We start from the raw sequence: 288358 nt of genomic DNA on the forward strand, positions 1-288358 counted from the left end.
TTCTTGATACGTCATTTGTATTCAAGTTTCTTATAATATGTCCATTAGAAATTGACAAATAATTGTTGTATTGAAGACAAATACAAAACGTCTGTAGAAATGTATTAAAACATTGTATATATGGATATTAAAGCGTGAACTATAATTTGCCTAAAAACTAAGAAAATACCAATTAAATATCATTTTTTGTTTGATTTCAATTTGACGAATGAATTCACTTTTCGACACACTTACACGGTTATAAAGATTAACCTTTTCTTTCTTTACTTCTTACTTGATATGGAATAAAAAGGAAAATTGTTACATCATAACTTCAATTCCCATGTATCTATATAGAGCAACTTACATGTTCAACTCAATCAAAATTCTATACTTGAAGCCAGAATTAAATGTTTTTCATTTAACTATAAATTTGCACTCATAATTTTTGAAAAAAAATATCTAAGATTACAATGCCATGAATATTTGTTGTAATATTGTCATCAAAATTTGAAGCACTTTTTGCGGTTCCATATCTGTTTAAACAATATCGGTAAATATGTTTTACTATTTGCAGACATTGATAAAGCGTATCGCAATGCTGTTTTACGGGGACAGTCCGCTGCTTAGGAATTTGTTTGATAACCAAATTGATGGAAATTAGTTCCAACAGTGTGACATTATTCACGATATATGGCGACAAGAAATTTTGTATTGACTGCTATTATTGTAACGGTTTATATGTTTTCTTTTGGATATGTTGCAGATATTTTTTAACATGAAATATCAAATTTCTGTGATAACCTTAATTGGGCGAATTGAAAGTTAACATGGAAAACGAAAAGGATTTACACGTCATGGAAAATAACATTTTTAAAATTCATTAATTTAGTTATGCTTTATAGTCGATCTCCATTGCCATGAGGAAGTTAACTAGATTTTGGAAACGTAATAAACTTCCAGTTTTAGTGTGTTTATTTGGATTATTTTGGTGTTCAGTGACTACAGTGGTATTTTTATTATATGCAGCAGAAGTCAATGTATACGGTAGTATTTTTATTTATACTTTTCAATTTAAAAAATGCATAAAAATGCAATAGCAGTTACACGTCCCAATTTAGTTGGCACTAAGATTTCCATGTAACCGTTTCATTATTTTCTGAAAGCATGATACTTGAATATGTAAACTAAAAGTTGTTAGAACTATAAATTATTAATGTAAGCATAGTTTTTAAATGAGAGTTTGAAAATTTATTTTTGCTTTAATTTTTTCTTTAATCATATCAAGGCCAATGAAAAATTAACATGAATTCTATCGAAAGGTTTTCATTCTGCCCAAAAAACCGTAACAACTGTCTTTATGTTAGCAAGGGAATTGTTTGTTTGAGAAAATTTTATTCAAATAGATTACAGTGCCTTTTAAATAATTCAAAGAATGCTTTGTAGTATTTTTTTGGGTTACCAGAATAAATTTGTGAAAACAAGGTGATAGTTGTTGAAATTTATAATATATTTGTAAAATATGATCTTAAACTAAGATATAAAATTAAATTTGATTTCAAAAGGCTTATTCTACAATTTTATATAGTCATATTTGCAAGTTGCTTGCCTTGATTTTGAATTGTCTGTCCCTAAAAATTGCTACATTTTTTAAATCAAAAGTAACCGACAAAAACGAGCTCGGTGACCAACAGTAGTTTTCCGCTTATGAATAAATTGTTTTTGTTGTCATATTATATTATCATGCAAAGTATTAATAAATTTTATTACACTGATTTTACTCAGTCTTCATATAAATTGTAGAATACGCTTTTGATATCTGGAAAAAGTGATCAATCGGAAGCATCAAAATCAGCAAAATTACTAAATGAAAAGTGCAGACTCGATCGATTTGATTGAGTCTGTACATGAGGGATAATGAAAAAGTGCAACATCCCTAACGCCCCTTAGCACCGGCTTGCGCAGTACTTAATTTTCAAAACATAAGAAGGCTGGAATCAATGAGCCCGAAGGACCAGAAAAATATAACAACAAGCAACCGCTTGAATATGTACATGCACCCTACAACATTTCATTATTTATCTACGCAGACACAAAGTCAAAGTAGCATAGCTCATAGAGGCAATCAACTTCCACAAAAAAGCATTATGCAAAACATACAATTTACCGAATCCCTTATTTGCAATTTTCCTTTTCCTCGAGACAAATTGTGCTTGTAAAAATCATTATCGTTTATCCAATGGTATTTAGATAAACCGTTGAAATACAAATCAATGCAACTCAGAGCTAGCAGATATCTTCTCGTTTTGATTACTTATTCATGTTATTCCAAAATGAATTTAAAGAAGCTTTTAGGATATTGGGCATGTAATGTTTGGTAATTTTTCTTATCAAAGTTTAAAAACAAACACTGCATATATCAGATGCTTATAAGCCATTTCCATTAGATATTCATATTATTCCAAAATGAATTTATACAAGCTTTAAGCATTATTTGGTAAAACTTCTTATTATAGTTTAAAAACAAAAACTACACAAAAAACGTTGGATAGAAAAAAACCCATCTAATTCATTCTAGATTCTAGCACGGTCTTCATTGTAACAATTTTAAAAGTGGTTTTAATTGCCTTTTATTAAATATTTTGACAAACAGAAGCTTTTAGCTACTTTGACATGTACTGAATAACCAAATGAGCAAGATGATGCAATAAGTTACAGGCACCTGTTAAAAATGTTAGCGGCCTTAGAGTAAAAGTCAATTATATTTCGATATAGTGAACATGACTTGCAAGATTGAGCTTATTCGAGTATTTCATTCCTTTTCGTTTTTAATATATATAGTTTGAAAACAATTACAACATGTGATCAAAGTCAGTGTCAATACAACTAGCGATAAAAGCAGAGAAGGAAAATATATAACCAGCTTGCATGAAATATATTTCTCCCTTGAAACTACACTTAATCTAAGAATGCCACCAGTGCGGACCAATACAAATTGGCACTTCATTGCAATTGCCTTCTTATCACACTCTGCACATCTTTTCTTTTCAGTTTGTTGATATTTTGATATTTACCACATTAATGAAAGGTGGACACTTTCATTTAAGATTTTTAACGTGGTAAGGGATAAATGTCAATATTTTTTTTGAATCTGATAAGTATATTAGGAATATAAATTATTTTATAAAAGTAGCGAAATTATTCCAATGTTAAACATAAATGTTCGTCTCCAAAATGTTGTTAGTCATTTCCCACTACACTGTCGTCATTTGATAAAGAGAAATGATGGAATTAGTTGTGTATTGATGTGGGGAGATAAAAAAAAGATGTGCATTGCAAATTCATGACAGGGATTGTTCATTTTACTGTAAATGTTTGATGCAGGGATGATGGATGCTATTTATGTATTACAAATTCACGGCTAATGAATTTGAAAAGTATGGTTCCGAACGTGTTTTTGTTATTTCGAAAGAATTGAAGTCATACAATTTCAGCAAATATCCTTTGGTACAAATCGACTACTGGTCATAGAAAATATGGAAGTGTCTTTGTTTTTAATCTCCTTCTTGTAAATATATTATCTATCTTTAAGACTTGGGAGTGTTTCTAAATTCCACCAGTTTTGTGTTTTAATCTTGAAATAGAGAAAAACAGAATCCCCAAAGAAAGCCCAACACGGCAAAATTGTTAAATGTTGCAGGCTCGGTTTGATTGAGCCTGTTCACGGACGGTAGTGGAAAGTGCAAGTTACCGTCCACGGCCCCTAGTACTGGCTTAAGCAGAATTCAACATTTAAGCATAAACATTGTAGATTTTAGAAACATCCGCAATGTGTCCATATAGTGGTTATCAAGTCTGCTTAGGCTGGTGATAGAGGCATGGACGAAAGTTTGCAAATACCATTACCGTCCATGAACAAACTCATTCAAACCGAGCCTGCAACATTTTCAATATTGCCGTTTGTCTGTTCTTTAGTGATTATGCTTTTCTCTTTATTTATTTATTTTTCAATTTTAGACAGGCCCGCTATGGTCTGTCAACTAAATATGTAACACATAAATTGACAACTGAATTCGAGCACAGGTTACAGTTGCTTGCAAACTTACATATACTTAAGAACACCAAAAACGACCAAAAGAATAGTAAATAAAGTATTAACACGCACTTGATACTTATAATTGTGAAAAACGGAATCCCGAAAGAACGCCAAAAACAACAAAATTTGGTTTGAATAAGCCTGTTCATGGACGGTACTTGAAAATGCAAGTAACGGTCAACGTCCCATAGCACCGGGTTAAGCAAAATTCAACAATTAGTCATGGTAATGGTGAAATTTTTAATTTAGAAATATCCGCAGATGTGTTCATACGTCGGTTATTGTGGAACCTTTAATATATGTAACACGCTAGTGCCATTCTATTTAAAGCGGCGTATGATCCCCAAATATAAAATGCGTCTGTCCTTAACGAGAAAACAATGGACAGAACTAAATAAAATGAATTGTTGAAAGGGGATCTGAGGTCAAATTTATCCTATTGAAGATTTTTTTCTAAAATGTTTAAAATCATGTTCATTTCCATATTATGTGCTTAAAGCAAAAGTTTTCACTTTGATGAGAAAAATATGAGTGACTTTCATCCTTTTAGTATTTTTATCAAAACAGATACTTTGATTTTATTTTGTTCATTTTTAAAATAGAGAATAGCAGATGAGATGAAAATTTAAATGGATATAAATGAGTCCTGTTATTTCTTAAGACAAGACGTATGGGAATGTCTCATCCAATTGTTGAATATTGAAATATAAAAAGGAAGAAAAGATACAAATTGCATCAAATTCAACTGTCACATGCTATTATGTAGGATATTTTTCTCACCAAAGTAAAAACTGCCGTCATTTTGAGCACCCAATTTTGAAATGAAGATGATTTTACAGATTTCAAAAAATCTTAAATAGGAAAAAATTGTAATGTTATAGTAGTTACCACACCAAGATTGCAATAAGAGCTACACTGGAAATACAGCAAAGACGTAACTTATGGGGACAGTTATTCCAAAACACATTCCACTGTACTCATACGATATTCATAAGTGAATACAAAAAACAAAAACACAAAAACACACAGGAAAGACAACAACAACAAAAACAATAAGCAAAACAACAATAAACAAACAAAAAAACACAAAAGAAACAAAAGAATTAAAAATATTGTCTTTGTTAACACATTGAGAATTATTTATAAGGGTAAAATTAAAATACCATATTAATGCTACTGAAACATTTAACTTTTCTAGTTTTTAGCAGAAAGACGATCGCAAATAAAAAATGATAACGTAGGCTAATTCAGAAATTATTGACATGGTCAAAGCTACGACAATGTATGAGTGTCATTTGAGGTTACTAAAAATGTTATGTTTTCTATGACAAAACTAACCTGTTCTATAAAGATAAAGTTGCATGAATAATCGTGTAGATGTCTTACAATTGGATGATTTGACTGTAGCAAGGACCAAAACATGAACATGATGATGAGGGTATGAATGTCTTCCATATGTGAATATTCCTGTACCTTTAAAACAGTTGATGGTTTTCAATCATTCATTGTGAACAGATGATGTTCTGTGAAAACATTCAATGCGCTTATTGTACGATCCTTTTTATTCCAAATTTAGAATCTGTGCCATGTGAAAAGAGTATCAAACTTTCCAATACTTTTCGCGATGAGCGGTGTAGTGTGATAAAATGTTTCTACGATAATCAAATGAATAAATGATATTAAAAACTATAAAAGATATTGCTTTGCAAATCATATCCAATACTGACGTAATAAGTTCCAATATTTAATGAATCGAGTCATACGTAGACAAAATCAAATTCCAGGAGAAATTGATATTCTGAATGACAGTAATGTCTAAAGACAAAATAAATTGGATTGTTTGTATGGTAAATGAAAAAGGTCTTAATTGATAGCATAAAATGAAAATCTAATTTTTGTCACGGCAATATACCTTTAATAAAATAAAACCTGCAACATTTTCAATTTTACCGTTTTGGACATTCCTTAGAGATGTCTTTTTCTATTCTACATGTATTGAATTCAGGCAGAATGTTACAATTTAAAATATAAGAAATACGCTTTTAAAATGTTGATTTTTGTAGAAATGAAAGATTTATTTTTTAAAAATTCTATAACAATGTTTTGACAATTGACTGGTTTTAATCAATTTATTATGGCAAAGAAAACAATAATAAGCTGAAATTTGAATTGAATAGATATTGATTTTTATATCTATGAATTTCATATAGCTTATCTTAGCCAAGGTATTTCTTTTGTTTTACTATTTAAGCAAATTTCAGCTAAAACGTTTTCATGGGTTAGTCTTTGAATCCGTTATCTATGGATATGCATTTTGGCTAATTTCAGCCAAATCTTTTCCCTGGATTAGAAATATAAGATAATTTAAGCTAAAACGTTTCTATGAATTCGCCATTTAAGCCTATTTCAGCTATCAAATTGTTTATTGGTGAATTGTGTTGATGGTATTCAGTATCAAACATAACAAACCACGAAAGAATTACATCTGGTTGGAGAGATACATAATCCTATATAACATATGAGCCGCGTCACGACAAAACCAACATAGTGCGTTTGCAACCAGCATGTATCCAGACCAGCCTGCGCATCCGCGCAGTCTGATCAGGATCCATGCTGTTCGCTTACCAACTTTATTACAAGTAGAGAAACTGATAGCGAACAGCATGGATCTTGATCAGACTGCGCGGACGCGCAGGCTGGTTTGGATCCATGCTGGTCGCAAACGCACTATGTTGGTTTTGTCGTGACCCGCCTCATATCTATATATAGCAGATAATAAATTGTCCTAGAACAAAATACTATTTTTCATCATAGAAATATTCATACTGCTATGCGTTCTAAGCGGTCAATAGCAAATGCGACATTACAGGCAAGAAAATTAGTGCATGAAATGCTTAAGCAAAAAGCAAAAATTAAACCGCTTACAGTTTCATTATGTGCTTTTAATGGATTTTTGTTTCTTACAGAACACCAAAGAATATTTGGTTCCATCAAGAAAACCTTCATTAACATATACAGTAACATTTTTATCTCAAACTCATACACTTAACAGCTTAATATAACATCCATCAATCGATGACGTCCGTTTTGGCAAACAAACAACACGAAATAACCAATATATTACTGATACAGAAATATGTTTAATCAAGGATAAAATAGCAGAGACTAATTGGATTTTCATAGCCTCAGCATGACAGGAACGCTGATAAATGTTACGAAGTTGTTGATGTATGAAGACATGTCCCGATAAAAAATGTAAATGTTTACTGTTTACGAATTTTGTTGGATATTCCAGATTCATATGACACTTCAAGAAACGGATGGGAGTACTTTTTGTTAAATTGTTTGCACACTGAACAACTTAGTAGCGTTAACGTTTGGTAATAAATTTACCAATTTTGTAAATATGTGTAAAATATTTAAAGTACCATGTTGCAAACACGTCTTTGCACTTAGATTTCTACACAAACATTTTTTTTTCAAATTTGTAAAATTAACAATCTTAAAGAAATCATATTCTTACATTGAATCCTCTGAAGTATTCCGATAACATAATATTTGTCTACTTTATTTGAACGATATCTTTTATAAATATAAAATGTATATGAAGCATCATGAATACAGACTGAGATGATCTTCTTGCTAATGAAAGTTTATTGCACTTAACGATCATTGTTACTTCTTTTCTTTGAAAACCTTTGACTATATATAGTTTACAATGTACTGTTTAACTTTCACGCTTTCTTGTTTAAATTTAACTTAAGATTTTTCTTTGCTGTTCCTGAAGACAATTTCCTACGCTTGTGCAGCTCTTTATCCGTGTCATAAAAGACAGTTTACGCCATTGTTTTTATTTCTCTCTTGGAGTATTTATTGTCACCTATCATCACCCACATCAACAAAATTACAGTCTATGGTAATTATGCACATCCGTAACACAATAAAAAATGGACTGTAAAGACAATTGCCTTCTACGACAAAGGACGGTGGTTTTAATCCAGAGACATTTTGTCTAATTTACGAAGCATTTCACAACATTGTTTCCAGGGTACAGACATGATTATTGCTTATAGATAAAATGGTATTATTAATGTGACAATAGGTTAATGTAGTTCTTTGGTATATAAGTTTTCGTTGCTTCGTTTTGAATTTGTTTTGCTCGTTTTGGGCGCTCATTTTCATCTTTGATTTATTATAGCTTATTACGTTTCTTCCATTAAAATTGTTTTTGTCATGAATGTTTTTGAATATTTCTAATATGCAATATTTACACTACTACGAGTAAAAAAATGAAATCGTGAACAGCAAAAGAGACCAAACTGTCTCTCAGCATTGTCTTACAATTATATAAGTGAAGAAAAGAAATGACATAAAAATAAATGTTTTATATAAGGTTTATACTCATTATTGAAAAAATGTCAGCACACAATTTTCCGCAAAATGTTAAAATCGTACTCGACCGAATTCAGTCTTAAAATAAATACATTATGTACTAGACAACTTAGCAGCATAATCGATTCCCTGACAATGTCGCCGGCTTTAACAGATATGCACTTACACAACAGATATTATCCTAAATAGTCAACTTTTAGTATTCAGAATAAGACATATAAATTTAAATAACAAAGACAATGTTTTATAATTATTTAGGTTACAGTATTTTTTCACAAATTTGAATAATAAAGACCTTTGAAACAGTGACCCAATGAAGTATTTGTTCTTGGTTACACTAACGCCTCGGGTAACAGTTGTTTTTTCGGGATAATATTTTTAACTCTATTTTTATCCTCTATTTATATTATGAAACGAATGTAAAAAAAATTAATATACAATACCCGATCATGATGCTAATGCTAAGTTAATCTAACATACTTTTAATCTTTTTAAATTCATTGATTACCAATCATTGATTCATTGATACACATTAAATAAGCCATTTTATTTTTTAGTTTAAAATATTTACTATAAATGTTAAAACTTAACTTTTTTTTAGCTCAAATGTCTTCAAAATTACATTTTGAAATTGAAGACAATACAAATGATTGAAGTAATGCATTTAGACAAGACATATGGAATTGTCTCATTCAATTGTGAAATATTTATACATATAAAGAACACAAATTGCAAGAAATTTAGCTGTCACATTTAGTTTTGCAGAATATTCCTCTTATTAAATGTAAAAAGATTTCCGATATTTAAACCATATATTTTAACGATCATAAATTTCACAAAGTATTGGTGGCAGCAAATTTTCATTTTACATTCGTCTAAGAAAACTAAATTGTCTGTTTTTCTCTATTTTTTTATCTTAAAAAAAACACAACATATTCTTGTAAAAATGCAATGCAGCATGTATAATTGATTGATACTAGAGGGGTTGCTAGGGTTATTTTCTCACAGACTTGAATATGTCCACAAAGAATTGAAAAACTCGTTTAAACTCGATTTTTCGTAGAATAAGAAGGGCTATTGTACTCACCCGGGCTTCACACTTAAGTTTAAGTTTTTTCGCGCAAGTTAATACTTCCAATACTACTGACTGGATTGGGTTCAAATCATAAACATTTATTTATAACTCTAACATGTATATTGAGAGAATAATACGACACGTATACATTATTAAGGCCTATCGACTGCTCTTGTTGAAAAAAATGTTCATACAACCACCGCGTCACTCAAATCCTCACTTAACAAAATAAATTGAGAAAGCAATCCAATATTGTCATGTTCCATTTGAAATTGAAACAGTTACAGTATATACACTGTCATTTAAGTTTGATGTCCGTATTGTGACGTGTCGTGTTAAGCTCAAAATGACGTTTATGTATATATAATTTTACTTGCATATAAAAGATTGTAATATAATTTTATGCATGTATATCACTTAATATACAAATCTGCACATATTTGAAAAATGTAAATACTATTTGTGTAAATTTAAATAAGTACAAATCTAGTTTTTGCTTAATAAAGCCGTCATATAGCTCCTAGTTATTTGGAATATAATCTGTTTTGATTCTACCCTGGGGAGTACTACAATGTAATAGTAAATGTTTAGCTATAAAGACGTTTTTCTCTCAGTCCTTCCTTTACGATGATTTTTGTTATTCATTTGTAATTGTTAGGAAAACAGATAATCGTAATATTAACAGACAGCTCAGCTTCAGACATGAATAATTGCTTGATGGATTGTAAAATAAAATATCTGAAGAAACATTTTCCCTAGATAGAAGTATTTTTATTTTTTAGTAATCCGATTGCATCAAATTATCAAATGATGATGTTCTGTAATAGTACAGTCCCTGGGGACCTTTTGTGTGCAAAAAAGGTCCATGGATAAATGATATACCAATGTAAAGCTAAATGTTTGAAGTTTACAAAAAAATTGGGTAGACATGTCAAATCATGGTACGTTTTGAGAAATCCAAGATGGCCGCCAAGATGGCCGCCAAATTATTGAAAAATGGCTAATACGCAATTTATATGATAAAATTAGTTCTTTTTTGTATTTATTTTGGTACAGGTGATGTTAAAACTTCACATCCTATTTGAACAATATGAAAATGGAGGCATTTCCATTATTTTTTCATATTCTCTGAATTTCATAGATAAATTTGCTGAAAAATGCATGAAAAAATTATCAAAAATTGATATGGGGCTGACATTTTTTCCTACCAGCTAAGGCATAGCGGTGTTAATGAATATTTTTACCATATACTACAAAGACTTGAACAAGATCATACTAATATCACCCTTATTTTCTATCTTTATTGTAAAAGAATGTAGATTCCGATATTCTTAAAGTGGGTAACTACATAATCAACAATGGTTTAGTTATACAATATTCTGGAAGAAAACATCTTGCCTATTCTAATTTAAAAAAAAATTGTTTTGTTTTGTGTGTTATAGTTTTTTTGAAATATGAGAAGACAGAACAATATTTTTACACTATTGCAGAATGTTCATCAACATCCAACATAATTTTAATTGATTTTGCAATTAGAAGTAACGAACCAAATTCTTCTGATAAGTAACAAATTTCTTTAACATAAAATAACATTTTTTCATTAATTTCGTATCTGGTGAAATTTGTGACGCTTTCTGTCTGAAAAACAACAAATCAAAACGATAAGCATGCAAGTCAACAGGGAAATAGCTTGAAGAATGAAACTCAACAGATACCTAAATACAACGTATAATTAAGACACTTTTTCATATTAAATGGTTGTCAAACCATTTTAAACGTATAAACAATATTTAACATCCGAGAATGAATCAATGATACTTTATAAATAATGATTGTAATTCAGATATGTTTTCTTTAAAACTTAAGTTTATGGATTATAAATTTTGTCTTTTCAAAATAGGCTCCAGCGATCATATAACTATTTGTATTTGTTAAAGACATCGATCATTCTATTACGACCATCTGATAAACTAATAATATGAGGTTAGCTATATATCACTAATAGATATTAAATTATGGAAACAATTCCTGCAAATTATTGAAGTAAATCGTCTTGATCAGATAATAAATTGATTTATCAAGCATGGTTGGTATAAAAAAATCATAAAAGTAATAGAGATATCAATCCTTTACCTCATCAATTACTTCTACTCCTACAGAAACGGTTTAAATGAATATAAAAGATAAACATAAAACAGTTTATGTGAAAATTTTGTTGATCTAAAGATGATGTAATTATATTTCTTTCTATTTTTGTTCAAATATTACAAACTTCAAACATAGTATTAAACATATAGCGACTTTTGTGTTTTTGAAATTGAAAAAAATTCAAAATGATGCCACAAGGTGCTTCATTAAAATGCACATACATTTGTTTAAATAAAAGCACAGCATAGACAAGCTGTTAGTTCACCACCCTGTGATATACCTAGTTTATTTCTTTATAAACGCTAGGATAAAATTTATACGGCACTCTTTTATCATTAACAATTTTTAATTATCTTTTTTAACATTTTCTCTGTGTTATATACATTATTCATTAAACATGGTTTTTGATTTAAAAACAAATCCACATTGCAACATATATGTTAACCTTTGAAACAATCATGGTATATATTTCGCTAGTTATAAAATGTTACAAATAAAAACATTCGTTCGGATGATAAGTAGAATATATATCTTAATTCTAACATTTAACACGCTTAAATGTAAATTTCATAATTTTAGATTTCTAGAGCTTTTTTGTGACACTTTGGAATCTAGAAATATACTACTATTTACTAACTTTACGCAATTAACACACGCAATGCTTAATCTTAGTGAATACATTTTGTTAATTTCTTTTTAATTACAGAAATTTCCATTTTGACAAATATTTTTTTCGTCCTTTGTGACTTTAGGATAATATAAACGATTTAAGTTATATGTTACGACAAGACGTATGTGAATGTCTACTTTAATTGTGAAATATACACATTGCAGATAATGGGTACAAATAGCTCTAAATTAAGTTGTCACAATTCATTTTCGAGAATACTTCTTTTAAATGCTGCAAAAATGCTCTTATTTCAACTACATTTTCCAAAACAAGAGTCCATACAAGGAATTATTTTGATATTCATCATGGTGTTTTTATGTTGCTTTTTCTTTCAAATGCAGCGTGAAATGTATTTTTTCTTTATTCTGTTAACATTTGTTTATAAAAAGCGACTTGTTTGTACAAATACAATAGAACTTGGAATAATTGATGCATGCGGAAATGCCAGAATGATTTTCTCACTGACTAGTATGTCAGTGATGACGTGAGCACGCTAGATTTTTTTATTTAATCACAACATCAATAATGACGATTAAATACAAGAAATTCGAGAAAGCAAAATAGATGAAAAAATTAATTTATTTTAACATTCTTTATTTAAGTTAATGGTAATCACTCACATATCAGCATCTAATTAATTTTTATAATTTACATATACGAAACTAATGTATAACTTTTCCCTCCAATTTTGTCATCTTCAGCAAAAGTCAATAAATCTATATCGACTGATGTCCATTTTATATAAAAATATACAAAAATTGAAAATATCTAATCAAGGAAAAAAGATCAGAAATTAATTTAATTGTTATAGCATGGAATAGACGGAAGTAAATACTTTAATACAAAATGTCCAGATATGAACCTCAAGACCACGCTTACCAAACAGTTCGTGAAAATGTTCTTCGTGATAATGACCAACAATTACTTACAGTACATTTATAATTTTGCTTGCTTTATAGATGACGATTTTATTTTTTAGATGTTTTTAACATTGTCCTATCGCATAGATTATTTTTTCGAAATTAACATAACTTTAATGCTCTTTGTTTTGTGTTAATTTTACAGTTTCAACACTTTTCAAATTGACTGCATGACTACAAACAATGACGGGCATTGAAAAAAGAAACAACTGTTCAGACCGTGAACTTAATTCTTTTATACTATATAAATAGGACGTAAGCGCTACAAAAGTAATGAACAAAACTTCTTTGATTATCATGTAGCTGTTTAAAAGATACATTTTCGTGTGAAAGTGATTACATAAGACTGCGCATTGGGATGTTTCATTTAAATTCAAGACATTCCACCGAAATGTCAATTGCTTGATGGCTCTTAAACGTCTTTTGTGGCTTTAGTTTGAAAACAAATTGAAATAAATGTTTGATACGATTTAATCAGCTCTTTCTGTAATAGGCTTTTTTTGTAAAATGTGATATTTTTTATCTTACTTTAGTCTCCGCACTCAATACATATTTTCGAGAGCTTGTATTTTTTTACTTTACTTAAACTATAGAAAATATACACACATAAGTATCGTTATTTTTTTATTGGACACAGAATGTTTGATTACATATTATTTTACCAGTATACAGTTATAGCATCAATTTATTTTTCGTAAACGTCAAATTATGTTTCGTTTATTTCTTTTCTACTGGTTTAGTAAGATTACTTTGATGTATGATATTTAAATGATGTTGTTTTAATGATGTTTGAATTTTAAAAAATGACATCGGGTACACCCGTCAACGATAAGTGGGAAATCATGCCAGCAGCTTGCATTTTATTTCATAGTTCATTGAAAACAAGAACACATTTTGTCAACAAAAATCTTTACAATTTTGACGTGCACAAGTCGGTGAAATTTCGACATTTATATCCAAATTAGGAAAAAAGTTCACCCCTAGTTTTTATTTCTTTTATTAACCGCCCCTCCCCTCTTTTCCCGGTCTCCTGTCCCCTTCCCTGTGCACTTTGACTTTATGGGCCTGTTGTTCAATCATTTATTTGTTTTCTTTTAATTCCTAATCAGTTACAATGATTTTATCATTTAGTGATTAAACTGTCCGTGCTGACTTGTGCCGTGTCCTGTTTTGTTTGGGGTCCGCTTGAGCTCATTGCCACTAGTTCTTGTTGCTGGGTCATATGGGGGTTGCGTTCATTGAACGCCGCCTTTCCTTGTTGATCTTGTTTATCATATTTTATCTATCACCAGATATATCAATTGAAAATATAGAAATATGTTGTCAGAAAAATGCAAATAGTGCGCAGTCCCTTTTCACAATGCGAATTTTTGGGACAATCCTTGTCTGAACACATGTATACAGACATCAAATTTACTGCTTGGTGTGATATAATGATTTATTCAACACTTCACGGGGAAGGTATTTGATGCCAAATTTTTACCAGGGGACCAGAATTACCATATGACAATGATGATAAAAGGTACGATCCTATTATCTAAATAAAAATAAACATCTAAACATTGTTAACTATAGTTATTTGGCCGACACATCGGTGATATTTGTGAACAGCACAGGCGAGTGATATTTGTCAAGAATGTATGGAGCTGCTTTTCAGCCTTTATCAGTTGATAGATAACTGTCTCAAAAGGAACAAGCCGCTAAGGTTGCATCAGGGACATATTTGAAATTATCAAAATGCAATAAGTTTTTAGTATTTATGTTGCAAGCAGAGTCACATAAAAATAGGAAATTTTATGAAAATAGAAACCACTTCTACATTACACGATTTATCAAACATTTTCTCGTTTGTACTCAAATAATTTCAATTTTATTGTAAGCAGTTTCAGTTATATGGTATCTGTTTAATTTTTACCCAAATGTCTTCCTTATTTTATACATGTACTTAAATACAATTATGACATGTTTAGAACATCTATACCCAATCATTTTTAAATGACATTAATTTAGAGGATATATTTATCACATAAACATACCAAAACATTAGGCACTTTACCTCTTGATATAAATTCTTAACAAATCTTCATTTGAGACATTAAACGCTTTTAAAATATGAGCTCCCTGGCACAAGCTTTACTTATTGTCATAAGATATGAGATATTAAACCTTACATTTCCTCAGTTCTTAGGATTTTTATTCTTATTTTATTTCACAAGCAGATGTTATTCATGATTTAATCTCTTGTAATGTATAGTAAATAATACGTTTATGTCACCAACAATAATAAATTTGTACTTTGCTCTTTTCGAAGGCAAGACAAGAACCATTGAAACAACCTTATTGCAAAATCTGTAAAAAAAAATTATATATAGATATAAATAACCAAAGCATTTAAATTGTTTAATCAAAATGTTTTAAAGAAATTCAGTAAAATATATTTCTGCTTTTAATATAATTTCAAGATATCATCCACGTTCATTTTGTAAAACTATTTTGGAAACAGATATAACTTAAGTAAGAAAGGTTTTTTTCGATGGGTCACCTGCGATCACAGATTTTGTCTGTTGAAAATCAGAAGGGAGCTAACATTTGGTATGGTGTTCTTGTGTTTAATTTACATTCCTGGAACACATTTGTCACACACACTTTTACAGTATTACGTTGAACACATCGATTACTCTTTCACATTCATCTGATAAAAACACACACGGTTAGCTATATATCATTGAACGATATTTAATTATGGATAAATGTCAGCAAATAATTAGATTTGAATCATCCTGGTCTGACAGTTATATCAAATACAGTGGGAATAATGTTAAGATAAAAGAGATGGCAATCTTTCATCTGTACAAATGTGTTCATAATAACTATTTCTGATAGATTTCTTGCTCATTTGACATTAATAAAAACGCAAATACTTAGAATAATAGGTGTGGATTTGTTGACATTTTAATAATAGGAATACTTTTTTTTTTACTCTAGATATTTAGAAAGAGACGCAGTGCCACCAGCCAAGCTTTTAAATTAAGCACAGCACACCCAGACCATTTGTAAACCAAATTCATAATTATCAAGTGACATGCCCAGTATGATTCTCTATGATTGTCAATGATTGTCAATAAACAATTTAGTCTGGTGCTCTTGATATCATAAAGTCATTAATTATTTTATGTGTGTGAATTTCTATATTGTAACTTACATGAACATTATTCGATTCTAAAGATAGGTCATTGCAATAGTTTCAAATATCAGAGCTAGTTCTAAACCGAATAAGTCAAAAAATATATGCTATAAGCAAGTACGCGGATTTAGATGAACTCAAATTATGCTCTTTGAAATTATTCCCACACAGAGATCACAGTGATAACATAACCAAAAATTTAGAAAATTAAACCTGATACTGTTTCCGGAAATGAAATATACATAGACTGTTGAATCTGATTAAGTACGGGTGTTTGCTTGAGCTTAAACATGTTATTATAGATCAGATCAGATGATCCTTATTTTAGTTTTTATACATGTTTTGTCTATCTATCCCGTCTAAGGAAAATAATGAGCTATTGAGTTAATGTATTATTTCTATTTTAGTATATTTGTCCCAACCAAGTTAACGAATAAGTTCTTGAGTGTTTTTCCCTTTTCTGTATATCTGTTCATTATGATAATTTTTACATCAAATGTGTTACTTGCATATTGATAAATACTGACAATGCCATCAGTTAAGTAGAACACTTTATTATCTGCTATATATTGATATAACATATGCATTCATGTATCTTACACTTACCAACAACATCCTTATATAATTCTTTTGTAATTTGTTGTCATGACTAAATACTATTAACATAAGTATTTATAGTATAAAAGATTTTCATTGATAGACTTTAAATCACATTCATTGAAAGTAAAAATAAAAAAAATAAAAACTATGAAAACAACAACAACAACACCCCCACCAAAAATTAACCAAGTCGCTGTGGAGTCGCAATGAATTTAAAAGAAGATATTTTACTTAAATGTTTATTATAGTATTTATTTACCAGTATATGAATTGAGACATGTTCATAGTATATTCTATTTATAGTTAACGTTTTCTGATTGCTAAAAATACTGTGTAACATAATGACATATGTTTTATAAAGTTGTGACATTGACCATTTGATTGTATTGTATGCTTTGTTATATGTATTGTGTATGCATGGGCATATTGCCCGAATGTACTTTGAAATAAACCCTATAAAAACTCTTTATTGGTACTTAATATCTGTGACTTGACGTCAAGGAATTCATCAAACAACAAGGAGTCAAGGAACATAATTATGTGTTTGCCAAATTAACAAATATATCAATATCGATAAAGCCGCCTCCGATTCTCCAACCGTTACGAAACAAACATGAACCTGCATTAATAATGAAAAGAAGTACAATATGTTTAAGTCAGATCAACAGGACGTACAACAGAAATGCTAACGTTAGTGTCATTGTAATTAGAGGGGATGATAGTAAATATATGCAAATATGTATTGAATAATCATTGTTTTAACATCTTTGTACTAGAAGAGAGTTTCAGGCAGCGTATAAACAGAATGAATTTGCATAATTATATGATTGTCAGGCTGATGCAAGCTAGTAAAATTGACTCGTGCTTATTACCAAGTTTCAGGAAAGTTTTTACTAACATCATCACGTGTCACGTATTATACAGCTCCTGTAGAATGTTATGTACACCATACTTAACCACAGTTGTATTTATTCCAATCCAAACCTGTAATAGTGACTTTCTTTGTATTTTTCCATCACTCTCATTAATTTTTCCTTTACTTGAGTTTTTATGTTGTAATTATATCGTGCCTTTGCGACGATTGTTAATAAATAAGTTTGAATGCTTTCTAAAATATGAACAGTATACCAAGTTGGCCGTCATTCTTTAAATAATAGCATACTAATCTATTGCAGTATAAAGTATAAAAATACATTTTAGAGAAAATTGTAACTGAATTGAATAAATTCAATAAGAATACAAATATTCATTACACATTGTTTAAATATATCCCTATCAAAGAAAGCATGAAATGCGTCTTCTTGAGTATTTTAAAGAATTGTGAAAACAATCATCATACTGTTCACTTTGTACAAGACTATGTTTTGTACATTTGTAATAAATATTAGTGTTTTATAATATTTATAGTGGATATATTTGTTGAATTGATCGATTGCATTATGATTAATAAGTATATGTTTTTTCATTGTTATAACTTTACATGCAATAGAAAATTAGAAGAAAACTCATTAAATATTCAAGAATAAGTAGTAAATAGTTTCAAAGGACATGATTATTAATTCTTATTGTTTTTATTACATTATGGTACAGCACATTTGTACCCATTTGTACCCATTCAACGTTGTTATGCACTTATTCCAGACAAAGAGTTTCTTTAGCACTTCAATATTAATAAGATTTTTCACGTCTGTGAAAACAATGAGTTCTGAATTACAGGAAAATATGCCCAGGAATAGAACTGTATGGTCAAATTCACAGATGCCATACAAAAGTACAAAGGTTTATATCGGTATGAGGTCAATATGTATACAAAGTATGTATGTTCCGTCCATGATACATTGTTGAATTTCTTACATGTTTTGATATTTTACCCATGCCACGGACAATTAACGGAGTTTCATTTTCGGGCGTAAGAAAAATGTATGTAAATGGCGATATTGTGAATATACATGTCATTGAAGTATCATTTAACTATTTCAATAAAGCTATGAATATTAAGTCAAATATCTATATTTATTTTTCACGTTCATTTAAACGTGGCCGGTCTTTCAATCTGACTTCTCCTTCCACAATTATATATTTTTTCTCATTTTAATGCAAATAAAGTGAAATAAAATTTATCTGCTTAAAATATTCATAATGATTTTTAATCTTTATCTTGAAAATTCCTGCAATAAACTAGCTCTTATCTTTATAGCATGATTGATATTTAAAAAAAAGTTGCAATTTTTAATTTAAACTGATAAAATGAGCTAGGAACGTGATCTTTTCACTAACCTTTTTGATTTTAATTTAAGGAGTACAAAAATAATAGGTGAACAAATCATTACAAGTTATCAAAATAAACCTATATAATCTTTTACAGGATTACAACAGTTTTTTAAGCATATTATTTGCTCTTACATCAGTTAATAGTTAAACAAGGAATTGTTCATTATGAAGACAGTGTTTCTTCTCTTACTTTTAATCAAAATGTTTGTTCTTCTTGAAAAATGAAAAACATAATATTTTATAATGCTATTGAAATGCCCGATGCTTATAGCCTAAACATGTAGAGGTGAGTGTAAGGTAGATACATGTTCTTTGCAAAGTGGTACTTATGATTCTAACTAATGGTAAAAAAGACAATATTGATATTCATCCAGTAGTATCAAATAATCATATCATATTGTTTACATAATATGATTTTTAACATAAAGATCAAATTAATTTTATAACACTAAGATAGTGGGGAGATAACTATGAATCGTATAACTGTTTTTAATATCCACTTATCAGTTGTAGTAGTGCGGAATGGTAAAAACTTTCTTGTATATATTATTTTTATTTTGAAATTTTAAATACACATTGCATATAGTAATAAAATCTTTAAAATTCAAAACGTAAATTAAATCGATGCCAACAGTTAAGAGGGCTTTTTAAATACACACACACACACAACCTGTAAAGGAAATTTATTAACAATAACTTATTGTAGACATAATAACTAATTTTTTTCGCTAAGAATTGTAATCACTCTAACAGAAATCTAACCTCTTTGTCATAGTATAAAGGATATTGAACCTTATATCTTCTAAGGTACTTTATCTTTATATCATCTCCTTATTTATTTTATTTCACAGACGTTTCTTTGGCCAAAAAAAACGCTATTTAAAAGTTCTGTTATATATTTCTATTCCAAGAAAGATATCAATGACGTTCATTTAATTGAACCTATTGCGAAAATAGATATAACGTACTGAATAAAATAATGTTGTTTTCTTCTTTGAGTATGGGCTTTGATTTTGTCCGTTGAAAATCAGAATAAAACGATCTCCTGTTCCCGTGTTTCATTTACATTTTAAATAATTTGAACACATTAATCACGAAATTACGTGAAACACATCAATAACTCTATTACATTCATCTGATAAACAAATAACACATGATTAGCTATACATCATTGAAAGATATTTGATTATGGATAAATATCAGCAAAGAATTAGATTTGAATCGTCCAGGTCTGACAGTAAATTGATTTATCACATAAATCGCGGCGCAGGAGTGTAATAAAGCCATTTAATAAAAACGATATTACACTAGTGTAATAACACTTTGACGTGACGTCATTTGCGCTATAAAAAGAAACATAGCCTTAAAGTGTCATTGAAATATTACTCATTTTAACAGTTAACTGTTCTTATTTTATATATATGTGATAAATAGAATATTACATTCGTGTAGTTTCAATACTAAATTTATTGAACTCGTTGAATAAAACAATATTATACTCGCCAGAGGCTCGCATAATATGTTTTTATTCAACTCGTTCAATAAATTTAGTATTAAACTACACTCATTCAATATCCTCTATATATCAAATACAGTTGAAATAATATTAAGATATAAGAGACAGCAATCTTTCATCTGCTAAAGTGTGTTCATAATAACTTTTTCTGATAGATTTCATGCTCAATTGAAATAGATGTAAATAAAAACACTTAAAATAATATGTGTGGATTTGTGTTGACATTGATATACTAACAACTTTCATATTTTGTGATCCGTTTTAAGTATCAACACACGCATAGGGTAATTATATGATTTTTTGCATTCCTCTGGATATCTTTAAAGACACACAGTGCCACCAGGCAAGCCTTTAAATTAAGCACTGCACCCAAGACAATTTGTAAATCAAATTAAAAGTTATCACGTGATATGGCTAGTTTGATTCCCTATAATTGTTAATGATTCTCGAAAAGAAATGTAAGTCATTTGTGAATTTGTATATGTTGTTATTGTCAAGAACTTAGTTAGCTTCCAAAGACAGCCGACATAGCAACATATACGTGATTTATTCGTGAAATTTATATAGATGATTATCAATTCTCATGGCTTAACAATTAGATTAATGAATAATGAATTTGTATTTGTGATAAGCACTTGATGTCATTATTATAATTGAATGAATGCTTTTGAGAATTCACTTCCAAAAAAAGGATTTGTAAAGAGATACAAGAAAATGTATGTGGAATTGAAATTTTTCTATTACCCTTAGGAGTAAAATGTTTTAAAACTGATTTTGCCTTACTCGTTTAAAAGGGTCCCTGCAACAGCTTCTATCTATCAGAGATAGTACCAGTCCGAACCAGTCTAAGATATATGCTACATACGCGAAATTATATGAACGCACATTATGCTGTTTGAGATTATACCCACACAGAGATCGCAGTGATTACCTCGCAAATAGGCTAGAAAATGAAACCTGATACTGTTTCCGAAAATGGAATTTACATTGACTGTTGAATCTGATAATGTACATGTGTCTGCTTGAGCTAATATGTATGCTTTAATACAACAGATCAGATAGCTTTTATTTGGGTCTGTTATTTTGTTTTTTGTATATATGTCCTAGGTGAAGAATGAATTCTGGGGTTAAATTATGTTTTAATTTAACAGGTTAGCGGTAAGTGGGTCATTTGTTTGGTTTGTTTTTCTATTGTCGTCATGTTAGTCGGGTAATAAGTAGTTACTTCTTTTGTGACAAAAGAAAATTAGGAAAATATGTAACATTTCATGATTGTAATTTTTAAGGTCTTAATTACAAATAAATATCCACAAATGTGTTTATTCGTTTGACAAGTTGTCACATTTGCCAAACCTCTGAAGTTCAAAACTCACTTTCCTTTGCTAATTATGTACATGAATTAACTGGTTTACAAAGATTTAACATGTAACGTTAAGGAATGTACACTGCTAAGTCATGCAAGGTGCTTATTTACAGGTTTATTTTTATTTTCAACTTTTCATTTTTTTTTCTAGTTTGCTATATCTATTAAAGTCACATTATCGTTTCCCTCTTATCAATATCTGAATGGTTGTCAAGTTTCCTCTGTTGACTAAATTTGTATCAGGCATGCAATTTTCAAGGGAGATCAAAATTAGCATAAAATAACAATAATAAGTGATGCTTATTCTCGACGTGTGATATCATGCATCAAACGCTGAGTCAGCAATATTCATAATGTGCCAGAAAACGAAATATATCGTTAAGGTCATAATAACAAATAAACTAAAATATGTTTTATTTAAATATACGGATTGGTTGAACATAAAAACATTCTGCAAAGTTACTACAGAAATGCGGACGTAAGCGTCATTGAATTTAGATGGGTTAAGATGATAGTTTATATATGTAAATAAGTATTGAACAACCATTGTTTTAACATCGGTGTACTAAAAAGAGTTACTGGCAGCGTATAAACAGAATGAATTTGCATAATTAACACGTGATATAAATGTGACAGTCTTGCACGATTGCCGAGCTAATATAAGTTAGGCTTAGTATAATGTCTCGAGCTGTCACTCCTTTTCCAGAAAATAAATATATCTCTTTTTGTTTGGTCTATGTCGCACGTACACAGTATAGGCCATATGGCGACTTTCAAACTTTACTGGTGGAGGAAGACCTCAGTTGCCCTTCGTGCACTGTTTCAGGCACATATCTAGTATGAACGATTAGAAACTTCGAAGTTCAGTTAGCTAGCTGAATAGCTTACTCACGTGTAAGTATCTTAGGTGTCGTAACGGGGATTAACCATTAGGGTGAGGGGCAAATGGATTGAGGTAAATGACATTAATCACTAGGCCACTGACAACACCATGTGTAACTGTATGTCACCTGTACAAAGCTACATCGTGTTACTTTTTCCGATCAATGACGATCATTATTTTAAAGTAAGCAATTGTGACCTTATGTTTGTGTTTCGTTGTTGTCAATTATTCTCCCTTTACCAGAATTTTCTGATCATTGTTACATTATCATCTCTTTATGACAGATATTAATAAAAAAGTTGGCATGTGCGCTAAACTATAAACAATATTTCAAAATTTCTGTCTACAAGATAAGTCTCTCTTCTCGTTTATTGCATACTGATTAATTGCATTGTAGAAAAGTATAAAGAAATATTATAATTAAAATCGTATTTATCTTGAATTAATTCATTATCAATACAAATATTCATTACACATTCTCTGTTTAATTTTATTCCTATTCGAAAGCAGTGAATTTCTTTTTCGAGTCAATTTTGATGAATTGTAACAAATATTATCATAATGCTCTCGCTGTACAAGATTATGCTTAGTAATATATAGATACATATTCAAGAATATTTTATATCTATTATAACAGGATATGTTTGTTATAATAATTGAGTACAGTATGCATTTTTATTGTTATAACTTAAAGTGCAATAGGAAATGTAAAGAAAAACGTTTGAAGTGGCAAAACCTTCCAAGGAACATATTAATTAATTCTTATATTTTTTATTACATTATGGTGCATCAAATTTGTACCCATTCAACGTTGTTATGCCCTTAATCATGACAATGAACTAATTTATTCCCATAATGCATAGCGTAGTGATACTTTTGTCATACACAATACTTCAATATTGATAAGCTATGTCACGACGGAGAATACAATGGGTTCTTAATTCCCGGAATGGTGTCTCTGAAATAGAATTTCATGAATAACCTTTTGTGTTATCAACACATATATTGTTTCATAAAAACATTTTTGATTTGTGAAGACCAAACTGAACAAACAAGCAATGATAATTGACTTATCAACAGTTTGTTTTTCCTGTTGTCAATCACACTCTTATTTGTTTAAATCCGATCTTTGATTTGCACATTCCAACGAGAATTTGAGACTTTTTAGCATGATTTAAAAGTTCACTTAATTTTTAAATGATAAATGTGAGTGGACATTTTTTGCATTTACCTTTATACTTTCCTTTATCTAAAGAGTACAAAACAACAAATCCAATAATATATGAACCAATTATTACTTTTTTACTGTTGATATCAAAACTCTAAACAGGATAACTACGGCTTTATATGAAACTTTCTCAGGCAAATAAAAAGAAACAAAACATTATGTGCAATTATCATCGTAAATGACCTCTTTCTGTTTGTGAACGACAAATTTTAGGCTTTTAGGCGTCATTATTGCTTCTCGGATAAGACTGGTAATTACTTATTCATGAATTGCGTTCTACATGTCAAAATATCAATAAATAAAAAGCTCCTTATGTCCATCATATCCATACAGAATGAGGTCAATATCGAGGGTTCAAAGGTAAAAGGTTATAACTGCCACTTTTGCCGAAATTGACTTTTTATGTTTTTTATAATGTACTTATTGTCCTTTATGTCTGACGAAAATATTATATAAATATTCAATCCTTATAAGGGCAAAAAATTAAAAGGTATTTTGTAATAACTTCTTTTCTACAAATTATTTAGGGGTAAAAGGTTCTAAGTGTACTTATTACCTGTTGTTTACTTGTTGTTCCACATGTTGTGAAGAATCTGTAGTGGAAAAAGGTTATAACTGATTTTATCACCTTTTTCCCCTGACAGAATGCTGCATTCATACAGTTCACAGGCACTATCTGTTATCTCTTTTCCCACGAAATTTATCTTTTAGAATTAAATGCAGCGAGAATATAACCGAATATGAAAGACAGAAAATATTCAGTACATACTGGTCAATGGGTGATTACATAAGTCAGAGGCAATTCATTTGTTTCCATGTTGCCAATAAAGAACCAGATAATGTATCTAAACAGAGAACAAAACAAAGACCTATTTCGAATTCGTTTTTCACACAGGTAGAAAAGAGGGCGTGAGGGATGTTGCACTTATTCATTATCTCTCATGTACAGACTCAATCAAACCGAGTCTGCAATTTTTATGTAATTTTGTGTGATTAATGCTTCCGAGGGATCACTTTGTTTCCAGAATATTTTACTAAAAACTATCGATGTCGGTTCCAAAACAGTTGCAAACGCAGTTAAGCACAAAGTGGCAGGGTTATATGTTGGAAATGACAAGAGAGGGAAAGCTGTGCCTGGAAATAAAACCACGGAATATCACAGATCATTTGTAAAGAAACATAACGAAAGCTTTCCGACTGTTGAATCACACTACACACGAAGACCCCAACAGGAAGTATCTAACGCAAGATTTAAATATAAAACAAATATACTCACTGTATGTAGGACAAAATAGAAAGTGTGTTTCAGAGGCTGTGTACAGAAACATTTTAGTACAGAATATAATTTTTTTCTTCCGTCCTAAGAAAGATCAATGTCCACTCTGCAATCTGTATGACACTTTGAGAATAGAAGATAGACTAGATGAGGCAACAAAAGCAAAATATCAAGTACACCAAGTGACCAAAAAGAAAAACAAACAGTGCAAGAATGCAAAAATCAGCCGATAAAAAACGCACAAAGAAAGATCCAAAGTTTTCTGTGTCGGCATTTGATATCTATCCAGGCTATTTTGAAAACACCACTCAGTTTATTTGGTGATCTTCGTTACAAAAGAAAACTGTGTTGTTGCAATTTGTCATTCTATGAACTGGGAAATGGTAACGGGACTTGTTATCTGTTGGATGAGACACATGGGGAAACCAGGCTCGTGCAAAGTAGGAACTTTTGTGTACTTGTATGTAACCTCTGTTGCAAGTAAGACATCTGGTATTGAAGAAGTGACATTATATAGTAAAGCATGTGGAGGACAGAATTGCAATCAGTTTGTTGCAAGTTTCTAATAGTTCAATGTGTCCAAGATATACCTCACATCAATGGTAAAACCACACATTTCTTGAAATTGGCCATTCATTAATGGAATGCAAATTCCATACATGCATCTATATATATCAAGCATGCAAAAAGCCTTACAATAGTTCATGTTCCATCGCAGTGGGAAACAGTTATATCATAAGCACGCCGGAGGCAACCATATATTGTTGTTCTAATAAAATACAATGACATACTAGATTACAAGTTGTACAAAGAACAAAACTTTGGCTCAATGAAAATCGATATTGATGGTGAACGTGTTAATTGGCTGAATATATATAAAATACATGGTTGATTTAGGGATGGATAAGGCTTATCCGGTGAGCTAGAAAGTGTATCTTGGCGAGCTTTAGCAAGCCAAGATTCACTTTCGCAGTGAACCGGATAAACCTTCTCCAGCCCGACATCAACCATGTATTTGTTTTATCCTGCTTTTAATAATGTTTTTAGAATAATTAAATGGTTTCATTCTTCTTTTTCCCCAATAAAATAACATCTATATGTAGTTTTGTTTTGCTGCTAAACATGTGACGCTATCAAATGACGTAATGACTGGAGATAGATAAAGACAAAAATACAGTATTGTTGTGAGCTATGGTTTTGTGGTTAGTGAGTTCAAGGCAGTTAGGTTAATGCAGAAGAAGAACAGAAGCAAAGAAAACTTTCTTAAGGCTCCACGAAAGGCTTATACAGAGAAGCTTCCAATATCTGCTGCAAAAGCTGATTTGATGTCACTTGTTGCCTCTGGAACAATTCCGAAGGAGTGCGAATCATACTACGAGTCATTGCCATGCAGCAAATCTATAAAAGACAAACTTTCAGTGCCTTCTGTTAGTGAGAGTGAAGAAGATGAGTGGAGGTCATAGAATAATTAATGACAAACATTCACATTTTGTGACATGAAACAGTAGTCTTTATTTACTTAACTATGATATGGGTCACTAATATCCTTAATTGCTGATGTCTGTGGTTTGTTTGACTTCAGTTCGATTATATACCAGAGAAAATTCAAAATAAATGAAATTTGTAAACTTAGATTTTAGTGCGTATTTTCGTAAACTTTTTAGTTATTAATTTATTTCTGTATAATCTAAATATTGAGCAGGTACATATTTCATATTTCTATGAATGAAAAGTGTTAATTTTGTGTACGAGTATTAATGTACATTGTGTTAATTACATTACGTAAGGTTCTTCAAAGTAAGGACATAATTGATAAATTTGCAACAGTAACAATTACTGCAACATCTAAATTTTTCAGAGGAACAAGGCTATAACTGCACTTATAACCTTTTACCACAGTTTATCTCTAACTTTTATTGCTAAACCTTCAGAAGTAAAAGGTCGTAAGTGCATTTATTACCTTTTACCGCTCAAACTTGTAGTCTTGACAGGATCTAAGTACATTTATTACCTTTTACTTCTGTAAAATGATATTATTTTGATCTTAGAACTTTAAAACAAACTATAATTACAGTGTTTTATCAGCACCAAGCAATGTAAACTAAACAAAATATGATCTAATGTAGTCAACAAATATGGGAGAATCAAAATTGTTATAACAATATTACGGAAAATAAAGTTGTATTAAAAAAATATATTTTTTGCGTTTTTCTCGAAATCTTGAAAATGGCAGTTATTACCTTTTACCTTTGAACCCTCGATATGTTTAAAAGTGCTTGTATATGTTTTATCGTTTAAAACAAGTATCTATTTCGGAAAAAAAACAAAACAAGACAGAAATAATATTCTTGCTTATCAGACTGGCGTTTCCGTTAGTTTTACACATGCCGGAAATAGGGAATGCAAGATGAGTCGCGTGCTGTATAATGGCACGTCTATAATGACGTTATTTTACCGTTATGAATTAAATTGTAATTTCATACGCTGTTGTAAGAAAATAGTTACGGGTGTAATGACCAACATTTCCATGGAAAATATAATGGAATATGGTAGAAGAATGGTATACAAGTCAATATATCTGATATATATTTGCGGCAAAACGTCATTTTGATAATATGTAAATAATAGATGTTTAAATTAAACCGATGACTAAACGCTATCAAAACTATACAGTTTATGATAACCATAATAGTTAAGTTAAGAAAAAGGCTCATTAATAACTTTGCCAATAGTGGTAACCTTCCTTCCGCCTTTGTAACTAGCATAGTCAGGAACACTCGGTTCTGATTCTCTTGTAATACTTCCACGAAAATCAAATCATGAACTCACGCACTATTCAAACATAGCGAAGATGCGCAATGTCTGAATTCCATCTTCATGACGAAATGAATTGACACACTTTACGTTCTCTTGTAATGCACTAATACTCTTATTTATCGGATGTCTATGGTGTTTGCTGGTGTTTATTCACAGCATCTTGCATTACTTAATCTAACAAACGTTGTGATTTCTATGTTGTTAAGGTTGTGGTGTGAAAAATAACCTTATAATAATTCTGAAACAGGAAAACGTAATATTTTGAGTATATTGATAGATTGATTATCATAAAATAATTGTTATTTCAATTTTCCAGTTGTAAGTTACGGAAGGTATTAGATGGCTATTTCATAGATTGTTAGAAAAATTGAGTTTTATTTAAAGTGTGAAAAATGTAAGCAAATAATTGACATAAAAGTTATGAGGAAATTAATTAGGTTTTGGAGGAACAATAAGCTTGCTGTATTGGTCAGTGTTTTTGGATTATTTTGGTGTATAGTAACTGCTGTAGTCATTTTTACATATACGGCATTAATACAAAATAATGGTAAGATTTTTTTTATTTTCAATTCCTGTTGCTTTTGTTTGTAATTTTTTCTTTCAATTGTTCGATTACGTTTTTATTATTGAATTATACCCAAACTTATAATTTCAACTATTTATACAAGTACATGTATCTGGAATGCATTCCCCATTTAGAATATATGGCTAGTTACAACACATTAACTGTCAAAATGAGATCCATGTTATTTACCCCTGATACAAAATTGTACTTCTACCATTTTACAATATATTTTGGAAATTTCAATTGACAAAATGATATATACAAATTTGATGTACAATGTACAATCAACAGTGATGATTATCAACAATAAATAAGCACAAGCGTTCCCTTTAAATTCACAAAATTTTACAATTTGTATACGTTTATGTAACACCTCACCTAACCTTGCAGACACGATATATTTATTTTGTAATTTCCCAGATGAGATCGAATCAGACTGACATGCGATACCTTGTTACTCCATCATTGTATCTCCATTGCATCTCTGGTAACTCTGATTTGATAAATTTATCGTTTAACAATTGATTTGTAATTCTTTCTTTATCATGGGAGTCTCGTCGTGATGTACTTAATTATTCAAAGATGTACTTCTAAGAAAATAAATACAATAAAAGCTTACTGAAGGTTTTCTGTTTACATTTCATATGAATGGGATGACATAAATAAAAACAAAACAGTCTGTTTTGAAATTATGTCAATAAAAATAATTTGCACTAAAACATAGTTAAGGGCAGGCACTCTAAATTAAGTAAAATTATCATTTTAAGTGTGATCATAATAGTTTTATTGATTTATAAAATTGTGAGCCTTAGTAAAATCATTCGGTCAAATTTTTCTTTTTTATCTTTGAACTACAATTTTTTTTAATTATGCAAACATATCTATAAAATATCATAGCATTGTTTGCGCATATTTAGTAAATGATAAATAGTGACTATAAATATAGTTTAATTTAGTTAGTATGATATTGCACTTCGATAGAAAATATATTGCATCAAAAATTCTTTGTGATCTAATTAAGAAAAGATTGTGGCCTTCTTTGGTTCATCTGAATTTTATTTAAGTTATTTAAGTCATGATAATATCTTATTTTGAATTTAAAATATAAGAATTAATTCATATTTTACGCAAAACAGGTCATTTTAAGCAATGTATGCAAAAAAGTGTTTTTTACATTGTAATATATATGTGCAGACTAACATAAAACTTCCAAGGAAAATAAAATGAATCATACTTACAAAATCTTTGAATCAATTTTGCGTTCAATTAATTTTATTTTGTTTCAAATACTGGAGTAAAAAGCAAAACTTATATACATTCAAAATATCAAACTGCAGGCGTAAGTTTATAATTAAATATAACCATGATTCATATTTGTACATGCAAATGCATTATATCTCAATATGGCATTATCAAAAATAGGATCACACTTTATCACAGACATAGCTAGATATATAGGGACAGATAAGGTGACACGCATGCAATAAAATGATAACAATTATTGTCCTATAATTGCATCATTGTCTGCACGTGATGTCATGCAAAAACTACTGATGTTATTTAAAGAATTTTAAAAGATTTTATGACGCATTCATTAGACGATATTGCATTGATGCTTCACTGAATATACGTTTTTTATAGTTTATATTCTCGTTAAAAATATTTATATAAATGTTTAATTCATGTATACAAACTTTATGCTGTATACATTACGCGACATTACATTGCAAAATTGAATCTTCATGACCATACATGTTGATCAGAAAAAATCTGAAGTACAAAGTATGAAAAGAGCTATCATACGAGTATAAAAGACTCTGAGCTATGACTTTCAAATCATAGCTTAGTTTTGTTGCAGTCACATTTAATTCAAATTTTTAAAAAAAGAGAAAAAAGAAGAAGAAAAAACAACGATAATGCAATTTTGTACATAATAATAAGATTATAAGAACCTTTTTTTTTATTGAAATACACATTTGATCTTATACTATCAACGCATAAATATAAACAGCACAAATGATAGACCTTAAAATATATTCTATAGCATCAAGTTTGGTATTGTAAATTTGTTTTTCGAAATGATAGGTAGAGCAAATACATGTAAAGTTCACTTTATACGAAATTCTATGTATAAATTGATTATTCATATATAATTAAACACATGTGATTGCACAATATTTCAATACTTTTAAATGCAAAAAAGATCTTATAACGAATATCTTCATATTATTAACTTTGAATACCATTATTTTCATTCAAATTTACAAAATTATTTAACTTAGAATATACAAATTTGCTTTTAAATTTAGTAGAAAATTAGAACATAATTGCTGATATATTTTGCAATTAAATATTAAATGTATAATAATGGTGAAGCATGTGCAATTTTTTCAATTAAAGATAAATATTCGTGTATTTAAACAATAACATTTGTATATCGATCTTTGTCAATTTCGAAAAAAACTCACCGAGAAAATAAAATTATTGTTACAAATCGAGTTGTCATACATCTTTCCTGATCATCAGACCAGTGCCGAGTTCTTTCACTTCAAAGAATACAATGAAATCTTCACTGATTCTTTGATGTACTTCAGGTTCCGGAAATATAATATTTGCGCTCTGTCTACAATATTTGAGCAAAGAAATACTTGAGTTCAGTAATTTCTCGATGCTTGATTCTTTTTTTTAAAGTCATAATTGAAAAAAAGCTGCGAACGAAGTGATCCCTCGGAAGCATTAATCACAACAAAATTACATGAAAATTGCAGATTCGGTCTGATTGAGTCTGTAACATTTCAATTCATGTAAAAACACATCAAAATCATACTCAATTTTTCAGGTGCTTCTATTAATAAACTTGATATTTGCGCTATGTCGACATCATTGCACACTTGATGTGGACCAAACATAATTTAATTGAAACACTCATCGAGATTTCTTTTTATCACGATCATTGTAAAATATTTTTCAATTCTGAGAACATAATTAAATTATAATTGATCCTTGTAGACTTTTCTATTAAAAACAAACATATTTGCACTTGATCTACATTTAGGTCTGCTTTAATTCAATTTCCGTTTAAATGTGATACATGTGCTCTGCATATAATCAGGTAAACATTTCAGTTCAGATTTGTCGGTTTTAAAATGCAGAAATTATAATAATCGATGAAATGTAAACATTTCAGTTCTAAGATTTGTCGGTTTTAAAATGCAGAAATTATAATAATCGATGAAATGTTTTTTTTTTAAACTTTTTTTTCAGAATAATAATACGTGTCCACCAAAGAAAACACAGATGCATGTCTCAATTTTAATACAGGGTCTTTTGAATATATATTGTTTGAGTAAAAAATGTTTAAAATTTGTTAGAAACTGAAATAACTATGCATACATAATATAATTTACAAGACGAATCTTGAAGTTTTTTCCCCCCTAAATTCCCTATTCTTACAGCCGAATTCAAGCTGTATCCGGCTATATATTTGATTTAAAAGTATCATTAACATATATTTATTCATGAATTAAGTTCTTAATATCAACATATCGCAAAAAAAACAACAAATCTTTGTATTTTCTAGAAATAGTCTATTTAGTAACAGTTCTGAGAAATTTCGGGTACACATTAAAATATTTATAATATGTAACCCAATTTACGTTTACCATCATTACAAACACATCCAAATCTTTTATAGGATTACTTCGGCATCATAAAGTAATTGCTCTGTTAGACATATAGGAGAAAGTATAAAACGTTATGAGCAATAATCGTCGTCGATTCCCATTTTCTGTAAGTGTTTGGCCAATATGTGGCGGTTTAAGGCGATATCTGTTCGGTAATGATAAGGTCAGTAGTTATTTATTCATGAACAACATAGTAAATATCGTAATATCGTAAAAGAACACAAGCTTCTTTTACCTTATTGTCAATTTCTTATTCTTGCAATAGGGTCAGAACGCAAATGAAAGTACATCGTTATTTTGGGATAAATTGTTTTAAAGTTCATGTCAAGGCGTTGTTTTTCGTTAAAATTCTTTTTATTCGAAATATTTTATTAATTTTTATTAATTCAATAAATTAACCTTTCGAGAACACGTATTTGAATGTGATTGTATTGTACCATTTAAAATTCAGTTTCAATCTATTTGTCTTTTACCGATTATTTAATTAAATATTTAAAGTTCAGTTAACTGTTTCTATTTCGTGAAAGATATGCATGACATTCATTCTATCAAACCTACTGCGAAAATAGATATAACGTACTAAGTAAAAGAAAATGTTGTTTTCTTCTTTGAGTATTGGCATTTAAGTTAATAGATTTTGTCCGTTAAAAATCAGAATAAAGCGATCTTCTGTCCCCGTGTTCCATTTACATTTTGAATCATTTGAACACATTAATCACGCTGTTACGTTGAACACATCAATAACTCTATTACATTAATCTGATAAACAAATAACACAATATTAGCTATATATCATTGAAAGATATTTAATTATGGATAAATGTCAACAAAGAATTAGATTTGAATCGTCCTGGTTTGACAGTAAATTGATATATCAAATACAGTGGGAATATTAATAAGATAAAAGAGAAAGCATTCTTTCATCTGTTAAATTGTGTTCATAATAACTATTTCTGATAGATTTCTTGCTCCATTGAAAAAGTTATAAACAAGAATACTTAAAATAATATGTGTGGATTTTTTGACATTGATATACTAACAGCTTCAATATTGTGTTATCCGTTTTAAGTATCAACACAGGCATAGTATTATTATAGATTTTTTTGCTTTGCTCTGGATATCTAAAAAGACACGCGGTGCCACCAGGCAAGCCTTTAAATTAAGCACAGCACCCCAGACAATTTGTAAATCAAATTAAAAGTTACCAAGTGACATGCCTAGTATGATTTTCTATAATTGTTAATAATTGCCCATTAGCAATTTAGTTTAGTGCTCCTGATAATAGTCATTAATTATTTTATGTGTGTGAAATTCTGTATGTTGTAATTGTCAAGAATTTAGTTAGCTTCCAAAGATAGCCGTCATAGCAACATATTCGTGATTTGTTGGTGAAATTTATATAGATGATTATCAATCCTAATGGCTAAACAGTTTTTATGGATAATTAGATTAAAAACATATTTGAATTTATATTTGTGATAAGCACTCGGTATCATTTTTAAAATGGAATGAATTCTTTTGAGAATTCACTACCAATAAAGTGTTTATATAGAGATACGTGGAATTGAAAAAATTCTTTTAACATTAGGCGTATTTTTTAAAACTGATTTTGTCTTACTGATTTAATGGGTTCACAACTTCTATTTATCAGCGACAGTACCAGACGGAGCCATTCTAACATATATATGCTATAGACATGTACGCTGAATAAGATAAATGCATATTATGCTCTTTGAAATTAATCCCACACAAAGATCGCAGTGATTGCCTAGAAAATGAAACCTGATACTGTTTCCGAAAAAGGAATATACATTGTCTGAATCTGATAAAGTACGGGTGTCTGCTTGATCATATATATGTATCTTTCAAAAGAACAGATTAGACAATTGTTGTTTGGGTCTGCTATTACTTTGTTTTATATCTATCCCGTCCTGGGTGAAGAATGAATTCTGGGCTTAAATTATGTTTTAATCGAAAAGGTAAGCGGTTAGCGAGTTATTTGTTGTTGTTGTTTTTCTTCATGTTAGTCGGATCATAGATAAATAGTTAGTTCTTATATGACAAAAAGAAAATTAGGAAAATATGTAACTTTTCATTGTTTTCATTTTTCAAGGTCTCAAATACAAATAAATATCCACAAATGTATTTATTCGTTTGACAAGTTGTCACATTTGCCAAACCTCTGAAGTTCAAAACTCACTTTTCTTTGCTAATAAGAATTGTGTTTGTATGTACATGAATTGACTGTTTTGCAAAGATTTTAAACGTTAAGGAATGTACACTGCTAAGTCATGCAAGGTTCTTATTTACAGGTTTATTTTTATTTTCAACTAGTTTGCTATATCTATTAAAGTCACATTATCGTTTCCCTCTTATCAATATCTGAATGGTTGTCAAGTTTCTTCTGTTGACTAAATTTGTATCAGGCATGCAATTTTCAAGGGAGATCAAAATTAGCATAAAATAACAATAATAATTGATGCTTATTCTCGACGTGTGATATCATGCATCAAACGCTGAGTCAGCAATATTCATAATGTGCCAGAAAACGAAATATACCGTTAAGGTCATAGTATCAAATAAACTAAAATATGTTTTATTTAAATATACGGAATAGTTGAACATAAAAACATTCTGCAAAGTTACAACAGAAATGCGGACGTAAGCGTCATTGAATTTAGATGGGTTTAGATGATAGTTAATATATGTAAATAAGTATTGAACAACAATTGTTTTAACATCGGTGTACTAAAAGAGAGTTACTGGCAGCGTATAAACAGAATGAATTTGCATAATTAACACGTGATATAAATGTCACAGGCTAACACGATTGCCGAGCTAATATAAGTTAGACTTAGTATAATGTCTCGAGCTGTCACTCCTTTTCCAGAAAATAAATATATCTTTTTTGGTTGGGTTTTATGCCGCACGTACACAGTATAGGTCATGTGGCGACTTTTCAACTTTACTGGCGGAGGAAGAAGACCTCATTTGCCCTTCCGTGCACTATTTCAAGCACATGTCTAGAATAAACGATTAGAAGCATCGAAGTTCAGTATGCTAGCTGAATAGTTTACTCTCGTGAAAGTATCCAAGGTGTCGTCACGGGATTCGAACCGTAAGGGTGAGGGGCAAATGGATAGAAGTAAATGATATTAATCACTCGGCCACGGACGCCCAAAAATATTTATACTCACAACACCACGTGTTAAGTGCTGTGTGTCACCTGTACAAAGCTACACCGTGTTACTTTTCCGATCAATAACAATCATTATTTTAATATAAAGTTAGCTATTGTGACCTTATGTTTGTGTTTCTTTGATGACATTTTCCCCAAGAATTTTCTTATCGTTGTAATCACCTCTTTGTGGCAAATATAAATGTTATCTAAACAATAAACAATAAACAATATTTAAAGTTTTCTGTCTACAAGATAAGTCTTTCTTCTCGTTTATTGCACACTGATCAATTGCAATGTAGAAAAGTATAGAGAAACATTATAGTTAAAGTCGTAACTATCAATACAAATACATGTATTCATTACACATTCTCTGTTTAATTTTATTCCTATTCGAGATAGCATTAAAATTTCTTTTTCGAGTCAATTTCGACGAGTTGTAACAAAATATCATCATTATGCTGTACAATATTATGCTTAGTAACAGATATATATTCAAGAATATTTTATAATATTTATAAAAGGATATGTTCGTTATATTAATTGAGTACCTTATGGTTAATAAGTATGACTTTTCATTGTTATAACTTTAAGTGCAATAGGAAATACAAAGAAAATGTATTAAATATTCAAGAAAAAGTGGCAAAACCTTTCAAGGAACAGATTAATTAATTCTTATAATTTTTATTACATTATGGTGCATCAAATGTGTACCCATTCAACATTGTTATGCACTTAATCCGGACAATGAACTAATTTATTCCCATAATGCATAGCGTAGTGATACTTTTGTCATACACAACACTTCAATATTGATAAGCTATGTCACGACGGAGAATACAATGGGTTCTTAATTCCAGGAATGGTGGCTCTGAAATAGAATTTTATGGTCAAATTCACAGATGCTATACAAAAGTACAAAGGTTTATATCGTAATGAGGACAATATATATAATATTATACAACATACTGTATGTATGTTAATTGTAATAATTTTTCTTTATTAAAATATGTAAGGTAAAATAGTGGATGGATCCATGGCTATACATGTTTGTATTTTACCTAAAACTGATAAAATAAACTGATATGAATTTTGGCAATCGAAAACAATTATATTTGAATGATGTTATGAGAAAATTCATGATATTGCAGTTATAACAAATCAATAATGTTAAGATATATATTTGCTTGCCAGATATATTTAAGGAATACCAATCCCCATTCCTCAATGAAATTACCTCCACTTTGAAGAGTATTCAAATAGGCTAGAAGTTCTGTCAACTTCATTGAAACTGAGGGTCGTTGGTTTAAACCCCAGAAGGGTGATTTTTTTTCTTTTTGTAACATTTGTGTATCTCTCAGATCCCTTGTGGAAAGAAAAAACGTTTAATTTTAAGTACTTATTTTATAGAGAATTTATATGTATTTCTTGGGCTAAATAATGTTATATAATTCTAAGTTGTTTTTTTTTAAAACAAAAATGCACAGGAAAACACTTTTCATAAGGATGTTATTAAAAATTAATTTTGAAAAAGAGTCCTAAGCTAATATCCAAGTTTTATTACAGATGTTAACCCATATAGTAAATCTTGTTTAATATTTTTATACAGGAATATAACTGACCTACTATATAAGTGGATGTTAAAGCGTTACAAATATTTTGCTCATGTCAAAAAAGACACTTTTTGCGTGCGGAAATATTTGCGAAAATGTGCTTTCTTGAATTTAATTGGAATTTTGTGAAATCATTGGTTAAGCAGCTACATGTTAGTAACATGCCGTTATTGTAATCGCTTTATTCAGTTGTTTAATACCTTTATAATATATATATATCATTTATACTATCGATATACCAATATTACTTGAAATCCTACAGAAAGACTTTGCCATACAGGGTATTCCATTAAAGTGGATCGAATCTTATTTAACCAACAGAGATATGAAAGTTGTCATTGAACAGTCCTTATCGGATACTGAACCACTGAGGTTCGGGGTTCCCCAGGGTTCTTGTGCTGGACCGGTGATATTTACTCTCTATATAGCTGCCCTTAACAAAATAGTCCAGAAATATCCGGCGGAATTGTATGGATATGCAGACGATCATAAAGTGGCATTTAAAATTAGAGCTGGTGACCATCACAGCGAAGAAATCGTTCGCCAAAAACTCACTGACTGTCTTAATGATATTGTGTCATGGATGACTAGATTTAAGTTAAAAATGGACAATAGCAAAACAGATATCATCATTTATGGTACAAGACATCAGCTGAAGAAATTGAACATTTCCAGTGTCAATGGTGGTGGGGTCGAAGTCAACTGTGTTGACAATGTGAGAGACCTTGGAGTACAGATGACCAGCACCTTAAGTTTTGACATCCATATTCAAAAGAAGTGTCAGATTGCACACATGCAGTTAAGAAATTTGAAAGCAATCAGAAAACATCTCACTCAGAAATCTGCAGAAATCCTTGTTCACGGTTTGATTCATTCACATTTAGACTTTTGCAATGGATTATTCGCTGATATTCCAGCCTATCAACTTGATAAATGACAACGTGTGCAGAATTATGCTGCTAGAATTGTCACTGGAGCTGCTTACTATCAATCCAGTGCTGAAATTCTAAAATCACTCCACTGGCTTCCAATTCGAGCAAGAATCATGTACAAAGTCATTGTGACTGTGTTTCGTGTTGCAAATGGCACCGCTCCATTGTATCTTCGTAAATTGTTCACTAAATGCCAGAGTCAGTACAGGAAAAGACTGAGATCCTCATCATCTAGCCACATTCGGTTTGATATACCATCAACAAATTCAAAACTTGCTGATAGATCCTTGGCTATTGTGGGACCTAAATGGTGGAATTCATTGCCAGACTATCTGAAGGACATTACCAATGAAAATCAGTTTAAGGCCAAACTTAAAACATACTTGTTTGGACTGTTTTTCAACTAGAGTTGTAGATTGGCTGTGCCCTCGAGACTGGGTTTGGGAGTGTCTTGATCAAGCATATGTGTATAGAGTCTTAATAATGTACAGCGCAATCGAATATTTAATACATTTTTGCGCTATATAAATGTCTTGTATTTGTATTTGTATTTATGAAATTGTTTGAAATATACATTGCTAGTTTGATAAAGGACCTGGTCACATATTTCTTTGTCATATTTTGAAACATGCGTTTATTATATGAATAAGCTTTTGAGTTATTAACATATATATTGATTCATTAAAACATTTTTGATTTGTGAATTTCACACTGAAACAAAGCAATGAGAATTGATTTAGCAACAGTTTGTTTATCCTGTTGTCAATCACACTCTTATTTGTTTTAATTGATCTTTGTTTTGCACATTCCAACGAGAATATGACACTTTTTTAGCATGGTTTAAAAGCTCAATTAATTTTTTTTAATGACATTGAGTATGTAAGTTGACATTTTTTGCATTTACCTTTAATTTCCTTTATCAAAAGAGTACAATACATCAGACCTAATAATATATGAACCAATTATTGCGTTTGTATTGTTGATATCTAAACAAACACATCTAATTCTTAACAGCATAACTCCGGCTTTATATGATACTTTCTCAGGCAAATACAAAGAAACAAAACATTATGTGTAATTATCATTGTAAATTACCTCTCTCAGTTAGTGAATGACAAATTTTAGGCTTTTAGGCGTCATCTTTGCTTCTCGGATAAGACCAGTAATTATTTATTCATGAATTGCGTTCTAAATGTCGAAATATCAATAAATTAAAAGCTCTTTATGTCCATCATACCCATACAAAATGAGGTCAAACACATATTACGAGCTATACTAAAGCTTAAAAGTGCTTGTACATGTTTTAGCGTGTAAAAACTGAATTTAATTCGAAGAAAACAGACTCAATATACAAAATAATTGACCAAACCTCTTCAGGGACAAATCTGTTAATTCTCATAGGTTTTTGAACACAATGATAAACTTTATTGGAGTGGTTGAGGATGGTCATTACTTTAAAAATGCAAATCTTTGAAGAAATTCGAAGAAATATCGTCATAGTTACAACAATAAACAATATAAACATGTTCGGTACAATTGCAATTTTCAATTTTTTGCTGTTGTTAACTTATATAAAAAGAGAATTTTTAAAATTGAGTAAATTACAGACTCAAGTGTTTTTGCGTGTTTCAATTGCAACGAACTTTGATTTTTCATAATCGAAATAATTGAATATATTTGGTTTGGATGGTAACATTAGACAGACTTTAGATATACAGCGTATTGAAATTCATGTTTTAAAATTAGGTAATTTATTTGTGTTGATAAAAATGTCTTAATTAATCGTTTATCTTATTTTGAAAAACAAATTTTGATTATTAATTTGTAAAATTATAGATTTATAAATTATATCGATGATTTTACGCTATCGAAAACTATACAGTTTATGATAACTACTATAGATAATAGTTAAGTCAAGGATGGCATCATTAATTAATTGCCAAGTAGTGTAAGCCCATTCCCTTTGTAGCTAAATAAATACTATGTAGGGAACTGGTTGATATTTGATGATATTCCACCGAAAATGAATCAATGAACTATTACTATCAACATAGGAAGAGTGCAATGTTGAAAATTATATTCATGACGAAATGAATTGGCATACTTTATGTTCTTTTGTATTGCACTAATACTCTTATTTATCGGATGTCTTTGGTGTTTGCTGGTGTTATTCACAGCATCTTGCTTTACTTAAAATTGCAAACGTTGTGATTTCTATGCTGTGGACGTTGTGATGTTAAGAATAACCTTATAAGTAATTTTAAAACAGGAAAACGTAATATTTTGAGTATATTGATAGATTGATATGTTAGAAAATAATTGTGATTTCAATTTTCCAGTTGTAAGTTACGGAAGGTGTTAGATTTAATAAATTGTTGAAAATTGAGTTTTATTTGAAGTGTGAAAAATGTAAGTAAATAATTGACATAAAAGTTATGAGGAAATTGATTAGGTTTTGGAGGAACAATAAGCTTGCTGTATTGGTCAGTGTTTTTGGATTATTTTGGTGTATAGTAACTGCAGTAGTCATTCTTACATATACGGCATTAATTCAAAATAATGGTAAGATTTTTTTTGATTTTTCAATTCCTGTTGCAATTGATTGTAATTTATTATTTCAATTGTTCGATTACGTTTCTTTATTTTTGAAATATACCCAAACTTATGATTTCAACTATTTATACAAGTACATGTATCTGGAATACATTCGCCGTGTATATCCAGTAACGCAGGAATGTGCAAATAACGTAAAAGAAACGCCGAATCTGTGCAACGCCAGTGCCAAATCGAATAACACAGTAAGTAAACGAACCAAAATATTTTATTCTAAATGAAAGTTTAAGAAATGAATTAGCGCATACGTCTGCTACGACATTATTCTTTGACCAGCATTACAATTTTTTTCAGGAATATGTTTACTTCTTTAGATCATATGTGAGAAAGACAACCGTTCTGAAGGTGACTTGTGTTTCGTCAAATAAATATGTTTATTTAACACATTTAAAACATTATTATTTCATATTCTGTATACCTTAGACATTTGTCAAACTACATGTCTTATAACAATAGAAGGAAGCTGGTAAAATAAGAGTTAGCTACTTTTTATGAGATAACCGCCGTTGCTTCAGTGCCTTATTCACAAACTCAGCGTTACGTTTTATCTGCTAAATTGAGTGTTATATGACACGAGTAGATTGGAAAATGTCTCAGGTACACCGAAAATAAAAAATCATAAACTAATATGTATGTTAATGTATTAAAGATATCAACGAAACTAAAAATCGCAATCAATACGCTAGTCAGGTCGTCATTTTCACGAATGATATTGAAAAATAAACATTTTCATGGAAATATTTTTGATGAGGTTTAAAGTATAATGAATCAGCAACCGTATGCGCTAATTCATTTCTTTCCATATCTTTCAATTTGGTGTACAATGAAAAATATTGGTTATACTTATCGCGATGCTCGTCTTAGCCACTAAATTGCACAATTCTGCGTTACTTTTGCACGATTCCTGCGTTGTTTGCACATTCCTGCGTTACTGGATATACACGATGACATTCCTCATTTAGAATATATGGCTAGTTAAATATTACCCTGTCAATATGAGCCCCTGACACAAATCTTTACATCTACCATTTAACAATATATTTTGGAAATGTCAATTGGCAAAATGAAATACAAATTTGATGTACAATGTACAATCAGTAGTGATGATTATCAACAATAAATAAGCACAAACGTTCCTTTTAAATTCACAAAATTTTACAACTTGTATACGTTTATGTAACATTTCACTTAAACTTGCAGACAAGATGTAAATATTTTGTAATTTCCCAGATGAGATCGAATCAGACTGACATGCGATACCTTGTAACTCCATCATTGTATCTCCATTGCATCTCTAGAAACCCTGATTTGAAAAATTTATCGTTTAACAATTGATTTGTATTTTTTTCTTTATCATGGGAGTCTCGTCGTGATGTACTTAATTATTCAAAGATGTACTTCTAAGAAAGTAAATACAATAAAAGCTTACTTAAGGTTTCCTGTTAACATTTCATATGAATGTGATGACATAAATAAAAACAAAACAGTCTTTTTTGAAATTATGTCAATAAAAATAATTTACACTACACATAGCTAAAGGCAGGAACTTTAAATAAATGGAAATAATCATTTTAAGTGCCATCATAATAGTTTAATTGATATATAGATTTTGGTAAAATATTTCTTTTTTTATCTTTGAACTTTTATTCTATTTTTCAATTATGCAAACATATCTATAAAGATTCATAACATTTTGTGCGCGCATATTAATAAAATGACTTATATTGACCATAAATACGTACTTTAATATAGTAGTTAATTTGCACCTTAATAGAAAATATATTGCATCAAATGCTCTTTTTGGTCTTTTTGCGGCCTCATTTTAATGTATTTCCTTTGTTCATCTGAATTTTATTTAAGTTATTTAAGTTATATTGATATCTTATTTTGAATTTTAAATATAAGAACTAATCTAATATTTACGCAAAATGACCATATTAAGCAGTATAGGCAAATATTGTTTGATATACATAGTAATATCAAGTGCAAGCAAACATATAAGCTCTATTTAGAGAATCATACTTTTTCAAGCTTTTTAAATCAGTTTTGCGTTCAATTAATTACATTTTGTTTCAAATACCGGCGTAAAAAGCAAAAATAAATTGTAATGAAATACCAAACTGCAGGAATAAGCTTTTAATTAAGTATAACCATGATTCATATTTGTATATGCAAAGGCATTATATTTCAATATGGCATTATCAAAAATAGGATCACACTTTATCGCAAACATAGCTAGATATATATGGACAGATAAGCTGACACGCATGCACTAAAATGATAACAATTATTGTCCTATAATTTCGTCATCGTCTGCACGTGATTTCATGCAAAGCTACTGATGTTATTCAAAGAATTTTAAGAGATTTTATGACGCATTCATTGGACGATATTGCAATGATACTTCACTGAGTGTACGTTTTTATAGTTTCTTTTCTTGTTAAAAATATTTATATAAATGTTAAATTCATGTATACATTACGCGAAACATGATACATCGCATTGTAAAAGGCAAGTAACAATTATACGAAGGCCTCGTATGTTCTAATCAAACTGAAATATTTTATAAATACTTCATAAATTTCAGTCGATAGCGCAATGAAGTTCTATATAATTCACTGTACAAAACATTCAAAGACCTGCATACTAGGGGTTCATAGACTTACACACATTTCTAATGGCAAAATGTTCTGTGCTGTTGTTTTTCCCCACAACTATTTGTTACCTTTAGAACTGAACTAAGTGTAGCAATGTCGTCTGCTTCAATTGACCAGACAAATGTGGCTTGTTTGCTTATTTTACAAAAAATTGGAAGAAGTTTTTTATTTAAATTAATTATCTTCTAATAAAGAACGATGCTCTATCTTCCCTTTTTATTGCAAAATTGAATCTTCATGACGATATATATTTTGATTCGAAAAAAATCTGAAGTGAACTAAAATGATGTTTTTTTTACGTACAAAGAGCTATCATTTAACTACAAACACGACATTACTCCTTTCAAAGCTGAGTGTAGTTGCAGTCACATTTAATACGTTTTAGGTAAACATTTTTGTACATAATTATATGAATCTATCATTAATTGAATTACACTTTTTATCTAGTACTATCAACGCATACATATATTGCACAAATGGTGAACTTTAAAATATTTTCTATGGCATGAAGTTTGTTTTTTAAAGTGATTATGGTAAATGCGTGTTGAATTCAATATCAACAATTTAGAGCACATATAGTTGAACTTGTATGTATGAATCAATTATGCATGTAATATTATACACAAGTGATGGCATAACATGTTAATCCTTATTATCACATAAACGGCGGCACAGGAGTGTAATAAAGCCATTTAATAAAAACAATATATAATAACACTTTGACGTGACGTCATTTGCGCTAAATAGAAACATAGCGTTAAAGCGCGCTAATGTTAGCGTTACACTATGAGCACGTCATATAAAACAATTATAAAACAATATTGAAGTATGTATATGTGAAATTAGTTTTTTCTAGAAATAGTCTATTTATTGACATTTCTGAGAAATGTCGGTTACACATTAAATTATTTATAATCTGTAACCCAATTTATGTTTACCATCATTACAAACACATCTAAATCTTTTACAGGATTACTTCGGCTTCATAAAGTAATTGCCCTGTTAGAGATATAAGAGAAAGTATAAAACTTTATAAGCAATAATCGTTCTCGAGACCCATTTCATGTAAGTGTATGGCCAATATGTGGCGGTTAAAGGCGATATATGTTCGGTAATGATAAGATCTGTAGTTATTTATTCATGAATAACATAGTAAATGTCGTAATATCGTAAAAGAACACAAGCTTCATGTGCCTGATTGTCAATTTCTTATTCTTGCAATAGGGCCAGAACGCAAATGAAAGAACCTCATTACTTTGGTATAAATGGTTTAAGAGTTCTTGACGATGCCTTGTTTTTCATTGACAATCTGTTCTTTCGAAAACTTTAATAAATCTTTATTTAGTTCAATATCTTTTGAAAACTCATATTAAAATGTGGTTGTATTGTACCATTTAAAATACAGTTAAAATTTAGTTGTCTTTTACCGATGATTTAATGCAGTCTATAAACATTCCGTTTAGGGAAATCATATAAATGAGGGTGTTAAAAAGAAGAAGAAAAATACCACAAAATACCCAAACAAACAAAAAAATCACAAGCCAACAAACAAGCAGAAAAGTAACAACAACAAAAAAGCATTAAATAGTAAATGCTGACGATAAATTATTTCGTAATTCAATGATAGTAAAGTTATTTCTTAGTTGTATTTATGTTCTAAAAATAATAAAATATATTATTACCACTCACTTTTTTCGTAATGTTAATTTCCCATTGGCTTCGGGGAGTTACTCTTACTGTTAATGCAAGTGTACCACGTGACTAACAATTTTGTCCTGTTACATAGGTAAAAACACTTTTTAACAGTATTAAATCTGGTCACGTGGTCTATTTTCGATATAAAATGAAATAAAATGGCCACCATTTTTATCGATTCATTTTTATTTTTGAAGTTCACTACGATAGGGCATCACCAGAGTAACTATACACCCATACAATTTAGTTCTTTGCGACCCAGAGGGCTTTTCGCGTAAAAAAATCTTTTGTTGAATAGTCAAAAAGTAAACATCCTTTTTCAACGGAAATATTTCCAATGTGAATAATTATGTGTTAAACAAAATAAAAGGATAAACCTTCTCAAGTTGACCTACAGTACACTTAAAACTTAAAAGGTAACGACAGTTTAGTTATTGTTATTTTTGGTATATTTTGGTTAAGTTAGATTTTGTTGACAATTTCAGATCATCACAGTATTTGTTCGGGTAATAAGATAAATAACACAAGGGTTTGTGAGTAACAGTAAAAATATCATCCCTCGTAAAAAAACTGTTACACTGGGCTACACCTCGGGTAACAGTATTTTTCTCGGGATGATATTTTTACTGTTACCCACAAACCTATGAGTTATTTATATATTATTTTAAGACGTTTTAGAACATTTAAAAAATGCAGTGAAGGAAATAGATCTTTGCTTACGTCGCTTTTTTTGCACGACACTTATATTTCTTAGATTGATTGTTTTTAAGTTACTAACTCCTTACAGTAAATGTTATCAAAGTAACAAAAGCAGGAATCTCTGATTAAAATAGAAGAGACGAATGATAAAGTTATTGCCAATACATATTGTCCTATTCCGTTACTGCTAGTAGTATGTTGAAATATTGGTTAATGCCTGATGGTATTTTACAAACAATGAAGCATGTCTATTCACTAGTGGAGTACGATTTTTTGAAACAATCGTTCATGATCGAGAGTGTTGACACATATATGAGTTCTCTAGTGATGTGCTTAACTAAATGATGTCGATGCAGATTTGTGATACTTATCTTCAAAACGTATTTTTTCGCAATAACTCTTATTTGCACTAAATCAGATTTTAAAGGAATTAAAAGCACTCCGGGAGTTAAAATTTGAATACTTGTATAAGTAACACAGCTTTGTGATTTGTTTTTTTTATTTGCCATCAGTGGAATGTTGAATGATAACAAAATGGAGTTAAATCAAATCAAATGTGCAAATGACAATCGTGTATTTTGAAAAGTAAAATAAAAATTTGTGTTGATTGAAAGTGTAATATAATTCAGTTAAAATAGTTGTGTGTTCCTTCATTCACAATGAGGAAATTAATCAGGTTTTGGAGAAATAATAAACTTGCTGTGTTCGTGTGTTTGTTTGGATTATTTTGGTGTATTGTGACTGCTGTAGTTATTCTAACATATACGGCTTTTGTTCAAAATAAAAGTAAGTGGTCTTGTTTATTTTATTATGATTAAAGAAAATTCGCATGTGTTCCTTTCTTTGTAAATTTTTTTGCTGTTTGATATCTCTTTTTGTATAAAAGCAGCCTGTTCAGGTATTTAAAAGATCAATTTGTGAACAATATAATATTAAAGTAACTTTTATTACAAGAGAGTTAAATTTGCAAAGATTTGGTATACAAGTACATAACCCAAATTGATCCTTTTCGTCAAATTTGGAAATCTTTTAGCAAATTTATAAACAGACTGTATAAATTCCAAATAATGGATACTTTCTACACGGAATATTACACCTCACAAAAGCTTTTAGACAAGATGTTAATATTTTATAATGTCTTAGAGAAGATTAAACCGTGCATGCATGCGATAACTTGTCCTGTAATCAATGCAAGCTCAATTCCTCCGACTTGTTTTAACTCTTTTGCTTAAAACGTCGGACTTGTTTTAACTTTAAAACATATCATTTTTGAAAATAACTTTTTTTCCAATATACAGGTATATCGTTTTATTCGAATGAGATGTTGTATAATTTCCAAAATAAAATATATATGGTTAATTTATGCAGTGAAATATGTTATTAAATAATCTTGTGAAATACATATACTATTGCTTTGGATGTATGAATGGATAAATAGATAAATGATTTTGGCAACAATTAATTTAACTTAAAAAGGTATCTGATAATTATTTGACTACTTGCTTTTTTATAAAATGACTAACTTAAATTTGTTTGGCAAAATATAGTTTTATTAGTTTTATAAAAATAGACAGTCAAACTGTGGTTCAAAAGCTTATAAAATAAAATTTAGAAATTTTACTTAGTTCAACTGTGGCACTAAAAGTATGCAAAAGTTGAAAAAAAACTATTCTCAGACTTAAATTAAACTGGTATAATTGTACGATGTTAAACTTGATTTGAGTCACAAATAAAATAATCGTGATTGTTTATATATTTATTTCTTTGTTACTATGAAGAGATTTAAACTCTTGAAACAAAAAACAACAATTTTTAGATCATGTTTAGTGGAACATGTATGAAAGGTAAATTACAAAATCTCAGTTATAATGAATATATATATAACTTAACAACACATGTAATTATCGTGTTTTTTATTAATTTTATTTATATTTTTGCTTTATAAATCATGTTTGCTATAGGTGATTTTAAACACATCCATTTTCAGACCATGTTAGTGCAAAATGTTTGAAATGCGAATTTCAAAATTGGAATTCTGAAAAATTTCGTATACAAAATAACGTGTACGAAAAATTAGAAGGTAACTGTTAGTTAAAAGGAAAGATTAATAAAGAAATATGCATGTACTTATGATTTGATTTTCTCCGACAACTATCTTACATATTTTATAACAAATCTACATGATTACGTTTTGACATGCTCAATATTTCATTTCTAGACTGAAATAGAAAGAAAAACACTTTAATGCTGTCATTTGTCAGCCTAAAGACGTAAACCTAAAAAGACCATCCGCATAGTAATTGAATGTATGCGTTTGCACGCATACTTTATCACTCTGTATCATAAAAAAAGATTTAGATATGAATGGGTGCACATGCGATAAAAAGGAACATATAATTGCAATACTGTCTGCACGTTATGATGTAAGTAAAATAATGACGGTTTTAACGCCATGTCTGTATGTCTGTATACGTGTCCTGGTTAGCACTTAATCATAAACCCTTTCAAATGTTATATAATACACATACACATATATCGGTTACCTAAGATATTTACCAGAATAAACAATTTTCATGATACAAGAATGAAAATTTAACAGTTCAAAAATAGGATTTTAAAATATCTCTTTGAATGTATGCGAAATAACATTAAATGTATCTATTCAATACATTTGACAATTCAACTTATTCTACGAGCCAATCATGTAATGTATCTTAAAGTACACGTATACAAGTATTTTGATTGTTTAAAAATTTTCAAGCATGATTTTACTACAACATAATTATTTAGTTAAAAAGTCCAAATATCAAAATAATATTTAGTTTAAATATGACAAAAGGCCACATTTTATAAGAATATGCATAATGATTTTGCGTATTTTGATTGTGACGTAAAACTTTTATCCATTCATTTCACTTTAATTCTTAAAATATTTCTAGGTAAACGACTGAAGAATTGACAATAATGTAGATCTCTTTTACTTAAAGACAGTGTGTATTGCATGTATTAATGAATTATTCTGTAAGAAATATCCTCAGTCAAAGGAAATGTATTGGGCTAATATGACATCAGAATCAATCATCATTTGGTTATTGCATGTTTGTTTAGAATTAACTTTGATGCTACTTCTATATAAATCGTTATCAAAACTTTAAAACAAATCGTTATTGCCTGTAAATATGATAACTTAGGCAATGTGTAATTAAGTTTAGACAACACACAATAACAAATCAAAACTGTAAGATTAAAACAATCATATTCGCTGAGTATAGTGTTTTTAGTAAAACTAGTGAATAATTTTAATTAAAAAATAAGGTATATATTCTAAATATATTTATTTGATCAAATGATAACCGTCAACAAAATACAATATCGGATCTCTTTCTACAGCTAAGACCCTTACGTCAAAGCATAACCAGTCAATAATAAAATTTGCTTAACTATTTAAAAACCTCCATTATGCATATAAATATGTGAAGATATTTTAACTGCCGTTGATCTCTAACTTAATTCGCCCAGTTGTGATCGTATTTTCTCGAACACCATAATATTTAGAATAAATGTTAAATGAGGATTATTTGTAAGACAAATGCTTGCTTTCCTGAAAGGAACTCATCTGTCTTCTTGTTGGTGACAATAATGAATAGCTCCAACCGTCTCACAACCTACCATTTCCTGTAGTGTAAAAGATAATGTAGTTCATCTCAACATAGTATTCAATACATCAGAAAGCAGACATAGCTACATCTAAAATCAAAATTTTACCATATCATGTTAAAATGTTGAGTTCTGCTTAAGCCGGTGCTAGAGGTCGTGGACGGCAGTTTTCACATTCCAGCAGCGTCTTTAAATAGGCTCAATCAGACCGTGCCCGCAACGCTTTCAATTTGCCGTTTTGGGACTTCTTTAGGGATTCCGTTTTTCACAAATAGATACCTTTGCCATTGTATTGAAAATGATTCAAAATTATTTTTATGACTCCACAGAGTATCATTCAACTTTTTTCTAGAAGATGGCATAAAGAGAAACTAACATTAACATTTTTTTTCCAAATGCAAAATATAAAAATAACGGATTTTCAATTGATAATGAATTACATTAAAATGAAGACATTTAACAATTATAAAATTATGATTTGTCCTAACGTGATATAAATATTTGTATTTGAAAGCAATCCAATCTTCAAACAACGACGTGAATGGCATTCATTTTTATGTCATATTGCTGGTTCTGTTTTGTTTAATTTTTAAGTTTCAAGTACATAGTTCTTTTGAATTTTCAAATAAATATTTCATACTATTATGTCATTTAAATGAGGACGAAGATTTTGTGCATAAAACATAAGAAACATTGCTCAGATGTGATGTTGGGTGAGGTGATGTTGGTTCCTAAGAACGTTCATGTATTGCTATATTCAGCTCAAGTATTTATGTTCACAAATATTTACGAATAAAGAAATACAATGCACCAAAATCTTCAAATATAAATCAAAAACATGTAAATTTCCCAACAGTGTAACACAAAATGTGGACATTGTCTACACGGAACATAACACTTACATAAGTGTACACACATGTTGTAAATATTTCATAATGTCCCAAAGGACTTTAAGTCAGACAGGAGATCAGTGCTAAAGATATTACTTGTGATAATTATTCTGATACAAACAATTTGTTAAATCATCCATATATATATTGATCCTACATACATTTATTTCTTAAGTGTTAACGTCGTCACTATTGACGTCATGTGACGCTACATAATTTCCTTTTAATTGTTTATTACTTATTTATTTACCATGAAGAAGGCTGTTCAGCCAAAACCTTAATTTTAAGAAATTGCAGCTGACTTCTTATTATTGACTATTTATTTTGAGCATATTTTGAGAAATATTCACTACATATGCATGTATAAAGATTTCTATACTATTTTGTTTACCATTCATAAAATGCCTAATATTGAAGGCTAATAAAAACCTATATAACCTCGTATCTACGAAATTGAACCCACGTAAGCTGTTAGTATAGATAATCGAAATAATGTGGTAACGTTGGTTAATAGATACAAGACGTATAAATAAGTGTGTATCATCAAAAATATAGACTTATCAATAATTTCGCAGGGAAAATAAGGAAAACCATTTCTTAAATTCTTGCAAATGTAGCTGTTCTTATAGCCTTTGCTTTCCGCCTCTGATTATTCACTATAAATTTGTTTAGCTTTACATTACTACAAATATTATATCCCTCCTTTTTCATGTTCATTATCACTCAGTTCCTCGAGGTAATGTGAAAATGATAATAACATTTTCTTTGCATCATCACTTCTATTTTTTAAAATGAATGTACAAAATGCATCTTGATTTTTTAACACAAATATCTAATCATCTCATTTTCGTACTCTTCGAGCATTTGTTCTCATAAAACACTAAAGCAAATAATGGTACGAGTTTGTCAATCCATCCTCTTTCATAAAACTTTCTTTATTGTGTATTTACCTGTACAGCAAGCTTTGATCCGGACACTGTATCAAAGCATCTAAATTCTTCTGTGAAGACATTTTATTTTCAAAAATGGTTATACGTTTTAATGAGGCAATTACCTTTAGATAAACTTTCAGTGGATAGAAAAAATGCTCAGTGTCATGTGCCTAATTGGGAAAACCGAACATGAACGGTATAGAGTTATATAATGGACATATCAAATGTTGTTTAATCTCAGGCAAAGATCTTTATTAATTTTCCACTGTGTTTAGTATCACAATGTTCTAATTTGAATTTGCTTTTATTTAAAAAAGCATCTGAGTACTATCATTTCTTACATATTTTGATGAGGCCCATTCATTATCGTTTCTTAGTTAATGTGACGTTAATCTCATTTTTTTGCTGTCAAATTGAGTTCAATTAGTAAAATAATTGCTGAAGATGGGCTATTATAATGGTGATTTGTCAATAATTGGAAAAGAAAAATGTGTATACTACCTAAATTTAAAAGGACTGTCCAACTCTGTTTAAAAATTGATCGTTACTGTTATAATCTGATCGGCATTTATAGAAATAATTGGTAACGTTGATGATTGATTATATTTTTCAATTGAACACATTATTGGCAAAATTTTCAATTTTTAGCTGTTTACTGACCTTTACACTTGGATGGGCATAATGTCACTTTCGGTACCTGTGTGTAGAAATACAGATGCAAGCATTCTTTATTGTCAGACAAAACCTTAATCAATATCCCTGTATTCCAATCACTCTTTTAATCATTGAATGAATATCAAAATGATTGTGATTGCCAGAAACATATGGCAAGCTGTCGTGTAACATTTATCGTTGGGAAGCTTTAAACCATCAGGCTTAGATATTCAATAACTTACTATCCATGGGTAAATATTTTAAAAAGACCTCTGGATTATATTATTTGTTTTATTAATCAAGCAAATATATAAATATTTTGACAATGCTATCACATTTGTTTTGGTTTGTTTTGGATTCATTCATTCATTCATTTGACTTTCACAGTTGTAATGATATCATTACTATTACAAGTTTTAAAGAAAAGAATTAGTTTTTCTTAGAATGTTAATTGGACAATCCTTGAAAATTGCGAACTAGATGCAAAACAAATTTATGTTATGATAATTCAAATAATTCTAATATTGCATTTGTGAAAAATGATAAACTGCTTTTATTTTTCTGGACTTTTTCTCCTATTATACCCATCATTAATTGGGTCAGATGCCGATGTTTCGACGGCGTTATGGGCTGACGTTAGTCTTACGTCGCGGAATATGCTACCTGCTTATGTTTTCTTGTGTTCTAACGAGTTTTAAGTTTTTTTCAAAGTATATGTCACTTTTTTTCTATGCAATTTTGATATTTACTTATCCATTTTTTCTATATGGGAATCTTTGTCCTAATTTTTTAAATGATGATTTGATTTGCTTTACGTCGCGGTAGTAAAGATTGCTTAAAATATAACATGTGCACTTACAAAGAGACGTAAAAATCTAAATGATTGGCCTGTCAGTTCTTTCTTTTGTTATACTGTATATAATTCTATATATTTATGTATTTTTTATATTGCACAAAAACCATTGACAACTACAATTTTTGCGATTTGTTATTTCATTTGCTCCATCTTAACCATTCAATTTAGTGTATCCGTAAACATATAAATATTCCATGTGTAGGCGCTTATTAGCGGGATCATATGTGTCAATTGTGAGGGTTGTTTTGTATAACCTAGTACGGTATCTTCACTAAAAGAACGCAATTATTTCAGTAATGATGCCATTAATAAGCGGTTTGGCCAAGATCGGTTGTTATTAAGTGGTTGTGGAAGAAGACATTTTCATTTTGAAGATATTATGTGACCGCTAAAATTATTATTGCAAAAGATGTATAAGGTTTGATTTGATAAAAAAATCGAATTTTTGGAAAATTGTTTATCCTGACGAAGGTTCGATAAAACCAAAACCAGTAGAAAATGAATAAATGATAAAAATAATGATATTATTTTGAATGATTGTTTACACTATTATGTAGCTGAAATGTGTCTCAGTCAATCGTTGTTTCGATTTCACTTTATTTAAGTATATTCCAATGGTTGAAAGTATCATCGGGTAAATTCAATCTATTTTGTTCTGAACATGACAATGAATTATGTTTCGACTTTAATACAAGCCAGATAAGAAAAATAAGATGGAATATAATTGAAGTTGGGTTTATGTTTGAATAGCACAGCTTTTTATACTTTGTGACTTCAGTTATATAGCATATTGGTTTTGTTTAAAATAATATGGCATTTGTCAGTTATTTTGACAGCACAAACATTTTTTAAATTTTCTGTATATGAATATTACAAAGATAAAAATGACTTCACTAGTGTTTATCCTTTGAATTTAGATATTATTACCCTTTGACCTTTTTCATGGACTGTTTTCTTCTTATTTAATCAGTTCTTTCATAATATTCATTTTATTTGGAAAATTCATCTTTAAAATATCTGGTGAAAGTACTGTAAAATAAGAAATTTTCGCGAGGGATACACTTTCTCTTGTTTGGCCAAATTAAGGTTTTCGCAAAATTAAACTTGAATATTTTAATGCTCATTCAGTCACAATGAAGAAATCAATCAGGTTTTTAAAGAATCAATAAACTTGTTGTGTTCGTCTGTTTGAATGGATTATTTTGGTGTTTTATGACTGCTTTAGTTATTGTTTTATAATATTGCACGTTTGTAACTTTGTCATTTTCATTTGATAATAGTGACGTTTATATAGTTTTATATACACGGCGGCTGCTGTCGATTCGTGAAGAAATCTTACTATTTTCTATAAAATTGGTGCTTGCTGTATTATAAATTCGTTATATTGACAGGTAATATGGCTATATATAAACGGCTGTTTGCAATTTAACCCTCGCCTAACGGCTCGGGTTATATTTACAAATAGCCGTTTATATCATGTATATAGGGCCATATAACCTGTCTAGATCTTTATAACTAATAATATATACGGCTTTTGTTCACAATAAGTGGTCTTGTTTTATTTAAGTACTATTGGATGATTGTAGAACCATTCAGATGAGTTTCAAATGAAGTCATATGCAACAACCTTTGCGGAAAAAGTTGCCGTTTGCCATTTTTAGCCATCATACCATATTCAATAATTCAAAGGATCTTTTTGTCAAGTACATAATTTAGCAAAACAGTTTACAAATATTATCTGAGAATTAGTTTAAGTGCAAGAGATGAACATTTACAAATATATACAGCTCAAAATATATACAGCACAAAATTCATCGTCCGTTTTCATCAAAAGTAGAGAAGTTTCGATCAGTTACTACAAATGTGCAAATATTCTGTATAAATTTCAATTACAGATACTTTCTACACGTAATGTTACACCTCTTAAAAGAAAGCTTTTAGACATGTGTTAATATTTTATAATGACTTTGAGAAGATTAAACAGTGCAAGCAAGCAATAATTTACTTCTTCATTATAAAATATCCAATACCGCAAATCTAGTAATTCCTTTGTCATTTAATTTGTTTTTAGTACAAGATGCTTTAAAAACCATTTCTGCTAGGAGTAGATTTAAAAGCAGGTAACAAAAATAAAGTCAAGATTTAAGATAATTATCAGTGCAAAGTTTGAAATGTGAATTTATACAAAATCTTTATTCTTATGAATTTTGTATATAATTAATGAGAAAATGGCCACTATTTACAATGATATAGTTCAAAAACATTTATTGCAATGCCTGCATATTGTTTCAAACGTAAGTTGCTCTTAAAATTATCTAATAGATTTTATATTTAAGTAAAATCAACTTGAATTCAATCTTCGACTTGTCAATTTTTTAGACTAAGACAGGGAAATAAGTCACCTTTGGTGCTGTCAAATTAAAGCGTTTTGACGTTTACAATTTTGAAAAAAAAACAAAAAACAAAGCATGTGAATGTACAAATTTACACACTTGCGTTTTTATCATATATCATTAAAAACAGATATCAATTGGTACATATGCGATACAAAGGAACATATAATTGTATTACTGTCTACACGTTATGTTTTGAGTAAAAATTCTAACTTATACCAGTCTGTTTGTCTCTATAGCTGTCACGGTTATGCATTGATGCCATGCATTTGGTTTTGAGCTTTTTTAAGTGTTATAGATCGCAAGCAAACGTACAAAATTTGTCTGAAAAGATCGCATAAAACATCTATAAAATAAGAACAAAACGTCATAGCATGTTTAAATCTGTGAATATTTGTCAATATATTTCCACTTTATTAGGCATGAAAACTTTCATATAATTTACTCCGTTGATTTATTAATGTATTCAGAATGATGCCAGTTTCATATGTTCCTTTTCAAATAGGTATAATGCATGTTATTCTAATTTAAAATAATTATATGAAGTTGAAACAATATATGATATGTCAAAAAATTATCGAATTTTCGAGAACAATAACGTTAGTTTAATTTGTTAAAAAAATTCTAAAAAAGGTTCAAGGTTAAAATAAAAGTTATGTCTATGAAATTCACTGCTTCTATATTGTGTTTTTGTACCTTATTTAAACCTTTCTGTAAAAATGTGACAATAAAATTTTCAGACGGTATAAATGTTGTAATGAACATTATCTCAATTATTTAACTAGACTATTTAGATCAAAATGTCCTTCTCAGGAAATCTAACGACATGTTTAAAAAAATTATAATATTGCTTTTCAAACACACATACATAATATTAAATATGAATCAATGGGTAATGTTTGATTATTTCATTGTAGGTATTTTTTTACTAAAGGACAAAGTGTATCGCCTGTATTAACTAATCAAATGAATAGATAATCTTCAATTGAAAGAAAAGGATAGGGGTTTTTGATTGCATCAGTATCCATCATTATTTGGTTATTGCATGTTTGTTTAGAATTAACTTTGATGCTAGTTCTATATAAATCGTTATCAAAACTTGAAAGCAAATCGTTATTGCCTGTAAATATGATACGGTGCACAATACATAATTAAATCTAGACGTCACTCTATAAAAATCCAAACCAGCCAACTGTACTGTAAGATTGAAAATTATTCAAATTCTATGAATTAAGTGCCTTTAATAAACGGAATAAAAGGTAGAAATCAAGAAAAATAGTATGTTTCAAAAACAGGTTTTATGGAAATACCAGAAATTAGTTATTGCCATTATCGTCCTTGTTGTTGATAGCATAAAATAACGAATCAAAATTAATAAAAATGTTTACAGATAAATAATTAACTTACAGTATCTGTATACACAATTTAAGAGCTTTTAACTGGCGTTGATAACCACAAAATAATATTGATTTACCCGTATATTGCTTTCTTTGAGTTGAATTAGTAATATTTTTCAGGAGATTGGCTATAATTATATGTTACCAGCAAAGTTAATAAAAACATCTCAATCTTTTTCTAAAAATAGTCAAAAACGTGGAAACTTCCTTGCAGTGTTAACACAAAATGTAGATATTGTCTACATTGAGAATAACACCTAACATAAGTGAATAGACATGTAAATATTTCATAATATTCAAGTCCGACATACGTTTAGTGAAAGAGATCTTTAATGTGATATAATGATACGAATAATCGGTTAAATCACTCATAAAGATTGATTCAGCCTAATCTCTATCTTACAAGAGCAATAAAATTTGTATTCTTAGTTGGTTTTCATAAACACTTTCCCGTATATCATTAAGTTGTAAACATACAAATTCGTACAAACAAATACAGGATAGAAGCATGAGGACTTTGGTTGAAAATATCATATTACGAACTCAGTTTTGAAAAATATTCACTGCATAGGTTACTGTTTCTATATAAATGTTAATGTTACTTACCATTAATGACATGCCTAAAATATTATCAGAAGTCTATACTTATTTACATAAATTGTATTTTGATATTAAAGGAAAAAATTAATTCTTATTTATAATTCATGAAATATGTCGTATGTAAGGTGTATTTATATCCAAAGCATTGTAGATGGCACGTTTACATTATTGAGTGTAATTTTAAAGTCAGTTTAACAGAGAAAACAACTCTTTAACTTGTCGTAAATTTACTTGTCTCTTTAGACATTAACCATTGAAATTTATAAGATAAAATGTGCGTTTTGCCCACACTTTGACTTATTGAAACCTTTTTGTATTGTTTATTGAAATGTCTTGATCAAATCATCTTAATTCTATGGAGACATGGTTTAAATAGACAATTAACCTTAGATAAACAAAATTGCTTTGTGGCATGTGTCTACGTATAAAACCAACATGGACAATTAAACAAGAAAATAGCTTTTGTGTTTTATTTTTCTCTCCATATATCTTATTTGGACAATCTATTAAACAAAATATATCAAAATTAACAAAAATAAATTTAAAAAAAAACGTGTAGTGTTACCGTTCACAAAAATGTAGAAGATTTTGCTTGGTAAGTAACACCTGACATAAGTGTGTAGACATGTTGTAAATATTCCATAATGTCCCAGAGGAGATAAGGTCAGACAGAGGGTCAATATTAGAAGTCCATTTTGTGATATTTGATTATTCTGATATGGAAGACTGACTTAGATTGATTTTTACTAACTTATATTGTATAATTGCCATAATAATGTTGTCTTAGTTGTTTTTCACAGGCAATATACTTTCATGTTGACATCTTGCTTGTGCACATACACTTTAGATTTTATTATGGGTTATAATCATGTTGAAAAAAAAACAACAACAAAAAAACGCCATTTCGTGAACCAGCGTTGTTTTACAATGTTATGTACAAACCCCTTTTGTATGATGTTTATTTACATTATTTACATTACCTTAATATTAGTTTATTATCTTTGAACCTTAACTATACATGTATTGGTTTATACAGAATTTATATTAGTTTGATTGTGTATGAAGCTATAAGCTTATAAACACAATTTCGAATCCGTCTCTGGAATTAACCAGTATTGAGCAATGAGTGTAACGTTTCTTGCTCAAGGAAACAACGACTTGCCCCTGTTTGGGACTGAAGCCATGCGCCTAGCGATCATAGCTTTACTTTTTATCAATTTAAGGTCAAATATTACGATTTTGTCATTCTCATTCCCTTGTCTTATATAAACCTCTTTTTATTTAGCGTTTAACGAAGTGATCGGCCTTAATCAAGGCACAATATCAAAGCACTGTCATTCTATATAGACATTTTATTTTACATAATGGTGCTCTGTTATAATGAGGCAATTAAGGTAAGATAAACTTTCAATGCGAAGAAAAAATGCTCAGTGTCATGTGTCTAATTAGGAAAACGGAACATGAACGGTATAGAGTTATATAATGAACATATCAAATGTTGTTTAATCTCAGACAAAGATCTTTTGTTAATTTCCCACTGGGTTAACATATGGTTTTCAGTATCACCACGTGCTTAGAAAAAAATATGCTTATTGGTTTTTTACTTCCAATTAGTTACTAAGCCGCAAATTTGTGATTAAGACTCAAAAAAAGATTTTCAAAAATAATTCAAAATATTTGTATATTTATGACTCACATACGTCATGGTCCATAAAAAAGAGGTGCACATCAAAAACGTTATATATAGAACATAAAAAAATAAAAGATATTTTGCATAACGCTTTATTGATAATTTTATTTTTATGCATCGCATTTCATCTTGGGTTTTCATAAACTACATAAAAGGCATATAAAGCCTAAATTGGTAACATTTTTACAAATTTTAACGCTTTTATCGTTCGATCACCGGTTAGAATTTTCAAAAAGTTACTTATAGGTCATAAACCTGAGTTATCTGTTGCATATTTTGCTTTTTGACAATTACAGTTATAGTGATTTTGGTATTTTATATAGAAGTCAAATACCACTTTGTTAACATTTACGCATTTATTAGAATCAATGTTAATTATAGGCAATATTCTTTAGGCGGTAAGAAATTAACATTTTCTAAATCCATTATTACGATATTGTAAACCACACGCTTGCCCTTTCTGGAGTAGGAATTTTTATATATATTTATAAGGCTTGAAGTACCTTAAAAATTAAAACCCCTTTTTATATCAAATTGTACTGTTGTCACTCAATTAAAACAAACAAAAAAACATGAAAATGATTTTTACACAGGTATAAATATATAATATAACAAAATAAAATTGTAACATGGAAAAAAATTCTCTAAATAATAACACTAAAAGAAAGAGGTTGAACAACATGTGAAAGGGGCAATAAATTTTCCAAATTGGGACAAATTATCATAAACATATTGATGATAACAATTTGAGATTTTGACTGAGTGATTGTCATAACATAGCAGGTAATGTCGTAGAGGCCTGCTATTCAAAGAATTTTATTCTTTTTAAAATTCTCAGTTAGTAATATTACAGACAAAATATGGTATTGTAATAGTAATGAAATTTAGATTATTGCAATTACCACATACAAACACTTCTGAATATGTTCTTAGTATTACGTCTATTTGTAAATGCCTGGCAACATGTGTCCAATTCTCATGGAGCAATCAGCGCCGAAAACTTGCATAATTATTAACATTAAGAATTCAAAACCTTGTCGTATTTCTATGAATTGGTTTAGGCTAAAGTTTAATCACATCGACGATATAAATTTCTTGTCAATTTAAACACATGGGTTTTACTAGAGCCATTTGTTTGACAAAAATATTTGATAAGCTGTAACAGTGGTTGTGAAAAATAAATTAATGTACATAATGTAAATTGTTTGTAGATTTCTAAATTAAGTCTCATTTATAAAACGTCTCTTTATTCAATTTCAGAATATTAAACGATATGTCATTAACCGTGTTGCGTTTTGCCAACATTTTAAGTATTGCATAACTGTTAAATCAACTGATGGATTGCCTTATAAATAATAATGCAGTTATGACAGTTGTGCATATACATACATGAATTATACAAAGCATTTTAAGTGCCTAAACACGTTAACAGTGTTATGACAAGAATCAATTAATGCTATATATATAATATATCGAATAGATAAGGTACAAACTTCCGATGTTTTTATGTCTCAGTTAGAAGGTTGAAGGTAAGAAGTAAAATATTCCATTTTTGTATGAATTATACGTTTAGATACACAGAAAAATACAGGCTACATTGTTTATAAAGAAGAGTTCTGTATATTAACTAATTCTTTTACGGGACAAGATACGTACTTTGTTATTTTTCTTCTGCACTTAATTCAACTTTGATTGTCTCTTGGTATAATCCAAATACACATAAATACGTGTGGGTGCTTATTAATGGGATCATTTGTGTCATTTGTAAAGGTTGTTGGTATAACAAAGTGACGGAGTCACTGCAATTATTGTGCCACTAATAACAACTTTGGTCATTGTTATCAATTGTTGCTGACAGGATCTTCCAGTTGATATGCATATTTATCCATTTTCTTTTTTCGTGATTGGATTTTAAGTTGCACTCACACTATCAAGTGTATCTGGCGGATTTTCTAGCAGAAGTGATTAAGAAAAACTTCAGATGCCTTTGAATGCACAAACGTTCACATGAGTATAATTACCGACCTTCCATAAGCTTGTCGGACAGCCTTCTATCACGGCAGAAATCAAAGTCCAACAGAAGCGAGGGGCAGGTTCTTCAAAATCTAATACATTAATCATTCTGCCAAAAAATATTTCATCAAAATGCTATGTACATGTATCTTATCACTTAAAATTATAACGAAATTGAATATCACACTATTGAAACTAGCATATTTATAGTAAAGAACAAGGAAATTAAATCATTCTCCAATATAGAACGTAATAGAATAGCATATTAATAAGAATATTATATCTTTTTCTTTTCGCGAGTATCTTATTAATGCTGTATTTGTGTGAAATAAAAGTCGACACATAAACAAGGTACAATTAATTATTAAACTAGATAATCTAAAATTATACTTTATCAAAATCAAGAAATTTTCCGTGCACCAAAATCACAAAGATAACTGAATATTTGGTATATTCAGAGATAAGGATACAATTTCATGTATCAAGATAATTTGAATTATTATACTCTAAAGATTAACATTAGTTCCAGCAGTTTTACTGATCTTCCAAAAATATTGTGTCTGTCAATTTGCTTAATGTTTGATTTAGATAATGTTACATAAAAGACAAAATAAAGAAAGGATGTCGTTAAATATGAAGGATATTCACTCAAAACAATCACATATCCTCTATATACTCATACATGTATATCCATATCGTATTTTTATGGGATACTGTAATATTTTGTTTTCTTAATACATCTTGACGTTATTGAACTCTCAATTTCTGTTATCCTTTAAGCATCAGTAATTGCGATTAAATTGTGCAATAAATTACTCCCTGTTGCTTAACAAAATTAATTGTCTTTGACGACACATATTTGATTGAAATGTGAATCACATTAAAGTAAAACGCCCGCATATAAGAAACAAATATGTTTAAAAGGTTAGAAATTCAAATATTAAGAAAAGGTAAAGAAATGTTAGTATTCAAAATCTGTGTAACATTTTATGTAAATAATACTGAATTTAACGTTTCGTTTGCTTTGTTTATAGTTTTTTTTTGTCTTAACAAAATATTTCAAGTTGTATTTTATGACATCGTGGTCAATTCCTATGCATCAAAAGTACAAACCGATGTTAAATAGCCGATAAACACAACTGGGACCAATTTTATTTCTTGAATAAAGATTTTTATAATCAACGTTTTTATCACTTATCTGATTTTTAAGACATTGTATATTTATTGTTTATTTAATATTTGTAGTTATCTGGAAATGTGAAACGTAAGCAAATGCTATTCCTATTTAGATAATTCGATCACTTTAATAATTTGAAAAGTCATGAGTCGTGTAAAGACGACATATGTACATCTAATTGAAATAAACGTTTCGTTTACTTTATCTATATTTTGTATCATTTAAGGTGTTTACGTCACTTATAATTTTTTAAATTACATTTCATATTATGATATTTTCATAATTTACGTTTTTATCAATTTGAACTTATCGTAATAATCATGATTTTTACGTCATTTGTACATTTATTAAATACTTCTATTTTAACTGGAAACGAAAACCTTAAGCAAATATCATTCTTACTTAAATGTTTCGATCAACGTTATATAATGATAATTATATAATCAAAAGCCTTAAAGCGCATTTGATATTTTAAAGAAATAAAATACTCTTTCGTGCAAGAAAGACATTATACTTTTTCAAACAGAAAAAGCTGTACTTTCCCATTCATTCTTTCTTCTGTCAACAATTAGAGAAATGTAATCCATCATGTAAAAAGGCAGTTTCAAACTATATTGTGTAATTCATCAGCTCTTTTCTGCTCAAAACGAAATAGCTGAACGTCGTCGATTACGGCAAGATGAGGACTGATTAGATGAAGCCCGTCGTTGACGTCAGTGGTTGATGAAATTGTATCAGGCTCGGTTAGATTAAATCTTGTTTATTACATCAGTGGTTGATATAATTATAGCAGGTTTGGTTGAACTAAACTTGTTCATTGACGACAGTGTTTGATGCAATCGTAGCAGGCTCGATTAGATTGATTCTGCTAATTGACGTCAATGGTTGATGCAATTGTAGCAGACCCGATTAGATTGAATCTGTTAATTGACGTCAGTGGTTGATGAAATTGTAGCAGGCTAGGTAAAACTAAACCTATTCATTGTCGACAGTGGTTGATGCAATCGTAGTTGGCTTGGTTGGATTAAACATGTTCATTGACATCAGTGGTTGACGTATTGTATCAGGCTCGGTTAATTTGAGACCGTTGATTGATGGTCGTTGTTGATGCAAATAAAGCAAGTTCTGTTACTTCATGTAATTTGAGTCTATTCATTGATGCCATTGGGAAGAGCAATTAAAGCAAGCTCGGGTAATTTGAATTTATTATTTTGCGCCATTGGTAGAAGCAATAAAAGCAAGCTCGGTTAATTTGAATTTATTAATTGGCGCTATTGGTAGAAGCAATAAAGCAAGCTCGGTTAATTTGAATATGTTCATAGACACCAGCGATAGATGCAATTAAAGAAAGCTCGTTTAATTTAAGTCCGTTCATTGACGTTAATAGTTGATGTTATTGTAGCAAGCTCAGTTAGTTGGTTAATGGTTGGTGCAATTTTATCAGGCTCGGTAGCATTTAGCCTATTTATTGGCCCCAGTTATATACTCAACTCAAATAATTTTATAGCGTTAAACATACAATATATGTTTATAGCACATACAACGTAACATAACTATAGGCAGAAGACATGGATTTTTCAAGGAGCAAAAATATACAAACATATGAATTCATAATTATGACGTGTTTGAGGTTCTGTAAAACTATTTTCTAATCAAATTTGCTTAATATAAATATTTAGAAAGATCTCTTACAATTATTTTCCATTCAGACAATAATAAATTAGTAAATTTCTGCAATGTAGGCCATGTATAATAGTAGCGTCTAAGATATTTTTTGCGAAGGTCAGCATATTGGGAGCATGTAAACAAAAAGTGAATATACATTTCCGGACGCCAAAGGAATATTTGATTTTCTTAAGAAATATTTATGGTTTAAATTCAAATGTTAAAATACAGGTGCTTTTGGTTGAACACAAATTATATTGTATGAAATATTTCTATCTTATTTTTTAATGTTAATACACGATACAATTACAGAGGTAGATAACTAAGACTGATACAAAATTTCAATTATTTAAGAAAAAAATCTTTAGTGGCTGATAAATTGATATACAAAAAATTTCATATTATAGATGTCTGTTATGAACAAGAATATCCTTGATTTATCATCCATATTCTAAATTAAGAAGAGGAAACCAAAATGGAATAATATCTGACATAGAAAAAGGAGATATTACAAATCACATCTTTTAAATGATATTTATTCAGAAAGGACAACATGATGAAGCAAAACTTTAAACTCTCATTTCTTGCATATGAGTTTGTGTACAATATAATAATCTAAATCCTCTTAAAGTGCGGTTTAAGGCATCATTTAATGAATAAGCTGTAATGAAAGGCTTAAAACGTTAATAATTGGTGTGTTTATCTTCAAATCTGGTAAAATATTCATTAGAATCTACGAGAATTATCGGCTTTTCCCGCCGAATCATCTACCCACGTTTGATGCAATTTCGAAGACAAATCATTAATCCATGACGTTAGCGGTGCTTTTAGATTGATTAAGGATAGTATCTCCATAATTTACCTATTATTCCATTGACAATTATATCTTATTAGTTCCCCTATTCTCTTTTTCATACTTCCTTGTTCGATTAATTCAATATCAAGTTTAAAGCTCGTGACATCTGCTGAATTAAGTGCAAATTGCCATTGATCTTACGTCACTAAGCTGACAGCTAAATTACAGTATTGCAATTTAATTGTACTCTTAGATAATCGCATACCGAATAACTGATATTGCTTTGCTTAATGGCCCAGGACAAAGATCTTAAACAACACAATCTGAAGGCAGAACTGGTATTCTAAGAAATTTTACTCATTTTGTTACAACTCGATAATTTTTTGTTTGTTTTGGGTTTTACGTCACATCGACACGGTATAGGTCATATCGCGACGTTCCAGTTTTACTGGTGGAGGAAGACCTCAGGTGCCCTTCCATGCATTATTTCAGGCACGAACGGGCACCTGAGTAGAACCACCGACGTTTCGTAAGCTAGCTTGATAGCTTCCTCACATGAAAGAATCTAAAGTCCCTGTCGGGATTCAAACCCACAGCGGTGAGGGGCAAGTGGTTTGAAGTCAACGACCTTAACCACTCGGCCACGGACGCCCCACTACAACTCGATAAGGTCCGTGCAATGTTAAAATATTATTAATTGCTTTTAATATTCAAAAGTCATACAGTAATGGATTTGGGTAGTACTAATTTATAAAGACCTTCTATTTGGACGCAAAAGTAGGGCGAAATCTTACATTTGATCAGACACCAACCAAAGCATAATTGGAATTTTATTGGCTCAGTTACAGTCTAATTGCGAAACAACGCACCATGTGACAGGCCAGACTATTTTATACTTGCTTGTAAGAACATTACGTCTATCATTGAGACACACTTTGTAAGAGAACAAGAACAAAATGTTTGATGTATCGACAGAAGTGTCACGGAACAGATTTATAAACACAACGACCCAATTTTCGCTTTTCTGATGGATGCTGTCTAATTGCTTAGTAGAAATAAAATGCTTCCAACAATTTTGTGATTAATTTGACTTCGGAATATAACGGATTACTCTGTATATGACGGACAAATTAGAAAGATAAACAAAGAATTTGAAAGCAATAGGAAAATGTATACCAAATACTCATATAATAATTGTCTAAACATGAATGCATAAATATTCTTTTTACATATCTTTATATATCTTTTAGTGAAATATTCTTGGTTGGAACACTTTAAACAACAAATAAATTAAGACAGATATGAGTGAGCAGCAAAGTTGTTACCTTAGAGGTTTATCATACAGATGACAAAATAATAATGAAAAAAAAACATAAAAAATAACTTTATTCAAAACATGTACCTTTTTAAGGATAATGAAAAAAATAAGTATGAAATGAGCAAACATTAAAATCGTAAAAGCATACAAATACGAAACGACATAGCTTTGTCAGTTTTTTAAATAATAACATCCAATTTTGAAACAACCTTTTACTGTGAATATGTCCAACTCTTAATGAAAGGGCATTTTGTATGTACTTATGAATCTGTCAACTGTCCTTAAAGGAGTGACGTAAAGGAGTGGGGTTTACCGTTTATTTGATACAGCTAAAATATTCGGTTACATCAAAAATAAAACGCATGTATAGAAAAAAAATATTTCAACAAGATAAAGTATCAGGTAACTTTTAATTTATAAAAGAAGCTATAAATTATTTTTGCAACAATAGGTGCGGGTGATAAAGATTCTAGCAAAAAATAAAATGAGTAATTATGTTGCAAATTTCAAATTGTCAGCTCAAGTATATTCAATGTAACAAATATAGCATTTTTGATCATTTCTATCAATATAATTACGTGCGTAAGATAAACTATTAGAGAGAAAACAAAATAGACATTAACAAGAATTGGAGGCGTGATGAAACTATTTAGCAAACTTGAGATCTATAATTAACAAATCAACAAGTTTAATATTCTTTTGACAAACCAAACTGTGAGTGTCACTTAAATCATTATATAAGATATTTTACAATGTCAAAACATCAATACGAAATCCGTGTAACAATGCAAAATTGTCAGTGTTATAACTCTCAGAAGGCTTTGTGCGTGATTGCATCGTAGTTTTATTCTTTATAATGTTTGTCTAATATTTACAGTGTTTGAAAGTCAACGGATTATTGCCACATTATCACTTTTACTGTTAGAAAATTAGCAAAATGTTAACCAATATTTGATGTTAGATTGTTTTGTATTGCACATTTATTTGTCAAGGGCCAGTGACCTATATAACGAAATAAATGTGTTTTTGCGGAGTCGACAACATCTGTTTAAAAATATGTTAATTTCTGATTAAAACCCATTTTAGTAGAGAACATGCATTATTTTTGAAACATTACTATCAAGATGTTTAAACTTATTTTGAGTTTTTCCTATGATACCATTTTCATTGAAAGGTGAACTTAGATTTATATTTTGGTAAATAATGTGATTAATTCAGTTTTTATAAACATAAAGCTAGATAATACATTCTTTGTTAAAATGATGTGGATATCGAAATTTGAAATCAAATATAAATGAAGTATGTGAAAATTACATAAGACAGATCAAATTTTATATTTTCTTTAATTTCTCTTAAATTGCTCTCAATTCAATAATTATTTTCAAGTGCACAAATGAAATGACTTGGTCAATACTTGGTTATTTTCTGTATACAGACACTACGAAATTACAAATAACATGCCATAATAATCAGAAAATGTGATTAAATAGGAAACTCATACTTTGCATAAACACAGGATGTTTTATTTAGATATTACAATCTAAGATAAAAAAACAACATTTATTAGTAGTATTAATTTATTTAATAAACATAATTATTGAATCGGTACGAAGTAAATTAGAGCGACGTTTTTTTTTTTACTTCTTTACAATTAAGTGGTCCTTGCAGTGGTTGATAACTGACTTAGAGAAAATGACTTTATTTGCAAAGTGTACAACAATAGTCTAATTGTAAAACGAGTGTTTCTTAAGATAAACCATACTCAAATTTGATATTAATTTTGAAAATATTGAAAAGTGCTGCGAAGTTTATTTGTTTATATAACACTAACATTTTTTTTACATCACACAAAGTAGGTTTGTTATGTTTTAAACTCCTATACACGCTATAAGTGGACACCATACACATAAATAGTTTCATATAAAAACCTGGAAGTTTATGTGAAGAAAGGATCAACTTCACTTGACCCGTAATTGCGAATGCAACTTCCAATACATAGTTTGCACATTTTTTTAGTCAAATTTGACAGATTCAGAAAAAAAATCATTGATTTCTGTGATAAAAACATTTAACTAAAAATGGGCATAATAATTATATCATTAAAACAATCTTAAAAAATAACAACAATCTGGACGCATGTTGCTTAAATTTACGCACAGCGTCATATGATTACAATGTTGTATTTGCTTGTCACCGACTTGCGTGATAGGAAACTCTTTTTTCTGTCATTTAAAGCATCGTTAAGTGAACGGTAATTAAGATTAAATTGTCTCTTAAATTATCGTATCCTGCTTTACGAAAAAAAAAATAACGTTATTGATTTAGTACATTCACTGAAAAAAAACGTATAAAACAAAGAGCTGAAATGACACACTCTCGTGACATTATTTGCTTACTCATGATTTTATAAAATGTATATACATGTATGTTTTTATTATATAATAGTTTGTGTTTCATTGATAAAACCATATTTATGTTACAAAAATTACAATTTCTATCGATTTTTTTATCAATGGTGCAATCAATAAAAGTTCAAATCTCAAACTGAAGAAGCTAAAGTACATTAAAGAATATTGCCTCGTTCTTGATTATTACTTTGCCTATTTCATTCACAACCATGCCAATGTTTAAAGGAATCTAATCAATCAGGTTGAATTGTTTAGTTTCATTGCTTACTTGGCAAAATTCCTTACTTGGTAAGAAAATGTGTCATACTTATACTTGAGTAATGCATTGTGCTTTCAATTACCATTGTTTAAGTAAATAAATATTAGTCTTGTAATATATCTTTAATTTATCTAAATATTTAGCTAAATGCAGTTTTTGCCCTAAATTGGTTTTTTATATCAGCAAATACATTAAGTATAGCCTCAAATCTATGACATTTTTTTCATTATCCTTTTTCTTTAGTTTAACTTTTTCAAAAATCATTTCAAGAAAATTAATTCCAAACTGCTTAATTTTGAATGAAAATAGCATTCGGTACATGATATAAATTTAAGGACATATCATTACATATACATACAATAGTAGAAGAGGTAATTCAAGAAGAATAAGAAGTAGCTTCATAATGCAATAAATCACACTAGATCAACAAACATTACATCAATTATACACGTGACCAATTTAATCGTACACACGATGGTAAATATTGATTTTGTACAAATTTCTTTCAGTGAATTGTCATTATTTAAAATATACATCTTTAAATAGAAACTTTCGAAAACTTGGCTCATTTCTAATAATATTAAAGGTTTTGAGGGCGATATGAGATTATTTTTATTTAACATTAATTGTTCAAAAAATGTTCATTAAAGTGAATATTTGATGAATGATAATATCTTAAATATGCATTAATATACTTAAAAAAGAAGCCTTCCGGTGTCATAGGGTCATATTACAATAATAATCAAACCAGTTTGAGCTTCATGATGTAATTTTTTGTAATCTTTTTACTCTATCTTTATGTTGTGAAAACCACCATACATCAGTTTTGCGACAATCTTTTTTTTATGCTTTTGCCAGTAAAATGGGACAAAACACACTTCTTGTTTCATATGTTTCCCATTTACATTCAGCAAATGTATTGGTGTAAATAATCTAGTTCTCTAGCATATTCAGAAGTACCATCATTTATATCATATGATTGCGTTTGTTAATACCTTGTATCGACGAAGTCTATCTTAAGCTTTTTCTTAAATGTCATTATATTCGTAAAAACGTATATTTATGTAACAACATTCGATCTTTTATAAACTAATTTAACATTGCCGCTCTTAATATCTTTAATAGACTTGTCCATCTTTTAATATAGACTAAATGATTCAAGACTTTTGGGACAATTTTTAAAAAATATGTATTGACTAAATAAAGAACAGCGCAGACACTGGTTAGACGGCACAAATGTACCTGTTTAAACATCGTCTGCATTGGAGATGAGATATTCCCCGGTAACATGGTTTATAATTTTGTTAAAGATATACTATGCTCACCATTAAGTCAACACCCTTGTTTTAAAAATATTTTAATCACAGAAATTCCTTGAAATCTATGAAAATTCGTACTGAATATGTCGAATTTGAATAAAAAAATAAATAAACTGTGTATGTGAAGCTGTATTCCCTATAAGTGGTCAAGTTAAGTTGGACTTTTCTTAAAAAAACTGCCGGTATTTTTAATGAAACTATGTATTCATATTGTGACCACCAATAGTGTGTAGAATTTAAACATAACATATTTACTATGTGTGAAAACAAAGCATGTTTATTTTATATTAGCAAAGAGAGTGTGTAGCAAATATCAATATTTTCTAATATCAAATTTGAGCATAGTATATTTTCAAAGAATCTAATCTTAATGAAACCTTAAATAAATTGAATCATAGAGAATATAATGATGTATGGATCATATAATATTGAAACAACAAATTTACATATCATGTCCATCTTTAATTAAATTTATTCTTCCAATATATGGAATTTATTGCCAAGTAAAGGGAACCAGAAAAGTTTTGCTTATTGAAAGGCAATTTTATGATCGATCACTTATCGTGTGAATAAACGGTTAAATAGTTTCGATATTGAGCTAACGTATTGCCACTTTGCTTGATTAGATATTCTGTTTGTCTGACCTCCCCTAAGCACCGCCAATTAAAAGTTGATTGTGATTCATGGTCTCTTAATTTGCGGCGTTAAATAATTGATTATCGTTTACAGTTCATAGCCATCGTTTGAGGAATAAAATGGCACTTAGCCGTTTTAAACGATTTGAATTAATTTTGTTATCTTATCAAAGTAATTTATGGAAAACCATTTGTTGTCTCTGACACGTTTTGTTATTTAACAGCTCGAATACGAAATGTGGTAAATAATTCAGTTGTTTTATTCATAGCTATTATGCTAAATAATATCTTTACATTTAATAGACATGATAGCTCTCTTATGAAAATGCATTTTATTGTTTTAACAGTTTCTCCTCAAATAGATAAAAATAATTTTCATAGCATTTTGAGGGTTGCTACAATAATGCGACTCTTTTTTGTGAGGGTAGTGGGAGGGAACGGATCTATGCCTTAAAATTCTAATGAAGATATTATTAGAAATTAAAATTTAGTATCATTTAGAAAACTCATAAATCACAAGCATATATTGACTGCATTACAAGGAAGTTATTGTCCTAACGGTAGGATATTTAATTATTTATTTTTTTTGGAATTTGTTTTTAAAGTTATACACATGTTCTATCTGTTTTTTAATTAAATTTGACAAGAAAATTATACAATGACATCTGTCAGAGAATCAAAAATGAACATCCTTAAGAAGATTCTAAAACATTATAAAAATATTATAACTTTTTAACGCTTTAGCCAAATTTTCAAAAAAAAAATGTTAACTGTACTGTACTTATGCAATGCAGCGTTTTTAAACAATTTATCCTAAACAATACGATTTATCAATCAATTTTGTCATTGACCTTAATAATGAAGATTGATTAAACTCAGAAACACTTTTTCATTCTAACTGTACACAACATTGACTTTTAGTTGTCAACTTTTATTACTTTATTACGCAACGTCCAATTTAAAGATTTGATTTTTTTCTCATTCATTTAGGGTTTCCTTAAAAACAGCTGATTATTCTAAAGCTTATTGCTAAAACATCAACGATATGTCGAGATCTTGTGACAAGTTTGTAATTTAGGCATTAACACAATTGGTTATTTATCCTTTTTCTGACAATTTGATTAACACTTTGAACTTTAAGCATGTCATTATTGAGTAATCGAATGAGTGCTCGATCAATTTTAAAGAATTAAATTTAAAACATTGTCAAGTATTCTTTAATAGCGTTGCTATTTTATTTCTCTTAATACATAGTTAAAGCCATTTGTCCTTGACTTTTTGGCTTAAATAAATAAATATACACACTAATGTTGTTAATCTTTTTTATTATTTTGATGGTTAAAATGATTGAAAAATAATTTGTTTCCGACATTTTGTGGTCATTTATTATAGAATGCTACAGTTACTCTGGGACTGAACAAAAACAACAACAACAAAAAACATTGAAAAACATCCGGAAGAAAACTTTATGCTGCTATTTTAAATATAAGTAGGGTTTAACTGCTTTGCATGATTTCATGCGCCGTTCACTTCTAAGAATATATTTCAACAAATTTCTCTCTACATGTTTATTTTTCCATTAATTTTTTATTCAAACAAAAAGGCATACAAGATATAGCTTAATACTATGAAGAACATGCTCTATACATTTGAGTTAACATTGTATCTGATCCAATGTGCTAAATATCTCTTTTTTAAAAGCAGAAATTAACTGCAAAATTGCATAACTAACATTAACTTCCGTAATTGCAGTATGTAACGTAAAAACCACGAAGCACATATTTACCTAACAAACAGTTTAAATGCATAATAGAATCGGCAAATTCAGACTACTTAGGAAACTTTAGCAGAAGTTACTGGAACTGATGTTATAGATTTTTCAATAGAATAATTGAGTAATTACGTTGCAACATTCCATTTGACTGCACCAGAATGTTTAATGTTCACTTATAGGACCATTAATTCGAGTGCCGAGACGGAAAAAGAGGGATATATTATCGAGAACTAACAACTTATTGACAGATCTGTCACCGAAAATATTTATCACTTACGACTGTGACATACCAGCTAGGAAAATGTTAAAAGTAAACCAATAATATTGTTCAAAATAATCTTGTTAGCAGATGCCAGATATCTTATTGTTAAATTATTAACTCTTAAATTTGTTTACATTGAAATAGATTTTCTTTTTTATGTCTCAAAAATATTTTTCTTCTTTATAAAGGGTCAGCTTGGGTATTATAACGTTTAAATAATGTTTTTTTGTGCATGCCAGGTGCTAATTTCCAGAAGATTGTTAGACTAAATGTAATTTTTTTTCAAAAATTTGTTGAAAGTCACAGGCAATATTCAAAAGAGAGATGCAAAACAATTCTCGAAGTACACTAAATATAAAGTGAATATAACATAAATGTAGTTATCAAACATCTAATTCATAACGTACAGACAACGTTTGATTTTCACAATTGTCAGCTATAAAGTATCCTACTAATATGCCTATAAAACTACATTTCAGCTCTACCTCAAGGCAAAAAATATTCTTGGAAACAATTTAAAAACTTAATATTGTTTCTTTACATCTTTACGTATACATACTTTTCTTTTCTGTTTTACTGAAAAAAAAAGACTATTCTTAAATTGTTAATACAATATTATTCTATGAACTTTTATGTAAATTTAAAATAAAAGCAGTTTAGAATGTCACCACGGCCTATCGTATCATTATAGTTTTATTTTAGTTACATTCTTGACATGACATTTTCGTGATGTAAATAATTTCCTTTTTACATAATACTAGTCTTATCTCGGAAACCAAAATGTTAAGACAACACACGTAGCAATTGCGTCATATAATGGAAGGTGACACGGAATCGGACCTGTGATATTAGAATCTTCAAAATATATCTCTGATTATGTCATTACTTCCAATTCTGTTGACATTAAAGGACATGTTTGATTGAGCCTGTTCATGGACGGTATTGGACTGTGCAAACTACCATCCGCGAACAGGCTCAATCAAACATGTCCTTTAATGTCAACAGAATTGGAAGTAATGACATAATCAGAGATATATTTTGAAGATTAAAATAACACAGGACCGATTCCGTGTCACCTTCCATTATATGACGCAATTGTTCCCTTGGCATCAACCTAATTAGAATTTTGAATTTAGAAACATCCGCAGATTTCTTCATATGGCGTTTTTATTTTTCTCAATTTAATGGGTCTTTTTGATATAAGTTATACGTTTTTTTATTATTAATATAGTTTATATTCCTAGTAACGTTTATTTTCTAAGACGTGAGTAACAGAAAACTGACATATTTTTAAACCAGATCTATCATGATAAACATTTAAACTAAATTCAATAAAATTCTTAGTTCATTTAGTTATTTAGAACAAGCAGTACTTATTTTGATCTGTCATTAAAGTGACACTTTCGAAACATTTTAGTTCCAATCTACAAGCAGTTTATATGATAAGTTCTTAAAAAAGAAACAAGAATAATATATATCAGTACTAAATTTATTAGTAATTAGAAGAGAAAGATTGTAAACTTTGAATCACCTAAATATTAATTAACAAATTTAAAAATGTAAATTTTATTTAAAAGTTAAAGAAAGCATCAAATCTGTCTTTAAATGTGGTTTGTTAATAGAACATTCAAGGTCAATGTAGTGTTTAATAATTAATTTGTTATATATTTTAAAAATGCAGTATATCTGACTTGATGATGCGTTGATATAAAAACGTTCGTTATTATTTTATAACATTTGTTTTATTGCTACCTGTCTTGTTTTCAAGTCATATTTCGGTTAAGAACACATTAAACTATTTTAAATCCTTTCTGACTTTGTTTCCTTAAATAATTGAGATACATACATTTGAAATCATATGTGTTCTTTATATTTCCATGGAATGTATCTGAATTAAAAATCTAAGAAGGGTGTAAGTGTATGTCTATTTCCTGTGTTTCACTTTACTTTGTAGTTAGCAGTTAAATTGTCACACATTAAATTACGGAAGGTGTTTATGACTGTGAATGTTTGTTTAAATTAGATTTTTATTTTCATATAAAAGAATACTTTTGCTTCTGAAAATACTGTAATTGAGTATATTCAGAAACCATGTAAGAATTAATATTTAAGTTGAAACGTCCTCTTCATTTTTAAAAATCAGTGAGGCCTTTTATAAGAAAAAAAAAGTAACACCATGAATTGGTTATCATTTAAAAAAAATGCTTCAACTTTGACTTGATCTAATTGTTTTAAAGAGAATACAATTTTTGTTATTTCTCCCTCATCTTTTAATATAATCAGCCATGAATTGAACTAAATATTTGTTTTCGCGTTAAGCTTCCTGAGTTTTCATCTGTAATTACAATAATTGCGTGTAATTATACGCTATCATCTACAGTCCGACATTCTGTCTCGAACAAGTTTTCTAAAAATAATATTAAATAGATTACATTTTATCTTTAAATCAACTCGGAAATAATTTTTACTGAAAGCTCAACAACGGTTTATTAAAAATATTGTCCTGTTGCAATGTAATTTTAAAATATTTCTTTTGATGTGAGTCTTCAGTCAGGCTTACAGTTGTTGGAATTTTGCAACAGTAATCATTTAAAATTGTTAAATTGTAAAATTGTTTACCTTTTCCTGTTAAATGTTATGTCGTTGATTTTAAACTTTATGGAAAACTTACCTCGTGTAGAAAATTGTCATTATCATTTTTACTATTCAAGTGACCAACTGATCTGAGATCAAAGCTGAAAAAATTAAGCCATGATTGAGATTGCCTTTATTTAATTCAGTGCTAAACTCATTCAAATCGTCTCTCGTTTTCCTTCATTACAGGCCACGTCTTTCCTGCTCATTCTAAGTTGCTCAAAAATAAGCTTTTGATGAATGTTGTTTTTTTTGCTTTAATTCTAGAAAGAGGTACATTATAGTAATTATCATCATGTACCATCATGTTCCTATATTTCAAATCATATAAGGCAACTACACGATTCTGTAACTATATTGTCATTTCATTCCATTTTCCAATTTTCAGTTTTTATCATGACACATGATCTCCTGTAGCTGTTTGATTTTGCCTTTGTAGAAACTAAAGAAAATATTGCAATTAGTAATCTTCGTCTAAACTATTCTTCGTTATGGCTTCAAGACTAGGAGATATCCTTTTACATAATTATACAATGTCATGGTATGGCTCAATCCGAACAAAAATAAGTCCTATAAGCATAAAACAATTTATAAAATTGAAGAGTCACAAATATTTAAAAGCAAATTAATAAAATTACCTTTAGTTAGCTTGTCTTCAAGATATTTTACTGGTACCTGCTATTTTGATTTGATTTAAAGAAAGTTGAAAACATTACAACAATAAAAAATGCATCACAAGTTACATAAATTAAAAGACTTGAAATGTGTTATTTGACCCAGTTAACTTACGTTTATCTTTTTGAATTTATATACGTTTAATAAAATGACAACTTCCATATGTAGACAATTTGCTCTGAGTAAAATTTCTGTTGCAAGGGCGGCGTTTGTCTCAACGTTGATGTTCATTTGACGTGTTTTTGTAATATCCCCTGTTATTGATTAGTCATCTGAAAAATATCAATAAAAAATAAACATGTTTAAAATTGTTCATTTTCAACCTATTGAAAATTGTTTTAAAATATCTGCGGGGAATAGCTTATCCTTAATTATTAAGAACGAAAAATTATACTGACATTTCAGAAAGATAAACCAATGATTCCGTTAAATGTGTATTTGATATAAAAGTGTCCCATTTCTGGAGAACATGTTTTGATTATAACCAGTAATTGAAGATAATTGAACAAAATGACAAAATTATCTAGAAAGCTTTGTCATCTTGTCTCATATCCTCAATTATGTAGGAGTAAATGTAAATACATTGTTTTATCAAATGTTGAAGGAAAAAAAACTTGACGTCTAATTGACATGCTCATTGACGTCAATGACCAAATTCCAAGAGACATGAACATTTTTCTTCTATTATCGTGTTTTTATTGTCAAAAAATTGTTTGAACTCTGTTCAAAATTAGAGATACTTTTAAATATATTCATGTAACATCATAAACATGTCAAAGTTGTCCTTTCTTTTACTATAAAGTATTGACTATGATTTTTTATTACTCTTATATTTTGAAATAATTATAAGTATAGCGAGAGCATCTTTGACATTCTTTGAAATCAAATGTAGCTGAAATGAATACACGGTCAAGAATAAAATGCCCTCAAATTTCACCATACATGGTGTTTACATAAATACTTCAGGACGTATGATGCATTTTATACACTCATTTTTGCGTAACATTTATCTTTTAAAGGTTTTATTCACTCTCAAATACCAGTTAAGTAAATGTAAAAGCATGCGTCTTTGCATGATATTAAAGCTGGTAGCTGATAAAATGAGCATTAACTTAGTTCTATTTGATTTTTACAACAGGGAAATAAAATACAACGTCAGATTATAAATATTTCTCAAAGGCAATAATCAACCGCTATATAATATTATAAGTTGTTTTACGATTCTATTATGAATGAAATACCAGTGACATTTGTTACATGAGCATTAGATTACGTTATTTTACTGTGTTATGTATGTGTATTTATCTTTAAAATGATGTTTCATAATATTTTGTATTTTATTAATGGCAGGGAAACTAATTTATAAATGATTAACGTGTGCGAGTTGGCTGTTGTCTGTATGATTGTGTTAAGAACTGCAACATTATCTGGTGGTGCTTCTCCGGATCAGACCAATCACTTAATCTTCCTCAATTTGTTTTATCAGTGCCTTTGTTTAAAATATATCTTTTATAAAAAGAAAATGTAAAAAAATGACATAACAAACATAATTGCAATATTATGCATGAAAAACCTAAAACAAAAACCACGATTCCAATATTTACAGAACACACAGTTTAAAATGCTCAACAGAATCAGAAACAAAGTGTAGGGCAAATTCACACCATCAAGGATATTTATGCAGACGTGACTAAAACTAATGTTATAGATTTCTGAATAGAATAATTGAGTAATTACGTTGCAACATTCCATTTGACAGCACCAGAATGTTTAATGTTCACTTATAGGACCATTAATTCGAGTGCTGAGACGGAAAAAGAAGGATATATTACCGAGAACTAACAAGGTATTGACAGATTTGTCAACGAAAATATTTACCACTTACGACTGTAACAACCTAGCTAGCAAACTGTTAAATGAGTATTTCGTCTGTTTAAAGTAATACTAAGTATACTACTGAACTATCCATAGTTTTAATTTTATGAAGTTTGTTAAGAATATGAGAATGCATTTATGTTTCATAGTAAGAAAAAGTATCAAATTTGTATTATTTATTGTTAAAATTTTCTCAAAGTGAGTGTGACGTATCCAAATCGAAGTGTTGTATATCTTTAATAGTTAGTTTTAATTCATTACAAAATGTCTAGTCTAATTTTTAAACTTTGGCTGCCATAAACATTTGTTTTGTTGAAATATTGTATATTCAGAGATAATGTTGGTATGAAGATTTTTGGTCAAAACGGCCTATTCATTCGGAGAAGATATTGTGAAATTTGTATTATTAACTGATTTGGGGATGAAGCTGGGCGGAAATAAAATTAATTGTGTTTTTATATGACCGACATAGAGAAAAAACCTTTCATGAAACATTGAAATGTTATTATATCTAAAACAAACGTTTTAATACAATTTCAATATGCTTAATATGCTTTAAACTTATTAGTCGATATTCATCAGACGTCATTCTGTGAAATCATTCTTATACTATGCTTCTGAGATGAAAGCGATTTCAGTTTTTTATTCTTATTTGAAATCTTCAAAAACAAATAAAAAGCTTATTCTTATCACTTGATCTTATTATGGTTAAGAGAATATTATTTTTTTTATATTTCTCTCTCTCTCTTATTCAAGAAAATAATATGCCGTAATTTGAATAAAACAATCACATTCTGTTGAAAGCTTCCTGAATTTCCATGTGTAATTACAAATAATTGATTGTAATTATATATTATCAGTACAGTCCGGCAGTCTGTCTCGAAAATATTTTCTGAAAATGACATAGCAGAAGTAAATTGAACTTTATAATTTTATCAGTTACTAAAAGCACAAAGACAGTAAATGAAAGCTTTATCCTATTGCCAAAAATAGAAAAAGAAAAAGAAACAGAATCGCTAAAGATCGCCCAAAAAGGCAAAATTAAAAATATTTCAGGCCCAGTTTGATTGACTAAATTCATTTTAGCATACAAAGCTCATGCTATTGATAATATAAGCCTCTTTTGTAGACACTATTCGTTTTGTTGACTAAATTTTGTTTTTGCAGAAAACAAATACCTAAACCTTATTTATATAAATATGGAAAAAAACTTTTATAACAGAATCAAAAATTAAATGCGGTCGTGTGTTACTTTGTCCGAATTCTTCAATTTCTAATGTTATTAAATTATGCCTCAGAAACAAATAATTTTTTTACTTCTTTAGAAAGGGCTAAGATGAATTTTATAATGTTTAAATTATGGTTTTAGAGAATGCTAGATGCCATTTACCTTAAAAAAAGTAGCAATAAATGTGTTATATTTTGTCATGAAAGTAGGATAATGTAAACAAAGTAGAATTTTGACTTCAATACAAAATACACATTCACAAAAACTGTACACTGTGCAGATGAAAAAGATAGTTGAGGTTATTGGCCAATGAGTACTTTTTGGATACCAAAAAAAGAACACAAAATATTATAACGCTTTGAAAAAAAACTGAAAGTATTTCTGAGGCATAGTGAACTTAATGTTATTTATTTAAAATTTCTTGCAATGTTGCGACGTTAACATATTGACTTGTCATTCCTGTTTCCAGAACTATGTTGGTTTAAAGTGTTACTGTCATTATCAGTAAACAATATAAGCCGATTCATTGAAGTCATCAATGGATCTTTATAACTGAGATTATATCGGACATTTTCTAGACTGCCTTTATTTGTTTAAGTGCTTAACAAATTCATATTTCTTTTCAATTTCCTCTCTACAGAAATGGTCTTTCCTGCTTGTTGTAAGTGGCTCATATGCTTAGTTGTTTTTATTTTATTGGTGTTCTTCTCGTTACAGTTATTTAAGTTTGACAGAGTTTTGTCAACGTTTTGCATCAGATAATGTGATTATTAATACAGCAGTTATACTGTTGTTTTGTTTGTCTATCAAAAATATGTTGCTCAACAAATGAAAAAAACAACAACAACAACAAAAGGCGTGACGAATCTTAAGCTTTTGTTCGTCTTTAAAATGCTTTAAAATGCATTTTGCATTTACTTTAAATCTATTTTTTAATTCCAATACATAAAACAACATTTTCCCTATAATGGCCTTAATTTCAATTCTGTCTAAATTATAAAATAACAAAAGAATTGCAAATTAATGTAATATTATAACTGACATTTCATAAAAATAAACAAATGATCCCTTTAAATGTGTTACTTCTGTAAAAGTGTCTTATTTCAAAATATATGTTAAGATTATGATCAGCATTTGACAATAAAAGAACAAAATAGCATGATTATCCTGGAAAGATTCCTGTCCCATGTTCTCAATTATGCCGTAGTCTGGAACAAACAACGTTCTGTTAAATATAGAAACCAAACAGCTAAAGTAATTGAAAAGTTTCATGACGCCAATGTTCAAAGACCTATTTATCCATTATTGCCGAAGAAATATGTGACATCTTTTCAAAATAAGAACTAATCATTGAAAAGAATACGTATGATATCAGCATACTTCATGATCATTCCATAGTTTTCATCTCTTGGGACATTAAAATGCCGACTTTCACTTTGAAAGACAAATATTGCGAAGCAAAATGTTTGTTTATCTAGAGCACGTATGACATTCTTTTAAAATGTTCGTTGATCTTAAAATCTATAACGGTGTTGCGGATTTTGGTTTTATCATATTTAATATTATTAAACTCGACTGCAAAACAAGACAGGTTCTTGCAACTTATATTTATCTCGTTCGAGTTAGCTTCCTGGAACTAACCACCATAGATTCATATGGCGAAACATAGTCGTGACCGGAGTAGGGCTGGAACCAATGATTCCTGAGTTGAGAGGCATACACCTTTACCACTAGGCCACTGCTTCCCCTCCCCGACTTTTAAAATACTTTATTGTATATAAACCATAAATGTTATGGCATGCGTCTTTTCATGATATTTAGAGCTCATAAAGAAGTCATTGACAATATTTCATACTTAAGTCGAGTGTTTATAACATCTTGTTGAAGTCAATAGAGTCAGTCATCTTTACCAAGGAGGGAAATTTGATACAATGTCGTATTGATATATATGCCTCAAAGGAAATCATCAACCGCTATAATGTTATACATTGTTTACGACTGTAATACGGATAAAATGCAAGTTCCCTGTGCTTCTATGAAGATCAATGAAGATCACTCGACCACTAGACGACGCTATTCTATGATTTAATGCGTGTATTTATATTTAAGTGATGTTTAATGATCAAATGATGTTTAATTTTTCTATGGGCATTTAAAAAGGTTTGATTAATGGCAGACAAACGAATTCATAAGCGATTACCGCGGGAGATGTGTCGGTTTGATTGTGTCAAAAATTGTAATAGTATCTGATAATGCTTCTGCAGAATAGGCCAGTCACTTTTTGTACTTTAAACAGACTGCTTTACAAGTATCCTTTAGACTGCTTTGCACACATATTTTAAAGGAGAAATAAATGTCTGCAACTGAAAGGTTATTTTCATGATTGCTCTTTATCAAAAAATTTACTCCATTCATATTTATTACATATAAATTTATATGAACTATATTGGCCCTTGATGTACTAACATATGCACGTTATATGCATACATTATTTCAATTCAATAGGTAAAGTCTTTATGTAAAATATTTGTTTTTAGCCAGATTTACGCAAAGTATATTTCAATGCCATTGTAAAATGCATAATGTTTCAATTGCAAAACAGAAATGTATATGGACAATAATGGTCAAATATTGATAAAACCCAAATTTATTTGAATCATTATACAGTCGTAGTACTGTAATGTTTATTACAATCTTCATGAAAATGTTGTCATATTAAACGATTAAACGAACAGAAAAGAAACCTTAATCACTGTTTGTCCATAAGTCATTACAATTGACAAATATTGCAGAATGATCGAGTGGCAAATAATTTTAGAGTAGCTATATTTTTAGCTCACCTGAGCATGCTCAGGGTGAGCTTTTAAGATCGATGATTGTCCGTCGTCCGTCCATTCACATTTTGTTGTTAACACTCTAGCGGTCGCATTTTTGCCTCAATCATCAAACTTGGTCAGGATGCTTACCTAGTTAATAGCTCGGATGAGTTCGAACATGGGTCATCTCGGATGAAAAACTAGGTCACAAGAGCTAAAAATAGAAAAACCTTGTTAACACTCTAGAGGTCACATTTTTGCCTCAATCATCATCAAACTTGGTCAGGATGTTTGTCTAGGTGATAGCTCGGATGAGTTCGAACATGGGTCATCTCGGATGAAAAAGTAGGTCACCGGAGCTAAAAATAGAAAAACCTTGTTAACACTCTAGCGGTCACATTTTTGCATCAATCATCATCAAACTTGGTCAGGATGCTTGTCTAGGTGATAGCTCGGATGAGTTCGAACATGGGTCATCTCGGATGAAAAACTAGGTCACTGGAGCTAAAAATAGAAAAACCTTGTTAACACTCCAGCGGTCACATTTTTGCCTCAATCATCATCAAACTTGGTCAGGATGCTTATCTAGTTGATAGCTAGGATGAGTTTGAACATGGGTCATCTCGGACAAAAAACTAGGTCACAAGAGCTAAAAATAGAAAAACCTTGTTAACACTCTAGAGGTCACAATTTTTCCCCAATCATCATCAAACTTGGTCAGGATGTTTGTCTAGGTGATAGCTCGGATGAGTTCGAACATGGGTCATCTCGGATGAAAAAGTAGGTCACCGGAGCTAAAAATAGAAAAACCTTGTTAACACTCTAGCGGTCACATTTTGGCATCAATCATCATCAAACTTTGTCAGGAAGCTTGTCTAGGTGATAGCTCGGATGAGTTCGAACATGGGCCATCTCGGATGAAAAAGTAGGTCACTGGAGCTAAAAATAGAAAAACCTTGTTAACACTCTAGCGGTCACATTTTTGCATCAATCATCATCAAACTTGGTCAAGATGCTTGTCTAGGTGATAGCTTGCATGAGTTCGAACATGGGTTATCCTGGATGAAAAACTAGGTCACCTGAGCTAAAAATAGAAAAACCTTGTTAACACTCTAGAGGTCACATTTTTGCCTCAATCATCATCAAACTTGGTCAGCATGCTTGTCTAGGTGATAGCTCGGATGAGTTCGAACATGGTCATCTCAGATGAAAAACTAGGTCACAAGAGCTAAAAATAGAAAAACCTTGTTAACACTCCAGCGGTCACATTTTTGCCTCAATTATCATCAAAACTTGGTCAGGATGCTTATCTAGTTGATAGCTAGGATGAGTTCGAAAATGGGTCATCTCGGATGAAAAACTAGGTCACAAGAGCTAAAAATAGAAAAACCTTGTTAACACTGTAGCGGTCACAATTTTGCCTCAATCATCATCAAACTTGGTCAGGATGTTTGTCTAGTTGATAGCTTGGATGAGTTCGAAGATTGGTCATCTCGGATGAAAAACTAGGTCACAGGAGCTAAAAATAGAAAAATCTTGTTAACACTCTAGTGGCTACTGTTTTGATCCAAATATCCTGTAAATTGGTCTGAAAGTTTGTTTTGATGATTGCTAAGTCAAGTTCGAACATGGGTCATCTTGGATGAAAACTAAGTCACACCGCCCAAATATGGAAAAACCTTGTTAACATTCTAGTGGTCACATTTTCGACTCAATAAACATCAAACTTGGTCAGGATGCTTGTCTAGGTAATTGCTCGGATGAGTTCGAAATCGCATGTGAAACTAGGTCACCGGAGCTAAAAATAGAAAAATCTTGTTAACACTCTAGTTGCTACTGTTTTGATCCAAGTATCCTGGAAATTGGTCTGAAAGTTTGTTTTGATGATTTCTAGGTCAAGTTTGAATCTGGGTCACCTGGGTAAAAAACTAGGTCACACTGCTCAAATATGGATAATCCTTGTTAACACTGTAGTGGTCACATTTTTGACTCACCTGTCATGAGACTTGGTCAGAATGCTTGTCTAGGTAATTGTTTGGATGAGTTTGATGGGTCAGGTGAGCGATCTAGGGCCACCATGGCCCTCTTGTTATTATTGATATATTACAATTCATGAATATTTCTCGTGTAAATCTTGAATATTTGATTCTAAAGAAAAACAAAGCAGGTAAGATAATCCTTTAGCGTAAAATCTTTCGTAAAATCTTGGAATTTCAGGATTATCATAAGACAATGAACAAATATGATGATGAAAATCAGGATTGTATTTTATCGTAATCGATCTTTGTCAACCATACCAATGTTGGCAAACATTGTCATGTTAATAAAACTTATTTCGACGCAGCGCAATTAAAGGCGTTCGTAATTAAAAGTCAATATTGTATTTAGAAGTAAAGCGATCAAATGCTAATTTCCTGGAAATTTGCATTTTACGGAAACCTTATTTCCTGAAGAGTAGGATCATGTATACGCATTTAAATGTATCTAGAACCGTATGTGAATATTTCTGTATATGATGTTGCTCTGAAATAAAAATTTTATTTTCAAATATAAATTTGTCTGCACCTGTAATGATTGTTTTTTTCTGCGTGCTACAGTCGACGTGGTAACAGGTCCGAACAAATTTCTCTTTTGTTTAAAATTGCCTAAATCAGATTTACTTACAGCTTGAAATGGATCTTTTGAAGTGTCAGACACTTGATAATTTGCTGTTATTTTTATTATCAAACTAAAATGGACATTCTTTTGTTTATAATTGGTATAATATATTTTGATCGCTCATTCACAATTGTTCTTATTTTTTACTTGAATTTGTTTCACTTAAATATTCTGAAAAATGAAAGATCGATCTAAAGCACTGCTAACAAAAGCAAAAAAAGATTGCACTTGTAGACTCGGATTGATTAAGTCTGCTCACGAGAAATATTGAAATGTGACATATCTTTGACACCCGTAGCTATAGCTTAGTGGTACTCAGTTCTTAAAGGCGCATTATGCCTCAGGAATCAATACATTTGAATTCTTTAGAAATACCAAACATATATTGATTAACGTTTTGATAATGGATTAAGAGATTGTAAGATATTCAACAACTGAAAAAGGGTAGGGCTGAACTTACAGTGATGTGTGGTAAAGGTAGTAAAATATAAAAAAAGTAGTATTTTGACTTCCATACAAAATACTAATTTACTTAATATACCATTGGCCAACAAAGCAAAATAAACAAAAGATATTTTATGTAAATGGCAAATGAGTAATTATTTGAAAACTGTAACAAGATACCAAATATAAAACCCTTTTGAGGAAAGAAAATTAAAGCATTTCTAAGGGATAATGGGTCTTTAACACTGAATGTATTGAAATCGATGGCACTGAAAGGCAGCGAAAATGTTGTGTACATTAAGGGTTTTAATAGCAACATTCTAGATTTATGAACTTTGTCTAATTGACAAAATATGTCAGTTAATTCTCCTCAAAATCTAGATAATGACTATTATCCTAACAATATGAATGTGTTTAACAATTTTGATAATCTAATGATGATTGATAAGATGTGAACATATAATTACACTTACGTGATAGCATAACGAAGTTGATAACGCACTTTGCACAAAAATGAACGAGATATAATGTCAATTTTGCTGAAGGAAACAAGGTATGCATTACGATGATAATAACATCCATTGATTAAATTTAACTGGAAGGTAATATTATAGTTTTTATGTCGCGAATATTAATTTGATTTCAGATTGATATGTGTACGTACTAACGACAAGGCATGAAGCGTGCTACTCCTTTTTTAAAAAATTTGGTTCAGCCATTTTATGCTTATTTTTAGAAGGAGTATTGACAGCCTTTGATATAAACTTTACAGCTATTTATAATTTATAAACATGCAGAATGCCTTCTAATGCGACAAGTTTGATTTCTTGCCCATCATGCCTCAGTAGTGTTATCAATTTTATTTCTAAAAACCTTTTTATTTTGGTATTTTGTTACAATTTCCGGAAATATCAAGCTTCTTATTTATAATGATTTTTTTTTGCTACTTTTGTCCTCTTTGCAACTGGTATAATTCTAGTAACTAGTTATGTAGGGAATTTGAAATACTGCTTTGTTTACATTCGTTACCTTTGCCACACATAACTGCACGTTCAGCCCTACTTTCTTCAGTTGTTTAACATCTTAAATGCTCTAAATCCACGATGAAAGCATTATTGAACAAATGTTTGACAAAATTATTCTAAAAAAAGTCAAAAAATGTGAATTTCGGGGGCATAATGTGCCTTTAAATAGGTTCATATCGGAAAGTATGTTATGCTAAGGAAAATAATGTACAACACGTTGTGTCTGGTTTATACGTGTTATCAAAACAACTGACGTTTCATGATACAAAACAAAGGAAGTGACGTACTCTAAGGTCACGCATACGTTGGCTTCATGTAAAGGCATATGCGATATGAGCGCAATTACCGGCAGTACAATTGACATGCTAAGAATATTTGCGGAGAGTATTTCTGTTAGTTTAGTTAGTTTAAACATATTTTATTTCTCAAAATATATATACATGTTATAATTCACAATATACAGAGAGCAATTCAATATTCTTAAAAAAACAGGATTAGAATGAAAGACAACATGTCTTATGAAATTCTTCTCCTATTTCTTCTCAGTATTTCTGTTAAGATTAAAATCAATCATCTGGTAATAAAATATATAATTTTCCGAACAGAATTTAAAATATCTATGAATCCTCGTTTATCATTGTTAGTCTGCCATTTGAAAATATAATATATACTTTTCTGAACAAAATAAAAATTATGTATCACGCCTGTTGTTCTCTTAGAATGTTTATTATGTTACTTTAATGGATACTTTTCGACAAAAAGCAAATGGGCAAAAATTGACAAAACTTAAAAATTCATTTAGATTTTGGATAAGAAACTTGGTTTTCGCATGGGCGTTTATTGCATTTGGAAATTTTACAACATTAATTTGACTTTAGCAATAACAAAGGTGCATGTCAAGCTGAAAATGTATTTGGGTTTTAATAGAGTAAGCATTTTAAATATTCAAATCTTGTAATTATTTGTAACGCTTTATCCTCTTGAAGAAAGTATTACAATCCATCAAAAACCTATTTAATGACAAAGCTCTTTAATATTTTCAGCAACAGGTCTTTATGAATGCTTTAATAGCCAGAATGTTGTGTGAATTGATCATAACTCAAAAAACTGTCAGCAGTTTTCTTCTGTTAATACATCAAAGACAACTCAGTTGACGTAAAATGTTATTACAGATTTAATTTGAACTACGGGTTCAGGTTGTTCATTTTGGGAATCAGGGTTGTTAATCCAGAAGTTAGTTTAGTAAGGAAGATATAAATTGCTATAAAATTTGTAATAGATTATCTTATTTATATCTTATATCTTATTTCGACTACGCACACATGCATGTGTATTGCTTATCAATTAGATTGTGCGATTACTTCGTTAAACATCTTAAGGGGTGTTGTTAGCTTTGTCAAATACCTCAATTTCCTTGACATGAATGCTTTTTATAAACTTTAGGGGATTTTACTCATCAAAATACTTAAGAATTAAAACATAAAATCATATTGTTCTGACAGAGTGAAACGTATTGATTTTCTTTTTCAAGCCAACATTTTGTATATAAACGTGGCCTTTTATTTGAATATAACATGATTCACAAAAAGTATAGTAAGATAATTTTATGGATCTGATTATGTTTTGTTATTGAATATCTATTACTATATCCAGTCCGACTGACATGATATAATCATTGACATCTACCGAAAATGCTTCAGTTAAAAGATGGCTTTTTCTGACATGATACGGGGATAATATTAAACATCAGTTACTGTAGTGTTTTAAAAATTGTCTATTTATATTTGAAATCGTCATTTTAATAGTAACATTATGATACTATTTCCTTTTACGTGGACTCCTTCCCTGTTCGCATTTGAAGATTTTATGCACGTATTTTAATATGAGTATCTTTTTTTATATTTTCAGATGTTGTTTTTAATGAGCCGCCACCTATCAAATGTAAGTACAAATATTTTGCAATGATCTTTTGCTGTTGCAAGTGTTATTTTCATCCACGTGTAAATCCTTCTTGTATGTATCGATCATGATTGAATGATAATGATATCAGAATAATACTTCCTTGAATCTAAGAATTTTTCTGAAATGTTAATGTCACTGCTCCGCTCTTTGCTCTCCCGTTTTGTTTTATGCCGTGTGGTTGCCTTAAAGGTAGTCCTGTTTCGGGGGATTTGTTCAGTAAATATCACTTCCCCTCTTTGATCTTTGTACAAAATGTCTTTTTATGAAAATGACTTGCTGTATCGTAATCATTTTCTTTATACGAGTAGTTTTGTTATTCATAAAGAACTTGTTCATTATTCTCTTAAGACGCAAGGCGGACAAGTTGATAAGATTATTCAACTTCACGATTGACATTATTCCTTATTACCTACTTTAAATTTTCAATAAAACGAATAAAGAGTGAATTTATGCTTGCGCTAAAGAACTAAAAACATTCAATTTTACAGACTATTGCATGCTATATCAAAAAGATTCCAGTTGACTTGCGTGCCTGAAAATAAATCTTGTTTTGAAGTGATTCTAACCTAATGAAGTATGATAAGGCTTTGAGTAAATTTAGAACAATAATTAAGTAATATAAGGTTTGTTAAACACTTTAACTTTGCTTGATGGTTGCTTTGTTCGCTGATTAGGGAAAGACATTATGTAATGTAACTTGAACTTTGTAAAGTTAGGACTGACAGTTCTACAATTTTGTCATTTGATACACAGTTTAAATGTTCATTGCAAAATTTTTTATGTTTTAACTGGTATTTGCAAATTTTTTATCAAAAAAAAAGGGTTATAAAACTTTCCTTAATGTAACGTAAAAAAAAACAAATCGGACAAAATAAGTTTTAAAAAAAGGGAAAAATTAAACAATGGATTTTAAAAAAAATTATTTTTTTTAAAATTAACATTTTAAAGCAAATACTGTATGTTTATAAAACAATCTTATTTTAAAACGCGGTTAAATTTAAATTTGATGTTATGAAAATGATGACTTATTAAACATCTGTATTTATTGAATTTTTAAAAATAAATAATTTTATATTTTAGTATTTCCTTTGCGATTAGTTTTAATTTCCCTTATCAATTATAAAAAAACATGACAAAAAAGTCTTCCAAAACAAAAATTCTTGTCTTCAACAATCATCAAACCCTTTTTTGACCAAAATGACTTCAATTATTTTGAAAAGTACTCCTTATGAACAACAAAATGATCATTTAGAAAATGTGTATTCAATATATTGTTAATGAAATGAAATCATTTTGCGTAATTACACAATAAATTAAAAGTCATCACATACAATTAAATGCGGCCTTAAACGCTTGAAACCATCTTCATCCTCTGAGAATATATTTAATAAAAAAACTTAGTAGTTGGAGTATCATAAACACAGTATTCTTTAAAAAAATGTAAATGTGACATTGACAATGTGTTTGAATCATGAAAACAAGCTATAAGATTTCCTTATATATAGGAGTCTTAATAATGTCTTTTGACACAAGCACCCTTGAGAGAATTTCAGATCCTTTAAATTCTTTAACCCACTAGACCAAAAAATATGATAAACAAGATCAACAAGGAAAGGCGGCGTTCAATGAACGCAACCCCCATATGACCCAGCAACAAGAACCAATGGCAAGGAGCCCAGGCGGACCCCAAACAAAAAAAGGACAGGGCAAAGACAGAGCACAAGTTTGTAAATTGTAATCATAAACACAGATCAAGGCAATGTCCCAGCATCTTCGGTACAATAAATCATGATAGGGAACGATTATTTTACTGCTTCCCTGCGTGCATCGGATCAATTATATGAGTTACTGATTCAATAAAGAGAAGAAAGGACATTTTCAATACCGACAACTTTAGCACTCTTTACAGGCAGGATTAGAGTTAATTTGCATGTTTCAAAAATATTGTTTTGCACACAAATTTGACAAAGGAAAATTTGTAAATTGAAGGCACTGAGTTAGATTTTGCTAAATAAACATACTGAATAATGAATCCTTACTGTTTTACCAGACATTTTATAATGTCAATATAGTTTAATAATTCTCATAAATTATTGACTTGATAAAGAAATTTGTTAGAAGAACATATCTTTTATGTTTCACTGACATTTATGTTTTGTTAAAAATTCATGTTTTTCGCAAAATTCAAAGATATCCCTCTTCTTCAGTGTAATACGATATAATGCCACAGTCAAACTTGTTAAACAATTGCAATCCAAAGCAGCCACATTTAAAAGAAGAGACCGATATAGTGACCTTATAGACAAAAGGTCTTTATTTTCAGGTAACTCTTGTTATATCCATGAAGGGATGGCATAGAGTTATTTTATTTACAGGGTGATCTGCATACTCAAGATGACATTTTCAGGTTGGTTAGCAAACAATTTAGGCATAGATGCATAGCAATACAAACTTGCATGGAACTGGGCTAGTAATTATAATGGTTCAATATTGCACACTCTGTGCGTTATTTCCATTCATCCAATCGTTTTGCTATTAGCATTATAAATGCATTATACAGTCAATATATATTGTTTGATATATCATTTAACATGCACGCAATGATAGCAGATAACAAAGGGCATAAATTAACATCAATGAACAGTTTTGCATTAATTGGCAAATAGCGATTTATTTTTCTTTACTGATTTTTACTATAAAGCGAGAATGTCCCAGAGCTCTGAAAGGAAGTGCTTTGAATTAAGAGTATTTTGCCATAATAGTCTCAGATAAAATGTGGCATATGCATTTGAGTATCAATTATTCATAACATACTATTTGATATAAAAACATTTAAAACTCGCTATTGCATTGTGTCTAATTAACATTCAAGTATATTATCAAGTGCAGAGAGCTTTAGTTATCATAGATTTTAAAATGCAAACGCAAATATACATTGAAGAAGGTTTCGAATTTTATACCATGTTTGGAACCATTATGATGAATTATACCCTTGATTATCTTTCTTCAATGCGTAAATGAAATGCTGCAAATTATTGCATGATCAATATAAAGAGCACATGTTTGTTTGTCTCATTGGAATGACTGATTATCACATACATAGATTGGTCCGGACCAGTAGGGGATATTGGAATGTACAAATCAATAAATTGTAATATGCCGATTAACAAATATCGAAAATGTTTGTCCAATTCAAATGTCTGAGTTTTTTGTTTTGAAATTTACCCTTACTTTCAATTTGTCCTAAACATGAAATACTGCATATATTACACTCCGAAACTATAAAACTGATCATAAGTAAATGATAACTTAATGACAATGAATCTAATAGCACAACAATGATAACATTTTTAACGAGCCATTTTGTCGTTAAATTTTACATTTAAATTGTTTTAGCCTATGCGAGATTGTAAAAAAAAACGCAGAAATATCTAACATATTGAATGTTTGTTTTTAAAATGAAAGAATATCTCAAATCTGTGGAAGCTTTCGGACGAAATAAAATAACTTGACCATAAACCTGCCGCTGGTTCCGAAAATGATAGGCCTTTGTCATCAGTACAGAGCCAAGCCAGGATACATATCAATGCAATCTGCCCTGGCTTTATACTGATTGTATCTCAATCAATATTTCTATTTTGATATTGAAATCCCTTAGATTCGAAATAAACTGTTCGAATGCAAAGCAAAGCATACCTGTTATACAAATTCGGCAAGTTAAGGTAAAAGACTTTGGCACTTTGAACTATAAGCATGATAGCTCAAAAGATGTAAGATATATATCAATCGCAGGCTTTATGAGGTAAGTAGAATATATACACATCTTGATCCAGATTTTGTTTCCTTTGGCCTAATCACCCCCAGTCCCTCAAACAAAGTTCAATTCTAAACAAAATATATTAATACCAAATATTAGAAATATCGGTCAATAAAAGGAAATGCTTAGATAACGATAAACATCACGGAAGAACGAATGCACAATCCAGACACTTTATGCTGTCTCCTAGTATACTTTTCGGTCATTACTGACATAATCAAAACATCGTTTCGTGATTTAAACTATCGATTTTGTTGTGACATTTATTGTCTGAATTCCTATCTTAAATCACTGTCTCCAAAAGGTACGATCTTTATTGAAATGTTCTACTCTTTCATATAGAAACAAGTTAAACATAAATACGTAATTGTATGCTAGATTATGATTGGCATGTTGTCTCATTGCGTGCTTCCATATTCAATGATGTGATTGAGTAGTTAACAAATGTCACTATCTAAATTACGTGATTTATCTTAAAGACGATAATTTGACACACATATCGAACGCCTTTCAATTTCCCTACATTTGTGAACAATTTAAGAATATAACTGATTCTAGAACATTAAAGGAACATTTTCGAGCATAATCTTAATAGAAATATGTTCCAATACGACAATGATATATCAATGTGTCAACATCGTTTAGATTTTTCGACAAGTCAGAATTCAGAAACTTATTGGATATTTATTGATGTTTGTTTCAACTGAAATTGTGAGTATCACAATAATTTATTCAGGATCTCTCTGTTTTTGTCACACAGTATCACTATTTAGGCCTACAAATTGCAATAATTTAAAAAAGGTATAAATCGATATATGGATTACTTCAATATATCGAACTGATTTTGACTTAATTGAAATATACGTATACGTTCCAGAACAGCACTGAAAGTTTTAGGTTTAAGCATTGCAGGGTAATGGTAGACTAGTTTCTAACATTAAAAAGGTTGATCATCAATATGGCATAAGAAATTAATTACGTAAGTGAGCTTTGACTAATTATAAGTTACTTCTGTGTTTTCTTATATTAACTTTTAATAATGAAACAAGCCAGGCCAACAAGTTAATATAAGAAAACACAGTTCATTGCTCCCCTTATACACATGTAGTGCACTTTCAGTCCATTTCATTCTTTTTGAGTGTTACAATGAAGGCAACTCTTCAATAAAATGTGCATATGCCAAGTAATATGAGTGACCCAATTAAGGGAGGACGCATGACATTTTTACTGTTAAAATAATTTCCTTGATTGTTAAGGAAAGTTCGATTTGGCATTTTCTTTAAACTATAAACATAAAATATAAATAGTTCAAGAAATGTATGAACAATCACAATCATAAAAGCAGTTTACATATACGTTACATAAATAACTTGAGGTTTGCTTTTTAATCATCGTAATTTCAAGCCCGTTGTTAGGGATATTTCTGTATATTTTAAGTTGTAATAGCTAATAAATACATACTACGTAAGGTTAGATATTTTCATTTGATCCTTAAACAATATGAGAACAGTAAACATAATTATAAACTTTAGCTTTTATAGTGATCATTGAAATTTTAACCAAATTGTCATTCTTTTAAAAGCAAGATCATGTTGAAGCACTTGAAATATCATTCTAAAATGACAGACGGTTTAAGTGACTTAAGATAAAAAGAAACCATTGAAATACTCGTATATATAAACAACAAATGAAACATAGTATTATTCTGTGTTAGGGGCTGACGCACAGCTTCTTTCGGGCATCTATTCCTTGTAATTTTCAAACTTTGATGGAATCTTTATGTTACTTACTACGAAAATTTTGAAAGAGATATAAAAATTAAAAACGTTTAAATCATTAAATTATGGTATTTCATTTAGTTACTGGTGCTTTTGAATAATAGAACTCTATTCATATTTAAGAGTCATTTATAATTAAGGTTGCAAATTTCAAGGAATAGAAGAACTCTGTTTTCGTGTAGTCTGACTTTATGTCTTTATGATCATTACATTAAGTGCGTAAGTGCGTTGAAATAATTTCTGGAAATAAGACCACAACCAACATACAATCAGGACACAAGGTCAGTTTAGATATGGTTGAGGCGTTTAACTTAAGAATTTTATTTCTTCTTTACAATTTCTTTATCTTTACGAATATGTAAGTATATCAATAATATTTTCAGTTTTGATTACACTTGAGCGTTGTTAAAATGTCTGAAAAAAATTAAGGGTCGCCATTTGTTCAATAACAAATTAATGTTTCAGATTGATTTTACATAATGATACAAACAGTCATTTCCAAATACCAAATAATGAAGTTGACCTTTCGAAATGCAGTAAACCGTGACTTTGAATGGCAGGATGATAATTTGCCGGTAAAATCTACGTTTAGACCCTGCTGTGTGCACCTTTAAAATGCAAGTCCATCAAGCTTAACGATGCAAAAAAAGTTTTGTAGATCACAAAGTTGACAAATTTCGCAAGAAATGATTAATTACACATTAATTCTTGACGAGATGTAGGCAAGTAAATCGAATTATTTGTCTCATTCAAAATTTATGCATTTGCTTATAGAAACGAACTTTTTAAAGCGCCATCTAAATCACGGAAACGCCGCGAAGCGTTGACAAGGAGGTGTTTTGGGATGAAATATTGCCTGTGACAATTTGCCTGGCGCACTGTTTTTGGATACATTATGTGCAAAACATGTTATACACCATGAATAATGGATAAATGTGACTGTGATACATGCAAGAAAGGATGGGTGACTCTAGTATATAATTAAGATTAATTTATCTATAAAGATACTTATTGTTTCGCAGACTAATGACGTCATAAACGAACAGTATATATTTAAAATAGCTAAAGAAAATTATCAATTCAAGCATTTTATTTCATACAATATGAAATTTACCAATATCATTTTCATCTTTTGATTTTGACAGCCTATATTATACAAATTTGTCAATTCGATACTCAAATGTGTTTCTTACTATTTTAGTACAATAATAATTTAAAAGTTTAAAATGGTTAAAGTATAAGTTTACTATCAAACTAATTCTTTCATTACAGTCTATCAATTAATGTTATACTAAAAGTATCACCTGATAGATGCATTGTTCATGCTGTCGCCATCAGATAGCTAAAAATGTATTTAAAAAATGCAAAATTGATTGTTTATTTATCACGTAATTGACTATATCTATATGTATTTGACACACACAAATGTTTATTGCTCAGAAATTATTTCAAACGTATATATCATAAATCATTATCATAAATGACGAAAGAATATCAAATTGTTATAGGTATTGTTTAACATTTTAACATATAAAAGTACAAAAGAACTATTAAAATCGTTATAGGTATTGTAAAAAAAAATTTCAAACATTTTCTAACATTAAAAACAACACATTCGTCCATTAACTAAATAAACGTTAATTGAGTTAACAAGTACATTATGTTGTAATATCATTGCCTTGAGCGAAATTGAAAGCACAAGCTGACATGGTATGAAACAAATCACAACGGCATTTAAAAAGGACTGAAACAAAGCTAAACAAATAGACCTTTAAAATAGAAAAAAACGAACTTGATATTAAGTCAGAAAAAATCAGCCTAATCTGGAGAGCAAGCAAAATAATCAGATAATAAAATGTCTTTGGGTTTACTTTTTGATTTAATATAGGCAACAAAAATAAGAATAGAACGATTATCAAACCAATGATTTCTGAGGTTTCAGTAACGTAAAAATGGGCGACAGGAGATATACTTTAAGTTTGGTTACGAAGCAGCTTTTACATATCGTCCCGTCTTTATATCAATGTTTTTAATATGTATCTACTTCAATGATACCAATTTGATAAGTGGTAATGATTGCATACCATATTAAAACCAGTGCTATTGACCGTGAGAGATGTTGCGCGTTCCGTAACCTTTTATAAACAGACTCAATAACACTATGTGTGTCAATTATCTTTGTCTTTAATTACCTCAATTGATCTTCTTTTCCAAAATTTTGTCAATACACATTATGCAAGGGTCATTTGATGTTACAAGAAGAATATAGTCTACTCTTCTAATAACTTTCTTGTCCTATACCTCCTAAATTTAAAGTTATATATTCAACTATAATCTAATATAGTCTGCAACGTGATAACGGATCACACTTGCAAATGTCTTTCGGATAATACAGATACATGTGTTAAATATATATAAAAAAATGATAATTTGATTTAACAGTGATTTCCATGGTGTCAAAATGCAAAGCAAAATACTGCAGATTCACAATTTAATTAAAGTACTTGTAAAACATTTAATTTTTATTTTAAAGCTACATGCATCCAGATGAGTCAAAATATTTCAATAAAATCAAACTTGGGAAATGTACTAAGATGAAAGGAAAAGTAAAAAGTTTCAAGATTTAAGTACTATTTTACATATTATGTGCGATTACTGACTGATCATTCAGTATTTACAACTTTATTTCTACTACGCAGTAAAAGCTATTAATGCATATTTTGACCATTTTTTTTTTGGTAATTTACGTGGCTGTTAGTGCCATTGATAATGTGTAAATTGCTTTCTTTTGGTTACTTCACAAATGTTACACATTCAAATACATTTTCAAAATGTTCATGAAAATATGCATGAATCTGGAGGCGTGCTGCTTAAAAAAATTGTTTTTGTTTGGGTGCAATGTTTCAGTTAAGTTAAAGCCAAAGCAAAGAGCTTTTTTAATACTGAATATTTATTAATGCATGTAATTGATATTGCCGTTTAGGAAACATTTGGGAGATGTAAGCTTACAGGTTACTATTAGTTATGTATAACCAGACAATTCACTTTACATGTTTCTGTTTTCTAAATCATTTAGGAAATATCAGTTTACATTTTTATATATAATCATTTAACATGTTCTAAAATCATAACTTTAACTTTATACAATTCATGCTACCCGTTTCTAAAGAAGGTAACTTAATTAGGTAAGAAACTACCCGGCACCATATACAATAAAATGGAAACAGCTTGATCCTCTGAGTAAATATTAAACACAAAACAGCACTAGTTGGAGTACCATAAGCACAATATTATTTTTAAAAGTCACGTAAGTGTGACATTGACAATGTTTGAATCATGAAAACAAGTTATAAGATTTCCTGATCTAGGAGTCTTAATAATGTCTTTTAACACGAGCCCCCTGGAGAGATATTCAGATCTATTAAATTCTTTAACCCACTAGACCAAGTTTGTAAATTGTAATCATAAACACAGATCAAGGCAATGTCCCAGCATCTTCGGCACAATAAATCACGATAGAGAACGATTGTTTAACTGCTTCACTGCATGCATCAGATCAATTATATGAGTTACTGATTCAATAAAGAGAGAAAAGACATTTTCAATACCGACAACTTTACCACTCTTTACATGCAGGATTAGAGTTAATTTGCATGTTTCAAAGACATAATTGTTTTGTTCATAAATTAGACAAAGGACAAATTTAAGGCACTGAGTTAGCTAGATAAACATAATGAAAAAGGAATCGTAACTCTTTTACCATGTCAATATAGTTTAATCATTCTTACAAATTATTTACTCGATAAAGAAATACCATTATGATAAATAAACAAATTTGTTAGGAAAACAAAACTTTATATTTCACTGAAATTTTGTGTAAAAAAATCATGCTTTTCGCATAATGCAAAGATAGGTAAAACATATGGCAGGATTACTTTATCACTTTTATTCAGTGTAGTAGATATTTAAATATCACAGTCAAACCTGTCATCCAAAGCAGCGACAGTCAAAAGGAGAGACCGATACATTTCCCTTATAGACAAATGTTTTGATGTAACTTTAGTTATATCCATGAAGGTATATCGAAAAGTGACTTTGTTTACAGTGTGGTCTGTATTCGGAGTTCTGATCGTCATACAAACAGTTTTGACTGTATATCAAACTCTTTATTAAGACACTCATCATTTTTATCGTCATTTATATCTTATTTAAACAAACAAATTTTTACAAAGAGATGTGAAATATTTGCCCTCAAATTAAAGTATTCTAAGCGTGTGTCTGGTAACCTTCTATGTTTCATGATGAGAATAATGCGTCCTAAAATATTTTAACACTTTTCTTCCTTCAATGGACATACCTTTTTCAATGGACATACCCATATATCATTATGGAAACTCAATTTTCTTCAATCATCTCAAGATGACATTTTCAGGTTGGTTAGCAAACATATAGGCATGATGCATAGAAATACAAACTTGCATGGAACTATCCTGTGTGACAAAAGCGGGGCTAGTAATTATAAAGGTTTAATATTGCACGCTCTGTGCGTTATTTTCATTCATCCTTTAAGTTAAGGCAAATCTTTTTGCTATTGACATTATAAATGAATTATACAGTCTATATATATTGTTTGATATATCATTTAACATGCACGCAATAATAGCAGATAACAAAGGGCATAAATTAACATCAATGTACAGTTCTGCATTAATTGGCAAATAGCGATTTATTTTTCTTTCCTGATTTTAACTATAAAGCGAGAATGTCCCAGAGCTCTGAAGAGATGCGCTTTGAATTAAGAGTATTTTGCGATAATAGTCTCAGATTAAATGTGGGATATGCATTCGAGTATCAATTATTCATAACATATTATTTGATATTAAAACATTTAAAACACGCTTATGCATTGTATCTAATTAACATTCAAGTATATGAGCCAGTTTATGCTTAGAGCATTAGTTGTTATAGATTTAAAATAATCGCATAGATTTTACTCCTAAACCATAAAAATGACCCTAAATAACGAAAATAAACCTAATATTACACCAACGTTAACACTATTCACGATTAACATCAGTGCAGTCTGGTCAGGCTTTATACTGATGATATCTCAATCAATATTTCTATTTTGATGTTGAAATCATTTACTGTTTTTCAAATAATCTGTTTCATTCAAAGTATGGCTTATACAGTACACACATTTAGCATTTAGACAAGAAGTGTAAATAAAATTTAACCTTTAGACATAATGACCTAGCAACCACAAACTGTGTTTCTAAAAATTATCGGAAGCTTTATGCGTTTAGTAAAATATATACATGTTTCGATCCAGACTTTATTTCCTTTCACCTAATCATCCAAATCCACAAAACAAATTTCAATTTTATACAAGATTTATTAATACCAAAAATATAAAGTCGGTCAATTGCATATAAACAATAAACGTTAAGGAAGTCAGAATGCACAAATCAAACACTTTATGTTGTCTCCTAGTTTAGTTTTTGGTCATACCAGCCACCAGATTTATGCAATAGCTCAATTGTTTGATACAAACATAGTTACAGACATAATCAAGACTTCGTTTCGTGAATTCAAGTATCGATTTTGATGTGAAATATATTGTCTGAATTCCTATCTTAAATCACTGTCTCTAAAAGGTATGATCTTTATTGAAATGTTCTACTCTTTCATATAAAAACAAGTTTGACATAACTTCGTAATTGTATGCTAGATTATGATAGGCATGTTGTCTCATTGCGTGCTCCCATGCTAAATGATATGATTGAGTAGTTAACAAATGTCACTTTATAAAACACGTGATTTATCTAAGAGACGATAATTTGAAACACATATCGAACGTCTTTCATTTACCTTACATTTGTGACACAAGATAAATAATATAACTTATTCTAGCACTTAAAGGCACATATTCGCGCATGATCGTAATATGTTCCATTATGACAATAATATATAACTGTGTCAGCATCGTTTAGATTTTTCGATAAGTAAGATATCAGATATTTCTTGATTTTTGTATCTGAAATTGTAAGTATCGCATTGGTGAATTAAGAATCTGTCTGCTTTTTGTCAAACAAAATAAAAATATACGCCTACAAATTTCAATAATTTTAAAACGTTATAAATCGATCTATGGATAACATCAATATATTCGAACTGATTCATGAATAAATTGAATTATACGTAAACGTTCATGAACAGCAATGAAAGTTTAAGGTTTAAGCATTGCAGCGTAAAAGGTTATAATAATACAAACTTTTTTTCAAATTGTAATATTTTACTATCAAAATAGCCAAAATGAATAAATTAATATGGGTTGAAAAATAATTTGATGACGTTTGTAAAGCGATTTGAATAAATTCAGATATCAAAATGCATGTCATTGGTAAGATTGGTATCAATACAGTGGTTATTAAATTTACATATTATATAACATGTCTTTTACCAGGCTAATAATGCAGTATACCTTCATAAAATTGTATATGAAATGAATTGGAGATCGTCTTTGTAACGTGCAATTTTACTTTTTGCTGGAAATATAGCCTTTTAACAGAACACGTATTTTGTGAATTATTTCCAGTCATTTCCAAATACCAAATAATGAAGTTGATCTTTCGAAATGCAGTAAACCGTGACTTTTAATGAAATGAGCTAATTTGCCGGTAACATTTATAAGACACTACTGTATGTACCATGCGATAACGTGATTTCTTATGTGAAGCCATCAAGCTAAACGATGCAAAAATGTTTTTTAGATCGCAAAGTTGACACATTTCGCAAGAAATGATTAATTACACATTAATTCTTGACGAGATATAGGCAAGTAAATCGAATTATTTGTCTCATCCAAAATGTATACATTTGCTTATAGAAACGAACTTTTATTGCGACATCTAAATCACGGAACAGCCGCAAACCGTTTGACACGGAGGTGTTTCGGGATGAAATATTGTCTGTGACAATTTGTCTGCCGCACTGTTTTTGGATACATAATGTGTAGAACATGTTATACACCATGAATAATGGATAAATGTTACTGTGATAGAAGCAAGAAAGGATGGGTGACTCTAGTGTTTAATTAAGATTAATTTGTCTTTAAAGATACTTAGTGTTTCGCAGACTAATGACGTCGTAAACAAATACTACATCAAACAAAATAATAATATAATTATGCATTTTCTGAAGAAAATTATGAATTCCATCATTCTATCTCATACAATATAATATTTACCATTATCAGCTTCATCTTTTGTTTTAAACAGCCAAAGTTTTCACAAATTGGTCAATTCGATACTAAATGTTTCTTATGTATAATATAAATAATTAATGTAAAAGTTTGAAATTGTTAATTATAAGTCTACCACCAAACTAAAAGAATAATTACAGCTGCCTATCAATTAATCTTGTACTTAAAATTATCATCTGATAGATGCATTAATTTTGCTGTCTTCATCAGGTAATTAAAAATGTGATAAAGAATGCAAAAACTGATTGGTCATTTATCACTTAATTGATTATACCTAAATGTTTTTAACAGACGCAACTGTTTATAGCTCGCAAATTATTAAATATTGAACATTTATTAATGCATGTAATTGATATTGCCGTTTTGGAAACATTTGGGAAATTAAAGCTTAGAGGTTACTCCTAGTTATGTATAACCAGACATTTCACTTAACATATTTCTGTTTTCTAGATCATTTAGGGAATATCAGTTTGCATTTTTACATATCAAAGTAAGAACGATATTGCCGTTGTTGCAGCACGGACATATCACTTAACACAAATTGATCACTGAAGAGTTGTTGAATTACTCGCTTGGGTTATTCATGACACGATTAGTGAAGAGCATTAGCAGTATTATAATGCTCACTAATCGCTTTTATATTTGCTGATTGCATATTTTTAGTATTGATAACTTTATGTTAATATAACATATACGTTTATTATAGCGTTAGTTAAATGCACAAGTAACATAACATTGTAAAGCTGTTTAGAAATATTATCTATTTAAGCCATCAGCTTCCTATAACTTTGATACACATGATAAAAACTGAAAGAGCTTCAAAGATTACATATACAAAACAACCAGTAGACATAAGTCATGTTATAAACCACCTCCAATTATATAGTCGAAATAAAAAATAAAGTAGAAAAATCCATTAGATTGAAAACAACGACAAGTGGTATATATTCAAATAATTTTGTGTACAGATGTTCAAAAGAAGTTCCTCAACGTTCCTTTCGTATCTACACATGGGTTTGTCAGCTAAAAACCTTATTGTCTATGAGAAAATACTTTGTGACAGAATAAATCATATTTCTATAACATAAAAAAAACTCGTAATGCAATTAGTATTTAAGATTTAAGAGCGAATAAGGATGTTTTTGTCTCTTAGTACAGACAAATTTCTTAATTGACTTAATCTTCTTTCCCATATTCTACTTTAGGAAAGAAGTAAGTGAAGCATTGCTATGAAACATTGTTTTCAATACAAAGTAATGATGTGTATGAGTGTACTGGAAAATCCCATTCCTTTTTAAATCTTAAACTTAAAACATTTCATATATTAGAAATCTTACTTTAATGTTTATTTTTCTATCGGGTCTTATCCGTTTCTCAGTGAAATTTTGGTGCACCAGAATGTTGGATATTTGAATGCTTATTAACGCTCACATTCAGATAACGCTATAGAATTTAATGTGACAAGCAAGTGAATTAAAAGCATGTTTTGTTCTACTAATTGAAACAAAATCAAACCATTATTACCAGTTTATTATGATTTATGCAATTTCTCAATCACTAGATTGTACGCTAGAGTACTGTTGTCTGACTGGCACAATGCTTCAGTGCAGAGACCGATTTTTGTCCAATACATTGTATTACTATGTAATGACATCGTAGAAACATGCGATTGAACTGGGTTATTTAGAAAATGGTTTATCTGTCTTGATGATATTATCTGCACTTTGCTCCTCAATATTTCAATCAATTTTAAACTATTTAATTTGTAGACTTTTCAACGAAATGGATAAATGCAACATAAGTAGTTAGAGAAGGTTTATACTGTATATTCATAAAAACTTCACCTTACTTTGTAATTTACTTGCATTTTTAGACGATAGTCTGGTGCTTTTATCAACACATTTATTTCTATAAGGCACGTTATAGAGGATGACATCGCGGCTGAAATAAAATATTGATATATCGACTTAAATTGTAAACTTTAATTATAAAATGTTATATTATTATATTTCAAAACATTGAAATCCCTGATGAGCTCTGAAAATAAACCTGCTGGTGGAGGTTGTGTAAGGGTGTCTCTGAGATTTTCAGTGAAGTATATTATATTTAATATATTTCACGGTTTTGCCCTTCATTTCAGAAAGAAATATGACCCAAATAACCATACATTTTTAAGATGTCAACAAAGCTCTTACATTACGCACACTAGTTTGTCTACAAAATCTAACATTTGCTATCGCTTACTTCATCTGACAATTAGCTAATGCTCTTAGAATTCAATTAGGCCAAACCAAAGTTTTTCTTAAGTGTTTTATATTTAATTATACGAGGAAATTGGGTTATAAAGCAATTTATGAGTGCAACAAGAACTGGTTGTCTGATAAATGGTACGGAGGTACGGTAATGTGACTTGATGGATAGCACTAAAACTTTCGATATGTCATCATTTGCTGTTTCACTTTCAATATGTTGCATAGTTTTTAAGTTTATTATACTAAAAAAGTTGCATGTGAGAACAATTCAGCGTACGTAACTTTTTTGTCAAAAGAAATGAAAGTACTAAAGAAAAAAAACAATGTTTGTCTTCCTTTCAACTTAAAAACGATGATTAACGATATATTTTAAGTATCGTGCTCCATATTAGCCAAATGCAACTGCTAGATTTGACAGATAGTAAATTCTAAAACCTGTATGCATTTAGAAATATTACTCCACAAACAAAGACTTAACAACTAAAGCAAACATGTATATTAAGTGGTTGAAATAGTGATTTCAGTAGTTTCTATTGGTTTGATTCCGTTCCCTTTATTTTTTTTAACAGAAAACATGATAAATTAACCGCGAGTCTAATACCCAGATAAGAAAAAAGTTACAGTTGATAATTGCGCAATTTTACTAAATGACTGTTATCCAACAATTACATATAAACTTATAATATAAGTACATATGTGCACCAGGGACAATATAGTAAATAAGAAAAGTCGTTCGAGTTTAAAGCAATTAAAAGGTAAAAAGGGAGGACATGATTATTAATTCATGTTCTACGTATATACGCATTCTAAATAAATGAAATATTTGCAGAATTTAATGCAGGTAATGGATGTTAACTTTTAGTGTGATACCCTGGGAGTTATAAAAATAGAACACTTAGCAACAGAAGCAAAATATGTCTGTTTGGCAGTAAATCAGTAAATTATGATTGACATATCGCCTCATTGCGTGATTCGATGTTCAATTACGTGATTGAGTGGTTTGTAAATGTCGCTATATAAATCGTTTGAATCACTTTAATGAAAAGCGTTTGCTGTAGCTATAACTTTTCATGCATGTCTCGAATGTTTTCTAAGAATGACCTTATTTCGGCTTGTTTTTTTATTTCAGTTATCAAATTAATTTAGAATGACATGATTCAATACACATGTGCTCTCTTTTATTTGCCTTTTAATAGCGACCTTTGTTATTAATTATAGTGTCCCTAATACACATATTTATTTATAAATATGTATGTAATTGCACAATTATAGTCAAATAGTAAAATTGACAGGTAACTTTTTGTCATATGTGGTTATAGACTCTCTGCTAATTCAGCTTAGCAAATTTCTTTGTTTTCGTCAAATACTTAAATCACAACAAACATTTTTTGCTTTAATTGCTTGGTATTTTATTTCATTCCTCCAAGGGATTACACTGAAAGCAAACATCCGCTGCCTGCATTATTTTTCTGCAAGCATTTAATTAATTTACAATTTCTTTATAACATGAATTAATTAACAATGACTCCATTTTCTGCTTGATGTAGATAAAGTTTTTTTCTATTTCTAAATGAGACGTATAATTATGGTGTACAATTTTATACAAACAAATCAACAAAAATGGTTACCTATTATTGAGGTGTTATGTCACTCTTGCGTTCCATGTGATTTTATTTAAGACCAATATTTATATTTATTTTCAATGTTTACCATTCAGTCTATTATTTTTAAGGGTGGGGTTGGTTGGCGCTTGTTATGTCGCTCAAACATTGCAACACTGCAGTTGAAGTCAACGACATCCTATACCATTAATTAAGTCAGCAGTTATTTTTATTCCTATCTTATTTGAAAACCTATTTAAATCTAATTTTCGAAATAATTAGATAAGCAATTCAAGTTTAGTTTTTACAAAATTATTTTAGACCGATTAGCTAATTGTTGATTTATGATTCAGTGATAAATGGAATAATCGGAAGTATCTATTTGTTTATTTAGATTTATTCTGAACAATTGTTTTAAACGTACATATTCAAGCTGATACCAGTGGAAAAACACAGGTATACTGAACTTAATGTTAAAAATATTTCAATTGACTCACATGTTTGTTTGTTTATTTGTTTTGAGTAATGAGATTAAAATTGTAAATTTAACAAGAAAAGTTTTTAATTGGGGATTTAAATGAATAATGCGCGTTTCTTTCAAATTATCGGTCATTTAAAAAAGACACAAATCCGTTCTGATATTCAATATTATAATTGGCACACTGGTTCAATGCGTTCTCCAATGTTAAATTACATTATTGGATAGCTTGAAAATGTCATGAGATTGTTCATTTAGTTGGCATTTGTAACAGATATTGCTTTCCTTTAAAGGAACATGAATGTCACACAGAAATGCTCTATAAATTGATTGACATTTGCTTAACCTATCAAAATTGAAGAAAATATTCCTTTTCAGTCACGAATCTCCTGGAATTTGTGCAATAGTTTGCCCGGTCTTTAATTTGGAACTATCCATTATCTATTTAGGGGATATCAAGAAGAGTATTTCATGTTGGTCAAGCCCCCTTGTGGCTGAGGGGTTCCTTTAAGTGATGAGGCATCATAATTGCACCTAACGTTTCTCCCTGCGAGATTGTAAGAGGCGACTTTTTCGGAATGAATTACCCGAGACTATGCGTCTCTTAGCTTCATCAGGTGAGGTGGTTTTGATCCCTTGTGTTGCTTCCGTTTGTAAAATCCGAGGTTAGCCAAAATCATATTTCCTGTTTCGGCGCCATATGAACTTAATTGCGTTAGTGCACCATGAAACCAACAAAACCAACAAAATTATATTGGTCAACGAACAGTATAAAGCCTGACCAGATATAGCTCTATATTTTGTGACAAAAGATAATCTCTTTTAGTTCCAGCTGGATAATTATATAGCAATACATTTTTTTTTCATAAAGCTGAACAATGATTGTTAGGTTTGTATTTGTTTATCGAGTCTGAATGCTTCAGCAAATTACATATTTGAAACAAAAATACCAAAAGCTATCGATACTATATAGCCCGATATCATATAGGAATGATTTTTAAAGAATAACAGTAGTTTTTAATGGAAATATTCTCAATTTCTCTTAAATCAGCAACAATATTTGCATTAAACGTTTTAATGAACAACATATCATTTTTGTATATAGTTTATTCTGCCGCATTTTATATTATTTTAGACAATGTGGCTTTTTGCTGACAAAACATATGGCAGATTGCTTCACGAAAACTAACAGTTATGTGAAACATGATTTCTATTACGAAGAATTTATTTCAACCGGCTACACATTGCTTGTAAAATTTATATGACATTTAATGTGAAATATCATTTTTTCCATTAATCAAATTTCTCAGAAATATACTTTAAAACTTACCAAAACAAATAATGTTCAGAAATAATGTAGTATGCGTCTTATCGGTAGTAAGTTTACAGCAGCTTATTCTTATTGAACTTTTGCCATATATGTTAAAGGAGCAACTATTTCTAATTTAACTATTGCCATATATCTTATTACAACAAATAGTCCTTATTCAATTTCTGATTGAACCATTGTCATACATGAAATTATATTATCACAAATATAAAAGATTGCAATTGATAAAGCATTCTTAACAATGTACTTAATTGCAATGTTGACCATCATAAAATCAACTAAACATTTCTTTTGTTAATAACCGAATTAAGATAAAATCGACAAGCTCCAAAGCTAAGGAAAACGTCTACATTATGAAAAAAGCTCAGTGGGCGGTTCAACAATAGATGTGTTAACTAATATGTCTGTGTTGCAAGAATAGCAATATACTTATCATTATTTGATATATGTTAAGCTGTAAGAAAAAATTCCCTAAATGGCTTCGGAAACTGGCAGAATGTAAAAGATATGTAATATCGAAAATGAAATTGGAACTTTATTTAAGTCAATTAAAGATATACTATGCTCAATTTTTTCTGACAAATATATATCTATTTATTCTTAACTAGAACATTTCATATGAAATGCATAGGATTAAATTGAAACATTTCTGAAAAAGTGCTTTTAAAACCCGTTTTCAATCTAAATGTGTTGTTGTTGTAGTTCAAAAAATTCAGTTAAACAGTCATAACTTTCTTATTCTTTAATAAAACATACGCTCGTACAAGTGTCAATACTCATTTTCTTAGTTCTAATGGAAGTAATTATAATTAAAAATTTTAAAAAAAGTTGTTTTTGATTTTTTTTCTTATCTAAGTCTAAGGGGAAAAGAGATCTATCGATACTTTAACGCCTTTGATATTCTTTTTGTTAAATTCCAAAAAACGTGAAAGCACAAAACATGTAAGATTAATTCTATGGGAGCTTCCTGATTCTTGTAAATTTATTATTCGTTAATAAATCGGTCATTTTGTTTTCTAGAATCAATAACCGGCCCTGTTGCATTGTGGTACTTATCCAGTGGATAAATGCGCAATCCAATGGTTATGTAGCCAGGGTACTATCCACTGGATAGCTGGGCGCTGGTTAAGGATTTAACAGTGGATAATCTATCCATTGGTTAATTTTAAACAATGTTTTGAACAATCCGGTCCAGAAGCACATAACACAAAATCGACAGACTGGAACCCAGGCAAAGCAAGGTGGTACCAATATACCTTACATTTACCACTGTATCATTTAATGTTTTGTCGCTTTAGATTACCTTTAAGGATTCCTGTTTGGTTATACATATTTTTGTTAGAAAGGTTATATTTTATGATTTTAGTGACATTAAGCCCGGAAACCTGTCTCTTTCGATTTGACCTCTTCGAATGATTTCTAATGGGGAACTGCCACCTCATTGTTTTTTGTTAATTGCGTATATGTTCTCTTATATATTTTAATATGTATATGCCATGTCTGTTCAACTTCCACACGAAAACACATACATTTAGAACAAATAAATAAATTCAAATGCAGCCGCGAGTCGGGTAATATTTAGAAATGATAACTTAAGAGTAAAGAACAAAATCGTATGAAAAATACTCACTTATCACTTTACTTTGTATCAGATTTATTAGAAACTAACTTAATCATCAAAGATCGCGGTTTTTATTAAAAAAATAAATGAGCCTTTTGTATTTTTAAGTATAGGTTTCAAATTATTCCTTAATTGGCCATTTAAAGTCTGCCTGATGAACTGCTCTTGAACAAAGTGGATGTGAGAATGTAATATTAATTTCTTTGAACTGCAAACAATAAAAGTTATGTCATTTTCAATGCATATGGTTCTTTGATTAGGTATGGATCATCTGCTAAGAAAGTTATAACCTTTCTACGAATAAATCAGAATAAAATATTGGCATAACAATTAAAGTAAGAGAAGATTGTTCAAACAAGAAAAGAGTCACTCTTACAGTCATGGTCATGCAAATATATATTACCTAGCAAATTGACGTATGTCACACGGGCAAGATAATGCCTCAATCATAATTATGTTATGTCTTTCTTTATTTTATATACGCAAGATGTATAAATGTATTATCATTGCCAGACACTTTTCTTTTTCGTTACAGAAACATCCGAGATAGATTGTTGATTAGATAAACGGTCTAATTTAATACCTCCTACAGTTGTCTATACATAATCAAATGTTATGTCCATGGGCACCTTTTGATTTAATTTTCCATGCTGTCCTCAGTCCAAAATGTCTGCCGGTCTGGAGAATTATCAAATTATTTCCCCCAAGCGTTATCACGAGGTAGGCGAAAGTACGTAATTTTCATTTGATCCTTAAACAATATGAGAACAGTAAACATAATTATAAACTTTAGCTTTTATACTTATCATTGAACTTTTAACCAAATTGTCATTCTTTTAAAAGCAAGATTATGTTGAAGCACTGGAAATATCATTCTAAAATGACAGACGGTTTAAGTGACTTAAGATAAAAAGAAACCATTGAAATATATATAAACAACAAATGAAACATATTATTATTCTGTGTTAGGGGCTGACGCAGAGCTTCTTTCGGGCATTTATTACTTGTAATTTTCAAACTTTGATGGAATCTTTATGTTACTTACTACGAAAATTTCGAAAGAAATATAAAAAATAAAAACGTTTAAATCATTAAATTATGGTATTTCATTTAGTTACTGGTGCTTTTTAATAATAATAGAACTGTATTCATTTTTAAGACTCATTTATAATTAAGGTTGCAAATTTCAAGGAATAGAAGAACTCTGCTTTCGTGTAGTCTGACCTTATGTTTTTATGATTATTACATTAAGTGCGTAACTGCGTTGAAATAATTTCTGGAAATAAGACCACAACCAACATACAATCAGGACACAATGTCAGTTTAGATATGACTGAGGCGTATAGCCTAAGCAGCAAACTATTTCTTCTTAACATTTTTTTTATTTTTACAAATAAGTATTTCAATAATATTTTCAGTTTTGAACAGACTTAAACGTAAATCGATTTTTTAAGGATGATTACACTTGAGCGTTGTTAAAAGTCTGAAAAATATTTAGGGTCGCCATTTGTTCAATAACAGCAACATTTTGTGATTAACGTTTCAGATTAATTTAACATAATGATACAAACAGTCATTTCCAAATACCAAATAATGAAGTTGACCTTTCGAAATGCAGTAAACCGTGACTTTGAATGGCAGGATGATAATTTGCCGGTAAAATCTACGATTAGACCCTGCTGTATGCACCTTTAAAATGCAAGTCCATCAAGCTTAACGATGCAAAAAAAGTTTTGTAGATCACAAAGTTGACAAATTTCGCAAGAAATGATTAATTACACATTAATTTTTGACGATATGTGGGCAAGGAAATCAAATTATTTGTCTCATCCAAAATTTATGCATTTGCTTATAGAAATAAACTATTTTGTGCGACATTTAAATCACAGAAAATCCTCGAAGTGTTGACAAGGTGGTGTTTCGGGATGAAATATTGCCTGTGACAATTTGTCTGCCGCACTGTTTTTGGATACATTATGTGTAATACATGTAATTCCCCATGAATAATGGATAAATGTGACTGTGATACAAGCAAGAAAGGATGGGTGACTCTAGTATTTAATTAAGATTAATTGGTCTATAAAGATACTTAGTGTTTCGCAGACTAACAAGAAGAATAAAGTCTATTATTCGAATAACCATTTTGTCATATACCTCCTAAATTTAAAGTTATATATTGAACTATAACCTAATAGTCTGCGACATGATTCCGGACCACACTTGCAAGTGTCTTTCGGATCGTACAGATACATGTGTAAAATATAAAAAAAGAAAATGATAATTTGGTTTAACAATGATTTCCATGGTATCAAAATGCAAAGCGAAATACTGCAGATTCACAATTTAATTCAAACATTTTATTTCTATTTCAAAAAATGTTTGGGTGCTATGTTTCAGTTAAGTTAAAGCCAAAGCAAAGAGTTTTTTTAATATTGAATATTTATTAATGCATGTAATTGATATTGACATTTGGGAAATATTTGGGAGATGTAAGCTTAGAGGTTAATCCTAGTTATGTAAAACCAGACATTTCCCTTTACATATTTCTGTTTTCTAGACCGTTTAGGGAATATCAGTTAATATTTTTATATATCAAAATAAGAACGATATTGCCGTTGTTGCAACACGGACATATCAGTTAGCACAAATTGATCACTGAAGAATTGTTGAATTACTCGCTTGGGTTATTCATGACACGATTAGTGAAGAGCATTGGCAGTGTTGAAATGTACACTAATCGCTTTTATATTTGCCGATTGCATATTTTTAGTATTGATAACATTGTGTTAATATAACACATGCGTTTATTATAAGCGTTACTTTATCGCTTTAATTGAACAATTAACATAACATTCTCAAATTGTTTAGAAATACAAAATGTAGTATCTATTTAATGGAAAAAAATCTGCAAAACAACAATTTTTCTTCAAAATTATATATTAGGCCATGTTTTAACATGCAAAAACGCGATTTTGGGTAATTTCAGGTATTTTCATCATTATCTGTGAACCCTTAACCAAATATAAACGCCATTTAACGCCTTTTCACCTCCTCCTTTTGTTGCCTAAAATGATGTAAAAATGCCTTATTTAGGCCCCCAACACTTGTTTTTGTTTGAGAAATTTTGTTTTAAAAAAAGTGATCACTTTTTCGGCGCGGCCCCCTATCCAAAAGATACATCAGGGGGTTGCAAGAAGGGGCGACATCCCCCCCCCATCGCCATGAAAATTTGGACTTGTGAGGGGCTAAAAATGACCCCAGGTCGATCATAAAGTAACGTGTAACCAACGCTGAAAAGCCTTGACTATATCTCAATCCATTGAGAAGTTGCAGCACTTTGTAATCAATTATGATCAACGCAAAATAGTGATTTTTTGGCAATTTTGAGATGTCCCCTCGTTGCCATGGTAAAAGGAAATTTAAGATTAAGCATGTTGTTACAAAGGCAATGGATGGCCCAGTCAAAATTAGTGCCAAGTTTGATTAGTATTTAAGCAGTTTTTATAGGTTTAATAGCAATTTGAACTTGTAACGGGAGATTTTGCAATGAAAAAAGCCATTTTTCACAAAATGCTTATGCATTAATGGGTTAAGCAATCAGCTTTCTATCAATTTGATACACATGATCAAGAATTTCAAGCGGATACAGTAACATGACAACAAATTAACATAAGTCATGTTATGAACCACCTCCACTGATATAGTCGAAATCAGTAAAGAAATCCATGACTTTGAAAACAAAGACAAGTGGTATATATTAAAACTATTTTTTGTAAGAAGTTCCTCGACGTGAAATTATGTAATTCTTATAAACTTTAACATTCTTTCGTATCTACACATTTGTTTTGACAGCCAAAACCTTATTGTCTATGAGAAAGTACTTTCTGGCAGAATAAATCATAATTCTTTAATATACAAAAACTCGTAATGCAATTATTATTCGGAATTTAAGAACGAATATGGATGATTTTGTCTCTTAGTGCAGACAAATTTCTTAATTGACATAATCTTCTCTTTAGAAAAGAAGTAAGTGAAGCATTGCCATGAAGAATTGTTTCAATACGAAATAATTGTACTGATGTGTTGGTGAGTGTACTGGAAAATCCCATTCCTTTTTATATCTTAAACTTAAACAGTTTAAGCGATTTCCAATTTATAAATATTTGGAAATAAAACATTACAAATATTACTTTAATGTTTTTCTTCTATCGGGTCTTAATATTCGTTTCTCAGTGAATTTATGGTACACCAAACTGTTGGAAATTTAGAATGCTTAGTAACGCTCAGATTCATTGTTTTTGCTAATTGAAACAAAATCAAACTATTCTCACCAGTTTTATCATGATATTTGCAATTTCTCAATCAGATTATTGTTCACTAGATTAATGTTGTCTCACTGACTTAAAGTTTCAGCTTTATCTTGGTTACAGACACCGGTTTTTATCAAATGATTTATTAGCAAAGTAGAAACATGAAACAGAAATGGGGTATTTCGAAAATGATCGATTTGAAGGTTATATCTTTTGCGCTTCGCTTAATTTTTTTCAGACTTTTCATCGAAATGGATAATTGCGTCTTTATAAGTGCAATATATCTTTATTGCCCGCATCTGTTTACCTTAAAAATATTGTCTGCGGTCAATATGTCTATATGTTTGTTTTATGTCTGCAGTTGATCATTGTGCATCATCTATAAAACAAGAGTCTTCTTACTTGGATTCAACATTCCCCTCAACCACTGTTTTGCTTTTTATTATGTACCGTAAATAATATTGTAATTCAAAGAAGGTTTGTATTGTGCATTCTGAAAAACATGACCATTACTTTGACGTTAGGCTGGTGCTTTTATCAACATGTTTAGTTCTGTCAATTAGGCATGTTAATGAGGATGGCATCATGTCTGAAATTAAATATTAATATTGCAATTAAAATTCTTAATTATAAAATGTTATATTATTTCTTCCAACATATTTAAATCCCTAATGAGTTCTGAAAATAAACCTGCTGGTGGAGGTTGTGAAAGTGTGCCTCTGAGATTTTCAGTTAAGAGTTATATATCTTACGGGCTTACTCTTCATTTTAGAAAGTAAGTTGGCCCAAATAACCATACATTTTTAAGATGTCACCAAGCTCTTACATTACGCACACTATCTTGTCTACAAAATCTAAATTTGCTATCGCTTACTTCATCTGACAATTGGCTAATGCTCTTGGAATTCAATTAGGCCAGCCAAACCAAAGCACTTCTAAAGTGTTTTATATTTAATTAAACGAGGAAATTGGGTTATAAAGCAATTTATAAGTGCAACTTGAACTGGTTGTTGTTGTTTTGTTGCCTGATATATGGTACAGAGGTACAGTAATGTGACTTGATGGATAGCACTAACATTTTCGATATGTCATCATTAGTTTGTTTATACACTTTAAACGTCTAGATAGTTTTGAAGTTTGTTACACTGAAATAGTTGCATGTAAGAACAATGCAACATAAATAACTGTTTTTGTTAAAAGAATCAAAAGAACTAAAAAAGAAGAGACAATGTTTGCATTCTTCCTTTAAACTAAAATACGATAAATAACTGTTATTGAACAAATTCATACGTATATACTTATAATATAAGTAAATATGTGTATTAGGACCAAAATGGTAAATAAGGAAAGTCGTTCGAGTTTAAAGCAATTAAAAGGCATAAAATAGAGCACATGTTTATTAATTCATGTTTTACGTATATACGCATACTAAATTAATGAATTATTTGCAGAATTTAATACAGGTAATGGATGTTAACTTTTTGTGTGATACCCCGGGAGTTATAAAAATAGAACACTTAGCAACAGACGTAAAATATGTTTGTTTGGCAGTATTTCAGCAAATTATGATTGACATATCGCCTCATTGCGTGTTTCGATGTTCAATTACGTGATTGAGTGGTTTGCAAATGCCGCTTTATAAATTGTTTGAATCACTTTAATGACAAGCGTTTGCCGTAGATACACAAGCCTTTCATTTAACATGCATGTCTCAATTTTTTCTACGAATGACCTAATTTTTGCTTGTTTTGGATTTCAATTATAAATTTAATTAAGAAATTGTATAAACGTATGACATGAATTAATACATGAGTGCTCTTTCTTATTTGCCTTAAAGAAATATTATGGTCATCCTTGAGTAAAATATTCTAATCACAGAAATTTATTGAAATCCACGAAAGTCTAACTGAATATGTCTAACTTGAATAAAAGAATGAATAAACTATGTACGGGAAGTTGCTTTACAGGTCAAGTAAAAATGAGCTTTTCTTTAAAAACTGCCAGTTTTTAAAACGACACATTATATTAATATCATGACCACCTATTGTGTGTAGAATTTTAAACATAACCTATCTACTTTGTGTAAGTCAAACATGTTTATTTTTCATTTACAAAGAGATTGTGTTGCAATTATCATTTTTTCTATTATCACATTTGAGGATAGTATATCTTTAAACTCTAGCGACTTTTCTTATTAATTATATTGTCAATGATGCGCATATTTATTTATAAGATTAAGTATATATGTGATTGCACTATAACAGTCATCTAGTAAAATTGTGTAAATTATAAGCTGTAACATTTTTGTTATCTGTTGTTTTTTTACTCACTGGTAATTCAGCTTAGCATTTGTTTTGGTTTCGTCGAGCATAATAGAAAATAATTAAGTCACTCCATACATATTTTTTATTTCATTACTCGAAGGGTTTACACTGAAAGCAAACATATCCGTTGCCTGCATAATTTTTCTACAAGCACTTTATTAATCTATAATTTCTTTATAACAGGAATTAGTTAACAATGGCTCAATATTCTGCTTGATGTAGATACATTTCTTTTCTATTTCTAAATGAGACGTATATGGTGCACACTATTATGCAAACAAATTAACAAAAATAGTTACCTATTATGGAAGTGTTATGTCACTCTTGCGTTCCTTGTGATTTTATTTAAGACTAATATTTATGTTTATTTTTAATGTTTACCATTTAGTCTATTATTTTAAAAGGGGGGGGGGGTAGGTGGCGCTGAGTACGTCACTTAAACACTGCAGTTGAAGTCAACGACGCCCTTTACCATTAATTTATTCAGCAGTAATATTTATTCGTATTTTATTTGGAAACCTATTTAAATCTTATTCTCGAAATAATAAGATATGCAATTCAGATTCAGGTTTTACAAAGTCATTTTAGACCCATTAGCTAAATGTTGTTATGTGATTCCGTAATTAATAAAAAAAGGAAATATCTGTTTGTTTATTGAGATATGTTCGGAACAATTGTTTTAAACGTACATATTCAAGCTGATACCAGTTGAAAAACACAAGTATACTGAACTTACTGTTAAAAATATTTCAATTGACACACATGTTTGTTAGTTTGTTTGTTTTGAGTACTGAGATTAAAATTGTAAATTGAACAAGAAAAGTTTTTAATGACTAATAATGCGGGTTTCTTTCAAATTATCGGTCATTTAAGAAAACAAAAGTATTTCATGACACAAATCCGTTCTGATATTCTATATTATGATTGACACATTGGTTCAATGCGTTCTCCAATATTAAATTACATTATTGGATAGCTTGAAAATGTCATGAGATTGTTCATTTAACTGGCATTTGTAATAGATATTGCTTCCCTTTAAATGAACATGAATGTCTTACAGGAATGCTTTATAAATTGATTGACATTTGCTTAACCTATCAAAATTAAAGAAAGAATTCCTTTTCAGTCACGAATCTGTATACAATTTACATGCTGGAATTTGTACAATAGCTTGCCCATCTTTAATTTGGAACTATCCATTATCTATTTAGGGGATATCAAGAAGAGTATTTCATGTTGGTAAAGCCCTTTTGTGGCTGAGGGGTTGCCTTTAAGTGTTGAGGCATCATAATTGCACCTACCGTCTCTCCCTGCGAGATCGTAAGAGGCGAGTTTTTGGGAATGTATTACCGGAGACTATGCGTCCCTTAGCTTCAACAGGGGAGGTGGTTTTGATCCCTGGTGTTGCTTCAAGTTTGTAACACCCGGGGTTAGCTAAAATCATCTTTCCTGTTTCGGCGCCATATGAACTTAATTGCGTAAGTGCACCATGAAACCAACAAAACCAACAAAATTATATTGGTCAACGAACAGTATAAAGCCTGACCAGATCTAGCTCTATATTGATGACAAAAGCTAATCACTTTCAGTTCCAGCAGGATAATCATAAAGCAATACATTTTTTTTATAAAGCTTGACAATGATCGTTAGGATTGTAATTGTTTTTTGGAGTCTGAATGCTTCAGCAAATGACATATTTGAAACAAAAATGTCAATACTATCGATACTAAATAACCCAATATCATATAGGAAATAATTTTAAAGAATAACAGTAGTTTTTAATGGAAATTTCTATTCATTTAAAGACATAAATATATTCTCAGTTCCTCTAAAATCAGCAACAATATTTACATTAAACGTTTTTATAATCAACATATCATTTTTGTATATAGTTTATTCTGTCGTATTATATATTATTTTAGACAATGTGGCTTTTTGCTGACAAAACATATGGCTGATTACTTCAAAAAAACTAACAATTACGAGAAACATGATTTTTATAACAAAGAATTTATTTCAACCGGCTACACATTGCTTGTATAATTTACATAATATTAAATTTGAAATATCACTTTTTCCATTTATCAAATTTCTCGTATACTTTTAAACTTACCGAACAAAAATAACGCTCCGAAAAAATGTAGTGTGCGTCTTATCGGCAGTATTTTTTCATATTTACTGCAGCTTATTCTTATTGAACTTTTGCCATATATGTTAAATATAACAGCATCTGTTTCTAATTTAACTATTGTCATATACTGGCACCGTTGGCCTAGTGGTTAAGGCGTCCGCCTTCGGATCGGGAGGTCGATGGTTCGAACCCCACGGGGGGCATTAATTGAAGGATGGATTTATCTCATGGGACTCGTTCCGAAATGGCCGCATCGTGAGCCGCGAGGTAGTTAAAATTACTGGTTACCAATTTCTATCCGCCTGGCGCCTGGCATAGTGGTAGGAGTTGGGAGGTACAAAGTATGCATAAGTCAGAAATGGCTGCCCTTTCAGTAGGGGTGACACTTTGATAAACAAGACCTTTTTATATATTATTACGGCACTATTATGTTACTTTATCACAAATAAAAACAATTGCAATTGATAGGACATTCTTAACAATGCACTTAATTGCAATATTGATAATGATAAAAACAACAATACATCTATTTTGTTAGTAACCGAAATAAGATAAAATCGAGAAGTTCCAAAGCAAAAGAAAACGTTTACATTAAAATCTCCAGTTCAGTGGGTAGTTCAACAATTTATTTCTGATAACTAATATGTCTGTGTTGCAAGAATAGCAATTTACTTATCATAATTTGAAATATGTTAAGCTGTAAGATAAAATTCCCAAAATGGCTTTGAAACTGGTAGTATGAAAATGGATTCATATGCTTAAGATAACTAAAAATAGCTTTCTCACTTAAATTTCCCAAAAGTGCAACAAAAGATATGTCATATCAAAAATGAAAATGGAACCTTATTTCACAAAGTCAATTTAAGATATACTATGCTCAAATTTGATATTACAAAATACTACTAATAAAAACATTTTGCATGACAAATAAAATAGGAAAATATTGTTCAAACAAGAACAAAGTCACCATTACTGTCATGGTCATGCAAATATATATAACGAGGCAAATTGACGAATATCACAAGAGCAAGATATAATGCCTCAATCATAATTATTTTATGTCTTTCTTTATTTTATATAAACAATATGTATAAATGTATTACCGTTGCCAGACACTTTTCCTTTTCGTTACAGAAACATCCGAGATAGATTGTTGATTCGATAAACGGTCTAATTTGATACCTCCTACAGTTGTCTATACATAATCAAATATTATGTCCATAGGCACCTTTTGATTTAATTTTCTATGCTGTCCTCATTCCAAAATGTCTCCCGGTCTGGAGAATAATCAAATTATTTTCCCAACCATTAGCACGAGGTCGACGAATGTATAAGTTAATGGCAAATCCCAACTCCTTTTTGTATTTTGTTACGTTGATTGTGATATATTGTTCCATTAAGTCGTCAAATCAAGAATGTCTTGTTAGGTGAAGGAGAAATGTAGTCACTTTTTGTTATGATTAAATATGTAACTTTTAGTGTATAGATTAGGGATATTTAGTTTCTGATAGCTTTTCATTATTATTTCAAATTATTTACATCTAGTCAGAGTACAAGAATCTGCTAAAGAAAACGTGTATTTCAAGTGATATTTGATGTCATTATTTGTTGACAGTGTTCGTTTGTCTTCGTATACAAATGTAAGATATTATCAGAGCGTTGATAGATGACCAGTCAATTATTCGTGGTTTATACATTGTATCGGTACGTTAGTTACCGACTATGTAATTGTCTCATCTTGTAGATTCACAATGGAATGATACTTCATCCGGGAGGAAATTAATTTGTTTATCTGATGGTATACTTTTATACCGTTTCTTGCGCTCATTCACTTAAACAAAGGAAAATTATGTATCAGTTCAAAGACCAGTATTTAAAGATTCGTGAACATATTCGTATTTTACAGATCTTTTGAATAGGTGTTTTGCCAATATGTTTTAAAAGGGTTCGAAATATCATGAAAGCGTGTTATCGTACAAACAAGAAAAGCCAAATATTATAATGTTATTCTTGTTCCACGGAGGATCACAATTATATCAGCGTTGCTATAACAAATTCTATACGAACTAGTATGAATTCTTGAATCACCACAAGTAATGTATCTATAACAGTGCAGTTAAAAAGAAATACAATTTCCCGTATCAATAAACCATTTACATCATTGCTGTAAAAAGAGTGTGTTTCGTTTTTCATTCAAAGTTATTGTTACTTTATAAGTATAGTAACTTGTTGTGTGTCCAAATGCGGTAAAGCAGGCAAATTGTCACAAGTAGTATTTTACAGTTAGACGGCTATATGCAGCGTGTTTTCCGAGATAAGGTTTGTCTAAAGATATTTGTTGTTATTGATACGTTGATTAAGACTTTCTTCGTAACATTATATCGATTATATATTATTATTTTTGAACTGCAAACGATAAAAGTTATGTCATTTTCAATGTATATGGTTCTTTGATTAGGTATGGATCATCTTCTAAGAAAGTATAATCTCTCTACGAATAAGTCAGAATAAAATATTAGCATAACAAATGAAGTAAGAGAAGATTGTTCAAACAAGAACAAAGTCACCATTACAGCCATGGTCATGCAAATGTATAACGTTGCAAATTGACGAACGTCAAAAGGGCAAGGTAATGCCCCAATCTTAATTATGTTATGCTTTTCTTTATTTCATATATACGCAAGATGCAAAATTGTACTATCATTGCCAGACACTTTTCATTTTCGTTACAGAAGCATCCAAGATTGTTGATTTGATAAAAGGTCTAATTTAATACCTCCTACAGTTGTCTATACATAATCAAATATTATGCCCATGGGCACCTTTTGATTGAATTCTCTATGCTGTCCTCAGTCCAAAATGTCTGTCGGTCTGGAGAATTATCAAATTATTTCCCCAAGCATTATCACGAGATAGAAGAAAGTATAAGTAGATTGCAACCTTCCCAACTCCTTTCTGTATTTTGTTACGTTGATTGTGATATATTGTTCCATTAAGTCGCCAAATCAAGAATGTCGTAAGAGAAATTTAGTCACTTTCGTTATGATCAAAGATGTCACTTTGGTATGTATAGATAAGGGATATTTACTTTTGAAAGCTTTTATTATTATTTCAAATTATTTACCTCTAGTCAAAGTACAGCAATCCCTTTAAAGAAAGGTGTATTTCAAGTAATATTTGATGTAATTATTTGTTGACAGTGTTCATTTGTCTTCGTATACAAATGTAAGATATTATCAGAGCGTTGATAGATGACCAGTCAATTATGCGTGGTTTATACATTGTGGATCGGTACGTTAGTTACAGCCTATGTAATTGTCTCATCTGGTAGATTCACAATGGAATGATTTTTCTTCCGAGAGGAAATTAATTTGTTTATCTGATGGTATTCTTTTATACCATTTCTTGCGCTCATTCACTTAAAATAAAGGACAATTATATACAAGTTCAAAGACCAGTATTTAAGGATTCGAGAACATACTCTTTATTTTTCAAATTTTTGGCTAGTTTTTTTGAAAATATTTTTAAAAATTTTTTTCGAAATATCATAAAAGCTTTGCAAATTGCACAAATAAGAAAAAGCCCCATAGAAAAAATTTTGTAATTCAAAATTCCCACAAAAGGAACCCTAATTATATAAAGCTTTGCTATAATAAACTAAAAAACGAAGAAAGAATGATTTCTTAATCCCCAATAAAATTGCTTTTTAAATAAAACTTTTTTTTAAAAAAAAACCCTTTTTACAACATTCTAGTTTAAGATTTTTCTTTTTTAATTCAAGGTTTTTTGTAAGTATAATCTTTTTAGTTTTTTTAAGGGGAAAAGGGAAAAACCTTTCATTCTTTTATTCGCATCTTTTTGGGGTTTTCCCGGTTTATCCCGGTAAAATTTTTCTAAGGTGCCCCAAATGTGGCAAACATTCTTTTTTGTCACAAGTGTTTTTTCACAAAAGACGGCTATATACAGCATGTTTTCCAAGATTAGGTTTGTCCAAATATATTGGTTGTTAATGATACAATTACTTTAAACTTCGTAACATTGTATCCGATGCCATTTATGTTTACAATATCCGCCTTTAAATGTGTCGAAAATAGAATTATTAACATCGTTTACGTAAGCGTTAGACAAGACGATTTATGTCAATAGCTATTTTGATTGTTGTGTAGTATGCCATTAGTTTAACTTGCCAATCATCATTTTGTCAAACAAATTCAAAGGTTTAATGCAAGTTAGTGTAAAGATCGTCATTACATTATGTCGCCAAAAACAATTTGTTTATTTAAAGGAACAAACAAGTTTCCTTACGAAAAAGGAAAATAAAGCCAAATTTGGAATTGGTCATGCATAAATCGAACTATTTAGTGTCAGTGTTTATTTGGAGATTGACATTTGTGGCAAGACGAAAACAATAGTCCTGGGGTGAATTTGTTCGCTTTGTATCTATATTAACTGACAGTTATTTTTACATGACGGGTTTCAAATTGACCAAAAATGTAACATTGTCTTCAATGTATTTTATATAAATCATAGAATAGCTGAAACTATGTAAAAAATCGGAAATTTTCCAGCAATTTTGTATTTTTTGTAGTCCTTCAAATTTTCTATCAAGATATTCGAACAATTCATTGTTATATGATTTCATTTCTAATAACCAGAAAGCATCTACCCAAGCAGATTGAATGCTTAATTAAAGGCACATTATGTCTCCGAAGCTAATAAATACTTGTTTTTTCCTCTTACGTTTTTTTTTTCTTTTGAAAGGGCAAATTTGAGCTTTATTAATTTTGATAAATCATTATAGAGAATGTTAGTTGTTTATCACCTGAAGAAAGGAGTGCTGAATGTTACAAAAGTAACAGGATGTGAACAAAGAAGTATTGCAACTTTAATACAAATACTAAATCACTATAATTGCCAAAGGGATTCAGAAGTAAAAGATGGTTCAGTAATTGGCCTGGAAACTATAACAGGAAACCAAAAATAAAACGATATAAACATTTTGAGAAATAAAATAAAAGTATTTCGGGGGCTAATGTCTGGTTTATTTACAAATTTGTAGTAACAGTAACATTTTAAATTTTAATATGGTTCATGCGTTGGCAATGATAAGAACAAATAAAATTTATCTTGATCACTATAATTATATATACATTATATACGTTCAAAGGGCCTTTACTAATATTGAACTCATTAGTTACCACATTGATTTCATGTTTACATGAAAAACGTGTTATAAAGGAAATTTGACTTGACTTGATTAAGCATAATGGGCCTTTAATATTTCAAACGTTTTGTTGTTGTTTAATTAATAATAACAAGTAAGTTCCAACCATGGGTAATAAATCTTTCTTGTTGACAACTTTTGGCATGAAATACAATTAATACATGAACTACAAACAAACAAGCCATACTAGCATATTTACTACTTTATTTATATTTTAGATTCCAAGTATTATCTCGTCTAAAGATTTCTCGAATGACACAGGTTTCCTGTCAATAGATTCATAATTGGCTTCATCTCTAGAGATTTCTGTATTGTTACAAAATCTATAAATTGGAATCTTGAATACTACTAAGATATGTTATAAATGTAATTGAAATCATTCCCGCAATCCCTGAAGAGGAAAACCAATGATTCAATATAATTTAAACATTAAAACTGTTGTTAAAACTCAGATTTTGACACAATACAGATGTAATTGCAAGCATTTTGTAACAACTTGTGGTATTAATTAGTGATCAAATTTGACAGCAGCACTTTTAACATTTCTATATATTGTTAACCAGGAAACCGATTTTATTTTTATATCCAATCTTTCATTTGTTTTATCTTTCTTATCATACACATTTCAATTAAAATGTCTATTTCATATCTTCATTTACATATACTAATACATAATGGTATAACATTGCATATTTATATTGCCAGATAGTCATCATCAAACCAAAGTTTCAAAATATATATCTCAAAATGTTATATATATATATATATATATATATATATATATATATATATATATATATATATATATATATATATATATATATATATATATATATATATATATATATATATATATATATATATATATATATATATTTCAATTTTTAAATGCATCAGATTTCAACAATCAACTATTTTTACAATTTGATTATCGCTAAGTTTTGTTCACAAATAATAAAAAGCAACATGTTTTTCATATGAATACAATTTAATGCAAGTGCTGTAGACACTAAATATGCGAGTGTTCGAGTCATTTTTCCTAACTCATTATATTGCAAATCAAATAAACTACCATTTAAACTACAATTTTAAATGAATGTTCAAAACGGTATTCGCTATTCTGGCGACAAGGTTGTTCTCTTTTGATTATTTAGTAACATTTTAATAAATTACAGGCAGACAAAGCTTGACCGATGGGGAATTCTAAAAGAAAATACAATGGAATATTAGATGTTGCTATATGTTTTAATACACAACTTTCGACGAAATATAACTATTTATGGACAATTACATAATTGTATCCATTTTGATGAGAAGGTAGGAAAAGTCAACGCAATATTAAAAGAAAATAATAAAAGGATTAAAACAAAAACACAGAAACAATTAGCTAATGCACATTAAAGATGATAATGCAAAACAATGGCTCAATTATGTTTTATATCTTATTATCAGAAGATGTTGCTTTGTTTTGGGAAACGAGCAGTATAATGTCATTATCCGTTTAACAACACAAATATAGGCTAATGAAACAAAAACTTGAACTAATATGGAGAGAAATATTCTGTTTTCTACAGTGTTTATGACAATGAATATCTTGTTTTTGCATTAGTACGTTTAACTGAAGTAAATGGAAGAAAGAAAGTCTTCACATACGTCGGAAAATACTTCTTATGTCTAAGTATTATACGCCTTTGTAACTATGCCGACAATGTTTGGCATTATAGCATTTCTCAGAATTTGAAAATGCCTTTAGAATAAAAGAGTATCAGGTTAGTTTTAAAACTTCTTCACAATTCCTTTTGATTACCTGTTACGAAATGTTTTGCTTAAGCATGTTCACTAAATCATGATTCATTTTGACAAATACGGAAAAGTCACCCGATGTCATACACCACCAGTAAAGATTGAAAGTCGCCATATTAGTGTGACGTAAAACCAGAACAAACAAACAAACAAAAAAGGAAAAACTTTACTTGTTTTATTTAATCATGCTCCACCGTAACGTGTTTTTCACTTAATCATTTTTCATGTAATTATATTTTACTTAATTATGTTTAAAAAACAACATCCAGCGTTCTTCCCATTCTTACATATACAGCTAGTTCTGTAATAAAAAAACTAGCAATTGTAACGAATCATTTTCCCAAATGAAAAAGGATTTGCTCCGACAATGTTATTTTATATAGGCTACATTATTGCAAGATATTTGGGGTTCGCGTTTAATGTGACATTTAAATAATGTTAAACATTGCTTGTATTAAAAGATTTGTATTTTTAGTAAACTTTTGCAGACTTATTTTAATATACTTTTACATTTGCACATTTTGAAATTACTAAACTTTGAAGCACGAGGTTGCTGTACCTTTCTAGGACAAATGATATTATGCATACAGTGCCAGTATAGAAGCAAAATGAATTCCAACACATTTATTATGTCATGCGGGTTATATGAATAAATGCCCTAATAATTTTGTTAGTATTTTATACATATATCTTTTTTATCTCATCTTGTTAATTGAATGTTCCGATTTATTTCAACAAATATGTGTTTTATAATTGTATAGTAAATGCATCATACATTTTGAGTTTCAAAATGAAAGTCTATAAGCCATATTTGATGACTTTAACTAGAATTTTGATATTTTTGTTCCTACAATAAAATATCTGTATTTGAGACATGCATGTCAAGCCATATCCTGCAGTTTAACATGCAATTGTGTGTACTTAAATGTTTTTCCGTTTGAGTTTATGGAATCAGCCATTGATGGAACTGTGTGATGCACGCAATAAAGCTGTATTACAATAAAAAAAAATCAGCATGTTGTATTCCCGAGATGCATTTTCTTGCATTTTGGGTATAACATCTCTTAAATTTGCATATTTTAGACGAGGTTGTTGAACGGATCATAAAGACTCCCATGATAATATTATATATTTGCCTTCCAATTAGATTCAGAAGGACATTATTTACTCACACTAGAACGATAAGAGAACGTACGTGTCATTGTGTAAATGATACTACTAAACGCAAGAACAAGTTGTATTACGATCAAGCAAATGTGTAAATAATTCTTTCTAAAAACATGTTAATAGTTAAACGTGTTTATCGGATCTGTTGCGTAGCAATCAATTAATAATTATTTAAATAAAGTTCTTAATTTAATAACTTTTTGTGTCTAATAAATAAATTAGTTTTATTCTTCAGTAACACTTACATCATTGTGTGCATGTTGCATGCAGTATATGTGACGAGTTTATTAAAGATTTTATGACAATACGCATACGCAGAATAAAACGAATATGAAAGCGCGTGTGTGTTTATGAGTGTGTCTTTGTGAAACTCAACTTTTGGAATTATGATGGATTTGCACCTGTCTTGTGTTTTAAAACTTAAATTAAAAGTCTTTTAGTATAATAATCTTAATTTGATTACTACCTAATTATTTACGCTTGCAATAAAAATGATTGAAATTTGTAATAGACTGTGTTTTTCTTTATATTTCACACTTTAACAGAAGAGTTATATAGTTTTTAATTTTGTAGAAGAATTATCTTCTGAAGATGTTAATTTAAACAAACAAATGCATGCGCAAATAAATTATATCTATTTTGAAATAACAACTAGAATAAGAGAAAATTGCTCAAACAATAAATCAAGTCACAATAAAGGTTTTGCAGTCATGTTAATACTTATAGAAATAAGTCACAGATACACGAATTTATAAGGACAAGACAATACATCAATCCTAAATATGGTTTGTCTTCTTTATTTTATTTACGAAAGATGTATTACAAAAATTTGCCAGACACATTTCTTTTCGTTTCTAAAATTTCAGAAAGTTTTGATTTAATAACCTTTCTAATTGAATACTCTGCTAAACTTGTCTTTGCGAAATCAAATATTCTGACACATTTTATTTGATTCTCTAGAAAGTCCTTAGTTCAAAATGTCATCCGATCTGGAGGTTACTCCAAATATTCTTAACTTCACTTAGTCGACGAATGTATAAGTAAATTGCAATTTCTCATTTTTTGTCTGTATATTTTAGGTCAATTTTGATATAATGTCCATAACTCAGTAGCATAATGCACATTTTTCCTACTACGAATAAGCAAAATTTGGATCAACTAAATATAAAGCTGCTGTGGTCGCGTTGGTATAACATTGGTTCACATAATTGTCAAAACAAAATTATCAAAATGGAACATGAAATTTGCCGACGATAAAATGCATAATCAATGAAGGAATATCTCAATACTTCTAATCCACCGGTCCGCAATATATATAGGTCGATTCTTTTCCCGATCTTCTTTTTTTTAGAAACGAACGTCACTGACGCGTTATAAATAGCTCTCGTACGTTGTTTTGAAGAAGACAAAACAGTGATATGATGAAATTTTTCAAGATGAAATTAGTGAAATACTTTATTTAACCCATTACTCCATGAGCATCTTGTGAAAAATGGCTGTTTCATTGAAAAGCCTCCTGTTATAAGCTCAAATTGCTATGAAACTATAACAAAATGTTTTAATAGTGATCAATCTTAGCGCAAATGTTGACTGGACTATAGCCTTTGTAAAGGCATACTCAATCTTAAACTTCCTGGTATCGTGGCAACGAGGGGACAACTCAAAATTGCCAAAAAAAACACTATTTTGCGTTGATATTTACCATCAAAACTGATGTTTGTGTTGCAACTACTCAATGGATTAAGATAGAATCAATGGCTACTCAGCGTTGGTTACACGTTACCTTAACATCGGCCTGAGGCCAATTTTAGCCTCTCATCTTCGTGGCTAGGTGGGGTGTGAAAAGGCGTGAAAAGACAATATGGAGGAATGGGTTAAACAATTCAGAATTGTTTTCCAAAAGAAAATAAAAGCCGAAAGTCGCTTTGAGCCAATGTGAACTCTTTCAGAGAAGTTATTATTGCACGGACTGTGACACATTGCATGTAACACTTGAAACTGCGTGTCAATTATCAATACATCTTGTGCACTGTGTCAGTAAACAGTGATTACATTTGACAACAGTTTGGTACTGTTTTTTTTTATAATTTCTCTTTGAACATTTCTATGTAGCTTTAATTAGGAAATGATATTAGATTTCTGTTGATATCCCTTCTTTCATTAATGTATCTTAATTTAATCATACTTTTAATTTCTCATCTAATCAATAAATCTACATGATTTTATGTTGGTTTAAACTATCACTATAGCCTTCCTTTCTTTTAATTTATTTTAAAATAAAAAAATAATAAAGTTACGTTACATAGATTTTTGAGTTTAAAGCTAATTGTTATTTGTTTCGAATTATAATAATAATAGGTTTCAGCAGTGAATTTAATTATTTTTATATGAATGCACTGTGTCGTGTGCAATTTTAGACCAATTTATAATGAACTCATATTTTTTACACATAAATGCAATTTCATGCAGCTGCTGTTGTTGACACTAAATGTGCTACCGCACGAGGCAAATTTCCTAACTCATTATATTTTCAAATTAGATAAACTACGCCTTTTAAATAAATGTGTTACACGGCATCTCAAACTGGCGACAATGTCGGTTTTGTTGTTGTTGTTGTTTTTGTAAAATGATTTAAGTAACATATTGCAAAAGTTAAGCTGGCCTGAGAGAAACCGATTACAGTAGAATTGCATAACGGGCGTACATGTATAAAACACATATTTTTAAATTTATGAGAATTAATCACTCTGCTTTATTATCAATGGATGATGGGCATACCCAATATTAAATGAACATTATAAAGTTAATATACAATGCACATATGCAGTCTCTACAACTAATTCTGGGAAATCATCATACAGCTCAAACAGTGTCCGTACGAATAAAACGATATTTAATTTTATTTAGTTCTTTTCTTTAATATTGAACTTATACATTTAAAAGAAAATTTTATGAATAAGGTAAATATTTTCATGTCAGAAGTAAGAAAATCTTTAAAATTGTGTCTTAATACAGAAACATTTTAGAAAGTAACCAATGCAGCGTCTACATTTCTAAATGTTCCCGTACAGCTTGACAAGATCCTTTACTGTTGGTAGCTCAGATTGTCTAGTTTGTAACTGAAATCCGTAGAATTTGAATGCACTATTCAAAATTTCAAGACGGGAAAGTCTTCGGCAAATATGATGAATCTGTTTTAGCTGAAAACTCGATACAAGAGTGGATTTAAATTGAATTTAATTGGATAAGGACAGAACTGGTTTCCGACAATAACTTATTTCACATAAACATGTCAGTGGATTATTAAGCTAATGCGTCTGAAACATAATTATGCAAAAACAAAACACAGTAAGATTTTTAAATCTTATTATTTGCAGACATATCTGTGCAGAGGGAAATTATAAAAAATGCAAATGGAACATTGATAGTTTTTGAATGTTTTTACACAATTGAGGATATAGAAATAGGTATGATATAATTGATACAAGTGTATAACTGTGTCCTCTTTGTTTTGTTTGAAGAGTTTGATCGAACAGAATTTAAAAAAAAAACGTAAAATTGAAACGCATCAATTAATTACCATAAACGCAGAAACAAAAACGAACAATTACCCAAAGTCTCTAAAACGCAGTTTTCTAGTATGACTTGTTTATATATAATTAGCCAAAGATATTAGCTTATGTAAGAAGACAAAAGAGTACACATGAAAATTTACTGTTGATATTTGTTCTACAAAAAATAAATAACTTATTTGATCAGATGAAGACAGTGAATGGGGAAATACTTAAATAAGTTATCATGAAGGTAAATAACTATCCAAATGAATACGTTTTTTCAATGCACAAAATGACTCATAATTTAAGTACAGTTAGTTTTTGTTAAAACAAATATAGAACAAAATCAAAACATGATCTAATGGTAGTAGCAAACTAATGTGAATACCTCACTTGGGATTGCTTTCAGGCTCCCTAGTGTCAAGGTCACTGTTAAAGGCCCATAAATTCGGTGCGATTTTAAATTATATAAATAAGTCTATGAACTGAATTGTGAGTGATACAACTGATCAGATGACTTGCACCGGTTTGTTTGATTGGGTTTTAAGTCACACGACACAGTATAGGTCATTTGGATACGCTCCAGCTTTACTGGTAAAGGAAGAACTCAGGTGCCCTTCCGTGCATTATTTTAGGCACGAACCGGCACCTGAGTAGAACCACCGACTTCTTGCATCTTTTGCTTAAATTAAATATATATTTTCTTGCTACCCATCACATTACATTTTCTAATACAAATAGGATAAGTCGAGTATACTAAGTCAGTTAAGAATAAATGGCAAAACTGCCCCAAGGTAAATATTGCAAATAAAGTGTGAAATTTACCTCCCACATTTAATGCATATAGAACGTTTTTCAAACGTTCATGTTTTGCAGAAATGAAATATTTCAATATTATACATATAATGAAAAGAAGAATTTGACTTTAAACTCAATATTTTCCTATAAATTATATACGAACTTTTTAAAATTTCATATTTAAACTTAAAAGGACGAAAACTGAAACCCGCTTGGTTTGCATTACTTTAGTTGTATATATACCGATTTAAAATATAACTGTGAAAATTAGCCTCCTTATCAACAACAATAAGGAAATGGCGTATTTTTATAGTCTGCCCCTTTCATAAAGGGATGGACAGCACTTTGTCCCTTTCTCGTATGAGAAGGGGAATCCAGTGATGCGTGTTTGTGGTCGCACGGTCACTTTCCTTCCAACATGTCCTCGATGCGTGTATGTGGTCGCACGGTCGAAATCTCGATATTTCTTTTTGAATTGAAGCGTTACACGATGCCAAATTATATCTTCTTATCCAAAGACCTAACTAATTAGAAGTGATAAAACCCTATTTTGTCGCTTTTAATTAGGAGTTACACAGGCGTAACTAAGACGTTGTAACTCTAAATAAGAGGGTATAAGAGCATAATTAGGTGAAATAAATTAGGACGTTGTATTTAAGACTTTTGAAGTCCTGTTTAGGAGCATGAAACGTTTAATCTTAATTTGATTTTTGTAAGTCCTTAGTAGGTTTTATACAAAGTACTGTAGTATTAATGTTGTTTTTTTAAACTTATAATTTTGAAAAGGTCCTTTTCAGGCTTTTATTCAAAATAAGGACTTAGAAATTGTAACTTATCCATAATTGCTTCATACTTTCTCCTTATTGAGAGTAACAAAGTTCTTATTGGTTCTTTGAATTCCTCTAAATAGGAAGTAACAGGGTGCTTATTTGGCTATTATAAGTTCTCATTAGGAATTAAATAAATCAGGTTTTTATATTGCAGAATTTTTTTTTTGAAGAAACCAAACCATAATTAGGAATTTGTAAATCCCTAAACCCAATATCATCGGGTTGTACCAATATTGTTCAAAACGATGCAATATTTTGAATTCATTGCCTCATTTTGAGATTGTTAAAGATCCTGTAACACAATATTTTTAATGTTTTATATCATAAATATGAGGCTCAAATTAAGATTTATCAATTTTGTAAGTTCCAAAAAAGACAATATTTATAAAAATATTACCGAATTTAAAATTCATATAAATAAAGAGAGGTAATAAAAAAAATTATTTTCTAAAAAGAATTAGTCAAATTTTCAATAAGAAATGAATGCATATATTTTAATGATAACATATATGTACAAATATTTGCAGTACATATTTTACATATTCTTCTATGTTTTTATAAAAAAAATTGTTTTATAAGCATAATTATATACATATACTCGCATATAATGTCATTTAAGTGTGGTATACAACCTCAATTACAACATATAGGATCTGTAAAGTAAAGCATAAATATGCGCACCATTTTACAACAGAAGATTAGTATGCGTCCCAACAGTTTCTAGTACTTTTACAGTGGTATCACAAGTTTGATGTCAAGTAAATACGTGCAGTTGTTGTGTTTTGGGTGATAAAATAGAACAGAAGGAAGAACAAAACGGCATAATTGATTGAACCTGCTCATATTCGATATTGAAAAACGCAAGCTACTATGCACGCACCGGCTTCAACAAAATGCAGCATATGATATTGTAATATCTTAATATAGTAACACGCACCGGCTTCAACAAAATGCAGCATATGATATTGTAATATCTTAATATAGTAACATCTGCAGATGACTATTCATGCTGTGGTTATCATGGAACTTCAATGTGACACGTTAGTACCATTCCATGAAACGCGGCGTATAGATGCGTGTGCCCTCAACGAAAAATGAATTCTATATTAGGTAAAACTAAAGAAATTGGAATTTTGAAAGGGAATAGAAAATTATGAAATATGATAAACAAGATAAACAAGGAAAGGCGGCGTTCAATGAACGCAATGAAGTCTGCATATCACAGACATGCTGTCAAAACGCAGTAACACCGACACTGTAATAGTCAAACGGCGACTGTCTAGCTTTACTGGTGGAGGAATACCTCTGATGCCCTTAATATCATTATTTCAGACACCTCATGATATAAGATTATTTTGACCTAAACACGAACGTTGTATTGCGTTAAGCGTAACCTTGATCTTCTTGGTGTTAGAATGTAAGTCACTTTCAGAACGTTTCTGCCATCATCGGCAGCCTCGAAAAATATATTTCTGCTTACTACGGCAACATATTTTCTTGATTTTAGACGCCTGTAACATTCTAAAGAAAACAAACACACGGTGTTGATATTTGACAAGCGTGATCCTAAATAATGAGTGTTTGTGTTTCTAAACAACCATTTTCATGGATTTTCTTCTGAAGCTGTCAATTATAACCCGCTTAAAACATTTTATGAAATCAGATCTACCTAATAGGACCCCAAGTCAATAGACATTTTCAAGTGAACAACCATTTTCAAAAACAAACAAAAAACATAAAGGTATCAAATCAAACTGGTCATACATACATCGTTCTAGTAAGTATGCGTAAAAAACAGCAATCAAAAATATTATGGTTTTAGAATTAAAAGCTTTATCTTTTTTATTTTCGAATTGTGCTTTGTTTCAGCGGTGAATTTGATTTGAATTCCGTTCTATGTATTGTTTTATATCATAACACCTAGTTCAGTTTTTCAGTTTAACTCATTATGAACTAGTGTTTTTATACAAGAATGCAATTTCATGCAAGCGTTATTCCCACTGTATGTGCTACAGCACGAGCCACATTTCCTAACTCATTATATTTCAAAACAAAAATACTAAGAATTGTTTGGTAAAAGTTTAAAACGGCATCCCACACTGGCGACAATGTTGTTCTCTTTCTGTAAAATGTTTTTAAGTAACAGATGAAATGTTTCATATATAGTTGAAAGTCGGGTAAAGGTTGTCTGACTTGAATTTTACAATGGACATTTTATGTCTGAATCGTATATGTTATAGGTATAAATGCATGTGAATGAACGATCATGGTATCAATCGGCAAACGATTTGAAAACCTATCTGTCGGTTTACTTGTTTATTACAGTGTCCTCTGTTCGTATATGTCTTGACGCCGTAAACACTGTACATATCTGTTTTCAATGTCTGCGCGCCAAAATTCAAAACGAACAAAGAATGAGCGAATTTTAATTGAATTACCAATGATAAAGTCAATATTAGTTTCCAACATTAATATTATCAAAGAAACAGAGGTGGATAATAAGCTGATTTGTTTGAAACATTAAATAAACTGTAAATTTGTATTACTTAATGTAAGCAAGCATATGGAATATAAATTGAACAACGTTCGACGATACATAATTATGGATTGTACAATTGTTTAGTTTTATCATCCTGTTTTGTTGGTGGTGAACAATCGATGCGATATTGAAAAAAAAAAGCTAAGTGAATTAAAATTGTTCTTGATAGAAACGCTAATCTGTAAACGCAGAAACAACAGAGAACAATTAGCTAATGCATCCTAAACATAATAATGCAAATATACGGTTTTCTTATATGTTTTATATCTAATTAACAGAAGATATTGTCTTGCATTGGGAGACAAAAAGTGCCAATGAAAATTTATTGCCAATACCTGTTCTACATCAAGGAATGTGGTTACGCTGAGACAATTTTACTAAAATATGTAACAAGAAGAAAAATAATTGAATTCAAAGTATGAAAATGATTATAGATATGGAAGTCTCCTTCCTTCTAAATGAGTAATAACGTGCTCTTTTTATAGAAAGGCAATTGAATACATTCGGTTTTGCATACGTATGAAATGTCAAAAAAGAGAAGACAAAAAACAAATATTCTATTTGAATACTCAAAATGACTTTCAATTCACTAAGTGATATCAAAGTATAAATTGTTTACAGTTAAATGAAAAAATATATAAAAAGAACCGAGAAAAACAGAATAAGGATTAATTTATTATACTCAGCTATTGTTTTAATTCTCAAAAATAAATTGGATATTGATACAAAAACTCATTTATTAACTTTTTATGGCATAAATTGTCAAATATTTTTGAAATATTCTATGATTTAGTGTTTAAGGCAACAGTATAAGTCACATTTGATAACAAAATCTAGATTGTTTCCAGAAACATTAATAACATGTCTTTGAGATTTGCCACTCAAGTCATATCCTTCAATTTGACATTTAGTTGTGTGCACTCAGAATTTTTCTTGTTTCTGTTCATGGAATCAAGCATTCATGGTGTATTGTTTAGATGCACGCATTTAAGCTATATATCAATCATAAACCAGCGTGATTTATGGCACAGATGCCAGGACATTCTCTTGAACTGTGTTTATTATATCTCCTAGGTTTGTAAATTATAACGTGATCGAAAGGCTTGATTATCACTTGATTATCGCGTCATGGGGTTAACAAGTTACGTAACTATTTCATATCACTTGCTTATCGCGTTATGTGGTTTACAAATTAAGTAACTATTTCATCACTTGATTATCGTGTTATGTGGTTTACAAGTTACGTAACAACTATTTCATCAATTGATAATCGCGTTATGTCGATAACAAGTTACGTAACTATTTCATCACTTGATTATCGCGTTATTGAAACATGGTAAACACGAGACTTAAGTTTTACAGACAATAAAATCAAACAACTGTTTTTTTATCATTGCAAATTTTTTCTTTCAGATTGTTTGAAGACATGTAATGACAGTGGTTTATTTTAACCTAAACGTCCAATAGTGATGAATAAAAATCGGTATAGACGCATTTTCATAATGTCTTTCGGGCAAACTGTAATGAGTTTCATGCGAACATTATTGTTGGTCAATGGCTTTTTTGTTAAGACATTTATGCAAAGCAAAACATGCTCTTTCTAAAACAATTTTAATCAGACCGCGTTAAACAATCATCGAGGTTTAAACACAAATTACTATTCATTTTCAGTAAAATTTTGATTAATTTCTATCCTAGCAATATTATTAACCCCATGAATTACACTTGTAGTAAAAAGTATGAATGAAAACGTTGGCCAATACATAAAAGATGCAGAAAATTTTAATCACATATGTTGATGTAGTTGTGAAAAGCAGCATCATTTTTGTATTGCCTCCATATAACGTTGTCCCTTGAGGGGACGCCACTAAGGTTTTCAGACATCACTGGACTGGAACTATTTTTTCGACATTTATGTGTAATGTAATATAAGTCTGCCTGCAAAAGTTTAAGCACGTTCGCTCGTTCAAATTTTCTAGAATCATCATTTCAATTGTGCAAAATGACCTGCAATGAAAAACATCTAAATGCCTTTTAAACTCAATTCGGGCTAAGAATCGCACACATAAATCCACTTTTGATTTTATTCTGAGTTTGTTTCATTAGTATCTTTTGTATGTTTTCCAATTTCGAGTGCCCCAGTTAACCTATGTAAGAATTGGCTTTGGACCTCTGTGGAACTGCTTTAATTACTGACAAGCTGAATGATCTGGGTCATTAAATGTATAAGGTGTAATTGAATTCCATTCACTGTCTCTTGAAGAAGTGTTTGTGTAAGTATGATTCATTGCAATTCTTGCGACGATTCATCCCCTGTCACTGTAGATAATTAGGTTTATTATTACTACAAATCTTGCTTCTAAGCAACATCGACATATGGAAAGTTTGAAAAGTAAATAGTAAATTAGTAATATAAACTTAAAACTGTTATTAAAGTGAAATGATAACAAATGATTTAAACATACGTTTGACATTGAAAACAATTTACCCACAATATAATTCATATCGAATAAACTATATCGATCATATAACAGAACAGAAATTTTATTACTTGGTTCATGCATAGCATACTCATCACATCTGTGCTATCTGGCCGTGGTCTCCACTATTCGCTATTCAGTTAAATTTTGATTTTTCCCCCTAACAAAATGATGTTTCTTGCAAATGTAACCTTACCAAACATTAAGGTGACTCCATTGAGGTGTTTTGACATGACAGGAATGGAAATATTTTTTTCGAGATTTCTATACCATTTTGATTGATGTTTATGCCAATAATTCGTGTGCAAATTTCCAGATCATTCACTCACTCCATTCTTTTTGACCTTGAAATTAACTCAAATCGTGTTAAGATTTACAAATTCATTTCGGGTGTATTCTTTTAACATCATTTTTCATGTGTTTTTTTCCATTTTAAGTGCCCATTTATTTGACACTATATAATATCAATTTTTATATGTAAAGACTTTAGGACCTCTTTGGAGTTCCTTGAACCTATATAATCACTTGAATGCATTACAACGTCACGCCTGCCAAAATGGATCAAATCCAAACATGGGGGATTAGTTTATTCATATCTTACAACATTCGTGCCAGTTATTTCATTACCCAGAACAAGGTTTCCGTTCGTTTCTCATTGACGTGTCTCCGTTATCAGCGAAACAAAAAAATGGAAATCGACTTGCTAACATAATAGGTAGTCTCCCGAGAATGTCTGTATTATGAATAGGGTACTGATTCATTGAATTCTTGAATTATATCAACATCTTTACGCTGTAATTGAATTCTGTCTTCCGTCCCAAAAGGGTAAGCCAATTTACTTGGCATTGTAAACTAGACGTTCCAGGTCATTATTACAGCACGTTGCTGAATCAGAATAAAAGAGAGTGAATGAAATGTATACTTAGATATCGACGGATGCTAGTGGTATTGTATGCGAGAAGATATTATGGACTATGATGGTTTTGTCAGTATATATGATGTTTGTTTAATATATGGTCTAGAAACAAAAGAAAAGATATTTGTAAAAAAAAGTCCATGGTTATTTGATCTCTTGATGTTTTAGACACACGGAACAAAAAGAAAAGTTCCTTATTACTGCAATATTAGATGACATGATAATAGTTTTTTCTGACAGTGAATTTGTGCATGTCTTACATAAATTATTGTTATAGATATGTAAATATCGTAACCTTAATGCAATAACGGGTTATGTCCTTATATGATTTAATAGGAGTTAACCCATTACTGCAGATGTGGTCTTCATGATACATGTATACATTTGTAAATCTATATTGTACGTCACATCCAATCTTCTTCTTATCTATCTAAATTAAGAAGAGATACTCTTCTTTAATGGCTAACATACCGTATGTCATATTCAATCTTATATCTATCTATTTAAGATCACGTAAAGATACTCTTCTTACCTTGTTATCATATTGTTAGCATATTGTATGCCCCATTCACTCTAAATAATATCTCACTTTTCTTTTTATAATTTCAGCACCTTGCATCGGACATTTTTGTGCCTTCCATGCTGTATGCAATGTCAATGCAACATCCCAACAGCCTTATTGCCAGTGCCTAGATTCGTGTGAAGATGATCTTGTATACCCTGTGTGTGGCACAGACGGACAAACATACAGTAACGAATGCCAACTGAGACTCGCAAGCTGTTTTAGACAGAGGAGAATCAAAGTGCAGTATGAATCAGTCTGCCACAGTACGTTCCTTTACTTCAATTTTAGATAGTATCGAGAGAATTTAATAACATGTTTTAAATTGACCCGAACATAAATATTGCATCTGTCGATAATTATGGTTCCTTGACCATAAGTTTTTTTTTCTTATTTTAAATATCTTTTTATGTTTTCGTGAAATATAATCGTAAGATTATTTATAACCCTCTCAAGACATTGGTTATCGTGTAGTTGTGTTGTTTGCCTGCCTTCGTCAAAAGTGATATGGAATTTATGAAGCAATATTTCAAGTTGTTGCACCTAAAACTGACAAAAAATTGATTCCATTGTTACTTCACTTTAGATATTTATGTCAAATTATAGCTTTTAAATAGAGATTTGATGCATAGGTTTGAGAATTAATGGAGTACAAACTTGATTTAAATCTAATTGATTGATTCAGGCCACAACAGAAATTGGTCCCAAGCGATGACTAAATATTTCCAGAATTAATTGAGAACTGTCGGGATAAAATTGCAGACTTTTATAAAGCAATTAGTTCGTTAGATTAATGCTTTCTGGTGGAATTATAAAACATATAAAACAAAACTAAACCTCTTCACATTAAGATCTTTTTGTTTAAATAAATCCACATCATGATTTATTATTATCATAAGATTATTTATTTATACAACACTCCTTAACGATATTGAACTCTCAATCTTAATGTTAATGGTGATTTTTTTAAATTAATGCAGGACTTTCACCATGATACAAAGAATAAGAAAATTGAACAGAAAAACAGTGATTTTTTCTATAAGTAATTTAGGCCTTACAAAGCAAATAAGGAAAAAATGAAAAGGAGTTTCCTAAAACGTTGTTAATTGGTCAAGACCATAGCCAAATAAAGTAGCAAACTAGAACTGTGTCCATAAGAAAAACATTTATGCCATCACTTCATTTGGTTTTCATGTGTGGAATATTTACATACTTTCATAAAAATCTAGCGTTACATTAAAAAAAGATGTATAAAAAAAAGTAATACACTGAAAACTTTTCACACAACTATGACTGATTACACTCTAAATATTGTCCGGACAGGGGATTCATATCGTTACTGTGACCTGAGCTTAATGATTTCAAAATGAATCTGGGTCATTTGCTGGAAATAGGGAATATTTTCATCAAATTCAACAAACATAAGCGTTTTGGTTTGCACTCGTTGCTTCGGATAGAATATGTTAAACAGTAACAACCTTTTATTATAAAAATACATCTTGGATTTAAGTGATGTTTGAAAGCATATATAAGGTCGTTTTGTATCATTAAATGCATACATAGTTTATTTTTGTATTAATGCATTATTTTGCATGCGGATGTTGCTTTTTCCCCTCATTATATACGATGCATCTAATAATCACAAACAACACCATGATTAAAAATCAGGTCCAAGGATATATTAAGAACACGAAAAGACAAAGCGTATGCTATGAGTTGAAGGTAAGTACTGTGTTGTACAGTCCAAACACCTTCTAGGGATCTACAATAACTAAATGAAATTTGAGAGACCCTTGAACTTTGATGCATGGTTATTTTAAGCGTAATCACAGTCGATTGGTTGCCATCCAACGTGATACGCCCTTGTAAATTGAGAGGTATTTTTTTTTATTTATGTGAAAATTGTTTGAAAATCAGTTTTATCAAGATTTTTGATAGAGTGTTTACAGGGTCACATTGGATCCAAGAATTTGTGAGCGTAGATCCTTATGATAGATCTAACTGAAAAGATTTTGGCTAGCTGTGTTCCCCCCTGAAAACGCTCATGGTACCTATTTGCATGTCAGCAAGGCCATATACATATGTAGCTACAAAAATCCGAAGACACAATACTTTTCATTTGGTTTTGTGCAATCAACTTATAAGCTCAAGATAAAGAATTCTAATTTGATTCCATGTGCAGGGAGAAAATCTTGACACGATGCAAAAAGAATCGGGATTGGCATTATTGTTTTTATCTAATTACCTTAATTAAGACAGAACACTGTTGTTGAACAACACACAAAACCTAAACTGGAATTGTTTTACTTTTCAGATAAATTACAATTTCTACATCTTTTTGCTCATCGTTTTTACTTCTACAAATAATGATTTCCTTTATTCATTCATGATGCACTTGGATTTCTCTCTTTTACAAGCACATTTATAAATTTACTGATACTCACGTAAAAAGAAAACTTTTCGCAGAAAGGACATTTTCGATTAAGGCTATTACTTTTCGCTTCTTATTATTTGTTTCGTCTGCAGTCTATGCGGTTGTACGTCTGAATGAGCACGTGAAAATCAGGTTAGTAAATAATGCTACGACGTTTTCTTCTAATTTGAATTGTTTGGTAATTTTGATTTATGATACTGCCCATAACTGTTATATTGGGTGTGAAAGGCACTAATTGTGATTTTGTTGATTTCCATAAGTTAGCTAACGTATGGCTACTCCGAAGTTGTCTTAATAATTATATAATATACACTCCATTATAAAACTTGCTGACAGGCCACAGTACATATTAAAATCGTATATTGCCTATTATGGAAATGCAATGGCCAGTCAGAAATTTTGCAATATCATGATATTGTTAAAAGCTTGATATTCTACCATTTAGTGGGAAAGGGAGACAACTTTGAATGTCATATACTTTTTGTGTATCTTTGATTGCCTCCCTTTGACAAAATCAGAAATAAAACATGGGTGTTCCCAAGCAAGTTGAATTGTTGTTGCTTTGAATTTTGAAATGTCCATTAATTGTTTTATGCATCTGACATTGATAATGGGCGAAGCTGGATTTTTAGCTGTATTTGGGTTCTCGAAACTGGATTTTGTTTATTAACTTTAAATTCAACAGGAGTTATAACTGGTGTTTAATAATTTGGTGGAAACCCTTAACATTGAGACAAGTTTACAACAATAGTGTTTCTGTTTATTTCATTCATAATTAAATCAATCATATTTAACAAAACATAAACTATAACATATCCTATATTTGAACTTCAAGTCAAATTTCATTATCAGAGTGTCACATATTATATCACTTCCTTCTAGAACAACTACATATCACATCACTTTAATATCTTTATACAGTTGGCATGAATTTTTAACAACAGTCATGAATTACTTTTCAGGCCTTGTGTTGCTGGGTTTCTTTTTTATCTGAACAGGTTGTGAATTGCTTTTGTTTTTGTTTGACAGTGGTTGCCTCTGCAATCCGTATGGATCTTTTTAAGCTCTGAAAAAGTCCTTTCTGGGTCTGCATTTATGTGGGACTTTGGTAATCGTAACACTGCAGTTGTCAGAAGAAAAACCAACACAATTGGACTATATTTTAGGTTGTCTCTAACATACAATTAAAAATATAATGCCAAAAAATGAGGCATTATTCACAATCATAAAATGATGTTGCAGCAATGTTATTAGATGATTTGCAGTAGAAAGTGAAATTATATTTGATTATTTTTACAGTGAAATTATATTTGATAATTTTCACTGTAGCTGGACAGTGAGTTATAATATTTGAATGCGGACAAAAATAATATGACTATTTCATAACTAGATTCTAAATGGAATTATTAACAGGAATAAATTCCTTTGTATGTAAGACTTGCTTCTTAAGGAGAAGAAGTAAATGATGCAATCATCATATATCAGATGCGATGACGTCATGAAGAAGAACACATGATGTTTATATTGCGCCAAAACAAGTAAAAACGGCTTAAAATAACTAAAAGAGCATGAAATAAATAGAAAATTTGTAAGCATGTAAAATATATTTCACTCTAGAACACCAGCTATTATATTTTCACTCAAAGCTACGCCACTCGTGAAAATATTGCATCATTCTGATGTCCACTCAGTGAAATATAATTTGATCTTATATGCAAAACAAACAAATGTCCTCTATATAATTGTTATTGATATCAATTTTTCAAAATGTCATCCTCCATGAAAAGCTACTCATGTAAAGTTTTGTCAGGTGTTTTTTTTCCACCTAATAGCAGATCTTGAAATCAAAATTGCACCATTTACAAAATGCAAATTTGGTCGCTTTCATTTCTGCAATCACTAAATAAACTCCTCCAAATCCAAATTGTACTTTTCCTTTTACTGTCTGAGAGCTGAATATTGAAAATCCAGTTTCTTGAAATTGTGAATCGTGATCAGGGTAGAAATATTGTATTTTTTTAAAATTCTGTCAGGATATCACAATCATGAATGTTATTTTATCAAGGTGTTAAATTAGAATAAAGAATTTCATCAGAATTCACTGATGTGCAATTTTTAGCTAAGCTTCTCTATTAATAAATTATCAGTACACCTTGCATTATATATAACCAAGTCATTCCTGGTAGCATGGAATAAGTTCTATTGATAGAAAGAATATTACTTGTTTAAATTGATGAAAGTATATAATTTATGAATACTTTTCCTAAATAAGTTGCTTCCCTTTGATGAGAACAAATTTACCATTGACCATAAATAAATTTTACAATTTTCTAATGCCTCTTTTCTCTATAGACGTTTGAACTGTTATAAAAAGTCTTTGTATTTATATATTTAAACACTCCCTGACAATAAACCATTAAAACGATCCAGATAATGCCTTGTGCGCCCATTTGCCGTGACAGACAATGTTGATTTACTCAGTGCCGGCTTAATGAAACTTGAGTGCTATGAAATAGAATGCAGAAACGAAAGTGTGTATGAATTATTCATCGGCAGTTTATTGCAATTCAATAAACTTTATTCTTTATTGAATAAACAATCTCAATATTAAACACTTGGGCTGATAAATCTTTTATTACCATGTTTTATACCTTGTTGTGAAGAAATAATAGCAGCTCGTAATTGGGAAGGAAATGATATCCCACCTATAAAGTGTTCCAGTTATCTATTTTTATCTGTTTAGCTTTTTGAAAGATTTTCTATCTCTGCTTTATGAAGTAAAGTTTGTTTTAGCACCATGCTTTTTCACTAAAACACTTGATAAGAAATTGTTTTGAATAGGGATCAGGAGTATATTGCAATAATTATTACAGAATTGGATGTCGCAATGCCAATATTCTATCTGGTAATATTATATTGCAAGATCTTTTCAGATACCACAATGATATTGAAGCTCATATATTTATAATGAACTTTTAACAACAAAAAAACACACACACACAGAAAAAAGTAATTCTTTCGCAAAAAATGATTACATTTAGTTAGTGTCATTTACAAATATTTAACATCAAAATAAAATAGAATTTTTTTAAATTGCATGGCGCTTAATTATTTATATATTTTCTCATTATACTATATTTATAATAACAGTGTTCAGTATGATATATATACCTGACTAAGACTTAAAAAATACATACAATGTATAGATCAACTCGGAAATTTAAAATCGTGAAAAAGTTCCAAAAGATATGATAAAGAAATATAGCATGAAAACAAATCCACTCCCAGCATGTCAAAAACCTCAGTCACTATAGTCTGGAGTCCCTGTAAATAAGAACTAGACATTAGAAAGATGTGATGAATATGAAGATTTTGTGATGAATATGGAGATTTTGTGATGAATATGGAGCTTTGTGATGAATATGGAGATTTTGTGATGAATATGGAGATTTTGTGATGAATATGGAGCTTTTGTGATGAATATGGAGATTTTGTGATGAATATGGAGCTTTGTGATGAGTATGGAGATTTTGTGATGAATATGAAGATTTTGTGATGAATATGGAGATTTGTGATGAATATGGAGCTTTGTGATGAGTATGGATATTTTGTAGAGAGCTCTAAATAATTGATACAATTCTATTTTCAGCAGTAGATTACTTAAGGAATAATTCATTGCGTTCATTATCATCATCTTTGATACTTACAATTATCTCTACTTTTTAACCAATTAATTATTTCAGGTGTGAATATAATCATTTTATTCATGAAAGGTAAAAGGCACATGATGGCAATATCAGGTTAATGTTAATATATTGACATTTGAGCCATGTCACGCCAAAACCAACATAGTGCGTTTGCAACCAGCATGGATCAAGACCAGCCTGCACATCCGCGCAGTCTGATCAGGATCCATGCTGTTTGCTATCAGTTTCTCTACTTGTAATAGGGTTGGTAAGCGAACAGCATGGATCCTGATCAGACTGCGCGGATGCGCAGGCTGGTCTGGATCCATGCTGGTCACCAACCCATTATGTTGGTTTTTTCATGGTGCGGCTCATTTTATGACAGTTGTCCAATGACTTTTCTTTTGTATGTTTAAACATAATTTTTATGTTTTAGCTCGATTACGAAACAAGTTCTTGCAACTTATATTAATCATTTTAGACTATGCTTCCTGCCATTGAACAATCAAGTACTTATGTCATATGAAGAAACATAGTCATGACCCAACTAGGGCTCAAACCTATGATCCCTTGGTTGTGAGGCAGACACCTTAACTATTTGGCCACTACTCTTATATATGTACAGGTGTTTCACTTCATTTCAAAGGAGCTTCGTCAATTTTTTTTTAAAGGAGGTGGCTATAATTGTCAGTACCAGGTACCCTGTCATGAAAATGAAATTGCCAAAAAATGTCCGGTGGTCCATAACATGTTACATAGGATTTTATCCCTTTGGAGGATTTGATGTGAAATTAATCTACAACTCTAACTAGAGTCTGCCAGCGTACTTTCACATTAAAAAGAAATGAAAAAAATAATCTTAAATTTGATTTAATCCAAACTTAATATAGTGATCAGGCAGAGATTTGTTTGAATATATAATAAATACAGTGAGGATTCATCAAATGCATGTTAACAAACCGTTAGGACAATTTATTCACTGAATTAAACAGCATTTCATGGTCTTCATTCTCGGAGCTGCAAAGATATATCCTCCTGATCAATAATGGCTGCTTTGGCCTTAAATTAGGCAGTGCTTCCAGTCTATTCCCACACATTAAGACCAGTCAATATCAAATTGTCAGGAGGGCCGCTCATGTGAATGGTAGAAAATTGATAAAACCATTATAAGAAGTCTGTGTTATTATTCATAGAGGGGATTTTAATACCAATACGTGAGATGGTTTTACAGAGCAATAAGAAGAATTTATTTAAGAAATAATTATGTGTGTTGAGGTCGAAAGAAAAGGATTTAATTACTTGTATTATTTTGGAAATATCTTTTGAAAATGTCTGCTGCATGCATATGTGAATGATATTTGAGAAAAGTGTGCTGTACAGTATTGTATAAACACTGTGTCAAAGCAATTTAATTGTTTAATGTGATTTGTTGGTATATTTGACTTTAATTACTATTATATATATCACATAAGTTGTCATCTAAATTTTGACAATGCTTTTTTTGCCTGTGGAAGTAAATATTTTTTTGTTATCAAAAATCATTTAATGTTTGGGGTTTGTTGTTGTTGTTTTTGTCATCAAAAATTATCTAATGTTTTTGGAAGCAAAATATTGTTAAAAAATGTTGTCCTGATAAGTTTAGAGATAATTATATTATACATCAAAAGTTACAATGTAAATGGTTTTATAATTAACAGTTTAGAAATGTTTTAATCATCAAATGTTTTTGGCCATCAATGATTTAGTAAATTAAATTGTTGTGAAAAGTTTGAATATATTTTTTACTAATCATAAGCTAGTTTGTCTTCAAAAAGTAGGGCACCAAATGTTTGGCAATTTATTAGCCATCAAAAGTTTGTTGATGAATACATATCATCAAAAGTATGGAAATGGTTTGCTAAAGAGTTTCGTATTATTGACAATACAGTTTCATATAACTTCCAGAATAAGCTTGATTTTATTTTTACTAATCGAGCAATATTGCTACAGCAATTTGATTAAACCAGTTAAAACAGAACTAGTTCCATTTTTAATTTTTGTTAATCAAGCATGCTATTGCAATTTTAATTTCATTCAAATTTTATTGAATTGGCTTGCAATGAGATATTAAAAAATGTTCTGTTCATTAAATTTTAAACAACTTCTATAGGTTTGTATTAAAGGAAGTCTCAATGCAAGAATGAAAAAGCTTTGGAGTTGAAGTATTATATTGATTTGTGAAGCCTGGACGTGTTAAATCTATTTTAATGATTAATTAATCAATTTTGTTTGATCAAATATTAATGTGCCATGATCTTGGGTTGTACGTTTCCTGTTCAAATTGATCAGATGATTTCTTAATTGTCTTGTAATGAGCATTTTGATCTATTGATGTGTTCTTCCTTGTGTCACTTTGATAATTTTATTGGCATTACTAATCAGTATTGGTAATCAGTATTGCATCTTGATACACTTGTTACTATATACATGTAAGTAACAAAATTGTCTATGATTTCAATGATGAGGGTCGGCACCATTATTCATTTTGCGGGGCGATTGTCACCTTCCGGCCCTACTCCGACCCTGTAATAATCTCTTATATCATACTGAAATACTTCGTATTTAAGTTCTGGACCAAAAGTTTGTATTTTGTCCTATTTCAAACAGAAAAGAGTCAGGTCTGTTCATATGGCTTTGCAGACTGACCACGCTCTGGGAGTTGTTCTTACTGTTTATTCAAGTGAACCATGTGATATATTTTGTAGTGTTACGAAGCTAAAATAGGTAAGCATTTCTCAAATCATACTTGCCCTAACATAGGCATGCATTCTTCAAATCATACTTGCCCTAACATAGACATGCATTCTTCAAATCATACTTGCCCTTGCCCTAACAAGGGCATGCATTCTTCAAATCATTCTAGCCCTAACATAGGCATGCATTCTTCAAATCATTCTAGACCTAACATAGGCATGCATTCTTCAAATCATACTTGCCCTAACATAGACATGCATTCTTCAAATCATACTTGCCCTTGCCCTAACAAGGGCATGCATTCTTCAAATCATTCTAGCCCTAACATAGGCATGCATTCTTCAAATCATACTTGCTGTAACAGAGGCATGCAGTCTTCAGATCATACTTGCTCTAACATAGGCATGCATTCTTCAAATCATACTTGCCCTTGCCCTAACAAGGGCATGCATTCTTCAAATCATACTTGCCCTAACATAGACATGCATTCTTCAAATCATACTTGCCCTTGCCCTAACAAGGGCATGCATTCTTCAAATCATACTTGCCCTAACATAGGCATGCATTCTTCAAATAATTTTTGCCCTGGAAATAGTCAATAAGCTTTCTGCAGATAACATTTGGCCTAGAAAAGTGAATTCACAAACTGGAAATTTAAAATTTATTTCATGCCCCTGAAATTTCTTTTTTTACAAACTACCAGTAAACTGTTATGTAATCGTAATTTTGAAATATTGAATAAGCCGCGTCACGACAAAACCAACATAATGTGTTTGCGACCAGCATGGATCCAGACCAGCCTGCGCATCCGCACAGTCTGATCAGGATCCATGCTGTTAGCATACAGACCCTATAACAAGTAAAGAAACTGATAGCAAACAGCATGGATCCTGATCAGCCTGCGCATCGCGCAGGCTGGTCTGGATCCATGCTGGTCTCAAACCCATTATGTTGGTTTTGTTGTGACACGGGTCAACTATATTACTTTTAGCTTTCTTATCTACATTCCCCCATCATAGGGCTGTCAGAAACATCTAAGGGCAGTTGCTTGAATATCTTAAAAATAATCACTAGTGTCAAAACAATGAATTCTGGTATTTCACATGGCACATGGTGAGAAAAAATGTGCAGCCTGACTGGGACTCGAACCTGAGACCCTTGGAATACGGTTTCGCAGTTCTACTGACTTCAGCTATCCGGCCGTTTACACATCATCTCCCCTAAATACTCACATTTCGATTCCATTTTTGAGCAGTTTGCATTTCTTTTACACAATGCTTATAAACTTGATAATGTTTCTGACTACCCACTTCTTATTGATTCTGCTGTACTTAAAAAAACCATAGCAGCTTTTGAAGAAAGACAAATGAGCCGTGTCACGACAAAACCAACATAATGCGTTTGCGACCAGCATGGATCCAGACCAGCCTGCGCATCCGCGCAGTCTGATCAGGATCCATGCTGTTTGCTATCAGTTTCTGTACTTGTTATAGGGTTTGTAAGCGAACAGCATGGATCCTGATCAGACTGTGCGGATCCATGCTGGTCGCAAACCCATTATGTTGGTTTTGTCGTGACACGGCTCAAATTTCTTTTTATAGGCATCTGCACTTATAGGGATAGAATAGTAAAACTTGATTTAGAGATTTCTGTTGGTTCCCCCGAGAGTCGTCTGCAAAATGAACGGAATGAATGCTGGCGATGAAGCCGATGTTTTATTGGAATTACTGCGATGGTTTTTAGGAGAGCCGCTCAGTGTTGTATAGAATATGCTTGGGTGAAAGAAAGAAATTACGTTTTAGAAGAGAAAATAATAATCATACTCGGATGTTATTCGAAAATGAAATTGCTTCACACTGATTTTTATCTCTGATATGGCTGTGTATACCAGTAATGAAAAAATTTGACAACAACGTTAAATTTTGTTGGATTATGTTCAAGATTTGTTGTTTAGAACTTTTTCTTCCTTGAAAAAGGTTTAACTTACAAAATACTGAAGATATTAGAAGTTATTTTGTTCATAAAATTGTGCTGTAGTGTTATTTTTTTCTTGTATAAAATTTGATTAGAATGGGCTGATAGATTGAAATTCTAATTGAATGGGATCTTGGATTATTCAAGTTTTTCTAAAATGCATAAATTTTGTTACAGTGTATGTCTCCTATTAAAAAAGAAAAAATATGACTGTTTAAGCAAAATATTTTTTCTTAAAAAATTAAAAAAAAAAGTATTTTTTCTTTTTTAACTTAAAGCAGAATGTCTTGCTTTTTAATATTAAAATTTAGTGAAATCTTACTCAAATAATTGCATTTTAATAATAGAAACAAAGTGTTTTCAATTTTTTCAAAAAAATTTCATCTATATACTTGAATTTTTGTCATTTCTGACTTTTTCTTTAATAGTAGATTCATCACCTGAGTTTCTGTGAGTGAACTAAAATAATAACATTATGGAAGTTATCAAGTCATTGGGTGAAAGAAACACTGTTCATATTAATGGAAATAAAATTGAATTGAAGACCAAAATGAAAACTGGGAGAACGTTTATGAAAACTTCTTTGGATTTTAGAGATGCTGTTAGCGTTGAAAAATTTCAAGTGCCGAATAAGAACTGTTTACAATTTAATAAAAAGGCTTGGCTTATAAGTCAAGCTTGTTACAAATTTTTCCACAGAGTTCATTCCTTTTGGTGCTTAAAAACCTTGCCAACAAGTGTCGCTTTGATGTTACTGTTTCAATTATTTGCACCAATCTGCGAATCATGCTATGTTTTTCCGCCAGGCAAGAAAAACCCTTGCGCGAATATGGAATGTGAATTAGGTGCAGTGTGCGTATCATCTAAGGATGGCCTTGAGGCCCGATGTGTATGCCCGCGGGTGTGTCATAACTATGGTGATAGTGATGAAAATTTACCCGTATGCGGAAATAATGACAAAGATTATGACAATTATTGTGAGCTTCGTAAAGACTCGTGTAAGTCTATGAAGGAAATAAAAGTAAAACATTATGGAAACTGTGGTAAGTATAACTGATGATAAAATTGCATAAAATATTATTATTATATGTATATTTTATTTAAAGCATTGGATGCATTTTATTTTTATCTGAGGTAACAGATATGCAAACAAATACAACCGATTTGAACAAGGGTCATTAGGGGGATATTTAAATCTAGGGGCTGAAAACACAACCGATTTTAACAGCATTTCAGCCACTGAAATGAATCCCTAATCAATGTTAATAATGAAAACCCTGCTGGGAATCATGCATAGTCATATTGATTTTAAAAGGAAATTGAAAGTATTTTAAAGAAGTTAATAAAAAAAAATAATAAAAGCATTGGAGGAAATTGAGACTCAGAGGATAAACTTGCGCTTGGGAAGAGACCCTTTTTTGATAAATGTTTGTGTTTTAAGGCAATAGTTCTTTTCTAACATTGGTGGTTATCAGCAGACATGACTCACTTTACTTGACTTAAAGCAGCCTTCAGCTTTTATAAAGATTAAACATGTTGTTTTTAGAGAAACAGTTTCATATAATTGTCACAGGGTGAGAAAAATGTGCAGACTGACCGAGACTTGAACCTAGGACCCTCAGAATACCATTCCGCAGCTCTACCGACTGAGCTAATAATTCCAGCCACTTACACCTCTTTTCCCCTTCATAGTGAACAGTTCTGAACTGTGACATAATTGTTTAATCAAAAGAAGTAAGGTCGTTGCAGTTTTCCATTGGTAAAATACATAAACAATAAAGAAACCCTGTGATACCTCTAATCTGCCGGTTCACTCTCTATATGTAAATTAGTAATATGTAGGATTTGTTTCCCCGATCTTCTATTTTTAGAAACGAACATCACTTGTGTGCTATCAATAGCTCTCGGGACGCCCTTTTGAAGAAGCCTAACTTAAGAATGATATGATGCACTTTTCCAAGATATAATTATACTGACATACTTAGTTTAAAACAACACAGAATTGTTTTTCCAACAAAAAATAAAAGCTGAAGGCTGCATGCTTTAAATGAAGGCAAATGACTGGAAATTAAAATATTTAGTAACCAATATAGCCACTAACAGTTGGTTGGCATATAATTTTAGAGTTTCAAACTGCTAGTGCAAAAATAATTTAAGACAAATCAACACTAAAGAAGTTAGAAAATTGTCCACTCTTATAATAACTTAGAATAATAAACAATAACTTGAGAATGATTTAGCTTACATTCCTAGATTTGGTGGAGAGGTTGAACGCGACTAGTAAATGACACAATGCTCTGAATTAAGGAAATACAAAAACAGTTCCAAATGCATAAAAAACATAAAATTTGAAATCCGTGCATCATTACGTAAGGTTGAGTAAAGGAAAATTATGCAAAAGACCAAGCTTGATTTTAGTTAAAAGCATTGAAATACTTTTCATTTATTAGTTATTTGTAAAATTAAAATGATTATTCTGAAAAACTGATAGAATGAATGCAGGACTGAAATTTTTTGCACAAGTAACTGGTCAAGAATTACATCAAATCCTGACATATCAAAAAACCTCAGTGGAGTCCCTTTAAGGTATTTCTTATGGAACATTGAACAAATAAACAAGCAATAGAGGGTAGTGAATGTTTTAAGATCAATACTGAATTTATTGAACCTGTTGAATAAAATTATATTATGTTATCCAACGAGTTCAATAAATTTCTTAATGAACTTACACCAACATAATATTCTATTATATAAAGTGAAAAAGTAACATTCTTCATTGACGTGTCTATAGTATAATGCTAACATTAAGTCTGTCTTAATGCTATGCTTGTAAAAACAATAACACAAATGATGTCACGTCAAAATATATGCACAGCCGTGCAGTACCGTTTATACGGAGTTGCAAAAGAGGCACGGGTGTGCGATAAATTGTCTTCGGAAGTTTCACAAGCATGCATGTGAATATTTCAAAACACCAAAAAATTTCTGAAATCTAATTTCGTTCATTTTTCGGAGGTTGCGGAAAGAACTTTTTTTTGGTCTATAGAGGATAACAATCATTATCCCGTTATCGAACCATCTAAAACAAACAGCAATAACTTAAAACTATAAGATCTAATATCTAGACAATCATTTCAGATTCTTATCAGAATAATAAGCGCTGGAAAATTGCCTTTCCAATACTTATCAATTTTCTCCGAAGAAATTTATGTATCCGAAGTATTAGACACTGTGACGCTATTGTCTTCGTTATGGAAAAAACCACTGTGCTCTTAAGGAGAGAGTGCTGTTTTTCTTGTTAATAATTTATTAGGGTGCTACGTTTTTGTGCCCCCACGTTAGTGGCGGGCATTTAGATTTACCCTTGTCCGTCCGTCCTTCCGTCCGTCCTTCCGTCCGTCCGTTCACTTTTGTGTCGCACGTAACTCAAAAAGTATTTGACCTAGAGTCATGAAACTTTACAGGAATGTTGATCAGCATGTGTAGTTGTGCACCTGGGTATTTTCGTCTGGATATTTTTAGTATTTTCAGAGTTATTGCCCTTGACTTAGTAAAATTTGGCAATTTTCAACTTGTGTCGCATGTAACTCCAAAAGTATTTGACCTAGAGTCATGAAACTTTACAGGAATGTTGATCAGCATGTGTAGTTGTGCACCTGGGTATTTTCGTCTGGATATTTTTAGTATTTTCAGAGTTATTGCCCTTGACTTAGTAAAATTTGGCAATTTTCAACTTGTGTCGCATGTAACTCCAAAAGTATTTGACCTACAGTCATGAAACTTTACAGGAATGTTGATCAGCATGTGTAGTTGTGCACCTAGGTATTTTGGTCTGGATATTTTTAGTATTTTCAGAGTTATTGCCCTTGACTTAGTAAAATTTTGCAATTTTCAACTTGTGTCGCATGTAACTCAAAAAGTATTTGACCTAGAGTCATGAAACTTTACAGGAATGTTGATCAGCATGTGTAGTTGTGCACCTGGGTATTTTCGTCAGGATATTTTTAGTATTTTCAGAGTTATTGCCCTTGATTTAGTAAAATTTTGCAATTTTCAACTTGTGTCGCATGTGACTCAAAAAGTATTTGACCTAGAGTCATGAAACTTTACAGGAATGTTGATCAGCATGTGTAGTTGTGCACCTGGGTATTTTCGTGTGCATATTTTTAGTATTTTTAGAGTTATTGCCCTTGACTTAGTAAAATTTTGCAATTTTTAACTTGTGTCGCACATAACTCAAAAAGTATTTGACCTAGAGTCATGAAACTTTACAGGAATGTTGATCAGCATGTGTAGTTGTGCACCTGGGTATTTTCGTCTGGATATTTTTAGTATTTTCAGAGTTATTGCCCTTGACTTAGTAAAATTTTGCAATTTTCAACATGTGTCGCACATAACTCAAAAAGTATTTGACGTAGAGTCATGTAACTTTACAGGAATATTGATCAGCTTGTGCAGTTGTGCACCAGGTATTTTCGTCTGGATTTATTTAGTATTTTTAGAGTTATTGCCCTTCACGTAGAAAATTTTTGCAATTTTCAACTTGTGTCGCAAGTTTCTCAAAAAGGATTTGACATAGTCAATAAACCTTATAGGCAGGTTGCTCAGCATATTTTAGATTTGCACCTCGGGTTAGGCTTGTGGATTTATCCAGTATTTGTAGAGTTATTTCCCTTGACTTAGTAAAAAGATTGACAGAACAGTGTCGGGGTGGGGGCACCCGTGTCCTATGGACACATTTCTAGTTTTTTTCTGAAACAGTTGATTAAGAAGGTTGAGAAAAAGGAAACGAGAATGACGCGTGCTATAATACTCGGGACTATGAAAAAATAGGCCTTATATGTACAATTCAGAAACATTGTTGGCAACTACATTGTTATGACTCTCGATTGCCTGTAAGAAAAAATAACTGACTATTGATTTCTCATTGAAAGTAATGGAATTTGCATTCCTAGAGGCCTGATCGTGTGACTTGATTTAATTATTTCGGAAATAGAGATTGATTCAGGCTCGATTCACAGTAGTTTTCTCTCCTTATGCCAGACACAATACTTAATTGCTGAAAAATGCTCCTTCTTCATGACCTTTAAGGAAAAAGAATTTGATGTTTAATGGTTCCTTTTTGTTACATGTTGCTGCTTTTTCTAAGAAATCAAGACTTGAATTTTATGATGTTAATATTCTAGTCCAATGCTTTGCATTTTTCAAGGTTTCTTGGTTCACTAGTAGATTTGTGTCATCATTTCCTGTCAAATATATTTTTAGGTTATAATGTAATGATGTCACATTTCCTGTAAACGTTTAAAATACCGTAATGATGTCATATTTCCCATAAATCAAAATTAGAACATCTTAATGATGTCAAATTTCCTAACTTATAGATCACCATAATGGTGTCACATTTTCTGTATACTTAACTCTAGATCTTCATCATGTTGTCACATTTTTCCTGCATACTTCTAGATCTTCGTATGCTTCTCAATCACCATCATGGATCTATATTCATTGTAAATTTCTAGATCAATGTAATGGTGTAACATTTTATTTTACTTCTAAATCACTATAACATTATGTCACATTTCCTGTCAACTTTATGATGGCACAGTTGTCTTGTCCTGTATATTTTAAGAAATACTTTCCATGAATAATACTTGTGTCACACTTCCTGATATTTACCATAAATAATACTTGTTCTTAAATGTCACATTTCCTTAGGCCTAAAAAAAAAAATGTTGTGTTTCCGGTGGCCTGACCGACCCTATTTTTTAGCGCCGACCCAAAGTTTTTTATTGATGTACAAAAAAAAAATGGCGCCCATACCGACCGTACCGAAGACGGGTTTTAGTATTGCGAGTCGACAACGATGTCAGGCACAGACGATTCGTGTTCCAATTACGCATTAACGCGCACCGGCAAATATGGCGGCACAACAAGCAGCCGAAGTGTCACTGCTGGCGATTTCCTTTAAAAATACGATCATAGTTTGGCAAAACAGGAAATCAAATTAATTGACCACAGCAAAACAGCTCAAAACATTTTTTGGACGTGCATGGTCATGTTAAGAGTGAGAATATTAAAATTGAAGCCAGTTGTTCGGTAAGAATAAAAAAAATGAAAACGAAAGTCGAGTCATGCCATTGGTAAAATTTATTTCAAAATATAAGATTGAAGTCTAGGTTTGGTAGTCTAACATTTTTAAGTACTTTTATATGCTATAGAATATAATTTAAAGTCCATATAATCCGTATCTGACATATCTACAATCGTTGATTGACTGAAAAAAAAAAAAGAAAAAAAAAAAAACAAAAAAAAAAACCCTACTTTTTTTGGCCTCGCCACCAGAAACACATCAATTTTTTTTTTAGGCCTTATACTCCCATAAAGAATATTTGTTTGTGTCACATTTCATAATTCTTTCCATAAATAATTATATAATAGTGGGATCCTAGTGAGGACGCCCTAGTAACTCAGTAGCATCTCCTACAACGCAACCGGAGCAGCTTGAAAGTGCAGAAGGAATGCCGAATGAACGCGGTGGATATCCACGACTATTGTACTGCATCTCTATCGGGCTTATACTGCGTGTGCACAGCGCTTTTACAGATTACGATTTCAGCGCAGTGTAAGCACAGTTAGAGCACCGTGGTGCATAGAACACAGTTGAAGCACAGTCTAAACCAGACAATCGCCAATTAAAACGCTGTGGAAGCTCTGAGGCAACACAATGATCATTGTGAGGAAACCGTGAAGTCTCCATTGATGTGTTGTCATCGAAAATATCACATTTTTTATTGCGATTTCGCGGCGCTTTGTTAAATGTAACAACACCATGCAAACCCAGTCTAGTGTGACAGGGCCTTTAAGAACACATTTCTTTCTTTGTAATTGTTCCAGTATCTTAGACCCTGTCAATTTCCCAATTCATTTCCAGATTTAAGATATTCGAACACTCATAATATATTTCCAGATCCTTGTGAAAAAGTGAAATGCAATGGCCAAGAAGTGTGCGAGATCGAAGACCATAAACCGATTTGCCGATGTCAGAAAACATGCGAGGATGATATATCACCAATTTGTGGTAGTGACAAAAAGACATATGGCAACCTGTGTTTACTGAAACAGCAGGCATGCCGTTTAGGGCGAGATATCTCAGCACTTTATGACGGCAAATGCCAAGGCAGTACAGGTAAGTCATCAATAAAGTTTACACCTTGTGACCATAGAGGGCCTGCATGTTTTCATCAGGCGTTGAACAAAAAATAAAACAAAAAACAGCCGACTAGTGATTATGTCAACTCATAGTTGCTATAGTTACTAGCATCCTTATAATAATTGCTGATATAAAATCATCTCGTTGTTTACAAAAATATTTAATAAATACAGGACTATCTGTTGATGTCCATGTAAGGAATTTTGATAACATGAGATTTATATGAGCCTTACTTCAAAAATTGATTCAAATGACAGTCAATATTTAGTTTAGTTACTTATTTGATCTGTACTTGTTGCAGTCAATCATCTAGTCAGAGGCTGAATATACCCTTGACCTATTGTGACCCTTAGATGCAAATATTCATACTGCTATTTTAAAATGTACTATCCAAGGACCAAACAGAAAATCACCATAGTCAAAAACTTTCTTGGATGCTACTAAAGCCCCAAACAACAATTTTTTTTTAGATTAGTCAAAGTTGAAACGTTACAACTTTGTGCAATAGAATGTCTGTTAATAAAGAAAAATATTACTGACCTAAACTTTTTATCTTTGGATTTTTAAAACAATATGTACTTGTAAATAATTCACTTTTTTTGGGACATTGATGTATATTCTGTATATTTCATTCATGCCATGTTTATAGCTATGCCACTTTTGGTTTACAATTTATTGCTCATGAATTCATTTTTAGAAAAAAGTAGTTCGTATTTCGTAAGTAAACTCGATTGTTTTAAAAACAGGAGGAGAAGCAGGTTCCGGCGGCATTGCAGACGGTAAACATTTCTACACCGTCTAACTGTGTGTGTGTTAGGAACGGAATGCGTTTATACAAAGGGCAATCAATAGACATTTTCACTGGAACTTAAATCAAATTTTCTCTTCAGATATAACTTAGTTAATGCAAGATGCCTTTTATGTAGATTTCCTGAGAGAGTTGAAATTACTGATCATGTTTGCCTTCGCTACTTTGAAAATTGAATCGAAATGCTTTTGTACAAGATTATTGCCAGTTTTCCTGAAAGTAATAGAACACGTTTTGCATTTTAAAATTTTCTCTTGAACATAATTTTTTTTTTTTTGTGCACTAAAATGTCAAATTGGTGAAATACCATACACATGGATGGAACCCTTAATTGTCTGACTTAATGATATGCATACTACTTATTTTTACACGCCCAATTATTGCATTGTCTGAAATTAATAAGATTAGTAATTAGTATTATTCAGGCTTTGACTCATGTTATAGTTCTGCCCTTTTTCAGTATAAACCACATGTAAAGAGGTGTCTCAAGAGCAGATTTAAATGAAAAAAGAACATTTTTGGATAAAAGCCAAAGCATGAAACTTGCATCACCAGTTCCTAGTATATATTGTTGATATGTATATAAAAATTGAAAATGTTTAACATTGCCCTTTGTTACATATGTAGATGACTTTGAAACTTTTAGAAGTGATACTTTTACCTTTATCGAATGAAGTTATTTTGCAGTGCCTTTTTACAATCAACTTAGTTTGAATGACCGTGAACTTTTTTATTCTTTTTTTGAGCCTTTTCTTTCAGAACGATTTAACCGCAGGTTGTGAATGCGTGCTAAGCCTGGACCTTTTTTTCCACATTCTTTTAGATGCAAAGCAGAATTTTGTAGCTGAACATTTTTGATATTTACACAGTTGCTGGTAAATGTTTAGTTCAAAACTACCACTACTCTTCGGGCTTTAAAGTTCGACTCTATTCAAAGAATTATTGGTCATAGCCAAACCCTCCCCCGATGTCAATGTTGGCGTCTCTTCATTAATACTTTGTTAAAGTTTTGCATAAATTAGTCGACTCTCAAAAACCAGTGGATATATTCAGTTAAGACTGGAATAGAAATGGCAGGTCACTGTTACAGACCCATAACTAATTAGCACTGATTACATTTTTAAAAGTATCATAACATTTGTAAGATCTAATTTCACAACCACTGAAGATATTTATATCTATTCATAAAAAAAATTATGTCTTAAGCTAATGTTTTTGTTGGTATATCACCAAGGTCCATAACTCTTACATTGATTTCCATTGAGTTTTTTCCCTTTGTCACATTAAACAATTATTTAAAAGTCCAAAATTTGTTTTGAATAGTCAAGCATTCTGTCAGACAGGCACTGCTCTTGTTTTAATGTATAACAAGAGATCAAATCTTACAGCAGTTATCTTTTGTTGTCTTGTAGATCAAAATACATTTTTTACTCAAATTCAGATTTTTTTAAAAACTATTTTGAAATTTAACCAATTTACCAGTTACAGAAAAGAAATGAAATTCAAAAATTTCACTGACTAAAAAGATTTTGTTTTACATTTTTAGGAGTTAGAAATTTCCCTAACCACCACTCTCCCCTCCCCATATTCGTCTGTTCCCCACCCCCCTCGTCTAAAAATCTTAGACAGTTGATTGGGTAGTTGTGAATTTCTTTACCGGACTGTGTATAGAGCATTTTGATTTATGTTTCACATTTAAGCAGACATGAGATATTAATGTACATGTAGTATCAATGTAGCAGATGGAATGTTTATATGTGTAAAAATTATAATCCTATTTTTAGATTATACATGTATATTTAGCATTTTCAACGACTCTATGCATATTTTATATGTACTAAAGAAAATAGTTCAGAATGTCATTGATCCAGAATACTGTCACTCCGTTTTTCATTTTCAGAGTTTTTATCACAATGGCGTCTGCTTTCTACTCGTAACAATTGATTTCCTATAGTTCAACAGGTAACACTTAAAAGAATAAAAAAGAATTGACAATCTAAAAAACCGGTACATTAAAGTGTCCTCATTTAACATTTCATTTTCATCGTTTAGTCATGCATGCATTATTTGATCATAAACAATGGCCGTTTATTATATTATACAGCTTTTGGTTGGTGAATAAAGAAGTGGAGAAGTCATTCCATTAAATGTGGTCCCACAACGCTTTAAAGGGAAACGTTTTAAGAAATGACACAAGTAATCTAATAAAATAGTGAAGCTATTTGCAATGCAATTCAAAACTGGATGAAGCCCATATATATACACACATTGCTGAGTTTACAAAAGTGACATACTGGGTGTACAAATAATGATTTATACGTCATTTGGGAGAAAAAAATGGTTTATTTACTTAATAATTAATTCTGTCAAAAGAAACTGATGTTTGTTGTATTGATTTTAGACTTAATTGAATGTCTGCTTAGACATAGTCATGCAATATTAAAAGATGCATTATCCTAAGGTGAAGTTTCTTGATGCCAATCCCCCTCATACATAGATTTACAATAATACAATTATCATAAAACACAGGGATAGAAGGCCCATGTGGCTACATGACTTAGGATAACTTGCCTATAAGAATAACTTGTGGATTTGAATCCTTACAGGGACTTCCGGCTCTTGCATGTGAGGATATAATCATACAAGTAATCCAGCAAGCTCAGTACAGAAAGTTGACAGGCACAGAGGGGCAGGCACCCTTAAGCCTTGACCTTTGTGTTGGTGTGAGTAACATAAAACAAATACAAAAAGAAATGTTGATCAATAGAATATTACTGTATATTGAGCATAATAGCTACTCAACAGTTGATAATACGCAAACAGCTAATTATTCCGGTGGCAGGAGTACAAACAAACCTCTAAAACACACACACAAATGTGCTCAAATGATCGCTGGCCACATGGGTTCAAAGCATGTCAGGGGCAAGTCATTTCTTTGAGCTCATTGTTCAGCACTGGTTGGTTCCTTTAATTTATTATTTAGTAAAGGATTCAAACGTGTGCCTATAAGCTTACAGCTTCCATAACACAATCAAACTAGATATAAACTAGATGTACTCTTTGAACTTATAACCTATTGAAAAAAATACTCTCTAATCTTGATATATGAAACATAACACTTTACATGACTTTTGATTATTTAAAATGTTATTGTAATTATAATCATGGTGTAAATCTTCAGGAAATAAAAGACTGAATACACCTTACAGTACATTACCTCTGTAGAGCATTACCCTGTGTGAGGCAGAGGTTTTGGTTGGTACTGAGAGGTGGTTGTTCTAGAGAGGTGTAATTCACTGTTAAATCTTAGTTTTGGAAGATTTGATTATGTTTTTATAAAGAGTTTATCTCTCTACAAATAGCTGTTCTGCAGAGCTCACAGCAACAATAAAGACAGTTTGGCTGAGAAAGTTGACTAGGAAAGTTTGGAACAAAGTTATCCACAATAGAATTTGATAAAATCACTGCAAATGATGAGCTTTGATCAAATGAAGATGCCATGTTTGCTGGAGATGCCATGTTTGTTGAGGATGTTATGTTTGTTGAAGATGCCATGTTTTTGAGGATGCGATGACATGTTTGTTGAGAATTACCTCCCTTGATTGCTGGATTAGAAAATTGCCATGCGGTACCATTATTCCCTTAAAGTATGGGTTACTTATATATTCCTTGAACTAAACCATGGCCTAATTTTAGTTTGCTAAACTGATCAACACGATACCAATACAACTTTTAGAGAAAGGGTACAATTGAAAATTGATGTCAATTTACTCTGCCTGATGTCTTAACACAATTTGATTTTGTTATAATTATGGTAATGTCAAATGAAATGATTTGGGATGAAACTAAATGGAGCGGAATTATATAGATATAGGATTGGACACCTTTTGTCATTTGTAATGACTTTCTGTTATTCATTTACAGAATATGTCAATTTACTCTTTGATGTCTTAACACAATTTAATGTTATTTTATGATGATGCTGGGATGAAACTAAATGGAGCAGAAATATATAGATACAGGATTGGACTCCATTTGTCATATGTAATGACTTTCTGTTATTTCTTAACTGAAAAGATCTATTATTCAATCAAATATTCAGACTTGATACTTAAGATAACAAATATATGGCTGCTTAACTTTGAATTACTTAAAATAATGACTGTGAACTTCAATAAAATTTAAATGATCTAAAACTTGATATTATTTTGACCTATGAACTTGTCAAAGTTTCATCAAACTCATGAAGTTGCATGTAATTGCATTAAATATCAATAAATCATCCTGATTATCAATATTAAATATTGCAAATGGTGTTTAAATATCAAAATCAAAGGGAGGTAACTATTGCTAATGATATAAACTATCAGGTCACATAATCATGGATGGTGCAAATTTTTCTGAGCTTTAAATACCTAACCAATGTAGCAACTTATCCAGCATGCAATGTTGTCAGCATGTGATTTTTTAGCATGTATATTGTTAAATGTTGTAACAGAATAAACTTGATTGTATATATGATATTTTTTATTATAAATGTATATTGTAATGCATATGGTGCATTAACCGTTCACTTAATAGAAATGTGATAAGTATTTTTTTTTGTAATTTTTGATGAAATTTTAATGACTTTGTTACAAAAAACATTTTACATTCATGTTACCATTTTTTATTCTCATTTAACTTATTTTGACTGAACTTCATTATCATTTTTAATCAGTTGAAAAGGTCATTGCCATTCCAGCATAATGATTATTAGTGTTAATAATTTTTTGTTATAAAATTTAGGAAGAGACATGTCTTTGGCATTTAAATGAAGTTAAGTTGTAAAATTAGGGAAGAATTAAATTTTGCCATTTGAAGGTTTTTTTAAAAAATAAATGTTCCCTAAGTATTATACGAGTACCTCCTATACCAGATGAAGGATTTTCTATAAATTTGGCTCAAATGTTCACAACAATCAGGCAGTGTGCAAAAACCTATCCCTCCACTGTACAAGCTGTAGGTCAAGGTCACCCTTGAAGGTCAAAAGTCAAATATCAGACAATTTCATGTATGCTCAATACATCCTGTACCCCTTGAAGGATTTACTTAAAAGGATCAAATGTTCACCTTTTCAAGACAATGTGCAGACCACATCTGTGCTAGCTCAAAGTTAAAGTTACCCTTGAAGGTCAAGTATGAGACAATGTTTTGTCCGCTTTTTATGCTCCCCAAAAAATTTCGGGGGAGCATATAGTCGCTGGGTTGTCCGTCCGGCCGTCTGTCAGTCCGTTCAAACCCAGAGGTACTTGTGTGACTTGGAGAACAATAGGTAACAGTAAATTATCCTTGATCCTCAATATTCATTCCGTTTTTACTTGTGTGTTTTTTAGAAGCCTTGTGTGACTAAAAATGGCTAAAAAAATCAAAGGAAAAGTCACATAAGTACCATTTCATAAGTACGTCAGTCAGTCCGTCCATCCGTACGTACGTCACGAATTCGTGTCCAGCCCATAACTTTGTTATTTGAAGTCAGATTTTACAACTATTTCACAGATTGAGACAATGTGTCATGCGCAACATTTCAGTCGCTACCTTGAAGGTCAAGGTCACAGCATGACCTTGCAGCAAAATCTTGACCAGCCCATAACTTCCTTATTTGAAACAGATTTTACAACTATTTCACAGAAATGATCACCATATTGAGACTATGTGTCGCGCGCAACATTTGGGTCACTACCTTGAAGGTCAAGGTCACAGCATGACCATACAGCAAAATCGTATCTGGCCCATAACTTTGTTATTTGAAGTCGGATTTTACAACTATTTCACTGAAATGATCACCATATTGAGAAGATGTGTCACGCGCAACATTTGGGTCGCTACCATGAAGGTCAAGGTCACAGCTTGACCTTGCTGCAAAATCGTGTCCGGCCTATAAATTCGTTATTTGAAGTCGAATTTAACAACTATGTCACAGAAATGATCACCATATTGAGATGACCTGTTGCGTGCAACATTTTGGTCGCTACCTTAAAGGTCAAGGTCACAGCATGACCTTGCAGAAAAATCGTGTCTGGCCCATAACTTCGTTATTTGAAATTGGATTTTACAACTATTCATAGAAATGATCACCATATTCAGAGACGATGTGTCGCGCGCAACATTTGGGTTGTTTCTACACTTTGAACTTTGTCTGTGACCTAACTTTGACACTTCAAGAGGTATACCTTCCTGTGCCCAAAACCTTTTTGGGGAGCATCACCCGGTTCCACCTGCTCCTGTTAATTCCTATTCCCCTTGAGGCATTTTCTTCAAACTTATATGCTCACCTGTACAAATATGGCAATGTGCGAAACCCATACTGCAGTTGTGCAAACTCAATGTCAAGGTCACCCTTGAAGGTCAGATATCAAGATAATTTTGCGCAAGTGGGCTGTTTGGCTCTTGTTCTCAAACGCTGAAAATAGTAAAGTGTCAGCTGTCACATAATTATGTTCAGCCATGCGACAGCTCTTGTATTTTATGGTTTCTTAAAATAAACCTGGCATTGCAAAGCATTGTTTAATACAATAGTGAATGTCTTTCCCAAGGGAACATTAATTTTTCCTGAAATTACCAAAGTGTGAAAGGATGGATTTAATATCGGCATCAGAAATAAATGTGACGCAAATGCTATGAACATGGTAATTGATGACAGTACTCGGAAATTTTTATTCCATTTTTCTCTGCACATGATGAAAAATCATCTGCATCTCTACATTGATGCAAAGGAATTACAGGGACACTAATTTTTTCAACGCCATAATTTTACTGATTCCAGAGTTTTTTTTTTTTCTCTTCTAAATTATGAAAGAGCCCGAGCCATTTTGATTTGTGGAGGAAGATATTGCTAATTATACTTTGAAATTTTCTTGTAATACTGTTTTGTGGCATTGAGTAAAGAAATTTTTAATTGTGAAAGCAGCATTTCTTTTCAGTTATGAAACAACTGGCATCTTGGTATCTTAAATGGGCCTTCTTCATATTAAGAAACCTTATGATTAAAGGCCCCTATTACACTGGGGAAAAACCCTGGATGTGCATTACTATTCAAGTGGAAATAACTATTTCATTTTTTAAAACCAAATAAGATTTTCAAAGTGGACATTTGTCATTGATTTTTTCATTTTTAAACCAGATAAGATATTCTAGTGGAAATTCCTCATTAATTATTTAAACCAAAACAAGATACTTTAAGTTAAAATTCATCATTGATTTTTTTTTTTAATTTTCTGTTATAACATTTGTCTACTGATAGATTTTGGAGGATAAATATTAATTTAACAAGGAGATAGGAACTACAGATCTTCATGCATGAGCTTGACTGTAAATGAAGAAAACATAATGTTCATTTAAAACAATGAATATCGTTATTTCATTGCAAACTAGCCAGGTGTTAATGCCACAAAATTTTCTGCTCCATATAAAATTTTTGAGGACTGGCATGAACAGTTACTGTAGTTAAATTGTTGTTCTTCGTACATTTGCCAAGATTCCATTTAAAATTAAGATTTTTTACAGGTCCTTAGATATAAATTTTTTTTTAGAATTACATTTTCAATTTTAAATACATCATAAAATTATCTGCTTATCTAATGCATTAATTTGATAAATATTTAAAAAAATTCTCATTTTCATAACCTCATGATATTTTTGTTAACCATATTTATCATTTCTATCTTCAAATATTTACATCATTATCAAGTTTTAAAGAAATGCTGCCAGGCCAGAAAAGAATCGATAACTTTGTGGGTATGAACAGAAAACCTCTGTGGAAGTTTTTTTCAAAATTTTTATCAGTTTAAAAATTGGGCCTATCTATAATTATGCACTTCTGTGTTAAATTGTGATGTTTTAATTTGGTACTGGAAAATTATGCAGTATTGTTTTTCAAAACAGACATACAGCTGTGGGATTTACAAAGATTTAACCAATTGTCTTAACTAACCTGTTGAGTTATGCTTCACAAGAGATTTGCAGATAATTCAAAACTCAAAGCCATCACTATTCCCAGGGGAGAAGGGGGACGTGAGGGGGGTAGGGCGTGTCTGGACTGGCCTGTTACAAGTGGCTTTTTCCATAAAACTAAATAGTTAAACCCTTTCTCTGCTAAATATCTTTAATGAACTTGTATATCTTTCAGTCTGAACAAAAGTTTTTTTTTCACTTTTAGAGAAAATTTCAAATTTTGTACTGACCAAATATCAATCAGTGCAGGCATATAGGTAGAATCAGTTGCTACCAGCAAGCTTAGAGTTAAAGAGCTATAAGACTTTAGGTTTATCTAGGTTATCACATCCTCTGTGATTTTTTCTAGTCTACCTAATCTAACTTGATTGATGTCATTGTCTCACTGCAATTGTTACTAGTCTCACTGCAATGGTTTCTAGTTCTCTTATTGTACCAGTCTACATATTGTTTCATGTCTCACTGTGATTATGACAAGTTTCACTGTGATGTTATTGACTGTGATTGGTTACCTAAGTATATCTGTGATTGGTTATCTAAGTCTCTCTTTGATTGGTTTACCTAAGTCTCACTGTGATGTCATGTTTATCTAAGTCTCACTGTGCTTGGTTATCTAAGTCTTTTTGTGATTGGTTATCTGCAAGTTTTGCTGTGATTGGTTACCTAAGTCTCACAGTGATTGGTTATCTAAGTCTCACTGTAATTGGTTACCTAAGTCTCACAGTAATAGGTTACCTATGTCTCACTGTGATTGGTTATCTAAGTCTCACTGTGATGTGATGGTTATCTAAGTCTCACTGTGATTGGTTATCCAAGTCTTGTTGTGATTGGTTATCCAAGTTTTGCTGTGATTGGTTAACTAAGTCTCACAGTGATTGGTTACATATGTCTCACTGTGATTGGTTATCTAAGTCTCACTGTGATTGGCTACCTATATATCACTGTGATTGATGACCTATGTCTCACTGTGATTGGTTAACTAAGTCTCACAGTGATTGGTTACATATGTCTCACTGTGATTGGTTATCTAAGTCTCACTGTGATGTTGATGGTTATCTGAGTCTCACTAACAGTGATTGGTTATCCAAGTTTTGCCATTATAGGTTACCTAAGTCTCACAGTGATTGGTTACCTATATATAACTGTGATTGATGACCTATGTCTCACTGTGATTTGTTACCTAAGTCTTGCTGTGATGTGATGGTTATTTTAGTCTCACTGTGATTGGTTATCTAAATATCTCTTTAATTGGTTACCTAAGTCTCACTGTGATGTGATTGGTTATCATTGTCTCTCTGTGATTGGTTACCTTAGACTCACTGTGAATTGGTTATCTATGTATCACTATGTTTGATTACCTAAGTCTCACTTTAATGTGATTGAATGTGATTGGTTACCTTAATCTCAATGTGATTGGGTATCTAAGTCTTACTGTGATCCGTTACCCATGTCTTACTGTGATATGTTATCTAAGTCTCTCTATGATTGGTTATGTAAAGTCTCACTGTGATTGGTTGTCTCAGTCTCTCTTTCCGAAATGGAATTTCAATAATTCATCTTGGAATCAATAAAGGTCAACAAATAAACTTGAAATTTAAAGACAAACCTAAATAATTTACTTGATTTTCTAAACTACCGGTATGTATATCAGCCAAATTTGAATATCACGTCAATAAATTTTCTCAATTTAAAGTTTTTGTATAGTGTATCCCATGCGTTTGAAGACTGTTTTCGAACACCTTAGACATATCATACTGTCTTTGTTTGACAAATTTATATGGATTGTGTCTGGGCTTTGTGGTTATAAGTGACATTCTCTACAAGATTGTAAGGTAGACCTTTTACAAATGTTAAGCCAGATCTGACATTTCCACCAAGATTGAGAGGAAATTGACCAGCATCTGCTATCTTTAATGTTCGAGGAAGCTTTCCTTATATGTCAGGGAAATTGTTTTTGTAGACAGAATGTTTTCTGCAGACAGCTGCCAGGGCTTAATCCCCCCGCAGAAGGCCATCTAATTCTGTGAACAATATTTTCAGGAAAGCTCTGAATCTTAGTAGACTTTTCATTGGTCATTTTAATCCTTTCTCCATACAAGCTGCTGAGCTCACGCTGTCAATAGAAAAATACGTATTTACATATCGGTTATATATAAGTAGTATATGCAATCGAGGAAATTAGCTAATTGTTTTCCCGCCATTTACATTGCAAAATTAGGCAACAATGCAAAGGTCATTGAGCTTAAGTTAAAACATGAAACTTTACGCATTAGAAATAATGCAAAAAGAGAAATTTTGCAAAATATTTAAAAAAAGGTTTATAATGGCCGAATATCAAATTTTTAAAGATATTCATTGTTTCATGGACCTGTATCCTGGTATTTTGCTGATTGTGTGTGTTTGAGGAACATTTCATTTTAACCTTTAGCCAGCTTTAAGTGACAACTGATTCTTACCATGCTAATAGACTTAAGTCATGCCAAGATCAGCTGGCATATCTTTGACTTTGGTGTGTCTGTTTGTTACTCAGTCATTACATATTTTGAAATTTTCCCTAAAAAAATGATGTTATGATTTTGTCCAGATTGAAAGCTGTACTAGTCAATTTAAGATATTGTAGCAGGGTACTTAGTGTTTAAGCTTAGTACTGTTGTAAGATCTAGGGGAGAAGAATATCACATACATCAGATACAAAATGTATTGAATTGAGAAGTGTTTCAATTCACAGTCTTCCCAGACAATTTATATATTTTGTGACCTCTTATTGTCATTCTAAATCATAAATCTAAATTTTCGTGCTGTTGGCTTATAATTGACACTAATAGATAAGTTCAGTCAATTTTTCAGGATAATGATAGTACCCCGTTAGTTGGACGTAGGGAAAAAAGAGATTTTGAGATTTATTATCAATTGTGATGTGCAAATTATTAAAAAGATTTCTTATATATATATAATTATACGTATATAATACTTGGGAATTATCATAAAAAAAACAACAATCCCACTGGCCTTTACTAAATTAAAGCTGACTGGCAGCATTTTTTTTCTTCATCTTTTTTATCTCTTAAATTTTGTACCAGACATTCAAGCCATTGTTTAGTATAGCTTATAAGAATGTGTCTTGTCATATGGAATGTGTGTATATTTGCCAACAGACAACCCATGTTCCGAAAAGAGGTGCGAGACCTACCAGCTGTGCGTTATTGACCGCCTCGGTCAGGCATCGTGTATATGTCCATCACCATGCCAACAGTTGTTAAATCCGGTGTGCAGTAGCGATGGTGTGACATATGATAACGAATGTGAACTGCGGCGCCAGGCTTGTATCAGGCATGCAAGGATATATGTTGCTCATACGGGACCCTGTGGTAGGCTCATTGTGAAATCATTTCATTTCATAGGTGCATAATAAAGTCATTCGAATCAAAAGTAACAAAGCCGTTTAAAAAGTAAGACAGACGAATGTGCCTATTTCTTTGATTGTCTCTTATATTTTGACATGAATTGTATCATTATTATAATAAACAGGTTATTAAAAAGAACTATTCTAGAAATGCGATGAATTACCTTTCATACATTTATAATTTTGTTGAATAGACCAGGGACTGATATATTTTTATGGTCATAAAGTTGGGATAGGGCTATAGAGTAGGGTGCTAGAACTTAATGTATAACATAGGGGCCTGTGTTCACATTTTTATTAAAACTCTCATTATCTTAATGACATTGCCTCAAGTATGTTCCCATGGTGCAGAATTTCATAATATCTCAATTCCAATATATAGCTTGATATTTTTATTACAATTATATCCATAGATCACCAATGAAAAATGATGATTTCACAACTTCTTTTCAACCCAAGCACATTATTGAATTTTATGAAAATTGCTATTTATATGATATTTGGCAGTCAAGAAAAATCAGTATTATAACAGTTTAAATGATTATTTATTTTATTTTTGACCTTTCAAAGAGTTAAACAGATATAGTCTGCTACAAGTCATGACCTTTTGTATGAAGGTCATCAAAATAACCTTCAGTGTTTAAGGTCATAATTATATACTTTCATTTTTTAAATGCGATTATCTGTAAGGTACTGTTGTTAAATTGGATTAACTACTAAAGTTCTGAAAGTTTGATTGATTAAAAATTTATTTAAATGCAATGACCTAATTAAGGTCATATGAACTTTAGGGTGAAAGTCACTTAGAGGTAATCTGTTACTTTGGTTTGTGACTTGCATCAACTGAAATTGTAATTTACATTTTTCTTGGCTGCTATTTTATTTTGAATTTATTAATATATTAATATATTCATTGTAAATTGTTCCATGTATTGTAATATTGTATTTTTGTGGTGAAAAGTGACCTATCGTTTAGATGCACCTCTTGTAAATTTTCCGTCAGCAAAAAAGTTTTTTAGATTAATTTATTTACTTATATATATGTAATGGATGTATGAACAGTATTCAACAGCAACTTAAACTGACTTCTGTTCACTCATTTGAGGGAGTATTACCACATTTGACAAAATAGAAACTTAAAAGTAACAGCAATAAAAGATCAAGGAATGTGTAAATATAAGTTTAGTGTACTTGCAATTCTGTACATTGTAATTCTGTACATTTTGTACACTATCATAATGTTTAAGAGCCTGCATCGCAATTAAGAGCTGCCTCCATTCATAAACAACCTTCAAAAAATAAGAAATTATCACTTAGAATTATCACTTAGAATTTATTTGAAAGAAGTTTCATCATTTTTGGATCAAATCACACATAGATTGCGATAAATTATCAATAAATTTGTACATTTATAGTTAACAAATTACTCACTTATCAGCCAAATTAGGGGGAATAAAACGGTTGAAAAAATGAAAGTTTAACTGTGCATTGATTAAAAAAATAAAATTTTGCAACAGGTTAAAATAATACCAGAATAATAGTGCCAAAACTTTAATAAGTTGTAATTTCCAGGAGCAAAACATAATTTTACGAATCATTTAGTTTCAGTGGTGTAATTTAATCTTTTGATAATATTCTACCAATGTATTTTCAAAAATGTGGCTAGCTTTACACTGAACTAATACAAAACATGCCAGCGAGATTTACCATGAGAAATTAATTTAAATATGTGACAGCTTTTCTTGTGCTCCAGCTAAAATATGTTAATTTGATCTAGAACAAGAATTTTTTGAAGATAGATGTATTAAAATGCCTACACATTTTGGTTTTGTTTGTGGGTTTGATTTAATATCTTGATACACACGCAGAAAAAAGAAATTGTATCAAAATTGTCTTAAAAAAAATTATGCAAGTTAAATTTTTTAATGTTACAAGTAAAAATGGTTAATAAATGCTCAAGTTCCTGTTTGGATGTACTTTCTGTATTATTTTATTCTCTTAATTTTTATGTGCCTGAAAGAATTTCGGGCATATTATGTTATACCCCCTGGCGTCCGTCCGTCCGTTAGCAATTTGGTTCCCGGAGCATAACTTTAGTTCCATTTGGCCCACAATATTCAAACTTCATAGGATGATTGCCCATATTGGGTAGAAGACCCCTATTGATTTTGGGGTCACAAGGTCAAAGGTCAAGGTCACTATGACCTTAAAACTGAAAACAGTTTCTGGAGCATAACTTAAGTTCCATTTGGCCCACAGTGTTCAAACTTCATAGGATGATTGTCCATATTGGGTAGAAGACCCCTATTGATTTTGGAGTCACAAGGTCAAAGGTCAAGGTCACTATGACCTTAAAACTGAAAACAGTTTCCGGAGCATAACTTAAGTTTCATTTGGCCCACAGTGTTCACACTTCATAGGATGATTGTCCATATTGGGTAGAAGACCCCTATTGATTTTGGGGTCACAAGGTCAAAGGTCAAGGTCACTATTACCTTAAAACTAAAAACAGTTTCCGGAGCATAACTTAAGTTCTATTTGGCCCACAGTGTTCAAACTTCATAGGATGATTGTCAATATTGAGTATAAGACCCCTATTGATTTTGGGGTCACAAGGTCAAAGGTCAAGTTCACTATTACTTAGAAATTGAAAACAGTTTCTTGAGCATAACTTATGTTCCATTTGGCCCACAATATTCAAACTTCATAGGATGGTTGTCCATATCGGGTAGAAGACCCCTATTGACTTTGGGGTTACAAGGTCAAAGGTCAAGGTCACTATTACTTAGAAATTGAAAACATTTTCTTGAGCATAACTTTTGTTCCATTTGGCCCACAATATTCAAACTTTATAGGATGATTGTCCATATTGGGTAGAAGACCCCTATTGATTTTGGGGTCACAAGGTCAAAGGTCAAGGTTACTATTACCTTAGAACTGAAAACAGTTTCAGGGGCATAACTTAAGTTCCATTTGGACCACAATATTGAAACTTCAAAGGAGGATTGTTATTTGAAGGAGGTAATACTTTATCTAATTCCCATGTCTTACAAATGTTTCATCTTAATTTAAAAAAAAATCACTTTCGGGCATATAATGCTCCGCCTAGCGGTGCTCTTGTTAAGACTTGGCTGATAAAGTGGGTACTTTAAATTTGTTATTTTTATATTTATTAATAGTCATTTCTTTGACATAAATTATAAAGTGGAAAATGCTTTCTCAAAATGACAATTGTCATTTTTCAGGTTTGACTTGAATGATGGCAGTTCTGAAAGCGGTGTAGCTCTTATAGAATGAAAATTCACACTTCCTTCCACCCGTCACGTCATAGTAGGTCAACCCCTATCACTAGAAATTTTGGACGAGGATTTGGACATGCAATGGTGTCCTATTTATTGTGACTTTGTCAAAGACTGAACCCATGTTTTATATTCACACAAGGATAATTTTGTGGATTGACTTCATCAAAAAAATACAGAAATTTCATAAAGTTGTACGCAATTATATCAGTACAGTGATTTATTGAACTTTTGAGTTCCTTAAAATAACTTTGCAAATCATCGATTTGATCTGATCATTAATTTTTAGGACTCGAAAGAGTCCCATTAATCATGTATATAAAGTATCTCATAATGTTTGTGCAATTATAATAACATGCTGTAATAAATTTTTGTAATAGACTTTTCAGCAATTTATTGAATTTCTTAGTTCCTGAATAACTGCGCAAATCATCAATCGTCAGCAAAATTTAATCTGAATTTTTAGGACTCAAAAGAGTCCCATTCATTGTGCATAATTAGTATTAATTACGGTATAAAGTATCTCATAATTTTTGTGCATAACATACTATAATAAATTTTTGGAATAGACTTTTTTTGTGTCGCCTTGAAAAAGGCGACCAATAGGGGTTACTTTTGTCGGTGGCGTCGTCTGGTGTCGGAGTCGGCATCCCCTTAAGCTTGTCCGGAGCATAAGTCAGTCATTATAAGTCGGATTGACTTCAAACTTGGAATGCATGCTTCTTATAATGACCCAAAGTGCAGTGCACAAGAACCAGTACTCTGCACTTCCTAATTTTTGAGTCATTGCCCTTTGTTAATTTTCATACTTTATTTTGTCTGGGCCATTTCTCTTAATGTATAACAGCTATGGACTTGAAACTTCATAGGATGATAGATCTCATTAAGAAAAAGTGCAGTGTATAAGAAACGGTAACTCTGCATTTCTTATTTTTTAAGTTATTGCACTTTGGTAATTTTCATACTTTATTTTTGTCCAGGCCATTTCTCCTAAAGTATAAAAGATATGGACTTGAAACTTCATAGGATGATAGATCTCATTAAGAAAAAGTGCAGTGCACAAGAATCGGTACTCTGCATTTCTTACTTTTTGAGTTATTGCCCTTTGTTAATTTTCATACTTCATTTTTGTCCAGGCTATTTCTCCTAAAGTATAAAAGCTATGGACATGAAACTTCAAAGGATGATAGATCTCATTAAGAAAAAGTGCAGTGCACAAGAACGGGTACTCTGCATTTCTCAGTTTTTTAAGTTATTGCCCTTTGTTAATTTTCATACTTTATTTTTGTCCTGGCCATTTCTCCTAAAGTATAAAAGCTATGGACTTGAAACTTTATAGGATGATCGATCTCATTAAGATGAAGTGCAGTGCACAAGAACTGGTACTCTGCATTTGTTATTTTTTGAGTTATTGCCCTTTGTTAATTTTTATACTTTATTTTTGTCCAGGCCATTTCTCTTAAATTAAAGAAGCTATAGACTTGAAAGTTGAAACTTCATAGGATGATATATCTTATTGATAAGAAGTGCAGTGCATAGAAACTGCTGCTCTGCACTTCTTATTTTGTGAGTTATTGCCCTTTGTTGTGCCTCCACTTTAGTGGCGGGCATTTAGATTTACCCTTGTCCGTCCGTCCGTTCACTTTTGTGTCGCACGTAACTCAAAAAGTATTTGACCTACAGTCATGAAACTTTACAGGAATGTTGATCAGCATGTGTAGTTGTGCACCTGGGTATTTTCGTCAAGATATTTTAAGTATTTTTAGAGTTATTGCCCTTGACTTAGTAAAATTTTGCAATTTTCAACTTGTGTCGCATGTAACTCAAAAAGGATTTGACCTAGAGTCAAGAAACTTTACAGGAATGTTGATCAGCATGTGTAGTTGTGCACCTGGGTATTTTTGTCTGGATTTATTTAGTATTTTTAGAGTTATTGCCCTTGACTTAGAAAAGTTTTGCAATTTTCAACTTGTGTCGCATGTAACTCAAAAAGTATTTGAAATAGAGTCATTAAACCTTATGGGAAGGTTGCTCAGCATATTTAGTTTTGCACCTGGGGTTTTGCTTGTGGATTTATCCAGTATTTGTAGAGTTATTACCCTTGACTTAGTAATGTTGTACTTATGCACCTTGGGGTTTGCTCGTGGATTTATTCAGTATTTGTAAACTTTCTTGCCCTTTAATTAGTAAAAGATTTTTAGTTTTCAATAAATATTTGCTCTAGAGTCATAAGATTGACAGAAGAGTGGCGCGGTGGGGGCATCCGTATCCTATAGACACATTTCTAGTTAATTTTCATTTTTCATTTTTGTCCTGGCCATTTCTCCTAAACTATATTGTTCACAAGGCGACACATCCGACTCCCGGAGTTCTAGTTTTAATTTTAATTTCATTTTCTTCCATAGGATATGAATATAATATTTTCCCTTTCTTAAAATATCAGGAAGACTAAACCATCTTTTTTAGTAACAACAAAGTAAAGAAAATATGTCTTAACAATTACGGTCTTATATTATGTTAGGAGAAAATGGATTGATGTTGTGTGAGTGACTAATAGACTCTCACACTCCAAGAATGATGGATCTCTCTCATTATGTCTGAGTGCTCTTCAGTCTAGGAGGTTTTCTTAGAGAGCTCTTTAAGATGGAGACCTGAATATTATATATATTATATCTAGGACACTCTTCAATGTGAAGTTGAAAACAATAGCTAGAAAAGCAGTTCTTTGTTAATTCTTCTAGTGACAGTGAATTAATTTGTGATGATTTTTAATGATGAAGAAAAAAACGTAGATTATATACAATCAAGTTATCTAAATGTTTTTTTCCTGAGGCTAAGGCTCACATGAACTGTTGGCAATGGTCACATGACTCACATTCAATGTTGCAGCATGTTCACAATAGGTTCATCTCAATATTCATGGACATTCAATCTGGATGAGTCCATTTTGTCATCTTTAGGAAAATTTCATAATATTTACTGACTGAGTTAGCCAACAGTGCAAACATGATGATAAGACAGCATGCACTGACTGATATTCAGTCTTTCCTTAGGTCGCATGGGTAAAATTTGTCGCCACCAGTAGACCAAGGATTGATATCTTGGTTGTAAATTAGATGGAGCAGAAAGAGAATTTTCAAACATAGTCAGTCTGTAGGGATTCTAAGATGTCACAAAGATAGAAAGAGCTGTACAAAGTTACATACATGAAAGTTAAAATCTATATATATATGTACAAATCAATGAGTTTTATTTTTCGCAGAATCTTGTGCCTCGTGAGACATCCTCAGATAAACTCCCATTAAATTCTTGAATTTTCACAGAGAATAGAAGAAAAATCAATCTTAGTTGATATTTTGCATTTTATTGTAGATTTAGTTATCAATATGATAAAATGTGGAAGGGGATATAAGTGTGGGGTCAGCACCAAGTTAGCAAGCACAATAATAATTTGTTGATCTTCTGAGGGTCCACTTAATACTAGATGTGTTCCAAGATTTCTTATTGGTTCGCAGCTCTTAAAATATTATGTTTGTTTGTAAGACTAAGACATTATATAAATCAGTGTTTGAAACATAAATTACTGGTATAATTTGTAATTTCAAACACTGAGGTTTGCTCAAGGGACACTGTGTCAGTCCCTACAAATTTAAAATTTTAGACATTTAAAATATGATTGCTGTGTTCAGTGACCATTTGTCTTGCCTTGTTAAACTTTATTCATATATTTTTTGTACATGTTCAATATGTATTGTGTTTGGGTGCCGTATCCAACTATCCTTTGAACATAAATGTTTTGCCTATTGGATAAAATAGGATATAAAATCATTCTGTTTTTTTTTTTTTTTTTTTTTTTCTAGACATTCAACCTACTGCTAATTGTCTTAAACATATCTGCCATGTCTGTTACAAGTAAAACAATATTAATTATCTGGACCATTTTTCCCCCTGACATTTGACGACCCAAATTATCAATGTTATAGTGTTCTACTTAGAAGCAGAAATTAAAAGAAATTTACACACAGTAAACATACATGTGAACTTTTTTTGATGAAACAAGTGGGAGATTTTTGAATTTACAATACACAAAGAAGAAAGTTCTGACATCAAAAATAGGGAATTTTTTTTAATTGAATGTGCAAATACCCCTCATTTTAAGAAAAAGTATTTGAAAATAATTATGGCTGCAGAAAGTGGGAGTCTCCGCTAAAAGTGGGAGAGTTCACATGTATGACATGCTGTGGGCAAATTTTCCTTAGAAAGAAATGAATCATAAGTAGTATTTAAAAGTGCCTCTTAGGATCTTGTTTGTTGTACTATTTTTAAAGATGGTGGGGTAATTTATGTTGTTACATGAATATGGCAAGAAAAAAATCTCTTAAAACAATCGATGAAATCTGCTTGAGAACAAGTATATTATTTTACGTCAGCAAAATTTACATAATGCTTAATATTGTAATAGTATTCAAAATTTCTGATCCAATTCCATGTACAATTTCATTATTCAGTTTTGTACAATATTTTTGGTTTTGATATCATGAACTATATCATGACTGATTCATATACAAGTTTCCTGGATCAGTATTATGTAAAAATTATTATTTCAGCATTGTGCACAATGCAAACAATTTTGTTAAATCACATCAACAGATTACCAGAATATTTTTCCTTTATTTAAAGGAACGAAGGCTAAATTTTCTTACCTTTCTGTTTAACTTTGCAAAGTTCAGTGATTTTTTGCCTTACAGACTGTTACAAATAACATCTGCCCAGAGAAAAAGACTTTGATAAAAGCAAAGACACTGATAGAAATAAACGAAAACAACCCCAGAAAAATCAATTTCGGTTTTCTTGTTTCTCTCTATTATCTTGTAATATAGTAGACATTATCAGCTATTTATAGTGTATAAATTTCCTACATTTATTGTAGACTGCCATAATTATATAGCTATTGGCACAAGCAAACACACACAGGATTTCAGTCTGCTTATCTAATAAGGGGCAAAAAGCACAGATTTCACAGTCTGCACAGGGGAAATATTATATGCCATTAGTATGCCAGCTCTTAATAGGAATTTTCTGTTATAGGTTTCCATATTATGTCTGTCTAGTGGAGCTTTTAATATTCTGCAAATGGACTCCAGGTTTTTTCGCTCTTGATTTATGGGAATATAAATAAGTCTAGCTTTCAGTGCATTAAATCTGCAGACTAATATTGTTCACAGTAATAGAAGTAACAAAGCAGAGGCATTTCATAGTCTGTAAGTTTAAATAGAACTGCTTTAAAAGGGCACTTAACCTTCATAATACACCATTACTTCTTTAAAATGTCTTAGGCTCCAAAAAACATGTTAGGCCAGTCATGTTTGAGTGTGCAGGACACATTCTGCTGCTGTCTCCACTCAAGATGAAGAACATTATGCCAGGCAGTTTGTGCCCCCACTCTTTGAAATACTAAACTATTTTAAACTATGCTCATATGTTCTACCTTGAAATATATTAGGAAAAATGGACATACATGTACATTACTAAATATTCTATGTAATAGAGATGATGGGATTATAAATCACTCCTGTGTTTTAAAATACATATTGTCACTCAGGGTTTTCATTATTTATTAACAAATTGACTATCCATATCAGTGGTTGAAATGCTGTTAAAATTAGTAGTATTTTCAGCTTGTAGATTGAAATATCCCTTTTGACCCTTGGCATCAATTCTTTCTGTAGGCGCATCTGTTGCCTCAGATAGAAATGAAAACCCTCTTCACTTAAATGATAAGACAATTTCTTGACCCGTCTATGATAAATGTGTCCATTATAGAAAAAAGAACCATCTAGAAATTATGCAAATGAAAAAGACATAGGATTGGGAAAGAAAACTAATAGTTTTACATAATTATGTAGATGCATATTATACTGCAAGGACAAAAATGTCAGATATAACTGATTATTATGATGATTATGTTAATTATAAGTTTGCATTCTCAATGGTACATCTTTTTTATTTGAATTGAAGTAATTTCCAGATGCTAACACTTTTCCCAAAAGGGAAAACATTCTTTACATATAAGGAAACCTTATTTAAGAAAACAAATCACATTATTACATGAGTGGCTGGATAGATGGGCATTGCAATTTTTTTTTCTGTGCTCGATCATCTTTTCATACATTTCTCAAGGGATAACAACTGAAAAAAAAGTAGAGGTATTGTTATATAGTCCAGTGGCAGCGTTAGCAAACTTGTACCTTGATTATAGCTTTTTTAGTTCTTTAAATGTATTATCTTCATACTTGGCCAAAACAACCCTTGGGTGAAGACCTATCAATAGACCAGACTAACCTTGACCTTCATCCATGAATGACCTTCAAGGTCAAATTTCCAATGTGACAGACCTATTAAAATTATAAATAAGAAATGTTAAGATTTGTTCAAATGTTTCTTTGTTTGCTTTTAGAAAAAGTAAAAAGTAAAGCGTTGCCCCTGCCCAGCGGTGGCTCTTGTTTTACATAATTATAATGCCACCATGACTTATTGCCCTGGCATATATCATTGGGATTTTGTGATCTGATTGCTTTTGGCAGAATAATGCCCCATTGATTTTCAACTTGACTATTTTAAAATTGGTAAATTTATTGTAATCACAAAGGTGTTGGCATCATACTTGATAAAGTTTTGCGTGCAAGTTTGTAATACAATAATATCTCCAAAACCCAAGAAGGCAACAGGTTGAAACTTCGCACACTTATTTTAGAGCATAATAGAAGGTCACTGTCTAAGGCCTATAACTCTAACATGAAATTGTCAGAATTATGACCCTTTTTAAATTAATTTTCTAAACTGAGAATAGTCAAGTACACTCTCCTGCCAAAGCTGTCCTACCAACGGCTCTTGTTTTTACTCCACATTGCGTATGAATATGTATTGGATTTTGCTTGGTGACATATGAAATAACTTTACAATACTTTAAATTGAGTTTGCTTATTTTTAGAATCACATACAATCAATCTACCTTATGTCAGGGTCTTTCAAATTCTATTTGAAAGACCCTGCTTATGTGTTATCATTAATCAGTTTAATGAGATATCTAGTTGGCTGGCTTAACTCCATAGGGTAGGGAGAGCATCAGATTTGTTATCCAGGTTAGTCTGGTTCAGTCCCTTGGAGAGATGATATTTCTCAGTGAGTCTCATATTTATTTGTTTCTTGCTGCTTGTTCAAAAATCATGTGAGACATTCACAGATTAGAATTACTAGTTAGTTGTTCTAGCTTAAAGGCTGGTGAGGTGGTCCAACTGCAGAGATATGTGTATGACTAATCAGCATAATCATAAAATGCCAAACAAACATAATCAGATACTTTCCGGATGGAAGTTACTAGCCGATGGAAGTAATTTCCTGCGTGTATTTGTCAGTGTTTTCTAAATGGTAGTTATTTCTAAACTAATGTATTTTCTATAGATTACATTGCGTATCGATATCAAAGATTTTTCCAGCAACTTATTGTCATGTGCAATTTTGTCAGATTTGCAGTCTCTGACAGGAAGTTATTTTTTATTTCACATTGGCTATTTTATTCAGATTTTTTACCAGTAAAGAACTTTTTTTAAAGCAGCATGCCTCCAGCTTTAAGCTAATTTTCATGAACATTTTGAGATTGTATTAAAAAGTGGAATACTTTTAAATGAACACAGAAAGTAATGAACACATTGCAAATAGCACTTTCAGTTCAGATACTTCATCAAATAAATTTATTTTTAAAAAAGCCCTTAGTATGTTAATCTGATGAAGTAGAAATATTTTACTAATACAATACTGCAAAATCAGTAATTCATCACATGTGACATGTACATTTTTACTTTATTTGTTAATAATTTTACTTCTCCTAAAATCTTAGTGCATTTTCATGGAGGTTGATTTTCTTGAAATATTTGGCTCACTTAGAGGCTATGCAGTAGAGGTGTAACGATTCATCGATGCATCGATGCATCGCGATCTGCCCTGTCCAAGATGTATGCATCGTAATGAATATATAAATTCCAATATATCAGGATGCAATACATATTTCACCACCCGATGCATCGATATAGCGGGAAAGTATCGCAATACACAAATAGTAATGGTAAAATGAAAAATACCTTTAATCCTTAAGTAAAAAGTAAAAATCCTTAAATAAAAAGTAATGTAAATTGTTGAAAAATCAAAACTTGAAAATAAGTTATAATAACAAGTTGAAGAGTTTATTGTTTTGTTATTGTAATAGTTTTATATTACATTCGTAATTATTCTGTGAACAAATTACCAAGTTTTTATATAGATATAAAGACTGGAAGTCAGTATTGTGATACGTATTGCATCGCAACATAAGAATCGCTATATGCATCACATTTAATATCAAAGTATGCAATACATATCGTGAATCGCATCATTTGGAAATGCAAGTATCGTGATATGTATCGTGACAGAAAAAAATGGCAATGCACAGCCCTACTATGCAGCTTTAAGCGTACATTATTATAGTGACTATGATTTTAATTCATTACAGGGTATTGCTGAAAGCCAATTTATCCATACATTTGCCAGACTATCGTTTGATGGAAATTTTATTTTTCATTTGTAATTTTTTTTTCCAGATTATAAGGTTGATTCTAAGTCTTTTATACAGGAAATTATTTTAAGCAAATTTGTGTAACATTAATAAAAAGTTACATTATTTTTCAGAATTTGCGGTTATCAAGCCATTGTATATATTTTGTTACAAAAGGGTAGTGAATACCCGAAACTTGTTCCAGCGTTTTCAAGTGTTCCTCTCATATTATTTACTGTTGTCATATATATTTTGTACAGTCTATTATTACAGAAATTATTTCAAATCAGTTGATGCCTACTTTTGTCTGAGATTATCCCTAAATGGTGTTTTTTGTCATTTGTACACTTCTTTTCTCTTCCAGATGATGCTGCTTCAAATGATTTTATGCATTTATTGATCTTATCATAATTATGCAATTTTAGGAAATTATTTCAAGCCAATTTATGTGTATATTTGTCAGATTATTTTCCAGAGGATCAGGGACCTTGTTTGGAAAGAAAATGTACTTATGATGCCGACTGTATTGTACAAGATGGAAGATCAAGGTGTGTGTGTCCTAACTGCAGTTCTGAGCCCTATGATCCAGTAAGTGAACTCTTTAAGATAGATAAATTCACTGTTTCATTCTGGTCACATTTGTGGCTTAGTGAGTAAGCCTGGCTAAATGCCCCTTGCCACTGTTAGTTCAAATCCTGATTCTCTCATGTGAGGGCGCTATCAAGCTACCTTCGGAACGTCAGTGGTTCTACTCAGGTGCCCTTTTATGCCTGAAATAATGCATGGAAGGGCACCTGAGGTCTTCCTCCACTAGTTAAGTTGGAAAAGTCGCTATATTATCTATACTGTGTTGGTGCGACATATAAAACCCAACAAAAAGATCAGACTGAGAGTTATAAACAGTATGTACCCTGCTGAATTTCTTAAATGGATTTGACAAACCTCCATTTTCAGAACTGTCTGTTAAAAGTTTTTGTGCATATCAAGATGATAATTTGAAGTTGGTCAGCCAACAGTATAGAGCCTGGATGTTTTTTGCTAATCTTTAACAAAAGTCCCAATAAAACTGAAATTCTGGATATCAAAACATAAACATATTTGCTGGAGTTCATTCCAGTATGGTATCAGACATACATTTCCTTGTCAAATTTTAATGTATTTTTAATGCATTTGCATTGGCTGGATTAAATAATTGTGCACAATTCAAAATACAATGCCAAAAGAGCATGAAGGAGGTTTTAAAAGGTACCAAATATTCCAAATTAATAGATTTTAGGACGCAAAATTTCCCAAGCTAGACATGATCCTTTTTTCCTAAGGCATGGAAAAGGCCTGTTATATAATAATATAGATGATTGTTTAGGTCATTGAAATTCTGCACAAATTTCAGATGTGTGGCAACAATGGAATAACCTACGAGAATGATTGCGAAAGACGACAAGAAAATTGTCAACGTATGCAAGTAACACAAGTTGAACACAGAGGTCATTGTAGTAAGTGGCTTGGATATTTGAGCTGCGTCACAACAAAACCAACATAATGGGTTTGCAACCAACATGGATCCATACCAGCCTGCGCATCCGCACAGTCTGATCAGGATCCATGCTGTTTGCTGTCAGTTTCTCTACTTGTTAAGGGTTTGTAAGTGAACAGCATGGATCCTGATCAGACTGCACGGATGTGCAGGCTGGTCTGGATCCATGCTGGTCGCAAAGCCATTATGTTGGTTTTGTCGTGGCTTGGATATTTTTTTATATACCAGATGTACTGTTATCTTGCTTTACTCTTGCTCCTTTTGCAATTTATCTATACCTAAATAGAAATAGAAAACAAACTGTAGTAATACTTTGCCAATTTGTACTTTGAAAACATCAATGGTAATATTTTGTTACATCTTTTGCAGCAAAATTGGACAATTAAAATGTAGCTTTCCAAGTAATACAATTGTATTTGTGGTACTGTAATAAAAGTTACGTTAATAAGTTAAAAGTTTGCTTTTTTATATTTTTTCTATATTTATTTTGCTACTCAGTTCATCAGATGTAAACTATCTTTATGTAATACAGTGAAAATCTTTTTTTAAATGCCACATTTATTAAGTATGTTTGAAAAATGAATACTGATTTAAGATTAATTATATTTTCTTCAAAACATGACAATCCTATCATCAATTTTAGTATATCTTTGCAATGAGCTACCAAAAAGCATGCATGGCAGTATAAAACGAAATATTACAATGTTGCTTTTCTTTCTTTTTTTTCTCATCAGTCTGGCTTTTATATCATCAATCATGAACTTGCTTAATTATGTAATGAATTTTCTCTGCTTTTAATTTGGAACAGTCAATTATGGCTATCCAAATTTCGATATTAAAGTACAAAAAATGAGATTCCAGCAGTATAAAGTCTGATGAGACCTCATGGCTGTGCTGGTTGGTCTGATCTAGCTCTATACTGGTGGCAAAAGCTTAGAACCACTTTCTGTTCAAGGCAGATTAAGAGCTAAGAATTAGTTTTAATTTAGATGATAAGGTTTGGCTTAAAGGCCCATTATGCCCATGAATAGCTTTTATTTTTATTTCTAAAAAAGGCTTTTTATATTTACTGTTTCTGTTAAAGTTTCCAAAAAGTTACTCATTAGCCAATTACCTGAATTGTGATTTTGCTTCTATATATATCGCTTTCTTGGAATTAGAACAGTTATAGATATTTAGTATTTTCAAATTGTATCTAAGTCAATTTACTGCTTTGTGTTCATTTTGATACTTTTATGACATTAAAGTTTCACATGAGCAGGTAAAAAGCATCAACCATTATTTAAACAGTTTGTCGCTTTCTAAAGAAGGAAAAAATTATACGTTTCTGAGGCGTTAGTTGAATGCGTATTCTAACAATTGATCAGACGTAATCTGTAATAAATGAAATTGTATCCTTCACAAATTTTAATAAGTTTAACTTATTGGAACAAGGTTGTATCTGAAATAGGCCAAATTAATAATCATGGTGTTTTTCTGTGCAAAATAGATATTTTACTGTATAAAATAGATATTTTACTAGCTGTACATAAAATGTGTTTTATCATTTATTTAAAAGATTCCATTGTTTCAGCAGTAGAATGTCTGTTTTAAAATATTTTATAAATAATAAAGCCCTCATAATAATTTGAAAAAAAATTAAAATAAACGTTGTTATATACAAGCATTGCAAACAAATACTGTAATTATTGTAGAATGATTTTTTGCGAAAATTGAATTGTGGTAAAGTTTGTACCTTAGCAATTATCTTTTACATCTATATTTGAAATTTATTTCAATAAGTTTTAATGAAAGCTTTTTGCTCTCTTACAGAAAACATAGAATGAATTCCTTATTTAAATCAATCAAACATTGATATTAAGTACATGTATATTTAAATCTTTTACATTCTTATTTTATTTAAAAGGTGTTTATCCTTTAAATTTTACATGCTCTTCTTTGTATGGAGGATTTAAAAAAATCCATTTGCCACGTACCGTCCAACCATTTTTCTAAAATCTGAAATGTTCAAACTATACTTTTAGCGACAGATGTAAAATATTTCTCCTTAAACTCTAGTTTTCCTATAGAGTTATGCTATAGGTAAGTTCCACATTGAGACTCCTTAAACATAAAAATATTACAAATGTGTTACAGTGGATTGTACGCTCGACAACAATTTTTGCAAGTACTACTCCACGTGCGAAACATCAGACGGCCTCCCTAGATGTGTATGCCCCACCAACTGTACACAGGTGATAGCACAATAAAAACCTTACTTCTGCACCTTCTTTTTAGACTCTCTCAAAACACATGGCTTTTCCCCCCGTTTTTCTTCTCAGATTTTCTTCTAATGGACTTGGTTCTGTTTTAAATTAAAAATTTCTATTGTAAATTTTTAGAGATTTCAGATTGGGTTATGTAGATTGCGCAGTGTGATTTGCAGATATTGTTTAAGATTAAGCAAAAGACTCTGACAAAGGCTAAGCTTGCAAGCGATTGAACATTTAACATCTCCATTCACCAAGATATTATAGTTTAAATTGAGCCCCACATTAGGATCAAGAGCATGTTTTCTTTGTGTTACACCAGTACTGGTTGGTTAGCCCAGGAAATTGACTTGGAACTGATATATGTTATTTGAATTATATGTTTAAACTAAAGATTGCATTGCGATAATAGGTCAAAGAATTCAAGCCAATTCAAGAACATGAATAATAGCTTAAAAACTCCCACAACAATCAAACATTGAAAATTTACTTCCTAATTTGTTGATTTTAAATTTTACCATTTCAATTAATACATATATAGTTTTAAGATGGTGTAGAAATTTTGTATTCTTTAATTTTCACTTTACTCTGCTATAATTCTTTTTGTTTCATTTTCTTTAGAAATTGTTTTCTTATTGTAGTCTTTACTCCTGTAAAAATCATTTGAGTTAGATAGTGATTGATCTTTATTCTTTGCTTCTCTAAGAATTCACTTTTCACTTCATCTGTTTAACCATGTTTATTTTCCTTTCAACAATTTTTATTGTATTCTTTGCTCTTCTAAAAATCTGTTGATTCAGAATTTAAGATTGGTCTTTCTTTACATCTATTTGTCTGTATTTAGTTACCTTTGAATAATTCTTTTTGTATTCTTTGCTCTTCTAAAAATCTGTTGAGTTAAATTTGATTATTATTGATCTCTCTTTACATCTTTCAGTTAAGTTTCCTTTTGAACAATCTTTTTGCATTCTTTGCTCTTCTAAGAATCCCTTGAGTTAGATTGGATTATTATTGATCTCTCTTCACATCTTTTTGTCTGAGTTTGGTTCCATTTGAATAATTCTTATTGTATTATTTGGTTTTCTAAGAAACTGTTGAGTTAGATTGGATCATAATTGATCTCTCTTTTTATCTTTTTGTCTGTGATGACTTCCTTTTAAACAATTCTTATTGTATTCTTTGCTTTTCTAAGAACTTTTGGGTTAGATTGGATTATTGTTGATCTCTACATCTATTTGTCTGTGTTTAGTTCCCTTTGAACAATTCTTTTTTGTATTCTTTGCTCTTCTAAGAATCAATTGAGTTAGGTTGTTATTCTCTGAACTTCTATTTGTCTGTTTTAAGTTTCCTTTGTATTCTTTGCTCTTCCTTTAGAAAAAGATGAGTAATCTCTCTGTAAATCTTCTTGTCTGCTATTTTTTTCTTTATTTTATTCCATTCTTTGATGTATTCTTTGCTCTTCAAAAAATTTAGTGAGTGATTGTTTTGTCTGTGCATCTGTTTGTCTATCTCTATTTTCCTTAAAAATTTCTTGTTTTATTCTTTGCTCTTCTAAAAATCAGTTGAGTTAGATATTCACTGAAGACTCTTTAAATTTGTTTGTTTTTAATTTCTTTAAACCATTGGTATTGTATATTCATTCCTCTTTTAAGAGCAAAATGAGTTAAATAGTGATTGTTTTCTATATATAAGTGTATTTATTTTTAATTTCCCTTTTAACAATTCTTAATGAATCTTTGCTTTAAGTTACAAAGTGGTTGTGGTGTCTGTACATCTGTTTGTCTAATTTAAGTTTCCTAAAGCAGCATATGTTCAAACTCCTTAAATACTTGGCTTTCCATAAATATGGTTAGAAAATGATTAGTTCAAAAATATTTATGCATAATCATTAGTATATATTTCCAAAAGATTCCAGATACATAATACTTTTGATGAGCATAATAATGGTTCTTTTTTTATAGTTTTAACTATGCCAATTATTATGTCAACATGTGTAAACTATGCCAATTATTATGCCAACACGTGTATATGCTCATTATGTGTTGGTGTACATTGCAGTCTATAACAAAAGTGTGTGGTACAGATGGTAACACATATAACAATGATTGTGAACTGATGGTCGCGTCTTGTAAGAACAGGAAACACATTTTACTGCATAGATTCGGAGATTGTGGTTAGCATAAATTCCTTTACATTAATTTAATTCTTATTTAAATACATTTACATTATTGAACATTAGGACATTTTTAACCCTTAGTTTTCATTTAACTGCCAGAATGTGATAAAAGACATATTGCTTATTTAATTGAAGGTCCACAGGTCATTTGTACAAGGTGCTTGAATGCCTAAACCCTTGACCTACTGAAGTTTTGTTTAATGGTCTTGTCCTACTTAAAATTTGGAATAGCTCATTATTCTGGGATTTCTTTTTCAAATTTCAAATATTACAATTTTTTTTTCAAGTTGGCAGGATAGAGTCTGGTTACTGACATGCACTGTTATGAAGGCTGGTCTTGCTCAGTTCTGGTGGCAAAAGCTGCCTGGCTCAATACTTGTGGCAATTGCTGGCCTAGTAGAATACTGGTGACAAGGGCTAGCCTGGTTCAGTATTTGTAGCAATGGCTAGCTTTGCTCAACACTGGTGGCAATGGCTAGCCTGCCTCAATACTGCTGGCAAAGGCTGGCCTGGCTCAGTATTTGTATTAATGGCTAGATTTGCTCAATACTGGTGGCAATGGCTAGCTTTACTCAATACTGGTGGCAATGGTTAGCCTGGCTCAATACTACTGGCAAAGGCTGGCCTGGCTCAGTATTTGTAGCAATTGCTAGCTTTACTCAATACTTGTGGCAATGGCTAGCCTGGTTCAGTATTTGTAGCAAGCTTGGCCTGACTCAATGCTTGTGGCAAAGGCTGGCCTGGCTTAATACTGGTGGCAAATGCTGGTCTGGCTCAATACTGATGGCAAAGGCTGGCCTGGCTCAGTACTGGTGGCAAAGGCTGGTCTGGCTCAGCACTGGTGGCAAAGGCTGGCCTGGCTCAGTACTGGTGGCAAAGGCTGGCCCGGCTCAATACTGGTAGCAAAGGCTTACCTGGCTCAGTACTGGTGGCTAAGGCTGGCCTTGATCAGTACTGGTTGCAAAGATTGGCCTGGCTTAGTACTTGGTGACCAAGGCAGGCCTGGCTCAATACTGGTGTCAAAGGTGGCTCAGTACTTGGTGGAAAATACAGGCCTTGCTCAATACTTGTGGCAAAAACAGGCGGCTTGGCTCAATACTTATGTCAAAGGCTGGCCCACTCAATACAGGTGGCAATGGCTGGTCAAGCTCAATTTTGGTGACAAAGGCTGGCCTGGCTCAGTACTTGGTGGCAAAGGCAGTCTGGCTCAATACTGGTGTCAAAGGTTGGCATGGCTCAGTACTGGTGGCAAATGTTGGCCTGGCTCAGTACTGGTGTCAAAGGCTGGCCTGGCTCAGTACTGGTGGCAAAGGCTGGCCTGGCTCAATACTGGTGACAAAGGCTGGCTTAATACTAATGGAAAAGACTGGCCTGGCTCAGTACTGGTGGCAAAGGCTGGCTTAATACTAATGGAAAAGACTGGCCTGGCTCAGTACTGGTGGCAAAGGCTGGCCTGGCTCAATACTGTGGCAATGGCTGGTCTGGCTCAATTTTTATGACAAAGACAGCCCTGGCTCAATACTGGTTACAAAGGCTGGTCTGGCTCAATATTGGTGGCAAAGGCTTGTTCAGTACTAATGGTAATGTCTGGCCCGCTCAGTATGGATGGAAAAGGCTAGCCTGGCTCAGCACTGATGGCAAAGGTTGGCCTGGCTCAGCACTGATGGCAAAGGTTGGCCTGGCTCAGCACTGATGGCAAAGGTTGGCCTGGCTCAGTACTTGTAGCAAGGCTGTCCTGGCAGAATAATTTTGTCAAAAGCTGCCCTGGCTCAATACTGGTATCAAAGATTGGCCTTGTGACTCATTACTGATGGCAATGGCTGGTCTGACTCAGTGCTTGTGGCAAAGGTTGGTATGGCTCAGTACCAGTGGCAAAGGCTGGCTTCCAATATCAGTTTTAGGGGATATCACAATGAAATTTTTTTATTCAGTCAGCAGTATTATGACTGAAAACTGTGCATGCTGTCCTGGCTCTATACTGTCAAAAGCTAGTTACTTCTGATTCCAGCAGGGTTAATGAGGTCATTGGTATCTTAGCAGAAAAGAGTGTAATAGTAAAATGAAATAAACTAAAAGCTGCTTGTTCACACACTGCTATGTAAAACATAAAATTTGCTCAAATTTTGATACACTAGTACGTGCACAATTTTAGATAGATTTTAAGATACATATTTAGTAATAAGCTTCTGTTTCATTAAAATAATTCAATATAGATTCCCCCAAAAATTCAAAGAGGAATCATTGTCCTTTTTGAAAATGAGTAAACCGTATTTTACTATTCATTTGCAAAATTTAAATACATTAACAATGTTGATTTTTTCCCCTGTATATTGCTGTATAAAGCTTTAAACTTTCAATGTGTGTCACTTATTCATTGAAACCCCCGACACCTTCCAACAAAACATATATTATATAAGTTGTATGATACCAAACATAGATAGGAATGAATATATACAGGTTCCATGACACAAAATATTTCAAGTTGTAGCATACAAAAGACAAAAATACGAAAGAGAAATTATACAAGTTGTAAGGTACAAAATGGATATAGAGAAATAAATTACAAGTTGTGTGATAAGAAATGATACAAGTTGTATGATACAAAACAGATAGAGGAAACAATACAAGTTATAACATACAAAAACAAATAAAAAAAATAGCACAAGTTGTGTGACACAAGTTAGATAAACAAATAATGCAAGTTGTATGATACAGGACAAGTAAAGGAAATAATACAAGTTATAAAACACAAAACAGATACAGGAGATAATACAAGTTGTATGATACAAGATAGATAAAGAAATAATACAAGTTGTATGATACAAAAACGGATACAAGAGATAATACAATTTGTATGATACAAGATAGACAAAGAAATAATACAAATTGTATGATACAAAACAGATGCAGGAGATAATACAAATAATTATTAACGTACAAAACAGATGAAAACAATAAAATGGTTTGTTACTTCATAGTGGACCTTGGTTACTTAGTCTTCTTAAAATGCTGAATATCTTTTTTTACCTGCAAATTTATGTTTATAATTATAACCAATTATAATAATTTTAAGTCATATGTGATTGAAAGAATTTAAGTTTTTAAGCATTTTAAAGGTACAAACTTTACCATTATTGTTTTTCTTTAGATAAACAATTTGAAGATAATTCAGACTAGTCTCGTGTGTGCTTCATTGACTAATCTTTTTATTTCTTGCAGTGCCTGTTATAACAACATTAAAATCCCATATACAGTATCACCAACTTTGTTTTCATTAACTTCCTATTTTACTTTCATAGTATAAAGATTATGTCATAAAGTTTGATGCGAAATCTGTGAAAAAAATTCCGAAAATATTCTGCAGTTTGTGAACAGGTAGCTTTTGTTCATGTACATACAGGATCTTAACCTTTAACCTACTGAAATTCTTAATTAATACCCCCCTAAATAGCTTTGCAAGTTAACATTTTTGGAACTGTTCATTATCAAGTTTGAGAATATGAAATTGAAAATTTAAAGTTAAGTCCGACAACAGTTTTAGGCCTGGCCAGACTGCAAGGATGTACTGGCTTGGGCCAAGTTGCTCTTGTGCTGGTGACAATTAAAAGCAGTCTTGCATTACTAATTCAAAGGGTTAAAATGTATGTATATACTGCTATAAATACAATTTATATTGGTAAATTTTACAAGATATTCATTTTGATTGAATAGTTGATTAAAATTTTGCCCCCACTACTAGATTTGCCCTTGTCTGTCCAGTCTGCTGCCCTGCAGACTGTCACTCTGTCTGTCGATTAGCAAAAACTTTTAAATGTGGCGGCATCCATGTCCTTAGGGACACATTTCTAGTTTATTGCCTAGATTGTATTATGCTTCATGTTTGTTAACTTACCTGTTATATTATATACCTGTTAATCAAAAGGTGAATGGTAGTACTTAAATGTAACACACATTTTTCCTTACAGAGAACTGTAATGGTGTTCAGTGTAAATATGGAGCAGACTGTGTCCATGGCACTTGTGTTTGCCCCCAGGTTTGTCCTCATGACTACCAGTCTGTCTGTGCCAGTGATGAGAAAACCTACAGAAATGCCTGCGAGATGAGGAAAGAAGCATGCCGATTGAATAAGGAATTAGAAATAGTAAAGAGTGGCGAATGTCATGAGAATGAAATATCTGGGTCAGGAGGTAAATGAACGGATTGGTGATAGGTTTTGCATTTGATCATATATATTTTTTAAGTTGACAATATACATGTATAATCTTCATAACTCAAAGGCAATTTCTAGAACATGTGATTAAGATTTATGATCACATATCCCATCTTCATAAGTGAGGCACAGTTTTACTTAACTCACCATCAAGGTCATGGTCACATGATCCTTAAAATTTCAGGCAATTTCTATAAGACACCACCAGAGTAAATAGCCACAAATCCCATCATCAAAAATTGAGGGAATATTTCATGAGGAAATGCATCCGTTTCTTTAGAATAAATGTTAAGGCAATATTTCATGTGGAATTCATCAGTTTCTTTGGAATAAATGTTAGATCTCAGGCAAAATTAAAAATTTTATTACTTTCATTGCCATAAAAATGTCAGTGCTTTTAGAAAGAAGCTCAAGTTTCTGATCTTCAGTCACAGAGCTGTGAAGGAAAGTTTTTAGGTTTTGTAAATTCAATTCCGTTTTCCATTATTCAAGAAAATGTCATTAAGTTCTCTCAGATGTAAATGTCACCCTCATAATGACATTAGGCCATGCTTATTTTACAAAATCAATAGAAATGTGCCAAAAAGTTAACATATTAATTCTTTGAGAGTGAAATACAGTGTAAAATTAGTTCATGCAAATTTCTTTGCTGAAACACTTATGATGTCACAGGGGCTTTAATATTTTTAATGCTTGTGGTATTAACTATTATTTCTTAATTCATGAACCAAAATTTATGAATTTAATATGACTTTATGAGTAACTCTGAGTGACTTGAAAATCCATTTATAGGGGAAAACCTTGCATTTATTTTTTAAAAACCTTGTTTTATGTTTTATAAAGAATTATAAAGATTATTTGACCTTCAAAAGAAAAAACACGTCAGTAGCAAGTATTTTGCAAAAATGCATTTATATATTGCCATAATTGATAACCATTCAAAAGTGTTATAAATCAAATTTATAATATTGCACAATTGCCTTTTTTTGAATTCTGTGTATAAAATGAAAATAAATAATAATCATAGATTTGCAGTACAGTTCTGTATACAACTGAATTATTAGCATTGTGATTAGCCAATCAAAAATGATGTTACAAATGTGCAGTATTATAAATTTTAAATTTCTTTTTTTTTGTATTATATGTAGTTTTCTGTTATTTGAACCACCAAATAAATGTAAGCCTCACAGTGTTTACATTGTCATATACATGTATATATAAGTATTGTATATTTGTTGTAAAAAATTCTATTCGCAATATTCTAATGCAATTGCTTTGCTAAATTTCTACAGATATGTGGTTTTCCCTTGGGAAAATCCAGTTTTGCCAAGAAAAAGAAACTATTCTTTCTTAGTATTTCTTTTTGCTAATACATTATCAATATCACCATAATAATGATTACGTAAGTGTTTATTAACTGTGTGTTACGGATGTATTTCTATTACCATCTTATAAATTACAAATGTTTGGTAATTTTTCAATATACACTTGAACTTACCATCTTTTGACTTGAAGAAGAAATGCAATGTTGACAGTAAATATGTCTGCTACACAAAAAATATATTAATTATAAAGTTCACATTTGAAGCGCCATGCAAGCATGTCGAAAATGTTAAATATGTCAAAAATAAAGTGTTCCAGGCTTACTAAATTCTTTTCATTACAATTGTATGGTAATTGGCAAATAATTCTAATGCAGTGGGAAAACAATAAATTATTATATTTTTAATGCTTATATCTATTTTTTATGAAAAAAATAACATAATGGTTTTGAAATTGTCAATGTGTAAAATTTAAGATATTTTAATGTAAATACAATTCTTCAAGTTACGTTTTTCACCTTTTCATATTTTCACCTTTTTTACCTCTGAAGTAAAGCCGTTTCATTCTGTAAGACTTATATATTTTTCTGAAATAATAAAGTATTTTCACAAGACCTTTTTCATTCTTATACAGTCTAACTTGCCCATGCGACCACGTGTATTAAGCGACTTTTGTCTTAAACGACCACTTAAAATTCCCCCCGATAATTTTCTCTCTACATCTTTAATGTATTAAGCGACTTTTGCTCAACGCGACCAGTGACCGCTAATTAGTCACACAATTGAGATCAATCTTTTCATTAAACGACCACTTTTACCTGTCAAGTAATTGTGTTTTTAGAGAACGCCACCTCGTAATGTCACAAGTGTCAACAATCAAAACACAACAAATAAACGTGTGAAAAACTCTATTTCCCAAACCGTATTAGCGTATGCAAATGAAGTTAAGTATACCCGTGACGTGTATTATCCAATAATATCGGATAAACAATGCACCGCTCCGCCCCTACTGAGATGGTGTATACGCTTCGCTTGTTGACATTTAGACTGCATTGAATTGACCTTGAACTTGATCAGCAATTAAATTAATCGTAACAATTAGATGTAGTTTGTTTATTTCAAATGGAAAAATGCACAACAGAAAACATCTTCACTAATACGGTTTTCGTGCTGGAGACAAGGAAAAACAACGGAGAAGTTAAAAAACTCTGGAAAAAATGTAAAACATATACGTAATTTATCAATAAATATCAGAAAGTTATTTTTTCAAATTGCATCCATTTAGATTATCGTAGCGTAATAATTATTCAACATTTATGTAAAAATGAAGTTGAAAAACATTCCCACTTCATGAGAAAGACGTCATTTATTAATTTTGACTTTTATATCATGCTGACTGTCTTAAGAGACCGTTTCATTAAGCGACCGTTTTGGGTGTTTCCCTTGCGCAGTCGTTTGATACACGTTTGACTGTATTAGTAACTTTTCTTTAAGCCATTATACTCTCAAACAATTCCTTTTCACTCTCAAGTAATTCCTTTTCACTCTCAAGCAATTCATTTTCACTCTCAAGCATTTTCTTTTCACTCTCAACAGTTCATTTTTACTCTCAAACAATTCTTATTCACTCTTAACACTTTCTTCCACTCTCAAGCAGTTCATTTTTACTCTCAAGCATTTCCTTTTCACTCTCAACAGTTCCTTTTTACTCTCAAACAATTCCTATTCACTCTTAACAGTTCCTTTTTACTCTCAAGTATTTCCTTTCACTCTCAAGCAATTCCTTTTAACTCTCAAGCAATTCCTTTTCACTCTTCACTCTCAACAATTCCTTTTCACTCACAATAATTCCTTTTCACTCTCAACCAATTCCTATAAGCGATGTTTTTTTAGCTACACTCATTCTCAACTTGCTTCCACTTAGCAAAGCAATGTTTTTACTTTCTAAATACTGATTTTCTTTACAGCATTTGCTTTTTATGCCCCTTCCCCCTACTCTAGAGGGAGCATTTAGATTTGCCCTTGTCTGCATTTGCATGTTATGCCACATTTAGCTCTAAAAGTGCTTGGCATAGAGTCAACAAACTTTACAGGAATGTTGATCAGCATGTGAAGTTGTGCACCTTGGGTTTGGCGTATGGATTAATTAAGTTTTGTCAGAGTGATTGCCCTTAATACTTAGTAAAAATTTGCAAATTTCAACTTGTGTCCCGCTTAGCTCAAAAAGTATTTGAACTAAAATTATGAAATTTTACAGAAATGTTGGTCAGCATGTATAGTTGTGCACCTTGGGGTTTGCTTGTACGCTTGTATATTAATCAAGGATCTGTAGAGTAATTTTTCCCTTGACTAAAATAGCAAAAACCATTCCAAAATGCTGTGTCATGTGTACCTCTAAAAGTGCTTGAGCCAGAATCAACTTTATCATGTTGATCAGCATGTGAAGCTGTGCACCTGGGGTTGTGCACGTTCATTAATTCAGTTTTGTAGAGTTATTGCCCATGACTTAGTAAAGAATTTGCAATATTTGACTTGGAGTCATGAAACTTTACAGACATATTGGTCAGCAATGTGCAGTTGTGCATCTGGGGTTGTTATATTGCTTGTTATTATTTTCTTTTAAGCATACTTTATGATATAAAATTAAGATTTGTAATTCTAAATTTTTGGGAAAAATCAAGATGTCAACATTGGAAAAATTGTCATTTTTATGCCCCAACAGGGGCAGGGGGAGTCCTGAAGAATTTCCTTTGTCCCTCTCTCATACTGTCCTGCTGTCAGTAGACTAAACAGTGGAGTGTGGGGTCATCTGTATTGTATATTGGTTTTTCATTCAAAGTAATGTACATTTTAATGTTTTTACCAAAATGATTTTTCAAGCTGACTATTTTTAACTTTTCTGTATGGATTATGGAAGTTGAAAGTATTTTTAGAATTTGGCAGTAAAGATGTATTATGGCAGTTTCCAAGGTGTTTTAAATAGTTTAAATATTAATCAAATATTGCTCTTTTAAATAATGGAAAAAAACAACAATTTTAATTGATTTATATTGTTGTTGGTCATTATACATGAAAAAAGAGTTACAACTGGTTACTGTGCTATTTCTTATCTAGATTTATAATTATACATTTTGCAAACAATGTTTCCCTCTGAAGTTTAGTTTCAAATAATTCTTCGAGCTTATTTTCTAGTTCAGTTTTAGCACTTATATGTTGCTTTTAAAATTTTGCTTCATGTATGTAAACTTCTTTTTTGAATATCATACAAGCTAAGAGTTTGATATTGTAAATTTTGCTACTTGACTTGGGTGGAAATAAACAAAATTTGACTAAGAATCGTACCAATAGGTTTTTCAGATAATACAGGATTGAAAAAGACTGCATAAGATATGTACAAACAATTCTTTTTAGAAAAGAATTACGGTTATTTTTACATACCAAATATCAATTTTGCAATGGTGATGGGCTCAATAATCTTTATTTTTTTGTGTTATGCAATTATGTTATTTTGATCTGTAGAAGGTTCAGGGTCGGACTGCGAGGATAGCTTGTGTGAGCGTTATGGCGGTACGTGCTACCTTGACATGGAGGGTATCTCCAGATGCTCCTGTAGCTTCAGTTGTGATGCTGTAAGGTAAGGTATAAAATGTACAAAAGAAACGTGTATGATGTTAAAGACGAAATCCATTCAATTAAAAACTTTATTGAGCAATCTCTGTATTATAAACTTCATATAAATTATGGAAAGTGAAGATCAAAACATGAAAGTTGTATGATTTATAGTCTCTAATTAATGTTAATTCTCTAGAAGTTTTAAAACAACACAATATAATTTGATTCTGCCAATTAAAGGGTTCATGAATTAGAAATACAATTGTGTGTAACTTAAGGATTAAAACAATTGCTAAATTTAGATCTCCAGTTTGCGGCTCTGATGGTGTGACTTATGGAAACAAATGTGAACTGGACAAGGCTGCCTGTAATGGACAAAAAAGAATTGTTGTGCAATCAATGGACAGCTGTGATGGTAAGAATATATTTTCAAATTCAATCAAAGTTTTTAAGCATGCTTTCCAAAAGAAAAATCAGTTGTAAACTTGGTGAATGGTGTTGGCTGGACGGGTGCAAACAATTTCCCCTGTCAGAAAACTTCATTCATACTATGTCGGAACTTTTATCACCAAGTGCTCTGGCCTTTTTTTCATAATTGAAACATTAGAAGATTAAATTAAGTTCTATGACTCTTCTTATAACATGAACTAATAAGGGTAGCAATTCAAAAATTATTCATTCAAGATATTTAATTCTATCTGCTTACCATTCATCTGTTGTTTTTTGTTGTTTTTTTTGTTTTTTGTTTGTTGTTTTTTTTTGGGGGGGGGGGGGGGTTATTAGAGGGATAGGTTCTTTTTAACTTACTTAGGGTTCTTTATAACTGACAGGGTAGTTGATGACACATTTGTGCTGGAAACAATCTTAAAGTAATTGCATAAGGGAGGACCTTAGGTCTTCCAACACACTTTACACTTGTAGAATATTGTGTTGCACAAAATCTGCAGGGCTCTAAAAAAACTGCTGTAAAAAAAACAAAGTATTCTTATCATTGTCATCATTTCATTACAAATGTATTTCAAATTTTTCAAACATGCGCGGTCTAGGTTTTAGATCATCTGGAAGTTGCATGTTACTGAAGTAATCAATATTCAGCTCTCATTATGCCATTGCAAAAGAGATTGCATTAAGTATGAAGCCATATTTGCCTGTTCTGCTTAAAAGCTTTTAGCAATTATCTTCACTAATGATAGGTTATCTGTGTAAATCTGACAATTTAATGTGTAAATCAAGGGAAATAATTGTAACAAGTGTTTAGACTCTAGAGTGTGGGAGGCGATTATGTTAGTATTGAATTTATAAGAGGTGAACAACAATTAATGTTCATGGAGAATTGTTTTTTTTCCCCCATTTTAAACATAAGAGCATTTACATGCATTCCATTCCCTTGGTCATTTGTTTGTTAGTTTTTTTATAATTTAAATGCAAAAAAACTGGTTTCCCATAAGTTTTTGGGAACAGAAACCAGTTTTTGTGAACAGTAATATACCTTTAGGAGGAGGAATTTCCACATTGTTTTCCCATGAAACGGGAACTTCGGGCAATTTTTGCTGCTCATATGTATTAAATTTATTTCTTTAAAATTTACTATGGGGAAATTGTGGCGAAAATAAATTTGTGAATTAAGTGTCCTGTAAAATCATCTTGGAAAAAAATATGTATATTGTACAAATTAGGCCATGTACAATAACGATTATCCTCTGTAAAAAGAGCAAACTTGAGTAAAAAATAATATTTGTTTCTAAACACTATTCATGGTACCTTTTTTTATGCAAATTCTAAGACTCTAGGATTCTATGAATTTTGTTGCTATAACGTAGAAGAAGTGAGTTACCAAGCTCCTCATATATTATGAATCATATAATTTAAGAGATAGATTAGTAAAGATGATGATAATATTCCATGAAAATAATAAGGCCCAATTTATTTATAGATATGGATGAAGTTTTATGTGATGGACTCAGCCCTGTGTTAAATTCAGCCACTGGTCTTCCATATGCGTGTACAGGCGGCCACGATTGCCCATCTGGGAGCTACTGCCATGTGCAATTCAGAAAGTGCTGTAATGAAGGTAGGTAACTCTAGCACAACCCAATTTACTACAAACTTCATGCAGTAGTTACCTCCCCTAGTTGTATGTAAATCTTGATTATCACGGGAAAAAATTAAGATAACTGCTTTCTTACATTTAACGAAAGATTCAATTCTTATTATATAAAATTCTGACATGTAATAAAAAAAGAAACAGTCAAACTTTAAAAATTATAGATCAAAAAGATGAAAACTGAAAAAATTCTGTAAAATAGGTTTAGTACTTCTAGGGGAGACTACTGCATAATGAAATTGCATTTTCCTGATAAATTGTCTCCCTTCCTTTTTCAACAGAATGTAATTGGCTTTATTCTCTTATTTTTCATTTATTGTCATTTTTTGTGTGTAGTTCAAACGTCTTTTTGTGTATTGAATCGTGTTACAAAATCATGTATGCCTGTATATGCTGTCTTTTTTGTGTCTGTGTAACATATTTGTGTGTCTTCATACTTGACAATAAATGTGTAATAATGTATGCTTTATGCTTTGTGTTATGCTGAATCAAATATATATATTACGATTATTTACCCATTATCTATGTGTGTCTCAATCTTTTAACATACCTTGCTTTCATCATCATGCCATGATTGAGGCTGCATTTTTTGCACATGTGCATTATTGAAAGAACCTTGATTTTTGGAATATGTATATATTGCATTTTGGTATGAACTTTTATGTCACAAATACATACATACCATAGTTGTTGTTTCACATATTTTATGTCATGTTTGAAACATTTTTATGTTATGGTTTTTTCTTTTCTATAGACTTTTTTGTCATGGCACATAATTTAAATGTCATCCATATAATGCCATGGTTTTTTGGTACATGTATTAGAAAATGATAAAACATATTTATGCCATGGTTGTTTTTTTGTGTTTGATTTTGATAAAACATTATAATGCCATGGTTTTATATTAAATGATAAATTACCAAGGTTTGATATTCTATGGAAAGACCATGGCTTGTGCTTTCTGATACTTCATAAATTCACAATCATGCCATGGTACAGAATGTTGCTTGAAAAATATAAAATACAAAAATGATAAAAAGATTAAAAATGAAGTTTTAGAGAAAAAAAAGGAAATAAGATACTTGAAAGCATCCCACAAAATTTTAGTGAAAGTATCACTTTTATAAACATTTAGCATGTTTTGTATGGAAATTATCTACCAATATCCTGTATATGCATTTCTGCAAAGGTGTTCACTTGCCCTACGTTTATGTAAAACAAACCTATGTTCGAGTCGGCCATGTTTGCTAAAATGCATGCGTTAATTCTTAATTCATTCTAACTTTCTTTCTTTTCTCTTTTTATTATATAATTATGATAATACTTTTAACATGAAATAAGCTGAAGGGTGAGGGATAGACTTCTAAAACTGCAATTTACTTTTACTTTCTTGACAGGAAAGATAGCCAGATAAAACTTCTTCCATTTTATTTATCATTAAGATTGATGTTCCTGTCTATAGAAAATATTAGGTTTGACAGTTATGTATTAGATAAATAATGGTTTCTACTTGATTGAGATATGGTTAGGGATTTGATATGTATGTTGTGCCTGTCCACATAATGTGTTAATGACTCCTGGCTTTTCTTGAAAGTTAAGAGGCTCTTTCAACTCAATATATGCAATTGTTTTTATTTGGTTGACTTTACTTAACACTAATGAGCACTCATGGTTGACTGTACCTTACCACTAATTGTTTACTGTACTTTATCACAAATGGTTGACTCTACTTTACCACTAATGGTTGACTGTACTTAAGCACTTATGCATGTAATGGTTGACTGTACTTTACCACTAATGGTTGACAGTACTTTAGCACTAGTGGTTGACTGTACCTTACCACTAATGGTTGGACTGTACTTTACCACTAATGGTTGACTGTACTTTACACACTAATCGTTAACTGTACTTTAAACACTAATGGTTGACTGTACTTTACCACTCATGGTTTACTGTACTTTATACACTAATGGTTAATAAACTGTACTTTACCACTAAGTAAAGTGTTGACTGTACATTACCACTTATGGTTAACTGTACTTTATACACTAATGGTTAATAAACTGTACTGTACCACTAAGTAAAGTGTTGACTGTACTTTACCACTCATGGTTAACTGTACTTTAAACACTAATGGTTGATAAACTGTACTTTACCACTTATAGTTGACAATAAATTGTCCATTAAATTTCATCAGAAATGTTATTTACTAAAATTGGATGTGCCATGCTTGATTTCTTTCTTTCTCTGACATTGGAAATTTCCTTCTTAACCTCATGTATCTGAACTGCAAACTGTCCCCCACCCCCTCTTTTGTATATTGTTTGCAAGTTGTCAGTGATGATATACCATTGTTATTTTACTGTTTCTTTCCCAGTAAATAAATAAACATTGTGTTTGTCAGTGTTTGGAAAACATAATACTTTTAAATATGTTTTGGTATATATACTGAAGTTTTATGTTTATTATTTTCACGATTAAAACAGTTTTAAGGATTGGGGCAAAAACAGTTAAGTTTTTAAAGGGAATTAAGTTCCAGAGGGTTGGCTGAATCCAAAATGGCACTGATATAACTGATTTAAAGAACAAAATACCAATTGTGAGATTAATTTCGTTATTTTGTAATGAAAAAAAAAATAGGTGAAAAGACTAAGGGTCTTTCAAACCTGAGAGACCACAAATAATGTTATTACCTCCCTTGAAATTCCAAATTCTAATATACTGTTATTACCTCCCTTGTAATTCCAAATTCTACAGTGTTTTTACCTCCCTTGAAATCCTGCAGTCATTCCATTATATTTGGTGACTTTATAACCTCCTTTGATATTATCTGATAATGTAATATTCTCCCTTGTCATTCAGTAATATATTTGTAAATTTGCAATCTCCTACGCAGTGATCTCCCCTTACAGGATTAGATCTCTGCCATCACAACATTTTCGTCAAGATTTTTGACGATATGAATTTTTTCAATTTTTATATTTATTTTAAAAAGTAAACACGGTTTTGCTAATGTTTCAAGACCGATAGGTGTTAGATGTGAACTAAAATAAAAAATAATTTTGGAAACATAAATATTGTGAAAATAACTTTTTAGAATTTTAATACCGCACCGTTTATTTCCAAAACAATGACCCCTCTCGAAAGAGAAATCATTCAAGTAATTATTAATTTTGACTCTACGCTTTACAAAAATCAATTTTTTTTAATCATATCAACATATTTGAAACCAGAGTTCAAGTTTTAATGTGGCTGTTTATTACAGATAAAACATTTTTTCAACGATTTCATTGGCGTATACGCCATTTTTACACAATCATGTGATAAGACCATCATCACGTGATTTGTGTGAAGGCAGTGGTTACTGGCCGTAGCGTAACCGGTGCGTGGAGATTTGTAAATTTGATGTTATTACCTCCCTTGACATTTAGTAATTGGTAATTTCTTTAGACGATTCATTATATTAAGAATTATAATAGAAAATATTATTTGTAAAACTAGGACTTTAAATACATTGGGCTATGATACATACATATTTTCTTTCATGTTGTTATACAATTTTAACAGTGATTATTATCAGTCATTTAGAAATTGCTAACATTCGGCTTATTCTAAAACATTCATATTTCTAACATTTGACTTATTACTGACTTTATTTTTTTATTTCAGATATGTGTTTGAATGTAAATATTTTGATAAGCATCTTGAATAAGCTTTAATTGTTTATGTATATTGTGGAACTTTTGAAAATTTACATTGATAATATGATGTAAATGCATTCTATTTTTAGCAGACTTGGTTTGAAATCCTCTAAACTTCAAACCCCACCTGTTTTCAGTGATCTCTATTAAACTTCAGGGAATAAAAAAATTAGCTTAAAAAAAGAAATGTGAATAAGAGTGGTCACGCCAAATGACTGGGTTGACTGTCTCTCAACCCGGGGATCATGGGTTCAAGCCCAACTTGGGCCACAACTTTGTTTCCTCATATGATGCCAGTTTTGGTTTGTCCCAGGAACTTGTTTTACAATCCATATTAAAGGGACTCCACTGTGGTTTAAAAGCGTAAAATCATAACATTTGAATTTCTTACATAAATGAGCTGGGGCACTTTAACCAGAAATATATGCAAAGATAGTTAAGAAATATACTTTGAAATAAATTGAAAATCGAAGAGCTCGAATAATCAGAAATTTTGCACAAAGATTAGTGGTCTAAACCTACATCAAATGGTGCATTTATCTGGAAAAAATATTTTCAGTCCCATAATATCAAAAAACCTCAGTGGAGTTCCTTTAAATAAATATGTTTAAAATTTATGTGATTGAATTAATTGTTTAATCATCAATATTTTTTAAAATGCTTTTTTTTGTTTTTCTTAATAAGGAATGACAGAAAACAAATCTCATTAATTTTTGGATTCAAGATTATTTTGTTCCTTTTAATATGTTTCCTTCTATTGAAGAATGACCTTAAATTGTAATAATTATTTGGTCAACGAAAAACTTCTCTCATTTTGAAAATTAACCTTACTACAGCCCTTTAGCTTTCTCTTTTTGGTTTTGATAATTTTTTTTATTACATCATTCTGTAGTCAACTATTTCACCAAGATCGAGAATTACATACCCTATTAAGATGCTCAATAAACTTGCTGTAGTACTTTACTTTTGCTTTATTTGGTTTAGATTAAAGAGTAAATGAATGGCCTAACGTTAAACATAGGATAAAAGAGCTTTTGGTTTAGAGAGTTTTTTTGGTACTGAATGATAAAAAATAGACTCTCTTGAGTCTTGACTTAATTTTAGAGATTATTTAGTTTAGAGGGTTTCGTAAGTATATAATGAGTATAATGTACACATTTGACCATGCTATGACATCTTGTTTGAGTCTTGTATCAGAACCTGTGGTGCTATTTTGTTGCATGCCGTGATACAAACTTATTTTGTTATTAGAACGGTTATCCGACATCTATATCGAGGACTGCTCGGAGAGTGTTTACGGATGCTGTGACGATCATGTGACTTTTGCTCCGGGACCAGATAAAAGTGGTTGCCCAGGTAATACATGGATGTTCTTTTTATATATATTGTGAATAATTATATTTCTTTCTTAATTACATATTAATCTTCATCAAAATCATAAGAAGTAATAAAGGCAATAATGTTCTATAGATTTATTACATATAATTTAATGTTAACAAATATTGATTGGTATGATGAAGGATTTACAAATTTTTAGCTCACCTGAGCTTGCTCAGGGTGAGCTTTTAGGATCGATGAATGTCCGTCGTCCGTCGTCCGTCCGGCCGTCCACAATTGCTTGTGAACACTCTAGCGGTCGCATTTTTGCCTCAATCATCATCAAACTTGGTCAGGATGCTTATCTAGTTGAAAGCTCGGATGAGTTCGAACATGGGTCATCTCAGATGAAAAACTAGGTCACAAGAGCTAAAAATAGAAAAACCTTGTGAACACTCTAGAGGTCACATTTTTGACCCAATCTTCATCAAACTTGGTCAGGATGTTTGTCTAGGTGATAGCAGTCATACATGTGACATCCCGGCGGGATTTAAAAAAATCCCGATATTTCAACACTGATCCCGATTCCCGATATTACAGCTTGAATTCCCGATATTTAAAAAAAAAATCAACATAAAAAAATCAAACACAGCACCTGTATCTAAAATGTAAATTGTGCCTCCGGGCATTGATTGTTATCTGTCCATATCCTCAATTATAGCGGATTAAATTTTGAGTCGCTAATTGACAGCAAGGTGACGTATTAAACAGTTCCAATACCAAAAGTTATTCTCACATGTTTAACTTATCACGTGTCGTGTGTCAGTCAATTGACCTCTTTTGTAATTTGGCAGTAGGTATTACACGCTACTACGTCATCAAAACTACCCTGTAAATTTACATGTATGAATTCGGCTCAACCTTTGATTTTCTTTGATTAGTGCCGCACTGATAAAGATAAAAGGGGAGCAGAATCATTTAAAGTGGATCATTCAAAACCTGTTTGAGATGTCTAATTAAACTATTTTTAGTGAGTGGGTAATTTTTTGTTTTGTTTAGGAATTACGCAATCATCGAGGCAAAAATGTGGATTTAATAACAGAACGATTCTTGCATTTATTTTGAGTCTTTTACTTATGTTTCGTTATTTAACTGTCATAGTCTTATGTTTATGAATAGTTGTTGCACGTATTCAAATAGCTTGTGTTTAATTATTGAATGACTGAAAAGACATTATAATTCTTCAAACTGAAAATAATGAAATGTGAAAGTGTGACTGTTTAAGAAATAGCCAGTATGACTACACTTATTTATTTATCTATTTATTTATTTTTTTGGTGAAATAAATTAATATTGATCAACAAAAAAATCATAAAAAGTATTATCATTTAATGATTTTGAGGGTAATATAGATTCTTTGAACCAAATGTGCCAAACACGCACTGAAATTCAAGTCGATAAAAAAATCCAGTTTTGAGCCTCAAAATCCAGCTGAAAATCCAGATTTGGCCCATTTCATTTGTCACATGTATGATAGCTCGGATGAGTTCGAACATGGGTCATCTCGGATGAAAAAGTAGGTCACAGGAGCTATAAATAGAAAAACCTTGTGAACACTCTAGTGGTCACATTTTTGAACCAATCATCATCAAACTTGGTCAGAATGCTTGTCTAGTCAATTGCTTGGATGAGTTCGAACATGGGTCATCTCTGATGAAAAACTAGGTCACAGGAGCTAAAAATAGAAAAACCTTGTGACCACTCTAGTGGTCACATTTTTGACCCAATCATCATCAAACTTTGTCAGGATGCTTGTTTAGATAATAGCTCAGATGAGTTCGAATATGGGTCATCTGGGATGAAAAACTAGGTCACCGGAGCTATAAATAGAAAAACCTTGTTAACACTCTAGCGGTCACATTTTTGCATCAATCATCATCAAACTTGGTCAGGATGCTTATCTAGTTGATAGCTTGGATGAGTTCGAACATGGGTCATCTCGGATGAAAAAGTAGGTCACCGGAGCTAAAAATAGAAAAACCTTGTTAACACTTTAGCGGTCACATTTTTGCATCAATCATCATCAAACTTGATCAAGATGCTTGTCTAGGTAATAACTCGGATGAGTTCGAACATGGGTCATCTCGGATGAAAAACTAGGTCACAGGAGCTAAAAATAGAAAAACCTTGTTAACACTCTAGTGGTCACAATTTTGACTCAATTGTCATCAAACTTGGTCAGGAAACTTGTCTAGGTCATTGCTGGGAATAAATCGAACATGGGACATCTCGGATGAAAAACTAGGTCACAGGAGCTAAAAATAGAAAAATCTTGTTAACACTCTAGTGGCTACTGTTGTGATCCAAATATTCTGTTAATTGGTCTGAAAGTTTGTTTTGATGATTTCTAAGTCAAGATCGAACATGGGTCATCTTGGATGAAAAACTAGGTCACACCGCCCAAATATGGAAAAACCTTGTTAACATTCTAGTGGTCACATTTTCGACTCCATTATCATCAAACTTGGTCAGAATGCTTGTCTAGGTAATTGCTTGGATGAGTTCGAAATCGCATGTGAAACTAGGTCACCGGAGCTAAAAATAGAAAAATCTTGTTAACACTCTAGTTGCTACTGTTTTGATCCAAGTATCCTGGAAATTGGTCTGAAAGTTTGTTTTGATGATTTCTGGGTCAAGTTTGAATATGTGTCACCTGGGTAAAAAACTATGTCGCACTGCTCAAATATGGATAATCCTTGTTAACACTGTAGTGGTCACATTTTTGACTCACCTGTCATGAGACTTGGTCAGAATGCTTGTCTAGGTAATTGTTTGGATGAGTTTGATAATTCAGGTGAGCGATCTAGGGCCATCACGGCCCTCTTGTTTTAAAAAAGCACTGATATTGTGATATAAAGTTTTATAAATATTATTTACTTGCAACAGCAAGATTAATGATGATGGCCAAAACTTAAGCTTTAAAAAAAAAAAAAAAAAAAAAAAAAAAAATTGTGAGAATTCCCTAGACTTTCTATTAAACCCAGAATTTATATAATGAATTCTCCCTGCTTTGAATACTAAGGGATTTGAGCTTGAACAGGAATAAGAAAATAACCAACAGTCTTAAGCCTGGACAGACTACATGAAATTGTGCAGGCTAGCCTGGCTGTAACCTGTATATTGAGCCGCGTCATGACAAAACCAACATAATGGTTTTGCGACCAGCATGGATCCAGACCAGCCTACGCATCCGCGCAGTCTGATCAGGATCCATGCTGTTCGCTTACAATCCCTATAACAAGTAGAGAAAGTGATAGCGAACAGCATGGATCCTCAGATCAGACTGCGCAGATGCGCAGGCTGGTCTGGATACATGCTGGTCGCAAACCCATTATGTTGGTTTTGTCATGACACGGCTCATATAAGAATAGTGGCAAAGACTTTGAAATCACTTTCATTTTAAAACATTAAAAACATCAGTCAAAATATCTAGATATATGATTGAATGTAGATGGTTTGAAAGCAGCACGCCTCCAGATTCATGCTAATTTTCATGAAGATTTTGAAAATGTATTTGAATGTGTAATATTGTTAAGTAACCAAAAGGAAGCAATTTACACATTATCAATGGCACGTAAATTACCAAAAAGTTGTAAAATATGCATAATTTTAGCATTTTCTTGCGTTAGGCAGTAGAAATATAGTTGTAAATACTAAAAAATCAGTCATTAATCGCACCTAATATGTAAAATATTACTTGAATCTTAAAACTTTTTACTTTTACTTACATCTTAGTACATTTTTTTCAAGTTTGATTTTATTAAAACATTTTGACTCATCTGGAGGCATGCAGCTTCAATTCTATCATTTAGTTGATATCAACATTTTTGTTATAATTTTAAAAACTGAAATATACAAAACAAAAACAGAAAATTAATAGTGAAAACAGTTAATGACATAATTATATTAAAGCTTACATATAACAAAATTCCTTTAGGATATGATCAAGTCAGTAAGTTTGACTTCATTAAAATTCACTTTTAATTGAAAAATTAAAAATTAACTCAAATGATTTTTATTTGACAAATTAAAACTTAACTCAAACTCGAAACTAACCCTTAATGAATTTAACTCTTTAATAATTCTATGATTATTTCAGCAGTTGTTTTAGCAGAGTGTAGTAAATGATATATTTTAACATTATCTTGTTTCAATAGAGAATATATTTAGAATCCCCAAAGAAAGTCTAAAATGACAAAATTGAAAAAGTTGCAGGCTCAGTTTCATTGACCCTGTTCATGGGCGGTATATACCGTCAAGTGCAAACTACCATCCATGCCCCTTAGCACTGGCTTAAGCAAAATTCAGCATTTAAACACAAAAATGGCAAAATTTTTAATGAAGAAAATTCCGCAAATGTGTTCATATGGCTTTTGTCATGGAACCTTCAATGTGACACTTTTGTGCCATTCCATGAAAAGAGGCGTATTGTCCCCAAGTCAAAAAAAGTGTGTGCTCTAAACGAGAAAACAATGGGTGAATCCTGCCAAAGCTGCTGATATCTGTCATCTGAAAAACCTGTCCAATCAGATTGCGGAATTTCTTAAATGGACTTGTACATTATGTCAATTAAGGGATATCAAGAAGAAAATTTAAAGTGTGCCAGCAAATTTCATTATAATGATTGTTAAGGATATTAAATTTTAGTTCCAGTCCGGAAAGGTTTGAGTGCCATCATGAATCCGTACTCTGTGGTAATGCACTAAGGCCACCTGAAGTATTCATCCACTGCACTGGCGTAACTTGCTAAATAGGAGGACGTCATAATGGCCAAAAGAGAATTATGTTTTAAACCTAATCAAAAATATCCCCATGAAACTGGAACTTCAAGACCAGAAATTACTGATTCTACATTGAAGGCAATGAGTAATTTTGCTCCCCTCACCAAATTACAACAGTTAATCTTTCATATACTTTTGACAAGTATGATGAATATCACCAATATCAGAAGTGATTATCAAGTTGTACAATATATTGTCTATAAGGTTTTTTTTGTTATCTCTACGAGTGTATATTGATCCAGCCATTGGCCTGTATTTATCATTGTATCATTGTAAAAACTAAGGCAAAATGAAATATGTCAGTACTCTTCAGTGCCTGAAAGTGCAGATGGACCCTTATTAAACTTAGGACGGACCACCTTATTAGATTAAATAGAACACACACACCTTTGGGTAATTGAAATTTATGGACAACAAATTAAACAACACAGTTAACAATTTATTAATCCAACATCAATGAACAATTTACACAGCTTGTTTAAGAGAAAATAGAGAAATTTGAGTACTTATTTGTCCTATGTGCCAAATATACCATGAAACCTTCAGTGCTGAAGTTTGATATCAATACTATTGTCTGCCCGCTAAGTAATCCAGGGGTCACTGGTTTGATCCTTGGGCGGGCAAGGCAAAATATGAGCCGCGTCACGGCAAAACCAACATAATGGGTTTGCGACCAGCATGGATCCAGACCAGCCTGCGCATCAGTCTGATCAGGATCCATGCTGTTCACTTACAAACCCTATTACAAGTAGGGAAACTGACAGCTAACAGCATGGATCCTGATCAGACTGCGCGGATACGCAGACTGGTCTGGATCCATGCTGGTTGCAAACCCATTATGTTGGTTTTGCCGTGACGCAGCTCATATATATGTGAAAATTTATCTAAGAGATCAAGTCCAAATGGTCATTTGTCTCTTATTACCGATTCAGAAACTATTTGAGATTAGTAGTTGGTGACACTTGGGGAGAAATTGGTAGTTTAATACTGGCTTGTTATCCAGTGAAGCCGGATAAATTGGCCAACCACCGAGATGTGAATGTGACCAAAAATGTTTTGAAACTGACACATAAAAACCAGACAAGTGTGATTTTTACCTTATTTTATTAATCAGTTCATCAGCTTTTAGTAAATGTAGAGTAAAATAAAAATGTTCATACAAATTTATATTAAAAACCTTTTACAATTTGTAATAATGATGGTCAGGAGCTCTTAAAAGTTTTATTTCTCACAATAATATGCTACAAGTCCACAGCAGAAGTTAGCAAAAATTGCTTCTTTTACTATATATTTGCCTTTAATTTTGAATAATAACCATATGCCGATATTTAATTAAAATTATGTGATATAATAAGAGTTCTTTATTAACAAAAAGAATTGTATCATTAAAAAATTAAGGTCTCAATTTTCATATGAAAACAATATTGCTATTTTTGTCATGACTTTTGTTTTATTTACAAATTATTCGGAAGACCTTTTTACATGATAAATTTCATTATTTCGTTTCATGACATATCCGATGAATATAACAAGCTGAATAACACTGTGCAGTTGGTAACCTGCATGCCATACAATAGTAACACTGTTGTTGCACCCTTTACCCCACCCATCTCCCAGTAGCTGTGTTTGATTTTAGTGTTGTTTTTTACTGGTGTTTTAGTTTTTATGTTGTGCATGCCTCAGTTGCATCGTCTCATATAGATATGAGCTTGAATGATATGTGGTACAAAACTGAATGAATGGAATGCCTTTGTTTATAATATGTTTATTTTGCTGCATGTAAAATAGTTGTTGTTTTTTTTTCAATATTTGTTTGTTTGGTTATTTTTTCTTAACTTTTGAAGGTCAAACAACATATTTCTGTAATATTAACCATAAATGTACATCCTGTTACTTGTGATGAATTTACCTTTTGAAGGTCAAACAATTAAATTAAATGTGTTATGATTATATTGTCAATATATATAGTATAGTTTACGCTAAAAGCCAATGCTGTTGTTTTTTTGACAATATTGGTGCATATAATGCAAGAGATTAGTGTTTGTAACAAATTTTAAAAAAAAGAAAACATAAGGCTTAACACAAAGCCTTTAAAGAATCAGAACTAATCTGAAAAGCATGTTGATATCATGTTAATTAAGCACGATATGTCAAAATTGAAGAAACAGCGTAAGAACCATTATTCTGAACATATGGTGACAAATTGCTTTTTTGGAGTTTCAGTATTTTTAAGGATATGATCTTAATACAGTTAGTCTTTGTATAGAACTGTTCACTAATTAGGGGAGAAAATGTGTAAGTGGTTCGTTAGCTTACTGGATAGAGCTGCTGAACGGAATTCAAGGGTTGCAGGTTCAAGTCTCGGGCAGGCCGCTCATTTTTCTTCACCATGTGCCATTTGGTACACATTCTGGAGCTATGATGTATATATATAAGCCCCAGAGTCAATTAACAATTTTCTCTGACCTGTATGGATTTTGAGGAGATTCAATATAGTGGGGGGGAATATGTCACAGTATAGAACTTAAATCATGATAAGAAAAAGGTAAAAACAGCCAGGTAGCTCAGTTGTAAGAGCCCTGGAATAATATTCCAATGGTTCCAACTGTTCAAATACCAGTTAGGCTGCATTTTTTCTTTTTTTGCTCTGTGACATATCTCTTGAAAATATTTTTTTTTATAGAAAATATTCTGAATAACGACAAGAGAATAAATGTTCTAAATATAGATCTTTTTTAAGTTATAGAACCCTACAGCCTTATAGATATTTTTATCTGATCTGACTGTCATTTCATACAAGTTTGATGTATTGACTTTGTGACTTTGAAACAATTGGTAAATTTATATCACTTTGATTTTAGAAAAACATTTATTAAATATTTATAGTCATCTTTTACCTTTTAACATTTTTTTCATTCCTTTTCTTCTTATTAGATCAATGCCAGTGTAACCCGATGGGATCTTTAAGTACGACATGTCACCCGGTGAATAAGAATTGTACCTGTAAGCCAAATGTAGGAGGTCCAAAATGTGATAGGTGTGAGCCCGGCTATTGGGGCCTGGCCCTGATCCATGAAGACGGCAAATCAGGTTGCATGGGTAGGTAATTTTACTTGGCATGTTTTGCCCTATAAAATTTAAGATACAATTATAAATATGAATATAATATAAACCCTTTAAACCTGCTGTATAGAGGCAGGCTGGCTGCGAGGCATGTCTGACCAGATTCTTAATTATATTTACTGTCAAGAGCTCAAGTATTTTGTACTAAATTTTCAATATTGAAATCCCTTAAACTTTGAACAGATTGAATGCTGGCTGAGAGTGGCGGCATGGCCACATTGTTAATGTGTTGGACTAGTAGTCTAAGGATTGCCAAGTTCAAATCCCATCAGGGGCTAGCCTGATTGTTTCTGTGAGCAAGAAACATCACTCCTTGTTTGGTACTGGTTCTGGTTCGAGGTACAGATTCCAGAGTGTTTCAATAAGCTTATAGCTTCCAACACATTGAACGGAATAAATTTGTATAAACTAGAAACAAATTCTTTGCACAAGTTAAGCAGGTTTGAATGAGTAGAATGACTGCATTCACTCAGCCATAAGACGGACTCCCCTATAAGACTATGTCTAAATGCTAAACTGTAAAGTACATTATCTTTCTCTTCTCTTAAGCATTGTGACGTATACATATTTGGTATATTGAAATGCACCATTTTGAGAATAAAAATACAGTAGGGATTAGATTAGTTTCAATAAAGTTAAGAAATTTCGGCCAAATTTTAAACACTGTTATAATGTAATTCTTATTCTCATCATTCTAAAAAATGTTTGAAATGGCCATTCAAAACAATTGATGTCTTAAGTGTTTGTTTTTTTTAATTTCTTGAAACCCTATGATAATGACTTGCAAAACATATTTTAAAACCCAATTATTATGAGGATAAATTGGAACAATGTATATTTTATTTTTCTTTTCCTGCAGAATGTCTTTGTGATCCCATTGGAGCGAGTAGGAAGGACTGTCAACAAAATACTGGCCGATGTCTTTGTAAAAGTGGGTATGATGGTCATAAGTGTGGAAGATGTATAAGCACTGGAAGGCCAGCTGGCTCAATGGGTTGTGAGGGAGGTGAGTATAATATTTCCTTTGGCTTGATTCTTTATTCTTTGGGATAATTAATGAAACATGCCTATTTGTGAAGAAATAGAGAAAAACGAACAAGTAGAGAAAAATGGATTCCCAAAATGACATCTAAAGCAACAAAAGTAAAAATGTTGAAGGCTTGGTTTGACTTAGTTGAACATTTAAACACGAAATGGTAAATTTTTTTATTTAGAAACATTTGCAGATTAATGTCAGGATCGATAAACATGTCTGCATTGAATCATATTCAGACTGGTTTGGGAGGCTTCTTGTGTTAACTTTTCTACATTTGTTTCATAAATACTCAAATATAATTGAACTTATGGATGTAAGGTCTTGATGATATCAAATTTTGATTAAGCATTTTTTTGGCTCAAAGCTTTCAGGCCTCCGAATCAATAGGACAGGGAGGCAATATTGTTATCCTTTTCAGTTCATTTGTTTGTCCGTCTGTTTGTCACAAAACTTTAATCTTGACAATTACACAGACTACATCTATCATAGTTCAGAGGAACATAATGCACCTCTTAATGTGCTGAACCCAGTAGATCCACATAGAAATTCTTAATGAGAAAATAATTATGTTGTCTATTGTTTATGATGAAAAAGTTATATATCACTGTTTCTCAAGATGGCCTTAACTAGCTGGAATAGAGAGTGATTTATCTTTGTCACCAATATTGAGCCAGACCTGAAGTTGTATACTGATGGCTGAGTCACTTTTACTTTTCATAGTGATATCCCCAATATTGATGAAAAACAGTGTCAGAAATGGAAGAAGGACGAGTCAATTTAAGAAATGTTTGCATATTCTAAGACATTCCTTTAGGAGTGATAATTTTGACTGATACGATTTTTTTTTAAAATCCAACATAATCTTGTGGTGAAACTCAGATAACTTGAATACACTGAAACATTTATAAGTAAGTGTCTACATTTTTGTAGCCCGTGTGCCGGAGTTTTATGACGGTGGTAAGAGTGTTTTGATGTGTTTATATTTTTTTGTTTTTACTTGTACAAAGTTTTTACCTTATTTATTTTATATCATCTATATTATATGATATGTTAATATCTTTATTATATATTATGAGATATCCTATCCACCCCTGTATAAAATGTGTTCCATTATCTTAAACAAAACAAATGTACTCTTTACCTGTTTCATATGTTAGTGGTTAGTCTTGGAAATTGCCATAAATAATATTGAGCCAGGCCAGCCTGCACTTCTGTATTTTGTTATTGAAATCCTTGAACTTTGATAGGACTGTTCCAGATTTGAAGCAAGGCAAATCAAATATAGTAATAATTCCTTCCACCGTGCTGGAAAAGAGCCAGAGCTAAGCCAGCCTGTATATCCTTGCAGTCTAACCAAGCCTCTATACTCTTGGCAGACCAACTTTAGTTTTTTTTTTTATCTTGCTATCCCCCCAAAAAAGATAAAGGATAGTTCCAGTTTTTCCTAGTTTTAATTACCTTTAGCCTGCTGTGGGCAACAGATTCTGACCATGCAAGCAATGCAAACCAAAGCTCATCCGGCACATCTGCACCATTTGATCATAGTCTTTACTGTTGACTAATTATACCCCCGCACAACAAAGTTGTAAGGGGGATATACTGGAATCAGCTTGTCCGTCCGTCCGGCTGTCTGTTGGTTTTTTCTTGTCCGCCCAATAACTTAAGATTCCTTTGACCCTTAGTCTTCATATTTGGCATGGAGGTTAGTCATGATTAGTAGATGACCCCTATTGATTTTGAGGTCACTAGGTCAAAGGTCAAGGTCACAGGGGCCTTGACTTCAAAAAGCTTGTCCATCCATTAACTTAAGATTCCTTTGACCCACAGTCTTCATATTTAGCATGGAGGTAAGTCATGATTAGTAGATGACCCCTATTGATTTTGAGGTCACCAGGTCAAAGGTCAAGGTCACAGGGGCCTTGAATTCAAAAAGCTTGTCTGCCCAATAACTTAAGATTCCTTTGACCCACAGTCTTCATATTTGGCATGGAGGCTAGTCATGATTAGTAGATGACCCCTATTGACTTTGAGGTCACCAGGTCAAAGGTCAAGGTCACAGGGGCCTTGACTTCAAAAAAGCTTGTCCGCCCAATAACCTAAGATTCCTTTGACCCACAGTCTTCATATTTGGCATGGAGGTTAGTCATGATTAGTAGATGACCCCTATTGACTTTGAGGTCATCAGGTCAAAGGTCAAGGTCACAGGGGCCTTGACTTCAAAAAGCTTGTCCGCCCTATAACTTAAGATTCCTTTGACCCACAGTCTTCATATTTGGCATGGAGGTTAGTCATGATTAGTAGATGACCCCTATTGATTTTGAGGTCACCAGGTCAAAGGTCAAGGTCACAGGGGCCTTGACTTCAAAAAGCTTGTCTGCCCAATAACTTAAGATTCCTTTGACCCACAGTCTTCATATTTGGAATGGAGGTTAGTCATGATTAGTAGATGACCCCTATTGATTTTGAGGTCACCAGGTCAAAGGTCAAGGTCACAGAGACTTTGACTTCAAAAAGTTTGTCTGCCCAATAACTTTAGATTCCTTTGACCCACAGTCTTCATATTTGGCATGGATGTTGATCATGATTAGTAGATGACCCCTTTTGATTTTGAGGTCACTGGGTCAAAGGTCAAGGTCATAGGGACTTTGACTTCAAAAAGTTTGTCCACCCATTAACTTAAGATTCCTTTGACCCACAGTCTTCATATTTGGCATGGATGTTGATCATGACTATAAGGTGACCCCTATTGATTTTGAGGTCACTGGGTCAAAGGTCAAGGTCACAGGGACCTTGACAAAAAAAAGCTTTTCTTCTCAATTGCTAAAGAATGTCCTGTCCGCAATGTATTGATTTTGACATTTTCACATTTGAAGCATGTAGAATACATAACTTAGCAATGCACTGGCTTAGTAACCTCAGATTTGGCAGGGAGGTTGTCCTTGAGCTCTAAATGGCCACTGTTGATTCTGACAAAGTGGTATGCGGGGGTATTCGCCATGATAGTGGCAGTTCTAGTTCAGTCAGTACCAATACACATAATTTTAAAATTTACCCGAAAAAAATGAATGGTTTTGTCCAGATTGAAAGTTGGACAAGTCCATTTTAAGATATTTTAAGGGGGGTTTAAAGGCAAATACTGACTGCAGCTCATTTGTTAGTGTATGTATGTGTGTTTGTTTGTCGTTGTTTTTTTTTTTTGTCACATCCAAACTTATATTGGCACCAAGTAACAATGAGAATATAAACTTTGTTTGTTCTTAGTTGTTGTTTGTAAATAATATAGCATTTCTCCTTGCTGTAGACTCTATTCAAATCAAGTTTAGTTGAGTGCCCTGAGTGCATTAGATTTTCCCAAACTGCGCCTGAAATTCTTCCTCTTTATTTAGAAATTAGTGTTAGTGCGGTAGTGCATTTTCTGTGATAGATACCATTGGCTTAATTGTTCAAATTATAGTAATTATAGTTATTTTAGGACAGAAATATTAATAATTGACATAATCAGTCAATTTATAGCAATCCTACTGATTTAAAGACAGAAATGATTGACTAAATCTGTCAAAATTGAGCTAAATCTGAAATGATTTTATAATAGAAATTATTGACTTCAGTCAAACTATATTTAGTCTAGTACTGATTTTATGACAGAAATTATTGACTTAATCAATAGTTATCAGACAGATTTTAAAGGGATTCTACTTAGGTTTTATGACATGACGGGACCGAAAATAATATTTCAAATTTTATATTCCATTTGATGTCCGTCTAGACCAATAATATGTATGCAAAATTTCAGATCATTTTCTCCCTTTTTTCCAGAATGATTATTCTAATTGTTGAAAATTGACCCTAAATTGAAATTCGCTCAATTGAGGAATAATATGATTTTCATTTCTTAATTATCTTTTGGATATCTCTCTGCAGCTGATCTTTGTAAGAAATTCAAATTATATGTTTATAGGTTTTTGTACCTCAGTGAAGCTCCTTTAAGACAGAAATAATTGACTTTTTAAAGTTAAAATATAGCAAACTGACTGATTTTTAATACAGAAATAACTGACTTTTACAGTCAAACTCCAGCAATCTGTCTGATTTGTTGACAGAAATTATTGTTTTATTCAGTCAAAACTAACTCAGTTCAATACAGAAATTATTGACTTAGTAAATGAGACTATAGCAATCTGACTGGTATATAATAATACTCAATGTCTTGTATGAGCCAGTTGATATATTCAGTTTTGTGTGTGCCACCAGCTGTACTTTCTTTTTGAAGCTTACTCATTTATTTATAAGCTATTTCATTTTATTTATCCTTTTTTTTTGGTTCAATAAAATACCAGTTGTAACTCTTTTTATAAATCTTTAAGGAGTCAGAAATATTATTTAAATATCAAATCTGAGAAAGGCATTGATTTAAAACAGTGTCTACTAATTCTAAAGATTTTTATTACCAGTTAGTACATTGTATTTGTAAAGAAACTTAATTTCTGAAGAAGATAGTTTTGTTTGTAATGTTTAAAATAAAGTAGATTTTAAGTGTAAATTATAATTTTCTCTCTTTTGTTAACCAGGTGAGTATTAAAACAAAATACTATTAGGAGCCTCTCATGGGGCTTAGTGGTTAAAGTTACTGTGCTTATTTCAAATCAATGGCCCATAAACAAAGCCCAGCTACACAGAAACACAGAAAAGGCATTTAGTAGGGCATCGAACCTGGGATAAATTTGTGTAAGGCATACAAGGAATAGAATTGGAATAGCAGTAGTAGTAATGTAAAGACAATGTTACTGTTGTATGACTAGGGCAAGAAACAACTAGATTATAAAAGTGCTTTATGTTACAATTTAGGACCAAGTTAAATTGAGACAAAGATTTTATGATAAGTCAACCTTAACCTGCTAGAACTGAAATTGATTAAATAGGGAAAAAAAACGGAATCCCTAAAGATCAAAGCCCAACACGGCAAAATTGAAAACATTGCAGGCTCGTTTTGATTGAGTCTGTTTGATGAGCCTTTGCCACCATTGAAGAGTTAGGCTAGCCTGCATATTTAGATCATGCTTTCGCTTTATACTGTTAAATGTTGATATTGAAACCCCTAAAACAATTAATTAATTTACTGTTCCAAATCTCTAAAACAAATTCCGTATATTAAGGGGAAGGGGAAAGTAGGCTTTGATCTCTATAGTTCTGTCATTTCCAATTCAAGACAGGCGAAGAAATTTCACAAGATAGGTTTTGTTATCTGAAGGTAAAAGTAGACAAGATATTGCAGTTGTGTTTTTTTTTAACAGTTTGTGACAGATAAGGTACATAATGTAGATATTCTGATTTACGGTATGATAAAGGGTAAATTTATTCTTTAGCAATTCATGATAAAGTTACTTAGAATGGAAAGTCTAATTTTACAATAAAGGACATGAGGAGTTAGGCTTCAATGGTCTTAAGTAGTGTTTTGTTTTACAATTAGGACATGAGGATTAAGGCTTCAATAGTCTTTAGTTGTGTAGGATAGGAGGATTTATATTTCAATGGTCTTTAGTAGTGTTACAAATAGGACATGAAGATTTAGGCAGTAGTGTATTCTTTTACAACAGGACATGAAGATTTAGGCAGTAGTGTTTTATTTTACAAATAGGACATGAAGATTTAGGCAGTAGTGTTTTCTTTACAAATAGGGCATGAAGATTTAGGCAGTAGTGTTTTCTTTTACAATTAGGACATGAAGATTTAGGCTTCAATGGTCTTCAGTAGTGTTTTCTTTTACAATTAGGACATGAAGATTTAGGCTTCAATGGTCTTCAGTAGTGTTTTCTTTTACAATTAGGACATGAAGATTTAGGCTTCAATGGTCTTTAGTAGTGTTTTCTTTTACAATTAGGACATGAAGATTTAGATTTAGGCAGTAGTGTTTTCTTTTACAATTAGGACATGAAGATTTAGGTTTCAATGGTCTTCAATAGTGTTTTTCTTTTACAAATAGGACATGAAGATTTAGGTTTCAATGGTCTTCAATAGTGTTTTTCTTTTACAATTAGGAAATGAGGATTTAGGCGTCAATGGTCTTCAGTGAGTGTCTTTTTTTTCTACAATTCAGGACAAACAAAGTCATGTGGGGATCTCATATGTTACTATGGTGCCACTTGTTCTGACCAATACAAAATCCCACAATGCTTCTGTGACTTTCACTGCCCGGAGTATGATTTCCCGACCACTGGTTATATGTGTGCTACTAATGGCCTGACCTACTTAAGTGAATGTAGCCTGAAGAAAGAGGCCTGTAAAAGACAGCAGGACATCAAAATTGCTTACAATGGCCCATGTAGAGGTACTGCTATTATAACAAAGGTCTGGAGGAAAATTGTTGTATTGCTTTTTTTTGGGAGGGGGGGGGGGGGGCTGGGTGGGGTTTGGTGGCAAATACGACAGTTTTCCATTTTATATTTGTGTTCAATGTTGTTCAGATAAAATTATGGCCTAAATGTTATGCAAAATTGCTGTTATGAGTTGTAGACTTGGAAAGGTTTCTAGAGGCAATATTCACAAGCTAGAAATAGATAAATTCTAAGAACTTTTAATGTCATGATGTACCAGTGAAGGGATTTTCACTTATTTTATGTACATAGTACGCATCTTATCATTACCTGCAAATATTGATTTTGATGAAGATTTGCTTGGACCTCCTAAGTTACTCCCCTTGTGGCTGAGGTGTTTTCTTCATTGATTTAAGCATCAGAATTGCAGTCACTCTTTTATCCCTGTTTGATTATTAGAGGCGACTAAAAGGGTCTACATATCTAGTCTATGCATCTCTTAGCAACAGCAGATGGATGGTTTTGATCCCTGGTGTTGCTTTGAAGGTTGTAACACCAGAGTTTCCTGTATTTGCACCATATGACCTAAACTGTGTTGTTGCACCATAAAGCCAAACATACCTACAAGCTACACAGGGATTGAAGACCATTTAGTGAACTTTTCTTGGCATCTTAACCAAACTTGGTCCAATATGGTGTGTTTTCAAAGTTGCTTAATCAAACAAACATGGATAACTTTTCCATCTGTTCTGATAAATGACCCTGTGCAGTATAATGGCCGGCTGATATTGCAGTGTCATTGACTCTTTAGCCATTAGATATGATGTGATATTTCCTATCTTATTTTTTCATACTTTTATGGGGGCAATATCAAATTATATCAACTGGCTGAATAGTCAATAAGGAGTTTTATTGAATGTGTAACATAATACCTGTATTTATCCAGATGTTCTCACCCTTGGTCCTACAGATGTGCCGTACACTCCGAGGTCACGCAAGACGACCAGACACATCCAGGCCAGTAACTACATGACACCAAAAAAATTAGACCCAACAGTAGGACCACCCATTTATACAGTGGACTTTCATAAATATGGTATGTATTGATGAAATAAATTACAATAATATAAAGATTTTAACCTTGAAATAATTAGAGAAAAAAAATGTTTTGAGATTTCATGATATAAGAGACTAAGATAATATCTCAATAATAAAGAATGTTCTGCATTGCCTGCCTGAAATCAAACCAGCTAGTTATCTATTTTGTCAGCTTATTTTAACCACTAGCCTTTCACAGCTGTGGGTTCGAATCTGCCAGGGACTTTGAAGTCTTTCATGTGAGGTTACAGCAAAAGGTTGTTAGTTAATTCACCTGAGGTGACTGTTGGTGCCAGAAATATTAAATGCACATGAGGACTTCTCCAACCAGTAAAGCTGAAAGACTCCAAATGACCTTATTATATTAATGTCTGTGTCACTTTAAACCCGACAGAAATGCCAAAATAGAAACTAATGGTGACATTACTCTAATTATCAGTTTCAATGACTCATTACAATGACTATATAAATTAATTGTATGTATTATTATCTTATGGTGTCTGTTTGTTTTTGTTTCTTTGTTTCTTATTATTATTTTCTATATTTTGTTCATGTCGGATACAAGCTTAAAGCTTATGTTTTGTACTGTTAACCATAACCGACTATAAATAAAGTTTGTCTTACTGTCTTAATTATTCACTCACTGTTATGCAATTCATAAGGATTAGCTACAATAAATGTATATTTATCTCTAGATGAATGGTAAGTTAAAGTTTTATATAAATTTATTTTAGTTCAGTTGTGTTGGAAGCTATTTTAGCTTAATAAAACACTCTCAAATATGTGACTGGAACCAACCAGTACTAAGCAATCAATGTAAAGTTTCTTGCTGAAGGAAACAAGAGCTTGCCCGGCCTGACAGGGTTTGAACCTATGCGGCCAGCAATTCTTAGATTACTAGTCTGGCGCATTAACCACTCATCCATGCCACCATGGTGGAAAATAGCTTCCTTATATAGTAAATAGATTCTAGACAGTCTAATATTTTCTATATTCTCACAAATTGTTTTTCAGGTAGGATAGGAGACCTGTGTTTGGAGGACAGCTATTGTTTTATACCTAATAGTCATTGTTACCTTGCTCTCTGTCAATGTAATGATGGTTACATACCAACCTACGAAAATACTCAATGTTCAAGTAAGTATCAGGTGTTCAAACAAGTTATTGTTCACATAAGTTTGTGTTAAAAAATACTAAATGTTCAAGTAAAGTATCAGGTGTTGAAATGAGTTATTTTTCACACAAGTTTATGTTAAAAAAATATACAGTGTTTATTTTAGTAAGTACCAGGTGTTCCAATGAGTTATTGTTCACATAATGTTGTGTTTAAGAATTCAAGTAAGTATTTTATTAAAGTACAAGTTTGTGATAAAAACAGTGTTTTATTGATAAGTATTGTATTTAAATGCTATATTAGTCACACAAGTTTGTGTTAAAATGAAATATTGTGTGAAAATGTTTGTGTTCATGTAAGTTTAATATTGATGACGAAAGGGTGTGTCCAAATACTAATTGAGCCGCGTCACGACAAAACTAACATAGTGCGTTTGCGACCAGCATGGATCCAGACCAGCCAGCGCATCCGCGCAGTCTGATCAGGATCCATGCTGTTCGCTTACCAACTCTATTACAAGTAGATTAACTGATAGCGAACAGCATGGATCCTGATCAGACTGCGCGGATGCGCAGGCTGGTCTGGATCCATGCTGGTCGCCAACCCACTATGTTGGTTTTGTCGTGACACGGCTCAATTAGTTTGTGTTCAAGTTAAAGTTACATGATAAATATGTTGAAGTGAAAACTTACAACTAAAGGTCAAAAAGCCTAAATTCAATTCAGGAGTATGCACAAGATAATAGAGAAATTGCCACATATTTTAATTGAAAACCTCGGAGATTCTTTGTCTAATTTGTTTTAAATGTGTTAAAACACTTCACTTTTGCTTCTTTTGCACAATAAAAATTATTATACTGGAAACACAAAGAGAGCAAATGATCTGAAATTAAATTTGCACACAAGAGTTTGAGTCTTATCCTACATGGATTGGACACTGGTGCACAAATGGGAAATAAAAATCTCCTGTCTTTTGGCTCAATTTGGAGTCAATTAAGTAGAATATTCTCTCATTCAGAAATATATATTTTATATGGTGTTTTAACCCTTTCACTGCCATAGGGACGGCTTAAGCCGTCCCTGTTATTTTCGGCGTATTTGCCATATGGACGGCTTAAGCCGTTTCTATAATAATAATAGTAATAATAATAAATTAATAATAATAATAATAAAAATAATAATAAATATAAAGAAAATTATACCATCGACAATAATTATTATTATACTAACAGATTTGGAAACATATATAGTTATTATATCACATATAACAAATAATAATAATTATATTAATTAATAACATTTAATTTCTTAGAAAATCCTCTGGCAAATAGGTGAACAATAAAACAATAACCCTCTGGCAGCGAAAGGGTTAAGTAAATATGACTAATATGACTCATATAAGAAAGTAGAAAGTACTATCTAAGGGAAATGGGGACCTAGTGGGTTTGGTGAATGGAGACCAAGTTGGTTAGGTGTCTGCCTCTTAACCCAGTGATAGTGGGTATGATTCTTATACTGGGATCATCGAACATCCTGACATGCTCCAGTACCGGTCAATCGAAGATGCCGACTTCAGAGACTGGTTCAAATTAACCACAATTTTGTTTAAACAGTATGTTTTTCATTATGCATTAAAATTGTTATTTTGCTTATCAGAAGTGATTCAGGAAAGTACAAATGAAGTTATTCCAGATGAGATGAACACATGCACATTAAGCCCTTGTTTACACCAAGGTGTCTGTAAACTAGATGACAACATAGGATTCCGATGCTTATGTAAACTTGGCAGGACTGGAAACATTTGTAACAAAAGTAAGTTACTAGAATTTAATTTTTCCTCAGCTTTTTAAATACCACTAGGGGCTTATGTTAACGTAATGTTAAAACCCTGACCTGAGCCCTTGTTCACAAAGATTTAAGGATCAGAATCAAAATTTGTATTTCAAAAATTGTACCATTTTTTTTATTCTCAGAAATGTTTTATTTAAATATTAACTTAAAGAAGTAGACTTGAAATGGCTTAAGTGCATGACATTTTAGAAATTATTTATAATTACAAGACAATTTTATTTGCATGTAAAAGTTGATTCAACCAGACCCAGTTGAAAAATATATTGCAATATGTATTCAGATTAAAGATTTATTTGATAATTGGTTAAAAAATATTTCTGTTTCAGGAACATCATTTTCAAAACCATCATTTTCGGGTTCTTCATATCTCACGTTACAACCACTGGGCAATATCACTGAAGATTTCTATCTTGATATTGCTTTCCAATCCTTCAACCGAGATGGTATTTTATTGTTTAGCTCTCAAAATGAAGACGGTACTGGACAGTTTATATCTATAGCAATAAGCGGAGGATATATAGAGTTCAGGTAAGGTTATTTTGCCAGTTTATAGCTTATATAATCGGCTGAGTTATTATTCATTTAATGCTTTAAGTTGCCAAGTTATTATTTTTGTGTTTTCAATGCTCAGCTGCTACTTACATTCAATGCTGAACAACTGAGTTATTATTTTGAGCATTTAATGCCGAGTTGTTAATTTTTGCACGTTCAGTGCTTAGCTGCTAGGTTGAGATTATTGTGTTCAAGATTTAGCAACAAGAGTTTTTAAGGAAGCTGATTTCAAAAAGTTTGCCCATTGGCCCATTTCTGCTATGGGTTTGAAAACCTTCAGAAACATTGAATTCTATTATGTGTGAATGTATTCAGCTTTCTTGAGAAAAGTTGGGGATTGTAAATCAAGCCTACTTAGTGTCTGACATCATGTGCAGATTGGTGTCTTAGGGGCCATCACTTAATAACTTATATGTAAATTTATTGAATTTTATTATGTAATTTATCATTTTTGTAAAAACTTTGAAGTACAAAATTTGATGTTCTGCTTTTTACCATAATGACTTAAGTAGCAAGCTTTTCATATATCCAAATGGTTTTTTCATGAATATTAAAATCTTCCAAATAAATAAAGCAAATTGAATTTCCGTGTCAGGTACATTTTGAATTAAATTCTCATGTAAATTTATATAAATTCATGTAAGTAAATTTATTTATCTTTATACATTTAGGTATGATACAGGGAATGGGCCAAAACAAATTCGTCATCCGTATGAAATCTCCAAACACAAGGTCCATCAAGTCATAGCCAAGAAGATGGGTCAGAAGGCAATGCTGATAGTGGACAATATGGAACCTGTTGTAGCTATCACCATAGCAACGGAACATTACCTAGACCTGTCCGGTAGACTGTATCTAGGATATTTACCACAAAATCTCAGCTTGTAAGTTAATAATGGTTTACAAGTTTAAAAAGAAATCAAGTGTGATAAGATGTTAGTTACTTGTTGAAAAATTGGTAATTACTGGTTAGTTATCCAGGAAAGCCTGGGGTTGTGTTTAGATATCATGACCAAAAAGTATTAAAATCAGCATTATGATCGAACCAAACAATCAAATAGTGCAAGTTTTAAACAATCTGTTTAAACAATCTTTAAAAAGTATAGATGCTTTCAAACTATCAAATTGCCATCAGCATGATTAACAACTGCTAATGATTAAAAAAAAAACAAGGTATGTGTCTGGTAAATGCATTTTGCAAAATATACCATTTAATAGTAAGATGTGCCATGTGATCATGGTCTGCACTGAAATTCTCTATTCAGTTAGTACTGTACATTTTTTGAAATTTTGCCGAAAAATGATATTTAATTTAGTTGTTTTTACCAGTATGAGAAATTATTATAACTTTTACCATTACTGTCACTATCATTTTTTTCTCTCTCATAGAATGAGGGCTTTGTGTAACAGTAAACTTGTCTGTCATAAAAAACTCTAAAAACCATTTGGCACTAAGGTACTGAAAAATGTTCATCAGCTGCTCTGCAAAAGAACAAAATGTCTATCTTGCTCATTTACAACAACATAGCAAAACTAAACTGATCTCGTTTCAGTGTCTCTGAGAAAGTTGGGGTGAACCAAGGATTTGTCGGTTGTGTAGAAAAGCTGACGGCTGGGCATATGGACATGGCAAGAATATTTAACCTGCAATATCCCAGTTCCTCTACTCAAATAGTAGATGGTTTAGATGTTGGTAAGTGGATAGTATTGGTTAGTATAAACATTAAGGGTGTTTGATTTTCCATTCTTATGAAAATGTTTTGACAAAAAAATAATTTCAATCATTTATGTCCCTTTTTGTGAAACTGGATAATTATATATACATGGCTGTGTTACTAATAGTAAAGGCACAGCATTAGTCATTGTCAGAGGAGCAGTGTTTCAATGAAAGGACATCAATTATTTGATGCAGAGTTCAAATGGTGAATGAATAACTTTATTTTTAAGCTATAAAGTTGACTAACATGCACATGAAGTTAAACTAATTTCTGCCATTTGATTGTTTCATTTTGTTTTAGTAAACATAATAATGTACCATGATTATGATTTTATGATCATGATGTTCCTGGTACAAATTGAAATTGGATTGGATGTCCTTCATTTGATGAAATGTATACGGTAGAGAATCTATGAATGATGTGACAATATCTGCATCAAGATATTTTCATTGCAGGACCCTGTGAAGAGAATCCTTGCGGCAGTATGCCATGTTTGAATGGGGCCACCTGTATAATGCTAAACAAAGAGATTTACCAATGTCTCTGTTTCAAAGGCTACAAAGGTACGTTATGAAATTTAGAACCCTTTCACCCTCAAATTTTTGTCATGTTCATTGTTATTTTTTTTTTTGGGGGGGGGGGGGAGGGGAGGGGGGCTCACCATTGGAAAGCTATTAGTAATAATGTGAAGAAATATGACATGATGAATATGAGTTCTATTACCAATGATTCAGAAATCATGTAGGATTAGTTACCACATTTGTCACTTAATGAGAAATTGGTAATTATTGGTTTAGTGATATAGGAAATATGTTTACTGGAATGACTCCTGTTATATGACCTAAAATATGAAGGAATCTGCTATAATTAACCACATACAACAAATGAACTATATTTAAGTAACTCAAAGTATAGAGACTGGTAAAAAAGCTTGATTGTGCCAAATTGCATGACTGTATACTGAAAGTGCTGTATCTAGCCATTAAATAGTTCAAAATTCTGATTTAGGCATTTTTGTTTGTTTTCTTGTTATTCAGAGAATCTGATATTTATCTTTTCAGGATCAAATTGTGAGGAGCCTATAGATATTTGCACAAATTCACCATGCCACCCAAGTGCTACATGCAGCCTGGCGGATACTGGAGAGATCTTGTGTCATTGTCCAGAAAGTAGAGAAGGGCAATACTGCGAGTATGGTATGTGTTTGGGACGAAAAGGCTAAAATATAGCTTACAGAATGTCATAGGTTCTACTCAGGTGCCAGCGTGTGCCTTAAATAATGCATAGAGGAACACTTGAGGTCTTCCTCAGACAATAAAGCTGGAAAGTCACCATTTGACCATTACTGTTTCAGTGTGGCTTAAATCCCAACAATACAACATATTCTGTTTCTTTATACTACAATGAATTAGAAGTATTTCTACTGATAATGTTTTATGAACCAATATAGAATAAATAACAATTTTGCATAGAAATATAATCCATCATGACTTTGCCAAATTTAATAAAACTACATTACAATTTAACCTAAAAATGTATAAGAATGTGTAATTTAAATGCACTATTTATTTACAAGGCTTCCTTGCCTGATGCCAATTTTACAATAGTCTTAAGCAAACAGGCTAAAATCTGCTCCTGCTTAAGTTAACTGTACAATAAAAAATTTTTCTATTTTTATCTTTTTAATTATCATACCATTTTATAGACATTATATAGTACATATGTTATATAATGGTATGGATTGGCATAGAAAATAACTGCCTCCAATTGGAAATGACCTACAAAATCCATGCCATTTTATTCAGAATGTTAATGTCAAGCTGTATATTGCAGAGAAACTAGCGGAGATAGAGGTGCCAGAGTTTGGTGGAGATTCCTTCCTGGTGCTGCCAATATCTGATAATCTGTCTGAACAAACTAGTATAGATATTTGGTTCTTAACTAAATCTTCTAATGGTAAGTATATCTAATTTAATTTATGCTAACCAGTGAGATATTACTGAGCTTTATGCATGAGATGTGATGATAAAATTAACATATCATCAACAGTATGTTATCCACAACGACATAAGAAAATCTGAAATATCCACATTTTCACTTGTGGTACACACTCATGAAAACATTGCAATTTCTTCACTTCTCAGTGGTGTGATATATAGCATATTCAGGTAAAACAAAGAAATTTCCTTTATACAGTGTAACTTCCGAAAACCGAACACCCATGGGACTTGTCAAAAAGTTCGGATTTCAGAGGTTTCCGGAATTCAGAGGTTTATGATAATGCGGACAAGACTAAGCCACTTAATATCACTAAATGTCAAGGAAGAAGTGGCCTTTACTGTAATATCATATATAATAGTCTTTTAATCAAGATAAAGATGTGAATAAAAAGAATACATTTTTATCTTACTTGCAAATGCTTCGGAATTTCTATCAGTTTGTAGAAATGTTGTTAATTGCATAAACTTACATATCGTCCGATGCTAGTTAACTAATTATTACATCAAATGCTATAAAATCCCTAAAGACTTTTGATGCATACATTGTCCAATTAATTGTCATTTAATCCGCTAATAAACACTTCAAATTAACTGACCGCCGTAAATTACTTTGATTAACCGCATCACTTCAAACATACAATTTCACAGTTTGTGATTTTAACGAGTGTCAAATTACACGGTCACCGCTAATTAGTAAACAATCGATAGGGAGATCTATTAAATCTTCCTGCAGGGTTTACAATGTATTTCACACCTTTGGATATTTCCGGTTTTTGGAGGTAAAATTGCATTGACTTGACTCTAATTTTTCGAAAATATCGTCCGGAATTCAGAATTTAGAAGTTCCGGAATTCAGAAGTATTATATTAATAGAAAATAGAAGGGAAAAAATCGGGACCGAAAAAATTGTTCGGTATTTAGAAGTTTCCGGATTTCAGAAGTTCCGGAATTCGGAAGTTACACTGTATATCTTTATTAATGATAACCACAATTACATATTTAGTAATTTAAAATAATAATACATGTAATAAAAAAACAACAGAAAAACCTTTGACCACTTACATAATTATTTATTATATAGTCACACACCTGTGAAAGTTATTCTTTCATTGTTCAAATGTGGGGCCTGTGAAAAAAGGTGGTAATGGTAACGAACCATGAATCACTTACCCACCATGGCAGAGTTCAAATCCAACCAAGGACATATCTTTCTTATATGTGAGAAATATATGAAGCAAGCTTAAGGAAGTTTAGTAATTCTTCTCTGTCCCTATATATATGCATGAAATAATGCTAGAAGGGACATTATAAGATTATTCTCCACCTATAAATCTTGCAAGAATTGCCATATGACACTTGTTATCAGTCTTATGTCCTTGAGTCACTATAATGAACAGCTTCAAAGAGCAATGTAGTTAATGTATAAATATTATTTTCATGTTTCACACACTGATATTTATTGCATTTACTTCAGGTATGTTGTTATATGCAAGTCAGTACCTTGGTGGCCAAGGCGATTTCCTGTCTTTAAACATTGATGATAGATATGTAGAGCTCAGATTTGACCTTGGAGATGATCCTGTTGTAATTAGGTAATGTTATTTATATAAACTATAAATTATATATGTTTATCTTTGAATATTTCTTAAATTAGTCAAGGAGTTGATTTTCTTAAGGTGCCATCATGTTGTTTTCTATTCCAATGTATCTGAAGATATCGTATTGGCATTCCTTAGTGAAAAAGTTACATATGTATGTAACAAATACACCAATGAGTGATTTTCTAAAATGTTATTTGATTATATTTTTAATGAAGGTACAATTACATTATTCATCAAAACAAGTTGTTTTTTGAAGGTGCCATGATGTTATTTGCTTAAATAGTTGTTCCAATATTTCCATGCTTTGTATAAATAAAATGGATAGAAGTTCTTTGTTGCTCCTTTTGTAATATAGAAAGTACACAAACTTTAATTTACACTTTGGCTTTGAAATGTTATTTACTTCATTTTAATTGTCTGATATATCAGGAGCACAGATAGACTGAAGTTAGATAAATGGCACAAGGTGTCTGTAAAGAGGACAGCAAAAGATGCAGAGTTGATCATAGATGATGGCCTTCCTGACAAAGGTTCTTCTCAGGTATAGCCATAATAACAAGCATATTAATGGAATATTAATTGATAACAATTATAATATCTTAACAAGTATTGAGGATGGACATTATGATACTGATGTTATTGATTGTAATGATGAACTTAATATTTGTTTTCACCACTTGTGGTTTTGGTCTGTCAAAAAAGCTGAGAAAAAATGAAGATAGAAAATATTCATTTTCAGTTAAATATGAAGCTGTAGCTTATCACTTAGCAACTACAGACTGAACTAATGATGGTTGAAGCAACTTTTACAGTCTTTTTTGAAATAATTCAAAACTTATACAATCAGTGATTATCACATTCTAGTTTTGTATGATAAAACTTGGTTGTGACACAAGTATGGCTTAAACTTGCGATCCCTGGGCCGAAGGCAGAAAGGTGAACCACCTGCCCACTGCTCAGTTTGTAAACATGACAACAGAATAAAATATAGAATAAACCACATACCATTTCCTGTTTGGTATCAATAAATTGTGAAAGATTTAATATAGTTTGTATGCATTTCAGGGACATCTTACTGGGCTACAATTTACTGGTAGTCTGTATGTGGGAGGTTTTAAAGATAAGAGAGATTTGCCTACAGGATCACATATAACAGACAGATTCAGGGGTGTTATACAGAGGGTAAGATAAACTGTTCCTATAAACTATAGTGATATGGTTGTTTCCTGTCAGAGGTGGTTTACAATGTTATAGCAATAACCATCTTGTTGTAAAAAGATTGCCTTTACTTTCATTACCCAAAATTAATGAATATATCTGAAATAGTACAAAATGGAAACCTTAAAGAATAATTTAAAATGTCAAAGTATACAGTAAAGAATGCTAAAATATTAAAAAAGGCTCTTTGTCAGTATTGTATGGTAGATTTTAAAATTCAAATGCTCATCATAGATTGTTGGTATACATTATGACCATTTATACAGATACAGAACCACGTAAACCAAAAAGTAGATTTTATGTACAAAATGGTAATAACATATTACGGGTGAATTTTACATGTTTTTAAGTCACATTGATAAAATAGTGATATAGCTAGAATTAGAACAACAGTACAGTTCATTTAAATTGACTTCATCTGTAGTGGTATTCACGACTAAAAGTACCACTTTCTCTCCTTACTGCTGCCTACTCAATTTTTGGATTTACATTAATTTTAAGATCGCCCTTGTATATCGGATGCAGATTCATGTCTCTTAAGATGCACAAAAGGATGTGCCAGGTCTTATTCCTCCAGTAGTACAGAAAAAATGCAATATAAAACATTTACCATGCTTCATGCTGATGTGACCAGCTGCATTCCTCATTATAAAATTGACAACAACAACGAAGGTCAAAATATGAAAACATTTTTATACTATTTCTAGATTTATATCAATGGAAAGTTGATTGAGGAACCAATTAGTTCAGCTTTAGAGACGTTGCACGTATCGCAGTACACTGGCCCACCATGCCGTATGAACCCTTGTTTGAATGGTGGTGTGTGTATACCAAATCTGGACAAAGTTGACTGTAAATGTCCGAAGCGATTTATTGGACAGTTATGTGAGAAAGGTTAGTACCTTATATTCATTTGGCTTATTTATACTTTGTGCAGTCAGATTTAAAACTTCAAATATTTTTTCCTGATTTTGATACATTTTTGTTAATTTTTTCACAGTTTATAATTTTCAAACAATAATACCAGAGCTAAGCTAAAGAGATTTAAAGCAATTCAGGGTATATTTTTTTGTCCGGAGGGATTGCATTATTTCAAATGAATCGTAACACAATACTTTGGTAAAGCTCAGTTAACTATCAGTCAAATATTTCAAAACATTATAGATAAGTAAGTGTTCATTAGTAAGCATTAACAAATTTAAATTGGTTGGAGGGGTGCATCAAAATCAAGAGGTTAATTCCTCTTCACAATTAAGAGAGAGAAAACACCAGTGACACACATAATAATGCTTGTTGATGATTCAAATATTTGCAAAGTAATCAGTTTCTTTAAAAAAGTATCATTTTTGACAATTCATAAAGGAACACTAATTACAAATCATTGGTTTACCTTTCTTAAAAAATATTGCTTTATACATAATAGTTATTTTAAATATCTACAAAAGCATCGTCTGACCTAAAAATGAAATATCCAACTGATCAGTAAAGTAGTGGAGCGTGACATAGTCCCTTTGAAGAGTAGGCCAGAATTGAGTTGAAGCTTTTCGAAAGATTTCATTTTAACTTGTTTTCTCTGTAAGAAACTATAGTTAGTAAAGTGAGAACTTTTAAATATTGACCAATAAGCTTTATTAAAAATCCAAATATTGCCTTCTTTTAGTACTTAGGCCTTTTGATTCAAATTGTGAAATAATTTCGGATTTGATGTTTACTTTCATAATTCATTCATCTTATATATAAGACATGAGGATTTTTTTTTATCTACAGCTTTTGTTTCCGTTGCAGTGGCGGAAAATTTGGAAACTAGTCGACCTGTGAGATTTAACACAGAAACATATCTCCAGTATTATAATGAGATCATGTCAAGGTACATAAGATTTTTAATATTCAGTTTACAATCAATAGAATACTTTAAGATATTGAAAACGTTTGAAAACACACACTAAGTTTTAGTCAGTTCAAGTGATTCTACTCTTAGATGCAAGCTCATGCCTGAAATAATGAAATATTAGGGACGCTGAAGGTCTTCCTCCACAAGTAAATCTGAAAAGTCACCATATCAAGGGTTAATCGCAAAATTGCTGTAACTTAAATGAAGTAAAGGACTTACAACAGTTTTTGGGTCAACCCTTGTTATGACCATAAGAGTGTGTACAACTTACACCCAACAAAAAAAAGGCATTACAATCTAGTTTTCATTACTTGAGGCAATCATCCTGGGTTAAATCTTGTATGTTTTTTTAACCAGTTATTTCCCATTCTAACATGATTCCTTTACAGAATTTTTTTATTGAAAGTGATAATAGTCAATTAACTTTTACAGGCTGTTTTCAAATACCGTAACAATTAAGTTGTCAGTTAACAATAAGATCATAATCAAAATGATAGTGTTTGTATTAACTCAGCATGTCTCCAGGTTCATGCAAATTTTATAAAGATTTTGAAAATATATTTGAATATAAAATATTGTGATTTAATCAAAAAGAAGCAATTTACGCATTGCATTATCAGTGGCACTTACAACCCAAGTTAATTAACAAAAAGTGGTCAAAATATGCATAAATAGCCGTTACTGCGTAAGTAACGTGGTAGAAATATAGTTGTTGATACTGAAAAATCAGTCATTAATTGCACATGACATGTAAAATATTACTTGAATCTAAAATCATTTAACTTTTCCTAAAATCTTAGAACATATTTCTCAAATTTGATTTTATTAAAATAGTTTGACTCATCTGGAGGCATGCAGCTTTAACACCAATTGTGTATTAATATTTATTAAAGAACAGTGCAAACCAGCTCTAGATGAAATAAAATGACCTTATATTACCTTTGATTTTATTTCAGTCAACCAGCACAGAAGGTAAACAAATACCAATTTCGATTCCGTACACATCAGTTGGCTGGGCTTCTTATATTCCAAGGTCAAGGACCAACTGTGAGTGACTATATAGCTCTTGTTATTAGTGATGGTTATGTTGAGCTGAGTTACAACCTTGGCAAACAGTCATTAAATAACCTTCTACGGGCAAGATCGTCAGTGTTTGTCAGTGACGGTGAATGGCATACTGTGCATGCAGAAAGGTGAGTGCCTTTTTTTATTTGAATTCCAAGGTTAGTGTAAAAAAGTAATTTATCTGAGATATAAGAAATTTGAAAACACTTCCAGGCTAGTCGTCATGTAGTTAAAAATGGGTAGGGTAAACTTTTTCCACCTTTAAGTAAAGGGAAAGCCTTAGAAAAAGTTTACGGGGTTTTTTTAGGCATGGGAAAAAATATACTTTTTTATAAAAACCTAAGAAAATATTTAAACCCTTCCTTTTTTTTATTGAATATATGTTCCCTTTTTAAATGCAGATAGAAAACAAATATGAATTAACTTAGGTCCCAAAAATTTAGTCTTCCTTTGCCAAAATGTTTTGTCTGTTTATTTTGTAAGTCGAAACATTAAATTTGGGGCAGAAAATTGGCCTTTCCAGTACACCTAAGTCAAACTGAGCCTGCTTCATCTTAATGGGCGCTCCTCAGGGATTTTATTTGTTTTTTTTTCTAAAAAGATTCACAATTTAAACAAGAAAAATGTATTTGTCTCCTAATCAGTACATGTACATGTAAAACTTTCCTTCAATCTGTTTTGCATTATTGATATTTAGGAATATCATCCTTTGAACACATGTTCTATGAAATATCTTTTAGAATAAAGAAAGACACGAAAATACAATGAAAATAATATTTTATTTCAGGGACCATAGAGAAGGCAGGTTACAGGTTGATAAAGAACCTATGATAACTACAACATCAGATTCAGGGGCCACACAACTTGATACAGATGGCATGCTTTGGATAGGTACTATATTATTTAATTCTCAATGGAAGATTTCAATTTTTAGTTGAAGAGACTGATGGGTTTGTGTAAAAAATATTAAATAAAATGTTTTCAGTTTTCTAAATCACTAAATATTGCTTTTGGTTTCTGTACGTATAATTATGGCTTCAACAAAAACATCTTTTTCGTACATTGTTGTTGTTTGTTTTTTTTCAATAACTCTGACTCGATGACACTTGTCACACTTCAAAATCATGTATTAAGTTTTAATTATCATTGGTACATTTATGGTGTATGTTATTCATTTTACCATTAAATTTGTATTGTCTGAAATTCTATTAGAATAGTAAAAGGTGCTCAGTACAACTGGAATCTTTTGATTTTCCTGTAGTTCTTTTTTGAAAATTTATTGATGGTTAGTATAAAGGGATAAGATTTTGTAATTCGTGTTCTTAATTGTACTAGTTTTCTGTGGCATATCTAAGACTGTTATGTTGCACTTTCTGTAATCTCATGTAGATAGTCAACCAAACCTGAGTGGAGGCATGGCCGAGTGGTTAACGCGTCGGACTAGTAATCTAATTATCGCTATCCACATGAGTTCAAACCCCGTCAGGGGCAAGTCGTTGTTTCCTTGAGCAAGAAACTTTACACACATTGCTCAGTACTGGTTGGTTCCAGGAACGGATTCGAAAGTGTGTCTATAAACTTATAGCTTCCTACACAATCTAACTAAAATAATTTCTGTATAAACCAAACCGATCCTGAATTAGCAATTTTAAAATATGTTTTCCTTGCTTTCGAGGGAACTTATTTTTCTAGATTTTAACATATCAGAAACATTGTTTCTATTTTCAGGTGGTCGGCGAGATCTGCCTACAGGATTGCCTCAAGACTATTACAAAGGTTTTAAAGGCTGTCTAGGGTTTGTGTTTATTCTTGACAAACCTTTACATCTGTATGATCACAGAAACGGTCTTGGAAGTACTATGGAGTTTTGTCACTTATAGCATGAGGTTTTCACGATGATCATTCGCGATACATAAGTCATCATATTTTTAAAATCAATCAATGTTGAATATTTATATATCCTAAAAGGTTGTGGCAAGAGTGTGTACATGTGACAAAAGTCTTTCTGAACAAAGAGCAAATTTCGAAGGAGTGAGTAAGAGAGAATGAGAGATGAATATGACAGACACAAACATAACTTAAACTAGATTTTTATGCCACTATCTGTTACAGTTTTGATTGTTTTTTGTTAGCAATTGACCAGAGATGGACTGATATACTTAGTAAATAAGTTCTATGTCTGAGTCAACAATAACCTGTGCTGTTTCTTTGTTTTATAGTTAGGCCTATTTTACTTTTTTGTACCGGTGGGTATGTTCAAAAGAATGAGTCCAGTGCATGTGTTAAAGATTGCAAATTATGTATGTAAATATAGATTTATATATACATTGTGACCTTATTGTTCAATTTCCCTCTCTCACAACTGTAGAATAGAGAAAATAAGAATCCCTAAAGAAATTCCATACCGACAAAATTTAAAATGTTGCAGACTCGGTAACATTGAGCCTGGTCATCCCACTGGTAACTTCAGGTTCTTTTCATTGGAGAAGCAATCCGTTTTATTTTACGTCAGCTTATAGGAGGTGGTTGAATGAACTTGCCCATTGTATTGCGCTCATGCATGAAAAAATGCTTACTAGACTACCAAAATCTTCCTTGAAATAATGCACAGAGGTGCACCCCTCCTTGAAATGATGCATGGAGGTGCACCCCTCCTTGAAATGATGCATGGAGGTGCACCCTTCCTAGAAATAATGCATGGAGGTGCACCCCTCCTTGAAATGATGCCTGGGTGCTGCACTCTTCCTAGAAATAATGCATGGAGGTGCACCCCTCCTTGAAATGATGCATGGAGGTGCACCCTTCCTTGAAATGATGCTTGGAGGTGCACCCTTCATGGAGGTGCACCCTTCCTTGAAATGATGCATGGAAGTGCACCCTTCCTTGACATGATGCATGGAGGTGCACTCTTCTTTGAAATGATACATGGAGGGACACTTAATCTTCCTAGAAATAATGCATGGAGTGGCACCTTAGACATTCAATGAAATAATGCAAGGAGGTGCATCCTAGATCCTCCTCCGTCAGGTGAATTTGAAAAGTTGCCATATGATGTTTATTACAGTTTCATTAAGTAAAGAGTAGTGTATACAGTTGGGATGATGAAGCCAAATGCAATGAAGAGGGCATGAGCTATTATATTATGAATCGGAAGTTTCTGAATAATTGTATTTATACTTTACTTTTCAATAAAGATATAAAAGATGTACACATAAATGATATGTTTGCATAACACAATGTTTAAAAATAAGTAAAAGATTTGGTTCATATTATAATAGCACGCTCAACAAGATGCCATTTAGATTGGTGTCTTTTGGCGTCATATTTTGTACATGTATCTACCGATTTTCCAATGCAAAAACTATAGAATATGATACAAAATAAGATTTTCTGATGCAAAACTTATAGACTATGATAAAAATAAGATTTTCTGATGCAAAACTTATAGACTATGATAAAAATAAGATTTTCTGATGCAAAACTTATAGACTATGATAAAAATAAGATTTTCTGATGCAAAAATATAGAATTTGATACTAACTAAAAATATTTTATCAAGTTCTTGAAAATATTCAGAAATTCTCACTTTCTGTTGAAATAGGGTCCATATTTGCTAAAATATAAACATTCTTCTGTATATATTGTCTGAACCTTTATTTGTTAATTGTATATAGTACATCTTATTATACAGGAAAAGAAAGATTTACTTATAACACTTTGCATCATTATTAAATGTTCATTCAATTTAAGATGAATAAGTATTTTGGCTTGGTTTAAAAGATTATTGAACAAGAAAGAAATCATTCTTACTTTGATGAGGAAAACTCTAGGTATGTATGTAAAATTATATTTTCAGAGACAAATAGCTAGATATGTGACCATTACATTTCATGCATTAGTCTTATGTAACAAATATTTTAATTCTTTCCATGGTAATAACTTAAAAAATCTGTGATTGTGGATGTGAATTTTTGTACAATGTGAATTTTTGTATAGTGTTTTCAATGATGTAAGCAATGATTCAAGCCTATACGTATTTTGTATGTAAAAAATATATGTGAACACATTTTCTCTTATAATAACATAGTGTATGTGTACTGACTTTCATATATTTTTCAATGTAAACTATCATATTATATTGACCAAATTTAATTGGACTTCAGTTATGAAGACCTATAATGTCTTAACTTTGCCTACATTATCTAAGTCATATACTATTCATTTAATTAGAACTAAATGAAATATAATTTTAATTTTGTATTCTTTCTGAAATAGATAAAAAATGACAATACTTCTTTGAATAAAATAAGTTTTTAAAAAATATCTAATAAAATATCTCGAAAAAATGTTTTAAAATTTTGATATAATTGTTTTTAAATAGGACAAAGCATTGTGAATTAGAAATTATACTACTTGAAAAAGAAAATGTCTTGAATTAAACAGCAAGAATGGCTCGAATTATAAAATAATATATTTAATGAAAATAAAATGCATTGAATATAATGAATAAGAAAAAAAGTGAAATCATGAAGAAAAAAAACTGAAAAAAAGTCATAATTGTTTATAGTAGAATATATCTTGAAGTAAAGAATTATGTGTATAATTATACTTTATAAAAATGTTTGATTTAAAAATTTAAATAATGTCACATTCTTATTCAAAATATTTTTTAATTAAAATATAGTATTTAGTTTGTATTGAAATAAGAAGCTTTGAATAAGATATATGTCATTAAATAGAAAAAAATGTATTAAATAGGAATTTATTAACTGTCCTATTTGATGTAGGTTATCCCTGTTTTATGAGCATTTGTTATTTAATTGGTTATATATTTTATATAAATTGTTCAATTTTGCAATTGATTTTGGTCAGTTATGAAATGTTGTTAAAACTTTTCAGATTTCATTTTATATACATGTACAAATATATATTCCTTTTATATGCATATATTTGTATAATGCTGTTTTCAATATGATGGCTTTCAGACCAAATAAGTTTATATTTTAGTTAATTATTAAGCTTGTAAATAGTGCTTGTTATGTTGATACAATACCCAGTTAAACCCTACTTTTTTACTGACCTACCTATTGACATGGATGGGGCATTTCATTAACAAATGCACCCTAAAATGTTTTGGTTAATGTGCATCACATCATATTAGTTTACAAAAGAAGCAACTGAAATCGCTAAAGAACTCTAAAACAGTTTTTGACTCTTGATAATTTTTAAAAATTACCACTTATAATTATATTTTGAAGATATTGAAGAGATCATCTGGACTAAGCAAATTTATTTTTTAAGACATCAAAGAAAGAAATGATTCTATAGGACGAATAAACTTAGAAAAGTCAAACATTGATAATTGGTATATGAGATAATTGTGTTATCATAGACAATGAAGAAAGTTCAATATACCAAACTGGAAGTGATATTGTTTTATTATGATTTTGTATGTAAAATGATTGTTGATTCTCCGCGTTTGAAAAATTTCATCATTTTTACCTTCTTAACCAGCAAATTTTGCCATGAATTCAATGCTGTGAGCAGAATTTTTTCGTGACTTTGAGTTAAATGATTATTTGTCGATTGACCCTTGCTGAGAATTACACTGGATTAACAGTCTGTCACTTTTAGAAACAACGGTAATCATTAGAAAGTTATCATAGGAAAGTCGATTCATTGGACAGCCCTGCCAGCTATGAAAAAATGTTGAAACCTGTATAAAAAGGCAGACAACAATACTGAAAGCACTGCAAAATTTAATACCTGATGGCCTCGACTCATTTGAATTAGCCTTTTGGCATGTTGTAAAATTCTTTGTCTTCCTTGATTAATGTCCAAATCGGCACTTTAGTGCAGTAACGTAATAAGTTCTTCTAAATTCAATAGGAGTTAATCAGTAATTACACTAAGGTGACGAAATATGCAAATGTTTGGCTTTTTTCTAAATTACAAGATTCCAGTTCAGAACGAAAATTTATTACTTAAAATCTATCCTTAAACATGTGGATATTATTTCTTTTACAAAATCGCTGTACATTTAATGTTCACATATTATTAATGAAAGCATTCCGACTAAATTAGGTAAGTTACTGATCGACTTTTATAATAAGTAGATATAAATATATAATTATATGATTGTTTTATAGTGTACTATAATTGTTTTTATGAAATGAATGTCATTTATTAATTTGTATGTATTGATTTCTTATCAATAAAATTCATAAAAATATCATTCTAATTTTTGGTTTTTATTTTGTGTCTGTACTTTTGATACAGTGTTTAATGCAACAGGTAACATTTAAATAAGTTTGAAACAATACGGATAGAAATAGCGGGGAAAAAGATTGAAGGGATGCCTTTTCCATTTTATATTGCAACTGTTTATAAATGAAACTGAAATAACTGTATATGTATATATATATAGTCATGAGTGGGAAATTATTCATAGAAAAATCGGCATTTATATGTTCTCTTCTGTAATGCATATGCAGATTAAGGTCGTTGACTTCAAACCACTTGCCCCTCACCGCTGTGGGTTCGAATCCCGACAGGGACTTTGAATTCTTTCATGTAAGAAAGCTATCCAGCTAGCTTACGGAACGTCGATGGTTCTACTCAGGTGCCCGTTTGTGCCTGAAATATTGCACGGAAGGGCACATGAGGTCTACATCCACCCGTAAAGCTGGAACGTCGCCAAATGACCTATACTGTGTCGATGTGACGTAAAACCCAAAACAAACAAACAAACATATGCAGATATATATAATGGCATATATACGCATATAAATATCCTGCAAAAAGCAATCCTTCTTTATAGCTGAAGGACCTTCATATATATATACAGTTGCTGTTTCCAAAGCACCATCATCATGTTGTTATCATAACATAATATTTATATAAGCAAATCTTTTAGGGCGTATAATTAATGTACTCAATATAAGTGAACATCCTATGAAGTTTGACAGTTGTAAAACTGTTAAAAATATTAAGGTCATTTGATTTTGACCTTGTAACCCAAATATAGATATGGATCTTTTATTCAATATAGGCAATCATCCTATGAAGTTTGAACACTGTAAGCCAAATAAAACTTGTGTTATGCTCCAGAAAACAAACACAATACTCAGTGTTAAGGTCATTGTGACTTTGATCTTATGACCCTAAATCATTAGGGGTCATGTATTGGACATGGCTGTTCATCCTTTAAAATTGTACAGCTGTAGGTTGATTAATACTTAAGTTATTGAGCGGAAACTGTTTTCAGTTTTAAAGTAATGGTGACCTTTGACATTGTGACCCAAAAAATCAATAGGGGTCTTCTACTCTATATTAACAATCATCCTATGAATATTGAGGGCCAAATGGAACTTAAGTTATGCTCCGGAAACCAAATTACTAAAAGACGGACGCCAGGGGGTATAACATAATATGTCCGAAATTCTTTCGGGCATATAAAAATGCTTGAAATCGCCGTTCAGCCATGAATATAGAAATTTATTTTATGCTTTTCAGTGGATTAATGATTTATCTGTGAAAATTATATTTGATAATTTCACAGTGAAAATTATCAAAATATAATTTCACACTTTTCAATGACGAAACTACTTTTTTAAGATTTTCCCCATGTGGTACCTCAATTTTATTTTTGCTGACTATTCCGACAATGTCAGGCTGCTTAAAGAAAAGCAAAGCTGAAATTGATAAATAACTTACATATCAAAATTACGAAAAAGAAGAAAACTTACAGTATGTCACTTCTATTCATTCAAATTACCAATCACCAAATATCGTCTCTTTAATTTTTTGTTTCATTTTTACAGTCTGAAAAATACATTCCTTCAACATGCAAAACTGCTCTTGATGACATTTGGGAATATTTAAGTATCCTACGAGCAATAACTGCCGTATGCTTTATGAAAACTTGAAAAGCGATGGCAGCTTTCACTCGAAGAATATGTAAACAACCCAGCGTTCGTAAGGCTTCCAAGTTTTCCAATTTCCTATACCTGTAGGATACCTGTAGGATGATTCTGGGCTCTGATAGAAGGGCCAAGCCCTTTTTAAGCCCCTCTTCTTTTGACAATCTTTCACTACTTCTCCTTATTGCTCTCACCACTTCTATGTTTAATTATGTATACTTTTATCTATTTCTGTTCACTCTGCTGTATAATTTTAACAGCATAATTTTTCAATAAACATTTTAAACTTTATATGGAGTGTCTCCGGTCCAGTGTTGGTCTAGTTTTATTTTAAATTCATGAACACTTTTTGAGTCTACTACATTTTTTGGCAAATTATTCCATGTTTTAATTACACGTCTTGAAAACTGATGTAGGCAATGAGTTGTTCTACTACGAGGCATTTCTAGTTTTAAATTATGTCCCCTTGTTGATGCCGAATAACTAAAAAAATTTTCAAAATCACAGTCATCTAAGCCTTTTACTATTTTGTAAGTCTGAAACATTTCCCCTCTTAATCTGCGATGTATTAGACTTGGCAGTTTAAGCTTTTTAAGACGGTCAATATATGTCAGATCTTTTAATGATGAAACTAGTTTTGTTGCTCTTTGTTGAAGTTTTTCTAGACTTGATATATCTTTTATTAAATATGGATTCAGCACAACATTTGCAAATTCAACATGAAGACGAATCAAAGCTGTATACAATTTCACAAAGGTGTATTCATCTAAAAATTCAAAAGACCGGTTAATAAGGCCTAAAATACTATTTGCCTTATTAATCTTAGAAGAAATATGTTTGCTAAATTTAAGATCTTTTTCAAAAATAACTCCTAGATCACATTCTTCTTGAGTATCTGATAAAGTCTTGTTATTCATAACATACTGTTTTTGAGGATTTGCATGACCATAATGCATCACCTTACATTTATCAACATTAAAGTTCATTTCCCATTTTACTGCCCAGTTCATAATTGAGTCAATATCATTTTGGAGGACATCCGACTTGCTAGTTGGTGTATACAATTTTGTATCATCAGCAAATATTTTAATGCTTGATTTGACATTATCTGTGATATCATTCACATACATAATAAAAAATACCGGCCCCAACACACTACCTTGCGGCTCTCCACTGTCCACTGCTTTCCACAATGATGTACTACCTTTAATTGATACACACTGTCTTCTATTGCAAAGAAAACTTTTTATCCACATCAATACATTTCCCTTGATTCCAAAAGATGACACTTAATTTAATAAACGTACATGTGGGACTTTATCGAAAGCCTTTACTAGATCAAGATATATGGTGTCCCAGCTTTGATAATTTTCCATATAAATATTCCATTCTTCTAATACATTTAGAAGTTGTAAAGCACAAGACCTTCTTGTCCGAAAACCATACTGATTGTCAGATAATAATTTATTTTCTTCAATATGTTTCATAATGTGCTTTCGAATAATTTTTTCCAATGTTTTACACAATATTGATGTTAGACTAACTGGTCGAAAGTTACTAGGATTTGTTTTGCTTCCTTTTTTAAAAATTGGCGATACTCTTACATCTTTCCATGCATTTGGAAGTAATCCGTTTTCAAGTGACTTTCTAAATATAGCGGTTAACGGCCCAACAAAAACATCAGCTAGACTCTTTATTATGTATGGGTGTATATCATCTGGACCCATTGATTTATTTGGATCAAGTTCCTTTAATAAATTCAACACCTCACTCTCCGAGATATGTATATCATCAAGGTCTTTTAACACAGTCCTATCTTTCATGTTAGGTACACAATCTAAATTTTCTTTTGTAAATACTGTTGTAAAGAACTCATTTAACAATTCAGCCTTTTGCTGGTTTAAGTTTGTTAAATTACCATTCTCGTCTTTCAAATTGAAAACACCATTTCTTGATTTAGTTTTGTTCTTAACATAAATGTTTTGGTTCTGTCTTAGCTTTGCGTGATATAACTTTCTCATAGCTTCTTTTAGCATTTTTAATAATGTCATTTGCAACATTTCTTACACTTTTGTATTCATCATAGTCCTCATGGCGTCTTGTTGCAAGGTACTTATCTCATGCATGTCTTTTCTTTTTAATATGTTTGAGGGTTTCACCAGTCATCCAAAGTGGTTTCGGTTTAAATCCTTTCTTAGGTTTAGACATTGGAACATATTCATTAACACATTCATATAACTTATTTGAAAATATTTTCCACATTTCATGGGTATTACAATTTTCAAAAAGCAAAATCCAATCTAATAGCTGCCATTCATTTGAAAATCTTAGTAAGTCACATTTTTGATACATGTAAAAACCATTTCCAGTATAAAGCTCTTTGAACTCACAAAGAAAATCAAAAAGTAATATTACATGATCACTACAGCCCAAAGAAGGTAAGTATTCAATATTGTTAATATTGGATTCACACAAGGTAAGAATTAAGTCCAACACATTACTTATCTGGTCATTTCTACATCTCGTAAACTGTGTTACATGCAGAAAAATGAAGTAGTTATCACGTATACACTCAATAAATTTATATTCATGATGACCTTCACTATGGGGGGTACTATATGTTTCCCAATCAATATCTTTCATGTTGAAATCTCCAGTTACAAGTAGATTAGAACTAATTCTAGTTGCTTCCTTTAACAAGTTATTTATAATATCACACGCATCTATATTAGAAGGGCTTCTATAAATACAGCCAACAAGTACAGTTTTTTCTTCAATAGACCAGTCACACCAAGATGCATCATTATACATAGAATTAAGTTGTTCATTAGCAGAAACATTTAGATCATTCCTCGCATATATATTCACCCCTCTACCATGGTCTGAGCTAGGAAACAATGTATAACCTTCAAGTTTATATAATAATGAAGAACATGTTAAATTGTCCACGTTATATTTCGGTAGTACTTCAGTCACAAATATAAAGTCCGGTTTAATACTGGTCACAAGTATTTGAAGCTCATTCAATTTATTTTGCAATTGGTCAGCATTTGTATAAATACATTTGCACTTCTTTATTTGGGTTTCAATAATATTGTTATTGTTATTTTCAGAAATAATATCATCATTGTTATTTGAAATTACATCACCATTTGTCCTTACCATAAAGTCACTTGTGTTTTCACTACATACAGATGTCGAACAAGAGGTAGCGTCATTAGGTTCTGAATTCTGTACATTTCTATTATCATCAATGCTTTCAGAAACATTTTCAAATAAACAGTCATCGGTATAATTTACAGTTTCATAAACACTGTCTGTGTTTTTGAGATCAACAAAACCTTTCTTCTTAGAAACTGATTCATAATCATGTCCCTTCAAGATACAATTATCACAATGAATAGAATCTATGAGATCAGAATTAACATTAACATTAACTTGAACAGGAGTAACTTGTATAACTTTAACATTATTTACATGTTCATTGTGGCTACTTTTACAGACGAAAAGGTGCTGGCTCTGTTCCTAATACAAGGCCCTCCCCTCTACTACCTGTTTCATTTAGTGCCTTGACTTGTGACTTTCACCTCCTTTCTATAATTTGACCCCGAAAGATAATCAAGTCCAGATTATTCTCCTCATCCATCCTTCTTTCAAGTTCCTTTTTCAGTTTAATACTCTTCAATCTTTCTTCCTTTGTTTGGTCCCAGCGTTAAAAACACCTTACTCCACCCATGCGCATATTCATGATCCCTCTTCTCCCTTAAATATTTTGTTCCACTTAGTATTTTGTGCTTATCATTAACAGATTCAAGGTGCACTTTAATAAGCCTGGCCTTGACACCAGGTTTGCCCAATCTTACAAAGCTATCAAGTTTCACATCTGAACATTTAACAACTTGAAATATATCCCTAAGACTTTGTGCATCTGTTTCCTTCTTTCCAGATTCCGGCACATTATGAACTACAATGTTGCACTTCCTTTGTTCCCTTTCCCTACATTCAACTATAGCATTTTCAACCTTTAACTCAACAACTTTCTCAATATCCTCTTTCAAAGCATTAACCTTCTTCTCTCAATCAAGTAATCTGATATTTTGTTTGCTGAGGGTTGATCCAAATTTATTCAGCCTTGGTAAGACCCGTGTGCAGCCGTCACAATTAAAGGGCAAATTCTTTACAGGTTCATGTTTAAGCGCCTCATATAGTTTAGCTGATATATGGCTAGGTCTAATATAAATTCGCAGTCAGTAACAAAAATATGGATGGATGGTTTTTTGGACTTTTTCTGCTACTAGAATTGTTTGTTTTTATTATTAAAACAAGCAATCAGACATATTTTTTCTAATAAAATGAATACTATCACTACCTTTTAACATTGATTGTGGAACTTATTTTTCAGCTCATGACTTCTTGTATTTAATGAGAAATTCGACTTTTTTGAGGCTCTCAATGGGGAAAACAGATTTTAATATTAACGTAAATATTAAGGAAATTTCGTTTTAACCTGTTTTTAAGCATAAAATAAAAAGAAAATTTGTTTGTTTGTTGTGTAAGATTTAATTTTATTTCATCTCGTGAACTTTAAAAACAGTATCTCACTCGTGGCTACGCCACTCGTGAGAATACTGTTTTTAAAGTTCACTCGATGAAATAAAATTTCATCTTACACACAAACGAACAAATATCCTCTATTTATATTTCATTTATTGTCTAAAACTTCATTGTATGTGCTCAACGTATAAAACCAATAAAAATACTCGATTTACTCTACCATTCCGCTCTAGTAAAACCATTTTGACGTGCTAAGCTACATTCTGATTTTTTTCGTTCTGATTCAGAACTTGGCATTTATTGCCCATATTGGGCCATAAGAAAAATATCGCAATGAAACCATACCGTCAGTGTATGAAAACAAGGTAGCAATATATAAGTTGATTTTCTCAATATATGATACCAGTTCTTCAATATACTGTACTAATGTAGCAATATATGGAACCAGATATCCTTATATGAAACAGAATAATCAATATATTAATTCATTTTACCATATATGAACCCAATATATCAATGTATGGAACCGAAGTAGCAATATATAAGATGGTCACACTTTATATGATATTAATTCTTCAATATGTTGTACCAAAGTGGCCATATACGGAGTCAGATATCCATACATGGAACCGAATAATCAATATATTAATTCATTTTACAAGATATGAAACCATTTAATCAATGTACGGAACCGAAGTAGCAATATATAGGTTGATTATCACATTATATGATACCAATGCTTCAATATATGGTACCAAAGTAGCCATATATGGAACCAGATATTCTTATATGAAACCTAATTATCAATATATTAATTCATTTTTACAATTTATGAAACCATATTATTAATATATGGAACCAAAGTAGCAGTATATAAATTGATTTTACATTAGATGATAGCAATGTTTCGTTATATGGAACCAAAATAGATCAAAGATAAAGGTCGAGATGAAAAATTTATTAAATATGATTTTATCAATGGTCAGTACGACTCAGTAGCTTCAATCATAACTTTGAAACTTTACATACATATATAATGATAGGTTTTGCCTGCCCAGCCCATTTTAAGTTCAAAGTGAATTTGACCTTAAATTCAAATATTTCCTTATTTAGAAAATGTGCAGTATGCCATCAGTGAAGCACGCTGTTCTTTTGACGGTTCTTGTTATCTATGGCTGCTCTCCAAACACAGACTACATGTGTTTGTTTCGGTCTCATTTAATCACATCTGGTTCCATACATGGCTTCTTTGGTACCATATATTGAAAAATTAGTATCACAAACCCATGTGTTATTTTTATAATGTCAGTGATTAATTTGTTTGTTGGAGCACTCTAGCACCTGTTTACTCTAAAGTGTTCTATGGAGCAATGTAAGCTTCTTATGACATTCAATTACAAACACACAAAACATTTTCTGATACATTTATTTCACATACAACTACACATATTTTTGAAAGTAAACTTCTTGAATCTTGGTCAACGGTGGGGAAAGTACAAACTGCAAACTACAAAGGAAAGTACAAACAACCTAAGCAATACTAAATTTTTATAACGGTAGAATTTTAGACTAAAAAAATAACATACGAATCAAAGTAATAGAAGAATGAAAGGCATGTAATCAAAACACAAGCATATTTTAAAGATATATTATGCTAATTTTTAAGTTAAATATTTTTTATATTTCTTATTTGAATGAAAGAATGTACAAGCTGCGTTCCCTTTTACATTTTCAAAACACCTACCAGTCTTTTTAATGACACTTAATATTTATAGTTTGTCCACTTATAGTGAATAATGTGTAAAACAATACATGATGTCTAAATATGTTTATTTTATATTTACAATTTGATGCCTGTGAAGTTAACCCTTTGAACTAGTGATCAAAGATATTGCAACTGCAGAAATTCTCTCTACAATTATTTTTACGTATCATTGTATGATATATCAAACAAGGCTCTTGCATGGTCTCCATTAAATTTTTACTGACAACATGTGTTCAAAAACAGGGATAGACTAAAAAGGTGAAGTGCAATAGATATCAACTTTTGTTTAATAATCCATTTTACTTCAATCCAAACCTGACCCCAAAAAGGTTTGACATAACAATATAATTAAATATAACAAAACAATAAACAATGTATACCACACCAAACGGAATAAACAGCGAAGACCATAATAAATAAATAAAAAAATAATTAAAAAAAATGAAAATGCCTGGCCCCGTGTTCACAAAGAAAAGATCAGGATCAGGATCAACTGATCAACTTTATTTTCATTGTTTATAAAAACTAAAACTGATCGTATTATGTTAGAATTAAATGGTATATACACGAAATGTAAATAATTGCTCATTTGCAAAGAATCCAACCTATTTTCGGATAAAATCATCAAATAACGAAACAAATACAAAAATAATCGGATCAAAATGAGGATCAATGTTAGGATCAAGATCAAAATTTAGATCAACTGTTAAATGCCCCTATCTTGTAAAAACAACAATAAATTTATTATAAAATTTCAGAAACATACTATTTCAAGTCCAGTTTTATCAAGTTTATATTGAATATTTAATTTATGAGGATAAATAAAGGAGAATGTTTAAGTTTTTGAATTTGATCCTGATCTTGATCCTGATCCTTAAATCTTTGTGAACATTCCAAAATAGACAACAATATTCAGAGTCCGGCTTTTTTAGTATTACCAATAAAGCAAAGATAAGGGATAAGCTGTTAAACTCCGTCATTTCATAAAAATGAATGTCACAATGCACATGCTTTTAAAATACAACTTACGACATATTGGTTTACCTGATTTTCAAGAATCAAAATTGAACTAATTATACAACATGACATAAACTGTGAATAAAAACAGCTCCTACCAGAGAAGTCGCCAAACAAGTCGCCAAATAATTTACCTTGTACAAGCTATAATTTTATCACATACCCGTGCCGATTTTGCGACTCCGTAGAAATGGTATGGCACGGCCGTGCATATATTTTGACGTGACGTCATTTGCGTTATACAAACATAGCGTAAGGACAAGCTAAATGTAAGCGTTGCACTATAGGGACGTCAACGAAAAATGATTTTTTTTTCGTTTTAAACGGTCTTTATTTTAGGTATGTGATAAATAGAATATTATATTCGTTTAGGGTCATTACTAAATTTATTGAACTCGTTCAATAAATTCAGTATTGAATCTACTCATTTGATATGCTCTATTAATGAACTGCACGTGGAGTAAGAGATCTTACTGCGGTGGTCAGTCTGATCACGATCCATGCTGTTCGCTTACAAATCATATAACAAGTAGAGTTGATCTTGATCAGACTGTGCGGATGCGCAAGCTGGTCAAGATCCATGATGGTCGCAAACGCATTACATGACGTGGCTCATATAATTTCATACTTGTTTTAGATGTGTATATTTGTGTTCAGACAAAACATAGCAAATTTTTAAATATATGAAATACTACAAGAAAAAAAAACAAGGAGAACGTTGACGTGGCTTAAATATATGGACTATTTATGTAAAAGATGTAAAGTTCTTTTTCACACGACCATTCATAGTAATATTATGAAGCAGAAAGGGCGCCCTTTTCACTACTGGCACTATTTCAAGAGTTGCAGCGTTCATCGGTGGGATGATATGTGGAAAGTCGAAGAAAGGATCACCATCTATCACTGTCTGAAATGAAAGTATGGGGAAGAAATATAATTATATATTATTTGTTTTATTCCTAATAAAAAGACACCAAGGTCTTGTTTATTGTGAATAAAAGTCCCGGCTTAGAACTAGAATTTATTTTGTACATAGTGCTCATTAGTACATACCCTGATGAAGCTTGTGTGTGATTCAAAGGTTAGATTGGAAGTTTTTCCTAATTCAAGTGGACATGGTCGAGTTAGACCAATCAAATGCCATCCTTTCTCGGGTGTATATGCATCAACGCCTGCATGATAATCATGTTGAAAGTAGATATGATGCATTACAGGTTTATATTGTAGTGGAAAGAGGTTGTCCTTTATACGGTCATAAAGGTTGATATCAAAGCTGAAAGTCAACAACATGACATTATATAAGCAAAACTGTTAAACAGCCAAATAATCAAATTATTTATAAATACCGAATCAATGTTTTAAAGATCTATGTTGGTCTCAGTTGCCGTAGATGATATGTTTTATTTTTTTTCAATACGATAAACATCAATACGATAAACATGGAAATTTATTAATTGAATTTTTTTACACACCGTGTCCAGGAAACTGGGCTTGTGATGAAGATCGTTATGATAGCCTCAGCCTCGAACGATATTGGAAGTGTCCAGTAATAACGGTCCGTTGACATCTGAAAAAATAATGAGTATCAAAACTTGCTAAGATCAGAAATACAAGCCTTGCATTTGCATTTTGTATTAATTTAAAATTATAATGTGCAAAATCATGCTGTATTTGTTACATAATATCAAATATATATGACGGACAAATAGGCAAAGATATAACCAACGCTGTGTTAGATATATATATGTTAGTTTTTGCAGAAAAACATTGTCGTATGGTCCTTTTAACATGTATGAATGGTCGTTTACGCCTGTAAGGACATAAACATACGCCGTGATAAATAAATAAATAAATAAGATAACAATTTCTGGCGCAAACCAATAGAAATATTTATATCAAAGTGCTTAAATACAGATCCGAAATACATAAACGAGCAATGGAAATATGCATGATAATGAAACATAATGAATGACAACAATTACCTGTAAGGACATAAACATACGCCTTGATAAATAAATAAATAAGATAACAATTTCTGGCGCAAACCAAAAGAAATATTTATATCAAAGTGCGCATGCGTGAGATGGTTTTTCAGGGAAGTTTGTAAAAACTGAGGCCCGGCATGCAAATTATGTCGAATGAAATATGAGAAATTAGTTGTTATAATGAGATGATGAAATGGAATGATATAGGAATGATATCGGGTAATGGATTGTATATCGGACTGTAAACAGACAAATACAAGAGATATATATACAAATACAAGGACAAAATGATACATAAAAACGATATTCAAAACATGAATATCGACCACATGACAACATTATTGAACTAAACGTCATTATTATATACTATTTGAGCTTTTGAGCGATGTATGTGGATATATTACCTGCCAAAATTTTATATCAACCGGGCTGTTAGGTGAGGGTGATATTTTATCCAGGCAGGTAAAATATGTTTACCTTTTGACCTTCAACCAACCCTGACCTAAACCTTGTGCGATGAATATTATAAGTATATAGTCTCATGATAGTAATTATTTGCAATTTGTTATTTTAAAAACCTGGCCTTTAAGTGTGACCTTGACCTTGGAGGTAGCAATCCAATTATTGCGCTCTGCACATCTTTTCATAATGGTTATCACTTGTGCGGAGTTTTTCTTTTTTTAGAAATTCAGCGGTTTGAAAGTAAGACACGAAATGTACACTTTTAACACTTCACCTTTAAGTGTGACCTTGACCTTCGGGTAACAATCCGATTATTATACTCTTCTTATAATGGTGATCACTTGTGCCAAGTTATTTCAAAATAATTTCAGCGGTTAAAAAGTTAAGGAGGGGACATTGAAGAGAAATGACGCACAGACGGACGGACGGACTTACAGACGGAGGTCATTCTTAAAAGCCCCTCCCCGCTCTGCGGAAGGGGATGAATGAAGATAATTGCAGTTAAACACTTAAATTGACACCAGTATGAAAAAGTTCAATGATTTAAAAAAAAATAACAGTGTTGAAAATAAGCAATTGCCCACTTGCCCGGCGAATTGAAAATGAGATGTGTAAGTTAGCCTCGAGATTTACTGTTCCGCCAAGCAAGTTCATTTTCACGAAAAACATCTATTCCTTATGCTCTCTTTTCTGTGGTGTTTGCTTTTTGAGTTGTTTAATAGCCAAAGTGATACCCTGATTAAAAGTTGATTAAATTATGAAAAAATAGCTCTGGACAGTATGAATAAGAAATTAGAAAGCGTGAGTTGACTAGCTTTACTTGCCAGATGTACAGTTATTCAAACTTTAAAAAAATAGCAAAACTTGTTCACCTTAAGATAATATACTGAATACTCAAAAGATGTGTTATTACCATTCTATTGCTGCTTATTTAATCTAGTACTAGAAACAGGAATTGTTCCAGAAAAATGGTGTACGGGTATAATTTTACCTATTTATAAAATAAAGGGTCGAAAATAATGCTGACAATTATAGAGGTATAACCATTTTAAGTTGTGAACAGTTCACATCAGTGTTAAATTCTATAATTAATATTTTGAGAAGAGTCTGGCCTAGATTTAGGAACAGGCAGGGTTTCATAATGGTTATGGAACAACGGATCATAATTTTTCCTTAAAAATGTTGATTGATATTTACTTATCGCAGAAAAAGAGATTGTATTGCTCTTTTATTGTTAACAAGGAAGCATTTGATGGTATAAACCGAACTGCTCTCTGGAGAAAATTGATAGCACATAATATTGATGGGAAAATACTTAAAGTTATTCATAATATCTATGACAAAGCTAAGTCTTGTGTTAAAGTGATTAATGCATTGTCAGATAAATTTGTATGCTGTTAAGGTGTGCATCAGGGAGAAAATCTTTCTCCAATTTTGTTTTCAATATTCCTTAATGATTTGGTATTTTATATGTCTACACATTGTGAAGGTTGCAGTTTTTATCAGACCAGGTTAATGAACAGTTAAGAAATGATGTATGGAGGCTACTCGTTGCCAAAAATCAAGCCTTGTTGATCTGAGGTGAACAGTTTGTTTACGGAAAAACTGCATTTGTATTTCTTTGTATGTAAACTCAAATGTTGCATTCTTGGACTGAGTTTGCCGATTTAACTTTGTCAACATGTATTTCAACAAAATACATTTTGTTAAACGACAAAACATAAATGTTTTGCTGGTAGTAGCAATTATACCAAGAGCATGATTGTTCATCATTACATGGGGAATACTCATTGTTCGTGTATACGCCGACAAAACAGAAGTTACTTTCTTAGCTTTACATTGTCAAATGAAACCATCACGATTCAGATCAGCATAATTCAGCTTTACACGTTTTTCAATATGAGATTAAATAAGCTCCGCCCATTTTCCCGCCCACTACATAATCGTAAATAAACGTATTTATCCGCTCATTTTCGGTATTTACCGTCAGCGACAAGAAGGAAACAAGATTTTTAGTCATTCACCAAACATAATTCACTTGCATGCTTTTCATCTATGCCTTTATTCAATCAATTTAAATAGGTGTGCTATTCAATTTTAATGGTAAATTAAATAAAACAAAAACACTTGACAGATAAAGCTAGGAAGGCTATGCTAAGTATTTTAACTAAAGTTTGCCAATTGATATTCAGTTGTACACTTGTTTGACAGTATGGTTAAGCCAATATAATTGTATGGGTAAGGGGTGTGGGGACTTGAAAGTGATTCTATTATTTCTCAGTTTCAATTGAAATTTTATAAATAAATACTTAAACTTAAAATATCAACTCCTTCTTTCTTGGGAGAATTAGGTGCATTTCCTATTGAAAATGATATTACTTGCAGAATGTTAAATTTTTGGAGTAAACTAGATAATGGTAAAAATGATAAAATATGTGGTTTTTTTTTGTACCGCACTTTGTATAATCTTCATGAAAAGGGTATTTTACATTGTCAGTGGATTGAGAAAGTAAAATCTACTTTGAATAATATTGGTTGTTCTGATTTTTAGATAACTCTGAATGTTACAAATTTTAATAATTTTTAATATGTAATAAAATCACTATTACGTGATCAGTCTTTACAAGTATGGAATAGTGATGTGTCCATTCTGCTAAGTGTTTGAATTATAGTATATATAAAACTCAATTTAAATAAGGTTATTATTTACTATTTTTACTAAGAAATTTAGCAATTACTCTTTGTAAATTTAGATGTCTCAATTCTGATATTGCTATAGAGAAGGGTCGCTGGAGAAAATAGAACATGCTCACTTTGTAACAAGCAAGAAATAAGTGATGAATTTCACTATATTTTCAAATGTAGTTATTTAACTCATGAAAGTCACAAGTATATCAGTAATTATTATTTAAGTTTTCCTAGTACTCTAAATTTTCAGACTCTAATGTGTAGCGACAACAGAAATACTTTATTTGATATAGCCATGTTTGTAAAAGCAATAACATTGAAATTTCAGTAAGTCATCTTCTTTATTTACTTATTTACATATATGTCATGTTTGTATTATTGTTTGATTGTTCACTCTTATGCCTCTAAGGGCCTTGAGTTTTTGTGTATCAATAAATTTAAAAAATGTAAAAATGAACTTGTGTCATTTGTTAACGATTTCAGTTTTAATTATGAAGAAAAAATGACAGTAGTGTCGGGAAATTATATAACTAGAAGGGCAAGTTGAAATGGAATATATATGAATATGAATTTGTTCAGATTTTTCAATGGAATTTTTATTCTTACTTTATTTTTGTAATTATTATGTTTTGTAGTAAATGCTGATATTGTTTCATAAACTTTTCCTAAGCTTTTCATAGAAAAATTATGTAAACAGACGATAAGCTTAATTTGTTTGGCTGTAATTTGCAGCCAATCAAATTAGTTGTTACATACAGAGCTAACTCCATATAGATTTAAGCTCCCTTCTAGATTAAGAAGTTCATTCAACTGTGTTGCGACACTCTGTTGCTAATTTTTGAATAAGGAACATCTTTAACATCTCTCTAAGGTTTATTAATTAATTGTTGAAATTATTTTAGGCACTTTGACACCTAAATGAATTATTTAAATTCACTGAAACATTTTTGATATATTTGTAAGTAGTTTTAACAATGTCTTTTTAATAATTTAGATTAACTTATATATTTTCTTTGTTCTAAGTGGCAGCCATCTTGAATTATAGGATCTTATTTTTGTTACCTGGGCTTTCTGCAACATTTCAAATTTTGTTGTTTTTGGGCGTTCTTCCGTTTTCACTATTTTATTCTGATTCTTTTTATCAGTGAAATAGCACATTAAGTCATTATGATTTTTTTATACTTTCGGTTAATTTTATTTCTATTATATACATCTTTCCACTTGTTAAAGACTTTAAATTAACGAATTAAAACTATAAACATATTTTTTATTAAAAAAGAACGGCTGATAGCAAAGCACAAATTTTAAACTTGTTTAGCTTTTAGATTTTTTTTACCTCAGTGTAAATAAAAGTTAGTTCTGATCATTTGAGTTTTATTGTGTCCCCACTTTAGTGGCGGGCATTTAGATTTACCCTTGTCCGTCCTTCCATCCGTTCGTCCGTCCGTCCATTCTCTTTTGTGTCGCACGTAACTCAAAAAGTATTTGACCTAGAGTCATGAAACTTTACAGGAATGTTGATCAGCATGTGTAGTTGTGCACCTGGGTATTTTCGTCTGGATATTTTTAGAATTATTGCCCTTGACTTTTTGCAATTTTCAACTTGTGTCGCATGTAACTTAAAAAGGATTTGACATAGAGTCGTTAAACCTTACGGGAAGGTTGCTCAGCATATTTAGTTGTGCACCTGGGGTTTCGCTTGTGGATTTATCCAGTATTTGTGGAGTTATTTCCTTTGACTTAGTAAAAACCGTTTCATTATGTTGTTATTTGTTCCTTGAGTGCTTGAGTTAGAATCAACCAACTTTACAGGAATAATGATCAACATCACTAAATTACAGGAATAATGATTCAGATCACTGTGAAGCTATTCACCTGGGACTTTGCATGTGAATTTTTTTCAGTTTTGTTAGAGTTATTGCCCTTGACTTACAGTAGTATAAATTTTCAATTTTCAACTTGTTCATGCATAACTCAAAAAGTATTTAACTTATAGGCCTGAAAGTTTACAAGAATGTTGGTCAGCATGTGTACTTATGCACCTTGGGGTTTGCTTGTGGATTTATTCAGTATTTGTAAAGTTCTTGCCCTTTACTTAGTAAAAGATTTTTAGTTTTCAAAATATATTTGACCTAGAGTCATAAGATTGACAGAACAGTGGAGCGGTGGGGGCACCCGTGTCCTATGGACACATTTCTTGTTTTCTTTGCATTCTATAATTTTGCTTTTGGTAATCTTGACGATTATGTTTTTTACTCTATTAAAAGATTTTAACCACTTCTCCTGAGCAAACTATTTAGAACATTACATGTAAGTTGATGTAACCAATTTTAATTTTAGTAACACGTTTAAAAAAACACACAAAAAAAACAACTCATTGAATGGCTTTGATATTACGCGAAACGCGTTAAATAGTCTTATTGATCTTTAACCCAGTTACCTGAAATCTTTTAACAAGATTTTCAAGATTTTATTATTCACTCAATACACAATGTATACATGTAAATATGAGGTAAATAAAAAATTACAAATGTTAACGAGGTTAATAGTATGTAACTCACACATCTTTTTACATAGACAGGAGAAAGTTTAACATTCATACAAAATAAAAAGAATTATTTCAAAAATATTTATCAATTTGAAAGTTTAGTTCAATATTATTCTAAGATTATTTTTATAGTTTCAGTTTCAGTTTATTGGCAAATCGGCATATACAATATACCTTTGGTCATTTACAATATACAAAAGGATGGCCAATATAATACAATTTACATTTAACATAAATACAATAATACAATACAGTTATAATACAAGAACCTAAGAAGCAGCAATAATTGCAAGGGTTTCATTTCTCAATCGCATAGCATAGAATAAAAATTTGGCAACATTCCTAATAGTTCTATTATTATTTGAAGACAATAATCTAGTAAATTTATTTATGCATGGAAAAGAATAATTAACATTATATTTTCGACGAAGTGGAAATATAGAGTGGACAGCATAACAAAAAATGATATTTAGATTCAACATTAAGTGAACAAAGTTTACAAGTTCGTAGGTGTCGATTTATACCTGCAAATCTACTACTTTCAATTTCAAGAAGATGGGAACAGAGTCTAAAACGAGACAATTCTTTTCTTTGATGCTCATTAGTAACAATATCTAGATACTTTTCATATTTAAACTCACATTTGAATTTTCTATAATAATATGACTTAGATTGATTCATTATTGTATCATTCCATGTTTGAACGTACTGATCACGCAGCCTTTGTTTTAACATTGGCATATAATTCATATCAAGACTATCAAGTTGTTATTTACGAACGATGACCAAGTAGACATGGTATTATAAGGTAACAAAGCACATTGTTCCAAACATATTGTTTGTACTAATGACCCTAGATATTTCATTATATTTAACTAGTATTTAAGAGCACGTTCTTTACATATAACAGATAAAGGAAAGCGACCAAGCTCTCCAAGCACAGCAGCATTGAAAGTCTGAGGACGAACACCAAGGATTATTTTACAAAAACGAAAATGCAATTTGTCGATTTCTTTGCAGTTATATATTCCCCAGACTTCAGATCCATACAATAGTATTGGAACAACGAGAGAGTCGAATAGGGACAATTTAGTTTTAATGTCTAGTTTTATCCTACTAAACACGGACAACAAATTGTTATATGCCTTCAGAGCTTGGTCGCTTAAAGTTTTTGCAGCATTTACCATAGAACCAGTACAAAAAAGAATTGTATACCAAGATAACAAAATAGGCTCATTATCAACAAACCAGGTATAGTTGTGTCTAGATTTTCTCTTTTCAAAAATACATATTATGGTTTTATTTACATTAAGTTTCAAACCCCATTTTCGTGAAAACTCATATACCTGGTTGAGGTGGAGTTGTAGACTTTCAGGATTGGTAGTAAATAGTGCAATGTCGTCAGCAAACAATAACATTTACATAGACAATAAATTTATATCATCATTAGAAAGTTGTGAGAAGTCAATACAAGAAGATATATCATTAACAAATAAAATAAAAAAGAAGGGGCGAGAGTGGTTCCCCTTGTTTCAGTTCGAGTGAGATATCAAAGAATTGAGCATTCGAGGTATTATCATGATAGTTTTTTATACACAACTTAACATTTTCATAAATCTCTTTAATCATTTTAATAATTTTGCAGCTAATTCCAGACTGCACTTATTTTATCCATAAAGCCTCGTGTCGAAAGCTTTCTCGTAGTCAATAAAGGCACAATAGAGTTTGCACTTGTTTAACAAAACCTTTTGGTTTATCGCATGCAAAAGAAAAATACAATCAGTAGTACTTCGCTCATCTCTGAACCCAAATGGACTGTCAATTAATGCATTTTCATTTTCACAAAATCTATTAATGCGATTACGTAATACAAGCAAATCTTAGCAACAACATTTACAAGAGTTATCCCTCTATAATAAGCAGGGTCAGTATAATCACCCTTTTTATGAATTGGAACAATTGCTCCTTTACTACATGCCTCAGGATATTCACCTTTATCATAGATAACATTAAAAATTTTGAGAAGATATTGTGCAATAAATTCGTTTGAATCAATAAAGAAATCTGCTACATGTCCATCAATATCACTGCTCTTAAAACGATTCAAACTGGAAATGGTTACCTTTACCTCATTTAAAGAGAAATGACAATCAAGACTATCTATATGAAGTGCTTCATCTCTAACAATATAATCATCATCAATAAAAGTACTCTCGTGCTGTGTGTTCGAAATATAACTAAAAAGGTTAATAAAATCATCTAGACTAATATCATTTCCTTTTCTATTACATCTATTAATATATTTACGTATATACTTCCAAACCTTTCTTGAGCTACTTTTGCTAAGATCTGACAAAGTTCGTTTTTTTCTATCAAAATAATTCCTTTAGCAATTTTTTATAAACATGCAAAGTTTTTTATATATCACATAATTAGAGGGGTCAGTGTTCATTAATTTATCAAACTTTATTATATTTGGATTTCTATAATAGATTTCAGAGATATATTTTTTTCTATCCGTATTAAGATTTGGGCATTCTAATAGAAAATAAAATTCGTCGCCTATGTCATGATTGCAGAGACTGCATTTACTCTGCTCTAAAGGGCTCCTATGCAAATTTCCAGTTTCGACCGGTAGTTTATGATTTCTGGTTCTGAATTTGATCATATATTTTAATTATTTGGAAGGTGTTTCACTAAGGTATTTCTCAATCCAAATTTTCTTTAAAAAATACAATAATTTTTTCAATAAGATGTGTTTTCTAGACCTGAGTACCACTGATTTATGAATATATCTGATAATTTTTGTTTAACTGATTTAACCAGCCAATTTACATTAGGAAATCCATGACTCATCCAAAAATTAGCCATTCCACATTCTATAAAGATATCTTTTATGCAAGTTATCCATTTGAAAATGAAATTTGGGTGACTTTTTTTTAAAATTACTCAATGCAACTGCATATATTTCTGTTGTAAGCTTTTTGTAATTTGTTACAATTCGTTTTGCTCAAAATGAAATCATCCTTGCTTTTATTTCTAACGGTTTTGTACCAGTTTCACCATACACAATTATATTAGAAGTATTTTTCTTTAAACATAAAATATGTTTTAAAGACTTTAGTTGCAACAATGTCTAAATTCCAAATCCCCAGATTTCACAGCCATATAAAAGTATAGGTTTAACTATTTTATTAAAAAGATCAATTTGAATATTTATAGGTAAGCAGAGATTTGGCATTTATTATTAAAGAATACATAGCTTTGTAGCTTGTTTGGCAATTTGTTGCTTTGTTTTGAAAAAAGAACCAGATCTGTTAAATAAGACACCTAAATATTTGTATTCATTTACGATTTCTAAAGTCTAAAAGTATATTCGCCTTGTATACCTCTTGAAAATACGAGTACTTTTGTTTTAGAAGAATTCAATTTACGTCTCCAAGCATCACAGTAATCAGCGTAGATATTAAAAAGGTTTTGCAAGTCTTCTGCAGTTTCTGCCATTAAAACGGTGTCGTCTGCATAAAGCATAGCTTCTGTTTCGAACTCATGCATATACATACATATACAAACATACATATACTAGCAGAGTTTTCTGAAAATTTCTCTTTTTCATATTGTATTTCTGAAAATGGGTCTGGATTAGAAAAATCTGAGTTTTCTGGTGGCACGTATTCTACACCATAAAAATATTTTCATTTGAAATTATTTTATCGGAAATTTGAGCCACCATCTAAAATCGTTATATTATGGACTTAATGTTTCTCTAACACAACGAACAATATCACTAGACTTGCGTTTTGCAATTTCTTTTCTGTGCTTAAAAAAGAGATGAAACTCATCTTATTCAATTGTATCCAAATTATCTAATGTCTTTTAAAACTTTAATGTCAAATTGCTGAATAAAAGAACATATACATCTCAATAAGCACAGTCGTCAATAAAAAATGTCGTCAATAAAAAAGTCGCTTTTAAAGACAATGCTCAGGTATGACGGGAAGACAAAGTATAAAATAATTTTATCACTAATAAATGATTATCTACATGCTTATATATGCGGGAAGAATGAAAAAATGCGTGCTTATTTCAGGAGGCAAATGGAAACATAATGAATAGTAAATATCGTTATAAATTACCGGAATAGGAGGTTTGAATATCTCTACGACTTTCTCCTTCTCAATGTAGTAATAACCGTTGTCATAATGTTTATCAAGTAACCAGTCACGATCCAAACCATAGCAAATTTCACTTTCATTGCCAAGTGGAATTTTTACAGCCTTATATTTATTTTCGAATTTTCGAAAGCAGCAATTCTTTTCTTCTGTACTAAATTGCCTATTTCCCGGTTTGTATTGAATTTGTCTAATGTGGAGACAATCTGCCGAACAAAAAAGTCCTGTATTAATAACAAAGATTAACTTCAATTTAGTTTCCATTGTTGCTCTAGTCGTTACTATTCCAAAAATGCTTGACTATCTTAACTTTTTTTCTTGTGATCTTTCGCCGTGTTTAAGCTTCTATGGTTCCTGAGCGTTCATGTGGTTAAAAAAATCTCAATACTCATGTAATTGATACAGTAAGAGCTTTTCTTCTTTTAGATGTGGGAGAACGGTTCGCTTGAATAAACAAAATATTGTCTTGAAAGGAGCCGGGGATAAATTGTTGTTTGAGCCACATACTGTCTGGAAGAAGACACTTTTGAAGGAAATACGAATTATTGTATCTGATTTGGAAAATCGATAAACACAATTAATAATAAATTGTAGTATTTGAAAATAAACATCTCATATTGCTTTGATTTAAATTTGCTTGAAGAAAATATAAAACTCTTGAAAATAATAATATGTGCTTTAGGTATAGTCAAGGATCGACATGTTGCAATCTCAAGCATTATCATGTGTAATTATTGCATTTTGAAATTATTTCCCGCAATAACTTTCACTTCAATAAAGAAGTTTTAAACCATTCTAACTGTCTACATTAATCAAACATTAAATTGACATTATGCCCATTCAAGGGAATACAGTGGGTGAACAGGTAAAAGTCAATTATATTTTTTTATATTGCCATTCTTCCTTTCAATTTTATAAATTAAATTTACTTCATATACACAGTCAAAAACCCCGGATTAAAACGGGATTTCTGTAAATATCAATTAAAACTTACCTGAAACGCTAAGTTTATAAAAAGGGTGGGGCAGTCTTTTTATATTTTAGGAAGATTTAAATTTTATCCAGAACATTTTCCAAAATAAACTGTCGGTCAAACACCTTTTAGCAGTCAATCTCTTGAAATAAAAAGTCACTTCAGCGAAACTATGAGAATAATGTCACTTAAAAGGGCATACTAATATTCCACGTACTCTAATGAGTGAAAAATTAAATAACAGATGATTTTTGTACTTTGATTTTTAGTTTTGGCTTGATGTCTTTTTGTTTCGTTCTCTTAATACATATGCTTTTCAACTTGGTGTTGTTGGTATTGTTATTGTTTTATTGTTATATTTTGTTTATCCGTTTTTGTTGTTCTTGTTTTTATTATAGCTTTTCATGTTGTTTCAATTTTTTTTTTTATTCATTTATTCATTTATTTATTTAATTTATTTGCTTATCTATTTATTTATTTATTTGCTTATTTATTTATGTATTTATTTAATTTGTTTGCTTATATATATATATATATATATATATATACATTCATTAATTCATTTATAAATTATTCATATCTATTTTATTTCTTTCTTTCTTTATTTTTTTGAATTATTTTTTAATTAATTATTTGATTGATTGATTCATTCATTTATTTCATAAATCAATTATTGATTCATATTCATTTATTTTCTTCATTTATAAATTGTATTTGCTAGTCACTCAATATTTTATATTTTATAAGATTGTACCTAGGTACATCTCGAACAACAAAATCGAAAGCTTATGTTGACACATATAGATTTTCATTTTCAAAAGTATCCTTCGCAAACCAACCTGTGCCTCTGCGTAAACACCATAAGATTCAGCCTAATTATCAAATCTAGTATTCAACCTTCTCTTGGATAATTTTTCAAGAGAACTTCTCAATGTTTTACCTCAATAGATTGATGGCTGATCAACATCACCTACTTTATGTATTGTTAATCTGTTACCGTAAACTTCACTCATTTCATACTATAGTGCCCTTATGTAATTCTTTGGTTTAAACATTATTTAAGCTCGATTGCAAACAAGTTCTCTCTTTGAGTTCACTTCCTGGAACCAACCAGTACCGTTGTCATAAGAAGAACATGGTCGTAACCCGAGTAGGGCTCGAACCCAGATCTCTGGGTTGAAAGGCAGACACCTTAACTTCTAGGCAACCGTTTGCCTTCAGTTTTTAACAGTTTTTATTGTTATACTTTTTAAACAGTTATAAATTTTCAAATTATCAAAACTTTTAACATTCCTTTTTTCTTTTATCCTCAAAAACAATTTTATATTACTTCTACAATTTTTTCTTTTAAACTGAAAATCTAAAGCAACGCCCAAAGTAAATCTTTTTCAGAGGCGTGTGCAAAAACAAACCAAAACTGCTTTATACAAAAATGGTTATGAGTATTCCGCAATAAATCAATGAAATGTTTTGGAAAAATTAAGTTTTCAAGGTTTTGAAACTATGGTAAAAATAAGTATGTGTCTGGATGTTAAAAATTGAAAACATCTAAAACTTGATGATAATGCTAGTAGACAATGCCCTGTTAAAAAGTGAGTTTAAAAAGTGGCATACATGTACGTCTTTGTACAGATTCACTTTAGGCGTTGTCTTTTCAGTTTAAAAGAAAAATTTGTAGAAGTACCATGAAAATGTATTTGAGGATAAAGGATTCCTCACGATGATCTTCATTATATTTTTCTTAATGTTGATCAATATGAAGGAAGTTATAAGGAATTCCACGTACAAATTAAGACATAACAAATGTACTACTGGGAATGAATTTTTGTAATGAATTTGTTTATTTTGCTGTTCACTAATTAAATAGCAGGTGCCATGGTTATATTAAAGAGGGATATACAGTGTACGATGATCTTCATTATATTTTTCTTAATGTTGATCAATATGTAGGAAGTTATAGGGAAGTTATTTTGAAATTCCACGTACAAATTAAGACATTACAAATGTACTACTGGGAATGAATTTTGTAATGAATTTGTTTATTTTGCTGCACATTTGTTGTTCACTAATTAAATATCAGGTGCCATGGTTATATTAAAGAGGGATATACGTGTAATTCTAACGACAGAGTTAGTGTTGTATAAATGGTTGCTTCAACAAATGTTTTCCAGTATGTTAAATATTTTAAACTCTTGTAAAAGATGATTTAGATCATTTCCCTGTTTACTGTTAATAATAATTTCAAGACACATGACTATATACGATAAACTTTAGCTGGAGAAACTACTAAAAAAAGGTTTTCCTGAATAAATTACGGAACCTTTTAATTTGTCAATACACAAAGGCACGTTTACATTTTAATCAAACGCAGTATTGAATTCAATAAGATGTGACAAGATATAATATTTGGTACATGGAATTGTTTAACATGTTTATAAAATTTTCTTTACATGCTACATAATCAATGACACTAGCACCACGCATTATTTAATATTCAAATAGTTTCCTGGCCTAATTAATTTGACATGAACGGTTTGACCCATTTTACAAACTTACATACTGTCAAACCTTTTAAAAAAGACACCGCCTGTCCAAAATTATGTCATGCCTCTTTGACAAGTCTAATAAGTTCGACTCAACCATTTAGTATTCGTAACCCTGTCAAATCATGTAAAGCAAATCCAATTTTATAAGCATCTTTTGTCTTTTTATATTCTGCGTGACTCATTATTAATAATAATATATATATATATCAGGTAAAATATCTCCTTGTGTGTCAAATTATCATATGCAACAAAATCTGTTAAATTTGAAATATGTGCGTTACAATCGCCACAAATGAAATAATGTGAATGCATGGAAGAATCATTTTCATTAAAACAATACATGAATCAATAAAACGATCGAAAATTCTTTAATTCAAATCATTTATGATCAAAATAAAAAGTATAGTTTTATATTTGGGGACAATCTTACACATGGTGTATTGACTTAATATTAATAATTTTACATATACGTATCGGGCGAGTGTTGTTGCTATCATATTTGCCGATACGATGCGTTCTATTGATCAAGATTGTTGTCCTAGCCCCATAAATATTTAGGCCATTATCACAAAAATGGAGCCCTTTTTTAACAATTCTCACCTTTTCTCTCCACAAATGTATTACATTCTTTAAAGCTAGAAAAAGTAGGTTATTCCTTATGGGCCTCGACTGTAAATCTAACATCTCCGAAATACGATAATAATCCATGGCGACATTTTGCAGCTTTTTAAAATCAGATATTATAATAGATATTGCAGTCTGTATGGATTGAATTTCATCACAAATTTGGCTGTTGAAATGCCTGCTAGATTCAATGCTTTGGACATGTTGGAGCTGTTTATTTTGATCAAATGATTGTCGCACGTACTGTTCGCGTGTGCATTGAGCTCAGTTTATTTGATAAGGCAGTCATTTGTTTTAGTCAAGCTTATGTAAAATGGCATCTCAAGCTCAGTAGGCTTACTAGGCAATATTATCGTTAAAATATTATCAACAACCTTTTGGACATTTCCAAAGTAATGAATTGTTTTGAATTGTTAATCATTTAATTAAACGAATTTTATGTTATGGGTCACAAATATGGGGTTTTGAATATAGTCAAACTATTGAATATGTGCATTTTAATTTAAAACTGTTTATATAATGTATACATGCACATGCTTAGAAAGTAGCACAACAGTTGTTGTTAAGGGTTTATCTCCAGTATTAAAGTTGTAGTCATAGAACAACTTTGTGTCTCTTATTTCTCATTAGAGTTACATGTATATGTTGTTTACTTGTGATATTCTCACACACAAAGCCACATGATATTACATGATATCAGAAATATTGCTGAATTTTTAAACATTGGATTAACTGTAATAATATAGTTAAAAGTTATTTAAACTAAAAAAATCACAATGGATCTTAGTGGCATTCAACCACCAATAATGAACTGGCAAAGCTCAAATTTAATTGAACAGTGGCAAAAATTTAAATTAAATGTTGAACTTATAAATTTTGGACCACTGAAATCTAAATCAGAGGAAGAAAACGTTTCATATTTATTGCTATGGATTGGTGACGAAGGCAGAGAAGTGTACCGACCATGGGACCTATTAGTACAGAAGACGCCAAAAGCTTTACACATATTATGTTAAGTACAAAGATCACGTGCAACCAAAAGGTAATTCGAGTTAATACAAGGAAGTGACACAATGGAGGCTTTCGTGACGAGGCTAAGAGATAACGCGCATATTGCCAATTCACAGACAAAAATAAAAGCATCCGTGACAGAACTGTATTTGGATTTAAAAGTTCCAGGTACTTAAAAAGTATTATATGAAGGTGAAAAATTAGCATTAGACAAGGCAATACAAATTGCACAAAATTTTGAACATTGCCAAAATCAAAAGGCAACTATGGGGGCAGCTGCGCAACAACCAATTGACGCTGTTAAGACACAAAGGCATTATGGACGAAAAAATCAGCAAATGAACCCATGACCAGAGGGCAAAGGGCGACACATGCTACAAGTGTAACAAACAGATTCACTTTTTAAAGCAGTGCAAATTTCAGAAAAAAACGTTATAAGTGTCAATCAAATAAGGGACAATAGTGGCATTGAAGAAAAATTGTGCAATGCTGTGGATGGATACTTAATAAATACGGTGATTACAAGCTTACATTCTCAAGACTGTGTTAAAATCGAAATTTGTCTTGGCCCGAACAATTGCCCAATATCATTTAAAATTGACACTGCCAGTGCTGCAAACTTTCTGCCCAAGCAACAATTTCAAAAACTGAATTTAATTTCCCCAATGGAGGCCCCTGGTTGCAAATTGAACTCATATACAGGTGAAGCACTTTCAATCCTGGGAAAAGTCATTTTGACCTGTTATTTAGGAAATCAGTCAATGATTGCAAAGTTTTATGTGGTAGATAAAAATGCATCCCCTCTCTTAGGCTTATTAACGGCATTAAACCTTAGCTTGATTAAGCGATAAAGCTCACATTTTCTGTGGAACACTCCCTCCCTGATAAGAAAAAAATATTTCTGACCTGTGAAATAGTCAAGAATGAATAGCGTGACTGATTTTCTGGTATTGGAACTATTGAAGGCCAGTGCTGTTTGCATTGAAAGGAAACATAGTACCGACTATTAACCTACCACGTAGAATACTCGATGCTTTTAGAGCACGTGTAAAATCAGAGCTTGACAGAATGATCATCTTTAAAAAATTAAGCGAAATTATCGTAGGATTATTGGGCGTAACAGCATAGTCGACGATATTCTTGTATACGATCGCACAAAGGAAGAAGACGATGAAAATCTGAGCACGTGCTTGAGCGCGCACGAGAGAAGGGTGTTAAATTAAACCCAGATAAATGCAAAATCGGAGCACAAGAAGAGCATTTTTTCGGTCATGTAATAACCAAGTATGGTCTTATACCAGACCAGCCAAGGTCCAAGCTATAAGCGAAATATGTTCCCCAAATGCGAGGCCAAAGTTAGAAACATTTTTAGGTATGGTTATTTACCTTGTAAAATTTGCGCCAAATCTCGCGGATGCGACAGCTCCCCTTAGGAGCCTCTTGAGGAAAGATGTCGAATTCTTCTTGGAAAAGCAACCTGTTAAAGCCTTTCAAAAGGTGAAACACATGATCTCTGAAGCAGGTGGGTTAGCTGACCCGAAAGCACTACTCATATAAGAGTGTGATAGCTCGAAGGACGGAATAAGCACATGTCCTATACTACATCGCAGACCAATTGCGTACGCGTCGAAAAGTTTAACCGAAACTGAAAAAGACGACGATCAAATAGAGAAAGAGTTATTAGCCATATTGTATAGTTGTACTCGTTTTCATCACTATACATATGGGAGACCTGTAACTGTGCATTCAAATCACAAACCAATCGCTGTAATTATAAAAAAGCTGTTGTCAGCCGCATCACCTAGACTGCAAAGAATGTTGTTACATTTGCAAAAGTACGACTTTACAGTTATCCATGTTCCAGGCAAAAACATCCTGGTCAGTGATCGCTTATTTCGACAATGTATATCAGATTCGCTGTTAGAAGTGTTTTAAGAACTTGACACACATGTACACACTGTATGTAAACAACTCCACTTCACTGATCAGAGATTGCAATTATCTCAGAAATAACAAGCAGTGATAAACAAATGGTCATTTTAAAACAAACTATCATTGAGGGTTTCCAAGAGGAAGGATCCAGATGCCCATCTTATATGCAGATATGATTTTACTTATTTAAATTCGGATAATTATGTTTAATATTTTGGTCGTTGACTTTATAACCTACAAATTCATTACATTTATAGCATTTAGAAACCACCATGACAGATAGTTTATGTCACATGTGACATAAAAATAACTGACATTAACTGGATTTACTGAATTTAATTTATTGCCTCCCGGTTTCTATAATCATCAGGGCAATAAATTTAATTCAGAAAATCTAGTTAATGTCAGTGTTTTTAGTATATTTTTTCTTGTATCTGCACTATTATATGTATATAACTTTTTTTCTTCTGAATTTTGATATATTAAGACATAATATGATATAATAATCGCCCACCAGTGTAGGTAGGTAATAATAATAAAATAGATTAATACTAAATATGATCTAATAGTGAACCACCTGTATAGGTTACTAGGTTTTAATTATTAGATATTTCAAGACTAGATAGTATGCAATTATAGGTAGTATGGGTGACCAGTGTAAGTAGGTGGATATAAATAAATACGTTGTAGATATTTCACGACTACAAAGTTTATCTTTTTTTATTTCAGTCTCATCTTTACATGCGTACATAAAATTATTTCTAAAAGATAAAACACAAACATAAAATACATGGAAAGCCATTCTAAACAGAATTACAAAAGTCTATATTTATTTTATTTATTCTTTTTGCCTGTAAGGGAGACAACTCTACAAACTATATTACAGCAGTTAACTGTTTTATGCACTGAGCAATTGTCCCCGAAGCTACACAGGTTTCATAATGAGCATTATTATTCATCATAGGTAATGTTATATTTTGAAAACATAACAACGATTGATTCACACTATTGCATGTTTTTCTAACAAACAAAAGCGTTTTCATTGTGGTATAAAATGGGACACAATGAATAAAACAATACTAAAATGTTTAATTGAAAGAAGATTGACAATTAATGACATTTATAATACCATAATATCCTGTCAAATAAAATTTCCTAAAACAGTTTTCACTATTATAGTTTTATTTACTGTCCAATTAAATTATCCACTTAATCAAATTAAGACTTTATAAACTTTAAAAAATAATATTCACTATTTGAAACCTTAATAACAATGTGTGATATGTGCTAGAGACCACGGTCTTAGATAAAACATTTATCTTAAACATTTATTCCATTGAAAACATTTATCTGTTATTCTTTTTTATACAATGTAGTACTACATATTTTAAAGGAAGATAAAATATATTTATATATAGACATAAGACAAACCGTAAAAAGTAGCAATTTGTGTATTTTATTGGTAAATGAGAGTTGCCCTTCACTTAATTAAGTATGTCAAAGTAGGTTTAGGCAATATACCGTACGCAACTCGTTTTTGAGAATATAAAAATTAACTTCTTCATAGTTGTCATTGTGTGAAATTGTGGGTTTTTGACACTCACTTTTTCAAATAAATCTACACAAATATCTTCTTACAAAAAACATTCAATTACAGCGTTAAATTCACGTTCTACCTTGTCATTATAATAAGGACAAAGCCTTTTATTAACTGATAGGCGTTCATATTTGCCTGTCTCTGTTCTTTAAGGTGAAGTTCAACATATGAACTAAGCAAAAGTGGACCTGTGGCAGCGTGGGAGTATGTTTTGGCAATACTCCCAAAAGTTATCTTAAACTGCCTCCATGTGCGCAACGTTACACAATTCTGCACAGTCATTTATACATTCATATATCTAAAATATTTAAGTTCAAAACTAAATAGTTGAGTTTCATCATATAAGAGTTTGCTTTTTTATTAATCAATATTTTATTGAGAGCGGACAATACAACTCTAAAAACCATACCCAAATGTTAAGTACTTATAGGAGTTCCACTTAATACCAAAAGACTTCACGATCAATGCCATTAAAATTGAAAACCATGCAAACCTTACTATATGATTTATTCATATAATTACCATAATATTTTTAATACTTCTATTTCTTTCCTTTTTAATAATCGTTATGGTGTGCTTTTTCACTTTAAATAAAACGATACACTTCAGATTGGTCCTTGCTGTTTTTTATAAAAAATGTTAATCTTTTTGCATTTATGTGTAATAAAATTGGTTCAGGATTCAACTTGTTTTCTTGTTTTTAACCATACTTATCCTATATTTTTATTTTACAAATGTTATTGCAAACAGGTGCATGACATATTTTACCAGGCAATATTTAGGATTGCCTATCATCTTGTGTGAACCATTTGTTTTGAAGCAATATATGACAATATATTTGGATATTTTTAAGTATGCTCCCTGAAGGGTGAGCATATAGTCGCCGCTTTGCCGTCCGTTCGTCCGCTATTCTTGTCCTGGACATAACTTTAAAACAACAAGAGATATCAACACGGAACTTTGTAGGACGATAGATCTTATTGAGTACAAGTACAGTGCAAAAACATTACTCTGTCTTGCCTAATTTTTGAGTCATTGCCCTTTGTTCGTTTTTAAACTTTTAACGTTGTCAGGGACATTACTCTTAAACTATAAGAGATATTAACATGAAACTTTATAGGTAGATAAATCTCATTGAGTAACAGTGCAGTGCAAAATAACTATAGTTAGGTCTTGCCTTATTTTGGAGTTATTGTCCTTTGTTCGCTTTTTACACTTTGAACTTTGTAAGGGACATAACTCTGAAACCATAAGAGATATCATCATGAAACTTTGTAGGTAGATTGATCTCTTTAACTAGTAGTGCAGTGCTAAAGAACCTTAAGTCTGTCTTACTAAATTTTGCAGTTATTGCCTTTTGTTCAGTTTTACATTGTGACATAACTCTGACACTACAAGAGGTATACTTTCCTGTGTCCAACCTATTCGGAGAGTATCACCCGGTTCAACCGGTTCTTGTTTACTTTGTTGTGTTTGCATTGCCTTTTCACTTTAACTTACCAGAATTACCAGTAGAAATTTTATTGATGACGAGCATGACTACTAATCTTAAATCGTTTCTGAAGCAAGGCTGATAGATGACAATAAGATTCGGTATCAGCAACTACCTTATAATTAAAATAGCGTTTATAAGTCTATTAGCGCTTCTGCTACGTCGAGCAACAACTAGAAGTTTGTTGCCGAGCTAAATATGAGAAATAATTAACCCATGTGACAATTTTTCTCAGGCGTCTGCGGTCTCGATCCTTTAACATAGACAATGTGACGTCCTTCTTGTGTAACGTTGGCCTGTTTGCTACACAAGAAATGCCACACGAAACCGTCTGGGCCCGGCTTTTGGTAGGGTTAAATTACAATTGAGGCGTATAAACACTTAAACAACTTTTATTAACTTTAACTGTTTAACCACATAGAGTAATACATACAAAACAAGATGATTCAAGTAACTGACATTTAGCAAAATAAAACATTACAATCATGTATTATGTAGATTTAACGAATTGTCAGTAAATATCACTAAAGTAAATATCACTGTTAGCTTAAGTATAATAATTAGCGTTCTTAAACACTTAGATTTTCATAGAGCTATATATCTTACTTTACTGAGTTTATTAATCAACGTAAATATTTTACCAATTTAATTGTTCTTCTCACATGTACTGTTTCATCAGATATACGTATTTACAAAAAACACATCACAAGGTAATAAAGGGAACTTAGAAACACAATCACTGATATTAAGAATACGATGATTCATTTTTTTTTGGCTGGAAAACTCATTGTAAATGGACCCCCTGCGCCTGTAAGCCTTAATTGATACACAGAAAAAAATGAACTGTTTTTTCAAATGAGCAAATCGAAAGGGATTTTAAATGTTAGTGAATAACTTGAAGCTAATAACGAATTTGTATCAATTAATAATCTTTAATGTATATTTCTCATTTTTTCCATTTATTTTAAAAGGATGTACACATTTCATTGACTCCATTGTTTTTACCTTATTGCGTCGTTTTCCTCACTGTTTTTCCCCAGATATTTTATAAAAGCATGATAGTCTTACTGTAGATAATATAAATTCTATGACATTTCAATAAAAATGTGCCTGATTATATGTTGAAAGGGACGTTTATTTAGCTTATCTAAATGTGATATGTTAGAAACTTGACAAGGTGTAAACATCTTGTAGAGCGTAAGGGTGGAGCTACTAGTGATTTAGTGAAATGCCTTGTTTTTGGTTGAAAAAAAAAATGTTGATCATTAAATAGGTTAGTGTTTAATAATTCGCATTAACAAAAATAATTGGTCGCCTGCCTGCGGCAGGCTTGACCAATTATTTTTGTTAATACGTATTATTAAACACTAACCTATACTTAATATCATATTGATAAAAATATGATGTACACAAAATATACAGGGGAACAATAACTTATATAAAAGTGGGTGGGAAGTAGTAAAATTAAATGCAATTAAACTAATTCCATCAAAATACATCTTAAAACATAATGACTAGTACATACAAAATATTTACATAGAACAAATTATACAATATTATTTTCAATAACATTGGGTCGTTACACCAATAATGCTGAGGCTTTTCAACCTGCCCCATTTTCTGGTCAAAAGTTAGCAAATGCAGGATCCAACGGGCGCATACTTTCCCTTCCTTTAACTTTTCTTCCAAGACGGAAAACTCATATGACGCACTAATGCCCAATATGTCACTTAACTCTTGCACAGTTAAACTTGCACCTTTATCAACTATGGCTTTAAAATTACTGATGTCTTATTCAGAGAAAGCAAAATTGACAGACGGTAAAATTCAGCTAATATCGACATGAAATCATCAGCAATAATGAATAATGAATAATGCAAAAATTGACTATTGATTAGAGACATATATAATATTTCAATTAGTATGGCATTCGTGTACTTTATGTCTAGGTAATTGATGATTGTCTAGTTCAACATTTGTTTTGGAATTACATTGTTAAAAACGAATATCGAACGTTAAACTGAATTTTGATTTTCTAGGTCAACATTGAAAATGTTGAAGGCCTAGGTGATTATTGATTGTCTAGCCCAACATTTTTTTGGGAATTATATTGTTAAGAAACAAAAACGCACTTTAAGCTGAATGTTAATCGATTGTTTATTGTTGATTGTTTTGTAAACGTTTGCGCATTTATTTTTTATGAGCATTGACTCTTATTACAATTTAACCTTGCAGTTTGAACAAGGAGAAGTATCTTTAAAAAAGATACTCGGCCAAACTAAAACTGGTTTATTTGCATATCGTTTCTTTGGAAACATGGAAATAGAATCAAATGATTATGATTATTGAGCCTATTATTAAATTTTAAAGGGATATTCAGGCAAAATAATGACAAAAATATTAAAATGATCTTTTGTACTCAACTCGTGCTAAAATGACATTTCTAAAAGTTTCAGCATGAATTTCTCTTTAAATTTTATATATTTTGGATTTGAAACATTAATATATCTATATATGTTGAACAAAATTTAGACGCCAATAGAATAACTGAATAGGTTTAAAACAAGTCAGGTGACTTAAACAAACCCTTAAAGTTACATTAACAGATAGTGTAGATATTGTATGACTGAAACAAGCCTTAATCATTCATTTGACATGTTCTTTAACGTTTCCAGAGTTCACTGTGACAACTTTTGTGAATTCCTAGCGCTCTAACCTGACCCACGCGGGTCAGGTTAGGAAACCACCATTTTATTCTTTATATGGAGAAAAGTTTTGTTCCTTTGACTGTCTAATATATTCATTTTGAGGGCATTAACAGAATTAGGAATGAAAAATTCAAAACTAAGAAATGAAAATTTTGCCTGTGTCTCCCTTTAAACTTTATTAGGTATTAAAATCATATGTTGGCACATACGAAGTATTTTAAATGGTAACAAAATAGTTAGTATGAAGTTAATCCTTTAAAAGTAAAGAAGAAGAAAATAAGAACTACAAACAAAATTTATTTCGTACTCATTTGTTTTCATCTTAGTTCATTTTTTACCGTCGTGTAATTCTTTTGTTTCTGCTATTGTGAATGTCGTTTAACCTCAAAGAAAACATTTAAGCAATTAAAGTTTTAATCAAATCGAAATTTCAATAGAAAGTTTAAAAATGACAAAGTTTTCTCGGTACGAAATATCTGAATGCAACCCCTTTGAAAATAATGAAAGAAATCTAAAATCCGAAAAAAGTAAGATTTCAAATCTAAACATACTTTGACAAACATTTATTATAAACAAACCATTCAATCGTTAGCAGTTATATAAATACCTAAATAATATGTTTACAAGCTACGAGAAAATTTTCGCTTTTTTCATGCGCATGAGTAAACGGAATCGTGTACGTAATTGTATAATGTTTGACAAAATTAATACATCATTAAAGCAACGTAAAATAATCTGTATGGAGATGAATGGTAATAGAGAATTTATAATGTGTAGGACAAAACATGGTTAAACAGACTGAAGATTCTGAAATTTAACTTGATATTTAAAGAGCTTATAAATGTAGATAATTCGTTTCAAGATCAATTAAAAAATAGACGCGTATACTCGTATCATGTCAGAAAAATCCTCTATATTTTTTAACTAATTTAACAATGGACAATCAGATTTCCAGATTTCAGATTGTAATTTTTAAATAACCAATGAAATGTTTACATATATTCAGTTGCTCCTTAATTTTTCAGGAAGACCAACCGAAAACAGAGGGGATTCCGACCGAAAAATGTATGTTTTAATGGTCTTAATCGATAAAGACCAACAACACATAAATGATTTTTACGTCATGTCGTGAGCCCCATTTTCCAATCATTCATGCCAAGTAAAACTGAATTAAGTGATTCTAAGATATGGATCCGGAAGGACGGGGAATACGAGATCTTACTGCGGAGGTCGCTGAAACTCAATCAGCATATGAGCCAAAACCAACGTCATGCGTTTGCGACCAGCATGGATCCCTACAAGCCTGCGCATCCGCGCAGGATCCATGCTGATCGCTTACAAACCCTATAACAAGTAGAGAAACTGATAGCGAACAGCATGGATCAAACTGTGCGGATGCGCAGGCTGGTCTGGATCCATGCTGGTCGCAAACGTATAACGTTGGTTTTGTCATGTCGTGGCTCATATAAATTCAAACTTGTTTAAGATGTGTTTATATTTGTGTTCAAACAAAACATAGCAAACTTTTAAATTCAAATGCAGATGAAAAACTACAAGAAAAACAAGAAAAGAACAATGAGAACATTTATGTGGCTTAAATATATGAAATATTTATGTAAAAGATGTAAACTTCTTTTTCACACGGCCATTCATAGTAATATTATGCATCAGAAATGGTGCGCTCACATGTTGCTCTATTTCAACAGTTGCAGCATTCATCGGTGGGGTCATATGTGGGACGTCGTAGTATGGATGACCATCAATAACTGTCTGAAATTAAAGTATAGGGAAGAAATATAAGTATATATTATTTGTTTTATTCCTAATAAAATAGACCAAGGTCTTGTTTATTTGGCTTAGAACTAGAATTTACTTTGTATAAAGTGATCAAAGGTACGTACCCTGATGAAGCCTGTGTGTGATTCAAGTGTTATATTGTAAGTTTTTCCTAATTCAACTGGACATGGTCGAGTTTTTTTATCATGCCATCCTTGATCGGGTGTAAATGTATCAACGCCTACATCATTATCATACCGAAAGTAAAGATGATGCATTACGGGTTTAGAATGTGGTGGATTTGGCGGGAGGTCGTCCTTCATACTCTCATAAAGGTTGATATTAAGGCTGAAAGTCAACAACATGACATCATATAAGCAAAACTTTTAAACAGCCAAAAAATCAAATTATTTATAAATATCGAATCAATTTTTTAACGATTTATGTTTGTCTCAGTTGCCGTAGATGATATGTTTTAATTATTTCAAAACGACAAAAAAAGGAAATTTATTAATTGAATTTATTTACGCACCGTGTCCAGGAAACTGGGCTTGTGAAGAAGATCGTTATGATAGCGCCAGCCTCAAACGATATTGGAAGTGTCCAGTAATAGCCGTTTATTGACATCTGAAAAATAATGAGTATCAAAACCTGCTAAGATCAGAAATACAATCCTTGCATCTACATTTTTTATTAATTCAAAATTATAATGTGAAAATCATGAGCAAAAAGTCATAGATAACAACTACATTTAAATACGCTTTACCTGGTTCCATAATATCAAGTATACATGACGGACAAATTAGCAAATACGTGAGGATGATATTTTATTTAGGCAGGAAATATATGTTAACTTCTTGACATTCAACCAACCGTGACCTTGACCTTGTGCCATGGATATTATATGTATTTTTTTTGTATCGCACTATGTATAATCTTCATGAAAATGGTATTTTACATTGTCAGTGGATTGAGAAAGAAAAATCGACATTGAATAATATTAATTGTTCTGATTTTTGGATAACTCAGAATGTTACACATTTTAATAATTTTTAAAATGTAATAAAATTACGATTACGTGATCAGTCTTTACAAGTATGGAATAATGACGCGTCCAATTCTGCTAAGTGTTTGATTTATAGTATATAAAACTCAATTTAAATTAGGATAATATTTAGATTTATATAGATTTAAGCTCCCTTTAAGATTCAGAAGTTCATTCAATGAGGCATGACTCGGTGTTGCGACACTCTAGATCTGTTGCTGCACTCTGTTGCTTATTTTTGAACAAGTAACGTCTCTAACATCTCTCTAAGGTTTATTAACTAATTATTGAAATTATTTTAGGCACTTTGACACATAAATGAACCTTGGAGATTATTTAAATTCACTGAAATGTTTTTGATATGTTTTTAAGTACATGTAGTGTTAGCAATGTCTTTTTAATAATGTAGATTTACTTATATATTTTCTTTGTTCAAAGTGGCAGCCATCTTGAATTATAGGATCTTTTTGTTGTTAACTGGGCTTTGTGCAACATTTCAAATTTTGTTGTTTTGGGCGTTCTTCCGTTTTCACTATTTTATTCTGATTCTTTTTATCAGTGAAATAGCACATTAAGTCATTATGACCTTTTATATACTTTTAGTTAATTTAGTTATATTATATACATCTTTCCACTGATTAGAGTATTAAATTTAACGAGTTAAAACTATAAACATATTATTTTGATTATGTCAAAGCACAAATTTTAAACTTTAAACTTGTATAAGAAATTGTTTACTTCAGTGTAAATAAAAGTTAGTTGTGATCATTTGAGTTTTATTTCCTTGACGATTATATTTTTTGCTATTTTATTAAATTTTTAACTACTTCTCCCGAACAAATAGGAAAGTTGATGTAACTAATTTTAATTTTAGCAACACGTTTAAAAAAACTCATTGAATGGTTTAGATATTACTTGAAACGCATTAAATAGTCATATTGACCTTTAACTCTGTTACCTCAAATCTTTTAACCTATTCAACTCAATAAGCCCAGTCGTAAATAAAAAAAAAGTTGTCAATAAAAAATCGTCAATAAAAAGTCGCTTTTAAAGACAATGCTTAGGTATGACTGGAAGACAAAAAATAAAATAATTCTATCACTAATTAATGATTATCTACAGTGTAACTTCTGAAAACCGAACACCTATGGGACTAGCCAAAAAATTCGGAATTTGCAAGTTTCCGGATTTAGAAATTCTGCGAAAATTATCTACATATATTTATTAGCTTATGGAATTATATGTATTAAAATTTAATAGACAATGTCATAGATACTGCTATTATATTGAAGTTTATAGACAATTTCATAATTACTGCTATTGTATTGATGTTGAATAGACAATGTCATAGGTCTTGCTATTATATTGAAGTTAGTAGACAATGTTCTAAATATAGGATGTTGAATGAGTGTAAGTTCAATGCTGAATTTATTGCACGAGTTGAATAGAATTATATTTTGCTAGCCTCTGGCGAGCATGATATTGTTTTGTTTTTGTGGACAGTGTCATGGATGCTTTTATTATATTTAAGTTAATAGACAAATTGCAAAAATACTGCTACATCTTATGGAATGTATTAAAAGTTAATAGACAATGTCATAGATACTGCTATTATATTGAAATTTATCGACAATTTCATAATTACTGCTATTATATTGATGTTGAATAGACAATGTCATAGGTCTTGCTATTATATTGAAGTTAGTAGACAATGTTCTAAATATAGGATGTTGAATGAGTGTAAGTTCAATGCTGAATTTATTGCACGAGTTGAATAGAATTATATTTTGCTAGCCTCTGGCGAGCATGATATTGTTTTGTTTTTGTGAACAGTGTCATGGATGCTTTTATTATATTTAAGTTAATAGACAAATTGCAAAAATACTGCTACTGTCATAAATACTGCTATTGTATGGAAGTTAATAGACAATGTCATAAATACTGCTATTGTATTGAAGTTAATTGACAATGCCATAAATACTGCTATTGTATGGAAGTTAATGTCAATGTCATAAATACTGCTATTATGTTGGGTTTGATGGACAGTGTTATAAACACTGCTGTTATATTGAAATTAATAGGACAGTTGGACAAACTAAGTATCAAAACATGTTTCGCTTTATTCAGCTTCCTCAGTTAATACATAAAGAAATTGAAGTAAATAGACATTGACAATAGATGTCGTAGATACTGCTATTATGTTGAAATTTATATAATAAATACTAATATTATATTGACATATTGACACAACATGATGTATTTATTGTTTGATATGTATTATGGGCCGGAGACCTTTGATTATGAAATAAAAGAGTTGAATTGACTTGATTTGAGTAATAGCATAATATTAATTATCACATAAACCGCTGCACAGGAGTGTTAAATAGCCATTTAATAAAACGATATTAGACTATTGTAATAACACTTTGACGTGACGTCAATGGCGCTATATAGAAACATAGCGATTAAACGCGCGAATGTTAGCGTTTCACTATAGGCGCGCCATTAAAAATTATTCAGTTTAACAGTTTACTGTTCTTATTTCATATATGTGATAAATAGAATATTATATTCGTGTAGATTCAATACTTAATTTATTGAACTCGTGGAATAAAACAATATTATGCTCACCAGAGGCTCGCATAAAATGATTGTATTCCACCCGTTGAATAATTTTAGTTTTATACTGCACTCATTAAATATCCTCTATTTATCACAATTTATCATTTAGTTCATTTCATATACATGTAGTACTTGCTATTTATTTACCTGTATATTTTCATTTTACATTATTTTTCACAATTTCCACACTAAAAAAACAAGTGTTTGATATGCTTGACGAGGTTGCAATTCTAATAGGTGTCAAAATAAATGGTTAATGTTAATTGGAAGTACTGACATTTTGGAGGTTTTTCAATTAAAAGTCTTTAAAGTTTTTTTAATTTCCGGATTTTTTGAAGTAAATTTAAATTGTTATAACCCAAATTTTACCAGAAAATCGTTCGGTATTCAGAATTTAGAACTTCCGTAATTCAGAGGTTTTGGTTACATGGAAAACAGGAGGAGAAATTTCGGGACCCTAATGTTCGGATTTCAGACGTTCCTGACTTCAGAAGTTCCGAAATTCAGAAGTTACACTGCTTATACGAGTGTATGCGGGAAGAATGAACAAAAAGGTTTAATTTAATGATTTTAATTCCTATCACTATAGAGGCTATTATGGTTGACATCATGCGTGCTTATTTCAGGAGGCAAATGGAAACATAATGAATAGTAAATATTGTTATAAATTACCGGAATAGGAGGTTTGAATATCTCTACGACTTTCTCCTTCTCAATGTAGTAATAGCCGTCGTCATAATGTTTATCAAGTAACCAGTCACGATCCAAACCATAGCAAATTTTACTTTCATTGCCTAGTGGAATTTTTACAGCCTTATATTCATTTTCGTCAAATCGTACGCAGCAATCCTTATCTTTCGTACTAAATTGCCTATTTCCTGGACTGTATTGAATATGTCTAATGCGATGACAAACTGCCGAACAAAAAAGTCCTGTGTAAATAACAAAGATTATCTTCAATTTAATTTCCATTGTTGCTCTAGTCGTTACTTATCCAAAAATGCCCGACTATTTTAACTTTTTTCCCTGTGATCAATCGCCCTGATTAAATTTTATATGGTTCCTGAGCGGACACGTGGTTAAAAAAAGTTTTCAATATTTAATAGTTTTGAAACTGTCAGTCTGCGTCAATAACCAAATAAATCCCCTTTAAGCCTTCATAACTAATTTATAAACATTAATGACATATAATTGATTCAGTAAAAGCTTTTCTTCTTTTAGATTTGGGAGATCGGTTCGCTTGAACTTGAAAGGAGCCGGAGATAATTTGTTGTTTGAGACAGTGAACTGTCTTTTGAAATCTAGAAGAAGACACTTTTGAAGGAAATATGAATTATTATTTCTGACTTGAAAAATTGATAAACACAATTAATAATAAATGGGAGTAACCGGAAGTAAACATCTGAAATCGCTTTGTTTTTTATTGCTTGATGAATAGAAAATAATAATATGTACTTTAGGTAAAGTAAAGTTTTGACATGTTGCAATCTCAAGCATTTACTTGTGTTATTTTTGCATTTTGAAATTTTGAGAATATTCCCGCAATACCTTTCACTTCAATAAAGAAATTTAAGACTGTTCTAATTGTCTACAATAATCAAACCTTAAAAAGGGCATACTAATATTTCGTGTACTTTATGAGTGAAAAATGAACAGCTTTTGTACTTTTGATTTTTAGTTTTGACTTGTTTTCTTTTTGTTTCAGTCTCTTACATGTAATTCATATGCTTTTAAGCTTGGTGTTGTTAATATAGTTATTGTTTTATTGTTATATTTTGTTTATCCGTTTTTTGTTGTTCTTGTTTTAATTTTTCTTTTTTATGTTGTTTCTTTTTTTTCTTATTTATTTATTTATTTCTTATTTATCATTTTATTTAATTAATTTATTTATTTTTTTATTTATTTATTTATTCATTTATACATTAATTCATTAAATTAAATAAATAAATTATTTATTCATATTTATTTATTTATATATCAATCTATTTATTTATTTCTATCCATTTATTTATTATTTAATCTTTCATTTTATTTATTTATCTAATTATTCATTTATTTATTCATTTAATTATGTATTATTATACACTCATTCATTCATTTAATTGATAAATTATATATTTATTTACGAGTATTTATATTTCATTTACTTGTATTTATTTATATATTCATTCATTTATTTATTGATATATTTACTTATTTATTTATTTTTATTTTCTATTTATTTATTTCAATTAATTAATTTATCTATTTATTTATTTATCTATTCAATTATTTATCTATATATATTTATTTATTTATCCATTTATTTCATTGATTTATTTATATTTTTTTATTCATTTATAGATTGATTCATTTATTGATTTATACACATTTTTTATTTATTTACTTATATATTGATTTGTTATTCATTTATCTAAACTTTTTTATTTATCTCTTTATTTATGTATTTATTTACTTGTATGTTTGTTTGTTTGTTTGTTGTTTTGACTTTTTTTATAAATGAACATTTTTGTTATTGACCTTTGCTTTATTAAAGCTCAAATATTAATCATATATATAAAGAATGTTTTTTTGGCCATTAATAAGGGGAAATTTCGTTATATTATCAGTTTGGCTTGAATGTTGATAACAGAGCAACCTTTTTCGAACCTAATTGCAAATATAAGCAGATATATTGTTTATTATGTGGACTTGTAAAATTATTTATAAAAAAACATTTACAGGCAGAACTGAATCTCAGAGGGTAACACGTACATTTAAGCTTTTTCTGGCTTTAAATAATATATCAAATAATAGAGAGTAAATTATGCATGTGTTATAATGTATAACTGTATAACTATCGGTACAAATTAAATAGAATGCTGCTATTGACTGTCTGATTTTGAAATCGGCATTTTACATATATATCTTTACTCGTGTTTTTCAGTTATGTTGATAGAAATGATTTTATTTATGAATTTATAACGATATTTTTCTTTGACTATTTAACAAATAACTAAAATGCGAGTTATTTCTGATACAGATACATTGGAAGTCTTTCCTACCGCATCACTCCCCCCCACCCTTTTGTGCTAGTAAGAAGATGAACATTCTTTTTTTTTGCAAATTAAGACTTAAAAGAGTCATGTGCAACCGTTCATGATATAAACAATCACATGTATGCATACTGCAGACTGAAAGTATGGCTTTTCTTTTATTATCAATTGTTATGATTCATTAACTATTAGATTTACATGTTATTTCAGAGATTCTACACTAAAAATCACATGTGGAGATCAATATTACATGTGTAATTTATTGTATATTGCTGTATTTAGTTTCATGAAAGATTCTGTATTTATTTGACCAAGTTTTAATTTCAGCGTTAATGTCACGTTCTGTTTAGAGTATAGTTAATCGGACATTGCGTCATTTGATATTTGTCATTTTATAAACGTCAATTTTGTTCTGAAGAAGACTAAACGTCGAAAGCTAAAGAAAAAGCGTTTGTTTTTATGGAACTGATCTATGCTTTATGTATTTGAAACGTCTCGATAAACAAGAAATTATTGCATTTTGTACTTGCAAGATCGTTAGTATTTGTGACACAAAGCATTGGAATTATACAAATATAACAATTATTACTATATCTCTTTGAAGGCATTAAATGCTTCAAATTTGATACAGGTAGAAGCAACATAAATTTATAACCTTTAAAATACATTTATATATAAATATATATATATTTATTTTTTTTCTTCTGAATTTTGATAATATCATCTTTAAATTGTCATTTATTTATGGAAAGGAGTCATACTTTGACAAAACTAGTGTAACAAGATAGACCTTTTAAAGTTATAAAAAAGAAACGTTAAGATTTGTTCAAACGTTTTTTTTTGCTTTTAGAAAAAGTAAAAAGTCGAGCATTTCCCCCGCCCGGCTCTGGCTCTTGTTAAATAGATATATTAAGACATTATATGATATAATAATCGCGCACCAGTTTAGGTAGGTAACAATAATTAGATATATTAGTACTAAATAGGATTTAATAGTGAACCACCAGTGTAGGTTACTAGGTTTTTATTATTAGATATTTCAAGACTAGATAGTATGCCATAATAGGTAGTATGGGTCGACCAGTGTATGTAGGTATAAATAAATAGATATTTCAAAACTATATAGTTTATTTCTTCATTTCAGTCTCATCATTACACGTATACATAAAATTTAATATAAACACAATCATAAAATAAATGGAAAGCCATTCTGAACAGAATTACAAGAGCCTATATTTGTTTGCTTGTAAGGGAGACAACTACACATTTTTATGCACTGATGAATTGTCCCCCATATCTACACAGATTTCATAATGATCATTATCATTCATCAAAGGTTATGTTATATTATAAAGACATAACAACAATATATTCACACTATTACATGTTTTTCTTACAGAAATTTACATTGTTGTAAATGGGATAAACGAATAAAACAATACTATAATGTTTAAGTGCAAATGGAAAGAAGATTGTCAATAAATTATATTGATAATACCATATCCTGACAAATAAAATTTCCTAAAACTGTCATCACTTTTATAAATTTATTTACTGTCCAATTAAATAATCTAAGACTATATAAACTTTAAAACATAATGTTCAGTTTTTGAAACCTTAATAGCAATGACTGATATGTGCTATAGACCACAGTCTTAGTGTGGACAAACCATTTATCTTAAAACCTATATTCCAGTAAAAACATTTATCTGTTATTCTTTTATATACTATGTACATATCTTACAGTAAGATAAATTTATTTATATATAGACATTAAACAAACTGTAAAAAGTAGCAATTTGTGTATCTTATTGGTAAAGGAAAGTTACCCTTCACTTAAGTATGTCAAAGTAGGTTTAGGCAATATACCGTACGCAACTCGTTTTTGAGAATATAAAACTAAACTTCTTCATAGTTGTCATTGTGTGAAATTGTTGGTTTTAGATACTCATTTTTTCAAATCAATCTACACAAATATCTTCATACAAAAAACATTCAATTACAGCGTTAAATTCACGTTCTACCTTGTCATTATAAAAAGGACAAAGCCTTTTACTATCTGATAGGCGTTCATATTTGCCTGTCTCTATTCTTTAAGGTGAAGTTCCACATATGAACTTAGCAAAAGTGGAACTGTGGCAGTGTGGGAGTATGATTTGGCAATACTCCCAAAAGTTATCTGAAACTGCCTATATGTGCGCAACGTCACAAAATTCTGTACAGTCATTCAAGATTATGAAAAAAATGTTTTGCTCTGAAACATCAGTTTTTACATCTTGTACTACCACCTGAATTAGGATTCAAAAAAGTAGTTCCTTCTGGACCTGGGCATCATACACAGTCTATGCCAAAAAGTGGAAACATTAATCATCTGACGAAGGCCGTTGATAACACTAATTTGTATGCAAATTGTTTGTAAACCCGTACACAAGCTGTTACATTGGGATAAATAGATTTTACAGCAAAAACCATTTTACCATTAACACTTACATTGATCTTTTCTTCCGCAGAATGTCCTATTTTATGATGTAATATTCAGTTATTAGTGTACATCATTAATAATTATAAGATATTAAAAAAAGACAAAATATGATATAATAATGGGTCACGAGTTTAGGTAGGTCATAATAATTGGATATATGTATACTGAATAAGATTTTAACTTCATTTAACATACATTCATATATTTAAGTTATTTAAGTTCAAAACTAAATATTTGAGTTTCATCATATAAGAGTTTGCTTTTTATTAATCAATATTTTTATTGAGAGTGGACAATACAACTCTAATGGCAATACCCAAATGTTAAGTACTTATAGGATTTCCACTTTATACCAAAGGACTTCACGATCAATGCCATTAAAATTGAAAACCATGCAAACCTTACCATATAATTTATTCAAATAATTACCATAATATATGGCACGGAAGTGTCACATTGAAGGTTCCATGATAACCGCCGTATGAACACATCTGCGGATGTTTCTTAATTCAAAATTTTACTATTTCATGTTTAAATGTTGAATTCTGCTTAAGCCGGTGCTAGGGGGCGTGGATGGTAACTTGCACTTTCCAGTACCGTCCATGAACAGGCTCAATCAAACCGAGCCTGCAACATTTTCAATTTTGCCGTGTTGGACTTTCTTTAGGGATTCTGCATTTATCTATTTTTTTATTACTTCTATTTCTTTCCTTTTTAATAATCGCTATGGTGTGCTTTTTTACTTTAAATAAAAGGAAACACTTCAGATTGGTCCTTGCTGTTTTTGTAAAAGAATGTTCATCTTTTTGCATTTTTGTGTAATAAAATTGGTTCAGGATTCAACTTGTGTTCTTGTTTTTAACCATAATTATCCTAATAATATATTTTTATTTTACAAATGTTATTGCAAACAGGTGCATGACATATTTTACCAGGCAATATTTAGGATTGCCTATCATCCAGTGTGGACCATTTGTTTTGAAGCAATATATGACAATATATTTTGATATTTTCAAGTTTGCGCCCCAAAGGGTGAGCATATAGTCGCCGCTTTGTCCGTCCGTTCGTCCGCTATTCTTGTCCTGGACATAACTTAAAAACAACAAGAGATATCAACATGAAACTTTGTAGAAAGATAGATCTCATTGAGCACAAGTACAGTGTAAAAGCATAACTCTGTCTTGCCTAATTTTGGAGTTATTGCCCTTTGCTCGTTTTTAAACTTTGAACTTTGTCAGGGACATCACTCTTAAACTATAACAGATATTAACATGAAACTTTGTAGGTAGATAGATCTCATTGAGTAGCAGTGCAGTGCAAGATAACTATAGTTTGGTCTTGTTTAATTTTTGAGATATTGTCCTTTGTTCGCTTTTTACACTTTGAACTTTGTAATGGAAATAACTCTGAAACCATAAGAGGTATCCTCATGAAACTTTGTAGGTAGATTGATCTCTTTAAATAGAAGTGCAGTGCTGAAGAACCTTAAGTCTGCCTTGCTAAATTTTGCAGTTTTTGCCTTTTGTTCAGTTTTACATTGTGACATAACTCTGACACCACAAGAGGTATACTTTCCTGTGTCCAACCTATTCGGAGAGTTTCACCCGGTTCAACCGGTTCTTGTTTACTTTGTTGTGTTTGCATTGGCTTTTCACTATAACTTACCAGAAATACCAGTAGAAATTTAATTGATGACTGGCATGACTATTTATCTTAAATGGTTTCTGAAGCATGGCTGATAGATGACAATTAGATTCGGTATCAGCAACTACCTTATAATTAAAATAGCGTATATAAGTCTATTAGCGCTTCTGCTACGCCGAGCAACAACTAGAAGTTTGTTGTCGAGCTAAATATGAGAAATAATTAACCCATGTGACAATTCTTCTCAGGCGTCTGCGGTCTCGATCTTTTAACATAGACAATGTGACTTCTTCTTGTGTAACGTTGGCCTGTTTTCTACACAAGAAGTGCCACACGAAACCGTCTGGGCCCGGCTTTTGGTAGGGTTAAATTACAATTGAGGTGTATAAACACTTAAACAATTTTTATTAGTTTTATCTGTTTAACCACATAGAGTAATATATACAAGACAAGAAGATTCAATTAACTAACATTTAGCAAAATATAGCATAACAATCATGTATTACGTAGATTTAATATAAACTGTCAGTAAATATCACTGTAAATTTAAGTATAATAATAATTAGCGTTCTTAAACACTTAGATTCACAGAGCTGTTCCATAGAGCTATATCCCTTACTTTACTGAGTTTATTAATCAACGTAATATTTAACCAATTTCATTGTTCATCTCACACGCACTGTTTCATCAGAGATGCGTATTAACAAATCACACGTTTAAACACATCACAAGGAAATTACAAGCTACATTTAACAATTATACAGTCACACTCAAAGACACACATTCATTTATTTACATAAAATACGATAATTTAACAACACTTAAAAGCGTTATATAGTAAATACAATATAAATCCGGGAAGGCACAGTATTTAAACATGCACAGTATACGCGTTTAACCTAGAGATTTAGCAACTTTAACCAAGGGGCATGACGTGAAGTGGTTGCACACTTGGTTCAAGCAAGCGAATTGGTTGCAAACTTGACAAAATGGCAAACACGGTGTGATTTTTTGAAACGGGTGAACGTATTTTTGCCAGGCAAGTAGATTTGTTTGTTATTTTGAAGTTCGTTAGTATGTCTATTCCATAATGCAATATATATGCCACACTCGGTTAAAGGTTTCAGCATCCTAGATTCTGTTTTGACGAAGTTATTGAAGATATAAACTGATCATGTAGATATTTTGAAATTTGACATGTGACTGTTCTGTTCGGTTTTTCTCCTAATTTATTAGAATCTGTAAGTTTTGAACTGCATTTAACAATAACAAAATATGTTTCTGTCAATGCTGTACAAATGGTTTAGTTCGCAAGTCCGAAGATAATGTTCAATACACAAAAATATATTGTTCAAGCACATTTGGGTTGCAGACTTATACTTCAAGCATTTTTGGTTGCAAACTTTTGTGTCAATAATGTGGCATGCATATTTGAGCGAGGAATAACTTATTTTTTTTTTAAATAATTAGCAATATTAAGGCAATTATACCCATTCATCTTATAAGAAATATATATATACAAATTGTGCATGCGTGCAGATATATCCTAACACAGGGTCTTTCAAATAGATATAAAACACAATATGCTAAATTGAAGTTCAGTTGTGTTTACCTTCATCATTTTTCTCCTCGATATACTTCTTTTCTTTTTACACAGTCTTAGGACTTTTTTTATCTTGGCATGACTAACAGTAAAGGAAAGGAAGAGAAAAATAGCAACAAACAGCTTTCATTATTGTTCTTTTTTTGAGATTTGAAATAAATTTGATTATATAGTAGATACAAACTATATTAACATTGACACAAGGGCATTATTCGCATATTTCTTTAAATTGTTCCTTATTATCGACCAATCGAAACATCTTCCAAATTCCCTAACTCGAAAAATGACTTTAAGTAGTTTTGTCACATATCAGTCAATGTAAATTACCAATCGTATAACAGTTATATTATGATCTAATAGTCAAAATAATGTTTAGAATACCAATTTAAATATATGATAAGTACATCAAATCCGAAATATTGTAAACAAGCATGTCATTTTAACTTTTGGTTTATATGTACATTTACATACTTTATGTCTAAAGCAACTGCTGATCTTTACATACGAAACAAACAAAATAACATTTATTGTGGTTTTGATAAACTTTGGAAATTTTGCCGAGTAACATCGTATGTGTGCACATGTCATTATGTTTATGATGAACATAATTCACTTACATACAGCAGTACTCTCACATACGTTTTTTTGTATGTAGTTTTCATTTGCATTTTACATATGATGACATATTTTATAATTGAAGTATCAATAAATATTTTTCTTCTATGTGCTATTATTTTGTTTGCAGGCTTTTATTAATGATTATAGTATTGAACTGAGAACTATGTAATTTGAGCATACTTGTTGTAAAAGAAGAAAGTATAAATAACATTTATAACAAAAACAAGTAAAAGAACATAAATGTCAATAATTGCCATTGAAAATAGGTTCATAAATATAAACTACTACAATCCTTTTGCAAAGTTTTGCTATGGATTTCAATAGAATAAGTTTGAAACCAAAAATGCTTGAAGTATAAGTCTGCAACCAAAATGTGCTTGATTTTTATGTATTAAACGTTATCTTCGGACTTGCGAACTAAACCATTTGTACTGCATTGACAGAAACATATTTTGTTATTGTTAAATGCAGTTCAAAACTTACAAATTCTAATAAATTAGGAGAAAAACCGACCAGAACAGTCACATGTCCAATTTCAAAATATCTACATGATCAGTTTATATCTTCAATAACTTCGTCAAAACAGAATCTAGTAAAACCTTAAACCGAGTCAGGTATATATATTGCATTATGGAATAGACATACTAATGAACTTCAAAATAACAAAGAAACCCACTTGCCTGGCAAAAATTCGTTCACCCGTTTTAAAAAATCACGCCGTGTTTGCCATTTTGTCAAGTTTGCAACCAATTCGCTCGCTTGAACCAAGTGTGCAACCACTTCACGTCCTGCCCCTTGTTAACACTTGCATACATTTAGATAATTTAATCGAATCTTGGTATTTACTTAAATTAACACATGAATAATTACATTTGGTAAACTTGGACACTTCGCACGATAAACATCCTTTTCACCCACATCAGAAATCCTAAAGTTTAGGAACTTAGAAAGTGTTCATGGTTAAACTACCTAAAGTTTAGGTACTTAGATCATTTCACAGCTTACACTACCGAATTAAACACACATTTCGTTACACTGGAGATGGGCTAATTTTAACATCTAAATACAATATTTAGGTACTTGGACTTTTATTATTACCTCTGGTTGGGACATCTTGGCAAATATTAAGTAAGATTGACTTTAAATCATTTTAAAGTACTGTTCTGGGTGCTAGCCCTTCACCAAATGAATACAGGGCAGATAAAAACAATATCTCGCGAAAAGATTACGTCACCGATGACGTCACTATTCTAAGTAGATGATGCGCCAAAATGGCTGCCAAAACACGGCAGTAAAGAAAAATTATTATTATTTCATCAATAACATCATCTGAAAAACATCTAGAAGAATAACAGTGATGGGACTTCAAGCATCCAAGGTAAGTATATTGATATATATGATATTTAAACAAGAAAGCATATAATACGTGAAATATCTGTCCCTGAAATAATAAATTCACTGACAAGAAAAATATATTTACACAAATATGAATGTGAATACAATGCCCAGGAGTTACTAAAGTTATATAATGTAAAAACAATGACATAGAAAACTTTTCAACAGTAATAACAGAATCGTATTCAGTATCAAATTGATAAAAATATGAATGTACACAAAATATACGGGGGAACATTAACTTATATACAAGTGGGTGGGGAGTGGTAAAATTAAATGCACTTAAAACTTATTCCATCAAAATACATCTTAGAATATAATGACTAGTGCATACAATATATTAACATAGAACATAATTATATAATATTATATCTAATAACATTGGGTCGTTACACCAATAAGTCCGAGGCTTTTCAACCCGCCCATTTTCTGGTCAGAAGTTAGCAAATGCGGGATCTAACGGGCGCATACTTTCCCTTACTTTAACTTTTCTTTCAAGACGGAAAACACATATGACGCACTAATGCCCAATATGTCATTTAACTCTTCCACGGTAAAACTTGCGCCTATATTAACTATGGCTTTAAAAGTACTGATGTCTTTTTCAGAGAAAGCAGTATTGACGGACGGTAAACATTCATCTATTATTAGCATATCCCAATTGTGTTCGAGTAAATAAATGCCATGGATTCATAGTCAACATCTAAAGGAGCATACTAACAAATTTATGACACTGTGCAATCTTTACGTGAAAATTGACTGAAATTAACCACAATTACCGTGGGATGTTGAATTTTCGAAAAAAAAAGAGACACAAAAACTTATGTTTTCTCATAATGGTAATTCATTTATTATACGATTCGTAAACGTCTTCATATCTTCATTAAATATTCCAAACCATACCTTCGCAAATGATTTTCATTCAAAGATATGGGGTATTTAAGTTTGACTGTCTACAAAATTTGAGTAAGTTCATCAGCCGTTTGCCTCTTTGTAATGACAACAAATCATCAGCAAGAATGAATAATGCGAAAATTGACTGTTGATAGAAACATAAATAGTATTTCAATTGGCATGGAATTCGTGTACTTGATGTCTCGCTGGTTGTTGTTTGTCTACCTCAACATTCGTTTGGGAATTACATTGTAAAGTGAAGAAACGAATATCGAATGTAAAGCTGAATGTTGATTTTCTAGCTCAAAATTGAAAATGTTGAATGTCTAGCTGATTGTTGATTGTGTAGCTCAACGTTCGTTAGGGAATTATGTTGTTAAGAAACAAAAAACGAACTTTAAATAGATGAAATACTGCACGAAAAGAACAATGATAACATAGATGTGGCTTAAATATATGGACTATTTATGTAAAATATGTAAAGTTCTTTTCCACACGACCATTCATAGTAATATTATGAATCAGAAAGGGCGCGCTCACAGATTGACCTATTTGCAGAGTTGCAGCATTAATCGGTGGGGTGATATGTGGAAGGTGGAAGTATGGATGACCGTCAAACACTGTCTGAAATGAAA

At 31.0% G+C, this 288358-nt stretch overlaps 1 protein-coding gene across 14 annotated transcripts; it reads left to right on the top strand.

The window, feature by feature from the left end:
* Window positions 1-853: 853 nt before the first annotated feature.
* On the top strand, window positions 854-232944 carry LOC132748391 (agrin-like). Of its 14 annotated transcripts, none has more exons than XM_060737983.1 (36): window positions 854-1026; window positions 88012-88044; window positions 136892-137110; window positions 154639-154857; window positions 155628-155660; window positions 166837-167049; window positions 179446-179558; window positions 180361-180463; window positions 182641-182738; window positions 184812-184926; window positions 188895-189116; window positions 193981-194095; window positions 194376-194488; window positions 196007-196144; window positions 201130-201234; window positions 208971-209135; window positions 210019-210165; window positions 211126-211152; window positions 216290-216520; window positions 217453-217602; window positions 218619-218741; window positions 220374-220529; window positions 220895-221096; window positions 221792-222004; window positions 222674-222813; window positions 223294-223401; window positions 223900-224034; window positions 224672-224794; window positions 226313-226430; window positions 226869-226980; window positions 227505-227621; window positions 228365-228551; window positions 229425-229524; window positions 230505-230741; window positions 231401-231504; window positions 232342-232944. In XM_060737983.1, the coding sequence occupies exons 1-36, from the start codon at window positions 900-902 to the stop codon at window positions 232491-232493; spliced, it is 5013 nt and encodes a 1670-aa protein (XP_060593966.1). In that variant the 5' UTR covers window positions 854-899; the 3' UTR covers window positions 232494-232944. The 14 variants fall into 14 exon arrangements, with proteins under 14 accessions (XP_060593966.1, XP_060593965.1, XP_060593960.1 ...); XM_060737982.1 differs by lacking the exon at window positions 854-1026 and adding an exon at window positions 46698-46839; XM_060737977.1 differs by lacking the exons at window positions 854-1026; window positions 88012-88044; window positions 136892-137110 and adding exons at window positions 144159-144178; window positions 148100-148714.
* The last annotated feature ends 55414 nt before the right edge of the window (window positions 232945-288358 follow it).

The sequence above is a fragment of the Ruditapes philippinarum genome, unplaced genomic scaffold (assembly GCF_026571515.1).
Source record: "Ruditapes philippinarum isolate M1 unplaced genomic scaffold, ASM2657151v2 ctg1310_1_1_1_1, whole genome shotgun sequence".
NCBI classification, from domain to species: Eukaryota; Metazoa; Mollusca; class Bivalvia; order Venerida; family Veneridae; genus Ruditapes; species Ruditapes philippinarum.

Coding starts and splice junctions, on each gene's coding strand:
- LOC132748391 (XM_060737977.1), top strand. CDS start 148,147: ATGGAAGTTATCAAGTCATTGGGTGAAAGAAACACTGTTCATATTAAT. Junction 228,552..229,424: donor TGGACAGTTATGTGAGAAAG/GTTAGTACCTTA, acceptor TTTTATCTACAG/CTTTTGTTTCCGTTGCAGTG. Junction 230,742..231,400: donor CATACTGTGCATGCAGAAAG/GTGAGTGCCTTT, acceptor ATTTTATTTCAG/GGACCATAGAGAAGGCAGGT.